Source organism: Solea solea, chromosome 8 (assembly GCF_958295425.1).
Source record: "Solea solea chromosome 8, fSolSol10.1, whole genome shotgun sequence".
Classification (NCBI taxonomy): domain Eukaryota; kingdom Metazoa; phylum Chordata; class Actinopteri; order Pleuronectiformes; family Soleidae; genus Solea; species Solea solea.
The window spans coordinates 20418157-20661949 of NC_081141.1; the positions used below are offsets into that span (position 1 = coordinate 20418157).

At 41.5% G+C, this 243793-nt stretch overlaps 11 protein-coding genes, 1 long non-coding RNA gene and 9 other non-coding genes across 53 annotated transcripts; 16 read left to right on the forward strand and 5 right to left on the reverse strand.

The window, feature by feature from the left end:
• Positions 1-7190: 7190 nt before the first annotated feature.
• smarcad1a (SWI/SNF-related, matrix-associated actin-dependent regulator of chromatin, subfamily a, containing DEAD/H box 1 a) lies at positions 7191-18773 on the forward strand. Its single transcript, XM_058635862.1, has 23 exons — positions 7191-7653; positions 8488-8620; positions 8706-8832; positions 9053-9125; positions 9367-9455; positions 10006-10146; positions 10372-10450; positions 10568-11259; positions 11758-11954; positions 12250-12340; positions 12563-12662; positions 12893-12952; positions 13069-13144; positions 13303-13438; positions 13542-13673; positions 13820-13912; positions 14093-14210; positions 14323-14438; positions 14616-14804; positions 14889-15007; positions 15401-15583; positions 15758-15867; positions 17694-18773. The coding sequence occupies exons 1-23, from the start codon at positions 7539-7541 to the stop codon at positions 17753-17755; spliced, it is 3231 nt and encodes a 1076-aa protein (XP_058491845.1). The 5' UTR covers positions 7191-7538; the 3' UTR covers positions 17756-18773.
• Positions 18774-19065: 292 nt separating this feature from the next.
• On the reverse strand, positions 19066-22572 carry prf1.5 (perforin 1.5). Its single transcript, XM_058635865.1, has 5 exons — positions 21801-22572; positions 21336-21631; positions 20978-21249; positions 20698-20839; positions 19066-20541 (listed from the first exon to the last, which is right to left on the reverse strand). Exons 2-5 carry the CDS (start codon positions 21603-21605, stop codon positions 19657-19659), a joined length of 1569 nt encoding a protein of 522 aa, XP_058491848.1. The 5' UTR covers positions 21606-21631; positions 21801-22572; the 3' UTR covers positions 19066-19656.
• Positions 22573-22655: 83 nt separating this feature from the next.
• Positions 22656-25744, reverse strand: mpeg1.1 (macrophage expressed 1, tandem duplicate 1). Of its 2 annotated transcripts, XM_058635864.1 has the most exons (3): positions 25143-25744; positions 23307-24997; positions 22656-23206 (listed from the first exon to the last, which is right to left on the reverse strand). In XM_058635864.1, exons 1-2 carry the CDS (start codon positions 25590-25592, stop codon positions 23309-23311), a joined length of 2139 nt encoding a protein of 712 aa, XP_058491847.1. In that variant the 5' UTR covers positions 25593-25744; the 3' UTR covers positions 22656-23206; positions 23307-23308. The 2 variants fall into 2 exon arrangements, with proteins under 2 accessions (XP_058491847.1, XP_058491846.1); XM_058635863.1 differs by having other exon boundaries at positions 22656-24997.
• A 2257-nt stretch (positions 25745-28001) lies between these two features.
• Positions 28002-28887, reverse strand: LOC131464127 (histone H1-like). 2 transcript variants are annotated; one of them, XM_058636433.1, is made up of 2 exons: positions 28352-28887; positions 28002-28309 (listed from the first exon to the last, which is right to left on the reverse strand). In XM_058636433.1, the coding sequence occupies exons 1-2, from the start codon at positions 28793-28795 to the stop codon at positions 28211-28213; spliced, it is 543 nt and encodes a 180-aa protein (XP_058492416.1). In that variant the 5' UTR covers positions 28796-28887; the 3' UTR covers positions 28002-28210. The 2 variants fall into 2 exon arrangements, with proteins under 2 accessions (XP_058492416.1, XP_058492415.1); XM_058636432.1 differs by having other exon boundaries at positions 28002-28886.
• A 4383-nt stretch (positions 28888-33270) lies between these two features.
• Positions 33271-39985, forward strand: tspan36 (tetraspanin 36). Its single transcript, XM_058637139.1, has 7 exons — positions 33271-33440; positions 36517-36708; positions 36815-36889; positions 37403-37498; positions 37889-38038; positions 38158-38241; positions 39335-39985. The coding sequence occupies exons 1-7, from the start codon at positions 33381-33383 to the stop codon at positions 39413-39415; spliced, it is 738 nt and encodes a 245-aa protein (XP_058493122.1). The 5' UTR covers positions 33271-33380; the 3' UTR covers positions 39416-39985.
• Positions 39986-47871: 7886 nt separating this feature from the next.
• On the forward strand, positions 47872-64103 carry mapk4 (mitogen-activated protein kinase 4). 2 transcript variants are annotated; one of them, XM_058635623.1, is made up of 8 exons: positions 47872-48306; positions 49238-49413; positions 52070-52214; positions 53735-53817; positions 54058-54136; positions 55432-55645; positions 55739-55904; positions 64020-64103. In XM_058635623.1, exons 1-8 carry the CDS (start codon positions 47940-47942, stop codon positions 64020-64022), a joined length of 1233 nt encoding a protein of 410 aa, XP_058491606.1. In that variant the 5' UTR covers positions 47872-47939; the 3' UTR covers positions 64023-64103. The 2 variants fall into 2 exon arrangements, with proteins under 2 accessions (XP_058491606.1, XP_058491605.1); XM_058635622.1 differs by lacking the exon at positions 64020-64103 and adding an exon at positions 56876-60230.
• me2 (malic enzyme 2, NAD(+)-dependent, mitochondrial) lies at positions 55843-71894 on the forward strand. 3 transcript variants are annotated; one of them, XM_058635626.1, is made up of 15 exons: positions 55843-55904; positions 64020-64145; positions 65562-65695; positions 65815-65964; positions 66065-66140; positions 66353-66514; positions 66623-66836; positions 67262-67359; positions 67547-67660; positions 67769-67880; positions 68105-68247; positions 68356-68458; positions 68598-68668; positions 69165-69263; positions 70031-71894. In XM_058635626.1, exons 2-15 carry the CDS (start codon positions 64032-64034, stop codon positions 70190-70192), a joined length of 1752 nt encoding a protein of 583 aa, XP_058491609.1. In that variant the 5' UTR covers positions 55843-55904; positions 64020-64031; the 3' UTR covers positions 70193-71894. The 3 variants fall into 3 exon arrangements, with proteins under 3 accessions (XP_058491609.1, XP_058491607.1, XP_058491608.1); XM_058635624.1 differs by lacking the exon at positions 55843-55904 and adding an exon at positions 60734-60943; XM_058635625.1 differs by lacking the exon at positions 55843-55904 and adding an exon at positions 60986-61102.
• Positions 71895-74456: 2562 nt separating this feature from the next.
• LOC131464719 (5S ribosomal RNA) lies at positions 74457-74575 on the forward strand. The gene has a single exon (XR_009241219.1). It is a non-coding gene; the product is annotated as a 5S ribosomal RNA (ribosomal RNA).
• A 495-nt stretch (positions 74576-75070) lies between these two features.
• On the forward strand, positions 75071-75189 carry LOC131464720 (5S ribosomal RNA). Its single transcript, XR_009241220.1, has one exon. It is a non-coding gene; the product is annotated as a 5S ribosomal RNA (ribosomal RNA).
• Positions 75190-75693: 504 nt separating this feature from the next.
• LOC131464721 (5S ribosomal RNA) lies at positions 75694-75812 on the forward strand. Its single transcript, XR_009241221.1, has one exon. It is a non-coding gene; the product is annotated as a 5S ribosomal RNA (ribosomal RNA).
• Positions 75813-76316: 504 nt separating this feature from the next.
• LOC131464722 (5S ribosomal RNA) lies at positions 76317-76435 on the forward strand. Its single transcript, XR_009241222.1, has one exon. It is a non-coding gene; the product is annotated as a 5S ribosomal RNA (ribosomal RNA).
• Positions 76436-76939: 504 nt separating this feature from the next.
• Positions 76940-77058, forward strand: LOC131464724 (5S ribosomal RNA). Its single transcript, XR_009241223.1, has one exon. It is a non-coding gene; the product is annotated as a 5S ribosomal RNA (ribosomal RNA).
• A 504-nt stretch (positions 77059-77562) lies between these two features.
• LOC131464726 (5S ribosomal RNA) lies at positions 77563-77681 on the forward strand. Its single transcript, XR_009241225.1, has one exon. It is a non-coding gene; the product is annotated as a 5S ribosomal RNA (ribosomal RNA).
• Positions 77682-80946: 3265 nt separating this feature from the next.
• On the forward strand, positions 80947-81065 carry LOC131464727 (5S ribosomal RNA). Its single transcript, XR_009241226.1, has one exon. It is a non-coding gene; the product is annotated as a 5S ribosomal RNA (ribosomal RNA).
• Positions 81066-81370: 305 nt separating this feature from the next.
• trnan-guu (transfer RNA asparagine (anticodon GUU)) lies at positions 81371-81444 on the reverse strand. Its single transcript has one exon. It is a non-coding gene; the product is annotated as a tRNA-Asn (tRNA).
• A 643-nt stretch (positions 81445-82087) lies between these two features.
• trnan-guu (transfer RNA asparagine (anticodon GUU)) lies at positions 82088-82161 on the reverse strand. The gene has a single exon. It is a non-coding gene; the product is annotated as a tRNA-Asn (tRNA).
• An 8396-nt stretch (positions 82162-90557) lies between these two features.
• Positions 90558-98223, forward strand: LOC131464639 (eosinophil peroxidase-like). Its single transcript, XM_058637243.1, has 15 exons — positions 90558-90641; positions 91044-91110; positions 91542-91629; positions 91739-91914; positions 92015-92147; positions 92792-92921; positions 93041-93247; positions 93878-94226; positions 95221-95381; positions 95483-95741; positions 95847-96017; positions 96122-96359; positions 96441-96640; positions 96725-96751; positions 96847-98223. Exons 2-15 carry the CDS (start codon positions 91044-91046, stop codon positions 97266-97268), a joined length of 2628 nt encoding a protein of 875 aa, XP_058493226.1. The 5' UTR covers positions 90558-90641; the 3' UTR covers positions 97269-98223.
• Positions 98224-99386: 1163 nt separating this feature from the next.
• On the forward strand, positions 99387-132502 carry ebf2 (EBF transcription factor 2). Of its 5 annotated transcripts, none has more exons than XM_058636952.1 (16): positions 99387-99468; positions 102187-102970; positions 104574-104730; positions 106403-106466; positions 107933-107988; positions 108083-108156; positions 109491-109559; positions 126076-126157; positions 127607-127748; positions 128594-128724; positions 128939-129065; positions 129187-129275; positions 129381-129446; positions 130059-130233; positions 130331-130513; positions 130623-132502. In XM_058636952.1, exons 2-16 carry the CDS (start codon positions 102837-102839, stop codon positions 130847-130849), a joined length of 1776 nt encoding a protein of 591 aa, XP_058492935.1. In that variant the 5' UTR covers positions 99387-99468; positions 102187-102836; the 3' UTR covers positions 130850-132502. The 5 variants fall into 5 exon arrangements, with proteins under 5 accessions (XP_058492935.1, XP_058492937.1, XP_058492938.1 ...); XM_058636954.1 differs by lacking the exon at positions 99387-99468 and having other exon boundaries at positions 102144-102970; positions 130623-130793; positions 130973-132502; XM_058636955.1 differs by lacking the exon at positions 99387-99468 and having other exon boundaries at positions 102144-102970; positions 106409-106466; positions 130623-130793; positions 130973-132502.
• A 3108-nt stretch (positions 132503-135610) lies between these two features.
• LOC131463863 (ankyrin-1-like) lies at positions 135611-239105 on the forward strand. 24 transcript variants are annotated; one of them, XM_058635933.1, is made up of 47 exons: positions 135612-135766; positions 149125-149599; positions 184965-185057; positions 202978-203079; positions 205478-205576; positions 207113-207211; positions 207515-207613; positions 207804-207989; positions 208096-208194; positions 208278-208376; positions 208469-208567; positions 209272-209469; positions 209583-209681; positions 209774-209872; positions 209975-210073; positions 210276-210473; positions 211004-211102; positions 211215-211313; positions 211405-211602; positions 211718-211816; positions 212123-212221; positions 212576-212674; positions 212777-212869; positions 212990-213062; positions 213230-213250; positions 215895-216015; positions 216200-216278; positions 217233-217348; positions 217439-217663; positions 218012-218166; positions 218246-218457; positions 220234-220471; positions 220596-220692; positions 220809-221037; positions 221151-221279; positions 221379-221498; positions 221588-221675; positions 221766-221840; positions 222170-222301; positions 222466-222621; positions 227599-228238; positions 228481-228637; positions 228671-228859; positions 231269-231352; positions 231624-231776; positions 233721-233819; positions 235367-239105. In XM_058635933.1, exons 2-46 carry the CDS (start codon positions 149474-149476, stop codon positions 233790-233792), a joined length of 6141 nt encoding a protein of 2046 aa, XP_058491916.1. In that variant the 5' UTR covers positions 135612-135766; positions 149125-149473; the 3' UTR covers positions 233793-233819; positions 235367-239105. The 24 variants fall into 24 exon arrangements, with proteins under 24 accessions (XP_058491914.1, XP_058491912.1, XP_058491911.1 ...); XM_058635931.1 differs by having other exon boundaries at positions 135611-135766; positions 215895-215991; positions 228481-228859; XM_058635924.1 differs by having other exon boundaries at positions 228481-228859.
• On the forward strand, positions 233826-235114 carry LOC131463866 (uncharacterized). Its single transcript, XR_009241122.1, has 2 exons — positions 233826-234742; positions 234965-235114. It is a non-coding gene; the product is annotated as an uncharacterized LOC131463866 (long non-coding RNA).
• Positions 239106-240020: 915 nt separating the features above from the next.
• Positions 240021-243375, forward strand: LOC131463865 (eukaryotic translation initiation factor 4E-binding protein 1-like). The gene is made up of 3 exons (XM_058635950.1): positions 240021-240457; positions 241808-241996; positions 242794-243375. Exons 1-3 carry the CDS (start codon positions 240322-240324, stop codon positions 242823-242825), a joined length of 357 nt encoding a protein of 118 aa, XP_058491933.1. The 5' UTR covers positions 240021-240321; the 3' UTR covers positions 242826-243375.
• Positions 243376-243793: the final 418 nt, after the last annotated feature.

Below are 243793 nucleotides of genomic sequence, written 5' to 3' on the forward strand. Positions count from 1 at the left end.
TACAAGACAACAAAAACAAGTTAAAAACACAAACAAGTGTGTCTTAAAACAAACAAAGTGCACTCTTTGTTGACATAAGGACTCTAGTCTTCATATATGTATATATATATATATATATATATATATTCATTCATTTATTATTTTACACAGTCCTTGTGTTGGTGTGTGACACGACATGAGTCATTTTGTTATCAGATCTCTGTTAGGAGCTCTTGCAAGTTCATAAATGGTTGCCTCCCTCTTCCACGAGATCTTGAAGCAAGATCAGTAAGGATAAATACAAACAAAAAAAAGAAGCAGGAATGACTATTACGGGATCAAGATGAGAGATAGGTGTAGGTGACAGTGAGAAGAAAGAGGAGGATCAGTGGAGGGCGGAGAGTGCATGGGGATACAGTGCAAAGGGCTGACTAACCTTTCAGATCTGCTCCATTGTTCCACATTAAAGCATCAGCATCCATTATGAGCAGACTGGGGGGGGGGGGCAAGGTTTCCCTGAAGACCAAGAGACGTTAGCCTCTAAAGAAAAAGCAAAAAAGATAAGAGAACGACTCTGAGTTGGAATAAAAATGTCAGCGGAAGTGATTGGAACATAGAAAACGTAAAAGTTTGACGGCAAAAAGGAGAGGACAGAAGAAAAGGATGAAGGTAAAAGAAGTTGGGAAGTCAGTATAAAATCAACAGCCCCTCCTCTATCCCTCACGCTTGGCTGCTCCGGGATGGAGAGAGGGAGAAGCAGAAAGAGAGAGACGCAGAGAGTCAGGGAGAGAGAGGGGAGATGGGAGAAGAATAGAGGGTCACTCGAGACAGTGGGGGCTTTGTGGGCACTTATCAGAGACTGATGGCAAAGCATTGGACCCAGAGAGTAGAGACACTGAATAAAAGGAGATGATGAGTGTGTGCGTGAGTGTGTGTGCGTGCGTGTTGAACTCAGGGATGTTATGAATATAGATGAGAGAAGAATCTGAGGAGCAACAAGCACAAACAAGCAGCGGCATAGCATCCTGATCACTTTACCAACCTGAATGCACCCTCAGGTGAGACTGAGCAAGAGAGAGAGAGGGAAGCACGGGGACTCTGACAAAGAGCGAGAAGGTCAAGGAGGGGTATATGATATGGAGGGAGAGAAAATGGAAGGTGGAGGAAAGAACGAAGCAAAAAAGATTGAGTTACTCAGCAGGAGAAGTCCAGTGTCACATCCATCAAGGTGGTGTTTCACAGAATGGTACCCACCTCTGCGAGAAATATGGATTTGTTTCTGACTATGTATCACCACACTGAAAGAAAAAGTCGTTTTTGTTGTTGTTGTTTTTTTTGTTTTTTTACAAAGCCATGCCTTTGCTTCACTCTCCCACTAACACACACAAACACACACACACGCACACACACTCAGTCAGCGGCAGCTCCCAGCTCCCTGCGGTGTGCCTGCTGAGAGGGGTCATGTCAGACATCAACTCCCGTCGCGTCAGCTCTTTTTCTCCCACAATTCAACACAGCTGAGCCTGTCACCACTCTAACCCTCCTCCCCCCCCCCCAAAAAAAGGGCCCAGACACCACTGGCCCCTAACATTCACGTTAACACACACACACACACACACACTCATATTTAGGACATGCACACATAAGTGAAGTGCTTACACACACACACAGACACACACACACATTCACGTCTCATCAAACCCACATTTAGATGCAGTGGCGTCCCAGTGGAGACCAACCCCCAACTGGTGTCCAACAGCAGGGGTGTTAGTCCTGTGCTGACATTCCCATCTCAGTCCTATCAACTTCCCTGCCAGTTTACAGAAAGGAGAGGGCAGGACACACACACACACATGCACGCACGCACACACACATGCACGCACAAATGTGGTAACATTTCATCACGTTTGCCAGAGAACACACACTTACTCTATGTTAAGACCTGAACTGGAGTGAAATGCTCCAGCAACATGTGTCCCTTTAAAGCACTTCATTACACCAAGCACCACATAAGACACCTGCTGCCGTTTCAGCAAACCATTTAAATCCCTGACAAAGACAAATAATCAGCCACATAGCACTGTACGTCTAAATGACGGAGGTGTAATTGGCATCCTTTGATTAAACAACTGTAGAGTGGAGGCCAGTCGCAGGCATGCAGCAGCGCCAACAATGCTCTGTCTGCAACAACGATCTTTTAGGTGGCCTGGGGATCGCTCATTGTCCCCCTGTCTTTCTGCACGTCTCCTGCTTAATTAAAACACTGTGATAATGTGACAGACAAGCACAACATTAACTTGCAGCCACAAAGGGCAACGTTTTAGTTGAAATGTTCTGGGGTTTTTTCAGCCGTGATAACAGCACAAATACTAATCCACAATCAGCCAAGGATGACGCGACATAATGAGCAAAACATGAATTAAGGAGAGTTGAAGTGCCAGAGTTATGATAGAGATGAAATTAGCATTGTTCACACACGGGAGGACAATACCGAGGAATGCTGTTTGGAACAAAGCTCAGTTTGACTGATGTCCTGTAAGGCAGCCAGGAGGATCAGTCATTGTCTCTCTGTGATTGGTGGGTTGTCTCGGCTGCTCCGCAGCATCACCTCCAGCAGCATGGGAATTCTCCCCTGCTGCTGCTGTTTCTTTTTCCCTGCAGAGAGGGGGGGGGGAGTGTGGTGTATGAGTGATGATTACACAAAAATAGCACAAAAAGAGTCAAATGAGTGTTTGATAAGTAATCCGATAGCATCTCCAATGAAGAAAATATGGATGAATTTAAATTGATTTTAGTTGATCTGTGTATCTATAGGTGTGTGACATGACCCAAACTCTTTTTTCGTGCACATTTATTTTGCGTCTGTAAGCTGTAAATACGAACAGACAACTATTGCAATATTCTATGAAGCTATTGAGCATGGAAATAACGTATAGTTTACTATAAATTGCAATAAAATCAAACATGATCATGAGTCGTGGCATGTTGAACCACCTGTAGTGTATGACTACAGGTGGTTCAACTGATATTAAAGCAGCATTTACAAGTATTTGCTTTCATGGTGGATAAAGGTAGTGGTTTTCTCACTTTGGAGCAACTACTGCATTATGAGCCACACATGGAAACAGCTAACTATTACAAGCACCACATATTGGGTTGTTTTGACTACAAATATGGGCTTCTTGTTGATCTATGTGACAAGGGCTTTTCCAAAACAAATATTGGGGGAAAAAAAGCTCTTAGTGTTTGCAAATTAAATGACAAAGAACAATTCATAGAAAAAAAAGGTACAATATAAATACAGGAGCCATTTCATATTCATATTGGATTGGACAGTAATGCAAAAATAAGGTGTTTATAGTTGTCTGAACAGCTCCACACAATTGCCTATACTTGTATCTGTGCTGGCTAATATTTGTAAATGCACCAATAAATGAGATTAAACGGTGCACTAAAGAATTACATGCCTGCGGTGTGAAAACACGTTTCGTTTATCACAAATGAAAGTCACTGGAGCTACCAAACTATTTCAAACGGGGCCAATAAACTGGTTAAAGACAATAATATACATATTTTGCCCCTTAATCTGTCTATGGAATTTCAAAGTGGATTGCCCTAATCTCATATATTCATGGCTATGTTGTATTTTTAACATGAAATGTGTTCAGCCCTCAGAAAGCGCTTTCATATGGGGTGGTGTATGCATGTGTCTCTGTGTGCGTGTGTGTGTGTGTGTGTGTGGGGGGGGGGGTTCCTTTACATCCCAGACATGTTACCACGGTGACAAGGTGCTCCCTGCCGCCGTCGGGTCTCGGCCAAGTTGGGCGCCATGGTGACTGGGTGGTGACAGACTTTGTGACGGTTCCACCGGGACACCATGGTTGGGTCAACCTTAAAATCGCATGCAGACATGGACTCACACACATGCACTTGACACAGAGACGGCGATTTTAAAAGACGTCGGCATGATATATAACTACGAAATGCAAACATGGCATTCATGCACGGTTTGTATGTACATGTACAGTACACACAAGTACACTGGCGGCTGTGTGTGTGTTCTTGTATGTAAATCTTTGTGAAGACCAAAAAACCCATAAAACCCATGGAGTGAGGACACTTTAGCTGGTCCTTGAAGGCGCTTATTGAGGGTGAAGACTTGGATTTAAGGTTAGGCATTTAGTTGAGGCGGTTATGGTTAAGGTAAGGGTGTGTGTGCTTGTATGTATGTAATGTCCTACTGAGGCAGAACCTAATGTCTGAGAAACTGGTTAAGGTTAGGGCTAAAGTTCTGTTTAGTTGTTCAAATGAAATAAAGGCAATGCAGTGTACTAAGAAGTGTGTGTGTGTGTGTGTGTGTGTGCGCACACACTGATATGTGTACATTCATTTCGTGTGGTGACTGATAGGAAATTGAAAAATGGGTTTCCACATGCAGTAGAGTGTCATATCACCTATTTTCCATTTGCGATGAGAACAATTACGGGTTTTTATCTATGTTATGTCCTGCAGCCAAAACATCCATTAAAACATCCACAACACTCGTTTATTTTTATTTATTTATAACGGTGTGTGTGTATGTGTGTGAGCTTGTATGCATATCTTTGTAAGGCCCAAAAAATCATAGGAAGTGGGAACATGTTGGGAAAAGTTTATAGTTATTATTAGAATTAGGTTTATGTCAGGGTTAGGTTTACGGTTGGGGTTACGCATTTATTTGTGATGGTTAAGGTTTGGCTAAGGGGCTAGGGAGTGCATTGTGTGTGTGTGTGTGTGTTTGTCACTGACTTGCCCTGGTGTGTTGGTGCATTGTGCCTTCCTTTCCGTTTGTGCATATCCATATAACAAAGTAAACATACACAAAAACCCTGATAAAACAAACAGGAAAACTCAAAACAACAAACATCTATCCTCATGCAGAAATCACCCACCCGCACACATACACACACACACACAAACATACACACACAAAAACCTTGACCAGGAGGACAGAAGAAGGCAAGGAGCCACTGTTCGAGCTCCCCGTTGTGAAGTGTCATGACCCCTATCAGACTCTGTGTCAGTCTGCCTATTGTGCCACGAGTAGAGCGCACACACACACACACACACGTGCACACGCAATGCTATAACTTACATGGTCTCCATGACGATAGTAGGGGCGACAGTAAGGCGGCAGGATGGCGCTGAATTGACTGCTGGGGCGTTCTGATGAGACGACATTTACTCAGAGTGAGATCTGCAGGTACAAACACATTCTCACACAATGAATGTGAATTTAGTGCTTGTGGTTTGTGGTTATGAAGGACTGTGTAAATTAGCTTGTGATTTAAGATTAAAAAAAGAGTCTGTGTGTGTGTGTGCACTGTGCACGTGTGTGTGTGTGTGTGTGTGTGTGTGTGTGTGTGTGTGTGTGTGTGTGTGTGTGCAATGGTTGTATTTGCCATTGACTTTGACCATCAAGACCAAACGAAGACAAGACCTACAAAGACCATTGGGGACATGATTGTTACTGTTATTATAAAAAGAAAGGTTCCTCTCTAAGTCATGGTTCACATTTCATTAAAGAGCAAACATTCAGTTTTACTTTTGTTACTGTCAATTCTGAAATAGTCTTAAACAAACTGTCATCTCTTTTGGTAAATGGTCTGTATTTAAATCTTGTTGACCACTCAGAGCTGCTTTACACTAGTTTTGCCATTCACCCATTCACACATGCACATCTATCACACATCTACCCATGCATACCCATGTTGCTGCACAGCCATCACAAGCAACGAGGGGTTAAGTGTCTTTCCCAGACTTCAGCACACTAGCAGAGCTGGGAATTGAACCCACAACTTTGATTCTGAATTCCATGTAGTTCTTGTCCTTATCCCAATCTTTGTCACTGGTGAACCACCGAATTATTATATTATTATTTTCTGTCCTGATCCACTCTTATCTGGTCAGTTTTAAAAGGTCTTTGTGACTCTTCATTTCTGACTGCATCTTAAATTGGAGCACAACAATCTAGCACATACAAACGTCAGTTGTTAGTGGAATAATATGACCTGTGACACAGTACATATTTAAAGAAAAACAAAACTGTATGCTCATCACACAATTGGCTGCAGTAAGAGGACAAACCACACAGAGATGGGGAAGTTGCAGAAGCAGGTAAAACTCATCATATCCCATCTCAGAAAATGTGTATCTACTGCCCCCCTTCGTTCAGTAGAATGTATGACAGTCTCAAAAGAATACATGGTGCTTCTGATATGAAATGGTGGCATCTAGTGGACACCATACAGAAATAGGTGTCTTGGCTATGTGGAATTGAGATTTGATTTTGAAAATAAATGTTATTTCCAATAAAACTTTCTTATCATGGCATGTGTCACACACATGTGAAACTAATAAGACTGCACCCATTTAAGCTGCTAGTTCTTTTAATTAAGCGACTGCTTTTGGTCAATCAGCTTTTTCAATTAGAAAAATGGAATTCAACGCCAGTTTATATTAGAGATTGTACAAGTTGTGTGTGGTGATGTTGTTGCTGTTGTTGTTGTTGTTTTCTTATCTGTATCGATAGTAGTGTCTGCATTGTCCTATGTTCTTTAGTTTCCTGCCCAGGGACCACAGATGCAAATTAGCTGTATAGCTAACTCTGGTATAGGATTTGTTCTGTACATGACCCCTGTTCAATAAAGTAATAAACAAAGCTAAACTAAACTAAATACAGCCTTGGTTAATGGTACTGATGTTTACTTTGCTTTGCTTTATCCAGTTTAAAAAATCATGGCATTGCTATTTAATTTACTTTTATGTCCTTTTCTTAAGACAAACCATTGATGTAAAACAAAACTACCCTTAGCATCTTGGAGGGCACTAACCTTTTCAACAAAAATTACAAATAGAGTAGAACACATTAGAATCCTTATATAATCTGTTGGTGCATTATTCTCACATAACATTTACTCAGAAACACAAAAATAGAATAAGCCCACGACATAACCAGATTTGTACAACTAACAGTTGGATAACAAAAGTAGTTCCCTGCTGTGACCTTACATCACCACAGCACATTATCCAACTAATTGTCAAGATAGTTCACCACCTATAGCATGGGTTTGGAGGAACCCCCAAGCAAGCGCAACGAGATGAATAGAACCGGAAGTATGCTATAGTGTACTATCTTGTTTCATAAAAGAGTTGCCACCCACCGCTTCCCCTAACCAATGAGCGGAGCTGGCACCACATCCTCCAGGGCCACTCGAGTTCGCGGGAAACCGGTACTGTGCATTAGGATACAACAAATATATTTAGATTGAGGACTGAACAAATAGTTCGACACGATTCGAATCACTTTGACTAAACAATACGCGATAGACCAGCGAGCTGACACACGTTTAAACCGCCGTTTTATAAGACCGCTGCTCTCATGCTAACATCGCATCGTTAGCTAGGTTGGTACATAGGCTAACAGTAGCGCTGCTTCATGAGGCTAGACAGAGAAAATAGCAGTGACTAGACAGAGACAAAGGGCTACCGTTGTCACCCATCAAATACACTGGAGTGAAATGAGTTTGTTCAATTTGGACCGTTTTCGTTTCGACAAAAAGGCGGCGTCGTCAGCTAACAAAGGCGAGGACGGCGGCTCTGAGAGTCCAGAATCGGAGAAGGAGAACAAGCCAGGTAAATATTAGCAGGCTTTAAAGCTAGCTGACATCGCTGGTAGCCAGGTGTCAGGTGTTCTACCGTTGACAGTGGTTAAATTTGGTATTGTTAAAAAACAGTGTCCTTATGATACGGTTTTGGGCTTGTGTACATGTGTCGCTGCATAGTTTATTTAAATATTTAAATTGCATTATCGTGAATGCTGCGTGTTACGCACAATGAAGTGGTGGAATGATGCAAATACTTAAAGTCTAGCATTTGGTCACAGTCAGGTGTCACATCCACCCACTGTTTGTCTGTATATGAAGTTAGAATTAGAATTGTCATTTGAACGTATCACAGGCTACAGCATGGTGCTCCATCCCCAGTTATTTTCATAGATCATTTCTGGAAAGGGAAGTAATGGCTTAATTACCCCGTTATTACTTTGTCATTATAATGTGAAAACACTTTGCATTTTTGCTCTCCTTGTTATTACCTTACATATTGTATGAACAGGTGCTGAACAGAAACGCCAGGCTTCTGCACTGTTATATGTTATATAAATATGATGGGGACACACCGTACTTCTATTGCAAGCAAGTCAGAACACTGACTTGCACTTTGTGTGCAGTCTAATTTGGCCATGTATAATTTAGATTTTTATATAGTTTATGCCTTTGATATGTCATCAATTAAGCATATTAGCAAAACATATTTTCTAAAGTAGTTAATTATCTGCACACGATTGAGAAACAACTCGACAAATGTTCAAAACACTATACCTTTACAGATTCTTTCTTCCTATTTTGCCTCATTTTGTTGGTTACAGATGAGTCTGCATTTGTAAACTCTTCCATTATGCATTTTCAGCCAAGATGAAATCTGTCAGAGGCCCACCGAAGCCCAGAGGAGTAGTTTTTGAGGAAGTTGACATAGAAGATGATGAGGTCCCCTCAGAACCAAAGACTAAATTGACTCAATTAGCCCCCAAAAGGAAATTCAAGTAAGTGTCGATCTCCAATGATAACATGTGTCACATGTCTGCTAATTTATAATGCGTTACTGTTTTGTTGTCCTTTTTCCTGCAGGAATCCAGTTGTGAAATCATCAAATAAGGTATCGCATCATGTGGATGATGAGGACAGTGAATTGGAGGCTAAGATTGACAGGCTTTTAGAGATGTTTCCTCAGTTAAGGAGGGAAGAGCTTCTAGAGGTGAGTCAAGCAAAAGTAAATACTTTGTCACCTTTTATCACCATGTTCATTTGCAGGACCTGTTCTTTGCTGTTACTTGCTGTTCAACACAAGTGGAAATATAACACTGACTTAACTATTTCCATTTTGGGGATAAATGACGTATCAGAGGTCTTGTGTTGTTTGTTTATAATCCTCTTCTTGATTCTTTGAAAGCCTCTTGTTCTGTTCCCCTTTTCAGGTCATTGAAGACACAAGCACAATGGATGGGGCCATAGCTGCCTGTCTTTTGAAGTTTGGTGATAAAGGAGAAGGTAAATCATGATTCTTTATGAAGAATGTATCTATCCATACTCATTTTTTGGAACATAAAGAGCATTTAAAATGTAGTGCAAGACGGTGTACATTGTATACATATGTTTACATTGCAATGTGCGTTTACATTGCAATAATGTGCTTAACATTAATTACTATACCTGCCTAGCAGTCCAAGTTTGTCATGTGGCAATTTTGATAACGATAACATGATAACAGCTGTTATGTCTTCTGTCCTAGAACAAACCCGGAAGAGAAAGGTGGATGGATCTGGAAGCTCTCAGGACAGTGGAGTTGCTCAACCTAGCAAAAAGAGGAAATCATCTGTTGTAAGATTATTATGTATTTTGTACTTTTCAGTATTATAACACATTCCAGTGCAGTGGGCACGTTCAAGCAGATTCACCTTCACACGCAGCTCTACAGCGCTACGAAACACAACACAGGGTGTTGAATTCTTGTTGATAATCTTTTGTAGAGTAATTACCAAAGTCACAAAGGGAAGAAGTTATGTGTAAGCTGTATCAAACACTGTTTTCACAATGGCCTATTTGATGAATGAGGTTTTGAGTAAACAACACTCAAACATGTAAAGAAAAAAAAACAACATCTTCAATGTTGGCATTAAATTTAAATTCTAAATCCATTTATCCTCAGCTGTGACGTGAAAATATCGAATACAGTCCATTTTGCACTGACTATAACCTGGCTTCTGTCCCTTGCTTGTAGGGTGTACCGTCTGTGGAAGTTTGAGCCATGGTGCCTTGTGTGTGTACAAAAACTCTTTTGGATCAGACAGATTGTGTGTTTAACCTGATGTTGTTAATCAGTATACAAGTTTTGGTTTACACACATTTGTTTCCTCTTGCATTTAAATAGGCCTCTGCTGATAATAATGATGATGATGATGATGATGATGATGAAGATGAAGACGACGATGAAGATAAAGAGCCCAGCTGGGAGAAGCAGGAGGCCATGGTGAAGAGACTGCAGAAAAAGTTTCCTGACCAAGACAAGGAGGTGAAGATGCTTTGTCACCTTTGCAACACTATCAGCTTTTTTCAAGATAGAATTTTAGTCCAGTCTGTTTTTACCTTCTTGAATTGAATATAACTTACACAACATGACAAATGTAAACCTATGGGTATGTGATATTATGTGATGGTACAGAGTTTTTAACTGTTAAGCGTTTATAGCGCATTATCAGTTTTATTGCCTGACTCTTGCTGATGTCTGTTGTTGTAGGAGCTGCGGCTGGTGCTGCAGGAACACAACTGGAATGCTGAAGAAGCTCTGCAGGTTCTGCAGATGTTTTCTGAACCAGGTTGGGAGCACAACCGCTGTCATCACAATCTAGCCATCTTTTCACTTACCTCGTGTTTATGTGTACTTCTAACTTTCAAGCTGTTCAACTGACTCCGATGTTGTTTTCTTTCATCAGATAATAGCAGCTTTAGCTCTCCTGAGTCTGAAGAAGAGAAATCGAGTAAATCAAAGAGCAAAGACAAATCAAGTAGGAAGCACAAAGAGTTGGGGCAACACAAAGGTCACAGACACGGTGTAGGGCGGAATGATCCTGGACACTCCAAAGAACTTGAACCCCTCAGTGAATCAGATTTGAACAGTGGAGACGACACAGAAACTACAAAGGACAGTGAAGATGAATCGGACCAAAATGACAGCAAAGGTTTCAAAAATAATAATAGATGTTCCACTCTGACTACATGGCTTGAAACAAGTTCTCACTCAGTGTCTTCCTCCTCTTCTGTGAAGAATATATCTACCTCAGCAAAGCCCTCCTCCTCCTCTGCCAATATGTTGTCCAGATTTGCCAGTGGGACCAGTATAGCTAAGACGCAAGCAGCAGAGAGCAAGAGAAAGGCACGAGCCTCACTTGAACATGTTATTATTTCTGAGGGGGAAGACGATGACGAAGAGGACACCGTTAGCAGCGAGTTTGACGACTCGGACAATGAGCCAGACAATGAAAGTGCCATGACCGAAATTAAGAGGGAAATGCTGAAGTTTTTCCAGGACGCATCGACAGACGAGTTGTCCCTGATCTCTGGGTGTTCTGTCAAAAAGGCCCAGAAAATTGTGGAACTGAGACCCTTCAATAGCTGGAAAGCCTTGGTAAGAGAGCAGGTGTATTCCTAAACAAATACATGGAATTGACATGAAAATGTCAGGTTGACTACATGCAGGGAATTTCCTCATGGTAGATAAAATTGTTTTCAGATGTGTCAATGGGTGGAACATCAAAAGCTCAAGCTTCTCATAGTCTACAGAATACCTGGAAAATTACAAGCTCAGTTTCATTCACACCACGTGAATGAATTGATCACATTACTTCGAGGTCTTCTGTGTAAGACATTTTTATAATCTATTGAGTAGCTGAACACCACACCCCCCGATATATCTACATAACTCATCTAATGTTCTTTTATCTTTCAACAGTATTTCCCCCATCTATATGACATTGTGTAAATATTAAAGGTCCTGTACTGTCCATAATATTTGTCATCTCATTCTGCAACATTGGGCAGTAACATTTCTAATCACTAAATATGTTGTGCATAGTAACTTGAAATAGTGTATAAATTGTAAAAAGTCTTACTCTTTCCTGTTCAGGCTGAAGTCTTTCATAAAGATAACGGACTCTCTGAGGACTTGCTCCTTGGCTGTAGACTTGTCCTCAAAGAGCGGAAGGTTGTCTTGGGGCTCATGTCCAAATGTCAGACCATTTCCTCAAAAATGGTCCAACGGGTGACACGGGTGATGGAGCCGGGCAGTGGGGTCGCGAAACAGCCCAGCTTACTGAACAGCCAGTGAGTAGAGTGTACATTAACTACACGGAATAATTGGCTAAAGTAATTCTTTAAGTGACAGTTGGCCAGTTCTGTTTTACTTTTTTGCCTTTTTTGTAACCTTTGAAATGCATATGGTGCAAAGTAGGGTTACACTATGTATTGTGAATGTACCGCAATTGCAACATCAACACATGTGTTGCACCATGTAACACATGTGATATACATATCGCAAATGACCACACTCCGATTAAGTACCGGGATGCGTGTGCTTCTGAGGGAGGAGATAGTCAGCTGGTTGTTGGGTGTCTTTCAGGTTGAAGATGAAACCTTATCAGCTGATTGGTCTGAAGTGGCTGCTCCTTCTGCATGAGCACAAACTGAGTGCCATCCTTGCTGATGAAATGGTAAGACAACACACTTAAAGCGGACTGGCAACATTTAAACACCAACAGCAAGTAATACACAAATGATTGGTCGTAAATCTAATCTAAAAATGTTCTTTTATTATATATTCAAGCAACAGTGTCTGTCTGGATTTTTGCTGCCTTTTTCTTTATTGCGCTTGATATCTGTCTGACCCTGTATGTTCCCCTCTCTCTTCTTTAACTCTCCTTCATTCCTCCCAGGGTTTGGGCAAAACTATTCAGGCTATAGCGTTTCTGGCCAAGCTGTATGAGAATGGAATAGAGGGTCCTCATCTCATCACTGTGCCTTCATCTACACTGGGTAATTGTCTCCATAAACCACACATTTTGCTACTTTGCTACATAACTAACTAACTGCTTGCATTCGTTTGATATTTAAACTCCAACGCCCACCCCTGCACTGCTGGTGCATACACACAAACTCTCCCTTTGTCAGGACTGATAGTATTGCTTGGCAGAGACAGTTTTTAAAAAAATGGGACCTAATTATTTTTGTGAAAAGTGACATTTTTCATTTTCTCTGTCTTGTAGATAACTGGGTCAGAGAGCTGAAGCTGTGGTGTCCGACCCTCGGTGTTCTAGTCTATTATGGTAAGACTCTTCACAATGAAATTGTGCCATTTTGTGTTTGTTTGTGATCCTGTTTTCAGCGATATCTGAAATAATGTTTAATGGTTTACCTAAGTGTGTTTTTATGTTTTATACAGGATCTGTGGAAGATCGCCGCTACCTCAGATATGACATCCTCTCTGGCAAAACTGACTTCAACGTCATAGTGACCACGTGAGCAAACATACAGACCTCCTGCTTTATAGTTTTCTGTAGATTACTGGTACACAGTAGCTTCTGTCAGGGTGGAGAACCTGAACCAATTTTTCATGTCCAACTCATCGATGAGCTACTGAAATATTTTTCTTTTTTGACTTTGTTTTGTTTTACAGGTACAACTTGGCTATAGGAAACGACAACGATCGCAGCCTCTTCCGCAAGCTGAATCTGAAGTATGCCGTCTTTGACGAGGGTCATATGCTGAAAAACATGAACACTCTACGCTACCGCCACCTCATGGCCATTAATGTTAGTCCAGTGTAATTTTATGATACATTCATATCTGCCTTTCTGTCCTTTACGGATACGACTGACATAAAAGTTTAAAATGTCTCATTCTCTTGTGCTTCAGGCAGAGCATCGCTTGCTGCTGACAGGAACTCCTTTACAGAACAACCTCTTGGAGCTGATATCGCTCCTGAACTTTATCATGCCCTCTATGTTCTCCAGCTCCACCACACAGCTCTCTAAAATGTTTTCTATGGTAAGTGTTTGTGTGAAACATGGTGAAGCTCACTTTGGGTTAACCCTGGGATTGGCTCCTGTGGCCCTCATGTGGAGGATAACCTAGTAGACAATGAATGAATGAATGAAATTATACACATTTTAATAGTGTATGTTATGTTTCAGAAATCCCATGAGGAGAGCCGTTTTGAGAGGGATCGCATTTCTCAGGCCAAACTTATCATGAAACCGTTTATCCTCCGAAGAGTCAAGAGCGAGGTGAGTTGATTATTTATTTTTGTAATTTTTTGTAGTGTTATATTAATTCCTGTTGTTTTTTTAAGGATCTTCTTGGTCAAAACCATTTGGGCAGCAGTATAATTGTCCGGAGAAAATTGTTACGTAATTACAACCTTGTGCAAGTGCTGTGAATAATTAATGGAATGGTCGTTTTTTCAGGTCCTCAAGCAGTTGCCAGTAAAGGAGGAGAAGGTGGAGTTCTGCTCAATGAGTGAGAAACAGCAGGTGCTGTATGACTCTCTCTTTAAAAAACTCAAGGATTCCACCAGTGGTGCAAGTAAGCCTCATTTAAATAGCTGCCTCCTATTATACTGTACACCCCTGCATTTATTAAGTATAACAGGAAGTTGGTGTTTGGTTAATTATGCTTGTCTTTCTTTTCTCCACAGACCGCGAGTTGTGTAACGTGATGATGCAGCTGAGGAAAATGGCAAACCATCCGTTGCTTCATAGACAGTACTACACCACAGATAAGCTTAAAGCCATGAGCAAACTCATGCTCAAGGTCAGTCTTACTTACCCGAACCTTTTCTTTGAATGAATACTAACACCAGCCATTCAAATGGCCATGCCATTAAAGAACTCAATCAGCATTAGTGCCAACCTAAGTCCATCTCTCAAGTTATTTCTCTGCTTCTTTATTTTCAGTGTTGCATCACTTCTTCTTGTTTTCCCTCCTCAGGAGCCAACTCACAACGATGCAGATGCTGCTCTGATCCAGGAGGACATGGAGGTGATGTCGGACTTTGAGCTGCATCGTCTGTGTCAGCAGTACTACTCCATCACCTCCTACCAGCTGGACACGGAGCTCCTGCTCGACTCTGGGAAATTTCACTACCTCACGGAGCTGCTGGGCTCTTTTAAAAACAAGGTATAGGCAAGTCATGCAGGTGGAGTGCGGACTGCCTACAGGAAGGAGATCATATAAGCACACTTTTCTTTTCATCTAACGCAGGGAGACAGAGTGGTGTTATTTAGTCAGTTCACCATGATGCTGGACATCGTGGAAGTGCTCCTCAGACATCTCAAGCATCGTTACGTCCGACTGGATGGATCCACACCCATAGCCAACAGGTCAGATTTGTGTTTGATTTAGTTTGGGGAGGGCGGCATCCACTTCAATGCTCACATGTTATTACAAGCTCATAACAACAACAAAAAACCCAGTGTTGGGCTTTGACGGAACCACCAGTTGCTTTCCTGTCCAATCACAGCTGTAGTGAACCTCAACTGAGACTGTCCATTTACTGTAAACATAGCACAACATAACAGCTGGTTTGACTAAATTCACATCCCCATCTGCTTAAATACAGATCAGATTTACTACAAATGTCTTGCGATAGGACTATTACTGTATGTTAATGTGTTTTTAAAGCTGAAGTTGGTGGTAAATCAATAAATCTAGCGTAACATCTTCTACGCATTGTGTTACACCACTAGAAGGTTTTGTTTTGTTTTGTTTTGTAGGATTGTGTTGATTGATGAGTTCAACACGGACCCTGACATATTTGTGTTCCTGCTGTCAACGCGAGCTGGAGGCCTGGGCATCAATCTCACCTCGGCTAACGTTGTCATTCTGCACGACATCGACTGCAATCCCTACAACGACAAACAGGCAGAGGACAGGTGTCACCGGGTCGGCCAGTCCAGGTGAGATGGAGTCTGTTTCTGAGTGACAGTCGGTAGTCACTGAAGTAATATCAGCATTAGTTGTGTTGTTAATCATTTTAAACAACTTTTTATATGGTAAAAACTATTCCACTGCAGAATTTTGCTGTTGTCTAGATCTACTAAATTGATGTTGTATACCTTGCTGTGTGTCAGAACTGTAAAGGTGATCAAGTTGATAAGTAAGGACAGCATAGAGGACTGTATTCTGCAGCTGGGCCAGAAGAAGCTCAAGCTTGAGAAGGACATGACGGCTTCTGACCAAGGTGAGGAGATGCTGTATAAACACACACACACATCCACATGTTACCTGGCATACATACATAAACAGTATTTAATTTTCATTGCATTATGAGAGGGAATGGTATAAAATTGGTTTAAAATGATTACAGTGTGATAGTTGTGCAAATATGTGATAGACAAAGATGTTTTCTTCAGTCTGTAGAGTACAATGTGTATAGGTTGGGACAACATTAAATCTGAAATGGTCATTTATAAAGTAATTTTATAAAGAAATATTGCGAAGCCTGCGATTTGAGAGTTGCAGCAGGCCATATTGCGATTTTGATCAAATTTAGATTGATTGTTCAGCATTCATAAGTGAAGGGAATGGATAAGAAAATTGTCTTATTTATGTAAAGAGGCAGTAATTCAACACTGAGGATAGTTTACTTTATTTCAGATAGCTGTTAAAAGTCCTGACTACAGACTGCTTCACAATTCAACAACATAAATCAAATCAGTTAAAGGAAACAACAACAACAGCCCATGAGTGGAGTGAAAACACGGTGACTCCAAGAACGGTCCTCTCTGAAAAAAGCATGGCTTAATTCTGGATTTGAAAGATGGTCACTGAGCCGGCCGACCCACTTTCTTCAGATGGATAGTTTCAGAGCCTCGGGGCTTCAAGTGCAAATGCTTTTGTTTTCAGCCCAGTTTCAATGATAATAACAAGATAAAAAGCAGATAAAGGAAAAATGTGTTTTTTGAATAACTCTAGCCTGAACATATTTCTGCCATTAACTACAAACCGCTTTTGAAAATCAAATATGTTGAGTTTGCAAATCAGTTATTTTTTTGATTGTGAAGGTTACTAAGATGTCCTGTCCATGTGTGGTACTTCCAGTATTCGTTTCCTTCCCGCATCTGTGAATGGAGCGGCATTTTTTAATTTTGAATGGGCAGGTCAGTTCCAAGTCTGTCTAATATTTCAGAGTGGGAGGACGACATGAAGAAGTGACCTCATATAACGTTTGAGGATGATTTTTTAGTAACGGTGCTAGGTCTGCGCGATAAATTGCTTAAGAAATTGCGATCTCGATTCACAACTACACGTGATCTCATTTCTAAATGACATCGATTCTTCTGCATCTGATTTCATGAGCTGCATTGCAAATAAGCAATCCCGTTTTCCTCTCTGAGTTTCTCTTGTCGCTGCCTGCTCTCTCAACGTACAGTATGAAGCAAGCAGCGGCACGCAGAACATAGGAGACAGTGTGTGCTTAGGAGAAATAAATACAAAATGGATGGTGATGAAAACGTAGGTGGTGGTGACGAGAATCACACAACCATCCGACCCGAGCTTGTGCCGAAAAAAGGTTTGCATTTGGCTGGTTGTCACGATCGCAGGCTTTCAGCAGTGCTGTCGCTAAATACAGCAGACTCCTCTGTTAAAGGATGAGATTTTAGACATTTCCTTTGCTAAATGTTGGGAGATTGACCCACTTTTTCAGGATTGTTAAGTCAGGGAGACCTGCAGCAGCTGCTGACATCACATTTTATAGCGTAGCTACTGCTCTGGTACTGGATGATCTGCTGTAAGTTTATTTTTATGAAGTGAAATGAACAGACATCGGAACGCTTCGGTGGCTCAAATTTAAGGCTTTTAACCACAGAGTGTGTCCTTGTTCCTACAGTGACCGTCTTATAAACCTCTTAAAAAAGGTTTATAAGACAAATATTCCATTCTAACGTGTGTGTGTTTACAGCTAGCTTTTATTATCAAACACCTACATGTTTCAATTTTTATGTTACTGTCCTGAAGTGCTGCTCTTTAATTAACTTGTGATTATTCTTTATTTGTCCTTTTTAGATGGGCAGGCGACCATAACTGAAGATATGGCATCTTTGCTCAAAGCGTCACTGGGATTGTGATGCACGAGCAGTTGAACTGAAACGACAAACGCATTTTGATGGCGTTCCCGTGATACCCAGACGTGAGTTAAAACACCACTTTTGTATCCATGCTGGGGAAAAACTACTGAGAACCACGCTGCCATCTCTGGTACTTAGATCAGGTTGACCGTGTGAACATGTCAGCTGTGCTGAAAACACAATTTTTACATGTTAATAGTTTGTTTATGAGCGTAAACGTTGAAGGCTAAATATAAAATTTGGACTCTTAAAGACTCTCCTCTCGACATGTTACTCAGTAGTTGAAAGAAGACTTGAAAGACGTCGGTTGGTGAGAAGAAGTTCTCACCAACTTCTTTTTAATGTGACTTGTAGGAGTTAAAAAATGTGACTGAAACACAGTTGACATAACATGTGATGTGAACGTAGCCTTGGGTTGTTGACATGTATGGAGTTGTGCCGTATCCTGGTAAGGACTGAGGTATGTTTGACTAAAGCTGTTGTTGGAAATGTTCTTGTGCAGGTGGTAAACGGAGCGATTTACTTTATCATCATCATCATTCCTACATGACCGTGTCATGTCCTTGTCTTATTTGCCAACGCTTACAAAACAGTTGGTGCAGCGATCCACAGGATCATTTGGAAAATTAGCAGCGTCCAGGGTTAACTGGAGTGAAACTGTTGCCATTTACATTCATTTCCTCTGTAACCATTCCCATTTCAAAATAAAACGTTTTTTTGAATTGGAAACAACTCATTGTTCAGCCCTGCTCCTAACATTAATTCAGTGATATTTTTCAGCCAACAAGAATTGTATGCACTTCATTAGATTCCTAGCTCTTTTTTTTTTTTTACTCCATTATATCTCGAGCCAAGTGATAAAGAAGTTGTTGATGAAAGGAACAGCTGCTGCCTTCACAGACTGTATACGTGGCTAATGTTGTTGTTTGTGTTCAGGTGTAACCATAAAAAGCTTTTTACTAAGTCGTTTGTAAGTTTTTTTAGAATCCCTGTTTAAACTAATAAATATTGGAATAAATATCCGTGTGGTTGTGTGTTGAGAGTCAAGGTTGAAGCAGCTGCCGGTAGATTGTGTACGATCGTGTGGCACCAAGCGGTCACCGGTTTAGTTTTTATCCATTTTGGCCTGGTATGGTTGTCGATTACAGGACGATTCAGTGAACAAGTTGTGATAAACTCTAATTTTCTGACTTATTAGTGAACAAATTATAACCAAAACTGATTCATAACCACAAATGAAATGTAATAACTCGATTGCTTTTGTTCCTCCCTCCATATGTCATTGCTTCAGAACATTAACAGAATCGCAGTCCTGAATCAAAATGCCTTTATTTAGATATATAGTGTGTGCAAAAAGTCTATTTAATATTTAATAGAGACATTACAAGACATTTACATCAGTCCACTGAGATCTACTATTAAAGGGTGAATTACCACACAACTTCAGACAAGAGATGATGTTGAAATGCAAGGAAAAAACACTTTGGAAGGGGGAGCCGTCCACACGGAAAGAGGTTTAGGTGAATGCACATACTGTTTTTGTCGGAGAGGCGTTCCATCCACACGGAGACCTTGAATGGTATTTTTTTTTAACGTGTCCTAGAACACTTCCTGTCTTTAGAGATTTTTAATAAAATAAAATAGAGAGGAGAAAACAAACTTGACTTGAATAACCAAAACCGATCAGTGATTGATCCACACATGGATGTTCGATGTCCCTCTTGCGGCAGAATTGTGCCTTTCCTTCTCGTAAAATATTCAGTTTTATGTCAGAAAGTCAGTAGATTTGCCGCTAGTCTTTTTTTTTTTTTTTTTTTAAATAAGAAAAAAAAAAGCGTTTCGTGTCGCTTCCGTCTGGACGTGGCCCTTTGGGGCTTCTAAATGTGGTCGTGGTGGTACAATTATTCCGCATTGGGGGAGTACCGTCCACACCTGAAGCCTGTCAGGTGAGCGTCGCATTTTGTGGAGTAGGTGAAGTAGAGAACTCCCTTGCTCAGTTGACAGCTCAGCGAGTGAGTTCCTCGCTCGGGAAACGTAACGCATATCCCTGCCATGTCATTATAGAGCACATCCCTGTCCCAGACTTCAAACCTCAACTCCTGGCCCAGCTCGACTGAACCAAAGTCATAAGTAGCATTCCACACTGGGTTGTTATCGTCCATCACCGTGTCGGTCTCCTCGTACTTGCCGTTGTAGAAGATTTTCACATAGGCATCTGTTTTTGTGAAGGTGTCTGCCTTCATACCTACAGCTCTGTGGATCTCCAGTCTCAGGTGTCCTCTGCCTGCCCTTAAAGGACAGCAGTTGTGATCCAGATTGGGAGTTGGGGAACAGTTCTTGGAGGCAGACTGTTCCTGCAGCTGGTTCTCCTTAATGTAATCTGTAATGACGCTTCTCAGATTATCACTGACCTGCAAGTCCTCCACCAAGTGGTGCAGAGGAGAGATGGCGTAAGAGACCACATCGGGGCTGTCGTGGAGGCTGTTCATCCAGCTGTAGTATGCGTCCGATGGGTCCTGCTGGTAGAGGATGTCTGGAAAGTACTTATCGCCTCCAATGACTTCAATTTTATGAGTCATGAAGCCTTGGTAGAAGCCCATGCTCATGTTGCCCTTCAGGAGGGTTTCACACTTGTTGGAGAAGGTTGCGTTCGCGGGGATGAAACCCAGAGCTACTCGGAGTTCAGCGTTCAGGCAGTTGTTGATTTCAGACTCGGAGAAACCCTTCAGTGTCGCCAGGCAGGTCCTGAACGCGGTGATCCGCCTCACCTTACCGCCGAGCTGGACCTAGGAAACACAAATGAGTGAAGACTGAAAAACTCTCTCTTGGCTTTTCCATCTCTGTATGATCCGCATTATTTTGCCCATCCTAAAAACACTACTAAATTAAAATAGTGACTCTGCATATGTCAGGCACATCGGGTCAAAAGATACTGCTCTGACCTGGTATATGTAGTGTGTTCCATAGGTGTTTATCAGCCGCCTGTACAGCGCTCTGCTCTGGCTTGTGTTTAAACTCTGTGGGAGTCTCTTCAGATGTTTTGTGAACTCTGCGCTCAGCTGGGGGTGGTCGGCCAGTCTGTAGCTGAAAAAACAAAGGGCATGTGCAGCAGAACCATGACGCCATGACCCCTTTTTTTAATTACAAACAGCTGAGTTCTCTTCACTGAGTTCTCATCTTAAGCCATTGCTCCATTATGTGTAACTCAAGGCCCCCTTTTACCTGTAGTAGGTGCAACTGATTTCATGGATAGCAAAAGTGGCCTTGTCCACGCTGTGCTGCGAGTGAGCAAACTTTGCCAGGTCCGATCGGCTTCCTCCGAGCACTGCCGTGCCATATTTATCCAGACTCAACCCCAGGTTCCAGTTGTTGTTGACCAGGGAGTTGGAGCTGCGCAGCAGAGACTCCACAGAGTGGTGAAGGGCACTAGAGAGCTGCTTACTGCAGCGGCTGAAGGGACGCCAGTCCAGCACTGCGGCCGGGAGCCTCTGAATCTGGAAAGTGATTAAAAATTAAACTAGAGGAGGGGAAAAAACCTCAGCAGGATGTGCTCTTTTAGGTTGTTTTTTGTTTTGTTTACCTGTCCATTTTGGAAACGGTTTGGACACAGAGTGCACGTGTGGTTGTCGGCGAGATGAGCTTTGACATTGATGACATACGCCCCCGTCCGACGCATCCGCACCACGTCGAAACCCTCTCCTGCCAGATTGTGGCCTGGGACAAGAGGAGCTTTCTCACACGCTGACCCAGAGCCAATCCGACAGCCCCGGACTCCACAGACGGCCAGCAGAACCGGCAGAGCCAGTGTAAACAGAGTGAAGTCGCTCCGTCGATGTCCTCCTGCTTGCATGGTTAACCCGAGTCGAACAAAGCGTGCTATGGTTGGAAAAGTATTCTGTGTTTCGTCAGTGAGCAGACTTAAAATAGCAGATGAACTGTTTTCTGGATTGAGCGTCTAATCCCCACTGCTTTATAACAATGCGGTAATCCTGCCACAGATGTTGTGTCAACAATAAAAAATCGTGTGGGATAAAGACTCACTTACCTGTGACTGTTTGTTCTTTATTGTCCTTTAGTTTGCGCCTTTGGTCTTCTTTGAAGAAATACCTCTCTGGATTATAATTCTCCCTCTTCACTAAACCCGACGATGATGATGATGATGGCACAGTTCTCTGTAATGAGCAGCAAATCACAGATCTGGCTGTGCCAAACGCCTGCCTGCTGGCTGCACTCTTTTGTCCGTCCTCTGCCTCGTGAAAAAGACCGAGGAGGGAGTTCCTCTGCTTCTGAGATATATATCTATGTGTCTATATCCCTCTTCCCGTCTCTCCCTTTTTCTCCCTCCCCTAAGGCCTTTCCAATTTCCTCAGCATGAATGGTTTATATGAATCCCTCACAGCTGTGTCTGATGTGTGTGTGTGTGTGGGGGTGGATATGTTTATAGTCGCAATGAAAATCATGAGAGAGACATTTTATGGGAAGTGTGTGTGTGTGTGTGCGCACACAGTGCATGTGGAGTGACTGTTGTTGTGGTTTTGTCTGGATAATGAGTGCCGATAACCTTACAAAATCCACGCGGGCATCTTTTTATCTATTTCAGGATGTGGGTGAAATGCTGGTGAAGATGCATGTTTATGCAGGAGGTTTCAACAAACACGGTGTGGGGCGAAGATTTATTTTTCCATACTCATATTTGCCGTTGGATTTAGAAAACTAATGTGTGCTTTTGATGCCAGTGTATTTACAGACTGCAGCAGGCCTTCACCACTGTGTGTTCATTGAACTGTTTCCTCCTCTTTTGTACCTTTTTTTTGAGAAAACAAACTCACGTCATTCTGACCTGTCATAACCATTTAAGGTACATAAATCCAGTAAAAACACAACAACATAGATCCATGAAGCGATTTCAAACTGTTTAATCTTTACCAGTTGCAGTGCAAGGCAGAAGAGTTAGTCGCATGATACAAAAGTATTATAAAAAACTTGTTAAACAAAAAAAATAAAAAATCTGGTGTCTTACAAAAATGTTTTAATAGAAAATGCTTTATGCATTGTACATTTAACCAACATCATACAAAAATATTCAGGCCCTTGATCATTTGTATTGACCGTGTGCATCTTGGCCATGTGGGGGCAGCATTGCTTCACTGTAATCATAGTAAACCGCTTCTACTTCCTGCTGTTTTTTTGTGACTGCTCTTCAATCACAAGGTTTTAGATCTTTGTTAATACAGTAAAAATATTGTCCAGATTTGAAGAACACATCATACCGCTGAGCAAAAATAACCACCAGTTAATGTACACACATGCAAATGAGTGAATTCATAATTGTTTGCATAAAATAGATAGAAATAAGAAAATGATAATACTTAATGCAGCGGATTCAAATATGATCTCTTTCAGTGCTATAAGACACGTGGAAGCGATGTCTGAGTTGATGATCGACTAACGCTGTGGAGGAAGTGAGAGATACGGTGAAATGGAGGCAGATTAACTAATCGGAGAAGCTAAAGGAAGAAGAATCAACTTAAGCTGTGATTTTTTTTTTTACCTTCAAGCCACATTTTGCTGTGTCTCCGTCTCTCTGCCACCGCACTCATCCTCTCCACGTATTGCATCGTAGCCTTGAGCTGCCCCTAACCCAGACCACAGCTGCTGCCCCCTCCTCCTCCTCCTCAGGAGCACTGCCCCGATGACCAGCAGCGCCATCAAACCCATCACCCCAAAGGCCACTCCTGCCTTTCCTCCGGGGGACAGCTCGTTCAATTCTGGGTTGAGCTTGCGCACAATGTCCTGTATTTCCTCTGGTTTGGCAAGTTTCCACATCTTGGTCTGTCCCACTCTGACCCAGCTCTTTTCTCCCTCCGTCATCACCAGTACAGTGTTGGTGGATTGCATGTTGATGACCGGCGGTTTGGTGAAGGGAGGCAGATGGATCGGCAGCAGCTGCCCACCTGTGAACAATCCTGACTGGACACAGTAAAGGATTTCACAGCCATCACTCACCGAAGCGAGGTGCTGACTGAACTTGGGAGGGCAGCGGCGTTGGCCTCCTGCCAGCGGGTTGCTTGACTGACAGCTGAAGAGGCCTCCGAATGGCACTGCGTATTTGGTTCCAGCCTCGTAGTCGTTGCTCACGCAGATCACTTGGCCGTCGGAGAGAAACTTCTGTGGGATGAAGTTCGCGGGGCAACTCTTGGCTTTGGTGATGGGGTTCAGCAGAGACGGGCTGTAGATGCCTCCAAACAGATAACCCGAGTTGTCCGGGGCCTTTCCGCTCACAGAGCACCAGTAGGTGTCGATGCGAGCTGAGCGAACGTAGTAGTTGTCCTGACACACTAATCTATAACAAGTGGACAGCCACAGAAATCCACAGGCATACTTATGCTTGTAGCACTGGTGCGCGTTGTAGCCCTGCTGTCTCACCTCTGATCTCAATAAAGTCGGCACGTACGGTGAACGACATGAGAAGTCACCCGTGTCGGGGTTTTTCTGAGCCAAAGCGTCACACAGGGGACCCGCGTCTGAGCTCAGCTGAGTACAGACTTGATAGACGCCTCCAAAACTGAGGTTTGTCGCAGGGCCGTTGCAAGAATCGTCGTCGACGTTGGCCTGGAAGTTAAAGTTCTGGGAGCTGACGTCGACACAGCCGGGCCGGGTGTTGACCTTGTAGTATCGCTCTACGGCTTGACTCACTTTAAGAGCCACCTTTCCAACTGTGGGCTGTGGCAGATCGGGGAAGGTCTTGGCACTGATAAAGTATTGGAGGGGAAATCCAGCACGATCAATTGCCACAAGGTTGTTCCTGGTGCTTTCCTGCCACGTCTTCAGAGTGATGCCAGGATAGAAGGGTGTGCCTCCGTGGCTTTGGGTGAGCGAGTACTGAATGTTGGACTGATAGGTTTGAAGTACTGAGCTCTGTTGGGTGTTCTGACTGCTTATGTCAAACTTGACTTTGTCGAAAAAGTTCAAGCCAGCCGATGTTTTGACAGACACACTTTGTGATACGCTGTCGGACACATAAGAAGAAGTGAGATAGTCTTCCTCTATCAAAGAGGCCCCGGCATCAACACTAGTGATAACATGAGTCCCATAGTCCAACACCATTCTCTCTGAGAGATAGTCTGCATTTCTTGTCTGGTTGTTTTCAATCGCGTCGGCAATCTCTTTGGCTTGTTGGGCAAAGCGTGTGTCCAGGGTGAAGTCTGGATAAGCCTTAACGGTGTAGATGAAGTTGCGAACCTTTGAACAAAAAGAGTATAATAGCGTTACAAAGTATATAAGGAAAACAACTTTTTTTAATTTCTATAATCTCTACACTGACCATGATGGCATAAAAGATTTAAACCTCAATTCACAGGCAAAACCTAGCAAAATAAAACCTCACCTGGACTCTGGCTGTAGTCGCCGAGTCTCGGACCTGATGGGTTTTCATCCTCTGGCTCTCAATTGAAAATTTGCCGTTCAGCACAGAGAAGAAAGATATGTCTGCATTGATGCTCTGAGATGTGGAGCTTTTCTGCTCCAGCCAGGAGCTGATTAACTCGGAGCTGGTCTCCACACCCGTCTCCTTGTGGGGAATCACAAACACCTCGTCCGGGATGAGGTAGACCCCGTCCTCGGTGGTCTGGCACTGGAAGTAGCTGAGGTTCATGACTCGACCCATGTCCATGTTCCGGAGGTTGTCCCAGCCTCCACCGGGCAGCACCTCCAGTGCCGTGATGGAGAGGTTGGTGGAGGCACGGCATTGTCTGAGCCAGTTGGTCGGTCGGCTGACCGGGACAGGAGTGGAGACGTGAAGGAGGGAGAGAGCCAGGAGAAGCACTGTGATCTTCATGACGCCTGTGTCAGGAATGAGGTTCCACACTGTCTGTAATCTCAGCAAAGTTCCTCCTTGTTGCTGTGTGTCACGTGACTTTAAGGTAAGGCAGACCAGTCTTTTAGTTTCACTTTCATTTGTGTCTCAGTGAAACTTAGTAGTTTTTTTCTTTTCTTTTCTTTTTTTGTATTCAGTCTTAATTCAGTGTATCAGAACTTAAACACATCTGTTACACTACAGCTTGATGTTTTTTTTTATAGTAATTGTGTGTTTGTGAGGTCAACATTATTTTGGAGACTTCCTCCTACACACGGGAACAGAAAGCAGATATGAAAACAAAGGACTGAAATCAAGTTGCCATGAAGTGTCACATGACTGCACGTTAGTTAAAATGTCCCCGGACTTTCCGAGTCTGAGTCATCGACCCTGCACGTGAATGATTGGCATGAAGACAATGTTTGATAGACGATAGATTAAAACATTACAACACATCCAGGATTGCTTTTAAACCAATCTACAATGTGCAAACCATGGGAACATTTACAGTATGTCTCTGTTTCTCGGCATTGAAATGGCAGCAGCATTAATCATTAAACCTCAAATGATCTCACATCCCTACAGCTGTCACACTTGCTGTTCACTTCCCACTGGCAACTTCTCTGAAAAATACTTAAAACTAGCTCTAGAAGTGACACACAATGTGCCTGAGAGGGTAAAAATAATAAAACCACTCACACCCACACCACCTCAAAAGAGGAAGTGAAACAAACGATGCTATCAGAAATTTGAAATGAGGAAACAACAAGTGCAGGTGAGCAAAGATTTAGATGAGGAAACAAAGTATTAAAAGGTTTATTCTTTAAATAATTAAAATGAAAAGTTTTGTTGTGAAGTCCAAATTACCTAATAAATTACCTTACCTAATTACCTAAAAAAATATCCAAAACGTCATTTTGAAAAGTAGTCGGATGTTATGAACCAAAGCTATTTTTATTTAAAGTTACTATTTATTATTTGGCAGGGTATTAGACGGAGCACTTGATTAAGTTCTGGTATTGATTAAATTCTCACAAAAGGATTTAGCCTATTGAAATGGGCCACTACATTTGGCAATGGCTGCAGTAGAGTACTAAAATAAAATAGATAAAATAATTAAATAAATCAAAATAGGATAGACTGAAACAGCTGGTAATAATGTAGTTCGTATAAGAAAATAAGAAAGGTGTTGGGTTTGCTTTTTTTTTTTTTTTTTAAAAATCAACTTAGAAGCTGTTCTGAATGTGGCCAGTAGATGGCGACAACAGTACAACCATTGCAGCTCTGTGAGTCACCAGACATGAGTCACTTGCAGCACAGAGCTTAAAGTTGTTTGTCATAGTGACACGCTCATAAAAAAAGACACGCGCGGCAAACACTCGGCCATCTATTCTCCAAATCCCATCAGTGGGGAGATCTGAGGATGAGTTAACCCATTCATAAACGTCACGCCACTATCATTTCAGCCGCACTGGAACCCTGTCATGTGTGTTCCTCCTGCTGCAGATAAGCGGAGAGGCCTTAACGTACACTGCCCGTCACACCCTGTGACTCTCACTGTTGTGAGTTTTGCGAGCAGCTGGCGAGTCTCCATCACCAGCTGCACATTTATTATCAGCCACGGGTCCCGCCCCTTATTCTGCACATACTGCACTTCACATGCACCACACCAAACATAGTCTAAAACCAGAGTAATTGTTATTTATTATCATTAGTTTAAACATTGCACAAAACTCAATCATTTACACATCTAAAATGTAAAAATAGATATCACACACACATACTGTTCCCCAAGTGGATCCTTTTTTGCCACTTGCTTTACAAATATATGTCCCTGTAATCATTTTTAATTGAAGTAATAATTATGAGGAGTTGCCCTTTACTTTCACTGAGCTGATCGTTCCTTCATTAGTTACTAATCAAGTTATAAACCCAGACTTCTGCTGGTGGAGCAGCTCAAAGTGGGTCTACTAAGCTTAACGACACCTGGCAGTAAGATGGAATACATTTTTATGACTCTTTTACTAAGGTTTAACCTCAAGAAGAGCGTGGTTTTCACTCGAGCGCTCGATCCCCGTGCGTAACGGTGCGTAAAAGCACCTCTCCAATCTTGTGCGCTGCGCAATTCAAGAAGTGAGGACAGTGTTTCCTGCCGTCATCACCACCACCACCACTGATGCAGACCTTTACACATTACAGACCCCAAAAAGGTTTTCAGTGATGCTAAACGATAATGAAATACTTAGAATTAAATCTTTTTTTTTTTTTTCATAGATAGAAAGACATTGACTGGGAAACTATGACTGTATCAATGAATTATTGTTTTTCTTAGTAAATATAATATAATCTTAAGAAAACGCACACACACACACACACACAGGACACACTCTGTAACTTATGAAAAGGTTTATTATTTCCAACAATTCAGCTCAGTGCAGACCCTCACGGGTTGTGGCAGGAAAATGTGTGTAAAAAAAACAGTTTTCTAAACTGTACTAAAGCTGTAAAGTAGCATAAGCAAACTTCTTAAAGTTTTTTTGGAATGAATACAGATGTTAAGTCCACACAAATTAAACACAGTACTGGGAAGCATGTAGTGTTCACTTTCTGACAGCAGACCTGGTCCTAGATTGCACCACTAGCTTGGGCTTCTTGGGGCTCTTTGCCTTCTTTGCTTTCTTTGCCTTGGCTGCCGTTGGCTTCTTGGGGTTCTTTGCCTTCTTTACCTTAGTCGCAGTTGCCTTCTTGACTTTCTTTGGACTCTCTGCCTTCCTCTTCTTCTTCGGTGACTTCTTGGCCACCACAGTGTGACCGGCAGTTTCTTTCTTGGCGCTGGCCTTCTTGACCTTTTTCGCCTTCTTCTTTTTCACCACCTTCTTCAGAGGTGTGGGGGCCTTCTTGAAGGAGCCCGAGGCGCCAGTGCCCTTGGTCTGGAGCAGGCATTTGTTGCCCACCAAGCGTCTGATGCAGGTGAGGATTCTGGCATTGTTCTTAGTCACGTCGTATCCTCTAGCCTTAAGAGCTTTCTTCAGTGCTGGCAGGGACACACTCCCACGCTCTGCGGCCACAGCATTCAGTATCAGGGCAGACAGCGCGGGACAGGTCTTCTTCTGCGTAGGCCTGGCTCTCTGCTTTGGAGGTTTGACCTGAGCCTCTGAAGGTGAATCAATCCCAGCAGAAGACATCGTGGAAGCACTACAGCCAAGATGACGGATGCGTGAGTTTCAGAGTGAAACAAGGACAGAGTGGTATCTCTGCTTGTCCTCTTGACATGTTGAGGGTAGATAAGGCCCTGATGAGAACCGTGGAGAGTGAGCCCCGCCAACGCAGCGCGCCTCTTCTCTCCCTCTCAAATTTGAGAGAGTTGTGTTTTCTCCGGGTTGATTATTCTGCAAAAATCCAGTGTAAAATGTCAGATATCCGTATCAAGAGCACATGATAAGAATTGGCTTTATATTCACTGTCTATATCTGCCATTTTCATTTAGAAATTCAGTCAAATTGCTCATGTTTACAGTGTAGTTGTAAGCTTGGGTTTTTTTAAAGGTCACATCAGGCGTGTGTTTTTGAACCTTTCGGGAAGGTTACAACCTCCAAATAATTGTTCACAGACTTTTTTTATCCTAATAATGTTCAGTAGTAATGTGTTGTATATACTGACTGAAAACTTTGTTTTGCTTCATCATTTTTCGGCAAATTACCTTCATATAAACGTGAGCAAAGAAACACAGATTCTCTGAAGACACGTCAGATCTAGAGCACAAATACAAATTCCTGAAATTCAAAGCAGGTCAAGTTTTAGTATTGGTATGAAGTGGAAAAGAAGTTAACTGAGAAAATAAAGTTTTATTTTATCAAATTTATAGATATATATATATATATTACTGTAGGACACTGTACGTCTGTCTGTGTGGAGAGACATGGACGTCTGCCAGATTTTAAGTTATCAGTGTGTAAGGTTGTGCGGCCAGGCAGAAAAAAACCAAATTCAAGATTAATTTAGTGGTCATTTTTTAACTAAATTACCATCAGACGGCACAATCATGCTCTAATCATTAGAGATTTCCCAGGTTTAGAAGTTATAGTATTCTTTGGAGTATAGACATATTATATAATTATATACAGCCTAGTCTTTATAGTTTTAGCAACCAGTGCAATATCTTCAATATCAGGAAATCTGAGCTTGTTCTGTGTCGGCACCAAGGTTATGATAGTTTTGGATTTTTCATTAGTTTTAGTTTTTATTTAGTTTTGACCTTTGTAAATGCTTAGTTTTAGTGTTAGTGTTGTAAGGAACACATAAACAATCATCTCTGAATCAAATATAATGCAGATAGTGTGTCAGGTAAAAATCAAATAGCCAGCTGACTAAAGACAGATAAATAATAATAATAATAATAATAATAATAATACATAACCCTCATGAGACACGTCACATTGTTTGTGAGCCAGGAGTCTCAGGGAGCTCAATCTGAGGGCAAAACATGAGCAAAATTAAAAAACCCAATAAAAGACTAGAGGTTTGATTCACTTAGATGAACCAGCTTAACCCTATCAACTACATAACGAATGCTATGTTTAACTTGCATCGCCGTGTTTAAAAACAAATTGAAAACATTTTATTCTGAATGAAAATTCAACCTTTCAAAATTGCCCGGCAGAGAAAGAAATAAACACACTTCATATGAACCCAAGAGCGTTATGTATGAAATAAATACACAAAGACGAAAACTCAGCACATTTTACACTACAGTTGTGCTTACTTTTTGTTAGTTAACATTTTTTTTTTTTTCAAACTCTAGTTTTTATCTTTGTCAGTTAACGAAAATGTTTTTTTTCAATTTTAGTTTTCATTAACTATAGTAACCTTGGTCAGCACTTGTGTATGTGTGTGTTCTTTTATTCGTGGCTTTGTGAGGACCAAAAAGCATGTCAATCATACAAAGTGAGGACATTTTGACTGGTCCTCACGTCTTTAAAGGGCTTTTGAGGGGTTTAAGGTCTGATTTTAGAGTTTGGGTAACTCACACTGACACTATGGGGTCAGTGAGTGACAGCGTGGGCAAACACATTATTGCCGTCTGTGGTGCACTGATAGCACCTCCTCCTGTTGCACACAACACATATACAGTACTGTGCAAAAGCTTCAGGCCACCATTAGATTTATTGCTTTAGCAGTGCTATAATAATGACCATAAAGTCTAATTACTTCTCAATCATTTATGGGAACCATGTATGCAGTTTTCAAACAACAACATTTTCATGGGACAAAAACTGCTTCTACAGGTTTAAGTGTCAAGTATTAAGTGTGTGACCTGCACTTACACTTAAATAATTGCATGGCACTGGAGTGGAACCCTAAATTAATGTTAAAACCTTGTGTTTATGCTGCTATTTCATTCAAATATTTGCTGTGGAAAAGGTTCTCCCACACCACAGAGTGGTATCTCTGCTTGTCCTCTTGACAGGTCGAGGGTAGATAAGGCCCCGATGAGAACCGTGGAGAGTGAGCCCCGCCAACGCAGCGCGCCTCTTCTCTCCCTCTCAAATTTGAGAGAGTTGTGTTTTCTCCGGGTTGATTATTCTGCAAAAATCCAGTGTAAAATGTCAGATATCCGTATCAAGAGCACATGATAAGAATCAGCTTTATATTCACTGTCTATATCTACCATTTTCATTTAGAAATTCAGTCAAATTGCTCATGTTTACAGTGTAGTTGTAAGCTTGTGTTTCTTTTAAAGGTCACATCAGGCGTGTGTTTTTGAACCTTTCGGGAAGGTTACAACCTCCAAATAATTGTTCACAGACTTTTTTTATCCTAATGATGTTCAGTAGTAATGTGTTCTATATACTGACTGAAAGCTTTGTTTTGCTTCATAATTTTTTGGCAAATTACCTTCTTATAAACGTGAGCAAAGAAACACAGATTCTCTGAAGACACGTCAGATCCAGAGCACAAATACAAATTCCTGAAATTCAAAGCAGGTCAAGTTTTAATATTGGTATGAAGTGGAAAAGAAGTTAACTGAGAAAATAAAGTTTTATTTTATCAAATTTATAGATATATATATATATATTACATATTACTGTAGGACACTGTACGTCTCTCTGTGTGGAGAGACATGGATGTCTGCCAGATAGTGAGTTATCAGTGTGTGCAGCCAGGCAGAAAAAAAACGAATTCAAGATTAGTTTAGCATTAATCTAGTGGTCATTTTTGAAGCAGTTTTTAGTGAATGGACAGCACAAACATGCTCTAATCATTTTAAATTAGAAAATGTCTTACTGTGCAAAAGCCTTAGGCCAAGTCACGCTTGAGAATTACAGTACATGCACATGTTCTATGAGTTGGTGGCCTGAGGTGTTTTTCATACAGTATGTGTAAGACCAATGTCAGTCAAAGTGAAATAAAATGCACTTCTATAGTGACTTGATCACTGATAAGTCGGTGTAAGATTATTTCAACTTTAAACGCTGACTATATTAAAAAAAAAAAAATGGGGGTTTGATTCCTATGTCAGACATGGCACTCACGACTCTTCCAGTGATGACACTCTCTGACCCATCAGTGGTCGGCAGTCTGTTGACGTCACAATTGCTATGACTGTATAGTCTAATCTGAAGATATTAAGTTTTTCCTTGGTGAGCGATTGTAAAATCTTGGTTTCCAAAATAGCAGCCATCGCAGGGCTGACCTGGCTCCTGATACAGTATAATGGTGCGTTCCAGTTGCAGTTGGAAGTCGGAATTTCAGAGTTCATGGATGGAATATTCAACTGGAACGTCCCCCACATGTACGATTTCCAACTCAGAATGTCGGAGCGACGTCACAAACCCATCAATGGTACGTAAACACTGTGTTTATTGCACTTCTGTCGTATTTGTTTCACATTAAGTCCGTCGGACACATTGTACGGTTCACGTTTTAATCCATGGACGACGCCGTTTATGCTCGCTTCGAATTCATCTCTTCCCGTGAGGGGACCGTGTTCTTCCAATTTGTCAGCTGGAATGCGTTCAGCTTGGAGGGTGACTTCACGCTCAGTTTGGACTTTTAACCTCCAGTGTAACAAAGCATGAATATTCAAGGTTCATTCTGGGGTAATGAAAAACAACAATTCACACAGTCGGCTGATTGTACAGTTATAAATCAATTATGTATAATTATATTAGGTGATGATTGAAATTGTACACACTGGGCCTTTTATTTATGACATGAATAGATAACGATATGAGGGCATAAATGTTACCTGAGTCATTATTGGATGTGGAGCAGAAGGTGGGGGACTATTTTTATCCGCTGACCTTTTAGACCTTTTTGAACAAATCCATAGCTGCCTCACTTCCAACTGTTACTCAATCACACTGATAAGCTGCGAGAGATAACTGCAAGCAAATGAGTGTCAGAAAAAAATAGGGGGGCAGGCTTTGAGAAACCAAAAAATAATGAGTGTTTATTCATTTATTTGTCTTTTTAAGTGATCCACTGAAGTTCCGTTTAGGATTTCCCCCTCTCCTGTGTGTGGGAGTGGTGTTGTATGATGTCGCTTCCCAGCTGATGGAGAGCCTGTTTTGCCTTTTCCTCTCCTCCTCCTCCTCCTCCTCCTCCTCCTCCTCCCCCTCCCCAAAGCATGTGACCATGTGATCACAGTCACTGCAGCCAAGCTGAAGAAACTTGTGACTTAGAGCATCAGCATCAGCGAGCAAGATAAAAACTGGACGACTCCACTGTCCGTCTTCCATCTCCTCCTCGTCGTCTCCAGCACTCAACATGGACTGCGGGATTTTAACATCGAAGAGCGTCCTCCTCCTCCTCAGCTTGATATTCTGGGTGAGTCCTGTTGTTATTTCTCTAAGAGATATGAATTTATGACATGAATATATATGGTGGTGGTGGTATTGCCAGGGGGAATTTATTGATACCATGATTTGTATTAATATTATCAGTAGTAGTTAGTGTGAGTGGCACAAATCAGTTTTGTAACTTTTAACATCGCGGCACCCAGCTGCAGTTTTTCTTTCTACATTCTGCACTTCCTCATTTTTGATCTATTATAAGGCAGAGGTAATTTAACTGATCTGAACTGACTCTGTTGTCACTCTGACTGTCTGACTCGATGTAAACTCCTGTTTTGTTGTGTATGTGACTGAGTCTGCCATGCTCTGTCTGATCTCCTCTCTCCTTTGGAGGTAAATGGATAATGAAGGGACTGAGTAAACGTCTCTGTCTGGCCCTCATGTCGGTGTAATTAGATTTACTGTGAGAAAACGGCAACCGTGTTTACTTCCAAATGAAACGAGCATGTTCTTTTCAAATATTCTCATTCCTATTAGTTTTTTTTTATTATTTAGTATCTATCTTCTCCATTTAAACTCTTTGTTTGTACAGTCATCGTTTTTCCACCTCGAGACATTTGGTTTGTGTGGTGAAGGTTTTGTAACGGTATTGATTCATGATTAAAAACACAGTCTTCCAGGAAATGATGTTCCATAGAAAGACACACACAGCAGGTTGTTTACATGAAAGAACATTTCCGTTTTATTATTATTATTATTATTAGCATTATTGTCATTATTATTATTGTTGTTGTTGTAACCTTTATTTAACCAGGAAATAAGAGAGATCTCTCACTTATAAATCAAGTTTATCCTGTGTTTTACAGCTGCTGCTGCTGCTGCTCACACATATCATATATAATACAGTATTAAATGACATTTCACTGTTAATTAAGAATGTGGGGCAGACAGCCGAGTACTATAAACAAACCAGTTCCTTGTCTTGGAATGAATCTTATTATTAAATCAATTTCTCTCGCCCATTTTTAACTCTGACTGACCAACTGCTTGATTTTTCTTTTTTAGGAAATAACATTACGCTGCCTCAAATTCCAACCCTCAACATGGTTGTTTTATATTTAATAAAAACAAATGTAATCTGTCTTCAGGACAAATTGGGGGGTGATTGATGGCGAATGTGAGGAGAACCCATGAGCGCAGACGTCACACTTTCTGTAAAAATCCATCACATCTTCCCCCAAGACTCAGGTCTGACGTATATCACACAAAAATCATGCCCACTGATCGAGAAACAGCCCCCCCCACCCAACCCCCGAGGTTTTCTCACATTCCAGAGAGGTAACACTGTGCATGGGCGCAGTATGTTTTGTAAGCCTCCTTGTGCTGCTTCTTAAGTACAAGATCAGAGATTGTGGAGAGATTAGGGGTGAGTTTTTTTTGTTGGGGAGGGCGGGGGGAGAAGTCGCCACAGTCTTCCACAGGGATCCCGTGACTGTGGAATGATTAAGAGTCGTGAGTCATGTGGCTGAACACAGGGATGAATGATTGTTAGGTCACACACATTCTCACATGGGGGGGTAAGTAATACTGAAAGGTTTTAGGAAGCTCCAGCCGCAGTTGGTCAGGCTCTGGTTTCACCATACAGTGGGGGACGATTGGTATCAATAAGCAAAGCAATACCGCGATCTTTGTCCCCCAAATAGTCTTTGTTTTGTTTTTTTTAAAGTAACAATGTTATATGTGTTAACAATAAAGACTGTGTTGTCTATTGAGAGGAGTGAAAATAGTAAAAACACTGTTGACAATATTTCCGATATGTTGATACAGCGCAGTATCGCCCCGCGAAATATAGCGATATTTGAGTGTTTTGATATCTTCTTACGGCCCTGTTACTTATGTAGCTTCCTTCTTGAGGTGGACGTTATCTACTGGACATCGGATACCACAGGCAAAGGGCTAAAAGAGTGACATTATTTATTTAAACGCAGGCACAGAAAGCAGCATAAAAGTGTCTGATGATTAACGTTGTGCTGCATTTTGCACGCTTACAGGCTTATGATTGGCGATAGTAGTGCACTTTCACGCCTTACGCTCCTCAGTGACAGACCGCTGACGACCGTACAGCCTCTTCTCGTCATATGATGAGATGAGGCCGTATCAGATGATTAAATCAGAACAGTTTCCTTTGTGTTCTATCTGAGAGAGCTCTGCTGCTTTGTTCTCACTCATGATATACATGACTATAGTCAGGCTCGTCACATGGTATCACCTGCTGCGTTTTCTATTCAAGAAAACGAGCTGAAATGTTATCATTCACAAGGGCTTGTTCACAACCTTTTTTTGCTTTGATTCCAACACATTTACATACAAAAGGACACACTCATGTGGATGTTTATTAGTGGGAGGTTAAAATATATGCTGTTTCCGATCAGTGTCTTTGTTGCTAGGTTACAGACAACATCAGAATATTTGTGATTGTTGATTCTCTTTTAGCACAGATGTGGAAAAAAAATATCTAAAGCCAGAATTGTTCATACCCAGAATAACAACGACGACATAAACAGTGCTTAACTAATTTGTTGAAAAAAAAACCCATTATTGTTATGTATTTGGCAAATAACAAACTGACTTCACCTTTTCCTACCCAAATTTGAGAAAGAAATGAATTAAGCATGAACATTCAACCACTAAAACAACAATTTTCTGTTCAGGAATGCGAGTAAATAACTATAATTTGACATCTTAATGAAGAAATAATGTAAAACAGTAAACTTGAAATTCAAAAATAACAATAATTATTATATTTTAGCATTAAAAATATCATTTTGGGTGAAGAGTTTCTACATACTGCTGTATCAACCGTTACAGAAACCTAAAATATGATTTTGGTACTAAATAATTTGTTTAAATTAGGGCAGCTGTGGCTTTGGGTGGAGGTCTAAAATTCTTGCGATCATTTCTCACTCTTTATGTACCAATTTCATAAAAGTCTCCTGTCCTGCGAGCACACATGGTAACCATAAGGCCAACGTCTGCCAACGACTGTAAATTTAGAAACGTGTAACACGTCATGACGAAGTTTCTTCTTCTTCTTCTTCTTCCTCCCGCAGGCGGCTGGAGCTGTGTTGGCGTACATCGGCGCGTATGTGATCAGAAGCTACAGCAACTTTGACAGTTTCATCCAGGACAGGTATGCACTGGTCCCGGCTGTGATCATCATTGCCGTCAGCGTGGTGATGTTCGTCTTTGGTCTGGTGGGATGCTGCTCCACGATCCGGGAGTCTAAAATCGGCCTCAGCTTTGTAAGTGTGTGTGTGTGTGTGTGTGTGTTGTTCATGAAAGTCGGACATGGACTTTAATTTGGTTTCTTTTTTTTTTATTTACGTCATATTTTTTTTCTCTCCCCAGTTCTGTGTGATCATCTTGGTGATATTTGCAGCTGAAGTAGCTGCTTTGACATTTGGCTTCATCTACCAGGGCAAGGTAAGTCCAGTCCTGCATGAAGTACCTTAAAGGCATACTTCAGTAAAAGTACAAGTATCTGACCAGAAAATGACTTTGGTAGAAGTTGAAGTAAATTTTTTATATTATTACTCAAGTAAAAGTCTTAAAGTATATGACATTTACTAAGTATCAAAAGTAATTTTCTGATGTAAAATGTACGTTTTAGAAGTAAAGGTGTTAGTTGTCATTCAACTAGAAGGCTGTGGGTTCAATTCCTTGAGCAAGACACTTAACCCCATGTTGCAGTATGTGAATGGGTGAACTGTAGTGTAAAGCAGCTCATCAAGACTAGAAAAGCTCTATATAAATACAGACCATCATACCAACTTTTCTTCTTCTGATTTTATTTGGTAGTGACGAGCAACAAAGACAGTTAAAAGAAATGTAGTGAAGAAAAATGCGTTATTTCAGAAGTATTTGTACTTGTGACATTCCAACAGTGTCCATCATTGTAAATCTGCTGAGTCACCTTTTTGTTCTTGTGTCTGCCAGATCAGCGGAGACCTGGAGCGCTCTATGACCGATGCTCTAGCAAAGTATGACGGACAGGGGACGGAGACTAAAAGTGTGGACTACTTGCAGAATCAGGTTTGTGCTATACGTTCACTTTTTTTATCTTAATTCTCACAAACGTCTTGTTCTTCCGACGTTCTGTCTCTTGTGGGACATTTAAACTAAAACATAAATAGTCGCAACACAGCTTATCTACATGTATAGATTGTGATGTGGTCTTCACTTATATTGCTTTAGATTTGGAACTATGCTCATACAGTATACGATACTGAGCAACTTCTTCTTCCACAATCCCACACACTGATCCTTTAATGCAAGAATAAATCTATAATATAAATTATCTGGAAAGAGATTTAGGTGGACTGTATTGACACTGTGGAAAAAAGAAGCTCTTCTTCTTCTTCTTGTTATGATTATTATTATTAATAATAACCACCTGTCCATTTCCTCTTTGACTCTGTGCAGTTGCAGTGCTGCGGAGTTAAAAATTACACCAGCTGGTCCAACACGACCTGGTTTACCAGTCACAACAACACAGTTCCTCTGTCCTGCTGCAAAAACATCACCACAGCGTGCACTGGCAGACTGGATCAACCAGCTCTGCTTAACGTCGAGGTAAATCACCCATTTGACACCTTTTGTCAGTGTACAGTGTATTATTTTTTGCTATCTTCCAGATAGCTTCATGCGTATTGTTCACTCTGTGTGAAATACTCACCATACTTGTATTTTAGGGTTGTGAGGCCAAGCTGAAGAACCTCATAGAGAGTGTGTGGGGCTACGCCATGCTGGTCATCCTGGGCTTTGCCATCATCAAGGTAAGGATGAGTGAAAGCAAGAATGGCGCACCGCACACTTCAGCAGTGGTGAGATGTAGCTCTGAAGAGTGCACAAACAATAGGCTACGCGCTACACTCCTCGACAAGTGCATCCATTTCTCTAACCTCGCGCCCGTCGCGTTGTGTCTGAGAGCTTTTCGAGGACGGAGAACAAGGTGATGCATTGTTGAATAGTGGAAGTCAAATCGAATTTACCCGTCTTCAAATCCACTTTTGCTGCCCTTTAAAACAGAAAGTAGGCAGTGCAGCATCCTGTCAGCCTTTAGTATTTAATTCACTTTTCCTTTTAACCTATAGAACACAGAGCCGATTTCCATTACTATGTTAAAAGTATAAGTATAGGCAGCAATATAGAGTGTCTTATATCCTTTTTTCAGCACAACTTAGAGAATCTGATTAAAAAAATATATTTATTTTCACCAACTATCAGAATCAGAAACAGGTGTATTGCCATGTATGCTTGAATCGATACAGGGAATTTGGTGCCAAAAATACAATTTAAAAAAAAAGAAACTATAGAATAAACACTATGTTAAACAAGCAACTATGAAACAATGTTAAATACAATATTAAATACTATATAAACACACCTGGGCAAAAAGTACTCATAATGTTTAAAATCAGATTCTATTTGTGACTTGGAAACGCGTCACAGTTCAAAGTTCACTTGGCTCGTTTTTATGAACAAAAATGAAAGAACAACGCGTCTGTTTTGTGACTTTGTGCACAATTATTGCTACTTAAATGGGAATCGTAACTTTGACAACAACACATAAGAAGAAGAAGCCTGAATATGTGATACACACACACACAGCCCGGATGTCCATATAAGGAGTTGTGTATTATTCCCATGGCAATTTACCATGGGTGCACCTTTGGCACAGTATCTGTGCCACATGAGCACTGAGGGTTAAATATGATCTTCCTCGCTGGAGTCAGAGATGGCCTTGTAAAAAAGGATCGACACGAGTTCTTTATAGTTCAGTCCAGAGCTATTCTTCCTCACTTAAACATACTGCTTCAGAAATATCTTTGAGCTCGTTTCTAACCATCTTTGTGTTTCCCGTTGCAGCTCTTTGGAATGTTGAGTGTGTGTGTCATCACCTGTAAAACCGGCAGCCGGAGAAGCGGCTACCAGTCGCTCCACGCCTGACAAGAACACCCTAACACCGCTGGCCACAAATAAACACCGGGTGTCGTCTGATGCTGCTGCGTACAGAAGCGTATGCAGGTCAAACACGTGGGAACATTTCTTTTTGAAATAATGGCCTATAAAATACACAGATTCTGCTCAGACGAGATCTAAATAAATACGTTTCCATTGTTCTTCCTGCACTGCCACGGCCCAGATATGGGACATTGTTTGGATTTTTTTCCCCCCCCGTTTTTTGTGTTCTATCTAAAGCTGACATGAAAGGAGAGGAAAGAAAACTATTTTTTGAGATGTTACTTGTAAATTTTCATCGTGTTGATACTCTTTTAAAGAACATGAATGTACCGTAATAATCATTGATTGTAATTACTGTAAACACAGTTCGAGAAATGTAATGCCTTCTTTAGGATTGCATTATTTTTAACCAACTGAATCAATGGGCACGCAAAAATATTGATGTACTGTAATAGTCATTTAGATGTATTTAACTATAGGTTGCAGTTCCACACAGTTTGGTGTTTGGTTATGATGTTTCTAAATTAAAGGAAAATGCTTCCTAGTTCACAATAATTTGGAGGTTGCTGCATGGTTTTATCACCTTTTTAAAATGCAATATTTAAATTATATATATAATGTAGCATTCTGACAGTTGAACACATACTGTATTATTATTATGTTTTTTTACTGCAGTACATACACATTCAGAGCAACATTTTAAACATGACTTGGCTGATAAAGAGGCCTCTTCCTTTACAGGAGATATACATTTGCTCATTTCTACATAAGCTTCTAAAAGATAAAAGTATAGACTCCACAGCTGTGATGGTGAAGCACAGATATAATGTTAACCAGCTGACGGACAAGTGATTTCATACGTTTGTTCAATTTCAGACTGAAATTATTGACATTTTTCCCTCAATGGTCCAAACCGGCTATGCATCAAACCCCAGTTTAATTATGCAATTATCCACAATAATATAAATCCATAGGTTTATGCAGTTGTATGTTCAGTTGCAGTGACAAATAAAATCCTGCAGGTAGCGTGAGAAAACCTGCTGTGGGTTTATGTCTCATTCAGCAGTTTTATCAGCGGAAATTATTCTGTGTTTTTATTGGCGTTTGTCAGAGTTCAATGTTGTTTTCTGCGGTTGTAGATTTCTTTTGATTTTTGGTGATCTAGATATGGATCTTGATTCAGGGTTTTGATTTAAATCACCAAAAATAAGTAAGTAATCAAATAAGTAAATAATGAGTAAATTGATAAATAATTTAAAGTAATAAAAAAAAATAAAAAGCCTGTTCTTTCATAGGAAAACAAAACACTTGCTCACTCCACACCTCGGTTAAGGTTGCTGAGCTTTCTGAAACGACGACTTGGTCCATATTCTATTCACCTGACACATGTTTCAGAGAGCCAAGGAGAATTCCTTAACCTAAAGTCCGCTGACGTCTGACTACTACTACTACTACTAGTGCAGCTGTCCTGCTTCTGCTTTTTCCACCATCAGTAAAACACATCAGGGTGTGAGCTCCTCTGACAATGGTTTAAAAGTAAGTGGTTTTGATTTGTTTTTAATGAAAAGTCACACACTGGTGCTTTATGTCTTTCTCCTGTTGTCCAGCCGGATCCGCCCCTTTACTTTCACTCACCTTTAAAGAGCATAAAAAAAGAAAGAAGGTATTTTTAATCTGTGCACCGCTGCGAGTCCATTTCCTCTTTACCTCTGCTCTTTTTTTGCACACCTACCGAGCCAACGACAACAGATGTTGTATCGGGGACATTTCAGCCTGGCGCATCATTTATTTACTTCCTTCCCCGCTTAGACAGTAATCTGTTACAGGGACAGGTAATGTGAAGAGGACACACAATGTGTGACACTCACTCTGTGCTGAAGTTACAGTGTCTTTGCTGAGAAAACCCAGAACGGTTTCCTCCGTGTCGCAGGTGGAGGAAACATCCAATGTCTCTGTTAGCTCTGTCCCAAAAATAAACCCCCGCTGAATGCAAACACTTTGCTTTTGAACGATGTCACATGCTTTAAAGGCTATATAAACAAACAGGGAGCCAGTACAATATCACCGTGGTTTTGTTTGGATTTTGTCTTCATGATAAATAATGACGTTGTCAAGACCAGGACCAGGAGCAGGTGCTGCTGACAATGTGTGTGTGTGTGTGTATATATATATAATTATAGCCACCCTCTACCGACACTGTGATGTCTCCATTTGTCAGATGCTATCAGTAATGAGAGAGGTCAGCCAGAAAAGAGGAACAGAAACACAGAACAGACACAGAACAAAGACTCAAATGCCCCAAATAAACAGAAGCAGCAGCAGCAGCAGTGTGCCATAACCACTGTGATCCAATTAAGCTTAATATATACAGTGTAACTTTTAACAAACAATTGTCCATGTCTTTGAAAACTCAACCTCCAAACGAGCAAACACATATGGAGAACGAAAGTCATGTTTTCTTACTGTTCCCCTGCTACAGAAGAAAAACAGCTGAAGCAGTGGACTAAAGTAATTCACAATTTCCTTCTCACTGCGTTCCATTTGTGATCCTGACTTACCAACACATCAAAAGGAGCAGGTGCTCACCTGGGCGATATAAAGCTCTTGGAACACAGAGCATAAATGTACAGTTTATACAGAGGGCGTAGCAATGCAACATTTACACAGTGTACACATCCTGTTTTTTTCCACAATCTGATAAAAAAAAAACAGCTACTTCCGTACTTTATATCACTACTAAAAATTTGCTATCAAATGAATCATTACTTTGACTCAACAACACATAAGAAGACGATATAACATGCATTTTGTAAAGCCTGAATATGTGACCTACATATAAAAAGCCCTGCTCCAACACACCTGATTCAAATGTCAGCTCGTTATCAAGCTCTGCAGAATCCTGCTAACGAGCTGTTGATCTGAATCAGGTGTGTTGGAGCAGGGCAGTGTGCCCTGGGGACCAGGGTTGGGACACACTGTTGTAGGCAAGGGTCTTGCTTTACAGAGGGCGCCAACTTGTGCCTCCGTGTGTCAGCCATAGTTTCCTTACACACTCTGCAGTGTCGCCACCAGATTAATATGCAGTGGACTGTTCAATTCATGATGTACACAGATGCTCTGTGGTCATACAGTAAGACTTAACGATTCAGTATTTGAAGTGTTTTGTTCCCATGTGAGATCTACATCTTGACTGTGGTGTCTCCAGGTTGTGTCGCCGTCCTCTGCGGGTAAACCTGGTATCTAAAATTCAGTAAATCCCTGTATCTCTCCTCTACCTTTCTACTCCACTACTGAAGGAGTCTTAACATCCGGGTGGGAGTTCATCACACTGGCTCCTCTCTGTTCTCTCCACAGTCTCTCATCTGTTTAATTCCTGTAGCTGTGGCAACTCCACACAATTATGATCACGATTCACCGTGACCTGCCTCCTTCTCTCGCTGGGGCTCATTCTCACAACCACCCTCTGCTGAAACCACAGGCTACGGGACTTTGTCAATCCACATGCTGATAAAACACAGCCGCGAGGAGGAACACTGGAGGAACTCCTGTTTTTGACGCTTTCTGCCCTTCAAACTGAGGTAATCGGCAGTCGTTCTGGCTAGAGCGTGGGAAATCCAAAACTAAACACACAGTAACCACTATGACAACATGGAACAAACCAAACACATACAATATGAAACCCGTAAACTCATTATTTACAGTCATCATTCATCTGCAGCAGTGCTGTTTGGTCATAACTGGCATTTGACATTTAAACTGGGGTTTAAAACAGAAAAGTGCATAATGACTTAATTTAATCATGGCCTACATTGGAAAAACAAAAATATCTCAGGGAGAACATAAACATTTTTGATTGAATGGTTATGAAAAATGACATGTTTTTACATTTTGGAAATAAAAGAGCTAGTTGTAACTGACACACAAGGAAAGAAGGAAAAAGATGTGCTCGGATCAAAAGCTATTCGTACAATGCAATAAATCGACTTATATAAATAGATATTTTTCATTCATGCTCAAAACAGGATGCCAGATTTTCTGGAGAAATCCCTCAATTTGTCACTATGTTGTTCCAAAAAAATTTCAAATTGTGTTGCTTTTTTGGAGTTTAATATAAAAGTTTCCTTTCTTGATCAAACGGTTAATCCTTGAATGACATGGACATGGTGGCATTGTAATATTTAAACATTCAAAGACTCCTCCCTCCCTCTTTGGCTTCCTCTCTTGTGGAACATCAGGCCAAACTAAATCCTGTCAGGTGGATAAATGACCATGGTTAAGCCACAAAAATGGAAGGTTTCATCATATTTATTCTTTCTTCCTAATCTCTTTGTCTGTTTTATTTTAAAGCCTGCTAGTCCAACCCCTTTGTTTTTATTTAATTTCTTATTTATATTCTTCAGTCTTATCCATCTATTACCATTTAGGATTTTATTATTACAGTTTTTTGCCAAAACAGGTGAGACTGGGTTTCCTCAACTGTAGCTGTGCTCTTTGTATGTGTGTGAATGTGTTTGTATGTTTGAGAACACAGATTTTTTTTAAAAAACTTTACAATAAATTAAAGATGCTCCACAGTTGAGTTGCCTCACATGTTTTTTAAAAAACACCAGGTCAGGGATGGGCAGTAGTTCTGATACATGTATTTAAAATACGTATTTCCAAATTATACAATCTTATTTTGTAATTTGTATTTTATCGAGGTGACGGAAATGTCTTCATAGTTTTGTATCTATATACTTCAATGTCGTGTATTTTTGTATTTTTAAAGTACTGTAAAATACAATTCACACATAGCAACACAGTGACTAAGTTGCAAGCTGTCAGGGCCACACTTGAGTTAGACTTTTTCAAATGTATTTGTTCTCCATTTAGTGATTGGAATTATAACATTATTATATTGTTATTATTATTATTATAACATATATCTTCTAGATTTTGAATTTGTTCTCAATCCTTGGTGTGTATGCAACTCGTCAGGGTGATCATGTCGTGATTGTTGGCTTCTAAGAAATTATTGTATTGGTTGGTAATAGGATGTTACATTTAAATATGACTACCTGATTTTCCTTTGTTTTTAATGGAGGTTGTGCACACACACACACACCAATGACTAAATTATGCAAGTGTACTGTGAAGAAACAGTCCATTAGTTGTATTGTTTGCTGGTTCATTGTGGGCTTCATCTGTTACTGAACACAGAGAAAGTAAATAAAGATAGTGAAGGAAGAGCTTCCAGAATCTGAGTATTTTTTTTATATATTTTGAAAATACAAAAATACAGTGTTTATTTTGATTCATGTCTTAGTTGTGTATTTGATATTTAATTTTAAAATACATTCAGATGTATGTTTAAGGTTTTATTTATTTTTTGCTTGTGTTTAGGACCCTTTCTGACCGTTAGTCCTCATCGCGACCAAAACCTGGTCCCAATGAGATAAAAGCTCATTTCTGAGGAACTGCTGTGGAGTGTACCATCCTCTGTGGTGCAGTGTGTGTGTGTGTGTGAGTGTGAGAGAGATAGAGAGAGAGATGCTGATGATGCTGCTGCTGATGATGATGATGATCCTCTTCTCTTGTCTCAGATCCACCGGAGCGCTGACAGAGAGCGGACACTCGCCTGCACTATATACGGCTACAGAGCAGCAGCCTCTGGCTTTTCTCATCTCGGCGGATCTGCCTCCTCCTCTTATCCCTCTCACCCCCTCGGTGCCGAGCAGTGCCTGCTCCTCTCTCCCCCCCTCGTACCATCTCAATCACACACACACACACACACACACACACGGAGCAGAAAGAGAAGGATGCTCCACTTTCTTTGCCTTCCCGTGTCTCTCCCTCGGATCTTTGTCTCTGGACTGCGGGCTGATGCTGAGGCTGATGCGGCGACTGCGTAACGCACTCCTCCGGTGAGTGATGATGGTTGATGTTTCCTTTATTCTTTATCTTGTTACCAAGAGGAGACACTGTCTGACAAAGTGAATCCAGTTTGAAAAAAATTGAGACGCAGACATGACCGTGTGGTACTGGTTTATCCATTCCCCCCCATTTTTTTTTTTTTTGGAAACAGGGAACTCTCCTCTTATTGTGTGTTGTTTTTGAGTCTCAGTCTTTTTGTTCTGTCAGAGAGGGGCGTCAGTGTGTTGACATACAAAGGCTGCAGCTGCTGCACGAAGCCCGTGTGCAGGGAGGAGAGAGTATACTGTGTCTCCTTACACGAGTCAAGCTGAGGAAACTGGAAATGTAATCTTTAAAGCCAGTCACAGACACAGGAGTGTGTGTTTCCTTGCACCTGATATCACCTGCACATGTGTTCACATCATATTGTCTCTTGTGTGATACACACATAGAAATGTAGATGTTTTATTGTGCCGGATCAAGAAACATTGAGTACATTGGTCTTTGTGTATTTAAAAATGCACCCTCCTGCTGCAGAAATATGGAGAATAAACGCGAAGAGAACACCAAGTGCCATCTTCAGCGGTTATTTATTATTTATAAAGTTAGCCCAGTGCTGCACCCCCCCACCCCCACCACCCAGCACCACTGTCAGTGCTCCCTCTCTCTGTTCTCACCTTACACTTCACTCACTTTGACTCAGAGGTTGTTATAAGGTGCAGTTCCTGTGTGCGAGTGTGTTCAACCCTCGTGTGTAGAAAGAAAGAAAGACAAAGGGAGAAAATACTTAGCTGTGTCTTTGGGCCTTTGACAGCAAAGAGATTCTGTTTCATGGATTGTTTGAGATATAACATCAGCTCAGGGAGCCAGGGGTTGTGTGAGGTTCAGTTTTCTTATGGAGGTCCCAGGTGTGGGAAATAAAAATAAAATAAAGAAATAATAGAGTACAAAGTTGACTTTCCACTAAAAAAAGCCAATCTATCCCACTCTGTCTGATTGTCTCTGAGCTCTGGAACATCAGCGGCGTCGCACAGCATATATTATGACACCACTGAATGGGATGTAATTATCTTCTTTCAGGACATTCAATCGCTGGTGTAGGTTAGGTTACACTGCCATTCAGGGCCACACAGACCCCGATGAAACACAAGCTCTGTCAACTTTGTGTTCCGTCGTTCCTCCCATGTAACTTTCATCTCTGTCTCCCTCCTCACTCTCTCTTCTCTTGTTCACCTTGTTTTCTTTTCGTTTTTCTCCCCCCTAGAAGCAGCAGATGTGTTACAGCTAATAGAAATATCCTTCCACGGTGACTGCACAGCCTGACGCTTAAAAACAAATAATCCCTGCGTTAATGAGAAGACAACACGAGGCGTAGATTACTGAGGGATTATACCGAGGTTTCAGGACGTTAATGCTGTCCAACTGTGGCTCTCGCTGTCGATGAACTTGTGCGACCGGCCAGACTGACTGAGATAACCTGGTATCATGGAAGAAGAGGAGGAGCCAACAGAGTCTCGTTGAATCTTTGAAACACACGAACAGACTCCGCCGTCGGTTCTCCTGCCTCAGCACTGAAGGACTTGACAGACCAGTGAGGATTACGGAGTCGTAGCAAACAGCAGAGTGTGCAGAAAGAGGGAGAGAGGGAGAGACACGAGTGCAGGGCCGAACAAATGCCTGTTGCCGTCCCGTGATACATCCACACATGAGAGAGCGGGAGCAGCCGCACAGAGGGCTGTTTCTATGGATACCCCCCTACCCTGCTTTGGATTAATAAGACTGTCTGATATTCTGACTATCTGTGCGTGAGGGAAAGTAGAGACATTAGAAGTGAATCTCTGCAGCAGACTACAGCATCAGCTCACATGACGTTAAGGAAAGACATAATCACATTTCACGTACAAAGACATGTTTAAACTTGTCAGGGAACAGATGATCAGCTGTTTTCCACTCGGTCGCCTGAGTGGAAATGGTTCATACCGCGTTTTCATTTCTGATATGATACTGATATCACAGTATTTTACACTGTTTATATAAGCCTTTTATCCACTCGGCTCACACAATCACTGCAGTGAGGCTGACATGCATTCCTTACTCACGTTGTGGTCATGTGACAGCAAGTCTGTCTTTATAACCTTTGAAGTGAAGTGAAGCATTTATGTGATATTTTTCAAGTTTTGGGGGGATCCTATTTGTTTATTCATTCCAATAAGTGAATGAATGACTGGATTGTATTGGATTTCAGGATTTCCTGTTTCCGAGATCCCATGATTTTGACCAGTATTGGACCTCAAGTTTCTTCCAAAATCAGTAAAGATGTAACAACTAGTTGAGCAGAAATGGTGCACAAAGGAACTTCAACTAAGGCTTGAAGAAAATGATTCCATGTCTTTGCCTGTAAAACTGCCACAATCTTCCACTAGGCGAGCAGTTGCTTTCATTTTGGCCTTTCCTACATGATACATGCAAACCACCCAAAGATAAAGCAGGTGTCTCGTTATGATTCTCGAATCACCAGCAAGATGTTATATTTCAGAAAATGTGCGAATCCATGAAATGCATCAAACCACCTGAAACGTATCCATCGTCTGTCTCTACCGCCTCACACTGAGCTGCCATGGCCAGACAGGACACTCCCCTCTTCCTCCACGGCTTTGACCTTAGTGGTCACTTTGTTGACCTTCGACCTCTCGGCACTGGAGTCACAGGCCTGGTGCTCTCGGCTGTGGACCAACGTAATGGACGGCGTGTGGCAATTAAGAAGCTGGTGATGCGCGATGCCGTGACGGTGAAACATGCCCTGCGGGAGGTCAGGATCACCCATCGGCTGCGCCACGAAAACGTGGTGCAGGTTCATGACGTCTTGGCGCCATATGGACGCCCGCTGCCCCGAGACCCGACCCAGCTCAGCGCCCTCTACATCATCCAGGAATGCATGGAGACAGATCTGGCTCGGCTGCTGGAACAAGGACCACTACCCTCAGGTATTGGATGGAAAAGGGAAATACAAAACACCTTTAGACAAAATATTGTTTTTATTTATTTAACCGTGAATAAGTCCCACTAAGATTAAGAATCTCTTTTTCAAGGTGAACTTGGCTAAGACGGGTAGCCGCACAAATCATGTCATAGACATATAAGACAACACAACACAAAAAACATAACTAGGTCAGGTTAAAACAGTGACATCATAGGGAATCTGCCTCAAGTGAGATTAACACACGTGTCTGTATGCCGCTTATTCCATTTAGATATAGACAGAAGGATAAGATAATTTGTTCACTCCTCCTCCTCCTCCTCCTCACATATACACTTTTAGAGCCAAATCAGATTAAGGTGTAACAAGAGATAAGTTTATCATCTTAAATTATTATTTAATTATTGTTATTTGTTTTCCTCTCTCTACGCACGCTGGTCAAAAGTTCCTCAGCTCCACCACAGTAGAACAGTATTTTTGATTTTCCCACCAGAGGAAGCTCACGTACCACTGGTGGTACACATACCACACTTTGAGAACCATGGCCTTAGATCCTTGCCCATATCCAATAGCCACAAATCAGATATTAACCTAAAATGTGTTTCTGCTGAATGTGTCATTAAACAAAATACTATATTGTTACCTTCGAGTGTTTTACTTAAATCAATTAGATTTATAGGAATAGCTGCATTTAAAATGTTTTCACGCCAGCAGTGTTCCTATTTTTAACCGACATTGAAACAATACAGTTTTAATAAATACTAATCTTAATCATGTTATGTTGAACTGTATAGACAGAAGTGGTTCTGGGACTCTGTAACATGTAAACAGGTTTATGAATATTACTTTTCTCACCCTGTCAACATAGTGATTGAGTTACAACTGTATGAGGAGATATTGTCGTGTCTCCTGACCCCCTGATTTTTGTCCTCGCACAGGTCATGCTACTCTGCTTTTCTACCAGCTGCTGAGGGGACTGAAGTTCATCCACTCGGCCAACGTCCTGCACAGAGACCTAAAGCCTGCCAACGTATTCGTCAACACCGATCAACTGCTGCTCAAGGTCGGAGACTTCGGGCTGGCCAGAATAGTCGACCCTCACTATTCTCACAAGGTACAAACAGCGAGGAGCATAAAGCGATCTCACACAAGCACACAAACGAGAACAGCTGCAAACTGCGCTCCCATTTACCGTGAAATAAAGTGATCATGTGTGAATTTTGTCCCCAAAAAAAAAACGTCCTATAAATATAATATTACAGCAATGTTTATTCACTCTCCTCTGCTCTGACACATCGTTGATTGTTCGTCTGTAAATTAATTCAGCAATGGATTCATTATGATGTGACAGCAGGCGTGGACACATTTTTTTGCCTCACACTTGAGACAGAATCATCTATCTGTTTATCTGGTGTCTTTTCGAGTGTGATATCGCAGGTGACATCCTTTGCATTATTGGTCTGTAAATGACACTGAACTGGCAGTTTAATGTGTTTAAATGATTCCACAGCTCAATCGCATGTCTTTCCTCTCCAGCTCATACCGTCCTCTTTTAAATCCTCTTCTCAATCCTGGTATCAGGTTGTTTTCTAATCACACCCTGTGACTGAGCCCGTCTATTAACAGCGAGATAATGTTACAAACTAAGGATTTATTATGCATGAAGATCCCGCAGCCATACTCTTACACTATTGTGGCAGCTGTCATTGTGTTTGTGTGGCTTTTTGTGGCCTGCGCATGTGGAGAGCAGCTATTGTGAATGGCTGTCATTGTCAGCGCCGAACACAGGACTGGGGACCAGCTGGGTGCACAGACGGGGGGGAGGTGGGGTGCATTTGAAGGGGAGAAGAAGGGTGGAGGCAAAAAACAACAACAAAACAGTACTGAGTCATAGGGTGACAGACAGACAGGTGAAAAGTACAAGTATAAAGAAAGATGGTGAGATGCACTGCTTTAAAGATAGTTTTCGGGCCTTTTTACTCTTTCATAGTCCGTCTGCAGTGTTTTACACGGTCACCGTGTCATCACAGCAGTTTCCTCAGCACACTGTGAGACTGTTTTTGACAAGCTGTCTGAAATTGTGCTCCTGACTACAAAGATAAACATTTACTCAGGTGAAGGAGGAGCCGGGGAGGGGGGGGTGGCAGAGAGGAGGAAACGGTGGCTGAGAAAACATTATTTGGGACGTTGTTTGCAGTCTGCGACAGTGAGAGGTTGCCGCTGCTGAGACTGCGGGTGTGAGAATCGCACCTGCTGAGACTCTGACAGTGAAGGACACAGGCAAAGATGGGGAGGAGAGGTGAGGGGAATGGAACATGAAGATGCAGTGTATTGGGTTGAGAAGGTTAAAAATAAATAAGCGTTGGTAAATAGCTGGCTGGGAAAGAAGAAGGCAGGGACATGGGAGAGAATGGGTGAGGCAATGCAAGGTGACAAAAAGAGAGAGAAGAAGTGTGAAGAAAAGAGGGAGGCTGGTGGGAAAAGAAACACACACTGAGATGAGGGGGAGTTTATAGCAAAGGGGAAAGATTGAGAGGAAAGTAGGAGGCAGTGTGGAGATAGTTCTGGCAATGCAGGATTGAGGCCGAGAAAGAAAAGACAACAAATAAAACTATATGCACAATCTATGACAGTGCACACTGTTTGGGGAACATAAAACACGTCATATGCTGCCGTTAAAGGAGATCTTATGTGTAGAGGATAATCAAAACGGTCAATGGGGGGTGACAACAGAATAGGAGGAGAGTGGATGTCTGTCAGACTATCAATGAGCACTCCGCATCCGTTTTTCTGCCCCGTCATCTGCAGGCACACGGAGGAGAACAGGCAGTGATGAGAGAGAGCACATAGGGGAAGGAGAGGGCATAATAGAATATAGTAGGAGTGGGTGGGAGATAAACAATGTGCAGGTGGTTGAAGAGGTACGACAGGAAGCGGAGGTGGCAAAAACGTCGAAAAAGTAGTGAGAGGAGAGAAACACCAAGCTGTCAAAGGGATCTCACTTCATGTTTTATAATAATTCATGGAGACGATAGGCTTCATCAGCATTGATGACCTAATTTGACGACAAATGAATGCAAAGTTACTGGCCACAGTTTTAAAGAGTGAGTAGAATAGAGGGAGGGGAAGGAGCAACAAGGACAGAGGAAGGAGAATTATGGCTTAATTAAACAAAAACAGTATTTACACCATGGAGTAGTTCATGGCATTCAATGTTTACAATGGATTATATTGTGTTGGAGTACCCTGTGAATGAATCTGGGCTGTGGTTCATCTCCATGCAAAGCAACGCCAGTGTTATTCATGAGGGACATGTTTACAAAAGTGAAGTGCAGAAGGGAAGCCATGTCGGAGCAGCACTGTGTTAGTGTGTGTGTGTGCAGTGTGCAGCAGAGCATCAAAGGCTCTGTGAAACTGCAGGTTTTGCAGATTAAAGGACTTTATTTTCTGCTGGAGAGGGTATTAGGATGCCACTTCCCATCACAGAGCTGACAAAATATGATTAGTGGAGTCTTTTGTGGGTATAACTCAAAAAAAAATATCCTGTAACTCACACTTTTCTCTTCATAATGTTTCACTCCTATAAATAAAATATGTTTTGTTTTGAATGCCTGCGGCACATTCAAGTGCATGCAAACATACTAAGTGGTAACATGGTAAAGATTAATAACAAGCAGCCCTGTTGCACTAAGTTAACCCCTGTATATCATTCTGATGCTCTTTCTTTCATGTTTCCCCCCCCTCACTCACCGCTGCACCTCCCTCTCCAGGGCTATCTGTCTGAGGGTCTCGTGACTAAGTGGTATTGTTCCCCCCGTCTGCTCCTGTCCCCCAACAACTACACCAAGGCCATAGACATGTGGGCCGCAGGCTGCATACTAGCCGAGATGCTCACTGGACGCATGCTGTTTGCAGGTACCTGCACTGTGTGTCGTTATTTGTCCCCACCAAGGTGAACAGGATGTTCTGCAGAACCATTATGAAATTGCTTATCGTTAATTTGATGACATGAGGGAATATGCAGAGGCATCTTATTACTAAATGTCTGGTGTTCTCCGGGGTCAGAGTTTCTAGGTGCTGGCTGGCTTTCCAGTTAATTATTGTTAGTTATTTTACATGTTTTGACCATAGACTGTCTCTAAAAATGAACATAGTCTTCTGGTAACAGGACAAATTCCTGTTTTGGAAGTCTCGAGATTCACAACGTGACTGGAAATCCACATGCAACACCTGCAACTGCCAGCTGTTCATCGCACTGGTGTCTAGTCAATACGCTGTGCCTAATTGCCTATTTTCCCTCTAATTGGGAACACAATTGACTAATTATCACCATGTGCTATTAAAGAAGACTGGAAACTATGGAATGAGAACATGTTTACTGATTTTAAAGGGTAATTTTCCCATAGACTTGCATTCTAATTGCCAGTAGAGTCGCCACTTGGTGGCTTTCCAAACCATAAGACTACGTCCAATTTATATTGATGCCCACAAAGGACAGTGCATGTTATATAGTAACAAAAACATGCTTAAAGTAAAATGCTTTTAGTTTCCCACTGCAGTAGAAACATAACAACAGTAAATCTTAACAAGAGAGAACTTTAAGAACAAAGGAGTGAATGTAATCAGTTAAATCTACCATATCCAAACACATCTTTTGTCTCCCATATTAACCCAAGGGAGAGCGTTTCACTGAATCAGATATAGTTTCTCCTGACAGGCTGATTTGACCTCCACTGTTCCACCAGATGATGCCACAAACTCAGCACTTTTCCCTGTTCTTTCTTTCCCCACTGATCCAGCATATATATTTCACAGCACGTTGTGTATTGTTTTCTGTGGGGGGAGCGATACAATCTCATCCAAATGCAATGTACAGTAGCTACACGTTCATTTTCGAAAAGCAGTCAGTGAGCTGATACGGCACCACCTGCTGGTGTTAATAGAGATTTAAAAAGGGAAAATAATACAGACTGGTTAGAGAGGGAAAATGCTGCACAGCACGTTGTGAACTGAAAACGTCAATCAAGTTGCATTTTCTGGTGGTTGAATACACTTTGGAGATTTCGTGGCATTAAGGTTGTGACAAATCTGTCAGTATTGAAAGGATGTGGGATTTTTTTTAACAACCTTTAAAGAGGTGATGTCCAATACTTTCTTCTTCAGACACAAAGCTCCTAGGATGCACAGCTTACTTTCCCCACCTATGTGGGATTTACTCTTGAAGAGGTCAAGAGAATGAATGGAACATAGAATTTATTGGGCAGATATAATATTTGTGTTTCATAGTGGAGGTTTTTAATTTAAAACTATTCTAATTAGCTGCTTACTGTATTTTTTTTTTTTTTTTTTTTTTTTTTTTTACTGGATAGCTCAGAGTCTTATTGGACTGTGTGTCTTCTCTCTGCTTGTCTCTCATTGGACGGCTCCCTCTGCAGGAGCTCATGAGCTGGAGCAGATGCAGCTGATTCTCAACACAGTGCCGGTGCTGAGAGAGGAGGACAGACAGGACCTGCTGCAGGTGATGCCTCAGTGGCTTCTGCGAGGCTGAATGTTTAAACGTGGCGTGTGACGATGTTTTATTACTGTTATTTTACAGCTTTAGACTACACCACACATTTCATACACATCCATCCATTAACAAATACAGTACATTTGTCTAAGGAGGGCTCTGTTGGTGTCGTTATCCAAGAATACGTAACATAAGTAACCACAAGAGAATGATTCATAAATTTTAACCCCAATGTTGTTCTTTCCCCAGGTGATGCCTTCATATGTCAGTCATGGTTGGAGGGTCAAGAAACCCTTTTCTGAACTGCTGCCTGAAGTGGACGTTCAGGGTAAGCAGAGGGAAATGAGTCATGGGAAGAAGACGATGGTCAAGCAGTATGAAATTGAATAGAGAGACAAAAAATAATAATAATGGAAGTTGAGATGTGGAAAAAACAATATAGAAATGAACAGTTTGTCAGCAATGTAGATTTTTAGATTTAAAGCTAAGAAAAATCACATTTTGGTGATTTTTCTTGTTTATATGACTAATTTAACATTATTTGTTTGCTGTGTGGGCCACATATAGCACTAGTTAGCACTATTGTGTTTGCTAGAAGAAGACCTGGGTTTGTGACCCGGTCGGAAAACAAAGGCCTTTCTGCATGTTCTCCCCGTGTGTGTGTGGGTTTTCTCCGGGTTCTCTGGTTTCCTCCCACAGTCCAAAAACATGCAGATTTGGGGATTAGGCAAATTGCCCTCTAAATTAAACATATGTGTGAGAGTGGATGGTTGTTTGTCTCTATGTGGCCCTGTGATGGACTGGCAGCCTGTCCAGGGTGTACCCCACCATTCGCCCTATGTCAGCTGGGATTGGCACCAGGGCCCGTCACTACCCTCATGTGGAGGATAAAGTGGTAGAAGATGGATGGATGCCGTGTCCTTCATCTGAAAACAGGCTCTGTCAAGCAGTACTGTCTGCGTTTGTTTGTATGTGGCTCAGAGATGGGTGTCACAATAAAGTGTTTGTCGTGTCAAGCTGCTGAACGATCAGGTTTTTTGAGCAGTACAGTTCACTTGTGAAGCTTCTTGTTCAGTCGTACTCCAACCTTTCGGCAACAGTGAGATCTAAACTCGTGCAGAGCTGATGAGCTTAAAGGTCCAGTGAAAGTTTGAGGAGAAATTAAGATTTAGGAGAAACTTAATATAGCATAAATTGATGAGTACAATCAGCTAAATGCATGAATGAGCCCCTCATAAACATCAGGAGTGAGTCTACAGAGGCCGCCGTGTTGGACCAACATTTTTGTAATGGACAATCTAAACTCTTAATGGGTTTTAGTTTTTAATGACATTCTTAATGATGTTGTAACTGAAGGCTATCATTGGTTCTCCTTCATGCTTGAAGGTGAAGAGTGAGGTGAGAGATATTCAGCTGCAACATACAACTTCACCAGCAGAGGTTGCTAAATCCCACACACTAGTGTGTGAACTTGCCCAAACTCATGTGACTGGTTTGAATGCAACAGTCATTTGTTTATTTTCAAAAAGCTACACACCACAGATCTAATACTGATAAATTTGGATTTTTAAAAAAACCATAAGAACTAAAAAAGAACTAACTTCGCTCTCCCTCTCCTCTCAGCTGTGGACTTCCTCGAGCGTATCTTGACATTTAACCCCATGGACCGGCTGACCGCTGAGGCTGCACTGTCCCACCCCTTCCTCCAGCAGTACGCCTGTCCACAGGACGAGCCCACCTCATTGCACCCCTTCCACATAGAGGACGAGCTGGAGGACAGCCTCGTCACTGAGCACAGCCTCGGCAACAGTCAGGCCTCCAGCATCCAGTGGGACAGGTTTGTGATTTATATGGTTTGTTTTCTATTTTTTCATTCATTTGTAAATGTGCATACCGAACTCGATCTAGTGAACTGCAACTGTGTTCACAGGTACAAGCACAGTTTATCAGCAGGTGTTTGCTGGCAGCATTTAGGCGGGAGGTGTCGCTGCATGCCTTCTGGCCTCATAATCTCTGACCTGGGGGACACGACGGAGGATGAGGAGGTGCAGAGGGATCCACGTGCCAGTTCCACTTCACTGTTAGAGGAGGCTCAGGTTTTTCTCCTTTTTGCTTTTTACACTGTAATTTCACCCGATATTGATTAAATGTCCAGAATGTAAGTTCTGCCTCTAGGGGTCTCTTAATTGAAACAGTATGAAAAAATCAGTAAGCAGTAAGGGTTCATGGGAATTGTCTTGTTGTCTGTTTCCCCACTTTATGGGGAGAGCTTCAGTGGCTGAATGTGCGGTTAACAGCAATGAGTAGTCATGATCTATTAGTGACAAATGCACACAGTAAAATGAAAGCACTAAAGACAACACACTGGCTAACTAGCAGTTCTGGATACTTCTTTCCTCTCCCTGATGTTTCATATATGGGGGTTTGCCCCTGAGGTTAGAGCAGATAGACAGATAAAGGGGATGCCTACATTAAAAGCCGACAAAAATTAAACGTTCCGTTACCTTGAATAGACATTTGGATTTGGATTAGACAAAATGTGTAACATTAGTTTTGATATTTTTCAGATATTTTAATGCAGAAGTGTTATATATTGTATATTATTTATATTTTGTGCTTCAGGACTGTTATTTAAACTCATTTTAATGAAACACAAGGAAAATGGAAATGAGACTGAGATTGAAGATGCTTTTTCAGCAATTTAGCTCATGACTGAAATTTTATGTTGCCTCAGTTTCACAGCGATGACATTGTAAGTTCATCTGTCCTCATGTCCTCCTCCACAACATCTATGAACCTTCTCTGTGGTCTTCCTCTTTTTCCTCCTGCAAGGCATCTTTTATTTTTGAAAGTACTTCTTATAATTATATTATAATTATTATTATTTCACATAAATCCAGCCTGGTATGGTGGTAATCTCTAAATGTCACGGTTATTTGCAGTACATGAATTGTGTTTTTAGTGAGAAGGGATCAAAGAGTTTCAACACAACTAAAAATGAATTTCCTTCTTCTCCATTCATCACTTTCTCTCCCCGCACCCGCCACCTCCCGTCTGTCTGACACAGGTCGACCCTCGCAAATATTCCCACAGTAGCTCAGCTGAGCGCTTCTTGGAAAACTCTCAGCCCTCTCTGGAGAGGGCCTGTGGTTTGGGGTACGGGGACCTGGACTGTGGCCGCTCCTGTGACTACAAAGTGGGCTCTCCTTCATATCTGGATAAAATAGCCTGGAAGGAGGGCAAGCCTCAGCACTACTCTGAACCCAAGCTCATACTGGATCTGTCTCATTGGAAGCGCAACACAAACTTCGCCCCTGTGCCTTCTGAGCACACTGGTGACAATGAGGAGGACCTGGGAGAGATGAAGGTGGAGGAAGGAGAGGAGGAGGAGGAAGAGGAGGAAGAGACGGGGAATTTGTTCCAGGAGATCTCCCGCTGGATTCAGAGCACCCAGTCTCGTCTGCACTCACCCAGTCCATCTTTGGAACCACATTCACCCTCCTGCTCCACCTCCTCTCCGCCTCTCCCTCTCTCCCCAACTGACCTCCCAACTCCAGTCTTCCATTTCACAGACATTATGCATGAACCCTCGGTTGATTACGATGACCAAAGACTATGCCCGCCTCCACCTGTTACATCATCTACAAATTCTCTTCCCTCACTCCTCCCCTCATCTCCTACGTTTCCACTTCTCCCTCATTCGCCTCAAACAGTTTGTCCTCCTATATCATCGTTGTTTCCTCCCCCGGAACCTCAGCCTATTACCTCTACTTCAATTTCTCAGCCAGTAAATGACGAGGCCTTGGAGTCACTTCCTGTCAAGCAGAAGGACCGGCTGTTTGACCTGGACGTGTTCATATCCCGAGCGCTGAAACTGTGTCGGCAGAATAGAGGGAAAGCAGATGGAAAGAGAGGAAAAGAAAAAGAGAGAGGGTGGGGGGATGACGGTAAACAGCCAAACATCAATTGGAAGTTGCCTAGGCTTCCAGAGTACAGGACTCCGCCACCAAACACCCCGAACTCCTGATGTTACATTTCATCTTCAGTCCTATCACAGTGGAGGATCAAGTGGTGGCATTTGCAAATGTTCACACACACACACACGCAGTGCTTCACATGATCGATGTCATCAGCTGAATATGCAGCTTAAACCTTAGTCTGACCTAAGGACTTTAAGTCTTAGCTCTTGTCCTTTTGGTACAACCGCACTGAATGATCCTGCAGCTTTATCAAGAAGTGCTCGCAACATACAAACACATTCAGCCTTGTAAATATCAAGTTGTTCCCAGTTTTCTTTTCCAACTTAATCACGTGTCAAACTTAGATTTGATAACAACTTATCCTGTGACATTGAAAGAGGGAACAGCCATCCTGTTAATACAACATATCAAGGCTATACTGATAACTGATACATTTAGCTTTTGTGTTGTTGATAGTCTGATTTTTTTTTTTTCTCCATAAGATCTCTTGCTGAAATGTACGGCTGTCTTCCAAAGGTTATGCTCACCAAATAACGACAATGACACTGGAAATGCTTCCTTCAAGTTTCTCTGAATGTATTAACTGAGAAGTCATCAATCAAATTATGCTGCATGGTACAACAATAGGGATTTCATTTGTTGATTTTCGAAACACTCCCACAGTGGCTTGGTGACGCTCGTCACTGATACATTGCCTTGTAAACTTGTACAAAGGGTTATCTTATTTAATTAATTGTATATTTATTGATACTATTGTCTTGAAATCCTTGTGTCTACAATATGTGTGCTTTCTCAGTTGAATGTTAGGATTTTACAGTTCCATTTTTATTGTTTTGGAATTTGTGTTTTGTTGAATCGTGGAATGTTCCGTGGTAATAATTTATGATTAATTAACAAACTTTGCTCTTGTGTGGTCATAGATAGTTTTCGTATCTTCTCTGCCTGACGCGTCAAACAAGGGACAACACTTAACTGTACTATCCTCTATATTTACTGGACAGCTTCTCTTACCTAATTGTCAGCCATAGAAAAGCAAAAACAAAAAGTAGCCTATATTTTGCAGCCCGTGTAGGAAATGAGTCGTGTTTGAAGCTTCTCATTCTTGCCCAGGAATTATATTTATATATGGAAGCGCGTTAAACAATTGACCTCATTCCCAGTCCTCCACCAAAGTAATCAAATCACTGAAAAGATACAATCGGACGTTTGACAGATGACAACATTTGACTCACTCAATGGCGTGCATCTGACAGTCTAGTCTAATTAGCAGACTAAAAGTGAGCAAAGGGAAACGGCATTCAATTTATTCTGCTGAGCTAATGCCAACAAGATATACATATGCATCCATGTTCCCTTTGTTCTGCAGACACAGCCCACAGAAAACTTGGCATGTTAAAAGAAAGAAAAGCCAACACTACATTACAATACTACAACACCTTGAATTAAGCCACATTTAAGATCTTTCAGCCCTGCATCTGATTTAAAACAAGTCCTTCATGCCCTATGTAATATTAATTTGAGTCACCTTATGTGCAGTGTCCTCAAGTTCCAAGAGAAAAATAAACTATTACATATTATTTTCTCTTTCCACATTGATTTTCAGCTGGTAACAGTTACTGCACAAATAACAACACTCTTAAAAGCCAGAGTTCCATAATGTCTGTACCTTTTGTACATGCCGGTCCGTGGCTAACGTACACCATCAGCAGATCATCACTTGCACATCATCGTATGACTGCCTAAGGATTGAGCCATATGCAAGAACTGGCATGAGTTCAGCCTATGAAAAAGCCAGCTCTGTTTTATATTCACAATGGACATTGAAGCACATCAGAATCACTAGCACATAAAAAAAAAGAAAACAGGAGTGAATATTGAAACGCCACCTTGGCCAATGTTCAGCATTTCGCGGTATTAACCATTTCTGGGCAAAGGATAGTTGGGCAAACTGTCAAAAGTGTTATAGTCAAGAAAAAAAAAGTGAAAAACTGTCCCTTTTTCTGCAGAGCCATCTATCTCTTTGTGGAAATAGATATAAATTGTGTTGTAGTTAATCGAATTAACATCTGTAAGGTCATAATAGATCTTATTTTGCTTACTACCATTGCCTCTACAGGTGAACTAAGCCAGCAATAACATAATTGATGTAGTGGTTACTGAGTTAAGTCTTTTAAGTAATGCAGAAAATGTGCCTCTGTACACCTCGATGCTTTCACCTTGCTGAATGTAACATATCCTCCTTTCCCTCCTGCATGGCTTTCACAGCTGTTCAAGTAACTTTGTGAAATGGTCATATATTTCTTTTGTACTTTTGTGCTTCACTGAGGCTCCAGCTTCTCATTTGAGGGAAAGCTGTGAGATTTTTAAATATCGATTGATAGTATCTCTTTTTGCAGTTTCCGCTTTTGCTGGGCAATTATTAAACCAGTGCTTCAACTATTATTTGATCTTGTGTTTTTGATGGTCATGGTCTTTTACCAATTAAAGATATGTTAAATTTGTGATTTTTCACAGATGGTTACACTGAAAAGCCATTTTCCGAGATGGCCCTTTATAAAATGCTCACGATCAACATCAATGTATACTTCAATGTATACTGTAGACAAAATTATTGTTGGGAATACAAATTGTAATAAATGTGCTTAACAAATTAATTATTATAAGACCAGTCATAACAATGAGAAAACCAATATTTTTTGAAAATCTTTCAAAAACTTGTGTAAAACTAAAAATATCTATCTAAATCAAAAAATATTGTCTAATGTTATTTTGCTTAATACCATATATAGTTCAGAGCATAAAAACCCATAAAACAATTGCTATTTTGAACTTGAGGTAGCCCTCTTTTACAATAATTACAAAAAAAACATCTTGCGCATGTTTCAATATTTACGGTAACGATGAGGGGAAATCCCCGGCATTTGATTGGACGAGCGGCCGCTCTCCTCTTCACTCGCTGCTGCTGAGCTCGGTCTCGACATCTCTCTCCACAGCTCAGCTGTGAGTGACTGTATCAGCGGCCGCTGTCAAGACACAAGGGGACGTCAGGCTGCGGCAGTTAAACGGAAAAACTCCACGGGAAATAATGCGTCACAATAAACACTAACCTCCCCCCCCAACGGAAGGAACCGCAGCATTTTACCGTTCGAGAGGAGGTACGTCATCTAAAATAACTTAAAGTAGTTTCCTGTTTTTCTGAGGCAAGAACCAGCGTCTGAATGAATGACAGCACGCAGGGCATCGCGTTTCCTCACGTGTTCGCCGAAAGCAGTTGCTCTCAACAAGCGACACTGCTCTGTGTGTTTGGGTTTAACGTGAGTGTTAAGTTAGCTACGTGTTAGCTGCACGGTGGCAGTTGGTAGCTGCGTCTCTGCCCTGTGGTTTGTGTATGTTGAGATTACCAGGCTGCTAGGCTAACTCATTAGCTTGCCACTGTCTGATGTTAAATCTGTTGTCATGTGTTGACACTCAACACTGACATTTGTCTTAAGCAAAATATGGATATCGTAAAAGAAAGGGACGACCTGTCTTTAAGTAGTGTAGCTTAATTAGTCATTTCAATAAACATTTATTAAGGAACACAGGTAAGCCTGCATTTTGTTTCTACACTGCAATGCACTTCCATAGTTTAAGTAACAATAATGTAAAAAATAAATATCAAATACATGATGACACAAGTATTCAAAGAAATAAACCTTTTCAAACAGTTTGTAGGAATAAAGTTGATAAGAATAAAGTAAATAAGTAAAATAAGTATAATAAGTAAAAAGTAATAAAATAACATAGTAATGTCATAGTAATGTCAATTCTTTGTTAAAAAAAAAAAAAAAAAAACCTTCACTTTATATCAGTGCACTCTGATCCCAGTAAAAGTCTCATCTCAGACCATAAAAATTTAACACTAGGTATAAATTCATGTATGATTACAGTTTGTCTGGGTGTAATTTACTGCCTGGATTAGAGAGAATGCCTCGTGTAGGTATGACACAGTTGGCTTTCTATTGTTATATAGTTGTGTGTCCTGTGAAACTCTCTTACAGCTTATCTCTGTATTTGTCAATATAAATAACATCCCTGCATTTAAGAAAAAAATTAGGATGGTCTGTGTACAAAAATAAAATAATGCATTATGGCATTTAATTAAAGATAGGACAAAAAAATATAAAGTATGGCACCTATAAACTTATGAGTTGTAGTGCAGTGTTGCAGTGACTATTTGGATAGTCAGACGCCAGTATTGACAAGATATTACATTTACATACAGCTCACAATAAATTAGATCAACTGTGCAGCAATTACATTGATTGAAAAGTGGGTTGTTTGCCTGTGTTTGTGTGCTCTTTGCATATATGACAAATGGTAGCTTCCGACTTGTGTTCAGTAAGTGCATTTGTGCCATTTGTTCCAGAACCAACACAAATCTGACTCAGTAATGACCAAAAAAGGACTGGAATAACATTCAAAAGATCGAAAAAAATTTGCTGAGACTTAATACTGTTTTATAAACAAGTATGCAGTGATTCCTGGATACATTATGAAATTTTAAGCAAATACAGCGGTTAATCCTTTAAATTCCTTTTAGCAGATAGTTCAAACGTGGGGGCAATTAATCAGACGATCGTGTTTCCTAATGGGAATTAATTAATGGGAAATTACAGCAGTTGGTTGCTAAGGTTTTCCTGGTACTTAAATATGTAAATAAACCAAGACAATGTGTCTGGCATGAAATAAAATTGAAAGAACTATTTGTGTCATGTTGTGCGTGACTTTTCTCAATATATGTTTTTTGAGTGCATATAGCTGAAAACATGGAAATGCATGAATGGGGTAGTGAGAAATGAGGGCAGGAAAATATTGTTAATAATAGCACAGATGACTGCTGTTTGTCACATTACCGGACATTCTTTTGCCACCTGAGCTCAACTGCATGCTTCCAGGCCAAAGTTAATTCAGTCTTTTTTTGTAACATGATAGCAGTTGACTGTTGTTTCTTCATGAATCTTGCTTTTCAAATCCAGTACTGCTATAATTTGTGGTTTCCTTGCATCATTCACTAAAGGGACAAATGTAGTAAGTGCTCCACTTACAAGTGATACAAACATAACTTCCTTACAGGTTCAGTTGCAGTTGTGATCTAGGTTTTAGGTTTTGACATAAAGTAGGGTGAAAAGAATCGTACCAAGTCCAGCATGTATTGTTTTTAGGACATGATTTGGCAATATCTCTCACATCATCTTGAGTGGTTTGCTGCAGTAATAATCTTGAGGGGAAAAAAAATCTCCTTTTAATATTGTCAATGACTCACAAGTGTGTATTAGAGGAGCTACAAGTGGCCTCTTCCTGACCCACAATAACATAGCAGTGAATCACAGGTCACATGCATGACATCTCTCTTACAATGAGCATAATATTCCAGGCCATCCTCTGCAGCTGGACATAGAATAGGGGTCTCTTAATTGTATAGTATTGTGTTACTGTGGCATCATTTTCATTGTCGTCAAACACCATTTATGTGTTTTGTTATGCGCTTATTTTATGCCAGTCAATTCCAAAACGGTGGCTTTTTTTTTTCTTTCAGGTTTGCTCTGTAGATGCAATCATTGACGTGCCACATACAGTTTCTGTGATTGACATCTAGTCTTTAAGCTGTGGTACATGTTGCCCTCGTCTCTTCCCCTTCTTTCCTGTCTGTCAGCTGATTGGTTTCACTTGCTCCCTGCCTTCATGTGGAGCTCATTGCGAAAAGGATTACGCCAAAGCTCTGATTCTTAGATCACTTATAGCCACTGCTGCCATCAGTATTCATAATCCTTGACTGTGTGAATGTCCATGTGCACCAAGGGGCGTTCATAGAGATCTGTGTACTAGTGCGTGCCACGAGACTGGCAGTCTTCACTGCTAATAGCTTAATGTTGTGTCAAGGTGTGATAATGTCACCTGTAAAGGTCATGTTAATAGGCAGAGTCGTTGCACTTGCACTGGGACAACAAACATTCAAAATCATATGGGTGGATTTTTCTTATCTTTGAATCTCATGCTAAGTCAACCTTATTCGCTGATGTAATATGGTGTAATATGTTTGTTTACAATTTGCAGCTTCACATGCCGGGTGTCCTGTCTACTATTTCAGCACAGCTGAATTGTCTATTTTCCAGCACAATCTGACCAAAGAAGGAGGTGAAATAGGTTGTTTAAGTTTTTAATTTGGTTTCTCTCCTCTTTCTCAACCAGTGACTGTCCGCCATGTTGTGCAGGCTGAGGACCACATGGTCCCTGAGGCCCTGCGTCTCTGTTTGCAGATGGGTTCACACCAAAGAGAAGGGCAAGCCCCTCATGCTCAACCCTCGTACCAACAAAGTGAGTGGATGATTTAAAATGTGTCAGCATCATACAGATACTGTTGTGTTAACAGGTGGTAGCACTAGCTTTATTAAAGCTTATTAGCATTACTGCAGCAAGTTGTGATATACAGTATATTACTCTTAATAGAATTTGTTATTATGTTTTATTTTTTGGCCTGAAGGAGTTACCGCTCAGGTTTTTCTAATAACTAAGATTGAAAGCCTGTGGCTTCTCAACATGACATGGGTTAATGCTGTGCAGGTTTTGCTAAACTTGGAGACCAGACATTATTTTGCTAAATATAGACATGGCATTCTCTGTGTGGACACTGGTCACAGGTCAGCTGGATCTTGGTCCTAGGAATATAATCCCCATAGTGACTATGTTCCCATTGCACTTCTGGCCTAAATCCTCATTGTGCTCATTTTATCTGTTCTTACTTATCCTGTCTGTAAAGGTTCTCAGTCTTTCGGGCTATCGTGTCTAGACAATAGGAAACTGAACTTGGTTGCTTTTGTTATTTAAATACAACTTGTGCTTTAAAAGGCTTTGAGGAGAAGGTTTAAGAGCACAGGACTTTGTCATAGTAGGCTTTATGAGCACACTGCACCATAATGCATGCCTTTTAATCTCTCTAGCTCACTTACTCACTATAGCTAAACAGTAACAGTCAGTGTTGTAGAAATGATTTTAATGATTCTCATACTGAAACCAAAATGGCCATACAAATGTCTACAATTTCTTATCACAATACTAGATAACATGAACCCTGATACCACTTTGTCTTAAACTCACAAGTATGACACATTATACCAAATATATGTGTCATGTGACTATTTTAGTCCAACCATGGTTGCACACCACCTGGGCACACTCAAGTTAGCAGAGTTTGATAATTAGGAATTAGTTAGTGTAGTAATTCAATACAATGCAGTGCATCATTTTAATTTATTTCTACATATCTATTACTACTTTTCAGACCTGTTTAACTCACCCATAGCAGTCAGAATATATGCTTAACAGCAAACTATGAGACACTTCAACTTTCAGTTCAATCTAAAAAAGGGAAGAACATAATGTAGATATTGCAGGTTTGCACCGTGCGGCATGCTTTATAGAGGAATTGAGCACTGGATCCGTGTGAAAGGAAACGCTGCATCAGCATGACTCTGCATTTTGTCAGGACAGCCCCTGGCTTTCACATCTCTCACGTCAAGCAGCCCCTTTTTGCAGCCCCCGAAGTGAACCCACATACGCACTCTCATACAGGAACATTGCAGGGACATTTAAACACTTTGCACCCCTCAACTCCCCTTCCTCTCTTTTAGAAATGTTTTGTGGGTATTTCTGGCTGCAGTGTGCTCCATTGGCTTCTTTGTGGCGACTCCCCTCACTTAACTAGTTTCCCTCTCTGTTTGTGTTTGTCTCCAGGGCATGGCCTTCTCTCTGCAGGAGCGACAGATTTTGGGCATACATGGTCTGTTGCCGCCCAAAGTTGAGACTCAGGACATTCAGGCCATGCGTTTTCAGAAAAACCTTAAGAAAATGACTGATCCCCTTGAAAAGTAAGGTCCCTTTCTCTAGAGAGCTAGAAAATCTAACTGTAAAATGAACTCCTTTGTGTTGCTCTTTAAGCATTTATTATTTTATCTTAAATGTAATGTTTTCTCATTTTCCAATACAGGTACATCTACTTGATGGGCATCCAGGAAAGAAATGAGCGGCTTTTCTACAGGGTGTTGATGGAAGACATAGAGGAACTGATGCCAATCGTCTACACTCCAACTGTGGGCTTGGCCTGCACACAATATGGACACATCTTTAGAAGACCAAAGTAAGCGTGTGGCAAAGATTTCAAGAAACAGATTTATTTAAAACAGCCAAGACATTGTAATGGGTATGTATTTTTAACCTTGTTTAAATGCTTAATTTAGAGGCTTGTTCATTTCCATTTTGGACAAAGGACATGTTCGCTCCATCCTGGACAACTGGCCAGAGACAAATGTTTCAGTGAGTACCTGAGTAAAAGTCATTTTAAAAATGAATGAATTGTGGAAATGATCACATTGTCCTGCTACAGTTACTACTATATCAGAGAAAACTATGTTATAGGTTATTTAGCCCATAACCATCCACATTTTCTACATTTCCCTGTTCAGTTTAGTATTGCTCAAACATGTGTGTTGGTTTTCTCTCCCTCCCTCTCTTTCTTTACTCCTAAGGCAGTTGTAGTAACTGATGGAGAGCGTATTTTAGGATTGGGGGACCTAGGTGTTTATGGAATGGGCATCCCTGTTGGAAAACTTTGCCTGTACACAGCCTGTGCTGGCATTAGACCTGAGAAGTGTCTGCCTGTGGTGATAGATGTCGGCACTAACAATGAGGTAGGAAGGCCATGTTTAGTAAATACTACTGTGTGTATGTTAAGTGCTTGAGTGAGAAAAGGAAAAAAAAACTGTTCATCCCTCTCATGCGTGTCCTTGTCCTGCCAGACTCTCCTTAAAGACCCAATGTACATGGGCCTGTACCAGAAACGAGACCGCTCTCAGGCCTACGATGATCTGATTGATGAGTTCATGGAAGCTGTGGTGGACAAATATGGACAGGACACATTGATCCAGTTTGAAGACTTTGGCAACCACAACGCCTTCCGCTTCCTCAGGAAGTACAGGGAGAAATACTGCACCTTCAATGATGATATCCAAGGTTGGAATATATCAACCTTAACCCCTGATTTGGGCTAAAATTTAGAGGATTTAGCCTTGGTGCTTAATTAGGAACACCTAGTACAGAGAACACCAAATGCAAGACTGAATTTGCATTTATATTTTATATTTTATATGATTTGTGTAGCGTAGTTTACTCAGTTAAATTAAGTTTAGCCCAGTCTTTTTGATGTCGATTGTTGTTAAGTAGATTTATTGTGTACCTTTTAAGGCAGCTGGTTGTTTCTCTGTAATTTGACTGTTAAAACGTACTTGTTTGTGTGACCTTTAAGGCAAGACACAAGTTATGTGCTGATACACCGGAAATAATGAATAACTTATAATAATACAAATAATTAGGCAAGTCTGTTCTCTATAAGGTACAAATTATATTATTAACTCTTGTGTTCTTCTTCATATTTCCAGGCACTGCGTCTGTAGCACTTGCGGGTCTGTTAGCTGCTCAGAGAGCTGTTGGCAAACCCATTACTGAACACCGGGTGCTTTTCTTAGGAGCTGGAGAGGTAAGAGAACATTTGTCCCAATTGGTTTTGTTTTGTTTCTTACCTTTTCTAAGTCTAGTATAACAACATAGGTCAATACAGTAGGCACATTGTGATAATGCCCCCTACTGGCGAGAGCAGGTGATACAACAAATTAGAAATGACTTACAATGACAGAAATTAAGGATGTTCTCTATGTTCTCTATAGGCTGCCCTTGGCATTGCTAATCTGATTGTCATGGCCATGATGGAAATGGGGATGTCTCAGTCTGAGGCCAGAACAAAGATCTGGATGTATGATAAAGATGGATTACTCGTAAAGGTATGTATTTGTAACTCGAACACTAATGTCCAGAACCAACATTAGATGTCTGCGTGGCTTCCTGTCTGGCTCACTGTTCACTTGACTTTTTTTTTCTTTTTACTGTAGGGCAGACAACAGGAAACAGACACCAATCAGGAAGCATTTGTCCATGACTGTCCAGGAAATGTACAAAGCTTCTTGGATGCTGTCAATGCCATTAAACCCACAGCTATCATTGGTAAGGAACATATTCTGCATTTGTGTAACATTTAAGTTTCTGTTTTTTTTCTATTTGGAAGATCTTCTACATTTGGGCTCATTATTGTAACATGCATGTATAATATATATATATATATATATATATATATATATATATATATATATATATACATACATATGCTTTGCTAGAACTTTAATAGTAGGTTACAAATTCACAGCAACTATTGTCGATCTCACTTTCAGGTGTGGCCGGAGCCGGGCGCCTGTTCACCCATGATGTCATTAAGGCCATGGCTGCCCTGAATGAGCGACCAATCATCTTTGCCCTGAGCAACCCAACCACTAAAGCAGAGTGCACGGCAGAGGATGCCTACACACTCACTGATGTAAGAATTTCTGTTTGTGTAACTCAAAACAAAGCATTCATGACAATGACACATATTCCTCTTTCTTTCATTTAACCACTCTTCCTCTTTATTCTCCGCGTCCCACAGGGCAGATGTCTTTTTGCCAGTGGCAGTCCATTCGGTCCGGTGACTCTGAGCGACGGCCGCGTCTTTACTCCAGGACAAGGGAACAATGCTTACATCTTCCCAGGTGAGAGAGCAATGAAAGTAATATGATGACTCTTGGTGGTCTGCTGGTTTTAGAAGGACCAAAGTCCTCTGATATCACTGGACAATAAAAGTACATAGTCTGTAAGGCTTGTAAAACCTGTTCTGTGTGATCATTGCAGGTGTGGCCCTGGCTGTGATCCTGAGTGGAGTGAGACACATCAGTGACACAGTATTCTTAGAGGCTGCCAAGGTCTGAAAAGACACCAGTTATCACCATCTCATCCTTGAACTTGCTTTTATCCCAGTCTGCATTTCTGTGCCGTCTCTGTCTTGTATGCATATTCTCTAAGAACTCAACTTATATCCTCTTTTAACTCATTAATGTCTCCTCTTCCCTCTCCTTCTAGACGCTGGTGTAACAGCTAACAGAGGAGACGCTTTTAAATGACTGATCCTGCTTTGCGCTTTTTCCATCTGTGCTCTTCCCTCTTTTGCTGAAATTCTAAAAATCACAATAGCATTAATATTATTAGTAGTAGTGATGTCTGTATTTTAACAATTGCTCATATTTAGTAGACTTACAATTCTGTCTCATGGTACCTAATCAAAAGCATGTTAGACATTTGAGAATGCAGACTTGTGTGGAGTAATTAGCTTTTGATAAGTAATAGTAGTAGTTGTCATGTCTGTTTAGACCACCGCAGAAATGTGTCTTCAGTCTAAAAGTAGCTGTATACTCTTTACAGACTCTTGCAGAGCAGCTGACGGATAAAGAGCTGGAAGAAGGCAGACTCTACCCTCCACTGTCAAACATCAGAGAGGTCTCTGTTCAGATGGCAGTCAAGGTAAGCCTCTTGTGAATTCTCATTTCTCTTGCTGACAAACTTACAACCAACGAAGGACACTTTGGCTCGCAGACTAGAGGAGCCGGGGATTGTTCCACTACCCTTCTGATAAAAGAAGACTAAAGCCTGCCCCACAAGAGAGGATAATTGGCCAGATATATGTTGTGGGTGCCTTCCAATTTGAGGCTGGATTTGAACACATTATCTGGCCAAATCATCCTGTAGTGTGAGGGGTTAGCAGACGCGATTCGATTGGGGTGTGAGCAGAACCCCGCAATAACCAATGAGAGCATGTTGACCCAGGAATTGTTGTTGTGTTATTTTTGTTTTGAACCGTATCTTGTACAAGTTACAGCCACAGTTTTTCTTTCCATGTCTGTTTATATTCTGTAGTCACATTAAATCATGAGTTTCTGTAAGATCCCAAATCCCTGGAATCTCCTCCCAGAACTTGTTTGATTAAACGCCAAGTGTGTGGTCCTGGATCATCTAGTCTGTGCTTTCTCAGGATTAAAACTCTGAGTCTCTGGTCTCCCACGTTTTTAAAACCAAGTCATTTGAAAATCCTCTAGTGTGGGGGCATTACTCTATTTCCTGACACTCAGCCTCCTTGCTTCTATGTCTAAGTGATCTCCACAGTAATCCTTAATCATCAGTGTGTGCACTATTGTATGCACTACAGCTTTAACAACTTCTTTTCACTACATTTTTGGAAATACATCTTAACATGTGTCTGTCAGTGCTTAACTGTCTCTTTTTCACCACAGGTGGTGGAGTATGTCTATGCTAATGGCATGGCTTTCCGCTACCCTGAGCCTGTGGACAAGAACGCTTTAATACGTTCCACAGCCTGGAACACCAACTACGACTCTTTCCTACCAGACACCTACGACTGGCCGGCTGTCAGCTACAGCCCCAAAGCTGACTAGAAGCAGAACAAACCCCTCACTGTTCACCATGTTATAATGTCACACTCTTTCTCTGTCTCCTATTTTGTTCTTCACCACAGATCTTGCAAGATGATCATAGTTTTGTTAGTGTTAATAAGAAAAGGCAGCAGTCATGACTCACTGCTTCTTAGTCGATGCATTTGCACTAACACAGTCTTATTAGACCTGTGGGAAGGTAGAGCGAAAGGTGGCTCAGGGAAAGATTGGGGCATTTTCATGGAAATAGGCTTTCTCTCTTCACATTACACTTGTTATGACATGTAACGCTTGCATAGAAGGAGGTGGAGAGCCACCTGGTGGGAAAAGAGCAGTGTGGCCATCTGTTGGCAGACTGAACTACTGTTAGTCACCATCATACACTTTTTATGATTTATGTCATGGTGACATCAGCACCCATTTTATGTCTTACAGTGGGTACTTAAGAACATAACAACCTATCATTTCAATTTCACTGAGGGAAATCAATTATGGTTATTTATTTTTGTTGTGAACACTCCTGAAGCAAAACTGTTGGCTGACGCTGAAAAACTCCATCCCTTTCAAGTGCTTTGATTATAATTGGCTACACAACTCTATGCACAGGTTTCAATGCACTTAGGTGTACATTTATTACACTGTAAGAGAAAATGATGAGTGTCGATGAAGACGTTTCATATCCTAATAACATTTAAGGAATCCTGCTGCTTGACAGCACATCCAGTGTCCACTCTAGCATTGTATTTGTTTTTGTAGGGTGTCATCGGTGCTATTTTTGCTATTAATAAATATTATAAATATCAGATAATACATGAACCTTTATTTTAACAATATTTCATTTTTTCTGTAAATGTACCGCTGCGGAAATTGAAAGTGTATTTATTAACCCAAGTATTGTAGATGTGAAGTGTTGTAATCAAGCCATGATGAAGAAAAAGAGCTTGTGTAGTAAATCTATTTTTGCTCCATTTAGAATCAGATGACTCATGATGTACACTGTGAGAACATTACATTATCGCCATAACAAGATGTTGACTGACTAGCCCTGTTGGGGAAATGTCACCGACTGCTTGTCATTTTGACATTTAACTTAAGAGTCAAAAACATCTGAAGTTGCTGAGTTAACAGTGCCTGAGAGATTGTTTGCTACTGGCAATATATTTTAACAGAGTAAAGAACAGTCACTGATTATATTAAAAGTACTTTTAGCCTGTTTAAATTGTATACTGTCATCAGTGTTCATGTCTGTTAAGTCTCTGCACTCACCTAAATGTAGATGTTGCTCCGTGCTGCTGACAGAACTGAGACACCTCAACAATTAAATCTGCTCTTTGTTTTGTTCAAGATGAAGTCATTTTGTAGTATTTAACGTGCAGCTTCTGCTTGTTTTCTACTCTAACTCATAATTTCAAAAGACTATATGAAGAAATGTCTAAACCCCATGTGTTGACTCGTGTCCTTTTGGTTGTTACTGACTGTAATATCACAATGTGAGTGTTTACTGTTTTGTATTCAGTGACAGGTTTGCTCCTGTAATTCCTGTAGTTTCTGGGAGAAGTCTTCGACCTCCCTACATATGACATGTAAATGTTTATTCTTGCCATGCTCAAAGTTCCTGAAGTAGATTTTTGTTGTACTCTCTCAGCATTTGTAGTCAGTGAGCCCATGCTTTTTCAGTTTAAAAATAAAATAAATTTACATCTGATGCGTCCATATTTTTTTCTTTTTTTGGCGTTGAATAGTGTGTGGTGGAGCACTTTGCTATCCAATCATAGAACTAAAAGGCTGAGCAAACTGAAATCATAAAGTACTTATAAAGGTTGTGTATTTTATACCACTTCGTTATACACACACAAGATGTTGCAGCATGCATTATTTCTTGTGGCCACTTGATGGCGGCATTGCACCATCTTCAGCCTATTGTCTGAAACTGCAGTCCCACTGAGAGCCTTTCCTTGGCAAATCAGATGGCCCCCTCCATCTTCTGAAAACCAATGAAACCGCCCCCTCCATCTTTTGAAAACCAATCAGATCGCTCCCTCCATCTTTTTATTTCAGATCGTTCCCGCCCCCGTCGCCACTTATTCGTTTTTCTCACCGCTTTCAGCAGGTAAGCCGAACTTATGTTTTTTTACATTAAATATGATGTTACTGTCAACTATTATTGATTCGGCGTGTCATTTAATTTAACATTTAATGAGGAAATTCACTTTTTAAACGGTTTGGTTTGGTTACTACTGTACGTACTACCCCAGCTTACTGTGTAATTTACTAAGCTAGCACTTAATTCATGTCTTTCATTGTTTCAAAGTAAAGCTATGAAATATACTCGTAATTTAAAAATAAAAGGCCATATATATATATATACATTCTGTCTTTCATTCATGTAGTTTTAAAACTATTGCGAAGAACGAACAGGTATTGGTGTTAAAAATGTAGGGAGCAAAAGAAAAAAGTTCCCCAAAAATACATGACAATTATATATTATACCTGAAAATTCTACTTTAGCACAGTACTTTCTTACCTCCCTCCTTTGAGTTTTATCCATAGCTATTAATCTCATTTTATAAGAAAAGCTTGTGTGTTGTATTGTTAACAGAGCTGTAAAAAGTTGTTATTCATACAGCATGCTTTTAATCAACTGAAATTATGCATTTTGGTAGTGTTATACCAGAAAATGGCCAGGAAGACGCATAAGGCTATGGATGACAGAGTGGCTGTCACGGCTTCAGTCTTTCGTCTCTACTGTTGCAAGCCAGAGCGGGAAACAGACCAGCTCCGAACACTGCCCTGCATGTTTTAGATGTTGCCCTGCTCCAACACACCTGATTCAAATGGTCAGCTCGTCACCAAGCTCTGCAGAAGCTCTGTTCATCTGAATCAGGTGTGTTGGAGCAGGGCAACATGTCAAACAGACAGTGTTCCCTGAGGACCAGGGTTGGGAAACACTGTTCTATCATAAGGTACATGAAAAAAAACAACAACATTTTTTTAGAATGAAAACAGAAATTATTGACAACAACATTTCATTTTCATTTTTGCCTTCTTAGTTGCTTTGTTTCTAGTGTCTTTGTCGGTTTATCATGTCTGTTTTCTTCTGGTCTCTGATCCTGCACCCAGTGTTGTCAATAGTTGTGTATTTTATTATAGTTTATGTTATACTGTTACTTTTACTCGTACTGTTTTCATTTTTAAATGCTTTTTTCCTAAGACTTGTGTAACTGAGATATTCTTTATGTTTACAGATAGAAAAGTGTCCTCTTCAGCTGAGGGGTCAGGCACCACATAGGTGCCTATGTGACTTTCATTCCCAAAAGGTGACAACTTTCACATATGAAAAGTCCAAATACACTTTAAATAAATGTTTTCTTGATGTTTCATTACTTACAATGAACACATATCAACTCTTAATAATTTATTCAATGTTTTCAGACACACCATTCACTAAGGTGACTTCACAACATCATGTAGAGTAGCTGATGACGAAGCTTTGGCGCTGGTTAGTACTTGGATGGGAGACCGCCTGGGAATACCAGGTAAGCTTTTGCAACCACCACAGGACGCTGCTGCTGCTGCTAACTTGTCGTCATGTAAATCTTTTGCAGGTCAAATGATTTGATGTGTAACACAGTGGGCAGCACAGTTTCACCCAAGTCAGGGTAGTAAGATAACTGCTGGCTTAAGATGTTGTCTAAAAGGACAGTATTGTAAAAGTCAGCAAAAGAAGAAGACTAACAAGTCATAAGAGTGAGAAAAAGCAGAATTCCCAAGTGCACGTGTCCCATAAACTAGCAAAGTTGGCAACACTGGGGAGGTCTGCCAGTGACCTCCTGGTTGAGGGCATTACGCTAACTGAAGCTGCTTTGCAATGTTACGTTACAGGGAGGAAGGCTTGGGGTTCATGCTGTTGACTGAGGTTAGGACCTCCTACCTCATTAGCATATGGACACAGCAATGAATAAATGTAAGTGAATAGAAATGTAGGAATAAATCTAAGTCATTTATTTATTCTTTTTTTTTATTTATGCATTTATTTATTTATTAATTTATTCATGCATTTATTTATTTGTTCCTGTATTTATTTATACATTTATGTATTTATTTATTTTTGTATTTTTCATACATTTATTTCTGTATTTATTAATACGTAAGTCAGGTTTTGTCCTCCATAAAGAATCAAGTGATTGAATAAGAGATTGTGTTATGCTGTGAAGAGTTGATAGTAGCATCCACATGTATAAATAGAGTGTTTGTTGAGGAGACCTTCGCTTACGGCCATACCACCCTGAACACGCCCGATCTCGTCTGATCTCGGAAGCTAAGCAGGGTCGGGCCTGGTTAGTACTTGGATGGGAGACCGCCTGGGAATACCAGGTGCTGTAAGCTTTTGCAACCACCGCAGGGCGCTCCTGCTGCCGCTGCTGCTTGTGCTTGTCATGTTTCACAATCCAAATCTTTTGCCGCTCAAATGATTTGACGTGTAACACAGTGGGCAGCACAGTGTCACTCTAGTAAGCTGACTGCTGGCTAAAGATGTTGTCTAAAAAGACAGTATTGTAAAAGTCAGCAAAAGAAGAAGACTAACAAATCTTAAGAGAAAGCAAAAGCAGAATTCCCAAGTGCATGTGTCCCATAAACAAGCAGATGAATGATGATGATGAGGTGATCAGTGGATGTGTAATTTAGTTTGAAAAGCCCATACTAAGACTGTTGAAAGCAAATGGGCAAAGTGTGACTGAACATCAGTATTTCTATAATGTTTCCAATGTGTCCCACATGTGTACTAAGAATCAAGTGAGTGAATAAGAGATCGTGTTTTGCTGTGAAGAGTTGAGGGTAGCATCCACATGTATAAATAGAGTGTTTGTTGGGGAGACCTTCGCTTACGGCCATACCACCCTGAACACGCCCGATCTCGTCTGATCTCGGAAGCTAAGCAGGGTCGGGCCTGGTTAGTACTTGGATGGGAGACCGCCTGGGAATACCAGGTGCTGTAAGCTTTTGCAACCACTGCAGGGCGCTCCTGCTGCTGCTGCTGCTTGTGCTTGTCATGTTTCACAATCCAAATCTTTTGCCGCTCAAATTATTTGACGTGTAACACAGTGGGCAGCACGGTGTCACCCATGTCACTCTAGTAAGCTGACTGCTGGCTAAAGATGTTGTCTAAAAGGACAGTATTGTAAAAGTCAGCAAAAGAAGAAGACTAACAAGTCTTAAGAGAAAGCAAAAGCAGAATTCCCAAGTGCATGTGTCCCATAAACAAGCAGATGAATGATGATGATGAGGTGATCAGTGGATGTGTCATTTAGTTTGAAAAGCCCAAACTAAGACTGTTGAAAGCAAATGGGCAATGTGTGACTGAACATCAGTATTTGTATAATGTTTACAATGTGTCCCACGTGTGTGCTAAGAATCAAGTCATTGAATAAGAGATTGCGTTAAGCAGTGAAGAGTTGACGGTAGCATCCACATGTATAAATAGAGTGTTTGCTGGGGAGACTTTCGCTTACGGCCATACCACCCTGAACACGCCCGATCTCGTCTGATCTCGGAAGCTAAGCAGGGTCGGGCCTGGTTAGTACTTGGATGGGAGACCGCCTGGGAATACCAGGTGCTGTAAGCTTTTGCAACCACTGCAGGGCGCTCCTGCTGCCGCTGCTGCTTGTGCTTGTCATGTTTCACAATCCAAATCTTTTGCCGCTCAAATGATTTGACGTGTAACACAGTGGGCAGCACGGTGTCACCCATGTCACTCTAGTAAGCTGACTGCTGGCTAAAGATGTTGTCTAAAAGGACAGTATTGTAAAAGTCAGCAAAAGAAGAAGACTAACAAGTCTTAAGAGACACCAAAAGCAGAATTCCCAAGTGCATGTGTCCCATAAACCAGCAAATGAATGATGATGATGAGGTGATCAGTGGATGTGTCATTTAGTTTGAAAAGCCCAAACTAAGACTGTTGAAAGCAAATGGGCAACGTGTGACTGAACATCAGTATTTCTATAATGTTTCCAATGTGTCCCACGTGTGTAATAAGAATCAAGTGATTGAATAAGAGATTGTGTTATGCTGTGAAGAGTTGACGGTAGCATCCACATGTATAAATAGAGTGTTTGTTGGGGAGACCTTCGCTTACGGCCATACCACCCTGAACACGCCCGATCTCGTCTGATCTCGGAAGCTAAGCAGGGTCGGGCCTGGTTAGTACTTGGATGGGAGACCGCCTGGGAATACCAGGTGCTGTAAGCTTTTGCAACCACCGCAGGGCGCTCCTGCTGCCGCTGCTGCTTGTGCTTGTCATGTTTCACAATCCAAATCTTTTGCCGCTCAAATGATTTGACGTGTAACACAGTGGGCAGCACGGTGTCACCCATGTCACTCTAGTAAGCTGACTGCTGGCTAAAGATGTTGTCTAAAAGGACAGTATTGTAAAAGTCAGCAAAAGAAGAAGACTAACAAGTCTTAAGAGAAAGCAAAAGCAGAATTCCCAAGTGCATGTGTCCCATAAACTAGCAGATGAATGATGATGAGGTGAACAGTGGATGTGTCATTTAGTTTGAAAAGCCTATACTAAGACTGTTGAAAGCAAATGGGCAAAGTGTGATGACTGAACATCAGTATTTGTATAATGTTTCCAATGTGTCCCACATGTGTACTAAGAATCAAGTGAGTGAATAAGAGATCGTGTTTTGCTGTGAAGAGTTGAGGGTAGCATCCACATGTATAAATAGAGTGTTTGTTGGGGAGACCTTCGCTTACGGCCATACCACCCTGAACACGCCCGATCTCGTCTGATCTCGGAAGCTAAGCAGGGTCGGGCCTGGTTAGTACTTGGATGGGAGACCGCCTGGGAATACCAGGTGCTGTAAGCTTTTGCAACCACCGCAGGGCGCTCCTGCTGCCGCTGCTGCTTGTGCTTGTCATGTTTCACAATCCAAATCTTTTGCCGCTCAAATGATTTGACGTGTAACACAGTGGGCAGCACAGTGTCACCCATGTCACTCTAGTAAGCTGACTGCTGGCTAAAGATGTTGTCTAAAAAGACAGTATTGTAAAAGTCAGCAAAAGAAGAAGACTAACAAGTCTTAAGAGAAAGCAAAAGCAGAATTCCCAAGTGCATGTGTCCCATAAACAAGCAGATGAATGATGATGATGAGGTGATCAGTGGATGTGTCATTTAGTTTGAAAAGCCCAAACTAAGACTGTTGAAAGCAAATGGGCAACGTGTGACTGAACATCAGTATTTCTATAATGTTTCCAATGTGTCCCACGTGTGTAATAAGAATCAAGTGATTGAATAAGAGATTGTGTTATGCTGTGAAGAGTTGACGGTAGCATCCACATGTATAAATAGAGTGTTTGTTGAGGAGACCTTCGCTTACGGCCATACCACCCTGAACACGCCCGATCTCGTCTGATCTCGGAAGCTAAGCAGGGTCGGGCCTGGTTAGTACTTGGATGGGAGACCGCCTGGGAATACCAGGTGCTGTAAGCTTTTGCAACCACTGCAGGGCGCTCCTGCTGCTGCTGCTGCTTGTGCTTGTCATGTTTCACAATCCAAATCTTTTGCCGGTCAAATTATTTGACGTGTAACACAGTGGGAAGCACGGTGTCACCCATGTCACTCTAGTAAGCTGACTGCTGGCTAAAGATGTTGTCTAAAAAGACAGTATTGTAAAAGTCAGCAAAAGAAGAAGACTAACAAGTCTTAAGAGAAAGCAAAAGCAGAATTCCCAAGTGCATGTGTCCCATAAAACAGCAAATGAATGATGATGATGAGGTGATCAGTGGATGTGTAATTTAGTTTGAAAAGCCCAAACTAAGACTGTTGAAAGCAAATGGGCAACGTGTGACTGAACATCAGTATTTGTATAATGTTTTCAATGTGTCCCACGTGTGTACTATGAGATTGTGTTATGCTGTGAAGAGTTGACAGTAGCATCCACATGTATAAATAAAGTGTTTGCTGGGGAGACCTTCGCTTACGGCCATACCACCCTGAGCCCGCCCACTAGCGAACCAGGAAGTGAATGCTACAAACATTTCGAGCACACGGCTCCCTTCCTCAGCCTGTTTTCTCCCCCTTTTTCTCCTCCTTTCTGCACTTATTTTCCCTTTTCTCGTCTTGTGCTACTTTAGTTTATTGTTTTGCTCATTTAAAGGACTGTTTTTTCCCCCCGACAGTGTTCTCCACACTGTGCGGGGGCGTCTTTTGTTGGATTGTTTTTTCTCATCATGGATGGACCTGTGAACAATGACCTCACCAAGCAAAGAAGTATGGCAACGGAGATAAAGGACCCGGAGAACAGAGACAGACAAAATAATGATGGAACTCAAAGGAAGTATTTACTGTACAAATAGAATTGACGGGAGCAGAAAAAGTCACAATAATGGAATTACTGAAATGCGTGCGTGGACTGTGGAGGTTTGATCACCTGCCGCTGTATTGGAATGGACAAATACGAAATAACAATGACAAATGCTGTTGGGAAAAGCAGATTGCTGGATGGATTCAAAATCGGCACAACTACAGTGATGGCAAAAGAACTAAACAATGATGAGCTGGTGGTCTCCTTTCTCACTCTGCCCGCGTATATCTCAGACCAGGAAATACTTGACAAGCTGCATGGCCAGGACTTTAATGTCGCCCTGACCAAAATGGATGTATCAGCGAACAATCATTTCAAACATGACACAAGTAGGGGTCTGCTCATAGACATCATTAAAAAAACATGACTTGGTTGATGTATGGCATATCACTAACCCACTTGTCATTAAATTCTCAAGACATCAAAATTCCAAAATGTCTGTGTGTATTAAGAATCAAGTGATGGTTGAGTCCGATTTTAAAATAAGGCACAGACGCATTTTCATGGGTGTCATCCTGCATCAAATAAATAAAACTGCTTATGGGAGGGTTTGCACTGTCTGTAATTTGAACGATGAGACCTTTGACCATCTGTTTCTCACTTGTCCCATCTGCGAGGTCTTCATCGATCTTGTCTGGACATTCTTCATCAGCCACTGTAAACTACATCCTACACAGAGATCTGCACATTGACAGATGGCTTCTCTTCACAAGCACAGTCAAAAGTCACTTCCGACTACTATATACTACATACACGAACATTTTTCGTGAGATGTTCGCAGGTGGGACAGCGTTGTTTGAATCCGAGTGATGACAACATAGTTTTCGGCTTCTAACTCTATGGAGTTAAAAAGGGGAGGTTGGAATATAGAATGTACGTGTGTGTGTGTATATGTGCAATCTGTGTTTTTTTTTCTGTCTTTTATTTTCAGTTCTTTTCTTTTCCTTGTTACCTGTTGTGTTAATGCTTGTCTTTTGTGATGGTTACAGTTCAGTTCTCCTTAATCAGTTGTTTTATGTACACAAGTACTTTATTTAATTTTTTCTAAATACCTTTTAATGCATTTGTATGTCAATTTATGTTTTTGAAAGTATTTTTGATAATAAAAAACAAAAACAAAAAAAACACAGACCTGGTTGGTACTTGGATGGGAGACCGCCTGGGAATACCAGGTGCTGTAAGCTTTTGCAACCACCACAGGGCGCTGCTGCTGCTTGTCATGTTTCACAATCCAAATCTTTTGCAGCTCATATGATTTAACATGTAACACAGTGGGCAGCACAGTGTCACCCAAGTCACTGTAGTAAGATGACTGCTGGCTAAAGATGTTGTCTAAAGGGACAGTATTGTAAAAGTCAGCAAAAGAAGAAGACTAACAAGTCATAAGAGTGAGATAAAGCAGAATTCCCAAGTGCATGTGTCCCTGGCACTGGGTTCTGCTGCAACTCCTCAAAGTAACCAAAAATGATTGCGTAGTCAATGGACTGATCTTGTGTTTCCCTTTTATTTGTCCAATCCAAGGTGCACACAGTAAAAATTGTCCAAAATGCTATTTCCAAAAAAAAATATACAAGTCCAAATTAAAACAATTAAATCCAGTTGTGAGCAAATAGGTGTTCCCTCCTCTGTAACCCAATATCAACTGCCACAGTGGGAAGTCGAAAGCTCTTTATATAGGTCCTCTGCCCCTCCCATCCAAATATAAATTATCCAACAAATCACAATAAATGAGCACAAGCATGATTATTATAACAAACCACCCAAATGAAAATAAAGCCAAAATATTTCCCAAATTAACGGTGCCACAATAAATAGATAATTAATGGCACTACAAAAAGTGACGTCACACAAAGCGTCCCGCCATGGTCGCCATTTAAGTGTGACGCTGACGTAAACAATGTTTGGAATGCTGCCAACGCAAACTGAGGATGCGAGTGAAGTAAGTTTGAACCAAATTAATGTTAACGGGATGGTTGTGTAGGAGCGGCAAGTGTGCACCCATGACGGTCTACACATGTTGCTGAAAACTGGCAAAAGCATTCGTGTGTGCGTATGCGTCTGTCTGTACGCTCTATCAGCGGATATGTGGCGGCGTGTGTGCGCTCATTAGTGACGAGTCGCTCCGTCACCGTCCCATAAACTAGCGGATGAATGAGATGATCGAATTAGGTGATCAATGAATGTGTAATTTAGTTTGAAAAGCCCAAACTAAGGCTGTTAAAAGCAAATGTGCAAAGTGTGATGACTGAACATCAGTATTTGTATAATGTTTACAATGTGTCCCACGTGTGTACTAAGAATCAAGTGAGTGAATAAGAGGTCGTGTTTTGCTGTGAAGAGTTGAGGGTAGCATCCACATGTATAAATAGAGTGTTTGTTGGGGAGACCTTCGCTTACGGCCATACCACCCTGAACACGCCCGATCTCGTCTGATCTCGGAAGCTAAGCAGGGTCGGGCCTGGTTAGTACTTGGATGGGAGACCGCCTGGGAATACCAGGTGCTGTAAGCTTTTGCAACCACTGCAGGGTGCTCCTGCTGCCGCTGCTGCTTGTGCTTGTCATGTTTCACAATCCAAATCTTTTGCCGCTCAAATGATTTGACGTGTAACACAGTGAGCAGCACGGTGTCACCCATGTCACTCTAGTAAGCTGACTGCTGGCTAAAGATGTTGTCTAAAAGGACAGTATTGTAAAAGTCAGCAAAAGACACACACACAAAAGAAATATCTGCACTTAAATTTATTTATTTCTGTGTCCATATGTTAGTAAGTGTTTACACATTTGATTAGCAGGGTGCTGGATTTTTCACTCAAAACGTCCCTGGGTGGGCTTGAACCACCAACCTTTCGGTTAACAGCCGAACGCGCTAACCAATTGCGCCACAGAGACGATGTGGTTTAGATGGGGCGTGGCCCACTTTTCCACCCACCTGTATCCAATTGAAAAACTGTCATATTTAACCACATATATTAAACAAAATAAGGATTTGAAAATATGTGTGTTACCACCTCCACAGTTACCAATGGAACACATTTCAATTGTTTCCAGAAATGTCTCCACCCACACTGAACTGGAATGGTCTTTTGGACCATCCTCAGTGTTCCCCTGATTTAAATCCCATAGAGAACTTTTGGAGAGGGATGGCATGGGAAGTTTATAAAAACCGGACGACAGTTCCAGACCGTGATTTCCCTTTGTAAAAACCGTCTTCACCACATGGAGCAATGTTCCCACCAGCCTCCTGGAAACACTCAGATCAACCATGCCAAAACTTTTAATTCTGTTTTTTACTTTTTAAGGCTATGGTTTTGATCTGATGATGAAAGGCCTGTTTGGAATTTACATGTATTGCCTTTTCATTTGGAAGATCTACTTACATCGTAGTTACTGTACACCAGTGCGAAATGTAACTACTTACCATTGTTTCCCCTGGTCTTAAGGTTATGATCAGCAGCGTATGTAGTTCACTGTGGGTTCTCACCAAGGATGGAGCAGGTGGGCTGGATAAGAGTGACTAATATGCAAGTCAAAACGTCCCTGGGTGGGCTTGAACCACCAACCTTTCGGTTAACAGCCGAACGCGCTAACCAATTGCGCCACAGAGACGATGCACTTTGAAGGGGACGTGGTCTTCACATTGGCGCACCTGTATTAAATTGAACATTGGCCGTATTTAATCCCATATACACTGTGTAAATTATGTATAATTAAATACAGGGATAAATGAATAAATAAATGCATGAATAAATAAAAGAATAAATACATGCTTTACATTTATTTCTACATTTCTGTTGTATTTAACTTTTTCACTGTATTTTTCATCTAGTTTTTGTCTGCCGTTTGCTGTGAATTAAATCCATTCACTCACTGCTGACACTGTTGCCCTAACAGTGAGTATAACTTTTATTCTTCTGCCCTCTGGTGGCTGAAGTGAAAAGCTGCTCCACACCAGCAAAACAAGAACAACAAATCCAGCCTTATCCAGTTCTTATCCAGTTTTTCTCAGATCAGAATGAAATTTCTCATAACTATTAGTTCTACCTCCACAACATTTACTTTTAGATTTGTGCACATCATAGTAGCAATTTCTCCTTCCTCTGAACAAATGCTTTGTAAAAAATATGTTTCCCTATGTTTTCCTTTTTATTGAAGTATCTTTTTTACAAAACAGAATATGATGAACGAACGGAAGGAAAAATAAGTGCAATTTCAACAATTTTATGCCCAAGTTTACCATTTACACATGTGCATTACAACGTACAGATCACAGTGGATCTACAAAGGCACAAAACATTTAGTCACAGGCATCTGGAAGTGAAAAATATAGTTTGACACCCCTGTTCTAAGTTGACCGTCAGTGTGAGTGTGATAGTGGATGGTTGTTTGCCTCTATATGTGTCCCAGTGATGGACTGGCGATCTGTCCAGGGCATACCCCGCTTATCACCCTATGTCTGCTCCAGGACAGGAGGAGATATTTAAGTGCAAAAAAAATGCACCAAACACAGAAATGAAGAAAAAACTTCATTGAATTAAAATGGGATTTGGTGTTCGTGCAGAGACACCGAAAAACAAACCAGTAAAACAAGTCGTCCTCCTCGTGTAATGTCAACAGTGCCTTTTGCCAGCAAAAACAAATGCCTGGATGCATCTTTGACTAATGTAGTATTTCAGGTAATTTGTATACACTTCCTGATTATCACACTCAATTTCCCATAGCTTGCGTGGCAATTAACAGATTGGACCAACTATGAGGAAACGCGTTACTTTCCTTTGGCAGAAAAACCATAAACAGAACAACACAAAAGGTTGAAAATATAACCAATAAAAAAAATAACCAAGCTCTGGTTGTTAAGTGATTTATGAGATCAAATCATTGTGTCTCATGGGATTAGTTTGAAAATTTGGCACTATGATGTCAAAGAGATTTTCTTGTGAATTTAACATGAAATATAAACTTGATAAAAAAAATAAAAAAAATCGGCAGAGAATAATAGATTAGTGTGTGTTCAAACAGTTTAAAATATAATATATAATATAATTATCCACAGGAGCAGCGGCAGAGAAATGTTGCACGTGGTAAATTGCAAATTGATTATTTTACCACGTGTTTTTGTGAATTATCAATATATTGTTGGGTTTTGTCTTATTAAGTTTATCCCTGTGAGTGTTTTTGATTTTGTTGTGGTGGTTGCGACTGGCAATTCTATTTATAATTTGCATTATTCATATATATGAGGGACATTGTTGTTACATTAGCACATTTGACAAGACGTGGTACTTTTGACATGTTGTTGTTCACTTATACGTACTGTATGTTAAATAGTTCAATCTAAATATTAAATGTTACACCTAAATGTTAAGTGTTGAATCTAAATATTAAATGTTACACCTAAATGTTAAGTGTTGAATCTAAATATTAATTGTTAAATCTAAATGTTTTTTTAAGCTAAATGTGGCAAAATGTTGATGTTATTTTCAGCTTGAGCCACTTCATAATAATGATCATATTAGTAATAAGGGATAGGAACTTTTAAATGAAAACTCAATTCAAATATCAGGTGTTTTTTATTTTACATAAAGAGTGATTTAATTAATCATTTCGCCCCGTTTACTACGACTTCCAGTTTTTATTCTTATTATATTCTGTGTTGAATTTGCTGTCAAACACAGCCTGCATGTACTAAACAACATCATTCTCAACTGTATGAGATTGATGACGCCAGTTTTGTCTCAAGATTGAATGTTAATGAATAGGATTGGTGAGCACTTAGTCACCAGCAGCTATTTGTGTGGTTGGCCAACCCTGAATGTACGTGTTATCTTAACACTGCCTGGAAAGTTCTTTTGTTGCTGCTGAGAGAGAGATGAACTCTCTTAGAGTGACACTGATATATTGTATTTTCAAACAAAGTTTGCTTAATGAGGGAGTTTCTCTCTGTTGTCAGTCTGCATTCTCTCACCTACACAGCAAAAACCTGGTGTAGAAACTTTATTGTCCCTGGGGGGAAAAATATTTGCTGGCGTAGGTTTGAGAGAGAAACTCCAAATGCTTCCTTTACACCATTATGCACATTCTGTACAATATGTCCAGTACAGCTGGATGAAGTTTGACAAGAATCAAAAGATTATCAAAAGAATAATTATCCTCCACATGAGGGTCACGGGGTCACAGGGCTGCTGGCATCCCAGCTGACAAAGGGCTAAAGGCGCGGTTACAACCAGGTACTTTTTTTTAAGAACCTGCTCTAACGAGGTTCCAGTGCCAAACTGTAGATCAGTTTAAAAGACTTAACAAGCCTAAAAACGTAGGTTAATCTCCAATACTTACCAGGGAAATGTCTAAAATCTCAAAATTTAACAGTGGAGTCTGGTGGATTTAGTGACAGCGCTGGATTTCAGTCCAGTGACTGTGTCAGATGGAGTCTGTGCTCCGGTCATGGAGGAAGTATTGAACAAATGTTGTTATTTTAATTAACTGATTCTAATGATTCAGTCAAACTGAAAACAACTGCTTGTGTGTGTGTGTGTGTGTGTGTGTGTGTGTGTGTGTGTGTGTGTGTGTGTGTGTGTGTGTGTGTGTGTGTGGGTGCGGCCATTAGTGACAAACAAACATCCACACTCACACCTATGGTCAATTTAGAGTGTCCAGATAACCTCTGCATGTTTTTAGATGATGGTTATAGGTTAACCCTAAGTCTAAGACCCTAACCTAATTCTTTTTATATTAAAAACAATCATTGAATTTAAATCATTAAACAAAACAGCAACAGAACAGAATCGTACCTCTGATCATTCATTAACACGCAAACAGAAATTCAGTGTTGTGACATGTTTGTAGCACATTATACATGTTTGTACCACCAGGGAATGTCATTACAAATAAATATCTTCTTATATTTGTTTGATTGTTTGTCCTTCAAAGGCCTTTCTAAGTGCAGAGACTACGTTTCCGTCCCTATAAAGGTAAATAACTAAACAAAAACTAAAGAAAAGAAAACGTGTTAAACCCAATTCTCTTAAGTAAAAGATTTTGTGCTGGTGTAATGCAAACATTACATGATTTCCTTTATTTTCAGTACAATGGAAATACCTCACTCTTGCACGCAGGCACTGACCTTTTCTTTACTCTCCTCTGCTGTTGAAATGACAAAGTGTCTGCAGAAATCTGTGCTCAAAAGATGACATGAATAGTCCATGCGACGACGCTCAGCAACACACCCTTCCATGTAGCTACTAGTCACAAGCACTGAGTAAATGATTTAGTTTCAGTATACATTTGTGACATAATTAGTGTCTTTTTATCGAGCCACTTCAGTAATGACACTGTTGAACGGTAAAGAAAGCAATCAAATGCGAGCTGTAACATCTCTGTAGTCAATATTATCGTATTAAACCCCAAATTAAGACATTTGCTGTGTATTGTATTATAACACATTAGTCACAACTGCGTGATATCTCAAGAAACTAATTGAATATTTTCTCCTGAACTATTCTGGGGTACAGTATTACAGAACAGTATTAGAGCCACATGTAAAAAAAACATAAAAAAAACTTTAATTCTGACTTTTTTTCTCAGAATTCATGGTGTTTTATTTTTATTTATTTACATGTGGCCCTCATACTCTTCCGTCGAGTATAAAGAGAAAAGTAAAATAAAAATATTGAGGCAAAGTTCAGAGCTGTTTGAATGACAAATGGAAACACCATATTATCTTTTATGTTCTTTCTTAAGTCATCGATCAGCACAGGGAGGAGTTTCAAGAAAAATAAAACCTCCAAGCGGAATCAAACATGTTTCCCAGCAGTAACAATTAATTTCAAAAGTAAACAATCATTAAAACACACCCAAGTGTTCTAATCCTACAGCCGGTGCTCATAGAGTCAAAAGGCTTGATTTTGTTTTACAATATAAATACTTCATCATCAGTAGCAGAATTATTTGGGTGTTAACACATTAAATATAAAAGAATGTCAAAGATGACTCCATTTAATCCAATTTGAAATAAAAATACAAAATTGTGTTTTCTTTTGGCATTACCAGTTGTGTTCTCTTTATCCGTATAATTCCACATGCCTTAATCACTCACGTTAGATTGTATCGCCTCCTTAGAACCAGAGACACCACATGCCTCAGTAAACAATGCACTAATCTCCCCATTGTGTTTGAAAAAAGGCAGTCAGCGAGTGACCAGAGGGAACAAGAAACCAGGGTGAAAAACATTTAAATACGAAGCTTAAATCATTCAGTATGACAGAAATACAACAATAAAGCACAACACAAAAGTCTAAAGTAAAAAAAAAAGAAAAAAAACTTTGAAATAAAACCGTAAAATGCAACACAGGGTGGAATAAAATAGGAAAAGGCTTCAACTTTAAAATAAACTAAAAACACAGGGTACACAAGAATAAGATGAAACAGAAATAGCAACAGCGAAGGCAGGAGTAAGTATCATTTATTTTTATTTTTATCCGTTTAAGAAAAAGCCTTAAAGATATTTAACATTTGCAACGTGTGCAAAGGTCATTAGTCTTCAAAGGTTCAAACGCTCGTCGCAGAGAGTGCGAGCGGGGAATGATAACCATGTGTCACCAACACTGACAGGCATTTTGGCAGGCGCCTCTGCACGTCACACCAGGAAGTGATAATTTGCTTTGATGACATAACTTTGCATGACTGATTGTTTGTCGGTGATGTAAAAACATGTTTTCATACAGTAGCACATGAATAAACTCAATTGGGAACATTCAGACAGAAGCAAAAGACTTTTTACGTATAGGAATATGTCGGAATATAGAAATTCACTTTGTGTCACTTTGTGAAACAGAAAAACGCCCACTGTTGTTGTTTGTGGCTCTGTGAAATTCAGACGACGTTCGGAATGTAGAAATGATTCAATGAGGGACACGAATGAGACAAATTCACTGCAACATGATGTAAATCAGAATTTCCTCTCTTTCTCTCTCTATTTCTGTGTCCTCATCTTGCAGGTTGCAGGATCCAGATCCAGTTTCCAGGCTATTATTAGTATTACTATACAAATCATCACTGTTATTAAAATGCTATAATTAAAAGTCTATGTACAGTGCCTTGAGATAATGTATGTTGTGATTTGGCGCTATACAAATAAAATTGAATTGAATTGTTTATCAGTGTTTGTAAGAGAAATACAAATGTAAACGCGTCAGTATCAAACCTCCTGATCGACACATGCATGAAGTCTGTTTGTGAGGGTCCGTGCACACGAGAACAAGTTTTGCAAAAAGTTTTTTACGTCATTTTGGCTTTTGAGTTGCACAGAACTGATGTTTTTGGGAGCACTGAAGTCCTGTTTTTGGAAAAACGTGCATACGTCTCTGGACTTCAGCCTCAGTCCAAGTACTGTTCCAATTCAAAAGTACTCAACTAAGAGCAACTAGTAAGGTTCTCACAGTATGCGTCGGGAGGTGACATGAGCATACTTGGGGAAAGCCATGTATCCCAGAATGCATTTCCCCGGAACATAATATCGGCAGAGAAAACGCAACAGAACAACATCTTGTTCTGTGTTCTGGAACGCAGCTTTAAGATCATTTGAGGCAAGAAATGAGTCATTTACAATTCAAAAATGGTGGTTTGTTGGCCGCGACGTTGTTGGAGATGAACAGCTGTGGACGCTCCGTACTCACAGCGTTATCTCCGCCTGTTGAAATGCTCTGATGTAAAAGTTTTGACCTGACTGAGAGTTGGTATATTATTAATATTTTATTTATTTTGATAGGGGAGGAAATTTTGGTGCATGCACAAGTCCCGAGTAATTCTGAGTAGTCCGACTAAAGGCCTGTACATGCTCACATTTTTCTGTTCTTGCAGAGTACGTACAGGCCTTAAGAATAGCTTGATTTTAGTCGGACTAATGTGAACCGAACTATTGTCTTAGTCTGACTAAAATCGGACTTTTAACATAGATGTAAGCACACTGAGTGTTACCTGCTGCCTCACAGCAGGAGTTTCCTCATGTTTAGGTATTTTAAGAGGAATTATGTTAATTGTGGCTCTGTTTTTTTTAAAAAGGCGAAATATTTTTATGATCTGAAGAGAAACAAGAGTGATCTATTGACCCATATTTTAGACACAACTCAAAAATCCTGAACACTTTAAACCCTTTTTCTGTAATTCTTTACTCCACTGTTACATGTTTTCTTTGCATATTTCTTCATGTGTTCTCAGTCACTATTTTCTAACTTGTAAAATGTGTACATTTGCTGCACTCTTTAAGCGCCATGACGCCTTCAGTCTGAACTGTTGAACCAAAGCAGTATAAATCCATGCTTTCATGTTAATTGTGACAAATTATGACCCTGTACCATCAGAATATCAGGACAGAAGCAATGATGGTGCATGTAAATTGCTATAATTTTCTCCTGGCTCACAAGCTAAATGTGCACACATTACAGATAATGTGGTGGTAAAGTTGTTTTTTGTACTTCATCAGTTATACTTACCATGTTCATAATTTTTTTTTTTAATGGAAATGATGAAATTTAATATTTATTCCAAGTGTTTTGTGCATGAAATGAAAGTTTATTAAGATGAAGTTTTTTATATATATATATTCAATTGAGTTAAATTAACTTACTTTTAGTTAATGCATTAATTCTATACATATAAAAGATGCTTAACTGTTTGAATCTTATTGTACACCAATAAAAAATAAAAGAAGAAACTATGAACGTTGAGACAGCATTATGGAAAATAAAGATGCTTGGATCATGTGCATTTTGACAGTGATATAGACGGGTATGTATATTTTTATATTTAAAATGAACTCTCTTTAACTGAAGGCCGGAGTTGGAGAAAGTTGTTTGCTTTTACTACTATTACAAAATGCAACCAGTGCATAAAGTGATTCTATATTTATTATTATTATTATTATTATTATTATTATTATTATTATTAATAATAATAACAATTATTATTAATAATAATAATAATAATAATAATAATAATAACACCAATAATTAGATGTGATTAGCTTATTTAAACATGATTAGTTAGATAATTAGGTACTAATTAGAATGAGGAGAAGTAGTATCATGTTTGAAAATACCATGGGAAGCCCAAGACTTTGGCAAACACAACATTTACTGGAAGGAAGACAACTTTAATCAGAGGAGCAGGCGGAAATTCTCAAGTCTGAAACAAACCTTACATGGAAAGTTATGTCATGATTTGTGTTTGTAGTCATCATTCATTTTCTCAGTACGTCCATGAAAAGAAAAGAGTGAAACTATGCGTTTTACCATCCCTTCTTTGTTGAATTTACGCTGAGAAATCTGCGTGTATGTGTCTCGCTGTCTCCTGTCATTGTGTAACCCTGTCATTTTACACTTCATCGTATAACAAATGATGAAGGAAGTTGTTGTGTTAGCTTGGAGCTCGTCCCTTTGTGTCTCCGATCATGCATCGGTTTTTCGGGGAGCTGCGGTGACGAGTGACGTACGTGACATGACTGGCGTGCTCTCAACAATAGGAAATATTATATCATCATTTCAACAATAATGAAAATAAAACAGCGCAGTGTTATTGCAACACATACGGAAACATTAAAACAAACGCAGAGTAGATTGAAAAATACTTACTAGTTCGTTTAAAATGTGTATTTAACAGGAGAGTTAATTGTGAATCAATTCTCTTTTGCAAAAAAATGGAACGAAATATATATACAAAATCATAAATACAGGGTCGTATATTGAAGATGTGTCCATATTTCACCAAGAATAATATCACATTATTGATTTCGAAAAAAGATGCTATACGTGTGTCTCATCAATTGAAATGTACAAGGCTTTTAAACTTTTTGTTTTGTATCACTGTGCAGACGAGGAACAAGGAAGAAGAAAAAATGAATTCCTTTGTGTCTGCGAGAGGGAGGGAGGGAAAAGAATCCTCACGTAACACGTAAAACAAAAGCATGCATGACTATAAAAGAGCTGATGAGAGAAAGAAAGATGAGAGAAACATCCACAGCTGTTGCTGCTGCTGCTGCTGCTGCTGCATGAGACAAAAAAACACCAGAGGACAAGCGAGAGCCACCATCTGCACAGGTTACTATTAATATTATTTTTATTTCATTCTATTTATTCACTATTATTTACTTCTTCGTTTTTTCTTAATAAATAAAAGTACCATAGTAAATCATGTATAATTGGATTTGGATTTTCCCCATTAGATTGTTTGACTATTAATTCTAATTCTCTTTAATACATGTATATTAACTTGTATGATAATTGGATACAGATTTGCACAGACAAACAAACCATAATCAATAATGATTATGTTTTATTTCCGCTCTTTTCATTTAGTCTATTTTTATATTAAGCTATATATGGGGATATATATATATAGATATGTTATATATGTACAATTGAATTAAGAGTTAATTCTTAGACCAGTGTGTATGAATGAAGTATTTGTTATTTATTTATTTGTTGTTGGTTCCTCCTCAGATGAATCGTCTCCTGTGTCTGCTGGCTGCGGGTCTTTACCTGTGCTTGCAAGGCCACGTGAATGCTGGTGAGTGTGTAAATAAATGAATACATAAATAATAAAATACGTGTAACAGCGAAGTGACATCTAATGAATGAATGAATGAATAAATGCATGCAATGAAACATTTGTAAAATAGACTCTGTTTGAGCCAATAGTCCTTTGTAAACCAATCAGTCACAGCTTCTTCTTCTTCTTCTTTATTATTATCATTATTATTAGTAGTAGTAGTAGTAGTAGTATTTTACGCTGCAGATAAAATATCCGTTTTTCCGAATTGATAATAGATCATTGGTTTGTTCCGGATATTTGTGTATCAAACGCAAATCGAAAACGTTTTTGGTTTTTTTCAAATCAAATTCTGAATCTGTGTGACATTAACGGAGGATTAACACAAATTATAGTGTTTATTAATTTCGTTTTTTGTTGTTGTTTTTTTTTAATGTGTGTATTTCCAGAGAGCCGCTTGAGCCTCAGTTTTATCCAGGACGCTGTGAGGACAGCAAGGGCCACCGTGGACGAGGCCTATGAATACTCCAGAAAAGAGTGGGTATACACTGAAACACGTCATTTAAGATGCAAACTAATCTCTATTTCACTCATAAATTGACTTGTTTTGACATTGTTTTATTATCATTATTATTATTATTTCCAGGAGCGTTGACCGCGTGAAGAGGAATGCAGCCACACCCTCGGACGTGCTGCGGCTGTTGAAGCAGCCCGCTGGTCTGACCCGCAGTGCCGTCCGTGCCGCAGACTACATGGACGTCGCTCTGTCATTCATCCACGGATCTTTGGCACGGCGGTCGAAACGCTCCATCAACGCCACAGGTGTGTGTTCAACCTTCCTTTGAGATTAACGAACTGCTGCAGTCTGTTTCTCACCGTGTCTTCCTCCCTCCCTCCCTCCCTCTCTCTCTCTCTCCCTCAGATCTGATCACAGAAGAAGACCTGGAGGTCATCGCCGGTCTGACCGGTTGCTCGCCGCGACACCGTGTCCCTTCCTGCATGACCACTCCCGATTTAGACAAGTATCGCACAGCCAGCAGCGTCTGCAACAACAGGTAAATCAACTCGAGACTTCTAATTACTTGCAGGAAGAAAGTCTCTGATTTGGCTGCAGCTAATTGATTTTTCAGCCATGGGGAAAATTCCAAACGTCCCTGCCAAAGAGTGAGCTGTTTTCTTGTGAAAACACTCTGAAAATACAGGAAACATGTATGCAGTTTAATATAATAAACATTTATGGGGGGGAAAATCAGGTAAAAGCTGTGTTTGTCTTAATAAAAAGTGTCCATTACACCAGGTTTCTTCAGCTTTACATACACGTGCTGTTGTTAAGGGTGTTTAAGACCAACTTTGCAACTTCACTTTACTCCAATCAAACTGCAGATGATCACAGAATTTGACATTAAAAGCAACAAAGCTGAGAATTTTGTATTGCACTTTATATTTCCTTGGGCAAAAGTGCTACCGCAGCAGCTGCAGAGACAGCAAACATGGGGCATGTAAATCAGACTTTATAGCAAAGCATCTTTTCTAAAAAAAAAATATATATATATATATTAGATATAAGCAAGACCAGATATAAAACATCCTAAAACAAACTGACCAGTAACCAAGGTGCAGAATGTTCTCTCTAATATCTGCACTATATATGTACAGTATATATATATAAATGTATTAATGTATTTATTTATCTTTTTAGAAAAGACACTCGGAGGGGAGCTGCCAACACACCGTTCACCCGTTGGCTCCCTGCTGAGTATCAAGATAAAATCACCCAGCCCAAAGGTTGGAGCCAGAGACGTAGAATCAACGGGAACAGACTTCCATTGGTAATCTATTCACACACACACATATATATATATATATACATAATGCAGTATTCTATATATTCAGTGTTCAGTACATTATACAAAAGACAACAGTGCTCACGTCTGCGTCAAATCCACAGGTGAGGGAGGTGTCGAACCAGATCCTGCGCGCCGCCAACAATGATGTGGAGAGCGACCCGCTCTACACTCACCTGGTGACCATCTTCGGCCAGTGGACTGACCACGACTTGACCTTCACTCCTCACTCTCCCGTCATCCGTTCGTTCAGCAACGGTATTGACTGTGAGAAGACGTGCGAACGCTCAGAGCCCTGCTTCCCCATCGAGGTCAGTAAGAGGACACACAGAGATATACACACACACACATAAGGGGACTTTAGAAATCCCCTGATGTGAAGAAATGACATCATGCATTCATTTCCTGGAGACTTAGTCTAACCTTAACCATCATTTCTTTCATCATAATCCTAACCCTGACTTTAATCTTAACCAGTCTTGTATAAAGTACCTTACCAGAAAATAACTTTGGTAGAAGTTGAAGTCACTTTTTTCTATAATATTAAGTATTAAGTAAAAGTCATAAAGTATATGACATTTACTGTACTCTAGTATTGCATTTTCTGATATAAAGCTCAGTGGTAGGGCGAGTTGTCTTTCAACTTGAAGATTGTGGGTTCAATTCCTGCCTCTACTAGTCCTGCTGTGTGTCCTCGAGCAAAGACAAGCAGCTCATCTAGATTTGAAAAGCTATATATAAACACAGACCATTACCAACTCTTCTTCTTCTTCTGATTTTATTCGGTAGTAACGAGTAACAAAGGTAGTTAGAGGACATGCGGTGGAGTAAAAGTTACAGTTGCTAAAGTAAAGTACAGATCACCTTAAAATGTAGTCATTTACATTTACATCATGAGGACTTGAACGCTGATGATCAACTGCTTCTTTCCCTCCAAACAGATTCCCAGGTCAGACAGCAAGTCAGAAAAATGCATGCCCTTCTTCCGCTCGGCAGCAGGTTGTGGTTCCGCCAACACAGGACACCTCTTTGGCAGGAGGACTGTCCGTCAGCAGATGAACTCTCTCACCGCTTTCATCGACATGGGCCAAGTGTACGGGTCGGACGAGACCAAAGCTCGCTTCCTCCGTAACCTCACCGCGGACGACGGCCTCCTAAAGGTCAACACAGAGCACAGTGACAACGGCCGCGAGCTCTTGCCCTTCGCCAACATGAGCGCCAACATGTGTGCCACGCGAGCACACATGACTGGCAACAGCAGCGTCGAGGAGGTGCCTTGCTTTCTGGCTGGTGAGTAGACGCAGCAGTCAGATTACGCAGAAAGAGTTGAAACTGGAAAATTTGCTGCTACTTGCTGCCGGTTTGGGTGGATGGAACCTTTACAACTTGTAGTATTTAGACAAAATAGTATTTTTGTGGAATCAACCTTTAAAACTTAGAGAGAGATGGTTGCACAAGCCCCTCCCCCTTCCAAACACCTGTTTCGAACTGTCCAAAATCGGTGAAAAAAAAGAGAAAGCAATATGTTTTAAAGTTGCCGTATTTCAGGAACGGTTGATGATACAGATTACATTTTTGGTTTGTGAGCGTCAGGAGGATTTTTAGGAGCTCCAGAGATGGGTTTTAACATGGGAGTCAATGGGAGGTTTGACCAGAACTCTGAACTTTTAGGAAACAACACACAGGGTTAGACAACAGCCATACCATCGTTGTTATGTAAAATTGTCTGTGTAGGTTGGAGTTTGTTTAGAGATTATTTTCATGGACCTCAGCTCAGTATACCACTCTAGCAGCGCAATACACACTCATTATACAATCTGAAAATTTCCCCCAAAAAAATACAAAACTTAAACTGTGAATCTTTAAAAACCGTAATATGTATCAAAACTTTGATTCAGGTAAAAAAAAGTCCCAAGTCTTGTGACCCGTTTAAAATTTCAACCACATGTCTACGTTAAAGTATGACGAGACTGTAAGGCTCCAAAGTGGGCTGGGTTCTGATCATTTTTTCGACCGTTTCCCATTCATGTGTATGTGGAAATTCTTTGCAGTTTCTTGCGATTTTTGTCGCCATTGTCACTTGAAGCGCTTAGAAAAGTCATAGCAAGCCATTCCTGATCAAATCGCACGTTTTGATATAGAATGTGTGTTGTTTTTTCTCAAAACTGCGGGAGGAGTTTCAACTCTTGGGAGTTCTCATTGGGTTGTGTTGCTAAGCAGGGCAGGCACTCTAATGGCCTTTAACTTGGATGATTAAAAACCTGCCTCCTGCCTTGTCTCCCAGGCGATGAACGCTCCAACGAAAACATCGCTCTGACCACTCTACACACACTGATGCTGCGTGAACACAACCGTCTGGCAAATGCCCTGTCCACTCTCAACCCTCATTGGAATGGAGAGACCATCTACCAGGAGGCCCGAAAGATCATGGGCGCATTCTTCCAGGTAAGAGATGAGCTTTTTGCTGTGTGATGTTCATTAATCCAACAGCAGTGATAGAGAGGGAGTAGATGTTCCACTAACTCAACACCTTCTCTGTTCGTCAGGTTATTACCTTCAGAGACTACCTGTTCCACATCGTTGGTCCAGACTTCATTGCAAGGCAGCTGTCCACCTATCCTGGTTATGATGAGAACGTGGACCCCAGCATCGCCAATGTGTTTGCCACCGCTGCGTATCGCTTTGCTCACCTGATGGTTCAACCCTTCATGTTCCGTCTCGACGAGAATTACGAGGAGCACAGAGATTTCCCAAGTCCGCTGCTGCACAGGGCCTTTTTTGCGCCATGGAGGATCGTCTTTGAAGGTTTGTGCCCTGATCCAAACCTTTTTTAGTCTTTACCTTTACCCGCAGAGAGAGAATAAATAAAAACAAAGTGGTGTAAACTAAATTCTCTGTTGTGCTCTTCAGGTGGTCTGGATCCAATCCTGAGGGGGCTGGTGGGTCGCAAGGCCAAACTGAACACACAGGAGCACATGATGGCTGATGAGCTGCGGGACAGACTGTTTAAATTCTCCTCTGAGTTGGCTTTGGATTTGGGGGCTCTCAACATGCAGAGAGGCAGAGACCATGGACTTGCTGGTATTTACTGACGTTCTATACCTTACCCTATACCTTAAGTTCATGCTGAGGCACATCTGGAAGGAAACATGACGGATGTTCTCTCTCTGTGTGACTCTCTGTAGGCTACAACAAGTGGCGGGGGTTCTGTGGACTCTCGAAGCCAAAGAATCGCGCTGAGCTGGCCGAGGTTATGAACAACACCGTTCTGGCCGATAAACTTATGGATCTCTATGGCACGGTTGAAAACATTGACGTATGGCTGGGAGGAGTGGCTGAGCCGTTTGTCAATGGAGGAAGAGTGGGACCCCTGTTTGCCTGCCTGATTGCCACTCAGTTCCAGAGGATTCGTCAGGGAGACCGGTATGTACATTTACCGTCAATTTCAAAACGACTCCTTCTTCTTCAGCTGCGTCTTTATGTTTATCTGATGTTAAATTTCAGTATGTGGTGGGAGAACGATGGAGTATTCACCGATGCTCAGAGGAGATCCCTGAGGGACACGTCCTTTGCCCGTATCATCTGCGACAACACTGGCATCACTGATGTGCCTATGAGACCATTCCAGTACCGGCCTCGTGGGACCGGTTACAACCAGTGCAAGGACATCCCTGCCTTTGACCTCAGTCCATGGAAGGAAAACAGTGAGTTAATGTCCTCATATCCTTTCTGTCACATTCAACTTGTTTTTGAAACATGACTAAATTTCCCTCTTTCTTTTCATGTAGGATCCTCATCAGGATCAGGAGAATCAGGTAAATCCATCAATCACTTCAATTAACAAAATAATATAAAGGTTACATTAAAACAGTTGTTCTCATATCTTTTTGTTTTTCTTGTCCTCACACAGAAACCAAAATACCACCTGTTGTAGCAGCTCCAATGCACAAAGAGGTCAAAGTTGCTTTCTCCGTACGACTCGGCAACAACTTTCCCGAAGCCGGTAAACCCATCCCGTTCCGTGAGGAGATCTACAATGGACAGAATAGCTATAACATAGAGACCGGCATTTTTACCTGCCAGGAACCAGGTGTTTATGAGTTTCAGTTCCACTGCATGATCTACCAGAACGCTGGCAACGTGGATCTCATGCACAACGGCAAACTGGTCCTGCACTCGTTCACCACGCGGCAGTCTGGCTACATCACAGCCAGCGGCAATGTGTACATTAAGCTAAAGCAGGGAGACGAGGTCTACCTGCTCGCCAACTATGGTGGCAACGGCCTGACCAGCGACAGCTTCTTCTCAGGACATCTGTTGTTCACTGAGTAAGAGGCCCCTGAGACAACCGCATCACCGTGACACCCTCAAAGCAGGGGAGGTTGAAGTTCAGTCGACCTTCAACCCATATTTTATGTGTGCTAACGGGAACTGCACTGGCACTGAAGCAGTTTCTGACAAAATAAAGTAGACATACTTTTCATTGAACCTTGCCGACAGAAAACTATGGAAGAGTATTAGGGCCACATGTATATAGGAATTTTGAAAGAAAGAAAAAAGTCTGAATTTTGAAAATAAAACAAGTCAGAATTCTGAGAAATCTGAGAAATCTGGCTAAATTCTGACTTAAATCTCGAAATTATGTTGTTTTTTAGTTTTTGGCCCTAATACTCTTTTGTAGAAAAGAATAGGACTGTAAACAGTGTGGTATTATCAGACGATGGATTAAAAGCTTTGTGTTGAATGACACAACGTTCATGTTGCACTGATGCCTGCACTGTAAATGTGTAAAACAATGTGAAAAATAAGGTTAAATCAAGAGTTAGTATGTACTGTTATGTTCTGCTAAAAATGATATTAATGATTTTCTTTTGAATTTGAATCATGTTACTGTATTTTAAAAGACAGAACTCTTTGCCTTACCGCTTGACTGGAAAATGAATGTATCTGATTTAAATAAGCTAAAATTGCAAGCATTGTGATTTATTTCTAGTTCAATTCAATCATTTGGAGAACATTTGTTAGTTTCTTCGAATGAAAGTGTACGATTTTGTTGATTTTTACATCAATAAAGGCTTGTTTTGAAAAAAGGCTAATACTGTATATATTCTGGAAACTGTCTATAATGTACATTCTATTTTAACTTCTTTGTAGTCATATTGTTAATATATTTCTTGGTAATGCATGTTTATTATTTTTTTATCTTCATCTTTACTGTCTTTGCTGCTGTGACAATGTAAATGTCCCCACTGCGGGACTAATAAAAAACTGTCTTATCTTATCTTAATATACAGTATATCCAGCTGATGGTGTTCCTCAGCAGACCAACAGATGGCACTAACATACAATTTAAGAGAGAGTAAAAGGGTTAGAAAAGCCCCACATGTTATGAATTGGTATTTATTTCAGATATTGCACTGTACACTGGCTCTTCTGTTATCATGGAAACAGAATGGAATATTTGCTTTATTTCGACTTTATTCTAGTACAGTTTATTTTCCACAAACCTGAGAGAAAGTCAGCTCAACAGAAAAGTGCAGATATGCAATAGTACACTGTACATTTCTTCCTTTCTTTAACTGTCAGCTTAATCAATAATTGTAATATTAATAATGTTGAATTTAATTATTTATTGCTGTTTCCATATTTCAGGGAGACCATTACCACATTCTTGCACATCACCTCATCCATCACTTATTCCTTCCCCTGTTTCCCTGTTCCCCTGTCCTGTGTCTTGGACTCTTTTTTCCTGTATGTGCCACTCTCAACTGCCCCACATGGATAAATAAAGTACATTTCTACATCTGAGATTATCATAAATGAGATCTCAATCTCAATTTGTCTTTTACCTGGTTAAATAAAAACAAATTGTATATCAGTTACATACGCAATTGTATAAATGTTCAGTCTATCACTGATTGGGATGATGTTTAGAGCAGATGCTAAAGGTAAAAAAAATATATGTATATGTCAAATCAGCAGAAACCCTCAAATCAGCAGAAAATCAAACATGTCTTGTGCACTTTATAAAACTGTAACAGTAATATTCAAAGAATATGTTTCGCCCTGGATATTAAAGTTATTTTTCTTTAAATGTATTTAATGTCAGGTCAAAGGTAAGTTGTTTCATTTAAGATAGTGTCGTTAATTAACAAGTTGCAACGTGCATTTTCTGCCACTAGGGGTCTCTCGATCAAAACAATACCAAAAAGAGCTAGTTTGTTGACGTTGTAAAAGCAGTGTGGGATCATGGGAATTGTTGTCTTGTTGTCTCACAGACTCTTTGAGGCGAGAGTTTATGAGACAGAAGACACAGCAGACATCTATAGTATAGTCATACAAAAACAAAATAACAACACTGGCTGACAGTCCTTCTAAATCTGACCTTCCTTTGACCTGGAAGGTAAAGCAGACGCAGGTGAGGTGAATGACGTCATTAAAAGGCGTTCAAAACGAAACCGTCCATTAGCTTGAATGTAGAAATACGAATTAACCATGGATTTAAAGAGTGCTGGAAACTCTTTTGACTCATGTAAGTAGATTGCTCAACAAAGTACACAACTGCTTTGTAGAAATGTACGTTTTATCTCTAAAAACACATACACACTGTACAACTCATCCGTTTAAAAGTCTGTTTGTTTGTGGATCGCATCACGTCACCTCCGCATCCGTACAGTTGTATAGTTAGAGTTCTGCCTTCGAGGCTGTTTTAAATGAAGGGGTTTTATCACTTGGACACAATTTGTGTATTAGTCAATGGATAACTGCACAATTAAAGTTTATAACTCGTGTTAAATGACGTCAAATTGTCACAAGGAGTCCTGTTAACGATAACAAATTGTTTCAGATATTTGGGAGTATCATAATTTTTACAGTGTTGAGTCGAAACTCCCCTGTGAATCTGCAACAAGTGGAAAAAAAACTAAAAAGAAGAGCAATTTATTATGACTAACAATTGGAAAAGTGGTGTTCCACATCAGCTCTGATGCTTCCTGCACCCAGAGAGGAGAGGAGAGGAGAGGAGGAGGAGGGAACCAGCTGCTGCGTCTCCACCAGCACCCCCTTGCACACACACACAAACACACCCGCCACGCCCCTTTTGACCTCCGTGGACACAGTGCCATCCACAGAGAGTGGCCTCGGTGTCCCAGGGGAGCAGGGGAATGCAGAGGAGGACGAGCGGCACACGATACTCCATTGTTTGGTTAAGCAGTCACTGATTCCCCCACACCTCCACCTCCTCCTCCGCCTGCTCCCAAAACACACGGGCTGCTGCTGCTGACCGTCTCAACGGGTTAAATTGATTAAAAAGACGTTTGGGGTTTGACTAATGCCACCATTTTCGCCCCGGTGAGTCTCAGCTCCACCAAATGAGACAAAACCACACACAGACACTTTTATTTGTGGACGTCCTGCAGGTTGTGATGTTCACGGTCCATCCTCGTCCACCTGTGGAGACGCACGGAGTGGACGCATGAAATAAGTGATTTTTCAGACAGATTTTAGGATTTTATTTTATTTTTTATAAAATGAGCTGAAATGAATTGAAATAAATCAACGTATTGACTTAAAACGACAACTGGGTTGACTCATATTCATATATGACTGTATTTGGGGGCACTGTTACACAATTTTAAATCAAAAATAAAAATATGAAATTAGCGGAATATAAATTAATCAAAACGGGGGTCTATTCTGCACCTTGGTGCTGCACAAATTAATTTGTCAACAAAATAATTCTGACCAATCCTGTGCTAAATGTAATGATCATGTCCTGGACAGTTAATGAAAGAATAATAAAAATAAAACCTCCACCACTGCTGCTCACTTTTCCACGTCAGCAGAACATTTAATCCTCATCCTAATCCTTTGCTTTTTGATTTATGCTGCTCACAGACAAACACGCGAACATCCCCAGCAGAGATAATAAGTCCATTCACGACTGGAGGAATGTTTTTTTTTTTTTTTTTTTATTAAAGTGTGTCATCATCATAGTTTGATTTCTCATGGTTAAATGGAGCTGTCAATCATGTTGGTGGAAGTGTGTGCGGGATGGCGACAGGGCGGAGTCTGGGCAGCAGGATTCCCCGAGACTGCTCTCATAATTGGGGGAACATCTGACTTTGTCCCGCGCTGGCAGATGGTGGGTTGGGGCGGGATCCAAAGGGGGAGATTTACATTCATTGTCCAGGCGCACAAACTCCACACAGAGACAATAGTCTCGGTGAGGGGCGAGGAACCAGGGCTGAAAAAAAAACTTTCCTTTTCACAACCAAACGAACGGAAATTAATTTTGGTTCAGCAAAACATAGAAGGCCTGTTCTTCAGAAACACGTTCAGTTTGAGGGCTGTTGTTGCTGAAACAAGGACTCAAAAATGTTTAAATAACTGATAATAAGAGATGCATATGTTCATATTACTGAGGAAAAAATATAACATTTTCAGCTTTGTTTTTCCAAGAGGTTTCTCCAAAATCAGAGACTTTGTCAGGCACAAAAGTGTTACTTTTACGCGCATTAAATCACAGACCAAACCAAAGACCACATCCATTGAAGACGCATCTTATTTTTCTTCTTCTTCTTTGTTTCTTTTTAAATTAAAGAGCGTTATTGATAGGCCTCATTTTATTCCAGGACCAGTGTGGGTTTGCAAAGACCCACGATGTGTTGCATTGATTAAGAACTCATTTGGGCCATGCAGTGTCAGGCTGCGCTCCAAACGCCAATCAGAGCTCAGCGCCGGCCGCTGCAGGCGGAGATTGATGGAGCAACCAGACGGCCATTGTTGCCTCTGACACTGATGCGATGCCTCCTGAGTGGAATCACTGCGTTCAAAGGAGCAGACGGTGAAGCCGCTGAATGTGCGCCGTGTCCACAGCGCACTCGTGTTTCATTTCGACTCGTATGAACCGAATCAAATAGGATTTGCTGTTGAGACACTTCAGAGCAGATGATTGCAGAACAACTAAACAAATAAACATGTCAGTACGTCTCGAGTGTATGCGTGTATTAATAATAAATATAGTATAGTATAATATAGTGTATATATTAATGTAAGCATTCAATATTAGGAATAACATTTGATTCCAAAATGGTCCTCCACACTCACAAAGATTAACTTTATTATTTTTACATCACAATAATGATAATAATATTGATAATGCTTCTATAATTTCCTGATCAACAACGTTTTTCTGTACATTATTTCCTGCCTCTGTTCAAAGTTAATGTGTGAAAAGTTTCCTCTACAGTCACTGGTTGGATGCTGATTCTGGCACAAGTCCAAACAACGGATGCACTTTACACCAATGAGAGCATCCATTTCAACAATCGGTTCTCCATATGGCACAAAGGCCCCTCCTCCAAGCTCCATCCCGGCAGAGGGTCTCATTCATGCTTCAGGACTGCGGTTCACTGCAAGCCTCATCCTGGCCCTTGGATCAACTGTTCTGATCCGGTCTGGTCTCCTGTCAAAGGGAGACTTTTTTTGCCTCCACACGCTGACATTTAAAGAATATAGTGAGTCGGACTCGCTGCGGACTGTCTGTGGAGTTCAGTGCAGTGAGCAGGTGATCATTTTGCGCTCGAGCTGACGCTGGAGATTTGCGCCTGGACAATGCTTGCAATCAGTGGGGGAGTGTATTTATTATCATTGTTTGAGCCTTAAAAGAAACTGTGTGGATTTTTTTTAACTGAGACGCCCTTTGAAACATCACACAGCACCGGTCATTTATTCAGTAAAGCTGCGCGCATTTTGTTTCCCTGTGGCGCTTTGGAGGAGCGCAGAGCCTCGGTGTGTGGACCTTCTGTTGTTTGCCAAAGTGCTTAAGCTCCAACTCAGTTTTTTTCAGCCCAACTAAGTTCCAAAAAAAAGTGCATCTCACCACCGGGCAGTGCTTAAATGTTCGGGATCCAGGAGCATCTGATACGAGAAGTGAGCGGATTAAAAGAGAGAAGTCTTGGAGAGGAGATGGATCCAGTCCGGTCGTGGGTGCGTAACGTCGGGGTTGTGGACGCGAACGTCGCGGCGCAAAGGTACAGTAGAGCTCTTGTCAGGTATTTAAATCAGACTTGTCAGCGACGCGACAAAAACAAATGACACCATCTACAGTACCATTATTGCAATGATATTTGTATTATACGAACATTTAACAATTTAAGAAGTCGACTACTTGTTGCAAAAATACACGGCTCCCGTTTCCAGGTCAGTGACCCGAAACTTCTTCAAATTAGATAAAAAAAGTAATCCATCTCATTGTTGTTATTATTATTATTATTATTATTATTATTATTATTATTATTATCATTATTGTTATTATATATTGATAAGAATAAAGGATTGCTTTGCTCATGTGGACAAAACCACAGACAGGCCTGTGTTTCCAAGCGTAAAATTAATTATCAGAACTGGTTAACTTTGACCTTAAAAATCAACATCTCAAATCAACCACATCAGCAGTGGATTTCCTGACGTGCAAAAAAGGTCAACTTACATTTTTATATTGCACATTTAAATATGAGATACATTCTCAACAATAATCATAATTATTATAATAAACACTTTGTGACAACATGTAAATATATTTGACTTTTAGTTGATGAAGTTCAGGTAAAAAACTTTTATTTTCCCTTATATTAACTTATATAAAATCATACTTTTCACATTTGTAAATGTTGACATTAACATACACATATACTGTATATTAGTGACTGTGTTTTAAGTCACAGTCCAAAAAGTCATTAATACTCTTCTGCACAGTAGGCAACAAGTTAAATACATATGTGAATACAGAGATACAAATGGACACTGGTGTTATTCATTCTGTATTTGCATTATTTAAACTCTTCTATTGAAAGGCAAAACAAAAAAGCTATTCATAAAAATATCACAAGCTATTTTTATTTCCTTAGGCTTTCATGGAAAGCTGCCACAACAAAATCCATTATCTGTTGCTAAATACATACAATATTAAAAACTGATGGAAAATGGGGAAAAAACTGGGTTAAAAACAGTTTATTTTACTCAAATATACCTAAATATTTGTACAGTCTGTATTAAAATTCAGTCAGTCTATTGTGTATTTTTCACCCAAGACGCTCTAGATTCAAATGAGCTGATTCAATCATCCTACTCAAATAAACCTTTTTTTTGCACTAGTTTTGTATAATTTTTGTATAAGTTGTAAAAAAAACAAAAAAATATTGGCCTAACAGTGATAAATCTCACTCTTATTGATATTTGTTGTTCACTATAGTATGGACTAATTGAAGCCTTTAGGGATTTTTTTTTTCATTTATTGGAAATATAAACATTTTTAGTATTTCAACAACTGCCTTACACGAGCCAGTAAAACAAACATGCATGACATGCACATTAATTTCATACAAAGAGTAAAATGTCTGATTTTAAATATTTGTTTTCCCTGTTTAATTTACTTTGAGGAATATGAATCACAGGCCATCAGATTATAAGATGGCAGTGCAGTTTGAGTTGAGCTTTATGCTTATACACTGTAAATCAGATCATTAACACAACACAAATGTTTTTTTAATCTCCCATCAGTGTGTGTGTGTGTGAGAGAGAGAGAGAGAGAGAGAGAGTGTGTGTGACAAGTGTCTCTGTTGTTTGTGTCCACAGTGGAGTCGCTCTGTCAAGAGCTCATTTTGAGAAGCAGCCTCCCTCCAATCTCCGCAAGTCCAACTTCTTCCACTTTGTCCTGGCCCTCTACGACAGACACGGTCAACCTGTAGAGGTGGAGAGGACTTCGTTTGTAGACTTTGTCGAGCATGACAAGGTGTGTGACATTTTTTTCTTTTCCCGTGACATTTTATCAGCAATATTTTAACTAAATGGTGAATAATTATAGGCACATATTAGTATCAGACTCCACGTTTCGGCTACACCAAGGTGCCCAACTCATTCTCCCCAGTAAGGCTGAGCATCAAACAGCTGACGGCTACATGTTTACACAGGCTCTACCCTCAATGAGCTGATGATGTGAGATTGAAAAAGAATATCTAATGACTAATTAGCAGCTTGCCTCATTAGGAGGACATCACTCCTTTTTTTTTTTTTTAAATGCAAATGATGCTTGCTTCTGTTAAGTTATACAGTGAACTAATCATCAAAGTCTCTTTTCCTTCATGCCCCCTCCTGCACTCTAAACACTACTCACTGCTGCTGGGGTGTGGGGGGGGGACTGGATTCCTCAGGTCGGACAAGACTAAAATAAGGAAGGGTAAAGTGTGGAGACAGAGTTAGAAAGAGACTGCAGAGCGGGGACCGCCTGGAGTCTGGAGCCTTATGCCCAGTGTTGATAGATGTTTTTGCCTTGTGCTGAGGGAAGAAAGACCCTCCTAAAGTGGCGATGTCTCCTCCCTGCAGTGAGAAAGACAGGAGTGCAGCACCCTGTCAGCAGGAGTTCAAATATAGTTGCACTATGAATTTCCTGGGATGTTTAGGGAGCAGGGCGCGAGTGCCAGCATGAGCGCTGAATGCCGGGCCCTGAAAGCTGTCAGTGAGCTCTACTTTGTGCCACACAGACCAGTGCGGGGTAATATGACGGCAGTGGAGAGGTTCATTTTCTGCATGGTTACCCTGGCATCTGTTTTTGCTCCGTAATTATGGAGAGGCAGAGTGATGGTATAGCAAAAATGAATGTCCCTCTGTGTGTATTTACAAAACTTATGAAGCCAGGCATCCATTTATCTCCAAGTTTTGAGCTCTGTTACTTCCCAGCGTATCTTCATGCATCTTAATTTCCGCACTTCTCCCCTTTCCCTCGCAACTGTCTCTTCTCCCCTGCTTTCTCCAACTCCACCAACATTCTCCTCCTCCTCGCCGCTGCTGCTCTCTCGCTCCCATTTCTGTGATGCCAGCCTCCTGGGTTATTGGACCAGAGAGCATTCCTTTGAGACCACTTAGAAAGACCAGCAGAGGTAGAAGAGTAGAAAGAAAGAGGAGACAGAATGGGGGAGAGAAGAAGGAACGGAGTGGAGACCCTATAGGGGAAGGAGGGATTGCAGAGAGGAAGTTTTTCTGTCAAGCTCGATTGCTGCTCAGTCGCACATACACCACTTTTCCACCCACTGGAACACACTTAGCACAACACATGCGCGCAGCACACATAACCTCGCCTCTACTACCTCACTGCAAGGAGGACCAATGAGTTTGATCTCGTGGTTTTAGGAGTTTGTATCAGACATGATGGTTCAACCTCTACAAAGAATAACCGACTCAAGGTTAAGCACGCAGCTTATGAACACAACGCAGGGTCCCACATGGACTTTGAGCCTTCAGCCTTCTGATCTCGACGCTACTCCCAGGGAAGAGAATGAGCTGCAGGATTAGGAGGCACTCAATGTGCTTAAAACTGCACGAGGATGCCCAGTTGTACTTATCTGTGCCCCAGATGTACTTAACTGCATGGTCTATGTTTGTCTCTTGTCTTTCCGTTTTTTTCTAAGGAGCAGACAGGAGAAAAGACCAACAACGGCACCCACTACAAGCTGCAGCTGCTCTACAGCAACGGTGAGTGGAGTCACTTCTTCGGTTGCCCCCCTGAGGTGTCAAAGTTGATTGTGTTGATTAAGGATGCTACAACAGGAGTTGAAAAAGTTTGGTGTGCCAACACGACACACACACACACACACACTCACACTCACACATCCACACAAGTAATCTTCCTTCACGTCCACCTCGCCTCTCTTCTCTAAGCTCATAAATTACCTTTTTTGTCCTCACCGCCTAATAACTAGGTTTGTTTATTTCAATGCTCAGCCTCTTCTGGGCTCATGTACGGGGAAATGAGGTACACGTTGCCGTCCCACACCACTCAACTTCTCAGCAGCACAACTCGTCCAACCCCCCACGGTGCTTCGACATCAGATTGGGGGGATACGCGGAGAAATTTGGTTCCCATGAGCCACTTCTTCCCCTACTCTGCCATCACAGTGGCACCCATGGGAGGGAAGATAAAAGACACGTTGCAGAGCATCCCCCTCATACACCCTGCATCCATACACATACATGCACATACACTTTCTCTACATCCCCTCCTCTCATCCCCCCACCCCCCCAAGCGATATCAAAGACCTCTCAATCGAGACTTTGATGCGAGAAAAACGCATTTTAAACGCGATACTCTGTGGAAAATTCCTCGGTTAATGTGCTCTTCTCTCAGGAAGCAATTCACTACATGTCGTTTTCCACCACGGCGTGATTTACCGAGGAAGTTTCAAAGCACCCGGAAGGTTCAGGTGCTTCTAGAAACCTCCCAACTCATCACACAGGAGTGGGAGCGCAACTGAAACAAATCCCATAACAACGTGGTAATGTGCAGTTTTACCTGTTGGTGTTTATCTACTAGCGGCGAAAATAAACTTGGGAAATAAATCAAACATTGACAGAGAAATAGCCACAGAAATATACGGCCAGACCAGTCGTGGGAATCTGGTTGTAAATTCTGGCCTCAGAAGCAAAACATAAGTAATAATCATCAGCATCAAATAACTCTCAATCCCCTCAGAAACCATCCGAGAGTAAATATGAACTGCATGCCAATCCTTATTCCTCAATGTTTGCTGGAAACAGTTCAATGTTTTTTTTGTGTGTGTGTGTGTGTGTTTTCCCGGGAGCTTGTGCAAAATTTAAGAAAAAATCATATAAATCTTTCCATTTTTATTTGGAAATCATCAGTGCAATGAATTGTTGTTTTTATCAGATGATGGGATGACATTTCTCCGTGTTTACACTTGACTATGAATAAAGTGACTCGGTATTATTAAGTCATATGAATCTTTTCTCAACAATAAAATGTATATTTACACTTTTATCTCTTTAGTTACTGTTGAACGAATGCAGTGAGGGCAAGAGATCGCACATTAAGTCTCTCTGGAATATTTATATAGCATTAAAAAAAACAAAAAAACTTTCTCATGCCTAAAATAAATAATTTGAGCTGTCAGCGACCAATATCTGTGTTTTCTTTACGACAGGGGTTCGCACAGAGCAAGATCTTTACGCTCGACTCATCGACTCTGTCACTAAACAGGTAAGCAAGTCTTCTTAAAGTGGATTACACCTTCACCTTCACATAAAGATACTGTAAACACACAAGTAACTTTCTCCTTTGCTTCTCCTCGCAGCCTATAGCATACGAGGGACAGAACAAGAATCCAGAAATGTGCAGAGTCCTGCTCACACACGAGGTTATGTGCAGGTGAGTGTCACACGTTCAGGAGAAACACACAAGGAAACTTTAGCGCACAGGGATGAAATCCAAACATCCATTAGTCTCCTTCACTCTGCGCTGTCTCAGTCAGCTTGAAATGTGTTTTTTTGGGGGGGGGAATGACACTTGGGGCTCTATATGATTCTGAAAAGTGGACTGTGGTTGAACTGTAAGTTGAGGCAGTCAGTCATCTTTGTTGTTACAGTTAGTTGCCCCCCGCCACTTTTCTGCTGTAACGCAGCGTGTTCCCGGTCGGCTCCTGTTTCTCCCTGCAGCTCTGTTCTCTTTGGCCTGGAGCGTTTCAGACGGGCCTCAGCTGACACTTCAGGGGGAATAATCCGCCGTATCCTCGTCTAAACTGCGGCCCTTCTGTTTAATTGAGGCAGCATTTTTGAACTGTGACAACAAGTGTGTGGCTGCACACGGTGTCAGGAAGTTCCTTTTAAAAGCAGAGCAGTTTTAAGGACTATAATCAAGGCTTTGGGAACCACATGGTTTCTGTTAGTGATTGGTAAAGAAAACGGGTGAATATGGGGTTACGGAGAGAGAGGAGAGAGTGGTGTGGAAGTGGAGCAGTGACCCAGGGATTGGAGGGCAGCAGGGGGAAGACAGGGGGCTGGGACAAGGCGAAATGGGCTTAGGACGGAGTGGGCTTTGCCATTGTGTAGCCAGCAGATGCCCGAATGTGACTCACAGCTGGCTAATAACAGAGCTGAGGAGGCAGAGGGCAAGCGTCACAGCTGGGGAGTGAGGCCGTCTGACAGGGGGGCGGAGGGGGGCAGTGCAGGGCCAAGCTGGGACACGAGAGGGGTGAGGCGAGGTGTAGGGGTGGCAGATGGTTAGGGGTGGGGGCACTTTTGTTATGCAGTGAAGGGGACTTTGTGGGGGGGGGGGGGGGGCTGGGTGGCCAGCAGGCTTCACGGACAGGACTGCTGACGAATGGTAGGATGTTGTGGGATGGTGTATGTGTGCGCGTGTGTGTGTGTGTGTGCACTTGCTTGCTATGAGGCAGCGTGGGGGTTGAGTTTGATTTTGAAATCAATGTGACAGATTGCCTGGCTGGCTTTTCACTTTTGAATGGTCTCTCACTGTTTGTAGGGTGTGTTGTTGTACCTTTTCTTCCTCTTTTATTCCTTTGTCTAACCTTCCCCTCCCCTCTCATGCCTCCTTTGTGTGCCCCTGGATCTTGGCCGACTGCAAGGCACAGTAGTCTGGGCCCGAGGATGTGGCCAGGCCCAGACAAATGATGGCTCCTCTTGTTTGATTTGTTTGTTACTGACTTTTTTTTCCTCCTTTCTGTCTCTTGTTTTCTGCCCACTCAGCCGCTGTTGCGAGAAAAAGAGCTGTGGCAACCGAAATGAGACGCCCTCTGACCCAGTCATCATTGACAGGTAAAGAAATCAAAGCATGATCCACACAGTGTTCACCACCTGAAACGCCATGTCCATACTAAGTGTCCTTTCTTTGCTTCTATGTACCATAAACAAGTTCAGTCTTCTGTGAAGCCTTGATGGTCACGCTTTGAGCAGCACCAATTCACCTTAGTGTCACCTGCAAACAGGCCCCTATTGGATGATACCACCTGTCAATCACAGTGGTGTCCACTCATATGTGCAACACCTTCTTCTAAATGGGAAGACAATTTACAAAATGGACATCATGTGCTAATGAAGTTGACCAGAAACCAGTGATTGAGACCATTAACTTCTCAGGAAATTTTTTTTACTGATGTTATAAATTTCACTTTCCCATAGACCTTGATTCAAATTGAGTTGAGATGCCACCTGGCGGCTAACTGCTACTTCCTGTGCTTCACTTTTCAAACAAGCCGAGTACAACATTTTTAATATACAGCCTATAATATGCACCAATACGATCACACACAGTGCCAATGATCACGGTTTAATGTGGACGTTCCTGTGTTGACATCCCACCAATCAGCTGCTGCTTTTTACGGGCAATAAGAACAACATCGGTGCAGGAAGGCAGTAAAATACACTGCGGATTATCTGTGTCCATGTCTGCCTCCCATATGTTTGTCTCGCTTCAGTTTTATGTTTATCTGTTGATCTATTTCATCCTTCTGGGATCTGTCTCAGTTTGGCCTCTCATTCCGTTTAACTGCCCCGACATTGCACCTGCAACCCCCCCCGACAAAAACATATATTCTCTTTTATCAGAAGCATGTGTCCGATCAGATAGGGCTCACATGTGTGGTGAATGTTCACCCTGGACGCCTGTTAATGCGGCTAAAAGGCGAGATGACCACCGCCATAATCGGCGTGTGTGAGGGCCTTCACGTCCGAGGGATTTCGGAGGTCTCGCACTGTCTACCTGGCATTAACTATGAGTGATGAATGCTCACAAGCATGTGAAATGCTTTGGCTATGATGTCACGGACGCAACCTTCATCACCTCTCTCTTCCTCCTTCCTTCTCTCCTTCGCTGCAATTGTCTGTCTAGCAAACGCTCACTTCATATACGTCAAGGATCCTTTTCTTCCCCCTCCTCAGTTCAAGTTGGCTGGCTGTTGACAGTGTGTCTCAAAGGATCTCAGCTGAAGATAGTTTTTATATCATGGAAAAATCGGGGCTGTTGTCTTTTGATTTTTTTCCCAGAATACCTTGGAGCAGCTGCTTTTCTCATTTACGGTCGTGCATTTCTCACAGAACAAACCCCCGCTGCACCCGTTTTCTGTACTTCCTCCTATACAGTAACATGGGCGAACCGCCGTGAAACGTGTTTTTGCGAGTGCAGTAGCTTGGCGGCATTTCGGTGAGGAAAGGGAGATGTATATGTTGTTGTGACTCCTCGTGTGTGTGTGAGAATTGATTTAAGTGGAATCATTGACCTACTGTACTCCCTAATCACGCTGGGTGTTTCCTGTCCTGATAAGAGCGTCTGTCCTGATGGCAGCTTCTCTCTCTCTCTCCCTCTCTCTCTCTCTCTTTCTTGACTGGACTGCGAAATCCTCTCCTCTGGGATCAGACTATTAGCAGCCAGTTAATTTCTGATAAGCCGGTGGAATTTTGCTTGGCCTTGTGCCCTTTTATCCGTCCCTATGTGCAATTTCTCACTTGACTATATAGCAAAAAAGCGAGAGGAGGAGTGTTGAGATTGACAGTGCAAGACGTATGTTCTGAGCATGTTTACAGACGGATGTATATTTTTATTTATGTATGTATATGGATGGATGTGCATGTCTGTGTGTCTGCGTGACCCCCAAATCTGACCTTTTTCCCTAGTCACTGTTTGAGTCTTAAATTATTCATGTGTATGGCCGGGCGTGTGCGTGTGTGTGTGCGTGCATGTGTGTTTCCTATATGTCCAATTGTGTGTGTGTGTGTGTGTGTGTTTGTGGAGACAGGCTGTTTCTGCGGCTCCAATAATCAGCCTCCTGCTCCCAGCCCCAACACCTGTTCTCCAATTAACATGCAGCGTGCTGGGGCCCACTCGCTCCAGTCGCCCAGCTTCTGCTTTCTACCCTTTTTCCACCTCCTTTACTCTTTTTTTTTTTTCTCCTCTTTCTCCCTCCTCACACTTTCAGCTCCCTCGCTCCATGCCTCAACTTGCGTCTGGACTACTTCTGCACACCCCCCTCTCACACTTTTCATTTGCTTCCACATGCTGTGCACTTCTTCGCTCCCTATATCTTAATTCCCTTGCTCCACTTCTTTTTCCTTCACATTACCATCTTCTCCACCACCCCCCACCTTCCCTTTAGCCTGTCTAATTTTGCCATAATTAGGCAGTGTCATTAGGACACCTACCCAAGCACAAGGGAGTTTGCAATTCCCCAAACGGCCCAAACCCCCTCTTTTCTAATCTCCTTTCCATATTGTTTCAGTTTTCTCTCCCCCCCCCCCCTTTCCTGCTGCTGCTGCCTCTGCACCCCTCCCTCTGTCTACCCTTCTCTCTAATCCTGATTTGAGTGAAAGGAGAGAGAGGAGATCACAGCTGATCCACAGGGAAGGGTGAAAGAATACAGGGTGGAGGGACAGAGGGATGAAGAGGGCAAGGGCATTCGTTGACAAAGATATCTAAAGTTGGTAGAGATTTATCTGTCTCTGTGTGTGTGTGTGTGTGTGTGTGTGTGTGTGCGCGCTCCGCTGCTTGCTGTCTAATAGTTTTTAGGTTGTCTAATCTTAACACCGGTGAACCGTTTAATTCACCGGCCCGATGAGACTTCTCTTGTTCGGAGAACGCCGTTTATCTCTTGACTGATGGACTGGCTTGTTCACTGATTGGTTAGATGATTGATCATCAGACAGATAGGTGGATTGATTCCTGTGGACTCGCCACAATAAATCTTCACTAAATCTTCAAACTCACTCAGTGAATTTGTCTTCACTTGGAGTCATTTTCTTTAGTTCATTTTCTATTTCATCCTAACCTTTTCTTGAGGCTACTTAGCTTTTGCACAGACCATACTTTAAGGATTCAAGGACTGAAGATATTTTTATTTGTCTTGTGCATAGAGATGTAGAGTAAGACATGCCGTGAACATAGAGATGTAGAGTAAGACATGCCGTGAACATAGAGAGAGTAAGACATGCCGTGAACATAGAGATGTAGAGTAAGACATGCCGTGAACATAGAGAGAGTAAGACATGCCGTGAACATAGAGATGTAGAGTAAGACATGCCATGAAATGAGGAGGGTGCCTTGTCTCGTTATTGTGCAAACACGCTAGAATAAAAGCAAATTGGAAGAAAGATATAGAGTCTAGTTAAACATATTATATTAAATGATAAAACTATTTTACATTTATGCTCCAATGCTGTTGAAAAATAGTTAAACAACCAGATAAACAGATAAAATGACAATATGACAACTTTCAAATGGCAATTTTGTTGTGGAAAAAAAACGAGGTCTATATGTCATAATCAGTTGTACACAGTTTTTCTCCTGAAACCACTGCTTTCCTCAGTCTTACACCTTTTGGGTTTCAACTTTCTCCAAAAACCAACAGATCAATCAAGTGAGAAATCTAATCAGCCCCATGTACAATACAATATGTTCCACCTTTTCCATCTATCTGTGTTGCTTTTACAGTACTGTCCTTGTTGTTAACCCGAGCCGATCTTTTAATGGCAGTATTATTGTCGCGCTGACCTCTGACCGTGGAGGAACTATATTGGTTCTGGACCAAATCTGGCCTCTCCTCTCTTATGAGTGAACCATGGCTTTACAATGGAGACAAGCAGATGTCAGTATTAGTATTAGACTATGTGGTTTGGATGTGAGGGATCAACCCCCAGTGTGTGTGTGTGCTTTTATATTTGGTTGAGAAGCTGAGATCAATAGTTGGTCATAAGGCAAGCATTGGGGGGGGGGGTTGGTGGTAAGGCTGGAGCCTTATGAGGTGGAGGGGGCCAGGGGTGATCAATGGCAAGCACTATCTTGCTAATTGATTGTGTTTCCAAGAGGGGTCTTTTTTTAACAAGCCAGCACTCGGCGAAAAGAGGAATAATCAATAGGAATTTTCCAATGTTGTCAATATGGCTCTTCCCTCCCCCAGACTCAAAAAAGAAAAAGAACTCACAAATATGCTTGTGTACAAAAAGTGCCACATTTGTGCGTGTGTGTGTGCGGGGGGTGTTTTTGTCTTTTAAACAGTTAATTTCACTTATTTAAGTTCATTGTTTCACTATCTAAACAATGATTAGTTGTCCAGGACAATGGCTTGACTTCACGTGCTCCAAGAGGAATCCATTACTCTTAATCTTAGGTTGTGGGTCGTATTGATCTGTTTGTGGTCTTGGTTCTAGTTATGTGCATGTATCACCGGTTTGTTCTCAACTAGTGAGCGCAGCGTTGTTTATTTTATTCTCTTCTGTAGTTGACTTTTCAGTTTCTCCTCCATAGCAAAACTGATGAATGCTTAGTATTGCTGTCATTAGTTGTTAATTCCTTGTGTGTCTATCAATTCGGAAGCCAAGAGTCACACACAGCCTCAGTTCTTTTCCGATCTCTTTTTAAGAATTAAACTACTCGGATATAATTTCTTCCTCCGTGTATGTCTGCTCTCTTTTAAACTTAAAATACTTTCAAACATGTTCTTTCTGAATGGCTGTGTACCTGTTCTCATGGCAGGTCAGAACCTTTTTTTTTATTCCTTCTCCTTCTGATTTTTGGAGAATGACTCATTCTTCAGCTTCAGCCCTGCTCCCCACCCTAAAAATAATAATAATAAAAAGAACGAAGCTGCAAGTCTTTGGGAAAAGAACATTAAACTATCAGCCAAATAATAAATGCAGCAACATTTTTTTTTGTATTGTGTCAGGGGTCGAATTCCTCCCCTTTCCCAGATGCATACTCAGGCCCCGTCGCTGACTTGTTGTTAGGCCATCATGTATTCACTTGAGAGTTTTATGTGTGAGACAATATTGTCATTTTAGGAGACTGTTGCTCATATTCCCTCTTTAAAAGTCTTCTGACGCTGTGTCGCTCTCTGTTATGACACTAACCCACTGCAGTTATATTTTCTGTCACATTATTTTAAAGATGGACTCAACAATGAGAACCCTATATGTGACAGTGCTGTAATCATGCATTTCTGTCATTATTCTCCAGATCCCTCGCAAATAAATGATCTCAGGAAATAGTTTTGAGTTCACACGTTCCCGTTTCTAAAACATTTAATCCAGAAACAAATCCTCAGAAATGATTTGAGGCAACATGGCTGATGTGAATCATCAGGCAGCTGTGTGAACTTACATTTCTCTCCCTCAACTCAGGAATCTGCAGATGGTTTTTGGCAAAGATGAGGCAAACTGACACAGATGCTTAGCTTGTTAGATTCATGGTTGGGGTTTTTTATGATGGGAAGAGCTGGACAGTTGGAGAGAAACAACAAACTCAAATGAAAATTCTTCAGAACGGGACAACCGTAGGTTAGAGGTTTTTTTTTAAGTATTTGTTTCTGGTTTGGTCCCGTTTGAGTCCTGCTGTGTGTGGCTCTGTTAAAGCATCTGATATGCCATAATAAAGAGCTGGCAAATTCGGTTTTCATATACTGCGGTGTGAAGATTCAAAAGTGATCTAACTTGAAGAGAGGAAAAGGGAAAGACAGACTGGTAGAAAGAGAACAGTGACTTCATATGATGGATGGATGAGCAGCACATTTTCCAGACGTTGAAACACCCTGGAACTGGACATACTGTGTTCCCACAACATCAAATTTCCATGATTTAATTTCTGAAATATCGTTTTCATCTATTTTTTATGCTGTAATGTCATAAACGCATATTTAACTGTAAAAAAATAAAAACACCCGAGGTACTCCAAAATACTTCAAATTGGGTTCAAAAGCCTTTATTTTATAACGGTAACCATTTCATATTTATAATGATGAAGATTTAAATGATCATTTATGTAATTACAAAGATAAACCATTTGGATTTAAACTTGATACTATAGTTTACCCTGTTTTAAGTTAGTAGATTAAATAATACAATAGAAATGTTTATTTTCCAATGCAAATAATGCAGCTGAGTTTAAATGTATTGCTTATTCTCAACTATTCTCCCTTGTTGGGATTTTACAGCAACAATAAATAGATTACGTTGACTATTTTATCTGTATAAAAGAGGAGTGTAGGGATATAACTCATGGATCTATCAAATTGCTGGTTTAATATCGTCTAACCCTTGGAGGCTTGGAGTCACCTCCCTCATGAGTGATATCACCTCCTGTATTCACTTAATCAGAATTGGGTGACGCCACTTTTCCAAGGTAACACAAAAGCGTCTTGTTAAGTCTTGTCCACCGTTTTGCACCGTGTTGAGGACCGGCATGGACGGACCAGATTGGTGTTTTATTGTCTTGTAAGATGCCACATTTGAGTAAAGACTTTTAAATCTACATTTTTCATATTTTAGTTGCCGCTCAGTGCTTTTCCTCATGTGTTGACCCCTTTTTTCAAAGGCACCTGCATACAAACTGGATTGCGAATGAATAAAGACTCTCGTTGAGCACACCGCTTCACATACACCACATTCTAACACAATGATGGTTAACCTTGTGTTATATTAGGGAAAAGCATTAACCTTTTAGGTATATTATTTCACTCTGCTCTTAAAAAGTTGTCATTCTGTTTCTTTTTTTTCCCCGTATAATGTGCGTGCTGTCAGTTTACTTCATGGTTTATAACTTTCCCCAGGTGTAGTTACGTATTGCTGACCTGAAATCTAATATACACTCCACACTTTGTTTCCGAAACATCATAAATCTAACCGTGTAGTGTTTATGTTGCGTACAACACACGCCATTGCTCATGTTCTAAACCAATTCACTGTGGATACAGATCAGCTCGCAGAGCTGCTGCTGGTTTGCACTCACAATCATCCACAGATATAATTATGGTATGCATAAATTACCTGTCTATCACATAGTCAAACATACATGGACAACTTGGAGACACTGGTCCCCCTCACTCTGCTGTCACAGATGTCTCCCTGGTGGGCTGGTACCGTCCAGTCCCTCCAGACACCTTGTCAGTGAGCCCCTCAGGCGGGGGGCCAGGCAGCGTGGCGATATGGCCCTGAGGCTCCGGTGCACACCACCTCACACAGGCTGGACCACTGAGCAGCTGGCACCGGACTATAGGGATGGCTCCTCCCTTGGGGCAAAGCAACAGGGAAAATGACACACAGACAGACAGGGAGAAACGATGAAATGTCTAAAATATCAAATTCCCTGACAGGTTCTGTTTCAGAGTTAGACTGGTGAAAATGAGTTCATGGGACCTTTTGGTCTGGCTGGAGCTTTCACTGATGTGGTCTCATGTGGGAACTGGGAAGATCCTGGACTCCGGGTTTGCACAGGAAGTGTATAATGAGTGGTAGGTTATGAGCCGAGTTTGTGTTTGGTCACCTTTGCTCCGCGTGGGTCAGTGCTGGCTATTGTGGCTCGAACCCCAACACGGGGAGTAGGCTTGGTTTGTTTTCACTGAGAGCCTACAGAGTGGGCAGTCGGAAACGGAGAGCAGCGCAGAAATGTTTTGACAGGAAATGGGATCGGACTACCAATGGGCTAATGTGGAGGAACAGCGGGGGGACTTGTGTGTGCGAGTGGGTGGGTGGGATGCAGAGGGGATGAGGAGGAGGAGGAGGGGAAAGGCCCCCACACTCGCGGAGAAGCTGGGGCAAACCCTCTCATTTGTCTGGCCACTAATAGGGTTCACCTTTTGGTTGAGCGGTGTAGAGATTAAGTAGGGCCACTCAGAAGATCAGGAGGGGGCAGATTAAAGTGATTTAGAGGCACTTCAAATCGCGAGCAAGTGAGCGATGTGTGGTTTGTGTGTGTGTGAGACTTCAGATTTGGTTCGATGTGGAGGTTTATTTTTCATTTATATTTTGAAAGCATCTGTGTAATCAGTGCCTCGTGTGTGTGTGTGTGTGTGTGTGTGGGTCGGTGTAGAGTCAGAGGCCAGTTAGCAGCGGTATTTAGGAATGAGGTCTGTTTACTTTGGCTGGGTGCTGCTGTTGTGGAGCTGTGTGTGTGTGTGTGTGTGTGTTGGTCATCCACCTCTGTTAAGGTCTTAAATTTCACTAATGACTTAACAATGCCCCCTGGTGCTGGGCTGACCCCTCAAGCCAACCTTGTTTGTTTGTTTGTCTGTTAATGTGGAATCTGGACAGACAGTTTAGATTTCTCTAAAACCTCCCCACCGTTGAAAATGCCTCCTAACACTCAGACTTTTACACATTTGCATTATTTTGTTCCCACTGCTTTACACATGAGGCAACATATATTTATCCTGCAGTGAGCGTATAGTGTAAACACAGTATATTAACTAAAAGGGAAGCAGAAGGAATTGCTCAGACTTTTGTTTTTACGTCTTTTCCACAACCCACTACAATTATATTATAATCATATTCGAGGGACCCTCTGTTATTTTTCCCCCTTGGATTAAAATGACATGATTACAAAGTACAAAGTAAAGAACTATTTCAGTTTACAAAGTGAAAATTAATTCTAATACTCTTTTTTTTGTTCTTGGAGCTTCTTTGTAAACAACCCCTGCAGTGTGCCGTGGAAATCCCACAGTTCCTCGGAGCCAAAAAGGACAAAATGTTTCTCATCATAGAGGGGAAAATGCAAGTTACTGAAAAAAACAGAATCAGCAATAACAATCACATAGAAAAAAAATAGAAGAAGAAAAAAATCTATTTAACGCCATGTTTAAATGGGTTTCTGACCCATGCATTTAATCAGCACTCACTCCCACATCACATGACTTGAGAGCATGTTTTGTTTTTTATCAGCTTCAGCTCCGATCAACACAAGCAACACAAGTGAAAACTCACTTTAAAAACTAGTTTTGATTTAATTTTCATTTCCAACACTCAGATGTACATTCATCTTACAGCTGTTTGTAGTGAACCTTACTTTTACAGCGTGGGACACCGGAGCAGTGGTAGCTGGAAGGTTGTGGGCTCGATCCCGCTTTGCTTTGTTGAAGTGTCCCTGAGCAAGACACCAGGTTTACTAATCCTGTGTATATCAGTTAATTTCAGTGTGAAAGAGGCTGTGGTCTCACTATAATCTTTTTGGATTTGTGCATGGGATTGTGTGTCAGTATGTGTTTTGTTTGTGTGTGTGTGTGCACTGGTCTTGATGACTCTGTCAGAGCTGAGGGCAGGGGGTGATGTGACTGCTGACAGGCTCTCAGCATGCCTGCTGAGAGCCCCAACAGTTTTGCGTGCCCTCCCTCCGGCTCCCCCATCAGCCCAGGCACCCCGTCTCCTCTCCTCTCCCAGTCTCCAGCTCTGCACATTTGCTGTGTATTAGCCATGGATAGTAAATTACAGCACCCTGGACCTCTGAGCAATTCCATTCTCATCCCTTCACACGTTCTTCTCCCCCCCCCCCCGCACCATTATCCATCTCACCTTCTCTGCGTCTGTCTATCTCCCCTCCTTTCCCTCATTTTGATCCGGTTTTCCTCCCTCTGTCTGTCATATCCGTCCTGGCTTTTCGACTCCCTCAACCCTGTCAGATTTCTCTCCCCTGTCTGTCTTTCTCTCACTTCTGTTATACTTTTCATCCTCCATTCTTCTATTGTGTCACGCTACACAGCGTTCCCTCCCTTATACATCCCCTTCACTCCCTCTTTTACTTTCTTACAAGCAGGTCCCTGTAGTCTAGGCTTCACAGGTTTCTCAGCGGCTTCTCTCTCTCATTCTCTTTTCCTCGCCCTCTTCTCTCTCCCTTCTTGCTCCCCCCCCCCTTCTCCTGCTTTCTGGAAACAGATGTTGTTTGTCAGATCTTATCATTACTGGCTAATTAAGAAGATATCTCTTCTCCTTCTGTTCTTGCTTCTCTTTCCACTCCTAGTCATCTCAGTGGCATCCGTCTCGGAGTTATTGTTCGACACAGAGAGAGGTTTGCGCCCAGCCTTGATGTGCACAAGTTATTGGTGAAGCAGATTAGTAGCGGATTGATTGAAAGGGGTATTGGAAAAGCAAGATCACCATCGGTGTATTGCAGACGACCTTCTGGTTTGTTTGAAATGTATTCAGCTGTAAAGAGTGTGCTTCGTGCTTCACGTCTCCATTTTGACAGTTATGAGGGTGTATTTTGAATCTTTGTCCCTCAGGACAAACCAGGCATGCTGGGAGAGGTCAGGCCACTGATGGGACTTCTATTCCCTGTCCTGGTTGTGAATTCATGCTCTCCAGACTCTGAATATCTGTCCATATCCATCTATTTGGCAGGCTGATCTCTGTCCCATGTGGCCAAGCTTTGTATGCAATCTATGGCCGAGCTAAGCTTGGGAGAGTGCGACATTCATTTTAAATAGTCGAAATTCACATTTACTAGCCAGCGAGAGGTTATTCAGTAAAACACTTTAACACCCAGGAGAAACCTCGTTGAAACACTCAAGTGCCTCTTGTGTACCCTTCCCATCATTCCACTTTCCTCCCTCCAGCTTCCCCCGTTCCCTCACATCTCTGCCGCGGCTCAGTCACTTTTTGCGGTGGCAAGCCGGAGGGTTTTACAGCACTTCCAAGCTCTATAAATCAGCACTGGTGGTTTAAATGTTTGGTTTTGTCACAGTTCTCAAGTTTAGTGGCGGAGTGGGCCGGGGCTGAGGTTGCAGGGGTGAAACCAGCCTGGGAGGCAATGAAGAAGAGGCCATGAGGGGCGCAGCCAATTCACTGGGCAAATTTATAAAGAGCTGCATTCTCTCATGTGCTCGCTCTCTGCCGGAATTTACCTGGAGATGATTTATTCACCAACCCACTCACCTTTAATCCACAGGGCATTTGAATGTGTTTATACGGTGTAGGTATTCTTTTTACGTTCAGAAAAACGTCTGAAATGTTTTCTTCTTTTTTTTTTACACAAAAAAGCCACACAGTAGCTTTACTTGAGTATAATGCAGTTAAAAATAAGCTACAGTGACTACAATTGAACCAAAAAATACATCGACTTTTAATAATTACATGTGGACTAAGCCAACATTTGGATGTAGATGTTGTTTAGCCTCCAGGGGGCGACTCCACTGGTTGCAAAACGAACTCCGTGTGCAGGAGAAATCTATGGGAAAATGAGCTGACACCGCACTTGATTTATATTGTCAGTAAACATTTTCCTGGAGGAGTTAATGGTCTCAATCACTAGTAAGAGGTCTTCTTCAATAGAACATGATGTCCACTTTGTAAATTACACTCCCATTTAGAGGTAAAGAGATGCTAAATGATGGCATATATGACTGGACATCAGTGTGACTGACCGCTGGTATATCTTCTATGTGCCTGACGTCTGTGAAATTTCTGGTGAGGCTTCATTTTGCACAAAGTCTATGGTTTACACTGTCCCAGCGCGTACAGGACATGTGATAACGTCACTGAGAGACTAGGAGACACGTCAATGTGGAAATGTTGTTGACGATTGAATGTGCATTGTACGCGGAAAAGGAAAAGGAAAGAATGATTAATACATCGGCGCCTGTTTGCTAGTGAAAGGTATGAGATGCTGGTGCCGGAGATTTGTCTGTATTTTAGGATGGGAAGGGGGTGGTGGTCGTAGTGGGAAGACTGGTGTGAAAGGTCTTGTGGTGGTATGTGACAAAGGGGGTATCAGTTCGTGGAGGGTTTTCTGTGCCCCATTAGCAGTGTCAAAGGTCATGTGCCCCGGGTATTAACCCTGGTGACCAGTCTAGCTTCCAGTCTGCCAGGAGACCTGCAGGTCTAGGGGTATTTATTACCGCACCCCCTCACCTCCCTGCTCCCTGCTCCCTGCTCCATCCCCCAAATAGCGTTCCCTATGGAGGAAAACAAAACACCTCCATCCCTTACCCCCAAACCCCCCCCCCCCAGCCGGTACATGTACTAATTGGATGCATATCCATACATTGATGCATGATGACCCATCTGTGGATCTCTGTCTTGGCGTGAAACGTTCTTAGGTCAACAATGGTTTATGAAAAGCCTCCTCCATTCGCCATTGGCTACGAAGTGTTTGTGGTCAATTACCTTTGCTTTTTATCAAGAATCCGCTTGCACTTACACGCATGTGACTTTCAGACATATGTGTGTTTCAGGCGTAACTTTTTGTGATCAGTATTTGTCTTTGTGTACTTTTTCTGTAAACTTGTGTGTGTGTGTGGCCTGTGCTGCCTGTGTGTGACATATACATGCATATGTGCATGTATGTTGGCCTGCTGTATGAGTTAGTGGTCTCAGTGTGTGAGTGTGGCAGAGGAAGGCCCTCAGCATGTCAGTATGTTTTAATGCTTCACATCTGGTTTCCTAATTTTCCTCCCGTCCCCCCCTCCACTCCCTGCCTGATGTCAGGACACTGTTTTGTTTTTTCAGGGTGATGGTAGTGGACGGGGTGGGGGTGCGGGGGGAGTGATGGAGGGGATGCCTGATGAGTGATGGCCCTGAATACAGGACATCAACATTCTTCCTATCGTTGTCTCTTAGTATATCCTACACTGTCTATTCAGCAGTACAGTGGATCAGGGGTTACATGTATCAAGAGGATGAAGCTCTTGTTTTTTCTGTTTACACCTCTTTGTCTTCACTCCTCCTCACTCCTCTTCCCTGAGTCTGAGCAGCAGGGCACCCATGTCCTGTGAAAAATGATGACAATCCCCTCCTCCTCCTCATATTTTTCCCCCCCATATTTTCATATTTTATAACAAACTAAAATGAAAATTGGAAGGCCAAAAAGGCAACGTGGTCAAAGTTGACATGAATTCTGCTTTTTGCCTCACGCGCTCACACGCAGCTACCAGTAAACCTTCATTTACAATGAGCACAGAGGGGGATGTGTTTTATGTCTATGTGAAAATGCAGTTTATGTCAACAGTGATTAGTGCTGATGAATGCCTATGAACATTTTTTAGAGGACCTGTGCTGCTTAGGTGCTCACTGTGTGATTAAACCCATGTGTAAAAGTTAGTGAGCAACACTTATGTGTAACAGATGCCTCCACGGACTGAGAAATGTGAAGCGGCGCATCTTCGGTGTGAGGACTGAACCTTAAGCAGAAAAAGCAACATTTTTAGTTATTTGTTTTTGGAGTCACGACTTGCTGGTTGGGTACTGAGGTGTAGTGATAGTTGAGCAAGTTGTCACCACTGGTATGACCGGCTCATGTTGCGAGGCCTGTGTTTAGTCTTGGGAACTGAAGCAGATGCAGACAAAGGGGATCGGAGGCCTTAACAGAGACACAGAAGTGAGGACAGAAAGGGGAAAAAAGAGACTCCCTGTGGTGCCATGGTGGAAAATGATCCTCAAGGTTTAAGACTCGGGTCTATGTTTTGTTTGTGTTTCCTGTTTTAAGTGTGGCGGTGAAGACTTGGTGTCGCAGAGGATAAAACGTGCTTTGTGTGACTGACCAGAGCAGACTGTGTTACATTTCTTAACAATTATCCAATCCAAATTAATTTATAAAGCACTTTAAAAAACAACAGATGGCTGTACAGCAGAGATAAATAAAACAAAGAAAATGTAATAGACCTTAGAACAAACAATAAAACAAAGTACTGTAGAAAGTATAAAAACAACACAAATAAACAAGTCATACAAACTGTAAAAGGATAAAAGTGATAAAAAAGATAAAAACAATGCCTCATACTGGGTCGAAAGCCAAAGAGTAAAATTATAACAAGTCACAAATAATGTATTCTGATTAAGTCTTGGTGACCAGTATTTGTTGGAAATCATCTTCACAAAATTACAGGCAATTACAGAACAAAAAAGGTTTAAAAAGTTTCTTCTTATACATACACAAAATCACCACTCTACACTTGCATTATGGACTAGAATATTGGCTAAAATGCACAGACACACTAAAGCTGGAGCTCTTTCTCTGCGGTTTCCCCATGACATAATGATCACCTCCAATTCTTTGCATGTTCTCATCTCTTCCCTGTGGATGGGGAGGTGTGTGTGTGTGTGTGTGTGTGGGTGTATTACATTACCAAAACAAAAACAAACAACAGCAATATTAAACTTTTGCTACCACAATAGAGGAGGGGATAAAAAAAGAGAGGGCCCTCGACTTCTTATTAATTATGCAAGATTAGTCTAATTATAATTCAGCAAATGAATGTGTGGCAGAAGGTGCGAGGCGACGGGGCTGGGAGATTTGCATGTTAAGTGGGCAGGGGGAAGCGGCTAATGCATGCTAATATATGCGTCAATGTCTCGCTTTAATTTCAGCATTTGCAGCTGTGTGCGTCCGAACTGAGGGGGGTGAAAAGTTGACTCAATGGGTTTTTGGGAGGGGGGCAAAGGTGGGGGTGTCAGTGTATTAGTGTGTGCATGCATGCATGTGAATGTGTGTTTCCCCCTCGTGTGTGTGTGCGCGCGTGTGTGCGTGAGAGGCATCTGGTGTCATACAAACAGGGAATGATGAGAAGAAGTCAACAAACAAGGTCAAGAACCCTTGAAAAAAGTGTGCAAAGCCTGAGACGGATGCAGTCAGTCTCTCAATTAGGGGTTGAGATTTCACTATCTGAGGCATCAGCGCCAGTCTTGTGTATCATGTCAGCCAGTCAAATGAGTGATGACGGCTTGAAGAGGCCAAAATATACAAAAGGAGAGGAAACTAGTGTTACCAAACCACAGTCATTTGACTGATTTAGCCTTTAAAATCAACCATAACATAAAAATCATCACCCAGGCTATAATTTACATATAGTATCACCCTCAAAGGATGCAGTAAAAATCTTTTGAACTATATAACTTTTCTTGGGCCGTACCAAATATACCATACAGTGGTTTTAATTCAAATTGACAAAGAAAAATGAGAGAAAGGAAAAAAAAAGAAAAGGAAATCCTAGGGAGAAAGTGGGAGCAGCAGCACAGATGTGCTTCTTCTACATGTTTCCACTTCACACCAGAGGTCTAGTGCAGCGTTAAAACTCCAAGGTCCAAGCCCTTACTGATGAATTATAATCACTCACTGCCAACAACAATATTGATTGTCCTCTGACGAAATAGCTCAAATCGAGAAATGTTGGACACGCTGCTGGAACCCGAGAGCTACTTACAAGCCAGGTTCTGTTCACGAGGGAGGAAGCTGGAGTGAGTGATGGAAGAATGGCAAGTGAGAGCTGACAGAATTAGGGAGAGGTCAGTATTCCGTGGTATTTAAAGGGTTTGGTGGTGCTGTGGGGGCCAATATGAAGTTCCTCCAAGCAGTTTCTCCATTAGGATGACTTATATTTGTGGGGAGCGCAGTGTGGGTGGGACTGGATCCACCAGTGTAGCCCGTGTAGCGCCTACAGCGCTGTTGTTGTTTGTGTCATCTGAATATTAATGGCTGTTTTTCATAGGTGAGACAGAATTGTGTTTCGCTGTGATGTGAACATCTGGTTTGAGGGCTACACATTTGCCAGTTGCTGTAATCACATCACACAAACCCTGCCTTATTTCCCAGCTCATTATTCTTCCTCCTCTTCCTCTTCTTTAACACACGTCTTCTGTGTAAATTCTCCTCGCCGTGAGATTTGTGTGGACCCTCTCACTCTCCTCTGCACCTGCACTCTTGATGTACTTTCCTGCCTCTCACCTCGCCAAGTCGCTCTCCTCCCTCCTCGCTGTATTTCAGTGATGGAATGTTCTTGTTGTTGCCTTCTCCTTTCCCATCGCTGTCTTTTGCTTCTCAGCATGGGGACTTTGGGATTGCGGCAGAGCTTTGTTGCCATGGCAGCGGGCTGTGTTGCCGAACCGAGTACACCTGGGATTTGGAGTCTCTCTCTCTCCATAGTCTCCCTCAGTCCTATTTATTCCACCTTTTCTCTCAGTTTTTCTTTGGTGTGGCAGGGGGCTATCAGCAGCTCTCCCTCCCTCCCTTTATCTCGTTCTCTCTGTCTCCACCGTCTATCACATTCAAAAGAGAGCTCACATATGTAATGAGACACATACACTTGAAAACAAAATTCATGTCCATACCAATGCCTGTGCCTCTGTCACTACCTTCCTCTTTCCACCTCCTCATTTCACTTTCTCTGTAGTCGTCCCTACTTCGTTTCCCATGTGGGGGTTCAAATACAGCATTGTGGGATACCACGGTCCCTCGAGTCCTCTGGCATACATCACTGTCTCCACGTTACTTTGAAACACAGAAGCGCTTTTCACCGGACTGTGCTTCAAAATCTCATCACTTGATTTAAAGTGTAATAACATTGACTTTAATATAAGCTAAACAGCGGGGATTGATGTCAGCGCTGTAATCATATAGATGTGTGGGTGTGTGTACACACATGCACACACACAGTGACAGAGTCATGTACATTCACCATCCGTGAGACAAATAATTAATGTCCCCAACTGCTAGATTGTGTTGCAGGGGCGCATATAATCATATATGTGTTTCTTTCATGTGATTTCTTAGCGGTAATTGTACAAACACGTGTCCTCCTTTTTACCTTTGCAGGTTTTTCTTGAAGTTTTTCCTGAAATGTAACCAGAATTGTCTGAAGACGGCTGGAAACCCGAGGGACATGAGGAGATTTCAGGTAAGAATAATGAAACGGGGAAGAGAAAAAAAAAAGAGTGTGTTTATGTGTGAACACAGGGACAGAAGCTGCATTGCAAGTCCCATTTTAATGCCCCCCCCACACACACACACTCTCACAACAGAATGATTTCATAATTAGGATCTATAGTCCATGAGTTTATGTGGTACATTCTCATAATGTAAAGGTCTGGGTGAAAAAAAGTTTTCTTTTTAGCAGTGGAAGGAGTTGGAGGTGAAAGTAAAAAAAAGAAATCCATAGGAAGTCAGAGAGATGGAAAGAGAAATGAAAGGAGCGAGATATGTGGGATACTCTGTTGTTGGGGTGCAGGAAATAGGCTGAGGTGTTTCAGGAAGTTGTCAAGAATTGACTGATTGGCTCCAGATGGAGGAGGTCATGGTCCGTGACCCAGGAAGTGGTCACAGGGGACGCTCCCGCCTCACTTCCTCTGCCGTCTTTCAGCACCAGCGGCCCCTGTCTGGCATTCTCTTTCCCTCCCAGCAAAAAAAAAAAAAGCCTCTGTCCTTTCCCTCTTCTCCGTGCTTCCCCGCTCGTCAACCGTGTTTGCTTTAACTCCTGCGACGTGACACATGCTGAGAAGTTATGAGCGCGGTGGACTCTCAGCTCTGGGTTAAAAGGTGATCGGGGCTGGACAGTCTGCCGCTTTATCGATAATTTACAGTTATCTCCCCCCTTTCTTTCCACCACCTATATCACATATGTTGTTTTTTTCCCCCCTATTTCTTTCTCCAGTTCCTTCACCTGCAAAATTACTGCCAGGTGTTGCCTGATTTTATCTTTATACATGATTAAATGTTGACATTTTACTACTTTTTCCCCCTCATTGTCCCTTTACCAACTCAAATTCATTATCACTTTTCAGTAGTAGTATCACTTCAACACTCGTAAATTTCCAAAACGGAGGTGAAAACCTACAAGAATCCTCTCATTAATTACACGTTTGTCATCCAGTGCGAGGCAGATGTGGGAAGGGACACCCACACGCTGCGGGCCAGAAAATCAAATTAGGTCCACTATATATCATCTGCTACTTTAACGGGCGGCCAAAATGGAAGATTTGGACCACATGTTTGGTGTCACTGAGGGATCAGGAGGAGACAACAGTGAGCCGACCGCATGCTGCATGAATCAAAAAAGAAAGTGAAGCGTGAGGGCGGTGCAGAGGCCATATGGAGAAGTGATGGAGGATTGGGGGGGGGGGGGGGCTGTATGAGCTGTGTCATCACCAGAATGCAGATGTATCGTGGAGATCCCACAGACGTCACATTACACACTGATAAAATATGACTATCACCTGTGTGATGAAACAAATTGTTGCTCGGGGACCTTTGCTGTTGTAACCAGATATTGTGACGCACAGCATGCTGTCTCGGTTGAGCATGTACACTCATGTAACTTTCCTGTCGGGCTCCCCGTCTTCTCTATCAGGTGGTCCTGTCCAGCACGGTGAGTGTGGACGGCCACGTCCTGGCGGTGTCCGACAACATGTTCGTCCACAACAACTCCAAACACGGCCGGAGAGCCCGTAGACTGGAGCCGGGAGAGTCTGTGGAGAATTCTATGGAATATGGTAAGAAAAGTGACGCTATGTCACCCCATTTATTTTAAAATCAGTCCTAATATCCAACTATACTCACTATGATCTACTGTATGTGATATACGTGTATTATCCAAAACTAAATACTACAAAATGTACCACCTTAAATCAATTTTAAATTTTCACACCTGAGTTAAAAAAGTTATTACGTACTGCAAAGTTAAATTCAGAGACACTTTTACTTTACTTGAGTGTTTACTGTACATCCCATGGTGTTTTTTTAATAATTGCTGTCCATTAAATATTCGATCATATGACATATGTTGGACTGCTATTAACAACAGTATGTGAAGTATTTCAAAAATAACTCCATGGCCATTTACAACATGAATATATTACATACTAATGATGCATAATACCCACAACTGTATGCAAAACTGGCATATTTACATTATGTAAGGAACGGGACAATGCATATTAAAAACATTAAAATGTAAATATGCCTGAGGCGAATTGCTGCCTGTAGGTTGATGTTACAAGGGATAGAAATGAAAATACTACTCACATAAATACAAAAGTTACTTGTTAGAGACCTGTTTCTAATTCTTTACTTCCATGTTTTTATTTTTACATAAGTCGGTTTGGAGGATAATGGACCCCTTATGAATGGAGGATAATGTAGTCATTAAAAAAAAAATGCTTTGAATAATTTGCACATGGCTTTGAAAACGTGTCCTCCTGAGACACAAACACACACACACACACACACACACACACACACACAAACAGAGTCTCTTTATCTTTTCTTTTCTTCACTCGTTGTGATTCGTATATTTAAAACCCTGTGTGAGTAAATCTTGCTTTGCTCCGCTGTTTAGCGACGCCGTGTATCAAAGCCATCAGTCCCAGTGAGGGCTGGACCACCGGCGGGGCCATGGTCATCGTCATCGGGGAGAACTTCTTTGACGGGCTGCAGGTGGTGTTTGGCAGCATGCTGGTGTGGAGTGAGGTGGGAATTGTCTTCAGAAATTTCTCACCAACAGTATACTGACTGAACCCATATTGTTAAATATAGCACATGTACATACTTGTTTCTTTATTTAGATGATGCACGAGTAGTCCATATGAATTCATCTTTCCACAGTATCACGTTAGCCCAGATATTCACACGGCATGTGGAGGAATCATCAGTTTCTTTGCTTTTTCCACTTGTGTATCCTCAGTTGATCACACCGCACGCCATCCGTGTCCAAACACCTCCCCGACACATCCCCGGAGTCGTGGAGGTCACACTCTCGTACAAATCCAAACAGTTCTGCAAAGGAGCTCCCGGACGCTTCATCTACACAGGTATTACAATATTTACACTGTGCCTATTTTATTGGCAGGACGAGGAATTATAGTAAATATGAGACTCTGATGAACTGTGACAGAGTTCTGACACACTGTACATTTCTTTTCTTTTTTTAAGCCCTTAATGAGCCAACTATAGACTACGGCTTCCAGCGTCTTCAGAAGGTCATTCCTCGACATCCTGGTGACCCAGAAAAACTAGCCAAGGTGGGGTGACTTGTACAATAAGGATTTTAACCATCCTTGTGATTGTTTTTTTTTCAGAGCTTTGTCCACTACTATCAATGACGATGTTATCTTTTTTTTTTTCAGGAGATCCTCTTAAAAAGAGCTGCAGATCTTGTGGAAGCGCTGTACGGAAACCCACACAGTAATCAGGTAAACAGAATCAAACATTCAGAGACATGACATTCAATTGTCACAGACCAAAACAATGTTTTCTACAATCTTTTAACTTCAAATATCCAATTTTTTTGAGCTGGTAGAGCATAAACTCAGTCTAAACGCGGGCAGAGCGGCCTCTCCCGATTGTATTATTAGGACAGTTTTCTAAAGTGTTACACTGATACCTCATTTTTGAGTAGGGATGGATTTGAAAAAGCTTCACAGTTTCAATATCTGTGGATCTTTTTTCTGGGCTGCCAGGGTTTGGCACTCACAATCCCGTTAGATAAACATTATGCAAACACAGTAAGCAAACACTGTAATGTGCCGGTAGTCTGTGGCAGCCAAATGATTTTGGCAGCCGACTCTCACATCATGCTCAGATGTTGGATTTAATGACAAGCACCAGCATGACTTGAAAGCCTGTCATCGGTGTCATAGTTAATGGGCTAATTGGGTATAGTGTGATTTACACGTTCTCTTGTTTTACTGGCAGGCCACAGATACAGCGTGCACGTTATAACCGATATCCTCCAGCAGCCAGACCAATCTGTGTTTGTGGTTCCACTGAACCCTCGTTGACTGGATCATTTGATTCCCCTGTAGGACATGCTGCTGAAGCGCGCGGCTGACATCGCCGAGGCCCTCTACAGTGTTCCCCGTCCTCACAGTCAACTGCAGGCGCTGCCAAGTTCACCGGCCCACGGCAGTGTCATGGGTCTGGGCTCCTACCCCTCTCAGTTAGGTGTGAGCATTGGGGAGCCAGGACATAGCAGCCAAGGTGAGCAGGAAGCGCCAGGAGCTAATTGCTGCTGTTGGAGGAGCTGTTGCCACCAATGAAGCTCACATCTAATTTGACATTCTCATTGCCACGACAGGTTATATTCGAAACTCCAGCAGTTTGTCTCCGAGGGGTTACCCATCAGCCTCCACTCCCCAGCAGACAGGTTATGGGGGCAGTGGCGGGATGACTGGAGGCTATGGGACAGTTCCCATGACCAGCTTAGGAGTTCCTGGTTCTCCTGGTTTCAGCAGTGCTTCACCCACAGGCTCTCCATATAGTAAGATCTCGTGTTTTCTTTGATGGACAATAAATGTGTGTCATGTTACCGTGTTCTGCAGATTCTGTTGAGATGTTGAGATGTGATACTGTCTCTCTCTGTTCCACAGTAATGCCCTCCAGCCCTACTATACCAGGAAGCTCCAGCTCCTCGTCTTCTCTCTTGCCTTTCTCCTCCTTCCCGTCTGCTGCTAAACAGAAGAGTGCTTTTGCTCCTGTCCTCAGGCCCCAGGGCTCCCCCTCCCCTGCCTGTCCTGCCTCAGGGGGGAACAGCTTCAGAGGTAGCCACCCATCTCACTATCTGACCCCCCTGTCTGAACTCACCAATGCAGTCTAACTCCTCCATACTAACTCCTCGAAAAGCTTTGACTGAACGAGACAGAGAACACCTGCTGGATGTACATTAATGCAAGACCTGGTTGATTAGAATCATAGATTTTGTATATTTTTTTCTCTCCAGCGATGACGGGCCTGGTTGTTCCCATGATGTAGCAAAGCACCCACCCCAATCTACCCCAGACCACTGCTTCACTTAGCCCCTCCTTTTGGCACTGAGTGGACAGGGAGAAAGGAAAAATTGATCCCTAGTGACTATATATAACCTCCCTCCCTGAGCCCCCCCCCCCCAAAACAGCCATTTCTTAGCCCCCTTTTCATTCACGTGGATGAACGGGACGGGGTAAAATGAAAATGTCCAAAGACCCAGCCATCTTCTCCAGAGGCAGAGGAGATTACTCCGGCCACAGCTACAGACAGACTGCGTTCCTTAGCGATACTGCTCCACACTGGGACGTGCGCTGCGGAAAGAGTGCGGAAAGAAGGGAGAACAGGTTCCTACTTTCACCTCAAGCTTCTAAAGCATCTGTATAAACCTCTGGCCTGCAATCACACGCAGTATTTGATTCTTCCAACACCTGCCCAAGCGTTGGCCAGAGACGCGTGTCATGAGAGGCACTGTTGGATGATGGACGGAAAGCTCTGATGTAATGTTTGCATCTCCGCTGTGTTGTCTGTGTGTGGACACCTCCGATGGCATGTGTGTGTGTGTGTGTGTGTGCACTGTCTGTGAAGTTAGCGAGAGGCTTTTTTTCTAGTAGACTTTTTGAAGACAATTTACATTCCAGAGAAATAGACCCTTTATTTTTTGTTCTGATCTTTACAAGGGAGAACTCTTTGTCCCAAGGGTTATTACTAAAGGAATTCATATATTGATTTATTTAAGAACAAGCAATTTAACTTATTATAGTTAGTTTAGGGTATAATATAAATGTGGTTTTATAAAGTGGTCCTTTTTCCAGCTGTCACTGAAATAAGGTTGTCTCAGCAATTGCTATTTACTTTGCTAAATGATCAGAGGGAAATGATTTTTGTTAGTGAAATCGATTCTCACAGGTTCTTTCATCACAAAATCCTGATTTTAAGTAATCTTATTGACCTTGTGTAAAGGTGAAATTGTTAGTTAGCCTTATCCTTTTTTTGCTCTCACTTATGACGCATGCTTTGTCACACCAATGCCCTGATATTATTTCATTCCATGTTGCAAACTTCAATGTAAATGGCTACACCTTGACGATTTACAGTGTCATTTTTAAATGTCTCAGCCAGTATCTAAGTCTGTAGTCACTATGCAGTAAACGGCGAATGAGCGCACAAGTGCTCAGTAGTAAACAACAGGGTGTGTGTGTGTGTGTGTTAGGTGTTCAGTAACCCTCATCATGCTATTGTTACCCATTGATTTCTTTTTTTGACATTATCACCATACAAACCTCATTCTCAGGACATGAAAAACAAAGAAACACAAAGAGTAGGTGACATTTGCAAAATGTTTGTTTTTGTTTATAGTCTGGTTTTATTCTATTTATTTAAGAAAAATATTAGCAATTTAATATTATGTTTTTGAAGCCATCTTTATTTGAAACACTACAGAAAATGGTGCAAATGTGATTTGAATATCTCAAGTTGTAATTATATTTTGTGCTCCAAATAAAACAATTGAGAAAAAAAAACCCTGCTGATTTACTATAAGTGTAAACATTCTTTTACATGTGCATGCATAGATGCATAGAACAAGTGCTTTTTTTTTTTTTATTCAGCGTATATTCCTGGCGTCTGCACGTTCTGCTGGATCTATTTTCGACTGTGCTCATCACCCGTGTGCTCGCACAGTTTGCTACATTTTTTTCCTGTATACATAGCTGATGAGCCGCAGCATCTTAATTGTGATGAAAGCGTTAAAGACTGAGTGGAGCATGTCAAGATAAACACCACTACGCCGCACCTTCCCAACACACACACGCACGCACATGCACATGCACACATACACACACACACACACACACACACACACACACACCTCTGTACTCCTCTACTCTCCAATAAGCCTGCTTTTCTCTGAGGACCAAGCCTCTAGGGGCCCAAGTGAGAACCACATGAGTCTTCTTCCAACGTGGTCTCCTCCTCTCTCTCCTCCTCACTGTCTCTTTCTCACTCTTAAAACACACACACACACAAGCCTCACTAGTGCCTTGTTTTTCAGTCTTTGTTTGTTTCTGCTTTATCCTCTGCTTTTTTTTCTCCCTCTCTCTCTCTCCTCTCCTTTGCTCTCTCGAAGTGGCCTTTCTCTGCTAATGTAATTAGCACTGGTAAAGGAGGGCAGTTAATTACCCACTCTATTTTGATCGGGTAATTAATGTTATGCCAGGAAACAGCAACTGTTTCATTAACGCGGCGCTCAAAGCGGCGAGCAGGCCGGGTATAAGTGCCCGGTGGCTGTTCCGTGTTTGTCTTTGTGTGTGGACTGATATGATGATACACGCATGGACCAACAGTGATCAACAACTCCTCTCAGTGACAGTGAGAGACACAAGGACTTCAAACATCTGTGGTTTGACCTCAATAGTATCTCCGTTTTTCCGCCTGTGCTGTCTTTGTCACCATCGAGTAGCACATGACAAAAAGAAAAGAAAAGGGAAAAAAAAAAAGTCCAGGCTGTTGCCTTTTCCGTCTCATCCCTCCCTCCCTCCCTCCTTTGCTCTCTCTTTTGATAAGCTGTTAATTTGACAAGTTAGAGTCAGCTTTGTTGCTGGCACCTCAGCATTCATCTTGCTACAGTGCTCCTTCTGCCCAGCGGTGCAGGAGCCATATGCTCCTCTTCCACATGACTGTTCTGTTGTTGCTGCTGCTGCTGCTGCAGTGGATGCAGCATCACCGTTTACCGTCGCCTGATCACAGTTTAGATAAAGACAGGAGGAGACGCCACCTGCTACTGTGCCGTTCCACGCCATCACTTCAAAAGAGCATCTTAGCTGCTGGGCAAACGGGAGCAAAAAACCTTGTCATTTTTCATCATTGATACGACTATAACGCTGATGAGCCTTCGTGTCGAAGTTACGATGTTGTCCTCGGCACAATGGATTGAACATAAACCACAAAACACACCCTTCCCCTCTCACCTCTCAGGGGATGTGTTTGTGTTTATATACCCAATTAGCCCTCTGGCCACAGCATGGACATGCATTAGGCTGACATTAGCCCCGGGTGGATGTAACATATGCGCATGTGTGTAAAATACAGTGCATCCCTTCCTCATTTGGAGCATAATTTCAGGGGTGTGTATGCCTTATTAGGCAGACGGAGGCCAAGCTTGAGGAGGGGGGGGGGGACCCACTGTTTTGTCACATAGATTGGTAGAATGGTGTCCACACACTCAGCCAGTGTCCTTTGCCTTTGGCCCGTCAGTAAAACCATGCATTGTTGCCCATTAGACCACTGGACCTGGACTCTCCTCTTTTTTTTTTTCAAAATAAATCCCCACCCCTTCTGCCATTCCCCTGGGTGTCAGTAGAGTGGGGTGGCAGATGGGACAGACACAGAGCTGCCCCATGAGACCACCCCTCCCCAAAACACACACACACATATACACACACATGTAAACACACATTCACATATAGGTGCACACATGTGCTCAGACATGCATGCATGCACAAATGCATAAGCAGCGACACACACATACACACACACACACACTCATATACAGAGCGATGGAGAGAGAGGCACAGCAGCAGCAACACATAGCTCTCCCCTGCCCCCAAACACAAACCTCATCAGTCAGCCTGCTGCTTTTGTCCCAACTGCAGGATTATATGTTCTGTGAACACAGAGTGATGTCTCTGTCCCTGCCTCTCAATCTGTGCTTTGTGTACCTGTGTATGTGTGTGTGAGAGAGAGTGACAAACTGCACACTAGCACCTTTAGCAGAGAGGTGGAATTTCAACTGGATTGATGAAGACATCATCAAGGAAGTTGTACTAGTTTTACTACTTCTATTTGATAATATGAGTACATTACAGTCATATCAGTAGCCAAAGACGCAGTACATAAATTCAAAGTGTTTCTGATCTCATATTGAATCGTAATCATCAATTTTAAAACGCTAGCTACATAACAGTAATATCAAAAGCTGAAGATGCAGAAAAAAGATCAACTTGTTTCTGATCTTGATTGAAAACTTAAAAAAACTGACACGTTTTGCGATGTTAAATATATAAGTAGTGTAGATTTACACACCATAATAATATTAACACACTACAGTAAAATCAATAGATGAGGAAGCATAGATAGATAGATAGATAAAGCATGGTTAAATTCAGTGTTTCTCATTTTTATTTAGAATAACATTAAACAAACATTGTTTTGGTATTCATATCACATTATTAATCAGTACATTCTGGAGTGATCGGTCTGTTTCAGTTATGTGGTTTTTAATTCATACTTTTAAATTTCACTCACTCTTCACATGGATTCACTTTATTTATTTCAATAATAATGCTAGACTTTTGAGTTTTATACCATACAGTATATATATAAACATATATATGTATATATATGTCATATCTATATCTATATATATATATACATAGTGAGAGAGAGAGAGAGATGCACACACACATATATACATAAGGTTGTATGTCTTTTCCTTTGGGTGCAGCATTGACAATTAGCCAGATTAAAGAAGCGGGGATGTAATTTGGGCCAAACACGCGCATTGGCTGTGAGTGCGCGCGCCTGTGTGAGGTGAGAAGGCCCCACACTGGTGATTAATTACAGCCAGGCCATGTGACAGAGGTGGGAGCTCTCCCACTGCTGTCTGCTGCAGACACACGGGGAAATACAGCCGGGCTAATTGACCCGGCTTCTGTAAGGCCATCCATCAACCGTGGCCCGAGTGGCCCCGCAAGAAACACATTATTCCGAGGTAAGTTAGTTAACCAACTAGCGCTTCAGCAGTCATTAATGCTATTAGCTCTTCTCCTGGCTCTTCCTTCAAAAAAAGTCACTGCGTCGTGAGTCGTGTGCTTCAAACCAGAGAGAGAGTTAGTACACAAAGTTCATACAACAACAATTCACCTGACAGCTTTTAGTTTGTGTTTAATTGTCGTTTTGACTGATATTTTCATAACTTCCACCGCGTTTGGCCTCGTAGTACTGAAGCTAACTGAAGCTAACCTATCTGAAGTAGGCCTACAAGCCGTCCACTAAAGTTAGGGTTAGTTTAGTTTTATTTATTTATTTATTTTACACAACACAAAATTACCGAAACAACAACAACATCACACATTGTGCAGGAGAGATTCAGAAAGTGATGTCGTCTTTTAAAATAAAGGCAACATAAATCATAAAAATAAACTTATAACAGTTAAAATAATGTAAATGTAATGTAATGAGGGTGTTTATAATGTAAACATGTGAGTGGGGACATGTTGAATATTACACACATTGTTACATACATTTACATTTATATACACAAAAAAGAAGAAAAGGAAGTCATTTAAAACAAACAACTCCCACTGAATTAACATCCTTCAGTAGATGTTTTAGAAATCTGTCTTTTGAAATTCGTAAAGGATGTAGACTTGATAACAATTTGGATTTCATTGTTTCATATCTGAGCCACTTTATACCTTATTGAGAAATGTGTCTTGTGTTATACTTGTGAAAGTCAGAGTATGGTTGGAAAAAATATATTTGCAAAGAAATCTGAGCTGGTTGATATAAAGGATATAAAGTCCCATGTTTGATATTTATTCATGTTAAATATTGAAATAATTTTGAGCTGATTGAAAAGCAACCTTATTTTTTAGTAGAGTCGTGTAAAGCTTGTGAAGGTGGTTGGGATAAGTAGCTCCCCAAATTATATTACGATATGTAAGATAAGTTTGAAGCTTGAATTAAACTATAGTAAAGAGACAATAGTCCCTTCTAATGAATCAAACCTTGAAATGTACAGACTTTCACAAGCATCCAAACTGTAGATGTTTAGGTTAATTTAGATTTTATGACTCAAACAATATTTAACTTTTTTTAATTTGTTTAATAGTCCAATTCCTTCTCAAACTGGCGAAAAAAGAAAACTTTTCTTTTTTAGTTTAGTTTTTCACAATCAGTCACATTTTCATCTTAACGCTGAAGCCTATTAGACGGCATCTAACATATTAAATGTATTGACAGACAAAAAAAATATCCAGGTCAAACTGAAGAGCCATTAAAAGTGTGTTTTTATCTGTGTTTCCCAGTTAGTGCAGTTGACTGCAGTTTCTGTCTTAAACAGCAGAGTGCGCAGTGACACCCATGTAATTGTAATTACTCACAGGAATACAGTGACCTACTTTTTAAAGTGAACACCTTTTTGTGCCCAAACATCTTCTGAAAATATGTGTTTCATGACATGAAAGTTCTGTTGAGTTTAAGAATGTGTGAATTCTATTTATTTTTTTTATTATTATTTCTCCTTTGACTCCTATTGTAAACCTCCGTTTCTCTGACGGCTATTTCGAGTGAGATTTCTCTGTGTAGATGGTTCACATACATATTTAGCCAGTGTGGGGGTGGAGGCTGCACATTAGGGTCAAAGGTTAGCCACCACAGGAAGTAAACAAAACACAGGGGTGTCGTTTGCGTTCATTTTTTTAAAAACAACACATTAAACATTTGAAATGAATCGAGACAATTGACATTAAATTAGTGTTTGTCAATGTACCAAATATAATTTTGTCTAACTCCTGGACTGCTATTAGTTGAAGCATAAAATTGCCTCACGACTCGCCTTACAGCTTGTGTGGTAACGGTCAGTCCTGCCTGTTTTAGATTTCACTTCACTCTTAGGTCCCCCCGCTGCAGCCTTAACAGACCAGACAGGTACTGTGGAGTCCAGATCAGCTGTCAAAGCTGTGGCTCGGTGTATTTTTCTTTTTGCTAAACAAGATGGAGAGGTCTCGGCTCTTCACACCTGGTCAGGGTCCACATGTGCTTTCACTCACTTCCCCACAAGAAAAATCCCTCCAGATATCTCACAATAGAAGGGGGGGGGGGGAGAAGACATATGGAGACGTGTAGGGAACCGGGGTGGGTGTTTTGATGTGAGCAGGGGAAATGATTTCTCATCCCCACAAGGTAACTAGTCATATACTCAAAGTCTCTCCCCAAATATCTCCCCTCCTCACCCCCCGTGAGTGTTTCTGGGGTCTAGAGTAATTGCAGCTGGGTCACATCCAGTTGTCACAGTTGACCTTTTGCCAATGATGAAGTTATAGTTCATTTGTGTGTGTGTGTGTGTGTGTGCACACGCATGCAGTGTTACTACAACTGAGTAATTATTTTTGTTAAATTGCAGAGGAACACTTCACTCCAGCTCTTGTGTATGGGACAGCCCAATAGTGCCACCTACCTATGAAAGAGATTTTTTTTTTCTTAATTTTTATTTTTTTTTGGCTTTTTTCCCTTCATCTCCAGTGATCATGTGAAGTGAAGTGTCTCTTTGGTGGAGGCATTTCTCTTCTCATGGTTGGCTGACGGCAGCTTCATTTGTCTTTAGATAAACCAACACTTCACAGACGTCTGGACCCCACCGTGATTCCGTCTCACACAAACACACACACACACGGTGTTGTTGTAGTAGCAACACTGTGACAAACAACCGCCTTTTAATGTCTTGCTGTCTGTCCTCTGTATAGCAGCATGCATAAATATGTAGGACAAAATCTAATCAAATAAATCAGTTCATTAGTAGAGCTGCTGGTATTTCTGCTTTTGCATTAATTACATAGTCATTACCATATCAATTATAGAAATCAGAGATCATGTAATTAAGGTTTAACCAAAAGCACCTGCTGCCTCTGAGCTGTGTGTGTGTTTGTGTGCTTCACTCCTAATCTAATCTCCGTCCTTTGACAGGACGCCCCCCCCCATCAATCCCGAGCTGACGGAATTCAGCTTCTTTTTTGTGCGTGCATGTTTTGTTTTTGTTTAGACTAGTGGGTGGCAGCAGTGGTGGCGGTTGTATTTGGTAGAGGGGGTGTGATGCGAAATGTTGTCATGGCAATCAAATTGATTGGCAGGGACGCCTGGTTAGATGGGAAGAATAGGAGACAGGTGGGCGGAGGCGGGGCTACACATCTAAAGGAACAGATTGGGGACAAAGTGAGGACTCGCTGGGTGTCAGGAGGGGAGACACTGTCTGCGTGGCTCCAGTTTCACCTTGTAAAAGATAACCAGTAATTACACTTAACGGTCCACTGAGGGTATTCTGTACGCTGAGGTTTCTGGTATTGAAAAAGGGCCCCGACAATTATTCAATAACAATATATCACAAGATATTTTCTTCCATGTCAGTATAATAAAGGCTGAATACTCATTGATATTAAGTGCAAACACACTTTGAGACATAATGTGTAATTGCTTTGAAGGATTTTCCTCTTTGTTTATATCTATTCGATGTTTTCTGTCCATTAAATATGTTTAAAGCTACGATTAACTGGTTTCTATAACTTTCCTCGGTAGAAAAAGCCAATCTTTAATTCTGTGACATTTATCATGATAGTCATGGCTATATCACCCAGCCCTAATAATGATTTATTATGTTATGCACTGTGTAAACACACTCTGGGAAGCAACACATGATTTGAGATTTAATTTTGTGACCCAGTGTTTTTACCTGCCCAAAAAGACATTTAAAACCAGAATTCTTTAACTTGCTTTCTTCTTGCACATAATTATCTGACATTTTATTGCTGAAATTAATTGATTTGAAACCTTTTTTTATGATATATGGCTGTGGCTATATCGCTCAGCCCCAGTGTGTAACAATATCAGTCGATGTTTATTTCTTTGTCTTTAATGTAACTGATACCTCATTCCCACTGGTCAAAAAACAGTTTAGTCTGTGATTTAAACACATTTAATTAGCGCTCACTCCCAGCTCGAATAACTCCGCAAAGAAGGCAGGTTTTTATTGCCATCAGTGGGAACACAAGACATGTTTTCGGTGATACGCCATTTCCAGCGCATCATCTTTTGGCATTTAGGATTAATGTTTGTAGCAACGCTTATGTTTTCAAATACGGGACAGCACTCAATATAATTTTGTTCATCAATTTAATCTTTTAAAAGACATTTGTGAACATCATGCTTTCGAGGTTTGGGAAATGAAATTTTCTGGAGCAAAAGATTAGTCGAGAAAATAATCGTTAGACAGCGGGAATAGTGTTGATAACCTTTCTCTAGCGGCTTGACCCTTGTTTAAAATTCCCAGGTATAATTTATTGTGAAATAGACCCAGGGTGAATTAAGTACATCTGAAATTTGCAACGTTGCCAATTTTTTCCTGTTCCACCAGTTTTGAGATACATGATGGCTGTGAACGCAGAAGGAAAAAGCTGTAAAAGGGCAGGGTGAGGAAAAGATGGATGGAGCTGAGGGGAACAATTCTTCTAATGAAGGAGTTTGGAATTATATGTAAGAAAAATACACAGAGGAAAAGAGAGAGGACAGAAGAGGAGATGAGGAATGAAAGGAGGGAGGAGCAAGAGGAAGGGAATGGGGCTCAGGGGGATGGACAACCACCTCCGGCCTCTTCCCCCTCCCCTGCACTTCCTGCTCCATTTCCTGTCTTGTCTTGAGTCTCAGTTTTTGCACCTTTCACCCCTGAGCACATCTGGCTTGTTTTCTCAAATGAAATCATATCTGCGCTTACATAAATACCATAAATGCCTTAAATTCCATACACTCTTGATTATATCCGCACCATGTAAAAGACGGAACGTTATTCTCTTTTTTCATCATTCCATTGATTCATTTTTTTTTATTGTCATTTAATTAAACTTGATTCTTCTTACCTTCAAAGTACATTAACAGCCTTTAGCAAGAACAGTCTGAAAAACATTTGGTGTGTTTACACTGTAGTAGTTTATGTTAAGTTCAAGTTGTCATGTTAAATATATGTAAGATGAACAGATAAAAAGAGAAAGCAGTCAGAAAGTGAGGACCTTTTCAACAGCCAGTAAGTTCTCCACAGCGTCGATACATCTCCCCTAGAGCTGCAACTAACGATTATTTTCATAATCGATTAATCCTTCGATTATTTTCTCGATTAATCGTTTGGTGTTCAGAATATCAGAAAACCTTAAAAAATGTTGATCGGTGTTCGTCAAACCTGGACATGATGTTCTCAAATGTCTTGTTTTGTCCACAAACCAAAATGATTGACTTTTAATGATTTCTTTGTTTTCCCAGAGCAAATAAATGAAGAAAATATTCATATTTAAGAAGCTTAAACAATCGGAAATCTTGTTTTAATCATGAAAAAAGCTTCAAACCTGATTATTCGATTATCAAAATAGTTGTCGATTAATTGAGTCATCGATTAATAATCGATTCATCGATTAATCATTTCAGCTCTAATCTCCCCTATCCTAGGTTATTGATTATAAAACCATACGGATCCATGAACAGATCATTACCAAAATCTCATAAATGTAGCTAGAATTTATTTAAATCTTTGTGCCGTCCTCAGTATGGTCGCTCTATATACTTTAAGAAGACGGTTGTCCCACGTCCACAGGTTTACTTACGTTGCAAAGAAAGTTGTGAAGCTGAAATGTACAAGGCATAAATCTGTGAAATCTGTGCTATGCTACTGTGTTGGCACATTCTTAATTATATGCAGGTTCAGATGACATAAAACGGTATGTACATATCCATGATGCTACGTTAGGCAATAGGCAAGACAGCTCAGAAACGACCTCGGAAAACTTGAACCACAAATAGTGCAGGTATTTGCTAGCTTCAAGTCGCACATAATTTATGAACAAATGTGTTCTTAAAGTGATCACAACGTAAGGAAAAAGCATATGTATCAGCCATGAAATACTAAATGAAGTATGAAATAGCTATGGAATACTGATTGTAATAATTTTTTGATTTATGTTGCTTCCAAATGAACAAATGGCAGTCTAGAATGAAAGTGCACTATAAGGCCACTAGATGGCAGAAGAGAGCTGGGTAAAAGCTCCTCAGCTGTTCATATTCTGTAGCCACAGCTGAAGCTTCCCCTCTTCATCATGTTCATCTCTATGATGAAGAGAACATGAAAGGGAGCAAGGTATTCTGGGTACTTCAGTACACCCTGAGCTGGCATATTTTTCCTCTCTGTGGAACTTGGGAGGTTTTATATGAAGTGACAGATATTTCTGTAATTGATTGGAAATTTCAAGAGATAAAACAGCGCCACTGTCCTCACGTGTGTCTTCACCAGTAAAAACCAAGCCACTTGCGTCTGTTCTCTGTAAAACTTTGCCTACATTGCTGAACCTGCACTTGCACTTAGTCTTCATAGATGGCAGCTGCTGCTATTTGAGGCAAAAGATGCATCTGAATGATTTACAACACAAGGGATTTCACTCACTCTGTGCTATTTTTAGAGTTTCACTCAAGAAAATGCTGCGTGTTTCACCAGACTCGTCACAATTGTCCTGTGTAGTGAAAAGATAGCGGTGGTTATGTAACTGTTACAATCCTAAGAAAAGCCCCACGGAGCTGGTGGTGCTGCACTGTCAGTAACACCAGTGTACACTGAGCTTTGTTCTACATATGTCTGTCGGATACGAAGCCAAATCGGCTCGGCTCTTTAGGTGAGGTGGCAGTTTGCCTGAGCCGTGGCGCCCCTGGTTTTTTTTTATCTGCCATATGGCTTTACCAATCACTGCTCTCTCGGGTGGTGTATTACCAGCACAGAGTGTGAGAGAGTAATTCAGAGCACCGAGCTAATCTTTGATATCCTCACTCACACTAGTGTGTGTGTGTGTGTGTCATTATATGTGTTGACATGCTTATCAAGCTACACTGGACTTGTCAGTTTCATCGGAAACATTTTATTTCAGTTTTATTGATAACCAATTCGGGGCCAAATGCTTGGTGTAGTGGTTAGCACTCTTGCCTTTGCAGCAAGAAGACCCCGGTTTGCGACCTGGTCAGAACAAGGGCCTTCTGCATGGAATTTGCATGTTCTCCCTGTGTGTACGTGGGTTTTCTCTAGATTTCCGGCTTCCTTCCACAGTCCAGAAACATGTATAGTGGGATTGTGAGAGTGGGTGATTGTTTGCCTATGTATGTGGCCCTGTGATGGACTGGCGAACTGTCCAGGGTGTGACCCCGTCTGTCGCCCTATGTCAGCTGAGATTGGCACAGCTCCCCCACGACTCTCATGTTGAGGATAAAGCTGTGGAAGATGAATGGATTGATGTATTACCAATTCTTCTTGAATTTAGTTTCTGACTGTTTTTCATTACACAGGATATAAGGAATACACAGGACACATAATGAACACATTACACAGGAATAAAGTCAGGAGTGGTCTCCTGCTGGTGCATCAATTTTCAATATATTGTCTGTTCTGCAAACCTTTGTTTGTGGATATAGTTACTGTTGTCTTTCTATCATCGTGTCATGATATTGCATGTAAATCGAAAAAGACGTCACAATCTTGCCCTCAGAACATTTTTTTACACTGTTTTTAATGACTTATTTCCTAACCTACATATCCTTTTATTTGTGGCCCTTCACTTGCTTCATTTACCTCAGTGTGGCCCTCTGGGGGAAACAATGGTGTAGATTCAGCTCTGCAGTGGCCTCTGCTGCCAGCATGAAGACAGGATAATAATGACTTCAGTATCTTTTCATACACATGCAGAATTAAATGCACAACAATCCCACCTTGAAGAGGCAGCATAAAAGCAACCTGCATTATGTATGACACCACACATGTTTACTGTATGCTTTATTGATCTATGCTTTTACACTGATGTCAATTTATCCTCTTAGACTTTACTAAAGCTGGTTCTTTCAGCTGCAAAATTGCATATTAAGTATATCTTTTTAATTTAATAGCAGGTTATTACCAACACACTTCATATTACACAATAGACCCCATGTAAATATAATATAGTACCTCTTGTTTGTTGCAGTTTACCTCACTCCTCAACAGAGGGCGCTGTCTGACATCTGTTCTTCCATGTGTCATATTTCTTGCTTTTACAATTGATCTCCCTGTGATGACCAACCATAATCTGCTTCATGTTTTAATAAGGGCAGTATTATGGTACTTTCATCTGCTTAAATCTAAACAGTTGTGTTCAATCACTGTCGAGCAGCCTGGTTGGGTTTTATTCAACCCAGCATCTCAGTTGTGGATGTAATTGACTGACGGTGCTGCTGAAATAGCTCTGCTATAAGCTTCAGTGGATGGTGCAGAGGATGGCTGTGGCCTGTAGAGTACTGTATTTCAGTTTAGACTATGGCCCTCTGCCAGCTTACACACAGGAGACTCGCTGTATTAGAACTGTTGAAGTGGATTCAATACGAGCTGCATACTAAAAACCAGCAGTACAGTTGGTTCGATGTGTGAAAGTCAGTGATGCAGAGCAGTGAGAGTTGCATTATTAGCTCTCCTGCCACTGTGACTAACTCTGATCTAATAAAGTGTTTGTTTTAGAAGTATTCTCCAGACCTGTGTGTTCATGTGGTCTGTCCCCGGTGAGGGTTAGGACTACATCAGTGAAGGAAATGGGAATGTTGTCCCTAGTGTTGCCTTTGGCGAGGATGTAAATTAGTGCAGAGCCAACATTAATGCTGTTTTTCCACTACATGGTCTTGGCACGGTTTATTTGCTTTCTGCAGTGATGGTACCTGGTATTTTTCATACCTGGAGGAGGCATGAGTGCGACGTCCAACACAAGAATCAAACGGAGCAATGCCGATCTGTAGATCTGTTAAAAAGGCTTGCGGGAAATACTGAACAAATCTTTGTGTGTGTCATGAAATCACGGCAGTTTTATGCAGCCGTGCTGCGATGACTCCACCGAGTCGAATGGCAAAGTTCCGTCTGAGGACTAGTATGTTCTTCTCACCTGTTAAACCATACTTGACCTCCCTGAGTGTGGCAATTTAAGGCTCTGAAAGCAGCCGCCTGCTTCCACCAAACTGTTTTAGTTTCAAGCCGAGACATCTCGCCGAGTTTGGCTATGCTTGAAAAAAAATTACTTGACTGACTGACTGACTGTGTTGCTTTGCCGAGAGCCTGGAGTTGTTTTGCTTCCATGTGTTGAATATCTGTCTCTTCACCGTGGCGTGTGTGTGTGAGTGTGGCACTGTCGGGTCCTCTCCGCTGTTTTCAGAGGAGCAGTGAAGCCGTTAATGTGCTGGCTGTCATACTAAAGACAGTGAAGGCAAGTAGCTCTGTGTTTTTCTCCCTCAGGTCCACACAACCTGTCCCTTTGTTTCCCAGACATGAGCTGTCTATATTCAGTACACAGGGTGCACTCTGGAAAGAAACAACAAAAACAGGCAAAATAAACCCTTTTTTTTACCACTGTATTCTCACAAAATATGCAGGATCATTTATTTGGTATACAAAAGTGCTTGTTGAAAAAAAAAAAACCCGTAGGTTTATTGTTTATACTAACAGGCCTAAATAACTTGAAATACTCACCTTGGCAACAGCAGTTTTATGCAAACATAGAAGAGAAGACCTTAAAGGTATGTAACATTTAGGGTCTATTGGTAGAAATTGAATGTACTACCCTAAGTATTTTGGTATAAGTGTACAACTGTTTTCTTGTCCTTTTTGAATAACCATTTTGTATAAACTCAATAAAAAGGGCTTTCTTTACAACCCTCTTGTACCACCAAATCTACTACAAACCAAATGGTAAACCCCGCTTGAGCAGGGGTGGGCAATTAGTTTTCCCAACAGGCCATGTGACAAACAGAAAATATCGTTGAGGGCTGGATCAATAGGTTGAGCTCAATTCTCCTCCATGCTTAATTTTATCTCTTAGCAGTAAAATTGTATCGTTTTCACAAGCTGCAACTGGTAAGAATAAATATCATTAGGCAATTAAACATCAAAGTGGGCTCAGTAAGAACCTATTGTTTATTCAGTCGAAATCCCCCAAAAAGATAGTGAACAAAAATGTGAATGAGATTTTGCAATACAATGTGATACACAGCTTTTCTTCTTTTAGCATGAGCTGACGTCTTAGAGGAGCCTCTAACGCGGTCTATGCAACGTTGCTTACACACGTTTGTACGTAAATTGAGGAAAAAAATAAATGGCTTCAAAATAAAAGCATGCATGATGTTAACTGATTTACATTTATTTTAAGGGCCAGTCAGAAAAAGCCAAGGGGCCGGATATGGCCTTGGGGCCGTATTATGCCCAGGTCTGCTCTAGACCTTTTGTGCAAAGCAAAGCAACAGCCTCCTTTTTGGTATGTGAAGTTATGACTGTTTGAGGCATAATCTGCAGTCTCACCATTAGATGTCACTACTTCTCACACTCTGGACTTGTAAAATTGCTTATAGTTTTGCAGTTTTCCTAAACATGGAAAATGTATTGTCTAATGTCAGATTACACAAACATTGCTCACAAATTAATAAATATAGTATATGGCATCTTCTTTAGATTAGTGAATTGGCTCCAGCTCCTCATGTGACCCTAAGACCAAGCAGTAATGGGTCGATGTTTAATTCAGTATGATCACAAGATAGTCATAGACATGATTTATAGATTTTATAACAAATCATAATAATGGAAAATCATGTATATGTTTATACAGGTTTTCAGATTGTTTGGATAGCCACTGGTTTACATTGGATTTGCGTATGCAGCAGTAATTTTCAGTCACAACATAATTCACTGATGCATAAAGCAGTTCCAAAAAAAGCAACTACCTGCTCACTCTGTTTACTTTCCTCTCGATTTATAACATCAATAAACATTTTCCTGAGGAGTTTATGGTCTTAATTGCTCGTTTCTGGTCTTCTCCAAGAGCACACAATGTCGGTTTTTGTAAATGATGTTCCCGTTCGGAGAAGTAAAGTAAAGCACATCACATATGAGTGGACCGCAGTGTGATGAACAGCTGGTATCCAATTGTTGCAAATCGCATGTGGAGGATAAAGCTGTAGAAAATGGATGGAGTTTCTTAATGGATGACGTTATGACATGTTCACTTGCTCTGACTAACCCCTCAAAATGCACTGGTTGCAGAACAGTTGCATTGCGTCTCGATCCGGCGTCGGAGCTGATACGACATTCTAGTGAAGGTGTCGGGTCCGCTCGGTTGTGGAAGGTCGGAGGTACTTCTATATCTGCGGGATGCCGCGGTAGAGCTGCATATATTCAGTAGAATTCAGCACTCGCGGGAGAGGAAGTAGGAGAATAAAACATCTGGTTTATTTTTCCAGAATAAAACATCCTGTGTTGATCGTATGTCACTTAAATACATCACAGAAAGAATCCCTGCAAGCCCAGCGTGCTCCTGTGTCTTCGGTTCGGTCGTTTACAACATTTACAGTGTATTTCCATGGGGGAAGTAACCGCAATAAAACCTGGTCTCGCGACTCCAGTGCGGAGCAATGTAAATTGGTGGAGCAGTGCGGAGCAGCCGTTCTGCAACCAGTGTATTTTGAGGGTAATCTCACACTGCATGAACCGTCAGACTGTAGGTCTGTCCGTATGTGATGAGGCTGAGACGCCCTTTTCCCCACAGTGTCACATTAAGCTCAGTCTCTGATGGCCTTGCAACGATAAAGTGGTCCCACTGGCTGCGGTAAGAGAATAGCTTAACAAGACCAAATTAGTTGGCTAAGCAAAAACCACCTTCTAACCAGTGCAGTCAGTCCTGCTGGTGATTCATTTAGGCACAATTCCCTGAAGCTCGATATTGTGATGGATCTCTCGCCACAAAGCTGTCAGGTCATCAGTATTTGTGTTCTTTTGTGTCATGGCTGGGCCACACGAGCAACAGATCTGTGCAGTATCACTGTGGACAGAAGGTGATATGACCAGTCCTCTTTTTTTAGTATGATGCAGCAGAGAGAGAGAGAGAGAGAGAGTGAGAGACACACGCACACAGAGAGTAAGCTGATATCAGATTAAGGAAAGTCTGTCCAGCAGAGAGCAGGAGAAAACTGAAATACTTAAATACAGCAATATGGACAGAGCAGAAAGGAAATGTAATCTTTGCATTTATCCATCTGATCGTCGTTTTAAAAGATGTGAAAGTCGCTGTAAAAACAGCACAAGAAACCACAGATTATGGGATGGAGAGGTGATGATATCCTGAGTGTGTGTCTCCTGTCATTTATAATAACTGAGGGATGTGAGATAGGGTAATACTTTATTAATCGTGTCTGTGTGTGAATCTACACAGTATCAGTGTGAACTGCACATGTGATGTATAGTGAGCCAAGCAAAGAGAGATGTTACAGGATCTTTTTTGCCTGCGTCAGCAGCATTGCAGGGAGGACGGGGAGGGAGGGGAAGAGAGAGGAGAGCAGAGCAGAGGGGGAGAGAGGGAAAAAAGAGAGAGAGGAGAGCAATACAAGTAAACAGGTGCCAGCTCCATCAGCACCTCCCTTCCTGTGCACCTCTCTTTGCACACTTCCACACATACATTTTGAGTGCTCGACACAAGTAATTCATACGATGATTCTGTATATTTATGACCCTGCCCTTTTCTTTGATTGTATGGAGAACTGCAATGGGTAATGATGATGGTGGGACCGGGAAACCAGAAAAAAAACGGTCGGTTTTAATGTTGCTTTTGTCGGCATTACTGTATCACACTTTATGTAAGACCAGGTCAGTTGTAGTGATATGGAATAAGCCTCTCATTGCACACAGCCTCACTCTAATATGCACAAGCACACTGCACCAACATACTTGCAAGGGTACCAATCCTGTCTGCTGCAGCGCCTGAACAGTAAGGAGGGAGGAGGGGGGAGAGGGAAGGAAGGGAGCGAGAGTTAACGAGTAAGAGGCAGTGTGTGTGTGTGTGTGTTTTTTTCCCCCCTCATACATGTTTTACATTTTTATCCTGTTGTGTGTGTGTGTGTGTCTGTGTCTGTGTGTCTGTCTCTGTGGGTGATGGCATGATTGGCTGTGGTGGTGGTGATGGGTTCCCTGTGCAGCCCAGCGATCCTCCACAGATGGACACACAGCAGGACTGTGAGATACTGAGAAATTAAATACAGGAAAAGGAAACAAAATCAATACAATGTGAGGAGGCAGAGCCGACTTTGATTTAAAGCTGCTCGAGCTGTTCCTCAACTGACTGCCAGTCCATTCCTTTGTAATCTTTGTTAATGGGGAGGGTAGTAGCAGTTTCACAGCATAGTGAAGCCTCTGAGAGAAGGGTGACGTAAAGAAGGGGAAACAACCAGATAAGAGTGTTAAGTGTTTTTTTTTCACTTATTTTCCTATTTTCTTTTGCACAGAGACAAAGGAGAGACCGTCAAGGAGGGCAATAAATAAGAAACTGAGCGAAGGAAGTGTTTATGAGCATTTGAAAAAGGACGTCCGTGAGAGCTTTAGAGAGAGAGAGGGAGAGAGCGAGAGAGAGAGTTGCGCTGCAGTAGCATCCCACAGCAGACGGTTGAGGACTGCCGATGTGTGTGTGACTGCACTGCTGAAGAGGAGGAGGAGGAGTAGGAGGCAGAGGGTGAGCACGCTCGCAGACTCTGCAGGAACACACGGCAGCGGCGGCAGCAGCAGCAGTCCGGACCAGGTAGTCCCCCCGCAGGACCTGCACACACCAACGGCGCCCAGAACCCCACCGCCAACGCCATGGCACAAGCGGCCAAACATCTCCGCAAGAATAAGGATTTAGAAGCCGCGGCGGAGCAGGAGCGCAAGGAGAAGGAGGAGGAGAAGTTCAAAAAGAGGAGTCGCTCACGGGATAAAAAGCGCAAGGTACTGGGACTACTCCCAGGTCGGGTGGTCATGGGTGGGGTGAGGTGTTGGTGGTGGGTTGGGGGGGGCTGATGGGGGAGGGTATGGGGAGTAAGGTTGAAATGCCCCCCCCCCCCCCGCCTTCTTTCTCTATCATGCTAAGCTGTGGTCAGGGGTTCCGGGGCACACATGGAAACCCAGTCATGAATGTGTGTTTCTACTGTGTGTGTGCTCATGAGTCTCCCTGACACTCACATGTATGTCCTGCACATACAGACACGGGGAAACGGTACAGCACACTGCATGCTTCCCGACTCCTCTCGACTGCTTTATACCTGCTTTATTGACTGTCCTGTCTGAGCCGTCTGATAAGGCAGTGTAGTACTCTACCTCTGTCCCTCTCCACATCTCTCTCATCCCCTCTCTCTGTCCCCTCTCTTCGCTTTGTTTCCACACTGCGGTATCATGTCAGTGAGTGAAATTCCACCACAGCACCAGTCTCCCACAAAGGACGATGGAGCTTTTCCTCTATTTAATGTTTGGAATGACCGTAGAGCAATACCTGCAGGCTTCCTTCGGTGCGACCAATCCCAGGCAGAGCCTGAGCGAGCGGTGGGGCTGGTTGTAAACAATAAATCTCTCATTCACTGCAGGAACGGACGGTGTCATCAAGTGGGTCGACTTTATCCCTTTGGCTGCTTGTCGCATTTCACCCAAACTCATTAATGAAAAATGAGTCATCTGCAGATTGTGCTGGTGTGTATTGGTGGCAAGTTGGCCCTTGGCGACTGAGCACGAGTCCAGTCACCCTGTGAGCCTGCACTGTGCCAGGCAGGCTGTAAACCAATCTGATGCTGATGCAGTAGAGACAGTGTTATGGACTCAGCTTCCTCTTTCACTCCAGAGAGGAGAGGCAGCATTGAAATGCTGCTGCCAGGGTTGGATGTTTTTCTCTTTCGTTGTGCTTGAGAAGGCTTTAGAAGGTGTGTTGGTGCAAAAGTATAGACGGGATAGAGACAGCAAGAAGAGAAAGGGGGAAAGGACGTATGACTCACATGTACCTGGGGTTGTTGTATCTCAGCAAGGAATTTGAGAGTCAGCCCAGTCTTTTCAACACAGACAAACATGCTGCCAGTCTGCGTGATGACTAACCTGAATCTGTGGCTGGGGCTGTCACTTCTTCTAAAAAATTAAGTTTGTGACAAGATATTTCCCAAGTTTGAATGGGGTGACACCGCTAACTGTGACTCATATCCACCTCTGCCTTCATTTAGAGACAGATACTATTCATGTTTTTGCTTTTGCTGAGACAATATGCTGGCGCACAGATGCTCGTGGGTGATGTGCATGTGCAAACTCAGAAGAGAAGACCTGCAGCGTTGACAGTATGAATAAGAATTCTGGTCTGATGCAGCCCAACTTTGACTTACAGTGTGTGGGTTCAGAGATCCCCCATCACTTACATAACCTGCAGCTTGAGTCTTTTAAATAAGCTTCCTGACTCCCCTCCAGCTTCCCTTCCCAACCTTGCTTCCTTTACTTAACAGCAGCTTACAGCCATTTCTGCAGATATTCATACTGGGGGGGAATGCTTCCTCATATCTCTCTCCCTCTCTCCAGTTCCCCCATTTTTGTTTTCTTTCCTGATGCCTGCAGCTAACAAGTCAGAAAATGACATGACCGGTTGTAGCAGAAAAAGAAAGCCACCGTTGCACATGGTGGTTGTTCTTTATTTGCCTCTCGACACCTGTTTTATCCTGGTTTTCCATCAGTGTTGGCCGACATCTTGGAAATGCCCCTAACCTCGCAGTATTGGCAAGGTCATCACTTTGCAACAGAGCCAAAAAAGAATTGTTTTACATGTACATTTCACACACTAATAATTTTGTTACCTTCCAATCAAACGGACTTCTGCTCCCATGTTTACTGATGATATTTCATTTATCCTGCATGTTTTGAGTTACCCTATGACAAATCACTCATAGCCTCTTGTATTGATCTTTTACATGCCTCATACAGAGAATTGTTTCACCTTTACAGTGGCTTATTAATTGTTGCTCACGCATTTCCGGCACTGTAAATGGATGGCAGTGTCAGTCAGTCGCTGTGCGCCATCATGTAATTAATATCCTTTGGTTGACTTTGGTCTGATGAGTGTTCTGCCCTCTAGGGGCTGCTCGCTGGTGTTTTACAGTCAAAACACTGTAATTTAATTTTAAGAAATTAGTTCTAATTTAAGGATCTGTTAAAGCCATTCATCGATTTGCTCACTCCTTTGCTGACCCGCTTTATCATTTCCATCTCTTTAATCTACTGTTGGTGTTTGACATGAGTATTTCCTTCTCCGTGGAGACACAAATCAGGTAACAATTAGTCATCAAAGGGTGGATGTGCCATTTTAATTGGCTTCCTGGTGTAGTGGTTTAATACAGGTCAGGTGCTGAGCACTGGATAATGTTGTCCTCAAATTACTTTTATTGATGAGTTTGCTCCTCTTGAAAAATGAGCGTTTTCGGGATGTGAACAAAGCCCTTTTTCCACGTCAGCAGCCATTTTCACCTCATTCTGTGTTTGTGTTTACATCTAAAGCTGCTTAAGAGCAAAGTGTTTTGCCTGACGACAACGGGTCTGAAGTATGGAACATGTGGGTTGTTACTGGCAGGGATTTTTAAATCAAACATAAAAACAACTTCCAACTTAAAGCTCCCGTGTGTAACTTCTGCTGCTCCACACCTGGTGAGCCTGCAGAGCTTTGTGAAAGGGCGACTCTCGCTCCATATTCCAACCATTCACTTTCAGCATTCATAATATCTCACTACCTCACTTGTGTTTCAGAGAACCAAGGTTAATTCCTTAATTTAAACTTCTCTCTTTTAACATTTGTTTCACCTCACTCATGTTTCGGAGAACCAGGGATAATTCCTTAACCTAAAGTTCCCTGCCACTTCCCTTTGTGATATAAACTGCATCACTGTGTGTCACCACTAGAGGTGGGCGATGTATATATTGTTTTTTATATCGAGTTTTAACAATGTTCAAATTGACAATTGATTTAACCAATTAAGAATCATAAATTAGTTCAAACTTCATTTTTGACAGTCCTAATTGGTCTATACAGTATATAGTAATAGTATTTTTTAGAAAATTGGGGATTTTGTTTATATTAATGACATTTTGTTTGAAACTCTTTCTGTATTTTTACAATTTACATAGTCTGTAAGCAACAATCAATCAAACAATTAATTATAACTCGGACAATTAAAATCCAATTTTTAAAGGATATCGACTAAAAATCCATATCATCAAAATGGAAACAAACAAACATCGAGATGTTTGTTTGGACGGTGGTTTGACTGTAACAGACCGTAACGGTGTTTTATTGAAAAGTTAAACACTATGGTCATTGCAACTTTTAACAATGTGCTCAATTTGTCTTATGAGCTGGTCGTAAAAGTCACAAAAGTTTTTTCAGTCCGGCTCTTAACGACCATAATGAGACCTGCTGTCCCCACTGTAACCAGTTGTTTCACTGCTACAATATGTGAACATTTTATGGTGAACTCCCAGGCTGCTTTACTAATCCAGTAGTAATATGGATTTCTCTCTGGCTTCATTTGCCTTTGGTTCCTATGGTTGAATATGTGTAAATTGTTTTACAGTGAACACTAATCTGGGAACTCGTTCCATCCATTGACAAAAAATATGCAAAAGCACATTTTTTCAATCTGATTGGCGTCGTATCATGTACAATACAGCAGTTCAAGAAAGTACAAGTTCACAGAAAATTTGGCAACACTACACTGTATTATGGTGAAGTTCTTGAATATGTTTTTGAATATCTTTTCGGGTGTTGCACTTTGTAGACGGTCCCTGTATATTTTTGAAAGAGATATGTAGTTGAGACAGTATCGCCATACCGGTATATTATTATTATGTTGCCTTGCGAACACTATTTAATAAAGCCGAACTGCTTCTCTCTGAGCCTACAAGCCTAGTTCAGCTGCTCAATCACGCCCCTTACATGTACGTACTACGTAGTGTTCTCCCATCCACGCTACGCATCACAACAGACATTTGAACGAAAACGTGGCGGACACAGGCCAGGTGGAGAGTGAGCAGTTGGTGGCTAAGAAAAAGAATCATGGCGCTGTTATTTTCCTAAATAAAATGTGTACTTTTACTCCGATACATTTTTCTTAACCATCTTCGTTACTTGTTAATATAAAGTAAAAGTTGAGCTGGTGACGTAATGCCTGTTTGTACCTTGAGATAATGTATGTTATGATTTGGCGCTATACAAATAAAATTGAATTGAATTGTTAGTTGTCACTAGTTTTTAGCTGCACCAGCTGTTAGCCGCAGATTTCGGCTCCAAGTGGACTGAGAAAACATCAGTGGCTCGTTGTTTACCGTGTCCGACACCGAGGCTCTGGTCTCCGAGTTTCTGGTCTCCGGTCTCCTTTCTCCGGGTTTCTGTTATACGCTCCGGACGGCGGGTTTCAGCTATCAGCTGTTTCAGCTCTCAGCTCTAACCCGAGCGGCCAACCGGTGAGCTAGCGAGCTAACCCGCTTTGTTGATTGATCCCGGACATTCAAAGCTGTGAATATCTTTTCTAAGTTTACTTAACGTACAGTAACTTGCGTTGGATGGAAGAAATCAAAACTGGATGAAAACGGGAAACGCTCGTTTCCTGTAACACTACAAGCCCCGTTAAAGATATCACTTCTCAGCACAGGATGTTATTAAGCAAGTCGATAATTGTTCCCTCATTACCGAGTGATGATTGGAAGTTTTTAGTCTTATTTTAAAAGCTGGATCTTAACTGTACAATAGTTCATCTAATTGGTTATCTGATTATTCTTAAATAGAATTCTATTGTTTTATCCCATTCAAGGGAGCATGGACTGGACTATATTACAGTAATGGTTGCAGTACGAGGATCATCAGAATAATATATGAAGTCTGTGTTTGACACAGCTGAAAGCTCATTACTAATGTTTACATATGACGTCTGACTAAGTGTTTCTCAGACTCATCGATATGATCTGCTCAGGATCATATATGATGGCTCTAATGTTGCTGTTCATGATCTGGCACTCAAAAGGTGCTGCTTCAGACTGTAGCCTTCCAGGCTTCTGGACAGTAAAAGTCAGATGTACGGTGCTCTGGTTACTAAACAATAGCTGTGGTGTGTATATATATATATATATATATATATATATATATATATACACTGTATATACGTGTGTATATATGTATGTGGCAGCAGTGGATCAGCATTCCAGTCTCATCCTCAGTTTGTCCTCCAAAAATCTTACCCGCTCTTTCCCTGAACAGGAAGCAGCATCTTCTCTGAGGTTAATGTGTCTGAGACAGATTGGTGCTGTGTGTGTGTGTGTGTGTGTGTGTGTGTGTGTGTGTGTGTTCAGGATTGGTGCAGTGGATTAGGGCTGCAGCAGTGATTAAGACCATCAGAGTCTAATCTAACACCTGTTTGTTCTCTCATTTTAAATCAATCAAATTTGGACATTGTTTTCCATATTGGCTCCTATAACATTTAAATGTTTGTAAATGGTGTTTTACGGCAAAGAAAAATCATATTGTGATAATCTTTCCATCCATCCATCCATCTTCTATCACTTTATTCTCCACATGAGGGTCCTAATTAAATATTTGCTCCATTTAAAAGTTAGTAAATCACACATTTCTTGGTGCCGAACATACAGTATACATGCATACAGTTTGTGTATGACATGAAACAACAGCAACGACAAAAAAAACACCGTCTCACAGCTGAGAAGCTGAGAGCAGCACATCTGGCATTGACTTAACCAATTAATCAATAATCAAAAGTGTTAACGTTATATTTTCTGTATGAATCCAATCATCCCCTCCCTTCATGGGAGACCAGAAGGTGAGACTAATCCATACATGTAATTTCAACCGCTGCAGGTTTATAATGTGACATTTTTGTCCTCATCGCTGTCTTGACAAAAGTCCCTGTTTGGGAACCTATAAATGTTATACACACAATTTTGTTTGAGGGATGTGTGTGTGTGTCTGTGTCTACCCTGTGGAACCCCTCAGACGGATGACTCAGCAGGCCCAGGCTGAGGCACTCACTCATGCTGATAGATCCTGGGAAGAATGAGTCTCAGTGAGTCCAGCTCTGGGCTCAGTACAGTAAGTGCTGCTGGGGCAGGTTGGCCAGTAGCTGCAGCCTTACTCTCCGGTAATTAAAACGGGAATGGAAGGTGCATGTGAGGCCACTTCTCTAGCCCCCACCTCTCTCTCCTCTCTTTACCAGGGCCACAGCATTTATTTATGAGCATGCAGAGACTGAGTGATTTTTCAAAGTTGCTTACCACATCCATTTAGGTTCCGTTTGATTTAAGAGAAAAAGCCAATTTTCAGTTAAAATAGGGGAAAAACAAATCATTAAATGCACATAAAGCATCCAGCAGACACTCCTCGTCTGCAGGGGTTGACTTCCCCAAAATGCCAAAGCCTCAGGATATCTTAAAATAACAGTAATGGAGAATTGGAGGTTGATTCTTTCAGTTCAACAATGAAGATTCATTCATTCATCAAGTTCATTAATCTATCATAAAAGAAACCATTTTAACAAAACTTAAACTAACACATATGACTGCAGTGCTTTAAAAAAAGCATTCACCTCTAGGTTGCGTTTGTGAAAACCTAAAAATATACACTATATCTGCTGTAACAGCAGTATTTTTCTGTGCTTGTGCGTCAGCTGCTTAAATCCATTCATTTACAATAAGTGCACATGCGTCATATTAAGAGGGTCTTCCTTAGATTTTCCTCCTAGTGTCTCCCTCCTTGTCTCTTTCCCTCCCTTCGTCTTCCCCTCTGTCTCCATGTGGCAGATTGCGCTAATCTCTCCTCCCAATTGTTATTCTGATAGTGCAGCCCTTACGTAACTCCCTGAAAAAAGAATTCAGAGATCAGGGTTATTGCAATGGATCCTCATCATGACCAAAAACAAAAGAGAGAGAGAGAGAAAGACGGGGTGAATGAAAATGAGACGAGAAGGAGGTGATATCATCTTGGAGGAATTTGATAGGTCATTGCCGGACAGCTTGTTGTGAGAAGGAAAAGCTTTCGGTGTCTGTTAGCCAACCTGAGCTCTTTCCCTTTAAGCCTCTGCTGGCTGATGAGAGAGGAGAGAGGGATGGACAGGAGGAGGAATGGGGATCTTGGTGCAGTTTGATGTCCAGAGCTGTGGTATCCTCACACTCTGCAGCATCTCCTTGACTGATTGTCTGGAACATTTGGTGTACAGCACGGCAATTGATTGACTGATTTCTTTTGTGTTCAGCTTTAAATAAAAGATGAGATTCCTTTGCATGGGCATTTTACCTTATGATTTTTGTGCTTTCACGCTAAAAGCTTGAGTCAGTCATTTTTTTTTTGTGAAACACATTTTAGTTGAAATTCTGCACACATACAGATAGTCATCAATAAATAAAGTTGTCTGGGGAAAAAGGATAAAAAAAAAAAAAATCAGTCTGAGAAGGAGATGTAGAGGACTACGTCCTTGGTACTGACCAAATAACGTCTGAATCACCTGTAAGATAATGTAAGAAAATATCGATTGTAATGTCCAGACTAAGAAAAATCAAAACGCAATTTGTTTTGGATCAGTGTCTCAGGATGGGTTGTAATAAATGATGCGCTGGCTTTTCATCCATGCTAACATGCAAAAATAACCCGCCAAACGTACCAGGTTATAGCCAACATGTGAGCATGAATAACTCTGCACAGGGTTAAAAAGACAGTGGTACCACTCAGTATTGTTATCTAATGTGGCAAAATACACATGCATTTGGTCGATATTATATGAAGCATGCATTTTAATTTTTTTAAATTTGGGTGTTTGAAGTGAGAATGTCAGTGCAGGAAGGTACGTGTTTGTGTGTGTGGGATGTACAGTACTTTTTATAGGCCAGAGGTAGAATCACAGAGGAGGAGTGAAAGCGAAAAAAGCAGTGAAATATCAGAAGAGATTTGGTGACCCCAGGGTGACTCTGCTTCCCTTCCATATTGGGTGACAGGTGTCGTATTTTTCCCGACTGATATGACGATTCCTTTCTTTGTTTCTACCAGAGGGAAAGAGGAATAATTGAATTGAAGCCCCTGCAGTACAGTAGACTCCTGTAGCACCGCTGTAATTCTAGGTTCCACTCCTCTGAGTTCAGACAATAGAGAATGTCTGATTCATTTAATACCTGGTGGAGGAGAACATTGAGTTTATGATTGGCGTCTGAATTTCCTGACTGAATCAAACCTGCATTGTCCAAAGTGGTGTCCCAGAAATAAGTCTATTTATGTTACAGACGCTTACTGGAGCTTTAAAGGAAGGCATCAAATGTAGTTTTAATGACACAAACGATCCGCTGCAGATGATGACGTTACAAAAACCAAGAGTTTGGCTTTAATTGTTGCCTCGGAGTATCGCGCTGTTCTCCCTGATGACAAGTCTTCGTTAGTCGAGCGCAGGTTTGTTGAGTCATCTAATTCTTGTGTCAGGTGTCATCACAGTGCTCTAGCATTAGACCAGTTATTAAAAGCTTAGCAATTTGTAAATGCCTTCATCTGAATCCCCTTGGGGGAGCGGGGGGGATGTCACTGTGATGTGATCCTCTTCACTTTTTATCCCGATGATGTAGTGATGCACAAACACGATTCTAAGGCCTTCATCCATACATCCAGACTTTCCTCCGAAGCTACGCCGCACAAGAGGAGCACAAGAATGAACAATGCTTATTCACGAAGTGCGTTGGTTTGACGCGGATTCACGAACACTGCGTAGTGTCGGTTACGGCCACCATGGCAACACTTTGCAGACCTTTCTGGGATTACAGTTGTCGCCACCATTCCAACGCAACGATGTTCACTCTGGTCTTCGATCGATCTTCATCAGCCTTTTTCTTGGCAGTAGCTTTCCCAAAGAACATCTTTTGTTTGTGATCAACACCTGCTGCTGGCACCTTTTTCTGCCTTAACGTTGCTGCAACTGTCTCTGGTGTTGTCTTCGGGGCCTTTCCACAGGTGACTGACATTTTTAGTTGTTGTGACAATGCATTAATTAATTGGTCACAATCGGGGTATGAATAGGGTTTGAAGCAATACAATAAAAAAATGCTCCGGTAAATGATCTCCCACCTTACCTTTTAATAAGGGCAAACCTGAAACACTACATTATTATAGTTAGCAGAGAAACCCAACAGTTCACACAATGAGCAAATACTAGGCATCAGTTGATAGAAAAACCTACATTTTTACACAAAGAAAAGAACCAGAGTCAAATGACTGGTCGGGGTGAAAGGAAAAATGGGGGACAGAAGAAAGAGACCAGGCGCCGATATTTAACAGTGGTATCAAGTTATGAGTTTAGACAGGACTATTCTGAAAGATCAACAAAAATAATGTCCTCAATTATTAATAGGTCTGACTTTTAGTTGAGTAAAAAGACAAATCCCAGCACTAGGTGGGTGTAGCAGGGCAGCTACAGCCTCAGTGATGGAGCCGAGTTTGAGAACTTTTGTTTGAACTCCATCCGTCCACGTCCCAACTGTTAGCTCTGTAGCATCTCCACCACAGAGCACCAAACAACTGCCGGCCTGCTGTTTCTCAGCCATGGGCAGGAGGACAGATACTGTGCACTCACCTCCTGCGCTGTGTGCCCTTATAGCATCCTCCTGCCTGCTGCCGGGAAACAGCGTTGAGTCAGTGCCTTCCCTTTGTTCCAGGGTTACGATGCCGGGCTAAACGTGCTGCCTTACTGTACCCGCGGTGAAGAAAGTTAGGGCCTCCCAGACTTGAAAGATGGATGCTCTTTATTCACTGCTGTCCATCAGTGGCTCTCTTCCTGGTTGTGATGTGTGAGTGAGAGCACTGAGGCTGTTGTTCATAAACACAGTGCTTATATTGGGTTTTACACCAACCCAAACAAACTGCTCCATGGGCTTTAATGCTCTGGGGTTCACTTCAAGTGGATTAAAGAAGGCCGGTGTGAATAAAACAAACAGAAAAAACAAGATGGCACAGACACAAACACCTGAGGACCAACGACCAAAGACTGTCTCATGTAAGGTCCACTCAATTCTGGGGCTTTTGATCATATCACATCCACACCAGATCATGCTGTCCACTTGTCGAGGGAAAAAAAAAATGTTCAAATGACTTTCCAGCATTCGACAATGAAGCGACTCCATCTGCTGAGGGAGATCATGTGATTTGTTGAACGGCGCCTGACTTTGACAGACAGCAGGGACATTGGTTATATGAAGCAGTACATAGTTTGCAATCTAAATGACTACAATCAAAACAGCAGTACAATAGAGGCAGAAGTTGCAGAGATGCAGATCTCACAGCCGTGAAAAGTCAAATCAAATTTATCTATGTGTTCATATAGATGAGTGTGTGTGTGTGGTTAGTGTAGGAAGATTGTCAAAGGTTGAATACTGATGTGAGCGCTCTGCAGTCATGGTGTATGTCATCTCTAATCGGTACGTTTCCATTCACGGTCGAGTCGAGCTATGGTTGTAGCTCGACTTTGATTGGACTATTGCATACAAGCAGTGGTGGGGGGAATTACCTGAGTGAAAGAATTGCATCCACCTCGGTTTTCAGTTTAGCTCGCAGCTAGTTGTTATCGTTCAGAGTTGTCTCCGTTCACTTAAAACTATTCAATTCTTTACGCTGAGCATGAAATTGGTTTCCTTATCAGTCCAAAATAATGTAGCGGTTGTCTTGTGTTTTTTGTGTACTCTTAATGTGCAATAGTAGCTCTACTCGCATTATCTGCAATTTTCAAATCACAAGTGGCACAATATGTATTCAAGCCAAAATGTGTATATTATATATTGTCCTGAACCTATACAATACATCACATTCTCCAGACAGAAGAAAACATCTTTGTTTCGGAGAGATTTGCACACACAGTAGTCAGGGTTAGTTTTGCTTTGATTCAGTACAATTTCAATCAGACTAACATATATACAGGAATTTTAAAAGCCCAGTTTTAATTGGACTAAAGTAGAACATACCAATAGGCTGTTGCTCATGGATCTAGTGGATTTAAAAATAATATTAATTATGTTTGAAGCCACAAATCAACAATTACCTGAAGGTTTGAGGATAATTATGTTGAAGTCAAATGAGGAAGATTCTAGGAGAGAATTTAATTTCAGATGACTGTGGAATTCTCTTGGCAACAATTTCAAGTGTTGCTCAAGTATTACTAAGTTTAAAGAACAGCCAGGGTCACAGGCTGACATAGGGCGAAAGGCAGGGTGTAACCTGGACACGTCACCAGTCCATCACAGAAACAAACTTACACTCTCACCTACGGTTACTTTAGGGTGTCCAATATGCCTATGTATGTAGAAAAAGTAACAGGGACAGTGTGAGTTGACTGGATGAACCTTGTGTTAATAAAGGTTAATTTACATTAATATTATAAATTTAAAGGTATAAGAGATTCTTCCTCTTCCTGCTACTTTTTTTGTTCATTGATGGTGAATAGTTTGGAAATGTTGTTACATTTTGATAACTAAATAAATGAAAGAACGTTAACGATTATATAAAGACCATATATCGATTTTTTTTTTGATGTCATGTAAACAGTGAGCAATGTTGTTATGGAGTTCTTCGCACAAAAATTGCACAAAGGTGAGTATGTACTTCATACCCACCTACATTAATGCAGGTGACAATGGCATTAAATACGTCATCCATCTTTAAAAATCACCATGTATAATTAGATTTTTTTTTTCCCTTTCGTGTGTGTCATCAGTTATTCATGTGGCTGTGTATGAGCTCACATGTTTATTGAACAGAGGCACGTGGGTTGTCTTGTGGCACAGGATTTAGTAGCGTGCTGGTGGGATAGTGGTGTCACCCAGCCGCTAATTGGCTAACCCCAGAGATTTTCCTTAAGCAGATGCAGCGCCCGGTGCCCAACCCCTTCCTTCCCTCTCTTCCTGCTCATAGAGTACATTCCTTCATTCGTCCGATAATCAATTCTCCTGCTTTAATATAGACTACAGCGTCCCCCCCTCCCTCTGCCGCAGTTACTTGCAGCACATTGCAATGCTGCAAGATCATGTTTTCATGTCTTTTCAACACCTCCCCCTTTTCTCTCTCTCACAGCCTCTGAGTTTGCAGCAAACATTATAGATCCACGTTTAGAGGGAGAGAAACAAGAGAAATTAAGTGAGCAAGAGGGAAAGAAAGAGAGACAGGAGAAGGGGGGGGGGGGGGTGGAGCGTCTGTAATTTTTTACTGTTCCACAGGCTTAATGTTTTCGGTCGGCAGGGAAACAAAATGGGAGTATTTAGATGTGGAAAAATCAACTTCCTCCACACACACATTAGTGAAACCTTTGATGAATTAAACAGATATTTGTTCAGATAATGCCTCAGCTGCATTATCCCACTCCATGTTATATCAGTTTGGGTTGAGGAGAAGGAGGAAGGAGGAAGAAGGGGGGGGGTGGATGTTGTTGTTCCTTGAGGAAGAATCGGAGAGAATGCAGCAGCTTTACAAGGTCAACTGAGCCGCACGCTCCATCACATGTACACGCACATGTATGTGGAACTGGCACACACACTGTCAGCCAGCCCTTAGTCAGCACAGAGTTGGCCGCTCTGTGGGAGAGCTGGATGTCGCCACCTAGTGTTAGCTTAGAGGACCTTGAAGACTGACATCATCTCATTCACTCTCCTCCGTCCTCCAGTCTGATTCTCGGCTTTCTGCACAATAGAGCTGCCTGAGCACAGTGTCCTCTGTAATAATAGTCTGAATATCATGTCGTCTAAATGTACACTGTAAATAAGGAGGACGGCAGGATAATATTTTGTTACTGCTGCCTTTGTGCTGTGCTGTGTGTTCTCGTATTTGTTACCACTTTAGGACCTTTTCTGGAATAAACACCTGACCTTGTCAGGACCAGTAGGGGGCAGAGCCTCATTTGTAAAGAACCGGTTAAGTTCAGGGCTAAGATTTGAATTGTGGTTAGTTTACGGTGAGGTTCAGGCATTATCTGATGAGGGTTAAGATTAGGGATAAGGCTTTTATTAGCTTTGTTTGGCTGTCCAAATGAATGTAAGTCAATGAGGGTCCTCAAAAGGATAGCTGTTCGAACCTGTGTGTGTGTGTGTGTGTTATGCATTCACACCAACCTGACCCTGGAAAATGCCAGCAGTTGACTTTAGCACCAGTGCTAATTATCTAGAAACACTGTCCTTTAAATGTAACCTACACATGCAAACTGTATTGTATATGCTCTTACACACACAGAGATGCACACACATCCATATTTCATTTCCTGCACCTCCACGTGCAGCACTGAAAATCTATTCAAACCTCATTTACATTAGGTCACCATTGTTGAGCAGTACATTACTCTTATTTTTTGTATTTTTCCACCAGTTTCATCAAATGAATACAGACAGAGCAGCAGTTTCTGGAGAATAACTTGGTCAATTATTAATTTCCATTGATGGCTGGTGACAGTTCCTTTTGCACTGGCCACATTCATCACATTACCTCGTCTCTTTTTTTCTGCTTTTTCCTGCTATAACTCTCCCCGTTCCCTCACTCCTGCTGCCACTCTCCTTTCCAGCCATTACCACTGTAGAGTCTAAGTGAAGGAGAATAGATGGCGGAGCTTGAGGCGTTGCAGGACAGTTAGTCTGCTAGTAATGAAGAAAGTGTTTGTCGGAGCATAAAGCGCTGTGACGTTGGCCTCTGCATCCCCTCAGGCACAGACCTTTTATTGCCGACACACACACACACACACACACACACGGGTGGAAACACTTCTGCATCCCATGCGTGTGTGATGGAGAGAGCAAGTGATGGAGAGAGTATTTATACGTGTACGGGAGGTTGTAATGATACTTACAGTGGACATGCTGTTTGTCCTGCTCTGTTAAAACCGTTTAGTAACTGAGCTTGTTCTTACTCAGTTGTGTATGAATGTGTGTATTAGAGTATTAATCGTGAACTGTTTTGATAATCGATTCAGTTGAAGCTTTTTTCATTATTAAAACACGATTTCTCATCGTTTTAGCCTCTTAAATGTTAATATGTTCTGGTTTCTTTGCTCCAAATAACAACAAAATCATTGTAACTGAATCATTTTGGTGGACAAATCGAGACATTTGAGAACATCATCATCGGGTTTGACAAACACTGATCAACATTTTTTTATGTTTTCTGATATTTTATGGACCAAACAACTACTTGATTAATTATATAATTGGTTAAGCAATGCACACTCGAGCTGCAGCTAACGATTATTTTCATAATCAATTAATCTGTAGATTAGTTTCTCTGAGTACTCATTATCTAATATGTCAGAAAATCTGGGAATGATGATATTCTTGAAATCATCAAGAATATCATCATTCTTCGTCAAAATGGAGCAAAGAAACCAGAGTATATTCACGTTTAAGAAGCTGAGAAATGAGAAACCTCTGAGTTTACATTAATAAAACACAACAAAAGAATAATACAGCTGATGAAAGATCAAATAACAATAGTCTCAGTAACAGAGACACAGCAGACAAGTCTGTTGTCTGCTTGTCTGATGATAAATAGTTAATAAACAATAGAAAAAGAGTCAACTAGGGCTGCAGCTAACGATTATTTTCATAATTGATTAATCTGTCGATTTTTTCTCGATTATTCGAGTAATCTTTTGGTCCATAAACTGTCAGAAAATGTTGAAAAATATTGATAATTATTTCTCAAACCTTGGAAATTATGTTCTCAAACGTCTTTTTTTGTCCACAAACCAAAATGACTCCGTTTGAATGAAGAAACCAGAAAACATTCACATTAAAGAACATTAAAAACATTAAACTGATTGATTGATTATCTAAATAGTTGACGATTAATTTAGTAATCGATTAATGATCGATTGATCGAGTAATTGTTTCAACCTTAGAGTAAACTAATAAATATAAATGTTGAATTAAGAAGCGGTACGTTTTAAACTATGTGTATGTCCAAGATGACAACAAACTCATGTAAAGTAAAATCAAGTAAGAAATAAGTCAAGTAATTGTTTGAAGTGTTATAAGAACACAACTCTGTCTTATTTCAGTTTGTCTTGTGCTTCGTTCCACTTGTTTGTTGAGTTAAATATAAAAAGCTGGTTCAGAAAACAATCTGTTAATCTTCAGTGCTGATATTAGTCTTAACCTTTAGGTGTGTTGTTGTTTTCGTCCACATATCAGCTTGTTATTTGTTGTTGCTGGGTGTGGTTCAGTTCGATCTTGGTCAGGAGACCACTAAAGCGAATACCTTTTTATAAAAAAAAAAAAAAAACTTGCTTCCCCTCGTCATTCATCACTTTTCTCGCCCAGCATTCTCTCCTGTCAATCCGTTTTGAGTCGTTTCTGCATTTATTGCTTCCTGCTGAATCGATGAAAGTGGATACTCTCAAACACTTAACTCGCTGTTTTATTTCACCAGCTCCTGTAAATCCTCACACTAACTGTGTCCATCTTCAGGGTCATCTCTACATGCAATTAACCAAATTTACTTCAATACGTGTCACTGATTTCATTGTAGATGCCATGTATAGTTTAGGGACGGGTAATGTTATATAGTCATCTAAAAATCTATGTTTTTTCACCGCATTGTGTAAATGTACTCCAGTTTCCTGTTGTGAATGTTCCATGATATTCCAGGATATGCTTTTCTGACATGGCTCTTTAATTATTAATCAAGGTTGTTTCTCATTCACATGCCTGTTTTTACATTCTCGTAGCCCCGCTTGTGATGTAACATGCTCAGGATGCTGAGTAGAGGCGTATTTTGGCATGCGTTTCCACTCTGTTGAGCAAAAACAATCCTCTACTGTTTGATTTAACTGTATAAATCCAGAATAGCCTCTAGGGTAGTTTGGATGTGTCATGGTCAGTCAGATGCTGTGGTACGATACTGTATATTTAACACATTTCCAAGGCTCATCGCCAAACTGAGAGCGACAAACAGCAGGTGAAAAAAACAGAAGTTGGGAAAAAAAGAAGGAGATAAAACAACAAAAATACTTAAAATAGACAGTATTCCATGTAAAACACTATGTATTACAGTATATACTATTTGACTTGATTTTAATTTCCACTCAAGATATAGAAGGGGTGACCTTAGCACCCTCTGCTGGTCAGAGCAGGGTCAAATCTCATTGAAACTCCACCTCTGTGTGGCTTCTTCAGCACATGATGGTGCAAAGGTCGTCCATGGACAGAGTCCTCAGGAGAGTCACAGAGGAGAGGACAGGAAATGGGAAGGGGGGGGAAAAAAAGCTTCACACTGCCTTCACGAGAAAGTGGAAGGGTTGTGATGTGATGTGTTGTGTTGTGTTGTGTTGTGTGGGACTCCTGCAGGATTCCGTCTTCAACAGACACACATAGTCACACTTTGCCCCAGATACCAGTCGAGTGTGCAACACACACACACACACAAGCTGTGTTCATGTACAAGCTGTGTTCACACCTGCCCCTCTCTGCCTATGCTCTCATCGAGTGCAGCAGGCAATTCAGTGCTGCTCTGCAATAGTGTTACAAAGCGTCATTAATTATTCATTAAGGATATCTGCACTTGTTTCGGCCCTCGGCTTGATAGACGGCGAGATGGAATTCAGGGGTGAAGAGGTTAAAAACTGATATCGTTTTCACTGAAACTCAATGAAACAGTGTATGCAGTCAATGACTTTAAAAATCTATATCTATAAATCTATACTCCCTCTATTGATTGTGCTAATGTTACTCTAATGAACATGTCACTCTTAACCTTGGACTGAATGGGTGGATAGATAGTGGTGCATCGTGCCACTTTATTAGTAGTTTAACTGCTTGTTAACAAAAGTATCTAATGTTGTTGCCAGATGAGCAGGTCTGGGTATCTCACAAACTGCTGATCAGACTTGATAATGTGGTAGGTGAGTGAAGTCATAGATTGGTTATTAAAGATGGAGGTAGTCCGTTTTGTCCTGAAGCCAACCAGGAAAAGAGAATATATTGAATGGCCATAAGGGGGCGACACCACTGTTTGCAAAAACATAAACTTTTGCTATCACTTTTCTGGTTACAGGTGACATCTGTGTTTCCTTTTGCAAAACATCAACCTGGCCAAATCTGGAATCTCAAGGCCTTGAAATGGGAGATTATTTTCCTGTGTTGATGATGATGTGTACCACATAACAAATGAAACGTCACCATGTCTATGTCTGCATCTTCTAAGCATAGATAACATTCATCAAAATAATCTGTCCCTATCCTTTCCATCTAATCTGTTTTTATCTAATCTGTCATAACCTAAACTGTCCCTATTTTATTTATCTAATCTGGGTTTATCTATGTAAGATTTCCCTATTTTATTTATCTAATCCGTCCGTATGTTATCTTCCTAATCTGTCTTTATATATCTAATCCGTCCCTTTTGTTATCTGTCTTTATCTATCTAATCTGTTCCTATTTTATCTATTTAATCCGTCTTTATCTATTTTATATGTCCCTATTGTATCTATTTAATCTATCTTTATCTATCTAACCTGTCCTCATCTAGCTATTCTGTCCCTATTTTACCTATCTAATATGTCCCTTTTGTTATCTGTCTTTATCTAATCTGTCCCTTTCTGATCTGTATCTAATCTGTCCCTATCTCATCTATCTAACATAGCTATCATTAATCAATCATAGGTTAAGTCTCAGTGAAGGACTCTCCAGCAGGCTGGTTGCATTCAATAAAGTCATCAAGTCTCAGATGACTCAGCTGTTTGAGGACAGACACAAATGTGAAGCTTCATTTGCCTTTAATAAGCGGAAGAACATTTTGGCTTAGAGAGGACAAGCTGACAGCGGAGGGCAGGCGGACTGTGTGTTAGGGAAGCCCCTCTGCAGTGTCCTGTTAGATGCTCTGCAGAACTCATGAATATGGACGTGTGGACGATCAATGGTGCAGGGAAAGTGACTATTAGAGCGAGAGAGGGAGAAAGACATATTTTGATTAATACACAAGGATATGGGTGCAGGACCAGGGCAAAACAGATAGATACAGACTGTCTGAGTGTTTGGGAACGTTGCACACTGGCTTAAAGGAACCTTTGTATTTGCTGTCTGCAGAGGAGGGTTTTAGTGTAGTTTTAAATCAGTGTATGTGTGTGTGTGCGTGCATGAGTGCATGTGAATACTGTCGGAGTGTAGAAACACAGATTGGTGGAGGCAGTTCTGGCACTGTGTGGTCCACAGCACTGCAGGGTCATGAATGATTTAATGGCAGAAGAGGTGAGCTCCATCCTCCTCCTCCTCTCCAGATACCACAGAGGCATTTATGTCACACAGAAGTGATTCACTTTCATGACTGAACCAATTGTTGTATCAATATTCAGAATAAATTGATTTCCCCCAGCTGTATTTATGACTATACGTCTTTATATCTGGCTCAGCACTCTGTAAGTGTTGCCGCACTTTACCAAGCAGTAGATTTCACTCCTACAGACGAGCGTTGATGTTATTCTTGCGCATTTTAGTGTAGACTTATGTAAGTTTAAAAAAAAAAAGAGCAGTTGGATAGGATCTGCAGGCCCACGTACTTGTATGTTACGGAAATATAATTTTTCTTTCACATAGCATCATGATGGTAACATATGTTTTGTAAGAACAACAATGTTGTTGGAAGTGTCAAATCTAGTTTTCGACCTTTTTGGGCTTAAAAAATTGATGTAATGGTCTTTCCACGATATGTCCCTGAGCTCATATAGTGTATGTTAATACTGTCCTGACATACCATAGAAAAATGGTGTTTTAAAAAAGTTATTGTGGTAGCCAGTGAGTGTGTTCATATGCATTATTGAACACGGCTTTGTTCATGTGATAGATATGTTGTGTCATGTGTGAGATCAGTTGAGCCGGCTTTTATTTTACTCTCATTCCTCTTTTGTAATTGTCACAGTCAAGGAGTCGAGGACAACATTTCCAGTTAAATGTGCTGATGTCATTTTCTGCTCAGAGGGGATGGAGAATGGAACAGTAACTCAAAACCCAACAGTGTTGGTGCCTCAACACTTCTTTTTGTTTAAGCTATGAATGAATCTCACTCAATGTGTTTTAACTTTAAAAAATGGCAAAGGAAATGTTCAGTTTTGGTTTTGGATACAAACAATGCTGTAGTGAATGTGTTTCAGAGTTGAGGGGAAAAAAAAGACTACAGTGCCCATGTGCAGGGTAATGAAGGAGCATGTTACCCAGAGCAACAGTGTTGGTTATTAATGTTTTTTAATTGTTTCTGTAAACAGAGGAATACGCTTTATCTCTCTTTAGCATCAACACTTTATGAAATTCATCATTCATTCATTATCTGACAACATTTAGCCATTACAGTATATATGTATAAACTGTTATGAGGCATGCAGGACAGTGTTGTAAGAGACCATCACTGGCGGAAGGACAATTTTGATACAACACGTGAGAAGGAAATGACCAGAAATAAGACATGGCAGGATGGTGAGGATCTACTGTAGCTTGGCAATTCCTTGGCTGCTCATCCCTCTTCCATGCTCCATTTATTTAAAGCGGGATCCAATGTTGCTGCCTAAGGTTGAAACTATTTTAAAGCATTGTTTCCGGTTATAGACTTTTGTATTTCACATGCTGATGAAGCCATTTTCTGAGGCTGTTGTATACATTCAGCATTCTCAAAGCACTATGTCCTTGTCCGTTCTGGTTGGAATAGTGCAGCAAATGTTTTTTCACATTGCGATCTCCTTCATTTAACCTGTTTTTGACAAATTGTACATGTTGAGTTGGGTTAGGAGCAGAGGCTATTGCTCTATAACAGCAATGGGAGGCTCTGTGCCCTCTAAAATGTCATAAAATAAATGGTCAAATATGCACTGTATTTACATGTCATAAGTAAAAGTTTGCTAGAACTCGATCAATTATTTGACTATAGTTTGTTCAGAATCAGCTGTTTATCACAGATTGTATTCCTGTAGCAGCAAAATGTATTAAAAACAGTGGAAACTCAGCTTCAATTGATCTCGATGGTTCAGAACTGAATAGTTTATTTCACTGTGGCAAGAGACGCTTATTGGATAAATGTGGCAAAAACGTCACTTCCAGAGAAGCCCGGCATCTCTGGGAGTCAATGGAACTGTGAGGCAGGCACAGACACTGGGCTGATGCATGATGATTGGAGGAACTGGCTGAAAGGCGGAACCACATTTTGACTGACAGCTTTGGATAAACATACAAAAGACCGCAGTCCCATGCAAGAGTTTGCGAGTGAAAATCTAGAAACAAATAACCCGTTGTGTGTTATTGGCCTGAAATGAACTTCCCATGTTTCAACAACCAGCAACTGCCACTGGATACATGACAATGCAGTGATAATTGATATCTATCTTACCATAGAATGCAAACGAGTTACAGTGCAGGTTCATAGACTGTATACAAAACATGAATGTAGTCCTAGAGTTGCATAACAAAGTACACTTTTGAAGCCTTGAGATTCATGATTTGACAGGACAATGCTAGCTGTCAATCACAGTGATGTCCACTCATACATGCTGCGCTTGTGTCTATTTTCCTCTAAAAGGGAACATCCATCCATCCATCCATCCATCCATCCATCCATCCATCCATCTTGTACCACTTTATCCTCCACATGAGGGTCACGGGGGGTCGTTGTGCCAATCTCTGCTGACATAGGGTGAAAGGCGTGGTACACCCTGGACAGTTCGCCAGTCCATCACAGGGAGACATAGAGACAACCAAGCATTCACTCTCACACTCTGACAATTTGGATTGTCCAGTTTCTAAAAGGGGACAATAAAGGGGACCATAAAGTTCTTCAGAGAAACTGTTTAGTGACATTATAAATCATGTTGCTGTAGACTTCCATTCACACAGTTATTTATGAAATGTTGGATAGCAGCCATTTTTTTATGTACAGTCAGCTGGTTTTGCTCTGTCATCCTCTTCATTCAGGTCACTTTTGTTCACACGACCCTCATTACTGTGATAAACGCCTGAGTGTACAATTTAAATTATCTTCGTTTGCCAGAAATTGATGATAAAATTATACTTAATTCGGTATAAGTGTACAATTTGTTGTTTTTTATTACCCCAGAATGTGCCGTGATAGGAGCCCGGTCAACACCATGTTTTTACAACGGCCCACAAAGGACAAACTAAACATATTTTGAGTTTTTGATGTTAACTGAAGGCTCCACAACAACTTCCTCAATATATGTTACTACATTTTTTACACCCTGAACCTTCATTACTTTTCTAAATGAAACATTCCTGCTTTGTCATTTCACAGTAGGCTTGTTAGATTTGTTGCACAGTGCTGCTGTTTTCTCTCACTTCTGACGAGTGAAGTCTTGATTTGTCCTCCATGTCTGACATAATCTGCATAATGATAATCTTTTACCCTCACGCACACACACACATTGTGTCTCCACTTACAAACATATGTGTTTCTTCCTCTTGACCTCTCCGTCGTGTACATCTTCACCTACGATATTCTCTCCCATGACCTCTAAAACCTTTCCTCTCTCTCGCGTTAGCACTCCTCTTTCTCTATTTCACTCTTGAGTTTTTCAATGCAAAAACTCTCTTCTCTCTGGTCCTTGAACTGACCTCAGCCTTTCCTTGTGTAGCGTCTTTGTATTTTCCCGGCTTTGACAAACCCCCTCGAGCCCCTTTCACCCATCAAATCCCAGCTGAAGTGTCCTCTTCCTGTTGCAGAGGGCTTTGCTGAGGGTTGGACACTCCGCTGTGGTTGGTTAGTTTGTCTCTGCTTTGTAGGAACATAAGTGTGTTTTTCTCAGGCCACAGGTGTGCAGTGGTGGAGAGTATGTGTGTCTTCTCGCTGTAATAATGCAGGAGGAAAGTTCATTTAGATGTTGGGCAACGGGAGGGGTTAAGAAACTGTGTTTGTTAAATACCACAAAGGGCAGGAACCATGTTCTTAGTGGAGGTTAATCAAAAAGGGCTCTTGATGATTTGATGAAAGGATTGTTTTTTTTCAGTCTAGTTGATATCTTCCTCTAGACTTGTATCTTTAAAAGAAAACATGGTCCTAAAGGTGCATAGACGAGGTGTTCAAACACTCTAAAAACGTTCTATGTTGACAAAAATACAGATATTTATGGATTTAAAGAGAGCTGGAAACATTTTCAACACAATATATCACAATCCTTTTTAGATACAGATATTATACTGAACAAAAACAAATGCTCTTCATTCACAGTCACATTTAGATCTTTTAAACTGTACATCCCATCATAAATCCATCCATTTTCCTTAAATTCCTTTTCATAAAAGTTGGAGGGAAAAATGTCATCCTAACGAGTCATAACTAGGTCTTGTATGGCTATTTTCTTATAGTCGGAGTGATTTATTTTTAGGTGTAGAGTGGAAAAGATTCCTCAGTTAAATGACATCTTCTCACAGCAAACACTCCGAGTCTGAGTTGTAACATGTAGGTCACGGCTTCTCGGAGCATTTATGCTGATTTTCCTTTTCACCGCTTTTTCCCCCGAAACAAGCGAAAAGTGATGAAAACTGAGCAAATATTGCTCAATAATAGAGGTCAGCGTCAGCTGCAGGAAGCAGGATTTATTGATCACATATATGTGCTGCAGTGGTTCAGACCTGATTGACATGTTTCCACTGCAGTGTTTAAAAGATGAGAAGTGTGGAGATTCTACCCGGTTCTGCTCTCCGTCGTCTCATCCCTTCACTTTTATCTCGTTTCATCTGTTCCGATGTCATCTTACTTCGTCAGTAACGTCGGTGCCTCCTTCATCTCTCTCTCCACGCTGAGGTTGGTGTCACTCATCAGTGTTTCCCACTAGGCAGCTGGGTGTGGGGGGGGGCTGGGCATCCAAGATGGGAATTACAGAGATGAGAGATGGAGGGCTAAAAAATTGGAAGGAGGGTACGAGCAGGGAATGGCAACGTGGACGGGGAGGTGAGGAAAGCTCTGTGAAAGCAGCTTGATTGTCCACCAAAAGAATGAGCCCATGCTGCTGCTGATAAGGACGATGAAAGGAAAAATGATGGTAGTGGGTGTGCCAGTGTGGTGCTATTTTTAGAAGTATGCAGTTTGCCTGCTTTTGTATGACTGTCTTTGAGAGTGTCATTACATGGACCTCTTCATTTGTCCCTGTCCTCATATACAAGGGTGTATATAAAGGCATGCCCGTGTGTGTGTGTGTGTATGTGTTTATAAGGTCCTGTCCTGTTGTGCACATGGGTTTGGGTTTAAGCCACGTGCCGTTTATGCTGACTACAGAATAAGGAAAGCGCTGCAGTAAGGAACTCGATGTGCCCTCTTCATGTACACACAGAAAATGGCTTTTCAACAGCTGTGTGTGTGTGTGTGTGTGTGTGTGGACATGTCTTTAGTAGGCTGTGTGGACCATTGTGACCTTGTGAGCATTATGCCAATGATGTGTCCTCACTGAGATAGAAAAACAAATGTGTGTGTATTGGTGATTGAGGCGCAACAGTGGTGTGTGTGTGTGTGTGTGTGTGTCAACTCTGCAGATACATGAGTGTGGAAGAAGTGCACAGTCATGGAAAGACACTGTTGACGCACCCGGCTGTGACAGAAATGTGTCATTTTGATTTTGGCAAGGTTGATTGTGGAAATGCGTTTCTGTTTCTTGAGGCACAAACTAACTATAGCTTCTCATTGGGAATAAAAATGGCTAAAGAATTTAGATGTTAATGCACTTTGCAGTGTTCACATTGACATCCTTCTCATCTCCTCTCTTCCCACACTGCTCTGCTATAAATTGATTAAGTATCTGTATTTTTATCCCCGGCACTACAACACATGTGTTCATACAGTGTTCATGCTCAAAAAAAGCACACACAAATCTATACTTTTGTCATCGACTGCACAGCAGCCGCACTGAAACCAAGCCCAGCCTCATGATTGAGTTTCTCTGAGGGCTGAGTCAGCAGCTAAATCAAGGAGAGAGGGAAGGAGAGAAGAAAGGAAGGAAATAATGAATAAAAGAAGAGATTTATACATGTTTGTTTTTTTTCTTAAGGTCATTACATTAACTTCACAAGCTTTTGCTGCTGATCATTTTCTATGAATTCACTCTTCATACTGATTTTAGACAATACTTTTGTTCCTCCCTTTTATAATATATATACAGTATATGTTGTTTTACCCAAGGTAGAGGTCTCCAATGCATCTTGGGTGTTTTGAAAGATGCCTTTAAATACAATGTTTGCATGTGGACAGGTTTAATGCCTCGTCTCTCACCCTCAGCGTCTGCTGCCGTTTTTCCCTTTACATCCTGAGAATATTATCCTCCAGAGTCAATATCTCCTCTGTGAATCTAATCAAGGATCATGGACTTTTGTCTTATGCAGCAGCAGCAGCAGCCGAGTCTTCATGTTACAGCACTGCAGCGTGTGTGCTGCTGCTGCTGCTGCTGCTGCTGCTGCTGCTGCTGCTGCTGCTGCTGCTGCTGCAGTGTGAAGTGTCTCAGGGTTGCCTCTTTAAAATTCCAGACTGGTTTATAGTTAGGGTTCACTTCAGGTTGAGGGTTTTTGAATTACAACGCCATCACTTTTACACATCAAAGTCTCTGTTGACCTCCGGTGCCTCATGTAGGATAATTACCATATTTGTATGATCATTTTGCTTGACACGTGTTTATTGTAAAAATCAGTAGTTGTAATTGCTTAGTGTGATATCTCTCTCATGTGAAATTTAATTTTAGACAACATGGCAAATATAAAACAAATCTGTCTTACAAATCCAAATTTTGTGTTATTTCATATTTAATTAATATATAACACAATATGTTTAATGTTTCACATCTGGCAACTAGGGCCAGCTCTAGACATAGGCTATAGGCGGTCGCCTAGGGTGCCATCTACTGGAGGGGGAAAAAATATATGAATAAAATTCCGCCCATCAGTTCAGTTATTATAGGATAGCAGCTTTAGGCTACATCAGCTAATATTAGCCTTGTGAATCTCAAACCAAACTGTCGTTCAGGTGAGATTGTGGGTAACTTTGATTGTTTAAACAGGGAAGGTAAAAAAAACCCTGGTAGTATTACACTCATAGTATTACTCTGATAAAACTACAATACTTGGAATAAGAAAACTACAAACTTCTTCAATTGTTGGTCAATCTTTATATGTGCAGGTTTACATCTCCAGGGTGTTTGTATACATACATTTATAAACATTTACATACAGGTGTGAATGGTGCAGTGGTTTATTACCACAGCACCATGTATTCATGTTAGAGGAGGCTTCAGTTTTTCTGTCCCAGGAGGAAATGGCAGAGAGTGAGAGTACAGCTGTGATAGATGACCAGCACAACCTCACACTCTCTTCTGCCAACTGCTCTGCACTGTGATACATATACACTGTACAGTTTGCTGCCATACATACGTCATGATACAAACATAAACATTCTTCCGTTGTGATATAGGACGACAGGAAAGTCATTCAGCTTCTGCTGCAGGTGCGGCCCATTAATCCCTCATTACCTCAGATGTTAGTTGAAAATCAGAATTATAACACACACAATGCATGAAATTATAAGTATATAAATAGTTAGGACAATCTATATGACCCTGTAAACTCCCACACCCTGTGTTTTTGTTTGTATTAAGGCTAAAAAGCTTAATTTCAGTTGTAATTTAATTTCGTTTTTAGTTAAATGCATGTGTTTTTTATTGTTCTGTGTTCTGCACCCATTTAAAAAATCCAATCCATAAATGTCAAAAAAAAGTTTGAGTTGCATTAGCGCAAAATGTGTTAATATTTTTTGATAGCATGTCTTATTACAAATCTAAAACAGTAACTATTGAACTGAAGCTTGACCTACAAGGTTTATATTGCAAATTGTATCACCGACTATGTCAACAAAACAAATAAAAATTGCAGTTAGATATTTGTCACAAACCTTTCAGCCCTAATCTTTTAATCCGTTCTCCATCAGGCCTGTTTTTTTATTCAGTGTTTGTCAGAATCATTTCTCACACCTTTTGTACCAGCTCGTATTGTTTGCCCGTGTATTATTACAGGTCTAATGTGAGGCACAGACACATGTTGGGTGAGTGTTTTTCTAAAGCAGATGATGACCTCGGGCTCTTCAGTGACAAAACGATTACTTGTGTCACCTCGACACGACTAATCTTATTGGCGTTTGCAGTTTGCAGACATGGAGCTCAGTGTTTGCCCCACTACACCCTGCGCACTGATTATCAGTGGACTGTAACACATTTCGTCCAGTAGTGTGATAGTAGTGCCCTGGTTTCAAGACCTAGATGTATTGTCCCCACTGATATTTGCGATATACAGCAGCTGTTCCTGTTGGGTTTTTATTTTGGGCATGGCTCTTTCGCCACGCTGATTAAAGCATGCAACGCTCACGCTACGTGTGGCGGGGTGCGTTTGCGAGTCTGGTTTTGGCGGTTCTGCCGAATCGTTGACGTATAATCCACCGGCTGCTCTGTAATGCCATGTGCGCGGCTCTACGCTGGCCCCCGTACAAAAGAGCAGACCTGAAAAGCACCATAATGAGGCACCGGGTGAAAGAAAAGGCATGTCTCTTTCCATTTCTCTGAGCGAAAAAGAAAAGAGCATCATAAAAGAATAGATGACAAGAAAGAAAGATGAACATAAGCCCCTCAAATCCAGGTTTTTGGCTGCGCTGTCTCTTTGAGTTCATCTGTTTTTTCATGCATGTGTTTTATTATGGTAATGGAAAAAAGTAGTCTGGAGCACTTTTCTATGGAAATAGTAGAAAAAATGGAAGGGGGGGGGGGGGGGGGCTGCACCTAAATGTCATTGATAAAACACATAAAGAAATTTGAAACTGGTTTCCCTCACCCTCGTACTCTGAAACACTGAAACATGAAAACATTTTTCACACCATGTCATGTCAGAGTTCAGCGACAGTAAACAAAAAAGTTTCTTCTTCTCTTTCATCTACTGTTCTTCTTAAGAGCACTTAAGAGAAAAAAAAATGTCCTGTTAATTTTCTTGCATAAAGTTAACCTATGTCATTAGCAGCTCCTCTAAACCCTCTTTAGTGAAAACAGAATACTCAGTGTTGTGTCCCAGGACAATATAGGTATTCCATGGGGGGGGAAGAAAAAAGAGGGCAAACAGAGCCGGGGAACAGAGGAGCTTGTACTTGTTCTTTGCCGCAGTGAACATCAAAGCGCTCTATCCTGTGTGAGCCGTGAGGTTAATCTCTCTGCTTTAATGACCACTGACCTCCTCCACAGGCTCTGAGCATGAGATGGTGACAGAATAAGGCGAGGAAGTGACTGAATAACAGGAGCTCTTGAATATGTAATGCAGTGCAGGACATTGGCCCCTGTTATAATCTATGGTGAAGTCTGGTGTTAAGCAAATATGCTGCCGAGTATCTACACATGTTACTCTTTTCCATATATTTAGTTAGATATTGGGAGTCCTTGGCCGATTACCGATATATACGTCTTTCTTTTGTCCAACTGCAGAGGTCATTTAGTCTTTTTCTGTAGTGAAATTAACTTAATATTTTTCATACTCATGTCGCAGCAGATGCGGATATAAAATATCTTTATTGTGCGAAATAAAAAAGCATCGAAAAAATAATAGCTGTAGGGGGCGCTAGCATAGAAGTCAACGAGGTAGCAGCTTTTTCACCCTACTTGTTTAGTTTTTAAGTCATATCGGCAGATCTTTGAGTGTTTGCCAATATCTGATAATACATTTTTGCCGATAATATCATGCATCCTTAACAGTAATGGTGCTCACGCCTCTTTTTCCCAAGTCCATCAGGGAACTATCGTAGCCTTTGTATACTCTTCTATTCCCTCACTTTCACTGCTGTTTCCTAGTTGTTGGTTTATGCATCGCTTTATGTCGGTGGAGCCTGTCTTTGTTTTCGTAGTAAGCTTGTGCTTCAAAATCATAAACTCAAAATCATGGTGGCGCAAGATGGTGGCCAAAGTTCATATAAAAGGCTAATTCGTGCTTAAACTAGACAGTGTTTCTTTTAAAGCAGTTAACACTTAATACAAACATTAGATTTATTTTCTCCCGATAAAAGCAGCATAAATGTTACACACTGCACCTTTAAGGTCACAATTTCATCATTAGATTAGGAATGAATACAACATTACAAGACTGAGTAATATATAACACAGCCAACCATAATAGATAAACTGAATTTCTAGTTACAGAATGTTTTTTGCCCCTTGGTAGATGCTGTGTCCGTCTACTGTTTGGAGCTGCATGGAGCATGAGTGTGCTGTGTGTTATCAGTGGCTGTTCACTGCTAAATCCTGTCCCACACACAGATCATGGGTGCCTTCTGATTTTAAAATGGCTTAAAGAGATTATCTGACCAAATTATCCTGTAGTGTGAGCGGACAGTCCGCCTCCATGTTTACATTCCGAAGTCACGTTAAATAACGTGAGTTTCTCTGAGATCCCAAATCCTTTGAATCTCCTCCCGTGTGTTCCTGCGTCTTGACTGGATCGTCTAGTCTGTGCCTTTCTTAGGATTTAAACATTGAAAATCGGTCACAAATTTTGTCGTGTCTGTGGTCGCCCATGTTTTTCAGATTTGAAAATCCTCCAGTGTGGTTCGCAGGCTTAATGAAGATGAGTGGAGATGCAGGTAAATGTGAAGTTGACAGTGAAGGATGAAGAAGATGAGCTGCACATGCTCAGTCGTACTGAACATGCAGAGAGTGACTAACATGAAGCCAGATGGAGAGTTAGTCAGAGAGTGAACGAGAGAAAAGGTCAAGGTGAAAAGTGGAGGTGGCTGCAACATCATTTTTTATCCCAGCTGGTGGTTCCACCTCTGGCTCCAGATTCTGATGAAGCTCAGGCTGGTTGCTGCCACGGGCTGTATATAAAATTGTCAAAGTCTTTCAGTTGCAAAAGGAACTTTTGAAACATCACCTGCAACCCAGCAGCTATTGGACCACGCCAGCTGTCACCCTGGTACCCAGTGCGAGTCTCTCAACTGGTGCTATACTTTATTTGTTTCCCTCCAAACATCCATCCATCTTCTACCACTTGATCCTCCAGATGAGGATCGTGAGGGGTGCATAATTACAATATTGACACCATGTGCTATTAAAGAACAGCTGAAGCCAGTGATTCATTCCTCACAAAAATGCGCCCGGCCAGTTTCCAATTGTCTGTACAACCCTAACCCCAAACACGTTGGCACTCGAGCAGAAAGGGAGCAAAAAAACATGTACAATTCATTGTAAAATGTTACAAATTAAATTACAATTCGGCTCATTTTCCCATAGACGTGGACTTCTTTTTGCGAGCATTGGAGTCGCCCCCTGGCGGCTGTTCAATATATTTCACTTCCTGATTTACGTCGCTGAGTGAACCGTCCTTTTTTTTCCTCCGCCTGTTGCCCCCTGGTGGCTTACTGCCTTCTTCTTTCCTACTTCCTGCGCTTCACTTTTCAAACTAGATGACTTTTCATTTTCATATACAGTCTAAAGCTGCTGCTGCTGCTGCTGGACACTGAGCTGGCAGCTCTCTGTCATGCATTATTGATCAGGCTGTGAACTGGAGAACTCTCATCTTCATTCTCACTGTGTCATCTCTTCACTGTTCCACCGCGATCAGCCACAACTTAAAAACACTGGTAACGGGTTTTACTGTTGTGGCTGTGTGTTTCTGATTTAGTCAAACTCAAACATAACATTTTAGATGAGTCTGAATGAATTATTTCCAAAACAGGACATTTTGTGTCTGATCTACATATACCTTGTGTATGTAGTGCTGATCTCTCACCCATGTCATGTTCCGTTGTCAATGTCATTTTATTGTGAAAGTTCCCCTCTTATTTTGAAGTCCTTTTCGTCCCTTGCCTGCGTGCACTTTACTTGACTGTACTTTACTGTGATTACCCAACCTGTTTCACCTGTGTCTTGTTCATCACAGCTGATTCCTCAGGGTATTTAACCCCAATGAGTTTTCTTCGTAGTTTTGTGGATTATTATCTGTGACTCTGCTAATCTGTTTACCTGTTCCAGTCAGCGTCCTGTTCCACGTTCCACTATAATTATATTTAGTTTTAATGACTTATTTGTCATATGGAGCAAAGAAACCAGAAAATATTCACATTTTAAAAAACACTAAAGCCGATTAAGAATAATCATTGCAGCCACATATTTAGTTTTTTATCGTTATTTGAACTGGACGTTTAACTCTGACCTCTTTCAGGTCTTGTACTCCATGTGAGCATATTTCTCCTCTTTAATCACCCTCACATTCAGCAAACATCCCCCATGCTTTCCTGATGTGTTCAGTGAAGCCGTATTGAAATGAGACCTGGAGACCTGTTAAATCAGGTGTGATATTAAGAAGAGAGCGCTCTTGCTCTCTCTCAGAGAAGATGCTATCTTGTTGTATATTTTTTTTCCCCCCCCCTCAGGACTTGAATTATTTAGTACTTGTCCATTTAGTTTACATACTGTGTCAGCCTTTTACAAAGAACCCGGCCTGGGGTTGGCCTAGTTTGACTCATGACATGAAAGCTTGATTACTTGAGGTTTGACGATAATGGACGTGAAAGAGGACAATCGAGAGAGGAGTGGACACACACACAGTTGGACGAAAATAAACCGGACTGATGAATAGGTGTTTTGAAAAAGGTGCTTTGACGGTAATCCTGGCATTTGTATATCGCGGCTACCTCTGTTTTCACGGAGAGGGGAGTGTGAGTTATTGAGGCAGTGCAGATCCACTGAGCAACACAGAGCTCTCCTCTCCCTGTGGAGCACTTACTCTAATGAAAGCTCTATGCACACCGCTCCTCCTTTCAGTGAAAGCCAGTAGCTCGACCAATTATAAACTGTAGTATTCCACATATCATAATAAGAACAATGATAATGTCAATAGTATAGGCAACGCACTGGTCATTTATTTAAATGAATGATCAATAAGCATCAAATATCAGTTGGGGGGGGGGGGGGAATAAAAAAATCCCCTTAAGTATCAGTAACGGCCGTTTGTCTCCCTTTGCACATATGTTTCGCACTATTTACAGTTTTTCTTGATTTGTTGAATGATCTCGAGGTTGTTTTAAAGAAAATGATTTAAGAATGAAAAGTGAAAAGTCTATAACCTCATAAAAAAAGGAAATAAAAAAGGGTCATATTGTTCTGTAGCAGCAGCAACACGACAGGCCATTTACTGCTGGGTTCAAATTAAACGGGGAGCCAATGGGAGCTGAGCTCCCGTAAAAAGGGGTTGGGCTCCCATGAAGGTCGTAAAATTGTACATCTGTGGGGGTTGTTAAAATATAACCGAAAAACACTTTTTATTATTATTTTAATCACAAACAATGTATGGTGTATAATTTACAGAAACAAGATAATCAGATTGAAAGAAACATGTTTTACAACAAAACTACAACATATAATGAGGGCTGCTTTTTAGAGACCCCCACAAACATCAGATTATAATTCACACCCTGATTTACTTTTTTCTGTCCCCATCACCCCTTTTTATGTTTTTTTCTCTAAGGGATTTTGTTTCTTGTCCAGTAAGTGCAACTTTCTCCCTTGGGTTAATTCCCCTGCTCCTGCAGAAACGATCATACATCAGGATTCAACTAATGACGCTTGTGACGAATGAAACACCTAGACACCCTTGTTATGTGATGTTTCAGTGGTGCCCTGTTCTCAGTGGATGACTCTCCTATCATTCTTCCTCTTCTCTCTCTCTGCTGTGTTTGATATGAGACTCTTTGGCTTGTGCTGCTCTGTCTCTCTGTCTTCGGTGACACTGTGAAGAATGTGGAGGGATAACAGTAGACCTACTCAGGAGGCCACGAGGAAGGGCAAAATGCTGTGTCCTTTTCTTTCCCTGCCGTACATGTCACACATTGGTTGTTTTATGCTGCTCACTTGCTCCCCAAATGCCAAGAGTCTGCTAGTTAGTTGTCCAGAGAAGACGACTCTTATCCTTTTATCCCCTTTAATCTGCAATGTTACGGTTTGAGTCCATTCACTGCCTAGTTGCTCCAGGAGGCTCCACAGAAAATGGCCTGTTATGGCTCTTATCAGCACCTCTCGCTCCCCCTCTGCCTCACCCTCTTTCCACCCCCTCCTCCTCCACCTCTTCACTCCTCTCTGCCTGTCATCACTGGCCGTCTGCTACTTAATCCAATTATTCTTTTAAGCTGACACGCTCTGTAACTCACCGCAAACTCTCTCCTGACGCCGCAGTGCAGCACGTATAAACGTGCACAAACTCCAGAGAGCCACACGCACGGGCAGCGTTACTACCGACAGTTCTCACAGATGAAGGTCACGCAAAGTGCAAATCCCAGTTAAAAAAGATGAGCAAATGCAGCAGATCCACTGTTGTACATTTAAGTTGTCCCCTTCAGCAGCTTGTTTAGTCTATTTTAGGACATCCTAGCAGATGCTGTGGCCTCTGCTGTCTCTGTCTGATTCACTGTACCCTTGCGGTGACTCCCTCTGTTTCCATGCGTCGTCCTCCACTTCTCTGCGATGTGTGCGATGTGTTGACCACCGCATGCGTTTGCGCTCACGTCACACATCACCTGACAAAAAGAACAAACGAACCCTGTCTCCCCTTGTGATTTACCGAAGACCTTGTGAATGTGGAATCAAATGTCTTCTGAAGTGTTGGAAACATTTTAGAGACATATTTCTAATCTCTTCCTCGCTTCTTACGTAAAGCTCTAGTGCAGAGGTGTCAAACCTGAGGCCTGTGGGCCACATGCAGCCCTCCGATCGATTTCATGTGGCCCACCACTTAAAATAAAGTTATAAAGGAGCTATTTCTGTTTTAAAAGATAGAATTTGCGTCATAAATACATTTTTATTGTGAATGATGTATCATTTCATATCAACACAGACTTATATTTGGAGCTTCTCTGAAATATCGATCATTACAGATATTTCTGTTGTGATATCAATGATGGAGTATCTTGATATGATTGAATAATTGCCTTTTCTGTTCATCTCCTGACCAGACTGGATACTTGGTAGCCTCCAAGGTCATTTGAGTTTGAGACCCCTGCTCTAGTGTGTAACTGCTATCGTCCCTCCTGTGTTTCCATTAGCCCTAGAAATGCACAAAACTCGAAATACCGCAATAAAAACTGGTAATGGAAAAACCCACAAATTCTGAAATATCACTAAAACATTTTTAGTGAGATTTTAGATTTTGCGAGAAAAAAGGGATGTCACGAGACTAAATTTCATAAGCGAGAACATCTGCAGGGAGCAATTGTACTTTGTGACTATAATGGAAACACATTATGTGACTTTACATTGCTTATGTGTAGCTGATCAGCATCAAGACCACTCAGGAATCGGTTATCCAGTCAAAGTTCCTTTTTTCAACAATTTAATCCACTTCTAAAACTTTCCGTGGGCTCTTCTTACCATTTTTCTTCATACTTCAACTTGTTGCAGTGTCACTGTTCTAGTTCACTGTTGTTTTGATATAAAACTAATCACTTAGTGCAGGAGTGTCACTGGGAGAAACAAAGTGTCAACAACCCGCTATACTGAGAAACACACAGTGTTATGTGGAGCCTTAATCAGCTTTGAGTGAACTCATTTGGCAAAGGCTCGAGTCATTCATTTATATTTAAACATTACTCACTGCAGCACTCGGTAGGATTCACAAGTACAAATGTGTTTTAATCTTTATAAAAATATCCTCATGTTCTGTATCTGTACTCTTGTATTTATTTACGTTAGAAGCAGTCGACACTTTTTGTCCCTCAGTCATCAGTTCATGTGCTAAACGGTCCCTGGGTGTAAAATAAATGTTGTGTTGTGCAGCGCTAAACTTATGACAGCTCGCATCGCTGCATCTTAAAAACTAAAAACGCAAGCACACAAAATTGATGGCGTAATGCAGACGGCGAATGCGCCGTCGCGGACGTGACAAGTTAATTATTACTCCCTGGAAGTTCTGCGATTTTTTTTTTTCTCGGTGCAAAAATTGACGAAGTGAAGTGATTCTGCTGCGGTGAAGGCAGCGAGTGACACAGAAGCAGCTGCGGTTTGTTGTTTTTGGTGCTGACGTGACAAATGTGTACGTGTGTGTGTGAGGGTGACCGAGACTACGCTTGGCTATTGTAGTTGTTTTGATCTGAATCAGAGCTGAGAGAGTCTGACCAGACTTGCTTTATGACTGTCTGTCTTTCTCTGTTGTCTGTCTGTCTGTCTGTCTGTAAGTCTGTCTGCAGGGGGAGTTTTGGGTGACGCTTGTTTATTGCTGGTCTGATTCGCTGAGAGGAGGCAGTTGTGATCTGGTTCTTGTCTGGAGTTCACAGCCTTTGGTTGGCTGTTTTATTTTTCCTATTCCTATTATTGAACCTTTATTGAACCAGGTTGGTCCCATATTGAGGTCAAAAGATCTGGCCAAGAGGGCAGCAGCATAATTACATTTAAAAACAGCCGAAATTAAATTTAGAGCTTTGAACTCATTCAATGAAATGAGGGCTTGAATGTGAAGTTCAGATTGTAATTTGTTCCATGTATTAGGTGCTGAAAATCAGTACACTTCGTACTTTGGGCACTTTCATAGATTGGAGATTGTGACTTTTTAAAACTGTTCATCCACGAACAGCTTGAAAACAGTTGAGTTGGAGTCGTCTGTCTCTCATTCTCTCTTACTTAGACTATGTGTGACTGTGAAAGTCTTTGTCCTGTGATGTTGAAGATGATATTCTGTGTGTCTAAATGTGATTTCTGGGTAAGTAAGTAGGCTACACTACTACATTTTCGTGCCCTCACGCCACTTGCACAAGCGCGATGTGAAGGACTCGCTCCACTACAGTTACAGTTACTCATCTGTGAGCCACAAACCATCAACACCAGATCGTCCTCCATCACATCATCAGTGTGGCGTCGGCCAGCGGTCGACACTGTATGTGTGATGTTCTCATCCACTACTCATAGCACTCATCCAAACCTGACCTCTTTCATGCAGGGGGGGATTTTCCTCTACTTTTTTTTGTGGTGGGAGGGAGAGGGTGGGTTCTACACGCCAGGTGGGATCGCGGTACGGTGGGTCAGGATGCGGTGGTACCTCCTCCTGCCCCTCCCTCCTCGCTCCTCCACCTCCTTTTATCTCAGAAATGTTCACCTGTTCGTCTTTAAAACCTTCTCATTTCCTTGCCATTTATTTCCCCTGTCCACTCTTCTTGTCGCTCTCCTCTCTCTCTCCCCCTCTGCCCTTCCTATTCTATCTCTCCATCTTGCTGCTTCTTACTGTTGCGATTAACTGGGCTCTGTTTTTATGTCGTATGTCCTTTTAGGCCCACGCCGTGCATCGCTGGCTAATCGATCAGGACAGTAGTGTGAGCTCTGAGATGCCGGATGGCCAAGGAGTATGGCACTATGATGATGAAGTAAATATCAGCAACACGTATATCTGGCTTTTCCTATTTCTATATCTCTATATATATCTATATGTATATATATATATATTCTGTATTTATGACCATTCTGTATCTGTCACTTGAAGTTTGTGTCACTGTTGTTGTTTTTTATCTTTATTACCTCTTGTTTTTGTGGTGTGTTGCTTATGGTATTGTAGTTTCTGGTTCCTTTGACCTTCTAGTGTTGCTGTTGTGCTGTGAGCTGATTCAGTCAGGTTTCATGGGATTCAAGGCTAGAGCTTTTTCTTTGTTCCTGTCCGTGCTCGATGTATTGTACTAACTCGCCAATTTGAGTTCTTTTCATTTGGTGGTGGTGGTTGTTGTTGTTTTTTCTTTGCTTTTTCCTTTTTGTTGTTGTTTTAGTTACACACATTTATATTTATGTATATATACATAACCTGAGTGTGTATCCGTATTTATATTCACATCGATATCAGTGTCTGTGGTTCCTCTGAAGTTATTGTTGACAAGCAGCATATTACATGGCAAGAGTCCACCGGCAAAATCTAGCCCTGACATCATTTACGTAGACTCACGATACAAGTTTCATGGACATTTGCGCTTTTCCTCAAACTGCCACACAACGTATTTCACACTGCACAGGATAACAGTAGTGTTAACAGACACTAGTCCACGTATTTTTCCTGTGGGTTCTTCTGGTTTATAAAGTATGCTTGTCATGTGTACCACTGTGTTCATGTGTGGGATTAAGTCAAAGCGTGTGTGTGTTTTAACGTGGGTGAGCAACAGTGAAAGACTGAGAAATGAGTGTGTGTGTGTGTGGGGTTGGGGGCTCAGACTCTTACTGTGTTTGAGTGCATGCTTTGTTTCTGTCCTTGCATGGCTGTAATTGGTGTATCAGTGTCTGTGTCTGTGTTTGTGTTTGTGTGTCTGTCTGTGTTTGTGTATTGTCTGTTGTGGTTCCGCTGTGCGGTGCTGTAAAATGTTGTGGTTCTCTCCGTCTGCGCCTGCCTCTGATGTGTCAGTGTTGTGTATTGTGGCTGTTTTGTCATGTTTCTGTGCTTGTGGTTTTTATCAGTTGAAACAGTCTTGGATACGTTTGCCAAAGGTTTTATTGCACCTATCTGACGGATGATCTTGAATCCGTTACCTCTCATTATATTCTCATGGAGGAGAGATCATCTAAGTGCAATATGGCTGCTGGCGAACTTGTTCTAGACGACTCTACCTACCGCCTGATGATTTCCCCTCAAATCCTAGCTCCCGTTTGCGCCCGTTGTCAAATTCCTAAAGCAACTCTCCATATTGCTCCCAAACAATGGAGCAACCATTGAAAAATAATTACCAAAAGAGACAGGTTGAACACTCTGAGTGACTGTTACACATACAATAAAAGGCAAGTGGATGCGTATGTGAACCGTAATTGATGGACCAACACACAACAATATGGAGTACTGTCTTTCCCACAGTGATGCTCATGACTGTGCACTGAGCAATCATGTTTTTTCCTTTTTGTTTTGAGTTTTCTTTTCCCGTTTAGAATGAATGGGTAAAGGTTTACATTTCATTTATCTGTCAGGACAGTAAACACCATCCTTTTACAATGACGATAAGTCATTTCCGGTGGCATTAGAGGCACAAATCCAACCTTTCAAAGTTTCCAAACTGCTTCACCAATAACAGCCGTAAACAGAGGTGGTCCTGTGTCATTCCTGTGAAGGAAATATGGCGATAGCAAACACACTTTGTCCCCCAGGGAGAAGAAGTGGTGCAGTGATAGATCGGCTCGAGAAACCCAGTCCACCTCACTGGCCCTAAGCCAACACAGCAGTGGAAAACAACAGCAGCAGAAAATCCTACAACACGGTGTCTTCTACCTTAACAAGGTAGTGTCTTCAACCTCTTCTTGTAACCCTACTTCTTAGGGCAAAACAATGGCAATTTATCAAAAGGTTTTAATTCAAAATATTGTATCCAATCACTATATCAGAGAAAACCAGAATAAGTTAAGTAAAGCTAAATAATATGGCCTGCAGTAGTGCTAATAATCCCTCACTGCTAAACAGATCAGTGTTCACAGCTCACAGTCATAGCAGATACAGTGAGTGGCGTTTGAAACTAGAAGTCAAGATATAAACTGCTTCGTTCACTTTGAATGGAGCAGCATCGTGCATCGTGGGTCTGTTGCTTCTCTTTGGTCATGTTGTGCGCAGCAGAAGTTGGGAAAATGTTCAACTTTCCAAGCATCAGCATAACATAATAAAAATGATGTTATGGAAATAATTCAATTTCAATCTCCAGAAACTTTATTTGTCCCCATGGGCCAATTCAAGGCACACAGAGCATATGTCAGCAAACACAAAACAGTCAACTAGGTTCTGTTAAGTTATGAGTACAAAGATTTGAATTAGAGTAGCACACAGAGAGTATTTACATGAGGTGCAACAGTTTGAGGTTCAAATGAAGCTCTCGGACAAGTTACCAATGTTTTTGTTAGACAAAGTGGACCGAAAAATGACAGACACAGTAGGCATCACTTTTGCAACATCAGGAAATCTACAAACCTCTGATAGCACTAAGACATATGTATGAGTCCAACATTATAGATGTATCTATATGAAGGTTCTTTTATTTACACTTCTTAGTATCATTTTCACAACTGACACGTCTAATAAGCTACATTAAAGTAGTAATGTGTCTGTGTGTGATACAACTGACATGTAACTTCTTCCCTGTGTTACTTCATTCATTATGACATAAAAACTCATCTCCAAGACTCTAGAACCATATGGTTGTCTCTCTGGTTGATAAAACTGCTTATAAAGACAAACACACTGATATAAATACAGCTTTCCTTTGGATGCATTCATGGCACACATAGACTGTAGTTGTGCCAGTGGCTAAGCACAGTATTATATATGATGACCCAGTTTACCATTTACCATCTCTAAATTACCACTGACAATGGTAAATGTCAGTTATTACTGTTTGAATGTAAAGTGTTAGCCCCGTACGTTTTTCCCCAAGTTAAACAGTGATAGATGTTTACAACAAACGGGTCAGTTTAACATTAGCTTTTGTTAACGTTGCAGCAATTAAGAATCAGTGACATCTAATGGTGAGACTGAGCAGTGCATCAAATGCAGGACACCTTTCTCAACACCTCAGGGAACTAATGTGGGCTTTCATAGAGCAATGCCTCTGCCCGAAGTACATGTAAAAGGCTTATTATAAGGCTGCACAAACCCAACAATGTTTTTTATCTTAAAGTGACTATACACTTAAACGAGCATACTTCATAATTATCTATCGCTTTATTCTCCACATTCAAAACTCAATTTAGAGTGTCCAGTTAAATTCTGCACCTTTTTGGGGGAAACCAGAGTACATGCAAACTCCACATAGTAAGGCCCTAAGGCACAAACATTATTTTTATATGAATAAAACCTCCCTAATGTTAAACACTGGACCTTACAGCTTGAAGTTGGTGTAAATGTAATTGTTTGGTAGGGTTTAAATCACATTAGGAGTTCAGAGATTGCAGCAGTTAACTAAAAAATAAAAACTGTGAATACACCATAAGTTCACTCCACCTTCGTGATTGAAACTCTCACCACTCCTCAAACTGGGAACACAAACCGTGACTCTTTCCCCCGAGGGCTTAATTTACACAAAAATCTATCGCTTCATCAAATGCCGTATCCTTCCCCACCCCCTCCCGTAACACACACACGGTTGTGAGATGTCAGAGGTCCGTGTAAAGGCCCCGGCCCCCTTTTTTCCACCATTAATAGTGGAGAATATCCCTTATCATCCCATAGCTCTAATTACCCCTCAGTGAGTCCTTGGAGACAGATGCTCACAGAGCCAAGCCCCATTCGTCACAGTGCGGCTGCACGGCAGACTCAATATGAAAAAAAGCAAACTGTCACACTCTGCACTGTCACATAAATTCTCTCCTCCGTCTCAGTTTCTGTTCTCCAGCTGCTCCCCGGCCCACTGTAGATGCAGACTACATTAGGAAGCCCATTCATGTCCAGCCACCAGCAGTTGGCTGTAATTTGTTTCGGCTAGGGGGGGCAGAGTTTCATTTACATATGAAAAGGCCACGGAGTATTCAGATAGTGTAACTCTCATTTTTTGTCCCAGGGTTATTGATACCAGCTTCACAGAATTCCGGATTAAGGTAGATGGGGGCTCTGCTGCCATTGTGCAACACTGCAAAAGTCGTGTAATAATGTCTCAGTTGGCCCGATACCATGTTGAGGTGGAAGACAGGAGAGCAGCATTCTGCTCGTCTTGCTGACCAATTAGAAAGTGATGTTTTCTTGCTTTTTTTGCACCGTGGCGATGCCTCGGGGGGGAAAATATGACCTACAAAAGGATATGATAAATGAGGCCATGCAAAATAACTGTAACCTAAATGTCTTTATAAATACAGACCACACCTACTGGACTGTGTTTACAGTGCTGGTTCACAACACTGGGCTGAAAATCCCCTCAGAAAAAGCAGAATCGTGTTCAAAGTTAGAAATGTACAGGGTCAATATCATCTCGTCCAGTTCACTGATGTGACAAAAATATCTTAGCGTTGTTGAAGAGCAACATCCACTAAAAATGTGAAGGTGTGTGAACATTTCCTGCAAGTTTTAAGCTGCTAACTCAAGGATTTAAGTTGGCCGTTTATATATATTTTTCATTTTTCCCCTTTGTGACTTTTCCTACACTCCCCGGTCACCAAACTCACAACATCATTTGATGCTATTTTTACTTATTCTTCCTAACTCAGCAGTGTTTTAGTTCATTTGCGTTCCGTTTCCCACATTTTAAACCTCTAAATCAGCCCTCATGACACTTTAAAATTAAACCAGCACAATTCTGATTCCCCCCCCCCCCCCATTTCATCACAATCCTATAACACGTTTTGGGTTTTCCCCCCTTCCTGTGTGTTTACCTGACAGAGGGAGAGAAAGAGAGAAACGGAGCGACGAGCAATGTGCATGCATGCATGCATGTGCATGTGTTTTTAGGTGAATGCGCAGCGTGCATGATGGAGGTGGAAGTATACTCCAAAAGAAGTGGTGGTCGGAAAAGTGTCAAAACTGTAGGGCAAAGAGGTTCCAGTCCTGGACACTATTCAACATATTCCTGCTCTCAATGAGTTACAAGTGATGGAGACTAGACTAGATGCGAATGTTGTAAAATCTATCAATCGTAAAAAAAAATAATAATAATAATTAAAGAAGAACTGAAGAAAGACCAAGTTGCTCAAGTTATAAAAAATCTCAGGAAGCTTCTTTTTAAGTTGCAGCACAGAGGAGAACACGGAAATCAAACGTCTGTCCTCATTGTACCTACAAAAAGATAATTTTACTGTTGTATTGACTCCCTAGGATAATTTACTAACACTAGATTAAACCATAGACTAAATAAAAACAGAAGCCTCCGGGTTTTGCGAGATGTCACCTGACCCCGGGCTCCAATCACGCTGGTGTCCTCTTATATGTGCCGTGCTTTATCGTCCGCTTTCCTCTAAATGGGATCATAACTTAGTGACCTTAAAGTAGTCATTGAGATCATTAATTCCTCAAGAAAATGTTTACTGGTGTTATAAATCAAGTCCGAAGTAAGCTCATGTTCCTATAGAGAGTCAATGTGAAGTCCCGTCTATGAAGAAAACGAGACAATTTAAAGTGTATTTTAATATTCGGTTACTGTCACGCAGTCTTATCATCATTAGGCCTTAAACACTATGAGATGTAGGATATCAGTGCAGCTCTCCACGACCACGAGCTGAGTGAAGAAAAGATCAGATGTGATGGAAACAACTTTAGTTGTAGTTTATAATCCAGTAACTCTCTGACTTTACTGTATTTCCAGTGTTTAACAGAAATGTCTATGTTTTTAGGCTCATCTTGACTTGAACTCAGGTCAGCACGCAGGTGAAAATAAGCCTCCGCTCCTCGTGTTCCTCTTCCAGTGTTTATACTGTACGTTCCCACACCGATGACCAGCTTCTCCCGCCGACTTCCAAGTGTCTTGAAACGCAAACATGTTTGGTCGACAGGTTGCACGGCCGTGTTCAGTTTGAGTATACCGCTGCCTCGACTCTGTGCCTGTGTATGAAGGGTTGCTGCCAGATGCAAACACTGATAACAAGCGAGTGTGTGTGTGTGTGTGTGTGTGTGTTCTGCACCTGCATGTTCTGCACTGTAGGTGAACAGGTTTTGTCTGGGAGTGTTTGTCTGGGTCTGTGTGTCTGTGTTAGTCAACATTTAAGGCGACAGATGAGGCAGCTGAGTACTCGGTGTCAGTTTTATCATCTTGTTTTTGATTTCCCTGCCCCTGATTGACGAGAGCGTCTCCTTTTAATTGCTCATATACAATATTTATCGCTGTGTCAATCTCAGGTACGGCGCCCGTCCGTCGAGGCGGCAAATATTTACCATCGAAGTGGAAAGCGTCGCGGCAGATGCATCAAATGTGTTTGTTTATTTCCCCAATGAAGAGCCGTGCATATGGTGATGTCTGAATGGGTCCCTGTCTGCGGCTTCAATGTAGATAACATGATGACAGGAAGTGTGTGTGTGTGTGTGTGTGTGTGTGTGAGAGTGAGAGAGCAGGAGGAGGAGGAAGCAGTGAGAGAGAAATCAGAATCTGACTCAACAAATCTGTGCAGATGAAGATGCTTTTTTTTTTTACCGTCAGCAAACACTGTGGAAGAAGATACGGTGCACACACACACACTCAGTGAAGCGCACAGGATATTTATTTATTATCGCAGTTACCGCCGAGGCCGAGGCGTCCGCCCGTCGCTTTGCTGTGCCCTGTACCTTTTGCTCTTTCCATCCATCTCGTCTTCCGCACTCTTAATGGCGAGAAATGAGGCGCGGACGGCGCTGAAGAGAGGAGAAACTAATGCTTGGAAATGCCAGTGTCCAAAAACAAATAGTAATGATCTACTGTGGGTCTATATACTCTATAAAGACTGGGGTGACATATAGAGTTGCCAGCAGAGTTTATTTATGACACTTGTTCTTGTAAAGAAGCTGATATTAATTACATTTGTTGTTTAGTTTAGTGACTTTATGTTGCACTTTGGTAACTACATTAGAGTCGATACATCAGCCAGGCCAATATTACAATATTTTATTTTCAAAATTGCCTAGAAAAGTGTTTCCCAATACGTGGGGACTCACATTTTAAAGATAACAAACTATTGTGAGCCAATTCACAATATACCCTACAGTGTATATTGTGGCATGAGCAAATTTGTACATAATGTAAAGTTTCTGGCTGATTTTACTGCCATTTTTTAACACAAGGCAGGGGCAGCAATGGCGAAGTAGTAAGGGAACTTGGCTTGTGACTGTAAGGTTGCTGGTTTGAGTCCCTGCAAGGGCAAGGGTACCCCTGAGGAAGCTACACAATCCCCACTGCTCATTGTTAATTGGACACTTTCAATAATAATTTTCAATAATCAAACATAAACCTGCTTACATTTCTATCCAATCCCCCCCTACAAGCTCATTCAGTTTGTTTGGGTTGAAATAAGATATGAGAATAATGTTAAGAAACAATATTCTCAATTTTATAATTTGTATTTGTCTATGTCTATTATATACCTGACTTTATTGTTCAGTTTGATCTCCTTTAAAGTTAACTCTTTGCTGTCATACAGATATGCGTCGATACAGCAATAGTTTTGTGTACGTGAGAGTTTCTTCTCCCATCACAGATTTGCACCAGAGTTCCTGAGAGCGTTGGACATCATAGAGAGATGACATTTAATCATAAAACAGTAGGGTGAGGTTGTGTTTGTAGGATTTATGGTGGAGTCACATTATGTCCCACTTCAACACCGGCAGGTTAAAGTCCTCGTGGAGTTTAAATCTCGCAGTTTCGGGACATAAGGTCTGAGGAAAGTACGGACACTTGGGCCACTTATGCATTTATAACCACGACTTATTGAATTATGGTCTGGCTGCTCAGATCCTGCGATGCTGACTCAAGCCCAGCTGTGAGTGATGGTTAAAGCGCTTGTTTTTAAATTTATGGAGCCGGTGTTCTGAGCTCGTGCTCAGGTATTCCATCCACACACACACAGAGAAAGAGGGATGTGCAGCGTTGTGAAGACAGATTCTCTCAGTGAGCCTTTCACTCTCTCTCTCTCTTGCACACCTTCTCTCTTTATATCCACGCTTCTATCTCTCCGCTTATGAAGATTAATGTGTGCTGGGCCGCGCACAAGCGTATTGCCGCTGTCATTCCTCTCTATTGCCTTCATCTCTTCTGCTCTTGCTGCTTTGTCTGAGCTTTTCTAACCTGCCGTTTTTGTCTTCCACAGGTCAGTCTGCCTTTGTCGCGCTGAGGCACATGTGATGTGCGTTTGTTGAGGCTTCTTTTGTGTGCCGTATGCATGGTGATGTACTGGAAGTGGCCCAGTCGATACAGTAGCTGCTCGTCTCTGACATGTGATCTTTGAACCTTCCCAACTGCTGTGTTTAATGCTGAGTTAAACTGCACCTGACAATTGACAGGCCTGCGTGTGTGCATGTGAGAGAGTGAGTGTGTGTGAGAGAGAGTGTGTGTGTGTTTTGTGCCAGGGCTGCAGTATTCAGCCCGGCCCAGCCCATACTCTGCTGCAGGCTAATGCTATGGAGTACCTCAATGCCACAAGGGGGCCTTTAGACTATTTTGAACAAACATCATTATGAATTCCAAATTAGTAACATTTAGTGGTTATTTGGGGTTGTGTTTAACCCTTTGTCACCTAACCCTCAAAATCTGGACTTTTTTGTGCTTATTTTAACCAGAAAATGACCAGAAAATGTCCTGTGACTAAGTGCCAGAAGTCCAGAATAACCGCCAGTATCTGGCAGTTATTTACAATTTACTGCATGTGAACATTGGAACAGTATAAATTATATTTACAATGAAAAATATTTGAGTCTATGTCAAAAAATGGTATTCTCCCCACTCTCTCCTCTCTGGCGACAAAGACGCTTATTCCCCGGCTTCCTGAAAAACGGCACGAGTGAAATTACCGTAATAACCGCATGTCTGACTTTTTAGCTTTCTGTTTTTAGCTTTTTTCCTGATAGCACAAAACCTCACGTAACTACTGTAATGCAAAGTGCGCTTGCATACATGTCTACATCCATGACCTGCTTTAGAAGCCAAGCATTCAAACAAACCATACAAATACACACAATACGGTTATTTTTATCCTGGTAATTCTTTATTTATTTATTGCCCATATTAATCATGTTCCCATGTGCATCATGGTCTCCGCCACTGCTCTTTCCCATCCTCCATGTTGTGTATATTGTTGTAAACCTGCTGTTATTAACATTCTTTTGACCCGACATTGAAGACAGGATGAGAAAAGCACAAAGCGTCTCGTGCTTTCCTCCTAAATCTTTACTAAACAATCAAACTAACAAATCTGCACCTGTTCTCCCAACCGAGAACTTTATCAGTTCAGTACAGGAAGCACCAACCAAAGCTGGAAAATACTGCAGCTTCAGCTCAGACCTGCTGGGCTTGTCAATGCGCAGGTGTTGGACGAATGATTTTCACCCCAGGTGTCCTTTTTTTTTTAATTTAGACACTTAAACACAGAATTTATTTCTTCATCTGCTTCATCAGCACGTGTTGGAGGCAGTGAGAGGCCAGATGATTCCTCCCCCTGCCTTTTCACCTGTAGTATCGGGACAATAAAGCAGCACAAGCACACATTGGACAGCTGTAGCTCTTAAACTTGCCAACAAGAGGGGTGTGACACGGGATGCAGAGGGCATGTCTGTCCCAAACTTAAATTAACCCAGTTACAAAAAGCAGGAGTGTGGCACTGACACTTTTCTAATGACCTGAAAACACACTGGGCCCGAGGCCCTGACAGCGAGACTCCTGTCTGTTCAGGACAATATACGAGAAAGCATGCTGGCACAGAGTTACAGTAGAGGGACGTCCAGCGAGTCCGTCTGCATAAACCTGATGCTTTGTCCTTGTGTTATCTTCTCAAACAAGAGTTTCAATCAACTCAGTAAAATTTTGAGCATTTAAAGTCTGTTTCCCTTAGATTTAGATGATTAACTGACGACATCACACGACTGGAAAGAGTTCAGCACGTGACCAAAACTATCCTCAATAACCTTTGTCCTCTATTTCTCTGCAACGCTGTGAATACAGACCTTACAAGACAAATTGCCGTCAAATCAAAACTTCATTTTAAAACAGTCTAACTAACAACAACAAACAGACTGTACTGTTTTAAAATCTGCACAAACTGCAATTTGTTCTAGTATTGATTGTTCCATGCTGTATGCAAATTAAAAAATACCCTACACAAATGGTGGACACAGTTCATATATTTAAGTTCTCATCTTTGCATTAGATAATAGAATAGTTAATAATTGTACAGTGTCACCTGATAATGCTACATAACTTTTAAAATCTATTTCAAAGTGAATATTAAACCGACGCTTGTCTCAGATTATATTCCAAATCACCTCGAAATTAGGTATTTTGCCCAAATCATTTAATCCCACCTCCAACTATAGTTTATCATACACGTTAAACTCTTTTTTTTTTTTTTTGGTTAAAGGTAGGGAGAGAGAAACTTCCCGCTTTGTGAAAACAACCAGTTTACTTAACTCGCAGAGAGTTCCAGAGAAAGTGTCAAACACCTCCAGAGCAAAACTCCCTTTGTCACTCACTTAACACTAACACTTCCATAAGAAGGTCTAAGAACCTGCAAAGTTTTCCTTCCTCTCTTCAGAGCTGAGGAGGAGGAGGAGAGCCGTGCTCTGTAGTCTGGGACTCGCGCTCCCAGTTCATGGAAGACCACAGGATAATTTGTCATGTCTTCATGGACATTAGTGTCCGCGCACCCATGCCTCACATTCTTTGGCAGCCGAGCTCTCGTCACTGTCCAAGCTCAATACTGTGGACAGCAGAGATGTCCCACGTGATGTTTTTGCCCAGGTCACGGTCCAGTGGCACTAAGTAGCGCGTAGCCTTCTTTCTGCAACACGCCCCCCCTCCCCTCCTCTCTTCCCCTCTTCCCCTCTCCTACAAGCATTTATCTCTCTGCATGGTTTTGGCATCGATGTGCTTTTCCCAGCATTTAGCCCGGGAGAGGGAGAGAGGAGGGGAGAGGGAGAGAAAAGGAGGCCTTTTCAAGCGCAGAATGACAGACGCTTTATTAAAAGAGGCAGGGCCTTTTCAGAGGCTGGCCCCTCCGTTCTCCCCCCACCCCGCGTGTCTGGCCCATTGTCACGGGGCAGAGGCAGCAACACCACCACCACCTCTCCCACCCCCCCACCCTCCACCGGGCGCTTTGTCACTGTAAGTCACCTCACAGACTGAAACGGGCCCATTCTCCACAGTCACTCTAGGTTATTCTGGTGTTGCCTGAAGGAAAAAAAAAGATTGTCTGACTGTCACAAAACATAGAGGGTGTGCAGAGACGGACGGAGTGTGACGCGGGGAAGAAGGGGTAGAGTTTGAGGTGCAACAAAAAGCAGTGGAGTTTGTCGCAAAGTTAGAAAAAAGATCGCATTTTTCTCTTACTTTCTGTCACTGGCATTTATGATGAGTATAATTCCACTTGAGTGTTTTCCATATCATGAGAGAGAGAGAGAGATAAGTGAGACATTTAAAAAGTAGAATAAATAATAATCAGTCAGGTTGTCGACACATGGCGAGAGTGTGTCATTGGTTGCGTGTGAAATGTGTGTCTTTAGATACAGGCAGCATTCCTCCAGAGATAAACCCACAGGCGCCCGTCCCCCCCACCACCACCGTCCCAACTCTCTCCACCCACCATGCTTACTCAAGTGTGTGTGTCTGGGCGTGTGTATATGTGCAGTGTGTGTGTGTGTGTGTGTTGGTGTTTACGTTGGACAGGGGTCTGCGTGCCCTGTACGGCAGCACTCGCGGGGGGCAACAGAAAAGACAGCTGTGCGTTTGCAGGAAACAGAAAACATTAGAAAGAAGGAGAGAGTGGAGGGCCAACAGGCATGCCAGTCAAGACGGTCACTTTTGGAGTGAGTACCACACAACTCTGCTGTTCTCCTGTCGCCTCTTCACCTTCTTACCACGTCTATATACTCTGTCACTCTCTCTGTCTCTTCATATCACCTCTCTCTCTTTCTCTCTCTCTCTACCTGTGAGCTTCTCCATCACTCTTGTTTGTTTGTTTGTTTTTTGCTGTCTTTTTGTCATTGTTTTCATCAGTTATAACCTCCATGGCTGCTGTTCCTCAGCTGTAATGCACCTGCAGCTCTTTATCCTTGATGCACTTTTGTCAGCGACTTTGTTCCCAGGTTTAAATCCATTTCTTTTATCACATGAATATTGCTGTACTGGATTTTCTCTTTGTTCATTTATCATCATCATTATTATTATTATTATTATTATTATTATTAATGGGCGCCTCTCTCTCTGTTGCGCTTGTTTTCAGTTCCTTTGCATCCTCAGTTTCACTTTTTTTGGAGAGACAACCTAAATGTTTGCTACTTTATCTTTTAATTTAATTAAAAACATATTGGTATTTATTGCTGACAGAGCCAAACGCAAACTCTTGATGGAGCCCCTTACAGGGAGGGAACTTGTTGCTGTTGGGAGTATCTCTGAAAGTTGTGATGTGTGTGTGTGTCCAAGATTAGTGTAAGTAGCGTATTTGTGTGGGTGTGTATCCAGTTCTGTTTTCCTCCTTAATCTAGTTTTTGACTTTATTCGTGCCTCTGTTTGGTGTTCAGATTGTATGATGTCGACCGGGATTAGCTGTGGTAAGTAAACTGGAGGTCAGTAAACTGATTAGTGGGGTCAATTAATGAGATGCATTTAGTGTGGATTTCACTAAAGACTATAGACTACTTAATCTACTCAGGCAGCAGAGGTAGTGACGGTGCAGGACACAGCGTCACATTGTCCTGGGTTAAGAGAAGACTCAGTTTATGTGTGATTTTACTTTAGATAAAGCAACTGGTAAATATAAGGATGAATTAAAGTCACTTTTAAATGCAATTAGTAAAGTTTATTTGCCTTTCTTCTACCAAAAGATCAGGGAAAGAAATGAACTAAAGGAACAGGAAAAATGTGATTAGTAATAGTTGATTTAAAATAGTCAGAATGTGTTGTATAGCTGCACTCTTTATGCAGGTAAAGCCCTTTTGTCTATGACTAAGTCACAACAGCAGTTAATTACACTATATTTAGCTGGGTCGCAGGGTAAAGTATAACTATGGATGTTCATTTTTTTACATAATGACCGTTAACTATTGCAAAAATGGTGCTTTCACTGCTGAACATCAGCATAGGGTTTCTTCTTTCTTTCTTCACAGTCTAGATGTGCCATCAGTTGCATAAAGTTTGGTGCTAGTGCTTGGATCAGCATTAGGCTTTAATTGTATGAATGGAACTGAACTGAATTTACTTATATGTGATACAGATCTTTTTTTATTCAGGATGTGTACAATATCCAGATCCTATGCTCCATAGGTTTCAAAGTCTATCTCCTCCCTGTGGTTTTCACCCTCTTTGTCATCCCCACAAGAGATCACAGTAACCATGACAATCTCATCTACAAGCGTAGAGGCTGCAGCATGGCAAGATATAAAGAGACAATGACTATGGCAGGGACAAACAGTGGGATCCAGAAGGGTGGGGGGTGGGGGGGGGCTGTGAGTGTGAGAAAGTAAATAGTAAAAATGGAACAAGACGCTTTGCCTCAAACAGACAAACGGTGAGACGGACGGGCGGATTTACAAACAGGTCCACAGTGCTGAGTGAGGGAATGCAGCATCTTTATCCTAGTGGCCCCGCTCACTCGCTTCCTGTAAATGTGCCGGTAGCCGAGTGGTCCCTCGGGTCTCAGCCTGACTCACTCCACTCTGACTACCTGTACAGTAAGTATCTGTAGCCCGGAAACTGCCGTCAGCCGGCTCGACCTGCAGCAGCCCGAGAGATAAATGCAGAGATGGAGGCCCAAGGAAAAAAAGGGCACAGAGAAAGAAATCAATTCCCAGAGAACAAAACGCAAGTCAGCAGAAATGGCCGTTTTAAATGGCCGTTTAAGCGCTCTGCAGCAATTTCCATATGCAATGTTTAGTGTCGCCGTACAATGTACAGAAACTGACCAGTTGCACAGTTTAGCCTATATACGTTAGGATATTGAGTTTTGTGAGGAAATTAAGAAAAGAGAATTTGTTGCTCTTGTGCAATAAACTGCATGTTGCATAAAGTTTAGGAACATTTCTGCAAGTGAGGCAGGATCTTGTGACACGCTGAACATACGCATGCACCTTATTTTCACCTTTCTGCCGGGTGCACGAAAAAGCTGTGGTGGCACTTTAAAGTATTTATGATTTGCACCTGGTGCTGTGTCTGCAAGTGTGTGTGAGAGAGATAGGGAGACTCTGTATTGGGAATGTTTATGTTGATTTGAAATAGAAGTGCTGTGATTATTGAGAGGAGATCATAGATTCATATCAGAATCTGATCTTTGCCATTCATTAGAAAAGCTCCAGGATTTGTCTTTTGAAAAGAGTCCTTGTTTCAGGTTAAACCAGTGTTAGATCTTAGGGGGTAAAAGATGATTAAAAACATTTTATGGCTCACTTTTTTACCCTCATTCCTTAATTTCTACCTTTTCTGGCCTTTCATTTCTTTCTTAACTCAAGTAAGTGAATGTGCTTGATTTGTATGAATATTAAAATAGTAAATGATGAGTTGTCTGAGGAGTCAGAGTGTAGACTGCAACCTTTACTAAAAAGTAGGGATGTGACGATACCGATACCGATATTACAAACTCGGGTATCTACCCATACTGATATTAGTCCGATACATTCATTTTAGACATTTATGAAACTATGACGCTGTTAACAACACATTTGTGCTGAGTCATTTCAAAGACATAATTCTACAATTGTGTTGTAATAAACAGCCCAAACATGACTCAGCTAAAATGCTTTTGCAGATTTTTATTTACATTGTTACAGTCTGTGCAAAGTGAAGCACGCAACATGTATGATTTATGGATTGTGTTGGATGTTACATTTTTATCTGATATCCGATCCAGTGATATTGACCAAAATCGGACCGATACCGATTCCCATCCCTACTAAAAACCAGGTTCTTTGCTGTTAAATCAACAAAAGAAGATGATTAAGAAGCATTACGGTGTCTAAAAGTAGCCCTTAAACAGTTTGCATATACAGTACAGCTACTGTAAACATGTAGGATGAAAACCGCTTCCACAGAGATGCAAAGCAGATGGCGGGATGACACTGTGAAGATCTAACATAGACAGTCTGCTTTCCATCCGACAGCCTTACCTTTCTGTTTAATCTCACATTGTCATACTTTAACCCCCTCCTTTACACACACGTTACACAAATACGATCTCTCATGACTCGTCCGGTCTAATCTGAAGGGCCTGCACACGCTTACTGTATGTGCACAACACTGCAGTCCGCCCAGCGAAGGTGATGATGTCATTCTCTCTGCTGCAGCATCAGCCGAGGAGGCGGGAGAGGGAGGGAGAAACGTAAGAAGCCGGGAATAGAGAAGCGAAAGGAGGTGACAGGAGAGACCAACATGAGATAAGGTGGAAAGGAGGGGAGGTTTTTCTGTGATGAGATACGGGACTAATGTTACGTGGTCATTTCTTATGTGAACCTGGCACCGTCTTAGCCTGTGGACAGCTGCGTTGGACAGTGTGTGTGTGTGTGTGTGTTGATATTGCTGTTATTAACAGTTTAGGCTATTGTGTTGTGTTTCTTTTTGCACCAAACAGAATGATTAATGTGCTCGGCCCCGGAGCCATGAAGCTCGTCTGCTCCCTGTGGGAATAATAAGAGAGAGCAAGTCATTCATCTAAATCGTACACGCGTCCAGCAAAAGAAAGAAAGAAAGAAAGAAAGAAAGAAAAAAAACACGTAGCAGAGGAATTACCACAGACCATTTTTAGACCGCTGCGTATGTAATCTTTTCCACTGGTCTGTGCTGCATGCACGTGCACTTCACCTGTTTACGTCTGATTTGAGTGCATGGGTGCGGCTCTCCAGCGTCCTTATCACACAGCACACACACACACACTTCTTGACGCAAGTAGATACACACACACACACACTCCACACATGCAGAAGCAGGACAGAGCACTAGAAAATTCTCACACAGGAAGGACAAAAAAGGCCACTAAGGAGAGTATTTAAGAGTGTTTTCTGGAGAGGGGTTGCAGTGTCCCTGTGCTGCAGTGGACACCACGGTGTAACCATGCTGAAACCATGTCTATGTTATGTGAAGTTGCTGTTGTCTCTCTCTGCGTCAGCTGCGTCTGCTGAAAGCACAGTGTAAACATGTCACACAACAACAGTCTGCGCTCGCTGTGTGCACGGCGTGTGCCGTCCTCCGCTCACATTTAGCGTTTCCCAGTCGTGAAGAACGAGCTCCTGTGTTTTTCCGTTATGATAATCAAAACACTTTAATGTATTCGCTCCATTGTGACATTAAAACCGACCACTGGCATAAAGCCCCGCCGTATAATCCACCAGGCATACAGTTTATATTTTTTCACGCAAGTCCCCTCTTGTGATGCAAATCCCCCCAGATTTTAGCATGTGGACACAAACACACACACAGAGCAAGCTCGACACACACTCTGCGGAAGATTTACATGACAAAACGGTTCTATTAAAGCATGATGTATCCCACTATGGTGATGCTAACTCTTGTGACAGGTGTGTATATGTGTGTGTGCAAGAGGGAGAAAGAGAGGTTGATATGCCTCTCTGTCTGTGAACACAGGCCCCAGATGTGTTAGTGCATCTTTATTTTTACGCACAGATTACTGAATAGTATATGAGGTTTATCTGATACACGAAACCCGGGAGGACGAAGAGTCACACAGGCGACAGTCGGCTGTAGCTTTTCTGTTTCCCTGCCATCCATCTCTACTTTTTTTGGAAAGAGACCTCTATCTTTACTCAGCTCTGTGCCGCCTGCTGGTGTCATGCAGAGTGTGTGTGCTGTGTCATTTGTTGCTATGCCATTAGTCCAGGCATCTGGAGCTTTTACCCTTCCCACCCGAGACCCCGCTCCCTCTCTGTCAAAAGAGGACCAACAACCTCGGTCACAATGGACGACGCAGCTTTGAAACACTGTGTTATGAGTTTCTTTGGTGGGTGTGAAGTCTGCGGAAAAACATTCATTCATTGTTTGACTGGATGGTTGTTTATTTTCCTGACCAGCATTTTGAGATAGCTGGTTAGATGGTGAGAGGTGGCAATGAAGCCCAGGGATTGGGAGGGTTTGTTTCAGCCTCTCCATGGTTCTCCCTTTGGTCTCGCTGGCTTTTCTTCTTTCTCTTCTCTCACCCTGATCTTCTCCGGTGCCGCATGAGTGATCCTCGTCCAGCAGCAGCCACGAAGCCCTCAGACACAACACCAAACCCAGACAAAAAACACTTGACGTGCCATGTGCCGTGTGTTCCCTCTCTCTTTATTTCACACACATGAGCTCAGAGATTGACACAGCTGATGCAGTTGAGGCTGTCGTCACTTTTTTTTTTATCACACTTTCCTTATCAACTCAACACAGAGCAACACATGAACACATGGACAAGATGTTTATGAAACTAAACGGACAGTTTGCACGCACAGGGGAGTCTGTGTGCTCCTGCTACTTCACTGCAAATGCAGATTATTCAACCTGCACCCTCCAAAACACCAGGGGAGGAATGAAATGAGAGGAAAACTGATGGCAAATCATCTTCACTTTTTTTTGTTTGGTCTGAAAAAAAATAGTAACCAAACTCTTTCTCCATTTCCCCTCTCTATTCTTCTACTTTATGTGCCTCTCACTTTCTCTTTCACCCCCTTACCCCCCCCCCTCTTGTCCCCTTTCTCCGATTCATTTGCAGGCAGATGCTGGCAACAGTTTTCTCAGAGCGGCCCGATCCGGCAACTTGGACAAGGCCCTGGATCACATCAAAAATGGCATAGATATAAATACAGCGAATCAGGTGAGAGAGCGGCACATTCCCCGGGACTGAATTGGTTTGAAGTTCTTACTTTTTTTTTTCTCTGACTTCTTCGCAAAGTAAGAAACAAGCAACAATGATCTACGAGTTATACTGCATAATATTTTATTTTTTTTCCCCATTATTAAATCTTGCCAGGATTTATTTGTCTGTCTTTCTGCTTCATAACTGAATAAATGAAAGCTCAGGAAGTGGCCGTGCTCACTAAATGGAAAACGCAGTACAATTTAAGTAATGAAACTGTGAAATGATTAATTATTCTTCACTGGTTCGTCCTGAGTGAAATTTAAAAAGAAAAATGTTGTTTCCTAATGTTTAACTAGGCTCTGCTCACCTGTTGTCCATGTATACAACAACATGCTGTGTCATTACTTGTGTATAAATGTGCGTTGAGTTTGCATGATGTGTCCGAGGTGACGGCTTTGCTCTCGTGCTCCCATTTATCCGCCTGTGCACTAACTCACGCTCTTACATGTGCATGCTCAGTTGGACTGTTGATCAGTGGCTGAAGGTGACGAGCAGAGTTTACAGGGGACTCTGGGGAAGGTGTTAAATGGGGCAGGATCTTCTCCTCCGCCCTGTCTCCTCCATCTTGCCTCCTTTACTCTGACGGTAGTTCCCAGAGTGTCTTGGATAAGGCAGCGCTGGTGGGTTAAGGACTGCTGCCCTCAGGCTACTGAAATATGGCCAAAAACTGTATGTGCGTGCGCGTGTGTGTGTGTGTGTGTGTGTGAGAGAGAGATTTCTCTGGCTCATTAATCTAACTTAGTCATGGTTTTTCTTTCCATTCACTTATGCTGTCTCCAACATTTTGTAAATAATTCTGGTTATTCAGCTGACTTCTTTCAGGCCTATTCATGGGTTTTATAACGGACCCCATATAATAATAGTGTCACAGTTTATGTTAAGTAACACTGTGCAGTGGCCATTACTGGGCGAATCCCTCCATAGTGATGATCAGAGGCGCCCCAATGAATGAGTACACATAAAATAAATGTAATTAAAAGCGTTAAGTTTGGTTTTTTTAACAATTCAACTGAATTATTTGGATCGTATGCATCATTAGAAATTTTAAAGTTAATGCAAAGATCTGCAACACACAGCTTCTTTGACTTGGATATTACATTATTTGATTGTGAAGTTTTTCAAATTTGTCTCGTAGCTTTTTTTATTCGGGAAAACAAAAAATTTCTCGGGAAATTTGCTGAAATCCGTCCACAGAGTGTTGTTCTCAGTTGAGCTACACTGCCAGCAGGTGGCAGCAAAATCATGAATGTTTAAATTCTACTCAAAGAGGCCTTAAAACTGTTTCTAGTTTTAATTAATGTGGTGCATTGTGTTTGCCCCCATCTATCATATAGACAAAGAAAACAACAATATTTACATTTCAAAATGAGAACTACAGACCTTTTTGTCAGAGCTTTACACTAATCATTACTAGTTTAGTTTGGTAATACAGAATATTTGGTTATATTTATGTTGGAAAAGCATTGCAGACTGAGCACTGAGAGAGTCTGTCCTGATGCTTGTGTTCAGTCTGATGTGTTGGGTCAGATGAGTGGACTTTTCTTGACCGTGGCAGTCGTGTCTGTGTGTGTGTGTGTGTGTTAAACAGCTGCCCATGGTTCACTCATCAGCACGCTGCCTTTATTTTTGTGACTCCTTTCCTCCTCTTAACCCTCTCAATCTACTGTAACTGCTCCACTTCCCTCTCTCTTCTTTAATGGTTTGCTAAATCATCTTCTCTCTTTCTTTTTTTTTTTTGCTTTTCCCTCCTCATCCCCTCCCTCTCCTCTCCTCTCCTCTCCTCTCCCCTCCCTCCTTCTCTCCTCTGTCTGCAGTAGAGTGATGGTGTGCTGTGGTCTCCCCCACTCAGAGGAATAATATCAGTGGTGTGGGAAAGGTCCAACCTCACATGTCCTGTGCGGCTGAAGGAAGGCTGTGTGAGGTCAGACCTATTCCACACGGCTCGTATTCTTCCCAGCCACGAGACCAGCGGCCTGCCATCCCCCTCCCGTCCTCCTCTTCCTCTTCCTCCTCCTCCTCCTCCTCCTCTCACCACCATTAATCGAATGAAAATGTTCACATCCTGATTTTCATCCCAGTAGAAATTGATTTCGCTAATGACCACTTTGATTCAGAGAGCACTGCATGCCCGGTGTCTGGTGTAAGTATTTGCCTGCTGTAATTTTTGTGATCGCTTCAGTTGTCGTGATAACAACCCCCGTTGTTTCCATTTTTGGCATGGCCTACACACTGTATTATGTGTTTGTGTGTACAGTATACATGTGGTCATTTCCTAAGAGGCTGGGGGAATATCTGTGTCCGTAGTGGGGTTTATGACCCGTCAGTATGAGGTCTGCTCTGCTCTCTCACTCAGAATGGGCTCAACGGGCTGCATCTGGCCTCTAAAGAAGGCCACGTTAAAATGGTGCTGGAGCTACTCCACAATGGGATTGTGCTGGAGACCACCACGAAGGTAACAACCAACAGCAAAAATACTACTGAATACAAGGGATGAGCCAATATGGTCTTCTGTATCTGTCCGATACTAGAAATAAAATTAAATATGATTCAAAACCCCTTATATTGCATCAATGCTTCACTCAACATCATATGAACTGCCGTGCTGCAGTGAGCCACCGTGACTCACTGTAGGATAAAACAAGAAAATAACTAAAACAGATAATGTCATTTTACAAAAAGACCATTTTAGACCGATATTGTTGCTCACTAAAGGATGTGCTATTGTTATTGATATCAGATATGGAAAAAGGGGTATGGAGCTTTTCATACTACCAACCTATTTTATTTTGTGTGTGTTTGAGTCTCTATAATGATATATGTATATATATATATGTGTATATATATATATATATATATATATAAAAATAGCTGTTTAAAAGGCACTTTTTATATATGAATATGGTTATAGTACAGTTATAATCTTTTATCATTTTGTTTTAGGATTTGTATTTTATCATGTCCATGTCACGTGGGCCCCATAATGGTTATATTTTGACTGAAAATATGGTTCCCAGGCACGGTTGTCCATCCGTGTTTACCCATGCCCACTAAGTACTTTTCCCGGCTAAGTGGGTACTAAGTGGGAATGGGCTTAAAGTAGGCAAATCCTGCACGTTCCATATAGTTTCAGTAAAATGGGGCACTGGTGGGGGAACCATGGAAACCACAGACCCCTATTGTCAGCCCAAATATAAGCTGTATGGAGCCCACATGGACATGCTGGCTGGGAGTAGCTTGGTAATAACAATGGAAAAATGTGTGTGGGACATATGAGAGGATGCTTATCACCTTTAGAATGTGGTAATCAGCAATGTTCATTCACAAGGTAAAGGTGTATATCTGATGTAAATCTAGTTATGACATGAATACTACTTTGGAAAAACATGGTATCACTGTAATATAGTATCTGTTTTACTGGAAGTTTTGGAAATCACATTAGCTATAAGATGGTTTCACAAAAAATCACACTATTACAATGTTGTTACTGTAAAGTGTGAACTGTCACAAAAAAACACCTGAACTTTGAATGTATATGTAGGATTGTACATGTATCATCATTTTAAAAAAAATTACATAAACATGTTTTACAGTTCTATTTACTTTTAGGTAGTTTGACCTTTTTTATTATGTTTTCTCCAGACTGTGATGGTACAAACAGATTCTGCTTTTTCCATTCTGAATTACGATACGTTCTTGTTTTTTGTTAGTTACATTAACAAAACACTAAATCAGTTGGATTGTATTCTGATTCAAGTGTATAATTGCGTAGCTTTAAACTGGAAATCATGGTCCAAATATCAAGCATTGTTTCTGAAAACTAAAAACTTTTCTTTTTAAGAAAGATGTTTGTTTTAATATTTTCACTGTTTACTGCTGGTTTTTATTGTTATTGTGCACTTTGAGATCATTTTGCGATGCCTAGTGCCTTATAAATACAATTTCATTTTATTGTGATGATTACTCATTGTTGTCGCCTGTGTTGAAACAGAAAGGGAACACGGCCCTGCATATTGCAGCCCTGGCGGGGCAGGAGCAGGTGGTCGCAGAGCTGGTTAACTACGGGGCCAACGTCAACGCTCAGTCCCAGGTGAGAGCGAGCGCTGCTCTCACAGCAGCGATCACAGGACAGTGTGTGGCCACTTGTCAGCACTATGTGAACTTTGACTGTGAAACCATTGTAGTGACTATTGCAGTTCCATCTGTTAACATTGGTCTTTGTACCTATATCTCTGTGTGTTGGTGTTTCCTCCTTTTGTACATTGTTGTGTGTGTGTGTGTGTATCTGTGACTGTCTTCCTACCTTTTTCTGTTGCTTGTGTCTCTGCTGCTCCTGCTGCCGCTGCCGCCGCCGCCGTGTGCTTGTGTACGTGTTTGCGTCTTCCTGAGACAGAAGGGTTTCACTCCACTCTACATGGCTGCGCAAGAAAACCATCTAGAGGTTGTGAAGTTTCTTCTGGAGAATGGAGCCAATCAGAGCCTTCCAACCGAGGTATCAAAGAACTGAGAGACGTTTAATCTTTAAACTTAAACTTTTTTTAAATCCCTCAATCCCATCCTCGCTGATCCAGACTCGCTGTGTTCCCATTCTGTTTTGTTCTCATGAGCCTCTTCTCCTGACATCTCTGCAGTTTGCTCTCCCTGAGTAAACCTGTCTTCTAACTCACTCCTGTTTGCTTCAGGATGGATTTACTCCTCTCGCCGTGGCCCTTCAACAGGGACATGAGAATGTCGTAGCCCTGCTCATCAACTATGGTACCAAGGGAAAAGTCCGGCTCCCCGCGCTACACATTGCAGCGCGCAACGACGATACACGCACGGCCGCGGTGCTCCTGCAGAACGACCCCAATCCTGATGTACTCAGCAAGGTGTGTGGGTGTAGTACGTGTACAGCACGGAGGGGAATTGTCTTTGTGCTTCTAAAGTGCTAGTGTAATGAAAGTTCCATGCACTCACACTCACGTGTCCTTGCAGACTGGATTCACACCCCTCCACATTGCTGCACACTATGAAAATCTGAACGTTGCTCAGCTGCTGCTCAACAGAGGAGCCAATGTCAACTTCACCCCAAAGGTAGGGGGAAACCGTTTAAATCTCGCGTCCTTGCTTTGTGTTATCGTCACACGTGTGTGAAGTGCACCTGTGTCGCTCCGCAGAACGGTATCACTCCTCTGCACATCGCATCCAGACGGGGGAACGTGATCATGGTGCGACTGCTGCTGGACAGAGGGGCACAGATCGATGCCAAGACCAAGGTGCGCTGAACATCGGTGTTTGTGTTTCCTAAAAGAATTTAAGTGAATTTGATGCAGCAGTAACTTAATTATCGACAATCGTCTATCCCCAGGACGAGCTGACTCCTCTGCACTGTGCAGCCAGAAATGGTCATGTCAGGATAATAGAGATCCTGCTGGACCACGGGGCCCCAATCCAGGCAAAGACCAAGGTAAAATATCTTGTAGTTTCGCAAACTCGGCCGAGGTCCAAGGTTGAACAGTCGGGGCACTCACTCTGTGGAATAACATCCCTCTGGAACTTCCTTTGGCAAGATCAGAGTCCTCTATTGAAACCTGCCACATTTTTTACGATGGCTGTCAAACGATTATTTTTTCATATTTTTAGCACATGTTTGAAAACCTAATACAACTGTTTTTAGGTCCATACTGAAGAGCAGCTATTACCAGTGTAATGAATGTGTTACTTTTAGATTTATTTGATTATTTCAATTCAAAATAAGTGCAATAAGCCTGACAAAGTCTACTTGCAATACTAGTGTATTTGCACTTTGCAGGAGTTCCATTTTAGTTGCCTTCTCTGTTGCATAAGTGTTGGACAGATGAAGGAGCCAGGCTGCAGTTTAAAGATATGAAAACACTCTGACTTGATACAGGATTATTTCTCACCGTCTTTCAACAGCTTCATCTATATATGTATTTCACTACCTGACTAAGTGATTGATCCCCAGTCTTTTTCCCAAAGCCACATACTATTTCAGTTTTTAGTTGCGTACGCCACACAGCCATCATCGGCTGTTTTTAAAAGTGTGACAACAACCGAAAACCATGTGTTTATCGCAGTTATTTTCAATATTTCCTGTTTTGATGAAAAGGACGAGAGTGAGTTTACTGTATTTGTTATCTCTCTTTGCAGAATGGCTTATCTCCAATTCACATGGCAGCTCAGGGCGACCACATGGACTGCGTCAAACAGCTCCTGCAGTACAACGCGGAGATCGATGACATCACGCTGGACCACCTCACTCCTTTGCATGTGGCGGCACACTGCGGACACCACCGCATGGCCAAAGTGCTTCTGGACAAAGGTGGCAAACCCAACTCTCGAGCTCTGGTCAGTGAGAAATACAAAAAAAAACACTAAATGAACTCACGGTGTCGAAGCAGGCGACGCATAGTTTGTTATGAGCTTTGTGCTGATGAGATGATGATCCTTTGTTTTCACAGAACGGCTTCACTCCTTTGCATATCGCCTGTAAAAAGAACCACATGCGTGTGATCGACCTCCTGCTCAAACACGCTGCATCGTTAGAGGCTGTAACTGAGGTGAGTGTGCAACGCCAAAAATGCATTACACTGTTTTGATAAACCAGAAAGCCCGTTTGTAATTACTCTGACACTGTTCTCCCTTTGAACAGTCGGGCTTGACCCCATTGCATGTGGCATCATTTATGGGTCATCTGAACATCGTGAAGATCCTCCTGCAGAAAGGAGCTTCCCCCAGTGCGTCAAATGTGGTGAGTTCCCGTCTGCAGACAGATAGATAAATAAATAAATACATGTGGCTCTGTTAAAGTGTCAGCTCTGACTGCGCGGCGTGTCCGTCTGTGTGTGAGCAGAAAGTGGAGACTCCTCTCCATATGGCTTCTCGCGCAGGACACTATGAGGTGGCGGAATTTTTACTGGAGAATGCCGCACCGGTCGACGCCAAGGCCAAGGTAGAGTTTTCACACGGCAGAATCTGCTGACTCGTGCTCATGCAGAAGATCGCTCTAATTCCTACGATTGAATATTAAAAAAATTTGTTATTCTTCATCAAATTTCAATACCTATCTGCTGATTCCTTTCCTTCACACAACAGACTCATTTCAATGAAAACACACACACATTTCTTAAGTGCTGTCTCCTTTTCCTGACCAGGATGACCAAAGCCCTTTGCATTGTGCCGCTCGAATGGGCCACAAGGATCTTGTGAAGCTGCTGCTGGATCACAAAGCCAACCCCAACTCCACCACCACAGCCGGACACACGCCCTTACACATCGCTGCCCGGGAAGGTCATGTACAAACTGTCCGCATCCTCCTGGACACACAGGCTCAGCAGGCCAAGATGACAAAGGTAAGGCATCTATTCTGCATAATGTTATTCTAAACTAATGTGTCCTCAAACTCTGGGGACTCGCTTTTTCAAGATGACAAACCACTTCACATAAATCATCGAGAGCAAATTTGTGTTTTATATTATTATGAAGAGGTAACCCAGCCATTTGTCAAGAGATACATGGTATAACTTAAGAGCGAGGAAGAAAATTGTGGGTACTATTGTTAGCCAGTGTGTTGTCTGTCACTCAAACGCACAGGGAACCAAGCAAGACAACTCCCACCTGCTTCTCACTGTCACCAAACTATGTCTTTTTTTAATTGCTTTAATTCAGAGACCTCTAGTGGTAGAAATGACATGCTGTGCATTTAAGTCAACGGCTCGAAAAAAAAAGCAGCATATTTAATTGGCAACTTAACACAAATCTCTAGCATCCCATCTGTTGGTCCCAAGTGAGTCTCTGGGAATAACTTGTCATATCCATATTTACCTAATTTGGACTTCAGTCGGCCTAATCGTGTGTCCCACTGCTGATTCTGTCTCTGCAGAAAGGCTTCACTCCGCTGCATGTGGCTTCCAAATACGGAAAGGTGGATGTAGCAGAGCTGCTGCTGGAGAGGGGAGCTAATCCTAACGCTGCAGGCAAGGTAAATAAAGACCGAGAAGAAGTCTCAGGGTTATAGTGGAAAAGATCAAAAGATTTAAGAAGTCTTGATGTGTAGTTGTAGATGTGTAGTGATTTGAATTGTGGTTTTACAGAACGGTCTGACACCACTGCACGTCGCTGTACATCACAACAACCTTGACGTTGTGAACCTGCTCGTCAGCAAAGGAGGATCACCACACAGTGCAGCCAGGGTAAATGGGGAAAAAAAACAAACCCACAAATGCACACACCATATTCAAGTGAACATTTGTGTTGTGAACATTACTTATATCTGTGCTTCAGAACGGCTACACTGCCCTGCACATAGCATCTAAGCAGAACCAGGTGGAGGTGGCTAACAGCCTGCTGCAGTACGGAGCTTCGGCCAACGCTGAGTCACTGCAGGGAGTCACACCTCTCCACCTGGCCTCGCAGGAAGGAAGGCCAGACATGGTGTCGCTGCTCATCTCCAAACAGGCCAATGTCAACCTCGGCAACAAGGTGAGAACCGCATAAAACTCAAGTGCTCATATGCACACGTGTGCCTACGCGTCCGTGTGAATAGTTCTGTGATATTTGCTGTGACATTTTGTCCCGTGTCTTGTGTTTCCTACAGAGTGGATTAACTCCACTCCACCTGGTGGCACAGGAAGGACACGTTGGCATCGCTGACATCTTGGTGAAACAGGGAGCATCAGTCTATGCTGCCACACGGGTAAAGCCTCCTCAGCCTAATGGTCCAAAAATAAGTAGAGAAAAAGACAAAGCAGTTGTAAAGCTCTGTATCATAAAAAGCCTGATTTATATGGCAGGAACTGGTAGTAATTATGTGCTGGAATTTATTATAATGTCAAGGTGATTTTATTATAATACTGTAAATGCTTTTTAACCGTTGCTGTCTTTTCAAAATAAAATCTACTGAATGTGCATGTGAACTGAATACAATATGAGACATTTAATAAAATAATGGAAACCAAAAAACAGGGCGATACATAAGTTTTGACTTTCTCTTTCCTATCAGATGGGTTACACCCCTCTCCATGTAGCCTGTCACTATGGCAACATCAAAATGGTGAAGTTCCTCCTGCAGCAACAAGCCAATGTCAACAGCAAAACAAGGGTGAGTGCCCCCTCTGGTGTAGGATAGAACTACAACAAAACAGTGCTTATTACAGTTAACGTACAGGTCAAGACTGTAGCAGTTCTCTGCTGTTAATCTACCTTTTGTATGCATCTAAGATACAGTGTTTCTTGTGAATTTCTTGCATGTAAAGCAGAGTCAGAGTAACTCATAAAAACATGATTTGATGTTTATTTAAGGGGAATTCCCCCTATTTTAATTTATACTTGATTAAACTACACAGCACTCCCAGATGTATCATAAAGACAAATTTCTACTTGTTAAAGCGTCCATCTTCTGAGTTGACTCACATACATAATGCATGTTTTGCTTTGTCTGTGGTGACTCTTCCAGCTTGGATACACTCCTCTGCACCAGGCGGCCCAGCAGGGACACACAGACATTGTGACTCTGTTGCTGAAGCATGGAGCTCAGCCCAACGAGACCACCACAGTGAGCCCGAAAACACCACGGTCTCTTCCTTTAAGTTCATTCAATTGTTTGGTTTTCAGTGACCTGATCAATCCCCTCCTCCTCCTCTCTGTTTTCTGTCAGAATGGAACGTCAGCCTTAGCCATTGCTAAGAGGTTGGGCTACATCTCTGTGATCGACGTCCTGAAGCTCGTCACTGAGGAGACAGTTTCCATGGTGAGAAGTTTACAGATGTCATCAAAATACTGTTTACAAAAGTCCAATTCAAAGCCCTTTTCTCTTGACATTGTATCCACAACGATTCATTCTTTTTTCTCCTCTGTCTGTGTCCTGCAGACGAGCACAGAGAAACATCGCATGAGTTTCCCCGAAACGGTGGACGAGATTCTTGACGTGTCCGAAGACGAAGGTAGACCAACGACATTTGTTTGTTTAATCGCACAAAACAGTTAGAGACCACGTGAAATGGACGGTCAGCGTCACCAAAATATAATTACATATGTTTACTAGGCTGATTTTATGATGTTTGAACTGGTCCGATAAATATTTTTTTTGCATTTTGCCCCCCTTTTTTAGGAATTGCACAGCTAACATTAGGTATGAATGTCTCTTTCTGTCTTTGTGTGGCATTCATAGGTTGTTGTAATAAAGTATATGGCTCCATTTCAAGCTCACCCATTCTCTCCATCCTTATCTTGCTGCCTCTCTCACTCGCGTCCCCCCCGTAGTGGTACTCACTGTGATGGTGGCTCTGGTTCTTTCATCGGCATGCGCCCATAGCACCTTTAATAACACCCTCATCCTCTCACGTCCCCGCAGTTATATTTATCCTTTTAGTCAGACATCATTAAGATCAAATCAAAATTATTGGATTTTTTTTTGTTTCAAAGAAAACTGCTCACGAAATTGAGTTGCTTTAATGTCTCTGATGTCATTGTTTTGATGTTTGTCCAACATTGTGTCCACATTTGAATCCGTCTTCCCTGTGCATCTTGTGTTCTTGCTGCGTGACGTCAGTTTGTTTGTTTGCCATAAATAAACTGACAGAAATATGACGCCACAGAGATGTTTATGTTGCTCTCTGTGTGTGTTTAAACTACAGAGGAGCAAGTGTTTGATAAAAAATGTCAGTCAGTTCACAGTAACCAGCCTGTTTCTGCTGCCCCCAAGTGGCCAAATATCAATTGCTGCAGTTTTAACTGTTTAATGCTTGTTTTCACCACATACAGTATGTGTGTCCTGACGTCTTCAGGATGATTTAACTGACAAATCGAAATACAGACAGAGTAGCTGGTTTGACACACGTCAGATCTGGAATATTAAAATGTCACCGGCATGTGTTGAAAACATGAAAACATTATGGTAACACAACATGAGCTGACTCATATAAAGCTGTGGAGGTGCTCTTAGAGTCAAGTGTAATGGCACCTACTTATATCACTGTGGCTCTGCAGCACATTCAGACACCTACTCTCACATTATGTTGTCCTCAAACACTCACAATTGAGGGGGGAGACACACTTTTGTTGCTGGTTATTTTTCAGCGAGTTTTTGAGGGTAAGTAACCAAAACCTGCCTCTGCTCACATTAGGATGCACCGTTAGGGAGAGCTCGTACTTGTGATGTGTGTGTTGTTGTCTGTGTTTGTGTCCGTGTGCATCGCTCTCCGAACCAGACGAGACCTCTCAAGCCTCAGAGTTCAGAATCGGTTTATTCACTTGACAACACATCTCTGGAATGAGATTACGCTGATGCATGGGTCTCTCCAGAGATACAGCGATGATGTTGTGATGCTGCAGCAAACCCAAGCTTTTAATGGTCCTTTAAAAACTCCAGTTGACATTTATCTGGAGTCCTGTCTCGTTTGAGCAGAGTAATGTTTTAGATGTGCTGAATCAAATGTACAGGAATCAGCAGCCCGAGAGTTCACCTCGTATAAGGGGATATAATCAAAATGTGCACAATAAATAGGTTCTGTTATCCCAGTAGAAAACAATGACAGAGTGTAGTAGTCAGATTCTCCGACACACACAGAGATATTCTCTAACAAAGTGTGTGAGAGAAAGTGCCGTCCAGGAGACAAGTGTCTACACTGGCATGTCTGTCATTGCCCGTCACTGGTTTCCTCAGCCGTCTGTGTCTCTGTGCATCTTCACTGCAGGTCTTAGTTTTTCTTCTCCTCTGTTTGAGACCTTGTTGAGAGTGGTATTGAGGTCTTTTAGGTTGGGTTAGGTTCTGACACTTGCTCACTCTCACGGCATCCCATGTGTTGAAGCACTCTGAGCTGTGTTATTGGGTGAACTATAGTGGGAGGCGCAACAGACCAGCACACAAACATAAACTGTAAAGAGTTTGTGGCCCACAAATGTAAATGTATTTTGTGAATAATAAACTGGCTGCACCATTGTTATCAGTGAAGCCATTTTCCCTTAATCTCTAACATCATGGTCATTTTCAGAGCCGGCCCAAGGTATGAGCAAACTACTGTAAGCGTCTACTTGGAGCATTTGATTATCTTATTTGTATTTTATTATTTTATAACAGTGAGTCTTTTGCACATTCTTAACATTTTTAACATATTCTGTTCTTAAACCATTTTGTTATCTTGTTACAGTTCCATCTTGTGTTTGTTTATATTAATTAATACTGATTTAAGTGATTAGTTTTACTCAATAATTTTTATTTTAATATTTAACGATAAGACAATATAATTAATAATTTAATGATAAGACAATATAATTATTAATTGGAGTTTCTTTTTTACTTATACTTATTTTCTTCAATTGTTTTCACATTGCAGTTGGTTAAGTCATCGTCATGGTTACAATAAAGGCCGTATTTATTGTTTTATTTTGTTACATTTTACTAGGCGGACACCATATTCACCTCTTAGTATTGTGTCCTTTTTTAAAACTAAGTGGAAATCAACACAAGACTATTCCGGGCCCCAGAATCACATTGGGCAGCTTGGGCCGGCCCTGGTCAGTTTATGCATTAATGTTCCCGTCCCTTTACATTATATGTGTTTCAGGTGTATAAAGTGGCTGCATTTTACTCGCTAATGTTTCATTTCACCGGTCTAACACCTAAATCACTGAGCTGTCACCTGAATCCTGGGTTATCATGTCGCGTAAATGCAGCTTAACAGTCTTGTTCTTTTCTTTCTCTCTTTCTCTCTGTGCTGTTTCACCCCCACCTGACCACCGTCTGTTCGCTCTCTTTGGCATGTTGTTCTCTGAAGGAGAGGAGCTCTTGGGGACCGAAGGGGCCAGGTATATGAAGATGGATGACATGAAAGACCATGATGACGATTTCCTCTCCCCCAAGAAATCACTGGAGTACGAGAGAGGGCTGGGCACAGCGTAAGGGGGGCAGGGTGGGGAAGTAGTGAAGAGAGCCAACCTGGTAGCCACAAGCTGGATGAATAGAGGGGGGTGCACCATAGACAATCACTGAGCACCAGGGATGAGCACTGGGGAGGAGGTGAGAAGTGGAGAATGTTAATCTGATTTGTGTTGTTTTTTTTCCTTTCTTTTCAAACATTAGAAATTACTCGCCAGCGATTCCCAGGATCCCCCGTGTCTCTCCAGAGACCGTCATCCTCAAAGAACATGAAATAGAACAGGTACTGTACAGAGCAGCGTGGATCACGCACAAGAAAACACCATACATTTTTATAGAGGCACCGATTTAGATAGTGCTCTTTCATAATACTGGGGGACGAGCAAGAGAAGAATAAATGCTGATCAGTCCTGTGCACACTGGTTCCTTCAGTTGCCACAAACCAATTAAAAGTGTCTTTCATTAGACCTTCCTCAACATTTATATGCCAACATTTTTTCTGTTTGATTTGTCAGCCCCAGATTATCAGAATTTCAGTTATAAATGTGAATTTTCCAAGGAAAAGTTGCCCTTAAACTTCAAAGTTTTCCTCAGTGAAATAAAGTTAGCTTGGTGTCAGTCTCCATGACAACTGAGCATCATCACCTGCTGATATGCTGTGTCCTCTGCATCATGCACTGGAGAAAAGCAGACCAAATTCACTCAACGTCCACTTTATTAGGTACATAATCACCCACTGCGCCCTTATTCTGCTGCTGTAGCCCGTCTGTTCTAATGTCAAATGTGTTGTGTGTTCATCGATGTTGGTTTTCTTCAAATCATGGTTGTAATGAGTAGCTACTGCTGCAAGCTGTCGTTGCCTTTATGTCAGTTAAAGCTAGTTCAGCAGTTTCCTCTGAAGTCTGGCTTCAACAAGGTGATTTTTTTCTCTTTTTATGGACACTTCCTTAGAGATGGTTGCGTGTTGAAATCCCAGTAAAGTACCAGTTTCTCAAATACTCAAAGCAAACATGCCATTTTAAATGTCTTGCCCAAATGCTACTCTGATTAGAAACCTGCATTAACAAGCAGTTGAACTGGTGTACCTAATAAAGTGGCCGGATGGTGTTTTTATTTTTTGTCATAACCCTATCTATGAAATAGTTTGTAGTGTAAGTTATTTATGCTATACATTGATAAAACAACATCATGCTTAGATGTGTTCTTTTGAGAATAAACCATTTCCTCTCTGCTGTAGCAACACACTCCTCTTCCACTGCCCAAAGAATACGACGACGATTCACTGATTCCCAGCAGCCCAGCGACTGAGACATCAGACAATGTCAGCCCTGTCGCCAGTCCCATACACACAGGGTCAGCTTAACACAAACACTTAACTTCTCTTAATCTTCATTTACCTGTCGGATAAAGCAGCTGATTTACGCGACATCTGTCTGACGGCAGGTTCCTGGTCAGTTTTATGGTGGATGCTCGAGGCGGCTCTATGCGAGGCAGCAGGCATAATGGTCTGCGCGTCATCATACCACCACGGACCTGTGCGGCCCCCACCCGCATCACCTGCCGCCTTGTGAAGCCGCAGAAGCTGACCAGCCCCCCTCCTCTGGTGGAGGGAGAGGGGCTGGCCAGCAGGATCATCTCCCTGGGTCCAGCTGGGATGCAGTTCCTGGGGTGAGGAAGGAAACCTCTGGGCATTGTGATGTATTCATTTTAATAACTGGCCTGTAACACACTTGCCATATTGTTATTAAAGGTCCAGTGTGTGATATTTAGTCAGGTTTACTGAGAGAAATTGAATATATTACTTTGTTTGTTTGTATTGTGTGTGGTAGTGTATCAGAGTGTTTGTGAAGCAGACTTATTTAGTTCCACAGGATGTGTTATATTCTTAACGAATATATGCATATCATTTTACACTTAACTGCATTATCCTGTGTTCTAAACCTTTATTCATTATTGATAGACTGCTTATTAATGCTAATGCACTACGATAATCCCATTCCTGTTGTCGTTGTTCAGACCAGTGATTGTGGAAATCCCCCACTTTGCTGCTCTGGGTCGAGGCGACCGGGAGCTTGTGGTGCTGAGGAGTGAGAACGGCTCTGTCTGGAAAGAGCATCGGAATCGCTATGGTGATGAGGTGCTAGAAACTATTCTCAATGGAATGGATGAAGGTAAGGTAACCACAGTGTGGCATATCTTTTTTTTTTTTTAATTCAGACAAAGAAACTGAACTACCCTGCCTCTCCACAGAATTAGAAAGTCAAGAGGAGCTTGTGAAGAAGAGAATTCGCCGCATCATCTCTACCGACTTCCCCCTTTACTTTGCTGTTGTGTCGCGCGTCCAGCAGGAGAGCGATCTGATTGGTCCGGAGGGAGGTTCGCTGACGAGTAAACTGGTGCCATTGGTCCAGGCTTCGTTTCCAGAGACGGCAGTCACCAAACGAGTCCGCCTGGGGCTGCAGGTGAGATGGGACGATGAGGATGAGGAGAGTGAAGGAGAAGAAAGAATCGTTAATGCCTGTGTTGCCTGAAAAGAGAAAAAAAAAAGCATGTTGGATGTAAATGAATTGACCCTGGAATGATACAATCATATAAGCATGTGTGCTAAGTTTTCCTCTCATGGTGTTCTCTTTCCGTTTGCTTATTTTGCTTTTCATATTTCCCACAGTGCATGCACTTGGCACCTTTACATAAAAATGGACTGCTTTGTTTTTTTTCCAATGATGTCTGTCTTACTCGTGTATTTATGTCACCTGTAAAATGTATGTAGTATATTCAACAAATTAAGTTGAGATACGCAAGTTAAACATCACTTGGTGGGAATTCTTTTGCATGCTGTGGCCAGGAAATACTGTGTTTTTGTTTTTACTTGCTGTGCAGTAGTTTTTGGTATCATGAATGTATAAAAAAAAAATACTAAGAGGCCTTCTTCACTTAAAAGGGCACCAGAGCACTTGACACCTTTTATAATTCTAACAATATCATGTTTTAATCCCTTATATTGAACCTCTACACTTCAAGTTGTCATCAGTCAAACACACCAAAGACAAGAGAAATGATTTTAGCACACTTTACCTCGCTTAGATAATTATACAAAAACAGCAAGCCGCAAACTCTTTTAGGACACGTTTCTCAGCAGTCTCTTTTCTATTGCACAAGCATCTACCCATGATTTAGCCCAAACTGCAAAATGTCCCACTCCCACTTCTTCATTAAAGATGCAGTGTGGAAGATTTAGTTGAAATTATTCTCATGTTGGGCTGCAACCAACCAATTAATCGAGTACTTGTTTGGTCCATAAAATGTTGAAAAATGTGATTTAATTATTTCTTTGTCATATGGAGCAAAGAAACCACATATTCACATCTAGGCTGAAAAATCTGAACTTTTCTTTTACATTTTGATGCTAAGTGAAGGCTGCATGGGTTCTCCAACAAACTTAGAAGGGAAGAGTGAAGGCATATTCAGCTGCAACTTACAACTTCACCAATAAATGTTACCTAATTTCACACTTATTTTACACACTGTAGCTTTTAAAATGAAAAGTATTAATGTGTGAATTGTAAAATCAAAATGTAACATTTGACACACTGATAAACTGTAGATTGTTCTCAATAAATGACAAATAATGTATTTTATAGCCATTTTGGCACACAGATGATTTTTACTTTTACTAGTTTCATTTTATAATATTCCAGATGTTTATGGAGCTTTAAAAACTGACAGTGGAATTCTAAGTAAAATAGTTCTTCCAAACTAACACTATACATATACATATATATATATATCTATATAATCATGTATAGAACAGCCTTATGAAAAACCACAGCGCCTTTTTCTTTGATATCCTTTTTTTTTGCATGAACAATTGTAAAAGCTTTTTGTTAACAAACATTGTTACATTTCATAATAAAACAAATGATTACGTCCTGCACCCAAGTTGTGTTGCCATTGTTTTTCCAAATATATTGTTTAAACAATTCACTGTGGGCTTCTCTCTCTCTCTTCCTCTTCATTTTTTACCTTTTCCCTGTTTGGTTGTCATCTCTGTGACCTCATGTTTCCTCATCCACATGCTCTATTATCTCATTCATTATCCCAATATCTTCTGGAAAAACCTACATTTCCTGTTGATTTCTTTTCCTTTGGTCTGATTTCCATTCTTTCTACTTCATCATCAAACCCGTGCCCATGTTACGCTTCCCCCCCCTTTCTCCATCGTTTACTCTCAACCTCAGGCTCAGCCAGTTCCAGATGAACTGGTTGCAAAGCTGCTGGGTAACCAAGCAAACTTTAGCCCTGTTGTCACCGTGGAGCCTCGGCGGCGCAAATTTCACCGACCCATCGGCCTGCGCATTCCCCTGCCGCCATCCTGGAAGGAGAGCCCCCGAGACGCTGGGGAGGGTGACACCACCAGTCTGCGCCTGCTTTGCTCCGTCATAGGTACTGCATGCCACGGCGGGGAGTTGTGGGCGGGTGAGGAAGTTTGTATGTTGGTTCTGAGGGGAGCGGCAAAGAAAGATTGCTGATTTGCATAAGTGAAAACACTGTCAGAGCCACATTAACCAATGTGACTTTTGCCATTCTGCCTGATTCCCAGGAGGCACAGCACCAGCCCAGTGGGAGGACATCACCGGCACAACCAAGCTTATGTATGCTAATGACTGCGCCAGTTTCACAACCAATGTATCAGCACGGTGAGTTCAGTTGCTGCCACGTGCCATCATGCCGTATCAAGATGTCCAACCAAAACGTATTAATCAGCTTTATTGTGATAATAAAAGCCCATTGCATTGAATTATGTCCCTGTCAGATTCTGGCTCGCAGACTGTCCTCGGACCGCCGAGGCCGTCTCCTTTTCCAACCTGCTCTACAGGGAGCTGTCGGCTGTTCCCTACATGGCCAAGTTTGTGGTGTTTGCGAAGATGAATGAGCTGCGCGAGGGCCGCCTCCGCTGCTACTGCATGACCGACGACAAGATGGACAAAACCCTGGAGCAACATGAGAACTTCACAGAGGTGGCTCGCAGCAGAGACATAGAGGTCAGTTCAGAGTCAAAAGGCACTGCCGATGTCCTAGTGATGACCCTATAAATACAATATACAATGATGATGAACGCAGGTACAGCTAAGACCCTCTGTGTCCTGTCTTGCAGGTGATGGAGGGAATGCCACTTCACCTAGAATGTTCAGGAAATCTTCTGCCAGTGAGGAAAGCCACCCAGCAGCCTCGCTGCTTCAGCTTCCAGGCCTTTAGGGATAACCGCCTCCCGGTGTCTGTTAAGGTTTTTGTCATTTGGAATTCTCCTCGGTTGAATTGTCTTGGTTGCTCTCTCTCTGTATGTTCATATGTTCATTGCTTTCTTTGTGTCTCTTCATGTAAGGTGAGAGACAGCAGTAAAGAGCCCACGGGATTTTTGTCTTTCCTGCGTAAGACCACCAAGTATGAGGACAGTCAGCATGTGCTCTGTAACCTCAACATTACGATGCCTCCGTGTATCAGGGTAAAGCTATCAAACTGAGTTCTTATATACACAAAAAGGGACCTCATTTGTATTCACGTCTGACGTCAGTGGTGTTTGCTTGTCAATAGCAGATTCTGGGGAGTGAAGATCGGAGGAGAACTCTGACCCCGCTGGCATTGAGAGAAAGATACAGTGCCCTAAATGAGCCTGCGATGGGTATGAGTTTTTACACGTCCCATTGACTACTGTAATCTAAACTTCACATAAAAAGATATTAATGTTTCTTTTCTACTCTGGTTTCTGCAGCTTCAATGAGTGCGATGGAGAGGACTGAGCTGAAAATGGCTGTGATTGCAGAACAGCTGGGACTGAGCTGGGCGGGTAATATACAGCAGCCTTCTGTCTGTCTGTCTGTCTGTCTGTCCGTCTGAATGAATGCTGGAAACCATCTATGTTTACTTTGTGTCTGACAAGTTTGCCTAGCTCCTTGGTGTCTAAACAACATGGCCTCCAGCCATTCAAACAAATTATAGTCTATTTTCCGGCCAAGACTATTCGCTATTTTGGCATCAGAATAATACTCTTTCTCTTCTGGTTAGAGCTAACGTGTAGCAGTGTACCATTTCAACAACCACATGACTCATGTGCTAAATGATGTACTGGAACCATTACCCTCACTTCATCTAGATCTTCTCTGTCACATGTTTAAGAGTTGGCACGTGAGCTTCAGCTCAGTGTGGACGACATCAATAAGATCCGTGTGGAGAATCCAAACTCTCTGCTGGAGCAGAGCTCAGCTCTACTCAACCTGTGGGCCACCCGAGAGGGCAAGAGGGCCAAGAGTAAGTACAGGACATGGCTTTTAAATTTCTCTCATCCCCAAGTTTCTTTTCCTTTTTTAATCCATTTAAAGACAGAATGGTATTGTAATTGAATTGCAAAGTTCGTTCTGGGAACCTTTTTTCCTTGTTTGCGTGTGTGTCTCTGTCATATGTCCTCTCTGCAGTGGAGAGCTTGTACGCAGCTCTGAAGAGTATTGACCGTATGGACATTGTCAGCATGTTGGAGGGACAGCCCCCACAGCCTGCGAGACAAGGCGCCCGCGATCTCAGCAGACGCCGACACAATGAGAGAGAGCACATTTCCCCTGGTATGACCAATGGTAAGCTGCTTTTCCGGATCCCACAGTGCAGCCTGTCCCCTGTGTCCCCTTTTGCCCCAAACCCAGAACCCACAACCCACTTTCACAATAAAATCACATCCTCTCCTAAAGCTTAAGTGAAAATTGATCCCCTGTGATTTCTCATTGTCTTCCCTGTGTTTTTCTTATATGTTCTCCATGATACTGTTGTGTATGAAAACTGCCACAAACATTAAACTTTTGCAGGACTTTCCCTACAACAACATGCAGAGTGACTCAGGACACTCCTACTCTACTACATGTACAACCGCTGTACAGTGTACAGAAAAAAAGCTAAGTTGTGAAATGCTTGGACCTTGATAGTGAAGGACATTTGAGCAAAACACTCTCTCACTCTAAATAGTATTAATACTCTAACATTGAGTCAAATCCATAAACTCTAATAATAAGTCTTTACAACATTTTAAATTTAGTAGGACCGCATTTTGTCTTAAAAAACAACACCTTGTTATACATGATCACTCCATATACAGTAAATCATAAGTAAAGACTAACATAATTGGGTTTCTTACCAATTGTCAGTCCTCAGTCTTTTACTCCTTTTCCTCATGGTTTCCTTCACATGCATAGTCTACATCTTAATGACTCCATTTTCACCTCTGGATGGGTGTGAGTCGCCCATCAATGAGTCAGTCCGCCAGGTGCCAGGTCCTCACTGTGAAAACTGGAGCAATAGTCGGAGATGTAACAATGCATACACAGTTATGACCATGAGGGTCAAAGGGTAAAGACTGAAACATTCAGATCACTTTTGCAGTGAATCTGATAATCATGTATCTGTGTTGTCTCTCTATCTGTCTATTAACCTGCCTCCCAAAGGCTGTTCCTGCTTTGACGTTTAAATAAAAACGATGTGACACTTTGATAACAAGGATAAACATAGATACACCTAGAGTAAGGTCAAACAATATACCGTGTACAATTTTGAGATGTCCCAAATAAAAGATGACCAATGTGAAACAATGTGGTCATATGTTGTACTGTGAGTAAGCTTTACCCCGCTCATTTGACCACAAATAGCCTGTGAAAATTCTCTGACTCAGAAATGATGAGCGTGTGCTGTCACTACTGACTACTACATTTTATCTTCTAAACTAATAATGATTAATAATAAGTGAATACCTGTCATCCTCCCACAGGAAGGATTAAATAAAATAAGACAAATGGTCAGATAAATAAAAAAATGTATAATAATAATAATCAATGAAACATGAAAAATAAATTGTTAAATACTTACCAGCTAGTCTTACTAAGGAAATGTTATGAAATGTTATGAAATGCCACAACTAGCTACTTAGCTTGCCTTACCTTAGCATAGAGACTGGAAACAGCTGGACTAACTCTGTTATGTGTTTGGTATCTATATAGTTACAATGCCAAGAAATAGGGAATAGTCCAGCACATAACATATATAAATATTGTATTTAATGACGTGTTGGTTGATCTGTTTCAAGTCTTCCGGCTTTGCTAACTGCCAGCTAGCATTAGCTTCGTATTTAGCATGCTATCAGACATGGGAGTGGTTGTGGTGTCTTCAAACGTTTTTACAAGAGAACTTTTTACAATGAAAGAAACTCAAAATGTGTTTTTTCCAAATATTTCAGCTCGTTAATGCAAAAGAAACGTACTCATGTAAGAATAAACAGCAGCCTTTATTCTATCTTTCTCTATTTTGTTTCTGTCTTTGCCTCTTTACGGTATGTCAAAACGATGTCTTTACAGATTTGCTCAAGAATTTTGATTCATAATGCTAGTGTACTACTATAGGTAAGCACATTTCTAATAAGATAATTTCCAAGTCAGAAAATAGAAACTATACTAAATGGTAAAGATACCTTCTTTTCGACTTTTGTGAGAGGACGTTTAAATGCTGTCTGCCTGTGGTTGCATGGGGAGTAGTTTGAGTCTCTCTAGAGCTAATGTTGGTGCACTGAATGACCTTTTGGGAGCCCTGTTTTCATTCCCTGTGAATCTGTCCCTCTCTCTGTGTTTCTCTGGACATGTCATCTGCAGCCTAGCCGCCCTATTCTTCCTCCTTCTCACTCCTCTCCGAACTCTGATCTCATGCCGACCTCATGTTGACCTCTGACCCACATCTTTGCCTCTTTTTTTTGCGACTAGTTGTGCATCTTCTTTATTTTTTGAATTCTTGAAAACCCCCACCTTTTTTGAGTGTCCACTCTGTGACTGACACACCTCACACAGGCTGTGTACGCAGCACCCACTGGGAGGGGGGAGGTGACCCTTGCTGTCTCTCACTGTTTCTGTGTTCATCACCCTATTCCATAATTCCTCTTTCTGTCCTGCTGCCTACTCCTTTCTCGTGTCCCACTCTGTCCTCTCCCTCGCTCTCCATCCTGTCTCCCACTTTCCCCTCTGTCTGACTGCATGTGCACGTAGGCTGAATTTCATTGCTCATTTACCCCTCTGTTTGCTTGGAGACACTGGCATGAGGAATAACACTGGCTTGTTGGAGATGACAACTCACAGACTGCACTAGCACCTGATTCTGCTCGACTGAAAGACGTGTTTTGCATGGCATGCATATCAATATAGACCAGTTTTTATGGGAGGTTTTTGTTTTTCTTTCAATGCCACAAACCTTATTTTTGTGAGACACTGTGATTGTGACTTGCTCCGTCCATGTATGAATGTTGCTGTTGTCGCTGTATGTCTCTAATTCTATGTATAAACTCAGTCCATCTGATGAGTTATTTGAAATCTATGTTTTAATTGTCTTTGTGAGTGTTGTACTGGGGTCAGTGTGATACTGTTCCTCCTCTTACTGTAAATGTGCTTATTATTTGATGTGAAACTCATCAATCGGTCTGTGTGTGCGTCTTTAATTTAAGTGTTTGACTAAATGTGTGTCCTCCTTATACATATGTATCAGTGTTTGGGCAAAATCTTTATTTACTTTATGTGTATTTCGTACGTGAAGTTCACTGCTTTGTTTATCTGTATTATCTGTCTCGTGTTCCACTGGGTCATTAAATGACACGTGCATTTTTCATATTCCACACATTTCTCTCTTTCACCTCTTTTGTCATTGAGAGACAAGTTGAAAACAGAGTTGAAGTTTTATCTTCAAATACTCCAGATACTTTCAATGATAACTAAAAGATTGCTCACACAACTGCAGTTAACTTAAAACTCACTGTTTTAATGATTGTATTATTAATGCTTTAACTCTATTTGCTGCAGCATATATAACTCATAGTGTGCTGTCAGGCTTTTATGAATGGGAAAAGGAACATGACAAAGCAGTTCTCCCAAATAAACAGTGAAGAACAGTTTACATCTTTGCACAGTTTTGTGTCGTGTAACAATTTCTGTGAACAAATGACAGAGGTTGAGAGGCTGAATGAGAGAACAGAAAGTAGGACAAGAGGTCATCTTTAACACTTTGAGTCACAAATATCTCCTGCACTCTCAGCAATACCCAACAGCAGTAATGCCAAACATGAATCAGGTTACACCCTGCACAGCTCTGCATCGTTTTTTTCATTACGAGGTGTACACATACGTCTCTGTCTCTCTGTCTCTCTGTCTGTCTGTCTGTCTCTCTCATGCACACATGCAGGGAGGGGGGAATTCAACTCTGCTTCCCACACTTGACCTGCACTGCTCTTTAGATTTTAGCTATTATACTAATAATACACCTCACTCATTTCCATTGCCATTTTTACATTAATGAACAGGTCTTCATTTTCAGTGTAATTAGTCCAGTGAGACAGTAGTTAAATTGTGCTGTGTGACATTGTGCTTTATCATGCCATGTCTGCCTTTACAAAGAAGCTGTACACAAACATGTACTATGTAGGAGTGACCTGAGTCCACCGCACATTTACACCTGGTCGTTTCTGTTAATTGGTTTTGAGGCAGTAACGATGTATGTATATGTTTTTGCAGCAATTCTGTAAATGTATGTTAATACACTCAGTTGGCAGTTTATTAGGTACACCGTACAAACAGACTTGTCTTGCAAATTAACTCATTCATCTGAATACATATGTTGCACATTAGCACAGTATAGCACTTCTCTGTGCAAGGTAATAAATCACCCTATACAATCCCCTATAAAAACATCACACAAATCATCGCCCCTCTGGAATAATGACAATTAAAACTGAACATTAAACCCTTTGTGAAAGAGAACTTACTGCAGTGGCCAGTTGTACCTGATAGACTGCCACCTAAGTGTAGTTGTGTAATACAGTGTTGAATGCATAATAATAAATGTACAGTATGTGTCAAAATACAATTCAGCAGCTGTGTGTACTGAGCTGTTGTGTGTGGGAACGTGTGTGTGAAGAGAGAACGAGATTGCCTGCATGCATGCTACCCAGCCTGGCAACAATAATAACATGCCTGTTCTTGAGTGGATCTGAATGCATGCATATGTGCGTGTGAGTGACGGTACGAGTGAGGGAGCGTGTTTATGGCATGTGTACGTGTGACAGGTTGTGTGTCACTGTTGGACAGGCGTGTGTCCCAGCCCCAGGTTGGGGGCAGATGCAGTAATCCCTGTCCGTCTCCCTGCAGGTGGCAGCCAGCAGAGCAGCATCAGTCACTGCTGGGTTCGAAACTCGGTCTCAGTCTCTCAGTCCATCTGGCTGTGCCTGCTGCTGCTGCTGCCACTGCTGCTCCCACCGTCAGCGCTGACTGATCGAGCTTGACGCCCCCTTTTCTAAAAGTTGCCCTTGCTCTTTTGTCTAAAGCTCCTTGCACCTTTATTGCAGCTCACATTGTCTTGGCCCTACCCTCTCTTCCTCCCCATTCTTCTCCCATTTGTCCCTTCAGCCTCTACTCCTTCCCTAGATGCCCAGCTCTGGGCAGGGGTACTTACCCCCTCCCAGGGTCCAGGTGCTGTAGGGGTGAGGCGGGGAGCGAGGTAGGGGGCAGGGTGTCAGTGTGCCTCTCTCTGTCTCGCTCCAGGTTATGGTCTCGCGCAGGATGAGCTTCTATCCCCGGCCTCCATGCAGTACAGTCTGCCCTCACCGCTGGGCGCTGAGCCTTACTGGCAGGAGGTCTCCAGTCTCGACTGTGCACCCATTGCCACCACAGAAGAAGACACCCTCATGGAGATGTCTGATGTGCAGGTGTGGCCCTCGGGCAACAGTCCCTCCCTGGTGCCCGTGGAGGACTCCTCGCTGGAGTGCAGCAATGCTGATGATTCAGAGGGTCTGCTGGGACTGCCGTATGGAAGTCTGGGTCGTCCAGCCAGTCAGGCCAGTGCAGCCAGTGGAGGGGGTGGGGTGCTCAGTGGCTCCATTGAGCTGCCCGAAGATGATTCAGAGATGGGCGTTGACTCGCTCAGCACTGCCACGCCAGCCTCGCTTGGGGGCACCATCGCTGGGATCAATCTTAACAGGCTGAACAATGGTCAGGGGTCAGAGGCGAGCTCGGAGGTATCGGCAGTCACCAGTGCAACTGGTGGTGGAGGAGCTGGAGGAGGAAGAGGAGGAGGGACAGGCTCAGACGAAGGGCATTCTCTTGTTACAGGACAGCAAAGGGTGTATGCTCGGCTGAGTGAGTCACCTGGTCTGAGCTGTGTTCCAGATCGAAATGGAGACAGGTGAGTAAGAACGTTGGCTGCCTCTCAGGTCACCAAAGTCTTGCAAAGTTACAATTCCATTAGCAAAATGATAAATCTCTTCTTATATTCTATTTAACTTTATCACATGCCATCAACTGGAGTTGCTCTGACAATTCCATGATGAGAGATCAGTAACCAAAGCTATACATGATGTTTAACTCTCCTTTCTGTAAATGTGCAGCGCATGAGCCACCTCCTCATTGAACATTCTCTCATTCCAGGTCAGGTAATGGTGGAAACAGTGGTGGAGGCTCTTTCCTTTCCTACCTGCAGGAGCAAACAGGCCCACAATGGATGCCTGTCACTGACCCTACTCAGGCCTGGGTGGGCAGTCAGTCCAAGCCCAGACAGGCCATGGACTCCATGATGTCATCTGTACGCAACGCTGTTGACGGAGACCAATCGCATATGCGCAACGCTGTTGACGGAGACCAATCGCATATGTCACCAGAGGCCTTGCTTCAGCCTGTGAGAGACATGGGGCACTCTGAGATCTTATGCGGGCACTTCAGAGGTACCCAACCATTTGAGAAGGGTTTGGGCTTCCCACACAGAGTACCAGAGCTACGGGCCTGGGACGATGTGCGTCTGAAGGGCCAGGTGAGTGTTCTGCTCCTTCCGTGCAAACTAAAAAAAAAAAAAGAAGTGCTGGGAAGTTGTAAAGAATTTAGTCCATTTTAAATGCATACATTCTTCACCGGATAAATCAACAATGAGCACTGTCCTGGCATTTAAGAGTTAACATTCAGTCTGGAAGGGCATTCACTTCCTTAATGGATACCATCAACCATGACCTGACTATCAGCAGTGAAATAAAAGCTCCTGTCACTTTTACTTTCAATTTCACCTCGTTGTCAGTCCCTTCACAAAAACCCATGCTCTTACTTTTCACCATTGTTGTGTCTCATTAGGAGTATTTTCTGAAACTGAGCAAACAATTGCAAAGAAGAGAATCAACTTCCTGTTTAACAACATGCCCAGTGCACCTGAATGGTCACATTATGAAGGCACACTTGTGTTGGCATTTATACAAATTACATCCACACACTGTATTCCTGTGCAGTAAGGACACCCATCTCATGGACACAATGCATTCTCTCGTCCCTTAACCTTATCTTAACCATCATAACTAAATGTATTACCCTATAACCTTTAACCTTTACCTAACACAAACCTAAGTCTATTCCTAATCCCGAAACCAAGTCTTAAAGATCAAAAAGCCCTTTAAAGACCTCACTAAATGTCCACACAGGGTCAAAATGGCCTCATAAAGATAGGTTTGAATCATGTTGTGTCTTCACAGCCTACTGTACATGTAGACACACACACAGTCTACGGCCCAACATGGGCACAAACAGCATGTTCATCCAAAAATAGCGAGCCCTCTCAAGTTACATGATCCATCCCCACCTCAGTCATTTGCACGTGTAAGCTTTTTGGGACAACACACACACACACATCACACTTCATACTGTAAAAGACCAACTCATAGAATAGAAGGTTGTGTTTTGCGCCTTTGTGAGCTTGATACTGACTTCATACTCTTTTTTTACTCATAGACAGTTTAAGAGCGCACTTTGTTTTTATTTGAATGCAATGCAGGCCATAAAGATGTGTTTGCATACAGTCGTCAATGGTTTAACAGACATTTACCGACCAGTGTGTGCAGGGTAAAGACAAATATTAAAGCAGGACATGAGGACATGCTTTAATCACAGTATACAGAGGGACAGTGGAGTAGCCAGAGGTATTTAAAGCTCATAAGTCACATGGTCAGAAAAAGGGGGAGAGGTGCGAATAGAAAGCTCCCAAGGTTGCTTTTGCCTTGATTTGTCATTGACTGGATACTCCTGATCTGTCACTGGGAAGAAGAGGGAATAGAGAACAGAGGAAAGGGCCCACAGCCCCAGCAAGTGGAGCACAGATATGAACTTAAAGATTCCAAACTTATTTTGACTGAGCCAGTGTCAAAAGGCAGAGGTCTTGCAGCTGTTACCCTCCCTCTAAACGGAGAGAGGAGCTGAGTTGAGGAAGGCTGACGGGACGTGAAGCCGGAGTGTTGCATTGTCGTGTGCGGGCTGTGTTGATTTTTTGGGAACCTTTGTGGGGCGATGTGGGCCCTGGTGACCGAGCTCCTCTTCAGCTTTGTGCTGCTGGCTTTCCTGGTCATCAGCTGTCAGAATGTCCTTCACATAGCCAGCGGCTCGGTGCGGTCCGTGCTCACCTACATTCACTGTCAGCTGGACCGAGAGCTCGGTGAGGTCGAGGGAGTGGCCGATGAGGAGGAGAACGTCACCACCAGAGTGGTCCGCCGCAGAGTCATCCTCAAGGTACAAAGAGAGAGGGACAGAGGAGAGACTAGATGAAGTCTGGAGACCGAATTCACAGGCAGTAATCAAAGGAAAGATTACTGTTTTGGTGAAAAGTGGAAAGATGCTGGAGTGGAAATGATTTTACTGCAGTAGATTGAGCAAAGGGACTGTTAGGATTATGTGTCAAGTCATTTTGTCTCAACAAGGCAGGTATATATATTGCTTCCTAATCTATTTCAATGTCCTTTACTGCCAGTAGTGTATGACTGAGTTTTAGTCACAAGCTTCACAAGTTTAGCTGACTCTTGCTCACTTCACCGGCTGCAAGAATTTCTTTGAGCTTAAAAATAGCTGCGTCAACGCACTCACTGCAAATCATTGTGGGCTATAACAGTGTTGTCATGAACTTCATGAACTGTAATTGCAAGTGTCAACGAGAAAACAGAAAAGAAAAAGAGCTCTGTAGATCCCAACAGTTGGACTGACATACTTTATTCACCCCCCCTCCCCATCTGCTTCTCTGAGTTTCTAATCAGTGGATGCATTCATGGCTGTTTTAATCTGCTGTAGATCCATAATTCACTAAGTGCTCATTTAATTTCCTTCAGCAGAGGTCCAGTTTAATCAAGAGGAGATAAATGCATTTATGGTTTATTTGGAAAAAAATAAAATTAAGGTTGGCAAATGGTTTCCACAGGGCGATGAGGCTGAAGATCTTCCAGGGGAGCAAGTAAGCGAGGAACAGTTCACGGATGAACATGGAAACATTGTCACAAAAAAGGTGAGTCATTCAAGAATAATGTATTCTTAAAGTGGGGTCCACTCGTTGTTTCCCTTGTCAGTGTCACAGTAGCCTCACACTTTCTCTTCCCAGAATGATTATTAAGTTAATAATCATCATATTAAGTGGATCATCACATACACCTTTACACTGTGGATTTATTTTGTCAAAATAATAGAAAAAATACATAACAGTTTCTTTTCACTGTCCACTCTGTTTTCACCCATCACTCTCTCCCACCCTCCTGTTTGTGGTCGTGTGTATGTGACAGATTGTGCGTAAGGTTGTGCGCAGAGGAAAGGGTTCAGGTGAAGAGGGGGTTCAGGAGGTGTGCATGGAGGGTTCTCTGCAGGACGCCAATGAGCTGGATGTTGATGCTGAGCAGTTCATGAGCTACGCCATCCTGGGCCGCGACAGCAGCAAGGTGGGATTCTGATCTGCAGGCAGCTCACTGTCAGCCGCAAGGCCTTGCATCACCTGAGGCCTCTGTTATTAAGATGCTCCTCGCGTCGATTCAAACCATATAGTGGCTACTTCATATTGAGAAGGGAAATGTGTGCTGCAGTAAGCTTATTAGTGTCATCTCATCATGGTTTCCCTCAGCGAGTCCTTCAGTAGCTTAACCTGCATGAGCTTCAGTAAGAAGTAGTGACAGACTGGGAGCACAGTTTGGGCAGTTTTCCACAATACAGTTGTAGCACAGCTCAGCACGGCTTGACTCTACATGGTTTGGGTTGTTCTCCATTACTATAGTACTTCCTCAATGGGGGATGAGTCATCATACCACGGATGCACAAAAATGCTGTGACGTCCTTTTATACGCAACACAAACTAGTAACGAACAAAGTAGTTGTTTTCAGTGTAACTGCTCGGCTCGCTTGGAACCCCACCAGAGCAGGTAGGTACTGAAAAAGTACCAGGTACAAGGGACTATCGTTAATGGAAAAGCAAAAAAGTAGAGTAGAGTCGAGCAGTGCTGTGCTGAGCTGTGCTCATTTGTTTGTTATGAGGTGCTGACTTTAAAACCTTATGCATACAACTTTTAGCTCACTTTGTTCACATTTTACTAATCTGTGAATCCATGGGCAGTGATGATATATATGTATGTATATATATATACATATATATCCTGTGTTTGTCCTACTATTTCATTTAAAGCTTGACATCCGTGAGCATTACATACACATGTTGCATGAGTTAAACTCATTGACAGCTCGCATCACTTCATTCCAAATTCCAATGATCACAGAATTTGACAGACAGAAAAAACAACAGAACTTTTGCACAGTACTGTATATATATGTATACATGTATACATATATATGTGTGTGTGCATATATATATATATATATATATACAGTATATATATATACAGTGTATATATATATATATATATATATATATATATATATATATATATATATATATATACATAAGACAGTTTTCATATTAATTAATTCCTGTCTCATATTAAAGGGGCTAAATGTGAACAAAGTGAGCTAAATAGTCAGAAAAAAATATTAATTAGTAATAAAACTCAAACCAATTGTTCACTTTTGGCACCCTCAAAGTACTTGTGTTACTTGTGTTTGGGTCCCCAGTCACGACAGAGGATTGTGCAAAGTGTTTGGTTGTCTGATTTGTGTAACATTAAGGTTCCATACAAATATGAACACCATGTTTATCTACTGTGTTCTAGAGGCAACACGTGAGGCCCCGTCGCTCTGGTGCTGTTACTGCTCACAGTTCATCAGCCCACTCAGAGTGACATCATTTCACTCATCACTAAGCTTCTCTCACTTATCATGTTTTGTGTTTTTCTTGCACCTTCATGACTGAATTAACTGACTGTGGCCTGTGGTTATATTTGACCAGTTTCTCTCCACCAGTTATCCACACTTTTCTGTCTTTTTTTGCCTTCATTAAAAGTTAAAGTCCTTCACCTGTGACTGTGTGCTGTGTCACTTAAACCTGCAAGATTATTTACAGTCATTCATTGGTTTGGTTTGACGGCCAGGACATAAATCTTCTTGATATTAGTCTTAACCATATCCATTTTGAAGATCAGCTGCCATCCATCACTTCTGTCCTACCTTGACTGTTTTTACATAATTTCCTTCTTTTCTCCCTTCTTTCCTCCCCCCGTCACATATATGTTTCTCACATTTATTTTTCTGTACTTCCTGTCTTCCCCTCCTCCGCATCTTTCTCGCCTTTCCCTTCACATCTTTCTGATTCTGTCCTTTCTCTTTTTATTTAACTCTCCCATGACTAACTTTTCCCTCAACCACTTTTTCCTGCTCTCTCCTGCCACCCCCCCTCAACCCTCACACCTTTTCTGCCGCCAACTCCCTTTCCCCTGATGTAGCCCGATACTGTGGATGTGAAGAAAGGTGCTCAGATAGTGAAATGTGCCAGTCTGCGGAGAGTTAAGCAGTGAGGCAGACTGAGCGCTGCGTCCCCTCAGGTATGGGACTGACCTGCGGGCTAGACCATTTAATCCAGCCTCTCTGGATTAAATGCACCTGAATGCACCTTTAATCCAGTACTAATGATATGTTATGTGAGACTGGCACAGCAAAAAATGACAATTAAATAATCATTAAGTGATTTGATAAATGAATAACTTTAATCATGAAATTATTATTATTATCATTATTATTATTATTATTATCATTATTGTAATAATAATAATAATAATAATCGTAATAAAAAAATCACTCTTTATTATCTCTTTCCCTTACAAATAAGTATCATCAGCAAATATCACGTCCGAAAAAGAACCACCTAACTCGACTAACATGTATTCATATATAATTATTCATAATCATAAAAGATAGTTTAATAATAGATTATTATGCATCTTATTTTTCTTTTTAGATCTGACAGACTGTTGGTCAGTCTTAATGTATGTGATATGAACAGAAATCTGACATGGATATTATTATTTTAAAGATAATATAAGGATGATTTAGGTAAACGCTTGTTTTTTACGGCGTACAGTATGTATGTACAGAGTTATATTTGTCAATAGCAAAATCTTTTTTTTATTGTTTGCTCAAATAAACAATTTTTTAATTATCTTTTTTTTAATTTTATTCAAAAATGTTCCATTGTAGATTCAGAAATAAGATTAAAATATTCAGATATAATTCCATACATACTAAGCAAGTTTGAGGCCAATGGATTATTACAGTTGCTGTAAATTTTGTTGGAAAATAGTTGACACTTGCAAAGCTGTGTGTGTGTTTAATTGTATTTATATCTTTGTGAGGTCGAACATACATACAAACCTATCTCTGTGGGGACATCTTGTATGGGCCCCACAACTTGAAGGGTTTTTTGAGGGTTAAGACCTGGTTTTAGGGTTAGTGTTAGAATGGGGTTTAGGTTTGGGTAAGGGTTAAGGTTAAGGGGCTAGGAATGCATTATGTCAGTTATGTGACCTCCCTAAGATATTTAAAAACAAGTCTGTGTGTGTGTGTGTATTTATATCTTAGTCAGATCAAAAAAAAACATACAAACCTATCTTTGTTGGGACATTTTGTCTGGGCCCCACAACTTTAAAGGGCTTAGGACCTGGTTTTAGGGTTAGTGTTAGAATTGGGTTAGGTTAAGGGTTGGGGTTAGGCACTTATGTTAGTGTAAGGGGCTAAGGAACATATTACGTCAATGATGTGTCCTCACTAAGATATTTAAAAACAAGTCGATGTGTGTGTGTAACTTGCCCTTTCCAAAATAAAGGCCTTGACATCCCTGTGATTACTGACATTTTTAGTGACTTGCTTCTGAATGTTAAACCATTTTGCTTGGATGCTTTTACAGAACTAAATGTTAGAATGAGACATTAGTGATTAACGAGGATCATTGTAGCCCAGGTCCCTTTTTAAAGAATGGACATATTTGTCTTGTGTAAAAATACTTGCACCAAATGACCGCAGCCCGCATGCGTGTGTGTGTGTGACGTTTTGCTCCGACGTGCGCTGACTCTGCGTTTTTTTTGTTTCTCTACAGAGTTCTCCGCAGGATTCAACCCCCTCACCAAAACCATCCTATATGGACACATGACCAGAAGCAACTCATAAGGAAGAAGAACACGTTAAAAAACAGAAGCAGAAGGGCAGAAATGAACAGCTACAACTTAATGACAACCATGGCGGCTAAGCCGGCTATCAGCACACACCAGAAGAGAAAGGATATGGATTTACTTGTAGTTTTTATTACTTTTTTTTAAAGAAAACATGGGAAAAACATATATATATATATACATATATATATAAAATAACTAGGCTAGAAGCATGATTTCATATAAAACAAAAACCAAACACAGACAAAAAAAACAAAAAAAACTAGCAACCAAAACGTGCTTCCTGTTATCTGTGTCAGCATGAGTGACTGCTGCCGCATGGCCTGTCTTTAACTACAAATACCGAGGGAATGCAGGGGGTGGGTTAAAGGGGCGGGGAGGGATGGGGAGGAGACACCGCTGTATGGGACAGGCATGCACTGTAAGGTTTGGTCAATCACTGGCCACTTTTCTAAATCGACAGGGGAAATGTACCTGTGAAACATGAAAAAAAAAGAAGACTAAAATATCGAGGATTACATAATCTCTAGGCAACATGTTATCCCCCCAACCCCACCTGCCCGCATTCTTCAAAGCATCACAGACTTGTTTTGAATCCGTCCCAGTGCTCTCAAAGTCCAGTAAAGCTACAAATATCACCCAATAATATTGGTGTTGTACATAATAGTGTATGCACTGAAATGCTCTACGTGACTGTGTTACATGTGTTGTTGATGTAACAAGATCCCCAAGCGACGCCACTGATGCTGCTGTTTCAGTTACATAAGAAACCCCCCCCCCGTTTGGTTCATTTGGTCTGAACCTATGTATTATTCTATATATCTTGAGATCTTTGTGGGTTACAAGAACATGCAAAATGTCGTGTCTCTGCCTGTTTTTAGCATCAGATTTCTGTGTGTCCAGCTGTTTGTTTCTCTGTGCTTTCATCATTTGCTTTAGACATGTAAAAGTGTAAAGGGACGGCTTTAAATCGCTCACTGCGGGGGGTTTTGTGACGGACCTGTCTCGAGATATATGCTAAATGACAGATTAGCCTACTCTGCCATCCTAATCCTCCACCTTTTCATCCACAGTCTGTGATAATCCGTTGTCTGTCTTAAATCCCGACACCTCTCATCGCTCCATGTTGCCCCGTACCGCCCTACCTCCACCTCCAACCCCTCCCCCCTTTCAGTCAGCCTCTCAGAGTAGATGTAGCAGTCCTGTCCACCTCCTACCAGAGGTACCAGGATACAAATTCACCTTTGTAGCAGTGTCTCTATATCCTCTTTGTGCAGTATCTGATGCCACCGCCCAGTGGGGTGCACTTATAGACCATCTCACCACCACTAGAAAGTGTCACTTGATGTGGGTGAAGTGGCTGAAAAATGCTGGTAATAATGTAGCACTGGTTGGACTGGGTAAAAAAAAGAGAATCAGCTGGAGAAAGGAGGAATGTTGTGTCGCGGGTCAAGGATGTGTTGAGCTTTGATGTTTGTCTCCTTGGTAACTCTTGGTAAAGTGTAGCAAAGACAGTCAGTCACCAATCACTGTGATGAGAAACTGTAATACTGACCCGCAACTGTGAGCCTGACCCTTCCTGAAGTGTGTCTCTTGTCTCACTCCTTTCTTCCCTGGCACATCTTTTGTTTTTTTTGTTTTTTTTGTCACGTCTTAACTGTTCTTCAAAAGAAGCAATAACTGCTTACAAAAGATAGGCTCGTTTGTGTGACTGTGGCTGAGTGTGTTTTCGTGTGACGGGGGGGCGGGGTTTAGGATCATAGTTCATGTTCTTCCGAAGCTCGGGCTTCAGATCTGATTTCACACAGGTTTGAGCCTCACTACACTCAGAAATGATGTCAGCACATTAGCATCTGATATTTTTACCACTTTTTCCTCTTTTGGAATAAGAAAACTTACGTTTGAGTTGTGCAAAAAAGCTGGTCTCCCATCTGCAAAGTGCCCAGTGTCTGTTTTCATGTGGTGTAGTTTTAAAAATCTTAATAACATTCATATGCACCTTGAAATAAATCCTATTGGGTGTGTGTGTGAGTGTGTGAGCGCATGTGTGTGAGATTTTACTATCATGTATTCAGTCCTGTATCATGGGACATATCAATGTTGTGATAATATCACAGAAAGCTATATTGCAAATGAACAAAGAGCAGCAGCTCTCACGTTACACATGTAATTCACGTCTTTTTTCTTCTTTTTTTTAAAAACAGAAACTTAATTTACCTCAAAAAGCGAAACCATCTCACGTGATATCAGTCACACACGCATTTCCTTTTCAAACGTTTCAGTAAACGTTGATTGATATGTTATTTAAGACAATGTAAGTCGCCAAACTTTTGCAATAAGCACCTGTCAATAAGTGTTTAGTTTCGGCTCCACGGCCAGAGATGACGAATGTAAAGTCTTGGTATACTGTAAGTCTCGTTATAAGGTTGTGTTGGCTTTGTACTTTAGTAGATCATAGGGTGTTTCACTCAGTATCTGCTCTTGATCGTCAAAAACATGTCATTTCATTCTCATTTCATAACAAACATACATAAGAGGAAAGATGTGAAGATGTGTTTCTTGCCATTTTAACAAATATCCATTCACACGTATTATTTCTATTATATTACTATTTTTTTAAGAGTCATAAAAAGGTTGGATGTCAGTAATATTTTGACATATTGCCCCACATGTCATATGGTTTGCTCTCTAAGGGCTCATGATTATGATAGGCTTGCATTGGTTTCTGATGAAAGGGCCTGTTTTATAAATCCACTGCTGATGTCAGGGTTTTAGAGTGAGGAGGTGTGGGACGGGAAGGGGCTCTGCATGGTGAAAAGACAGACGAGGGGAAAGCACTCTGAAGCCGTATGGAGTGACGCGTGGTTGCTCCTTCAACAAGATGACAAGCATTTTTACTCAACACACAGCCACACTCAACAACTCTTGATCTCAAAACGTGAGACCGAGCCACTTCCGAGGCTTCCACGTGGCGACGGTTTCAAATCAGTTTTGAATGGAGGAATCCACACAAACAAGGGCGAGCAGAGGAAGGAGCGGTTCCACGAAAAATAAACAATACCGAGCTCTGCTCTGAGGGACTACTGAGTCGACGCCATGCACCACGTCCATGCAAAAATATTAACTGTTGCAAAAACTAGAGAACACATGTATATTCCTTTAGAATGGATTGAAGACATTATTAACGCAATAGCATATTACTCAATACTAAGGAATGCAACTGCGTACATGCACAGAAAATGTTTTTAACATAAAAGGATATGTATATATACACATATATACACACATATATGTGTATGTATATGAGAAATATATTAAAAAATATATATATTTACTTAGAATGCTATGCACCCTTACTTGTCAAATGGGATTCTAGTTATGTTATGGATGTACTTTTAGCATCATACAGCTGTAGCTACCAAGAGACTGTTGAGTTCTGAGTAATGCCTGCAAACCAAGGGATAAATTGGGTTCTTGTGGGTATTTTAACCTGATTTTTTGTTTTGCTTTTTTTTTTTTTTTTTAAATGTTATGGAGAGTTGATCATGAATTTAAAATACACATATAAGAGCCTTTTAATCCCAATCAAATCTGAGGACATCTATTGACAATTTACTCTGTACACCAGCTCAACATTTACAAAAATTAATAAAGAAATGAAATGTCCTTGTGTACTGTGTGTGTATAATTTTGATCATATTGTACTTGTGAACAATCCAAATGTGATTTATAGTTTTATCACTTTTTTAAAACTTGTATTCAACCCAATTCCCAAGTCAGGCAGCAGCATAAATAAAAAAATGAAATAAAGTTACAAACATGAAAGACAACAGAAAATAAACATTTAAAGAATTTACTTAATAGTTGTATAGCTAGTTCAGCTGAAACTGTAATATTGAATTTCATTATGAATTATACAACATGCTGAACTGCCCAAGGCCTTAAACAATGGTGCCACCAGGTGGGGGCCAGGGGGGATGCAGCATTAACCCGGGGCAAATTACAGTATGGAACTGCCCTCACTATGGAACATTTTTAAAACATTTTAAAACACTTTTAAAGACCCACCTATTATTTAGCCTTCACTTTGGGATGAGAACATTTTATTCATACATATCTTACTAGACTTTTCCTGCCACTTTACTATTTTACTTTTTTTTCTTTTTCTTTACCATGGTGTGTTTTAACTGTGTTTCATGTTCTTATGTTGTACCCTTTACCCTGTAAAGGTCAGTCCTGGTTGTTTTCAAATTTGCTATAGTAATAAAGCCAGTAATTGCACTATATCAGTGATTAAGCAAAAGGAAATCAAAAATGAATATGATAAAATAACACACAGACAACTGTAATAGAAACACTAAACATGCTCATATATATCATTTTACATTAAATATTCAGATAAACATAGGTATTATTACAACAAACATATTGAGCATTATATTTACAATACAATTTAACTGTTACTTTTCCTGCACAATATAATAATACATGAATTGCATCACCAATGACAACTGCACAGGGATTCAGTACCAGTAGGGGGCAGACTGTGTCTCTCTGCAGTCTGGTCTGCTCTGCTCTGTGTGTGTGCAGTTTGATTGCAGAGCCTGACTGTGGACGACGTGAGTGATCGTATGTGTGTGTGCGCGCTCAGGTGCTTTTAACAAAGAGCCCGCACATACTGTGTGAATGTGTCACTGCGTGTTGTGATGTCAGACACCACCTTCCATGGTTTGCACTTGTGAAAAATAGAGATATTTATTCGTCTGTGGCTGTTTTGCTAAAAACAGACACGGTGCAGCTCTGTCCTCGCGCTCTCTGTCTTGTCAGATGTTGTTTAGTAGTGTTTAGTGAGCTAGTTTCAGCCTGATATACTTGAGACAAGATGTCCACTGACTGCCAGAAGACCACTGCCAAGGCCATCCCGTCGACCAGGAGGGTGACAGTCAACGACGCGGAGCACATGCCCCACGACTACTCTACCACTCCCGGGGGAACCCTGTTTAGCACCACCCCGGGCGGTACGTTTACAGCTGCTATTCCATTCGTTTGTGTGTTTATTGCATTTACAGAACAGGTGTGGCGAACATCCACGGTCACACGTGAATTGTCCTCATGCCAACTCCACGAGGTCGCGTACGCGGTCTCTACCACTCCGTCAAACACCACCGTGCTCCGCCCCAGCTAACTGCTAACACGGGATAAGCTATTTTGTTGTTGTCAGGAGGTCTGGACAGGAAGTTGTTGTGGGGGCTGTTATTTTGAAGGCTTGAGTGAAATGGGAAGTGAGGTGTGTGTGCAAAAAGTTGGTTGACTTTGTCTAAAAATAAACCATCACATTGCGGTGTTCTGCACATCTGTTAAATGTGAGATCTCATTTATCCCAAATTTTTGCCCTAACACACCTCACTTCCTCTTTCACTCTGGCCTTCAAAATAATAGCCCTTTGGCCAAAACAGTTTCCTGTCTAAACCTCTTGACAACAACAAAATAGCTCACACACTGGTTAGCATTTGTTTTTTTCTTGTAAACAGTGGAGGAGGAATACTGACCCTGAAGCTTAATGTCATAATTACACAGCACACAGGAGTGATTTCATCAGCTGATCTTGTGATGTTTATTTATTGACAACAAATATACAGAACAGCAGATATGCACTGCTTGTATATAACAAATACTGTTACAGTAATGGGTAACTGGAAAATATAAAAATACAACCAAAAAACAGCATAAAATCGTATAAAATATTGAGAAAAGAACAGAAATAATAAACAAACAAAAAAAGTTAGGATAAACACTTGTCACCCTACATTTATGTATAGGAGACAAAGATTAACAAGATTTACAACAAAATCAAAAATATTTTCATCAGACTTAAAATATGTAATAACATTTTTGCAACTAATTTATTACACAATTACATGTTATATTACATGATTACATGTTAATTATATGATTTGTCAGATGAGACCAAAGTCACCAGAAAGTCATAGTTTATGTTGTCCAAAACCGCACCAAAATGTCAAGGTTTAGTATGTTGTCCAACGTCGAAATCTACTCAAGTAAAAGTAAAATTGAGTTTATTCATAATGTACTTTGTAACAGTTGTTTTTTTTGTCCTGTGTGGTGCAGAAAGGGAGATCTCAAACTTGTTGTTTTTTATTAAAGGAACACTTAACAATTTACATTGCAACAACAAAACAAAACATGCCAATATTTATAAGGGAATAAAGAATAAAGAAAGAAATATTATTGCATTCATTCACATTAAGCAAGACTGAGGATGCCGAGCAACTCGTGCAAGAATGAACCTCAGTGCTTCACTTTGTCTGATGCTTATTTTCCTCTTTTCCTGCCTCTTTACACGACAGGTACCAGGATCATCTACGACCGAAGATTCCTGCTGGAGTGTCGCGGCTCTCCAGTCGCCAGGACTCCTCCTCGAGGTCTGCCCAACATTCCAGGGGTGACCAGTCCTCCCTCCAAAGTAGCCTGTGAGAAAGCCTCTCATGGAGAACTACTGAACAACAACACCACTGCACCTGACAGCAGCAACACAGGTATGTTGACACATCAGACATAAAACACAGGGAGACATTTAAATGTCTTTACACATGCTCTGGCTGTAGACTTTAGCAGAGCTTTATTTTTGGCAGACTGGTAGTGACATTGTTTCACATGGTCATATTTTTGATAAAATGCTTTAATTTAAATGTTGATCTACGCTGTGTTTTTTGCCTGTTGTGCTGCAGCGTGTGCTGACGCACATACAGGGTTCAGTAGGGACCAAAGCAGGTGAACATCACTGGAAAGACACCTGTTTAAACAAACCTGTACAGCAGTGATATGTTCACCATTGAACAACATGTTGTTCACAAACAGCGGTGTCTTAGCTATTTTCTACCTGCAGGAGTCTGTTCTTCTTTTGCTCTAAACGTAAGTCAGGAATATTATTTATTTTACTGACAGTGACCTTTTTAAAAAACAATTGTCCATTGTGCAGCTCTGTTATCTAAGCCCATGGTTCTCTAACTGTGGTACTCGAGCTTCCTCTGGTGGTACTTGGAGGAAAATCAGAAATACTGTACACCGGGGTATGAGATCAGAGTGGAGCTGAGGATTTTTGACCGGGGTATATAGAAAATTAAACAAATTATCTTATTGGGAATAAATCTGCATCCTATTTACACCACTGTACTATAATGTTGGTGATAATGTTGTTACTTTGAGAGCTCAATATTTTCTCAGGTGATACAATCTGTTCCAGGACTCAATATTTGCATAACGCAATAACTAAAAAGATGCTGAAACAAAGTCAAATCCTATTTGTGACACTTTTTTTAATGTTTCTTTTAAGGTGATGACGCACAGTTTGAAATGGATATCTAGGTGAAGCTCGGATGGGCATTAACATGTCGGACCAACATGATGCTGTGAAGAACAGTAAACGAGCACCTTCCCTTTTCCCCCGTCATTCATCCCACGACGATACAGGTTTTGCCTTCTGTGTCCACAGTGTCCTCCAGTCTGTCCTCGTCAGTGTCATTTAATTGTCTGGCCCTGATCGAAACTGTAACAAAGCTTTTTCTGCCTCTGAGTTTAAACCATAAGACGAAAGTGTGCCTTCCTGTAGTGGCTAAAAGTTTGAAATAACACCAGGAAGTACAGCCTCATCCCTTAACTACTGAGAAGATCCAATTTTCTGAGTTTTTAAGCATTCCAGAGAAGTCTGTCACTCCGATGTGCTTTATTTTCACATATTTGCGCCATCACGGCTCTTTGATTATGTTAAAATGACTCTATAAGTTCCTGTATGAGTTGGATCATTCTCTCAATTGTCATGCAGAGAATGTAAGACAGGAATTTTGTGAATGAAATTTTGAAGCAAATTTTCTCACAGTTATAATAAATAAAGCAAACACCATCAAAACAAATAAAACCTTGTCATGTATTATTCCATATATGTTGATTGAGGGTCACTAGTGATGTTGTGGTTGTGTATTATTCAAATAAAATAACAGTCCACTTACATTATGGGTTTGTTTTTGTTTCACTGGTTAGAATACACATTTCTCTTACACAGTGCCACCTGAGTGAAGCAAATACATCTATTATTATTTCATTGAATTTATAAGCACAAATGTATGCCTTTGAATGTGTACATTTGGTAACAAGAAAAAAAAAAAGGATTTTGCCACCATTGATTGTTTTAGCAACACAAACGACCAAACGGTTTGATCATTTCTCAAGCGGCTTATTGGAACATATCTAGAAAATAGCTGATATGAAGTAATAGACAGGAAAACATTTTTCAAAATGTGAAAAAAGTCATGTCGTCCAAAATGGGGGGAAAAAAG

Bases quoted from the DNA above. Each gene is read 5' to 3' on its own strand.
- smarcad1a (XM_058635862.1), top strand. From the start codon at position 7,539: ATGAGTTTGTTCAATTTGGACCGTTTTCGTTTCGACAAAAAGGCGGCG. The intron at 7,654-8,487 runs GTAAATATTAGC...ATGCATTTTCAG, and splicing joins GGAGAAGGAGAACAAGCCAG to CCAAGATGAAATCTGTCAGA. The intron at 8,621-8,705 runs GTAAGTGTCGAT...TTTTTCCTGCAG, and splicing joins GCCCCCAAAAGGAAATTCAA to GAATCCAGTTGTGAAATCAT.
- prf1.5 (XM_058635865.1), bottom strand. From the start codon at position 21,605: ATGCAAGCAGGAGGACATCGACGGAGCGACTTCACTCTGTTTACACTG. The intron at 21,250-21,335 runs GTAAACAAAACA...ATCACTTTCCAG, and splicing joins ACCGTTTCCAAAATGGACAG to ATTCAGAGGCTCCCGGCCGC. The intron at 20,542-20,697 runs GTCAGAGCAGTA...TGTGTTTCCTAG, and splicing joins GAACACACTACATATACCAG to GTCCAGCTCGGCGGTAAGGT.
- mpeg1.1 (XM_058635864.1), bottom strand. From the start codon at position 25,592: ATGAAGATCACAGTGCTTCTCCTGGCTCTCTCCCTCCTTCACGTCTCC. The intron at 24,998-25,142 runs GTGAGGTTTTAT...TTTTGTTCAAAG, and splicing joins CGACTACAGCCAGAGTCCAG to GTTCGCAACTTCATCTACAC.
- LOC131464127 (XM_058636432.1), bottom strand. From the start codon at position 28,795: ATGTCTTCTGCTGGGATTGATTCACCTTCAGAGGCTCAGGTCAAACCT.
- tspan36 (XM_058637139.1), top strand. From the start codon at position 33,381: ATGGACTGCGGGATTTTAACATCGAAGAGCGTCCTCCTCCTCCTCAGC. The intron at 36,709-36,814 runs GTAAGTGTGTGT...TTCTCTCCCCAG, and splicing joins CTAAAATCGGCCTCAGCTTT to TTCTGTGTGATCATCTTGGT. The intron at 37,499-37,888 runs GTTTGTGCTATA...GACTCTGTGCAG, and splicing joins TGGACTACTTGCAGAATCAG to TTGCAGTGCTGCGGAGTTAA.
- mapk4 (XM_058635622.1), top strand. From the start codon at position 47,940: ATGGCCAGACAGGACACTCCCCTCTTCCTCCACGGCTTTGACCTTAGT. The intron at 53,818-54,057 runs GTGATGCCTCAG...TTCTTTCCCCAG, and splicing joins ACAGACAGGACCTGCTGCAG to GTGATGCCTTCATATGTCAG. The intron at 54,137-55,431 runs GTAAGCAGAGGG...CTCTCCTCTCAG, and splicing joins GCCTGAAGTGGACGTTCAGG to CTGTGGACTTCCTCGAGCGT.
- me2 (XM_058635626.1), top strand. From the start codon at position 64,032: ATGTTGTGCAGGCTGAGGACCACATGGTCCCTGAGGCCCTGCGTCTCT. The intron at 67,661-67,768 runs GTATGTATTTGT...TTTTTACTGTAG, and splicing joins AAGATGGATTACTCGTAAAG to GGCAGACAACAGGAAACAGA. The intron at 68,248-68,355 runs GTAAGAATTTCT...CGCGTCCCACAG, and splicing joins ATGCCTACACACTCACTGAT to GGCAGATGTCTTTTTGCCAG.
- LOC131464639 (XM_058637243.1), top strand. From the start codon at position 91,044: ATGAATCGTCTCCTGTGTCTGCTGGCTGCGGGTCTTTACCTGTGCTTG. The intron at 95,382-95,482 runs GTAAGAGATGAG...TCTGTTCGTCAG, and splicing joins TCATGGGCGCATTCTTCCAG to GTTATTACCTTCAGAGACTA. The intron at 96,360-96,440 runs GTATGTACATTT...GTTAAATTTCAG, and splicing joins AGGATTCGTCAGGGAGACCG to TATGTGGTGGGAGAACGATG.
- ebf2 (XM_058636952.1), top strand. From the start codon at position 102,837: ATGTTCGGGATCCAGGAGCATCTGATACGAGAAGTGAGCGGATTAAAA. The intron at 106,467-107,932 runs GTGAGTGGAGTC...TCTTTACGACAG, and splicing joins GCAGCTGCTCTACAGCAACG to GGGTTCGCACAGAGCAAGAT. The intron at 108,157-109,490 runs GTGAGTGTCACA...CTGCCCACTCAG, and splicing joins ACACACGAGGTTATGTGCAG to CCGCTGTTGCGAGAAAAAGA.
- LOC131463863 (XM_058635924.1), top strand. From the start codon at position 149,474: ATGGCACAAGCGGCCAAACATCTCCGCAAGAATAAGGATTTAGAAGCC. The intron at 209,470-209,582 runs GTCAGTGAGAAA...TTGTTTTCACAG, and splicing joins AACCCAACTCTCGAGCTCTG to AACGGCTTCACTCCTTTGCA. The intron at 221,841-222,169 runs GTAATATACAGC...CACATGTTTAAG, and splicing joins GCTGGGACTGAGCTGGGCGG to AGTTGGCACGTGAGCTTCAG.
- LOC131463865 (XM_058635950.1), top strand. From the start codon at position 240,322: ATGTCCACTGACTGCCAGAAGACCACTGCCAAGGCCATCCCGTCGACC. The intron at 240,458-241,807 runs GTACGTTTACAG...TTTACACGACAG, and splicing joins GTTTAGCACCACCCCGGGCG to GTACCAGGATCATCTACGAC. The intron at 241,997-242,793 runs GTATGTTGACAC...GTTTCTTTTAAG, and splicing joins ACCTGACAGCAGCAACACAG to GTGATGACGCACAGTTTGAA.